Source organism: Anomaloglossus baeobatrachus, chromosome 1, assembly GCF_048569485.1.
Source record: "Anomaloglossus baeobatrachus isolate aAnoBae1 chromosome 1, aAnoBae1.hap1, whole genome shotgun sequence".
Taxonomy (NCBI): domain Eukaryota; kingdom Metazoa; phylum Chordata; class Amphibia; order Anura; family Aromobatidae; genus Anomaloglossus; species Anomaloglossus baeobatrachus.
In genome coordinates, this window is record NC_134353.1 from 280,837,124 (window position 1) to 281,125,481 (window position 288,358).

The following is a 288,358-nucleotide window of genomic DNA, read 5'->3' on the forward strand; positions in this document are numbered from 1 at the left end:
CTTTTTCTCCACTTTTTCTCCACTTTTTCCTCCACTTTTTCTCCACTTTTTCTCCATTTTTCTCCACTTTTTCTCCATTTTTTTCTCCACTTTTTCTCCACTTTTTCTCCACTTATTCTCCACTTTTTCTCCACTTTTTCTCCACTTTTTCTCCACTATTTCTCCATTTTTTTTCTCCAATTTTTCTCCATTTTTTCTCCACTTTTTCTCCACTTTTTCTCCACTTTTTCTCCACTTTTTCTCCACTTTTTCTCCATTTTTTTTCTCCACTTTTTCTCCATTTTTTTTCTCCAATTTTTCTCCAATTTTTCTCCACTTTTTCTCCACTTTTTCTCCACTTTTTCTCCACTTTTTCTCCACTTTTTCTACATTTTTTCTCCACTTTTTCTCCACTTTTTCTCCACTTTTTCTCCATTTTTTTCTCCATTTTTTTCTCCATTTTTTCTCCACTTTTTCTACATTTTTTTCTCCATTTGTTCTCCATTTTTTCTCCACTTTTTCTCCACTTTTCCTCCACTTTTTCCTCCACTTTTTCCTCCACTTTTTCCTCCACTTTTTCTCCACTTTTTCTCCATTTTTTTCTCCACTTTTTCTCCACTTTTTCTCCACTTTTTCTCCACTTTTTCTCCACTTTTTCTCCATTTTTTTTCTCCACTTTTTCTCCACTTATTCTCCACTTATTCTCCACTTATTCTCCACTTTTTCTCCACTTTTTCTCCACTTTTTTCTCCATTTTTTCTCCACTTTTTCTCCATTTTTTCTCCACTTTTTCTCCACTTTTTCTCTGTTCTTTTTCTATGGTCGGTCTACCCATTAGCTCTGCCAGGCATACTGTAGCTCTACACCTACTGCACATGTTACTTTATGATTGACATCTCTTTCGTACCATAGCTGTCTAAGTCTACTCTGACCCCATATTTGTCATTACTATATTGTCCTTGTACTGTATTATGACATTTGTATCATGTGTTTCATTTCTTGCTGTGTTGCAATTTTTTTGCTGCATCCCAATTGTACCTCTACATTGTTCGAGTTTATGTTATTGTTCTCTCACTCTTATGTGATACTGATTATTGTCATTTTTCATGATTACATGCAGATAAGTCCACTTTTTCTCCATTTTTTCTCCATTTGTTTCTCCACTTTTTCTCCACTTTTTCTCCACTTATTCTCCCCTTTTTCTCCACTTTTTCTCCACTTTTTCTCCACTTTTTCTCCATTTTTTTCTCCATTTTTTTCTCCACTTTTTCTACACTTTTTCTCCACTTTTTCTCCATTTTTTTCTCCACTTTTTCTCCACTTTTTCTTCATTTTTTTCTCCACTTTTTCTCCACTTTTTCTCCATTTTTTTCTCCACTTTTTCTCCACTTTTTCTCCACTTTTTCTCCGTTCTTTTTCTATGGTCGGTCTACCCATTAGCTCTGCCATGCATACTGTAGCTCTACACCTACTGCACATGTTACTTTATGATTGACATCTCTTTCGTACCAGAGCTGTCTAAGTCTACTCTGACCCCATATTTGTCATTACTATATTGTCCTTGTACTGTATTATGACATTTGTATCATGTGTTTCATTTCTTGCTGTGTTGCAATTTTTTTGCTGCATCCCAATTGTACCTCTACATTGATCGAGTTTATGTTATTGTTCTCTCACTCTTATGTGATACTGATTATTGTCATTTTTCATGATTACATGCAGATAAGTCCAATCTGACGAAGGCTCAGGCCGAAACGTCATTTGTAACTTGTTTTGGACAAAAACATATATGCTTATGAAAAAATTTTTTTTCTTAATACGGACCAATAAAGAGTGATTTTGCATTACTATCCGTTGTGACTTACTGACTTAGTCTGGGAGATTTAGAGTGCCGAGTTAACTCACTAATTTTATCTATTATTACCTCTGAGCACCTATATACCAGTGAGCAGAGCTTCCTCTACAGTAGTTCTCCTGATTAGGCATGCCCTTACCTCATGAGCAGGGCATTGCAGCTTTGGTAGCAACCATTACGACATGGACTCTGCTGCTGTTGACCCGGGGAGAGTGAGTGCAGATTCATTGCACCCACACTCCTCACATGAAGGGTCCGCACTCCTAGAAAATGGGGGATACATTCCCTGAGTGTCTCCCCCCCCATATTCTAGACGGTCCAGAGTCGTCGTGGGACCCCTTTATTTTTTTTCTTACAATAAATTGGTGAAAGAGGAAATGTTTTGGGGACTGTTTTTTCAAATAAATTTCTTTTGTCGATTTTTTTTTTTTTTTTTGTTAGTACTGACAGTTTATGATGTTGAGTATCTAATAGACGCCATGACATCACAAACTGCTGGGCTTGATCTCAGGTTACTTTACAGCTAGTATCAACCCGATTTATTACCCCGTTTGCCACTGCACTAGGGCACAGGATGAGCTGGGGTGAAGCGCCAGATTTGGCGCATCTAGTGGATGCGCCATGTCTGGGGTGCCTGCGGCCTGCTATTTTTAGGATGTGAAGGCCCAATAACTATGGACCTTCCCACCCTGAGAATACCAGACCACAGCTGTCCGCTTTACCTTGGCTGGTGATCCAATTTGGGGGGGACCCTACTTTTATTGTGTAATTATTAATATTTATAAAATAATTATAAAAAAGAGCCTGAGGGGACCTCCACATTGGATCCCCAACCACGGTAAAGCTGCCAGCTGTGGTTTTCAGGCTACAGCCGTCTGCTTTACCCTAGCTGGCTATCAAAAATGGGGGGACCCAACGTCATTTTTTTTTTAACTATTTTTTAAATAGAAAAAATTAATGGGCTTCCCTGTATTTTGATTGCCAACCAAGGTAACGGCAGGCAGATGGGGGTGGCAACCCATAGCTGTCTGCTTTATCTGCGCTGAGAATCAAAAATACCGCGGAGCGCTACGTCATTTTTTTAAAGATTTATTTTTACAGCACTGTGATGTCCAGCAATCAAAATACAGGGAAGCCCATTTTATTTTTAGTTATTTAAATAAATAATTAAAAAAAATATATATGGGCTCCCGCTGCATTTTTTGTATTGCTAGCTAAGGGTAATCCAAGCAGCTACTGGCTGCTAACCCCCACTGCTTGGTGTTACCTTCACTGGCAATGGAAAATCCAGGGAAGCATTTTTTATTTTTTTTGCCAAAAAACTACAAAAAAAGGACGTGAGCTTCGCCATATTTTTGTATGCTAGCCAGGTATAGCAGGCAGGTGGTGGAAGAGTTGGATACAGCGCCAGAAGATGGCGCTTCTATGAAAATGCCATTTTCTGAGGCGGCTGTAGACTGCAATTCGCAGCAGTGGGGCCCAGAAAGCTCAGGCCAACCTGTGCTGCGATTCCAATCCCCAGCTGCCTAGTTGTACCTGGCTGGACACAAAAATGGGGCGAAGCCTACGTCATTTGTTTTCTAATTATTTCATGAAATTCATGAAATAATAAAAAAAGGGCTTCCCTTTATTTTTGGTTCCCAGCCGGGTACAAATAGGCAACTGGGGGTTGGGGGCAGCCGTACCTGCCTGCTGTACCTGGCTAGCATACAAAAATATGGCGAAGTCCACATAATTTTTTCAGGGGGCAAAAAACTTCTGCATACAGTCCTGGATGGAGTATGCTGAGCCTTGTAGTTCTGCAGCTGCTGTCTGTCTGTATGGAGAAGAGCAGACAGCAGCTGCAGAACTACAAGGCTCAGCATACTCCATCCAGGACTGTATGCAGAATTTTTTTGCCCACCAAAAAAATTACGTGGGCTTCGCCATATTTTTGTATGCTAGCCAGGTACAGCAGGCAGCCACGGGCTGCCTCCAACCCCCAGTTGCCTATTTGTACCCGGCTGGGAACCAAAAATATAGGGAAGCCCGTTTTTTTTTAATTATTTCACTTATTTCATGAAATAATTAAAAAACAAATGACGTGGGCTTCGCCCCATTTTTGTGTCCAGCCGGGTACAACTAGGCAGCTGGGGATTGGAATCCGAAGCACAGGTTAGCCCGAGGTTTGTGGGCGCCTCTGCTGCGGATTTCAGTCCGCAGCCGTCCCAGAAAATGGCGCTCTCATAGAAGCGCCATCATCTTGCGCTGTATCCAACTCTTCCAACAGCCCTGGAGCCGGGTGGCTTGTTGGGTAATCATTAGTGATGAGCGAGTACTAAAAAGCTCGGGTGCTCGAGGCTCGGGCCGAGCATCCCAAGATACTCGTGTACTCGGCCCGAGGACCGAGCCCAATGTTGTCCTATGGGAGACCCGAGTATTTTTGTGAAATGACCACCGGCAGCATGTAGAAACCCTAAAAATGGCAAAAAAGTCTCAGAAGAGTGCTCAAATGACATGGCAACAGCATGGGGAAGACCCCTTGAAACATTTATCACTCAAAAGTCACAGCTGTGAACAATTTTGTCCGCGTTTTACGCCATTTTTACGGACTCACCAGAAAACCTTCCAAAATGACACCAAAATGAATTTTCATGGCGGAAATGTTAAGGGCACATACCCAATAGTGAGATAGAGCTAATGTATGTTACTTTTTGAGATCAATACATGAAAGATTTTACGTAAAACATTGTGTGGCACTCCGATGTCCCTGAGAAGAGACGTACATAAAGGCCTCTGAGTCTAATGTGCCCATTTTGAGGAAGTGAGTCTTTGTAGTATTTTCCTTTGCCAGGGCAGTCCAAAATTGTGAGGTTCACCAATGACCCTGCATACAGACGTGCATGAGGGCCTGTAAACCTGAAGTGCCTATTGGAAGGAAGTGGGTCTATTGTAGTATAGCCCTTAGGCAGGGCAGCCAAAAATTGGGAGGCTCCACGTTGTCCCTGGATAGAGACGTGCATGAGGGCCTGTAAACCTGAAGTGCCCATTGGAAGGAAGTGGGTCTATTGTAGTATAGTCCTTAGGCAGGGCAGCCAAAAATTGGGAGGCTCCACGTTGTCCCTGGATAGAGACGTGCATGAGGGCCTGTAAACCTGAAGTGCCCATTGGAAGGAAGTGGGTCTATTGTAGTATAGCCCTTAGGCAGGGCAGCCAAAAATTGGGAGGCTCCACATTGTCCCTAGATAGAGACGTGCATGAGGGCCTCAAAACATTAAGTGTCCATTGTCAGGAAGTGGGTGTATTATAGTATAGCCCTTTGGCAGGGCAGCCAAAAATTGGGAGGCTCCACATTGTCCCTGGATAGAGACGTGCATGAGGGCCTCAAAACATTAAGTGTCCATTGTCAGGAAGTGGGTGTATTATAGTATAGCCCTTTGGCAGGGCAGCCAAAAATTGGGAGGCTCCACGTTGTCCCTGGATAGAGACGTGCATGAGGGCCTGTAAACCTGAAGTGCCCATTGGAAGGAAGTGGGTCTATTGTAGTATAGCCCTTAGGCAGGGCAGCCAAAAATTGGGAGGCTCCACGTTGTCCCTGGATAGAGACGTGCATGAGGGCCTGTAAACCTGAAGTGCCCATTGGAAGGAAGTGGGTCTATTGTAGTATAGCCCTTAGGCAGGGCAGCCAAAAATTGGGAGGCTCCACGTTGTCCCTGGATAGAGACGTGCATGAGGGCCTGTAAACCTGAAGTGCCCATTGGAAGGAAGTGGGTCTATTGTAGTATAGCCCTTAGGCAGGGCAGCCAAAAATTGGGAGGCTCCACGTTGTCCCTGGATAGAGACGTGCATGAGGGCCTGTAAACCTGAAGTGCCCATTGGAAGGAAGTGGGTCTATTGTAGTATAGTCCTTAGGCAGGGCAGCCAAAAATTGGGAGGCTCCACGTTGTCCCTGGATAGAGACGTGCATGAGGGCCTGTAAACCTGAAGTGCCCATTGGAAGGAAGTGGGTCTATTGTAGTATAGCCCTTAGGCAGGGCAGCCAAAAATTGGGAGGCTCCACGTTGTCCCTGGATAGAGACGTGCATGAGGGCCTGTAAACCTGAAGTGCCCATTAGAAGGAAGTGGGTCTATTATAGTATAGCCCTTAGGCAGGGCAGCCAAAAATTGGGAGGCTCCACGTTGTCCCTGGATAGAGATGTGCATGAGGGCCTCAAAACATTGTTCCCATTGCAAAGGAGCGGGTCTCCTGTCGTTGTAATGTCCATTCTGCAAAGAATGGGCGAAAAAATGTACCACTGGGGGTATACCTGAAACAAAGGCCTAACTATTGTAACGGTCATCATGGTGGCGCATGAGGAGAAGGAGGAGCAGTCCAGCGATTATCCAAAGTCCAGAAGTGTGTACCCATGGGTGAGTGGAGGTACATGGCAAATTCCCGTTACAAACTTTAAATTCCGCTCTCATTTGCTGGTGGTGTGGTGAAGTCTGGCCCAATCCAACCCTTGTTCATCTTGATCAGAGTCAGCCTGTCAGCATTTTCAGTTGACAGGCGGGTGCGTTTATCTGTAATGATTCCACCTGCGGCACTAAAAACACGCTCTGACAAAACGCTAGCGGCAGGGCAGGCCAGGACTTCCAAGGCGTAGAGAGCCAATTCATGCCACGTGTCCACCTTGGATACCCAATAATTGTAAGGCACAGAGGAATGTCGGAGTACAGTTGTTCGATCTGCAAGGTACTCCTTGAGCATCTGGGCAAACTTAGGATTTCTTGTGGCACTACCCCGCACCTCAGGGGCTGTGGTATGTGAGGGGCTGAGAAAACTGTCCCACATCTTAAAGACTGTTCCCCTACCTCTGGCGGATTGGACTTGTTCCTCTCTCGGCTGTACGCCTTGGTTGTCCACTGATTCCTGACCTATGCCGCTAGCATTTTGTGAGGGGAATGCTTTGCCTACTTCCGTGACTATGGCCTTCTGGAACTGCTGCATTTTGGTTGACCTCTCCGCCTTGGGAATAAGAGACATAAAGTTCTCCTTGTAGCGTGGGTCTAACAGTGTTACCAACCAGTAATGATTGTCGGCCAAGATGTTCTTAACGCGAGGGTCATGAGATAGGCAGCTTACCATAAAGTCAGCCATGTGCGCCAGACTCTTAACAGCCAGGACTTCAGTAGCCTGACCAACACGATGACTGAACATGCTGTCCTCCTCCTCCTCCTCCTCATCTACCCTGTCCTCTGGCCAGCCACGCTGAACCGAGGATATGACTGGTGTGCATGTCATATCCTCAATTTGGCCGGAGAGTTGCTCCATGTCTTCATCCTCCTCCTCGTCATAGTCCTCCACTGCACGTTGTGATGAGACGAGGCTGGGCTGTGTGTTATCACCCACACCCACTACTGTTTCTTGCTGCAACTCATCATGCTCCGCCTGCAATGCATCATGTTTGTTTTTGAGCAGAGACCGTTTTAGAAGGCAGAGTAGCGGTATGGTGACGCTAATAATGGCGTCATCACCACTCACCATCTTGGTGGAGTCCTCAAAGTTTTGGAGGATGGTACATAGGTCGGACATCCATCTCCACTCCTCAGGTGTTATGTGTGGAGTTTGACCCATTTCCCGACGGCTTAGGTGATGCAGGTACTCAACAACTGCCCTCTTCTGCTCACATATCCTGACCAACATGTGCAGAGTTGAATTCCAACGCGTGGGGACATCACACACCAGTCTGTGAGCCGGAAGATGCAAACGGCGCTGAAAGCCGGCAAGGCCGGCTGAAACAGTAGGTGACTTTCGAAAATGTGCAGACAGGCGGCGAACTTTTACCAGCAGATCAGACAGCTCTGGGTATGACTTTAGAAACCGCTGAACCACGAGGTTGAGCACATGGGCCACGCATGGAACATGTGTCAGCTGGCCTCGCCTCAAAGCCGCCACCAGGTTCCGGCCATTGTCACACACGACCTTTCCTGGCTTTAGGTTCAGAGGTGTGAGCCAGTGATCTGCCTGCTGTTTCAGAGCTGTCCACACCTCTTCTGCATTGTGGGGTTTGTCACCTATGCAGATTAGCTTCAGCACAGCCTGTTTCCGCTTCGCCGAGGCAGTGCTGCAGTGCTTCTGTGGCGCCCCTGACCTGGTCAGGCACCACTGAGTACTGCACCCATGCTGGGGACAGTACAATACAGGTAATCCAGAAGGCTGACCGGGGTGTGGAACACAGGCGCATAGTGATCAGGTCTCACACATGTACCCATGAGAGGACCCCTGGGGATCCCAGGAGGGGGAAGAGCCTTCACCTTCACTGGAATAGTGGAGGGGGCCAAAAGCCTCCATCTCCTCTCAAGGGGTGTGGTAAGAGAGTCTGGTTGCTAGGTGGCGTAGGCAGGCACAAAAGGGAAAAGAGAAGGAGGAGTAAACAGTCTAGAGTCTGCAGCAGAGTGTGGAGGAGTGAGGAGCAGGAAAGTGAAGCTCAGACAGGAGCAGCAGTGAAGGTCCCAGATGTGAGCCGGTTCAGTGCAGAGTCCAGGGAGCTCGAGTGAGGAGCAGATCCCGTGGGCTGCTGTAGTCTGACAGCGTCCGCGCAGTGGCTACCGACGGGGGAGAACGGTCAACTAGGAGTGCTACCCGAAATCCATCTTCAGCTAGAGAGAGAGCAACGGAGTGGGAAGTAAGGAGACTTCTAGAGAGTACCAGGCCCAAACGGGCGGCAGATCCCGAAGCGGAGATAGATCCAGCTTTCTTTTGCTAAACCTGCCGGTGTGGGGCTCTCAAAGCCCACGCCACAACACCACAAAAGCCGCAGCCACGTAGCCACAGTTAGGGCCCATAGGTCACAGGAGGCAAGCAGCTGGAGTGGCCTGGTCCAGGCGACAAGCAAACGGCAAACGAAGGGGAGAGAGGCTGCAGCATCTTCCCTGGGTGACCCCCATAGGGACTCAAAGTCGGGGTTACCCCAAACCACCAAGGGCTAAGGAAGGCGAGTTAGTAGTCACCCTCACAAGTCAGCCTGAAGGACACCTGGTTCCCACTTGGTTCATCCCAGCTACGCCCGGGTCGCTCACCCTGCCATCAACTGTGAGTAAAAACCCTGAAAGACATCCTGCCTGTGTGGAGTCATTCTGCGCCTTGTAGTTCTACACATCTACACAGGGCCCTGGGGCTTGCCTCACTCTCAGGAGGCTACTACAACTGGCTGCACTCACCATCAGCCCCAGGCATCCCTTAACCTGCAGTGGCGGTCCCAACTGACCGCAAATCTGAGAGTGGCGTCACGACAAACTACAAAGAAGGTTTCCCTACCTGTGACCAGACAGATCCATCTACGTGGAGTCCCTGAAGGTAATGCACCGACACAGCGTTTGCGGGGCTCCACATCTGGCGTCACGAACAGGATAAGGACTAGACCTGTCCAGACAGGTGACCATGTGCCTGGGCGGTCCGCTTGAAAAATTGGAAGCGCCGCCATATTGCCACCATGAAAAGCGCGCTGAAAAACAACAGCAGCCCGCGCTGGAAGAAGTTACCGCCCACGAAGAGGTGTGGCTACCCAGAGATCCCCTGCAGAGTTCTGACCTCGCTTGTGAAGAGAGCGGAAGCGTCCAGAGACGGCGGGAAGGACAGAGAGCCACAAGCCTGCTGCTGCAGAGAGAAGAAATGGAGTCCGGACGTGGATACCCAGAACCAGGCTCTGCTGCCTGGTGGTGCCGGGAGCTTGCTATCTTCTGCGATCAGCTGGAGGCCAGGATTATGCGACAGCTCAGTGAGGGACGCACGGAGCTTCTGGAGATGGCTGCGGCGGTTCGGACCTACGAAGAGGGAGCCGCGCGACGCATGCCAGATCGAGCGGCGACGACTCAGATCCCGATGGTGCCACCGGTGGGTGAGTCCAGAGTTGCCCCGGCCAGCGCAAGTGCTCCGACCCCTGCTGCTACGACCGCAGTCCCAGAAGAGGCGCCTGGCGCGGCGACGCTGAGCGAGGCCGCAGCCACGCTAGGTGCGGCCCGCCAAATCCAGGCCGCCGCAGCGACACCCCGCCTGGCCCGCAAAGGTCCGACTGCCACGGCGATACTCATCCGTGCCGCAGGTGTGACGCTGACCCAGGCTGCCACCCTGCTGAGCCCAGTCCGCCAAGACCCCACCGCAGCAGCGACGCTCGTCCGAGCCGCAAGTGAGATGCTGAACCAGGCCGCAGCCCCGCCAGGTGCGGCCCGTCAAGCCCCGATCACTGCAGCGACGCCCAGCTCCACCTGCACGGACCCCATTGGGGATGCGACGCCAATTCAGACCGCGGCTGTAATGCCCAGTCCGGCCCGCCAAGAACTGGCCGCAACAGCGACGCAGATCCAGGCCGCCGCCACGCCAGGCTCGGCCCGCACAGACCAGGCCGCCGCCACGCCAGGCTCGGCCCGCACAGACCAGGCCGCCGCCATGCCAGGCGCGGCCCGCCAAGACCAGGCCGCCGCAGCGATGCCCTGCGCGGCCCGCCAAGAAAAGACTACATCACCATTTACCCCGGCCTGCAAGGCCAGAGCAGACACCGCTCCCCAGTCTAAGGAGGTCCCTGCAAGGAAATCCCTGATAGGTGAAGACCCCGCATACTGGCAGCTGAAGGCTGACATGGAGGCCAAGTTTCCACAGGAGATGGTGGACCAGTACATGCTCCCTCCGCACACCCCTAAGGCAACCCCTGCGGCAACCACGCCGAAGAGTCCACCGCCTGGGCCAGCTGAGGAACACTCATCCCTAGCGCTGCCACGACCAGAGTGCAGCGAAGAACTAAGGGGGAGAGGAGGGCAAGAGGTTGAGGAGTTGCCCCCGGAGCCAGCAGCAGTGCTAGTCCCAGAGCCGGAGATGCTGCCATATTCCCGCTGGGACGAGGAAGACCTGACACCTCCTGCTGAAGAAGACCTGCCCAACCGCCCCACCTGGGAGCTTGTAAGCTGCACTTCGCAGAATCCAGCCCGCAAGACACAGCGCCGCAGTAGAACCCAGTCTTTCCCTGCACCGCCATCCCCAGAGCAGAGAGAAGTCACGGCCAGAGACCTACAAGAAAAACGGTTCCTGAGAAGAGCCAAAGCACAGATCAGAGGACCCCTGCGTCGAGGAATTGTCGAAGATTTCAGCCTCAAATCAGGGTACGGCTTTATAGTATCACCTGGTGTGAAGGAAGGGATTTTTGTCAATCGAAGGAATGTGAGAGCCCATTTGCCCAGAGGACACCCTGGAAGAAATTTGAAGATAGGAGACTCAGTGGAGTTCACTATACATCAGGGAGAAAGAGGCTGGTATGCCCTAGATGTTGCACCATGTTCTAGAAGTCCTTGCAGAAGCCCTGCAGTCACAACAGAAGATGAAGACAGAGACACTGAAGAAGAAAGAAAATACAACGAACCCACAGACGAAGAAAGAGATCAAGAAACCAGCAGGTGCCGCAGCCCTACAGGCCCAAGCCCTGGTATGGAAGAGTAGAGGAATCTGCATAAAGTAAAGCATACAGCAAGTTAAAGTTTTGAAAAGTTGGAAGTTTTGCAACGTTTACGTTTAAGTATGTGCCCACATAAACTGGTGTGAGAAAACCATAAACCTTAAGGCTATGAACTGGCTATAGCCACAAACTCTCGCAGTGTAAAAAGTTACACCAGAGGGCACCACCACCACCAGAGTCAGCCTGTTTAGGGGCTTGGCTCGTCTGCAACCAGGAGGAGCCCGTCCGTATATAGGGCCTTGGCTCACCTGCGACCAGAGAGCATGCCTGTTTATGGGGCCTGGCTCTCCACCACAAAGAGGGTACCTGGTCAGCACCAACTGTGGAGGCCGCCTCTACATCCTGCCAGAAGAGGCTGAAGGCGCGGATCCATCAGGCCAGGTATACCCTGAAACCACCAGCCCATGAAAGCCGCCTCTACATCCTGCCAGAAGTGGCTGAAGGCGCGGCCAACGGGAGAGGCAGATTGGAGGAAAGGTCTGGGGAAGTAGATGGCCCAGATCTGGTTACCAAAAGGACCGGTGACCTACCTCCTGGAAGGGTTTGGGTGGGTTAACGGACTTGTGGGTGGAGGGTGGTGATGTATGGTACCTGGTGCTTTTAAAAATGTTTTACATGTTTTAATGTTTTATGCATTTTTAAAATGTTGTCTTGCAGCCCGAGGACGTGCTGGTGATAACTAAGGGGGAATGTGGCGCCCCTGACCTGGTCAGGCACCACTGAGTACTGCACCCATGCTGGGGACAGTACAATACAGGTAATCCAGAAGGCTGACCGGGGTGTGGAACACAGGCGCATAGTGATCAGGTCTCACACATGTACCCATGAGAGGACCCCTGGGGATCCCAGGAGGGGGAAGAGCCTTCACCTTCACTGGAATAGTGGAGGGGGCCAAAAGCCTCCATCTCCTCTCAAGGGGTGTGGTAAGAGAGTCTGGTTGCTAGGTGGCGTAGGCAGGCACAAAAGGGAAAAGAGAAGGAGGAGTAAACAGTCTAGAGTCTGCAGCAGAGTGTGGAGGAGTGAGGAGCAGGAAAGTAAAGCTCAGACAGGAGCAGCAGTGAAGGTCCCAGATGTGAGCCGGTTCAGTGCAGAGTCCAGGGAGCTCGAGTGAGGAGCAGATCCCGTGGGCTGCTGTAGTCTGACAGCGTCCGCGCAGTGGCTACCGACGGGGGAGAACGGTCAACTAGGAGTGCTACCCGAAATCCATCTTCAGCTAGAGAGAGAGCAACGGAGTGGGAAGTAAGGAGACTGCTAGAGAGTACCAGGCCCAAACGGGCGGCAGATCCCGAAGCGGAGATAGATCCAGCTTTCTTTTGCTAAACCTGCCGGTGTGGGGCTCTCAAAGCCCACGCCACAACACCACAAAAGCCGCAGCCACGTAGCCACAGTTAGGGCCCATAGGTCACAGGAGGCAAGCAGCTGGAGTGGCCTGGTCCAGGCGACAAGCAAACGGCAAACGAAGGGGAGAGAGGCTGCAGCATCTTCCCTGGGTGACCCCCATAGGGACTCAAAGTCGGGGTTACCCCAAACCACCAAGGGCTAAGGAAGGCGAGTTAGTAGTCACCCTCACAAGTCAGCCTGAAGGACACCTGGTTCCCACTTGGTTCATCCCAGCTACGCCCGGGTCGCTCACCCTGCCATCAACTGTGAGTAAAAACCCTGAAAGACATCCTGCCTGTGTGGAGTCATTCTGCGCCTTGTAGTTCTACACATCTACACAGGGCCCTGGGGCTTGCCTCACTCTCAGGAGGCTACTACAACTGGCTGCACTCACCATCAGCCCCAGGCATCCCTTAACCTGCAGTGGCGGTCCCCACTGACCGCAAATCTGAGAGTGGCGTCACGACAAACTACAAAGAAGGTTTCCCTACCTGTGACCAGACAGATCCATCTACGTGGAGTCCCTGAAGGTAATGCACCGACACAGCGTTTGCGGGGCTCCACACTTCCAGCTTGGGACTGGTGTGGAGGGTACAGTGGATGAGGATGCGCAGGAGGAGGAGGAGGCTGAAGAGCATGACATTCCGGAGCTGTAGAGTGTGGGTGAAACACTGACTGAGGTAGGGCCTGCAAACCTTGGTGTGGGAAGGACGTGTTCCGTCCCTCGCTCAGACTGGGTCCCAGCTTCCACAATATTAACCCAGTGTGCCGTCAACGAGATGTAGCGGCCTTGCCCACAAGCACTTGTCCACGTGTCTGTGGTTAGGTGGACTTTGGGTGAAACAGCGTTGTTCAGGGCACGTGTGATGTTTTGTGACACGTGGTTATGCAACGCGGGGATGGCACACCGGGAGAAATAGTGGCGGCTGGGGACCGAGTAACGTGGGACAGCTGCCGCCATCAGGTCGCGGAATGCTTCTGTCTCCACCAGCCTAAAAGGCAACATTTCCAGCGCAAGCAGTCGCGAAATGTTAGCATTTAGAACTGTGGCATGTGGGGTGTTGGCAGGGTATTTGCGCCTGCGTTCAAAGGTTTGCTGAATGGATAACTGAACGCTGCGCTGGGACAAGGACGTGCTTGATGATGGTGTTATTTCTGCGTAGGCAACTGCAGGTGCAGGACCGGAGGAGGCTTGTTCGCAGGCAGCATGGACAGGGGATTGGCTCGCATGCACAACCAGCGAAGACGTAGCAGTGACATCAGCAAGCACTGCTCCTCGACTCTGTTGTACTTCCCACAAAGTCGGGTGCTTGGCTGACATGTGCCTGATCATGCTGGTGGTGGTCAGGCTGCTAGTTTTGGTACCCCTGCTGATGCTGGCACGGCAGGTGTTACAAATGACCTTTTTAGAATCATCTGGAGCCAACTTAAAAAACTGCCAGACTCGGGAAGACCTAACATTTGTACAGGCACCTTGTGTCATGTTGTTGTTCCGGGGAACGGTTGTCTGACTTCTGCCTGGAGCCACCACCTTGCTTCTTACTGCCTGTTGGGATGCTACGCCTCCCTCCCCCTGTGCACTGCTGTCCTCGCTCTGCATATCCTCCTGCCAGGTTGGGTCAGTTACTAGATCATCCACCTTGTCGTCTTCCTCTTCCGCACCCTGCTCCTCCTCCTGACTTCCTGACAATTGTGTCTCATCATCGTCCACCCCTTGTTGAGACACGTTGCCAACTTCGTGAGAACGTGGCTGCTCAAATATTTGGCCATCTGTACATACGATCTCCTCATGACCCACTTCAACATTAGCTGGCGAGAGGCCAGAATGTGCGAATGGAAACGTGAACAGCTCTTCCGAGTGTCCAAGTGTGGGATCATTAATGTCCGAGGACGTGTACTCAGCCTTGTGGTAGGAAGGAGGATCAGGTTCTGAAATGTGCGGTGCAGTATCACGGCTACTGACACTTGACCGTGTGGAAGACAGAGTGTTTGTGGTGGTGCCAATCTGACTGGAAGCATTATCCGCTATCCAACTAACAACCTGTTGACACTGGTCTTGGTTCAAGAGCGGTGTACTGCTGCGGTCCCCAAGAATTTGGGACAGGACGTGCGAGCGACTAGATGTGGCCCTTTGTTGTGGCGAAATTAGAGCTTGCCCACGACCTCGGCCTCTGCCTGCACCACCATCACGTCCACTTCCTTGTTCCTTGCCAACGCCCTTGCGCATTTTGCAATGCTGTGCTGACGTGTATTCACTAGACTTGGGCGTTATATCCAAGTTTGTGCAAATCGTGCACCTGTACGCTGCCACCGACAGGCACACACGTGCGTTTTTTAAATGCAAGCACGGACGCACTAAGAACCTAACAGGTTTTAGGAGCAAAAATTAATGAGAACTCTGACACTATCAGCCACTGCTGACTGACGTGTATTATACACTACACTTGTGCGTTATATAATAGTTTGGTAAAAACGCACACAAGTGCACCTGTACGCTGCCACCGACAGGCACACACGTGCGGTTTTTAAATGCAAGCACGGACGCACTAAGAACCTAACAGGTTTTAGGAGAAAAAATTAATGAGAAGTCTGACACTATCTGGACTGTTTTAGACTGTGTACACCAGCCACAGATATGATGAAGGCTGGTATACGGTCACCACTAGGAATGGCTATATACCCTGCCTGCCTGTATACTGCTACAATAGTCCTGACAAGGACTCTTCTGGTCACCAGCCTGTATTCCGACCTGGCTATACCCTGCCTGTATACAGCAACAATAGTCCTGAGAAGGACTCTGCTACTGTACTCCGACCTGGCTATACCCTGCCTGCCTGTATACAACTACAATAGTCCTGAGAAGGACTTTTGGTCACACTGTTTGCAGCCCTGCTACGGAAATAGCTATAAAGGGCCGCAAACCTTTCCCTGAAGCAGCGACACTCTCCCTGCACTGACTGTCTGGATGGCTGTGAGCAGAGCACAGCGCGCCGGCCGGTATAAAGGCTCGGTCACGCTGTGCGGGCCGGCCATTCACTGCAATTCCACAACTAACAGGGCTGTGGCATTGCAGTGGTCTGCCAGCCAATCCCTGCATGAGGGCTGGCTCTCAAAAGAGCGCCAACATGCAGGGATGAAGACCACGAGTACAGCACGAGTATCGCGAGATTACTCGGTCCCCGCCGAGTAGCCCGAGTACAGTGATACTTGTGCGAGTACCGAGTAGTAACAAGCATGCTCGCTCATCACTAGTAATCATGAGTTAATACTGGCTTTGTTTTACTAGCCAGTATTAAGCCAGAGATTCTTAATGTCAGGCACGTTTGACCCGGCCATTAAGAATCTCCAATAAAGGGTTAAAAAAAACACCACACAGGGAAAAAATACTTCAATAGAAATAAATACACAGACACATTAGAGACTCCATCTTTATTACCCCCTGTCAGCCCTCCACGATCCTGCTCTTCTGTCTTCTTTCTTTCTAGTGTAGTAGTAGTGACGATTGTAGTGAGGATGAGGTTCACCAGCCCATCATGGGCTGGGGCATCTCATCCTCACTACAATCCTCACTAGTGTAGTAGTAGTGACGATTGTAGTGAGGATGAGGTTCACCAGCTCATCACTTGGGGCTGGGGAACCTCATCCTCACTACAATCCTCACTACAATCGGGAAGCAGCGTGCAGCCTTCACTCCGTGAGTGATCAGTGCTGGCTGTCAGCGGTAACAGCGGTAACGCTGACAGACGCGTTACCATAGCAACGGTGCTCTCGGAGCCGCGGTTAGCGGTGACGTCACCGCTAACTGCGTTGCTATGGCAACGGTGATCTCTGTTAATGACCGGCTGTGTCAGCCGGTCCCTAACGGAACGGGGAGTCGACCGTGTGCTAGAGCATGTCGCCGGTACACGGCGATACACATATGTGCACCGTGTACCGGAGAGATGCACTCGCAGGTCCTACATGACGCGTCATAGTCATGTGACCAGTCTGTAGCCAATGAGATAATAGCCACGTGACTGGTCACATGGCTATTTTGACGTCACGATAGGTCCTGCATCTCTGCTGGCAGTGCAGGTCACCGGGAGGATTAAGCGATCATCGGATGGAATAGCGGCAGGAGACAGAGTGCAGAAGGCATCGCGGGGACCGGTAAGTGTTATGGCAATGTTTATTAACTGTTTGTGTACATTTATAATGCATTTTTATGTGTTTGTGATTGCCTCCCATTTTAGCCTATACGTTCGAGTTTGGTTCGTCGAACGTTCGACGAATCGAACTCGAACGGGACCCCCGTTCGGCGAACCGGCCTCGAGCCGAACCGGGACCGGTTCGCTCATCTCTAGTCACTACCGCAGCCTGTCTACAAAGACTGGGAGCATCAGCGGAGAGGCTAACCTGGACACTCAGATGGTATGTACCAATATTTTTATTAAGTTTTAGGCCTGTTTCACACTTCAGTGATTCTGGTACGTATGTGACAGTTTTTATACGTACCAAAATCACGGACATATGCAGACCCCTTAAAATCAATGGTTCTGTGCTCACTGACAATGTCTCCAAGCAGCATACACGCGTGTCCGTGATTTCCACATGGAGACATGTCCGTGTTTTTCTGGCATCACTGATGTCCCATGGACCACACTATGGTGTGAGCCATGAAACACATACTAGAAAAACACATACAGTATAGACCAAAAGTTTAGACACACCTTCTCATTCAAAGAGTTGACTCTGAGAATTGTAGATTCACATTGAAGACATCAAAACTATGAATGAAAACATGTGGAATGAAATACTTAACAAAAAAGTGTGAAACAACTGACAATATGTCTTATATTCTAGGTTCTTCAAAGTAGCCGCCTTTTGCTTTGATTACTGCTTTGCACACTCTTGGCATTCTCTTGATGAACTTCAAGAGGTAGTCACCGGAAATGGTCTTTCAACAGTCTTGAAGGAGTTTCCAGAGATGCACTTGTTGGCCCTTTTGCCTTCACTCTGCGGTCCAGCTTATCCCAAACCATCTCGATTGGGTTCAGGTCTGGTGACTGTGGAGGCCAGGTCATCTGGCGTAGCACCCCATCACTCTCCTTCTTAGTCAAATAGCCCTTACACAGTCTGAAGGTGTGTTTGGGGTCATTGTCCTGTTGAAAAATAAATGATGGTCCAACTAAATGCAAACCAGATGGAATAGCATGCCACTGCAAGATGGTGTGGTAGCCATGCTGGTTTAGTATGCCTTCAATTTTGAATAAATCCCAAACAGTGTCACCAGCAAACTACCCCTACACCATCACACCTGCTCCTCCATGCTTTACGGTGGGAACCAGGCATGTAGAGTCCATCAGTTCACCTTTTCTGCGTCGCACAAAGACACGGTGGTTGGATTCAAAGATCTCAAATTTGGACTCAGACCAAAGCACAGATTTCCACTGGTCTAATGTCCATTCCTTGTGTTCTTTAGCCCAAACAAGTCTCTTCTGCTTGTTGCCTGTCCTTAGCAGTGGTTTCCTAGCAGCTATTTCGCCATGAAGGCCTGCTGCACAAAGTCTCCACTTAACAGTTGTTCTAGAGATTTGTCTGCTGCTAGAACTCTGTGTGGCATTGACCTGGTATCTAATCTGAGCTGCTGTTAACCTGCGATTTCTGAGGCCGGTGACTCTGATAAACTTATCCTCCGCAGCAGAGGTGACTTTTGATCTTCCTTTCCTGGGGCGGTCCTCATGTGAGCCAGTTTCTTTGTAGCATTTAATGGTTTTTGCCAATGCACTTGGGGACACTTTCAAAGTTTTCCCAATTTTTCAGACTGACTGACCTTCATTTGTTAAAGTAATGCTGGCCATTCGTTTTCTTTACTTAGCTTCTTTTTTCTTGCCATAATACAAATTCTAACAGTCTATTCAGTAGGACTATCAGCTGTGTATCCACCAGACTTCTGCACAACACAACTCATGGTCCCAACCCCATTTATGGGGTTTATTTAAGGCAAGAAATCCCACTTATTAAACCTGACAGGGTAGACTTGTGAAGTGAAAACCATTTTCGGTAACTACCTCTTGAAGCTCATCAAGAGAATGCCAAGAGTGTGCAAAGCAGTAATCAAAGCAAAAGGTGGCTACTTTGAAGAACCTAGAATATAAGACATATTTTCAGTTGTTTCACACCTTTTTGTTAAGTATTTAATTCCACTTGTGTTAATTCATAGTTTTGATGCCTTCAATGTGAATCTACAATTTTCAGAGACATGAAAATAAAGAAAACGCTTTGAAATAGAAGGTGTGTCCAAACTTTTGGTCTTTACTGTACATTGAAAATAAGCTTTTAATACTCACCTTCTTCAGCGCTGATGTATCTGGCCGCTGCTCTCTGCTGCTTGCAAGCTGGCGAATTATTCTCATTCATAAGCACTGCACAGCTGACCCGGAAGTAGCTGCAGATGGGAGAGACACAGCGACCGAACACATCATCTGGGAGACTTCAGCACCACGGACAGCAGGAGAGGGGACAGGTGAGTTTATCTCCATGTGCTATCACAGATCACTAATCACGGATAGCACATGTAGAACCCACGTGTGCTGTGAATCACGTCAGTGAAAAATGTCTGTGTTGTTCACTGACGTGTGAAACAGGCCTTGCCTAGTGCAAGTGTGTCGCCCTGGGCAAGCCAGGGGACACAGGTAACAACACACACACACCCCACATTCCCTGCAGGTACACCAGCTAACCCACAAATCCTTGTTGCCTTCCTCCAGAGGCTGGTGATTCACACCAGGGGGTGGAGCCAGGCGGTTGGTGTCCGCCCACCAAGCAGTTCACAGCTCTGAAGGCGGGAAGTACCAGGAGTTTAGCCCAGGCAGGGCTGGTGAGCAGAGAGATAGCTCAGGGAGGAGCAGGAGTGAGGAGCTAAGTAGAGGAGTTAAGGAAGTGGAAGTGGTAAAGGAGGAAAACAACAGTGAAAGTGACAGAAGCCTGAAGTTAGTCTGTGGCTATGTGCCCAGACGGAGCCAGCAAGGTCAGCAGACGGTGGTGAAGGTCTGCAGTGGGACTGTCTGGAGGTTGCTGGAAGGACCACGGAGGCTGTGTGTACCCGGGGGTCTGGAGCAGTATACAAAGGGCAGTGAGCACCAAGGCAGGGGCTTTTCGGATCCCGGCAAGGCTTGGAGTCGCCGTAAATTGCCAAATCCGTTAGTGAAGGGGACGTAGAACCCCCAACAAGCAAGTCCTGATTGACGGCAAAGGTCCAACCACAACGGGGAAACACCGCCACCGCCAAGGCACCAGTTTCCCAGGGCCGGCGCCTGCGGGCAAAGTGTGGAGCTCCTCCGGCTCAGATTGTAGTCGGGGAGCGGGTAACCGGTGGGAAGCCATCGCTACCAAACAGACATTTCAAAGGTGCAGGGAAGAGACCGTCACCGCTAACTGCAGGGAACCGCAGCACCGTGAACCGTCCGAGGGACCCGTCCAACCAGCCGTTTGTTTACCGAGAACTGTGTCGTGTTTACTGGCTGAGTGAGTACCTCAGTGCCGCAAGGCACAGCGCTGCCCCTGCACCCCACTGGGCCCCGGGATCACCAACCCCTACCCACGGAGGGACAACACAACAACTGGCTGCTCCGCCTCACCATCCCCGGGATCCCCATATAGAGCAGCGGTGGTGCACATTCAATCACCACAACCATGGGTGGCGTCACGGACAATAAACAATCTCCCCAACCAAAATCCCCTTTTCACTCACGGGCGAGGAGTGCCGCTCGAGAACCCCCGGGATCCGGCCCACAGCTCGAGCCACCACTGACCAGCAGCCGCCGGACCCGAGCAGAAGGGGTGAGCGTGGTGTGCCGACACCCTCCTCCCCGCCCGCGACAACTTGGCGTCACGAACAGGATCTTACCGCTCTGCCGTCTGGTAGAGGTGCGCCTTGTTACCGCCGGAGGTATCCGGCAGAAAAATTTCAGAAGCCGCCATCTTTGGCGCGAAAAGTTCCCGCTCGAGCGTCTTCTCGAGCAGTAGAGGCGCAAAGGCCAAAACCCCGCCCGAGAGAGGAGGGGCCGGAAAGAGCTAAGGGGGACGCGATGGCGGCTGGACGCATGTAGCTGCGGCTATAAAAGCAGGGACGCCAGGACTCTGCAAATATACCGTTCCTGGAAGAGAAAGCCATCATGTGGATGCCGTCCCGCGACACCGTAGCCCCCGCGCCTGGAACCGCGGCGTGGGTGGAGATCCGGACCGCGCAGCTCTACCTACGGCTGCAGGTTAAGATGCAGCTCCTCATGGAGGAGTGGGAGGCCGACATGGCGGACGTTGTAGCCACCGTGCGAAGACGCGAGGAGGAAGCGGAGAAAGGGAGGGTGAGTGACCCATGTCCCGATGCCCTGGAAGGGCCGGTCATCGCGGCTGCGGGGCCCGGTCCAAGCCCTCTCCCTTCGCTGCCTCCCTCGCCACCCGTCCCGGAGGTCGTGACCCCGCCACTAGGCCTGCTACCACCGCAACCGGTAGCAGTACCCAGCGTCCCCGCCCAGGCGGGCCGACCTGTAGCCGGAGCCCGTTGTCGACCGGAGGTGTTGCCATGGAAGGCCCCGAAGTCCGCACCGGAGGCATCCCCCGAGAAGTCCCCCGAGCCGGAGCTGATGACCCGCTCCGAGCCGAAGGCCCAGCAGCGGAAAGCCCCTATGCCCATCCCCCACACCTCGGCTGAGGTAGCGCCGGGTTGTTGCTGCAAGGCAGCGCCCAAGGCCAAGACACCGTGGGATATGCCGCCCAGATTCCTAACAGTGGGCAACGTCCAGGATGTCCCGCGGGGCCCGACCCATGTGCCGGCGCTGGCAGCAGCGCCGTATTGGGATAGGGAGCCGGTACCGCTGGGCCTGGAGATCGCTGAGAGGGAGCGGAAGAAGGCCGAGCTGGTGGCCCGAGCTATTCGAGAAAAAGAAAATCTCCGCCAGGCCACGTTCCGTGTCCGGGGCCCGTTGTACGAGGGACAGGTGAGGAGGTTTGATGTCCGCCGGGGCTACGGGTTCATCTACGAGCCGGGCCTGGAGGCCAAAGTGTTTGTAGCCCGGCGGAATGTGAATGCCCACCTGCCTGAGGAGCATCCCGGCCGCAACCTAATGCCGGGGGACCTTGTTCGGTACACCCGACACTGCGGAGAGAGGGGGTGGTTTGCCCTGGATGTGAAGCTGAGGGGCAGCCAGGAGAGCAGAGTGAGTCCTGCACCCCCTCCCTCGGATGAAGCTGAAGGCCTGGAGTAGGGCAGCGGAGCACCGTTGTCCAGTCCCCGTTGGGACCACCATTTTGTTTGTTGTTTGAAAAGTTTTGAAAGATGATGAAAAATGATGATACCGTGAAAGTAACCTGATTTGCTTTGTGATTGCAACCGGCTGGAGCCGGCACCGTTGTCCCCGTGGGGACCGTTTAAAGTTTTGCATGGAGGACTATCCATGGACAAGCCCGTGAACTTGCAGGGCAACCACAAACGTTAAGTGGCTTGTAAATATGTTGTTTACCGTTACCGTTTTCCGCCATGCCGCCTCCGGAGAGGCAGGTTGGAGGGAGGGCCCTCAGCAGAGCAGGCTGGGGCCCAGCCACCAAAGGAACCGGTGGCTACCCTCTGGAGGGGAAGGACAGATCCCGCTCGGGTACCGTGTGCTGGACTGTGGGTCAAGGGGTGCTGCCTGGGTTTTAGGGGCAGCATCAGGGCCAGGTTACTTGGGTGGGAGAGAGCGGAAACCGTAACCGTAAACCATTTGCAACGTTAAAAGAAATGTGCCTCCCGTCTTGGGAAGAGTTATTATTAAAAGTGTACATATGTTATTATTTTACTATGTTATCTTTTTCAGAAAAAAAAAAAAAAAAAAAAAAGGAAAATAAAACCGGTGTTGGACGGGCAGCCCGAGGACGGTCTGCGTTTTGCTAAGGGGGAATGTGTCGCCCTGGGCAAGCCAGGGGACACAGGTAACAACACACACACACCCCACATTCCCTGCAGGTACACCAGCTAACCCACAAATCCTTGTTGCCTTCCTCCAGAGGCTGGTGATTCACACCAGGGGGTGGAGCCAGGCGGTTGGTGTCTGCCCACCAAGGAGTTCACAGCTCTGGAGGCGGGAAGTACCAGGAGTTTAGCCCAGGCAGGGCTGGTGAGCAGAGAGATAGCTCAGGGAGGAGCAGGAGTGAGGAGCTAAGTAGAGGAGTTAAGGAAGTGGAAGTGGTAAAGGAGGAAAACAACAGTGAAAGTGACAGAAGCCTGAAGTTAGTCTGTGGCTGTGTGCCCAGACGGAGCCAGCAAGGTCAGCAGACGGTGGTGAAGGTCTGCAGTGGGACTGTCTGGAGGTTGCTGGAAGGACCACGGAGGCTGTGTGTACCCGGGGGTCTGGAGCAGTATACAAAGGGCAGTGAGCACCAAGGCAGGGGCTTTTCGGATCCCGGCAAGGCTTGGAGTCGCCGTAAATTGCCAAATCCGTTAGTGAAGGGGACGTAGAACCCCCAACAAGCAAGTCCTGATTGACGGCAAAGGTCCAACCACAACGGGGAAACACCGCCACCGCCAAGGCACCAGTTTCCCAGGGCCGGCGCCTGCGGGCAAAGTGTGGAGCTCCTCCGGCTCAGATTGTAGTCGGGGAGCGGGTAACCGGTGGGAAGCCATCGCTACCAAACAGACATTTCAAAGGTGCAGGGAAGAGACCGTCACCGCTAACTGCAGGGAACCGCAGCACCGTGAACCGTCCGAGGGACCCGTCCAACCAGCCGTTTGTTTACCGAGAACTGTGTCGTGTTTACTAGCTGAGTGAGTACCTCAGTGCCGCAAGGCACAGCGCTGCCCCTGCACCCCACTGGGCCCCGGGATCACCAACCCCTACCCACGGAGGTACAACACAACAACTGGCTGCTCCGCCTCACCATCCCCGGGATCCCCATATAGAGCAGTGGTGGTGTACATTCAATCACCACAACCGTGGGTGGCGTCACGGACAATAAACAATCTCCCCAACCAAAATCCCCTTTTCACTCACGGGCGAGGAGTGCCGCTCGAGAACCCCCGGGATCCGGCCCACAGCTCGAGCCACCACTGAGTAGCAGCCGCCGGACCCGAGCAGAAGGGGTGAGCGTGGTGTGCCGACACCCTCCTCCCCGCCCGCGACACAAGCCTAGCATCAGAGTGTGGTAAAACTACCTCTATGTAAAGCCTGCTTTACACCTTTCAATTTCGCATACGATATCATATGTGATGTGACCCGCCCCCATCGTATGTGCGGCACGTTCAATTTTTTGATCGTGCCGCACAATTGATTAAAAGCTGTCACACGTACTTACCCATCCATACGACCTCGCTGTGGGTGGCAAACATCCAGTTCCTGGAGTGGGAGGGACGTTCGGCGTCACACCAACGTCACACGGCAGCCGGCCAATAGAAGCGGAGGGGCGGAGATGAGCGGGACGTAAACATCCCGCCCACCTCCTTCCTTCCGCATTGTCGGCGGGAGCCGCGGACGGAGATAAGCTGTCGTTCAATGTTCCCGGGGTGTCACACAGTGCGATGTGTGCTGCCTCGGGAACATTGCACAACTGCACGTTCAATTTTTGAGAAATGAATGACGTGCATGCGATGAACAGATTTTCGTTCAATCGCAATTGCACAGAGGTTTTACACGCTACAATCATACTTACGATGCCGGATGTGCGTCACTTACGACGTGACCCTGCCGACACATCGTAAGATTTATTGTAGCGTGTAAAGCGCCCTTAAGAGCTATAGTCATACATTTAGAAAAAAGATAGCAGTGTTGTTGAGTTTGTCACATATTACACAATCAATACAATAAAATAAAACAATAAATAGTGCACAATACCAGAGCACCATATGAGGTCCTGATATGCACACATAATAATAAAGTCTAAAGTAATTTCTTACAGCATTGCAGAGGAGTCAAGTATATGAGGTAATGCCATCATTTCTAATATCCTCTACCATGGACATGGACGTGAAATAGCCATAACAAAGATATCATCAAAAAGTTTACTGATTATTGGATGAGATGTCTTAATGCACATTTCACACTGCTTCTTCAGAGGCTGTGTTTGACGCACATATTCTGAAATAACGATATGAAATCAGCTTTGGCATCTCACCCAGTGGTTGCTAAACTATTTGTGTACGATATGTATTTACTAAGTTCTTTATGGTGGTTCTGACTTGGTTTTTATTGATTGTTTTAATTATAAAAAAATAAATTTGGCACAGGTTTTCACTGGGAGTTGGGGCCTGAACTAAAATCTTTGGTGGGACTATATTTATGAAAGCTCCTGCTGCCAAGAACCAAGAAGTGTTGATTAGAAAACTATAGCAGACTAGACTCATTGCAAAATGTTTTTTTTTTTTATAAGGCTACAGTGTACAATAAATGTATTTATCCCAATTAAGAAGCATTTTTATGGAAAACTAATTGATGTCTCTATGCATTGTTGTTGGAAGAGACTAATCTACTAGATCAGGGGTCCCCAACTTGTAGCTTGGGAGCCATATGTGGCTCGCGGGCACGTGATGTGTGGCTCGCAGTTGTCTTCCAGCTTGGTTCGTAAGCACCAGGTGTAGCAAACAGCTATGAAGAGCAAGTCTTCAAATAGTGACTTTTGTTAGTAGCCCAACAGAGAAGAGCAGATCTGAATGGGGTCAAATAGAAACCCCTGAATCTTGGTATAATGCCTTAGTGTGTTTTCGGTTGAAAAACTTTTGCTGTCATTGTACCGGCAATTGAGGCTCTTGGAGTTACTACTGTAGGGGAGGTGGGAGCTGGATGTGGCTCGCAACCCTCATTCAGAGCTGAATGCGTCTCTCAAATTTAAAAAGGTTGGGGACATCTGTCTTAGATGGTCCAACAGTTCTGATACATTGCTGAGGTTCTATTAAATTTTTCATTCTTTCACTATCACACCTTTCATTAAAAAAGAGTATATTCTGCTAGTCTACAACAGGGACATAAATATATTGATGGAGATCCATCACATTGCCCATTCTTCAAGTACCCAAATGTAGGGGAAGCTTTAATTTTATATATAAGGTTTACCAGATTTACTTTGCTCTTACCAATAACAGATTTTACATTCCTTACCATTGACTGTAGTTTTGTCCTCCTTGGCTTTGATCTTCAGCCTACTTATCAACTGGAGGATTGGTGCTATCTTGGTATGGTGTTAGGTTTTTACTTGACCATTACTTTGACTATTCTCATAAAATGTAGCTTATTAATTGGCTTTGATGTTGTCAATAACCATTGTTTCTAGAATTACTTGTTTAAAATCTGGTAAACCCCTCTGTAATCCTCTTAAGTGCCTTTAGCTGGGTTCACACTAAGCGACAGCGACAACGACGTCGCTGTTACGTCACCATTTTCGGTGACGTAACAGCGACCTTGTAAGTCGCTGTTATGATCGCTGCTTAGCTGTCAAACACAGCAGAAGCAGCGATCATAACGTCGCTGTGCTACATGTGCAGAGAGCAGGGAGCCGCGCTTAGCGCTGGCTCCTTGCTCTCCTAGGTACAGTACACATCGGGTTAATTAACCCGATGTGTGCTGCAGCTACATGTCACAGAGCAGAGAGCAGGGAGCCGCGCGCACTGCTTAGCGCTGGCTCCTTGCTCTCCTAGGTACAGTACACATCGGGTTAATTAACCCGATGTGTGCTGCAGCTACATGTCACAGTGCAGAGAGCAGGGAGCCGCGCTTAGCGCTGGCTCCTTGCTCTCCTAGGTACAGTACACATCGGGTTAATTAACCCGATGTGTGCTGCAGCTACATATCACAGTGCAGAGAGCAGGGAGCCGCGCTTAGCGCTGGCTCCTTGCTCTCCTAGGTACAGTACACATTGGGTTAATTAACCCGATGTGTGCTGCAGCTACATGTCACAGTGCAGAGAGCAGGGAGCTGCGCACACTGCTTAGCGCTGGCTCCTTGCTCTCCTTGCTACAGTATACATCGGGTTAATTACCCGATGCGTACTGCAGCCACATGTGCACAGAGCAGGAGCCGGCGCTGGCAGCAAGAGTGGAGGCTGGTAACGAAGGTAAATATCGGGTAACCAGGGAAAGGTCTTCCCTTGGTTACCCGATGTTTACGCTGGTTACAGCTTACCGCAGCTGCCAGTGCCGGCTCCTGCTCGCTTCATTTCGTCGCTCTCTCGCTGTCACACACAGCGATGTGTGCGTCACAGCAGGAGAGTGACGACCAAAAAATGAAGCTGGACATTCAGCAACGACCGGCGACCTCACAGCAGGGGCCAGGTCGTTGCTGGATGTCACACACAGCGACAGCGACGGGACGTCGCTGCAACGTCACAGAAAATGGTGACGTAGCAGCGACGTCGTTGTCGTTGTCGCTGTGTGTGACACCAGCTTTAGATCTGTCTATTCTCTCCTCCACTGATTTCACTTTACCAGAGAGAGATACAAATTAAAGCATCAACCATTTATGTGGGTGTAAGCAGTAAAGTCCTAGATCACAGGCCCACATAACGATCAATGAAGAATTGTTTCATCACTTCTTATTGTCTTGGGAAAAAACATGCATCTTTAGTTGCCCATAGATTTTTCTAATTATGTTCCTATTAGTAAGATTTTAAAAATGACTGTGATTGATGGTTCAAATGGCAAATATATATCCACCTTTATCAATTCAATGAGAAGTGCTGCCATAATAATTTATTTTGGTCTCTCTTTGAAATTATCTTGCATCGTTGTTGTAGAGCCCATTCTTTAAAATTTTCTAATCCTCTTCTCACTCACTATGGATTGGTAATGAGTATGGATAGTTGCATGCATGCTCCAGCTGCAGTGGTGTAAGTATAGTTTGTTGGGTCCCGGTGCAAAGCTTGGACCTGGGCCCCCCCAGCCATACTCCGACACTCGGAGTACAGGATAATGACGCTGACACTCAGGGTACAGGATAATGATGCTGACAGTTGGCTCTTTCCCTCAGCACCCAGATTTCCCATGATCTGAAATCCTTCTTTTAGCAACCCAGCTTTCCTATGTTCTGATATCCATCTTGTCCTTAGCACGCACCTTCCCCATGCTCTGCTATACATCTTTCCCTCAGCACACAGCTTTCCCATGCTCTGATATTTATCTTTCCCTCAGCACCCAGCTTTCCCATGTTATCAGAGCATGGGAAAGCTGCGTGCTGAGGGAAAGCTGTATAGCAGAGCATGGGAAAGCTGGGTGCTGAGAGAAAGAGCCTCTTACCTTTAACACAAAACTTTCCCATCCCATGCTTTATCTTTGTCCCCCCTCGTATATAGCTCTCCAAATACTATAATGACCACCACATAGCCTTCAAAATAGTATAATGGGTCCCAAATACACTTTCATATATTAGAATGAACCCCCATAGTCCTCCATCTAATATATAAAGCTGAGTGTATGTATGTGTGTGTGTGTGTGTGTGTATGTCTGTATGTCTGTATGTATGTATGTATGAATGTATGTATGTGTGTATGTCCGCTAAAGGAATCTGCATCGTTGTATTTAAAATCACAACATTTTTCACAGACGCCTCATGTGACTCAGGGAACGTCATAGACTATGTTTTGACGGGAAAATTTAACCCCACGCTTTTAAGTTACTCTCCAAAAAACCTGCCTCCATTAAAGTCAATGCAGCTGCGAGCTAAAGGTTATTAATAGCAGCTGTGCTTGGTTGCTATAGGAACAAAGGACATTCATAGTATAAGAAATGTGAGGTAATAAGATATTGGTGGGGAGACAGATAGAGAGAGACAGAAAGAGACAGACATAGACAGACAGACAGAGAAAGAGAAAGAGAGAGAGACAGACAGACATAGGCACAGACAGAGCAAGAGGCAGACAGAGAGACAGATGGGAAAGAGACAGAGAGAGACAGACAGAGACAGACAAAGAGAGATGGGGAAAGAGGCAGACGGGGAAAGAGGCAGACGGGGAAAGAGGCAGACGGGGAAAGAGGCAGATGGGGAAAGAGGCAGACGGGGAAAGAGAGAGAGAGACAGACAATAAAAGAGACAGACCGAGGCAGACAGACACAGACAGACAGGCACAGACAGGGAAAGAGACAGACAGATACAGACAGGGAAAGAGACAGAGAGAGACAGACAGTCAAAAAGACAGAGGCAGGTAGATACAGACAGGGAAAGAGACCGGTACAGACAGACGGGGAAAGAGACAGACAGAGAAAGAGACAGGGAAAGAGACAGGGAAAGAGACAGACAGACAAGGAAAGAGACAAGGAAAGAGACAGACAGGAAAAGAGACAAATGGGGAACGAGAGAGACCTGGAACGAGAGAGACCTGGAACGAGACAGACCTGGAATGAGACAGACCTGGAACGAGACAGACCTGGAACGAGACAGACCTGGAACGAGACAGATTTGGAACGAGACAGACCTGGCAAGAGATAGAGAGAGACAGACACAGACAGACACAGAGCTAGAGAGAGACAGAAAGACAGACACAGAGATAGAGACAGTCAGACAGAGATAGAGAGACAGACACAGACACAGAGACAGAGATAGACAGAAAGACAGACACAGAGATAGAGAGAGTCGGACAGACACTGAGATAGAGACAGACACAGACAGACACAGAGATAGAGACAGACAGACACAGAGGTAGAGAGACAGAGAGACTGATACAGAGACAGAGAGATAGACACAGACAGACACAGACAGACAGAAATGGATAGAAACAGATACACACATGGAGACAGACACACAGACAGACAGGGAAAGAGACAAACAGAGACAGACACACAGAGACAGACAGAGAGACAGACACACAGAGAAAGGAACACAGAGACAGACAGAAAGAGAGACATAAAGAGACAGACAGACAGAAAAAGACAGACAGAAAGAGACAGACAGATAGAAAGAGACATTCAGAAAGAGACATAGACAGACAGACAGAGACTGGGAGAGAGACAGGTACTATCCCGGGCAACGCCCGGGTACAACAGCTAGTGTATTATAATACACTTCACATAGTCCTCCATATACAGTAGTATAGTGTAGAGCATAGCCCTCCATATAATACAATGCACAACCCATAGTCCTCAATATAATATAATACACATCTCACAGTCCTCCATTTAAGATAATGCACATCCCATAGTCCTCCATATAATATAATGCATATGGAGGACATTATATACAAGCATGGGAGGCTGGCAGACATTGTAAATACCAGCATGGAAGCCAGGCTGGAGGACATTATCTATACCAGCAGGGGAGCCAGGCTGGGGGACATTATATATACCAGCATGGGAGCCAGGCTGGAGGACATTATATATACCAGCATGGGAGCCAGGCTGGGGAACATTATATATACCAGCATGGGAGCCAGGCTAGAGGACATCATGTATACCAGCATGGGAGCCAGGCTGGGGGACATTATATATACCAGCATCAGAGCCAGGCTGGAGGACATTATATATACCAGCATGGGAGTCAGGCTGAGGGACATTATATATACTAGGATAAGAGCCAGGCTGGGGATCATTATATATACCAGCACTGGAGCCAGACTGGGGATCATTATATATACCAGCACTGGAGCCAGACTGTGGATCATTATATATACCAGAATGGGAGCCAGGCTGGGGAACATTATATATACCAGTATGGGAGCCAGGCTGGGGATCATTATATATACCAGCACTGGAGCCAGACTATGGATCATTATATATACCAGAATGGGAGTCAGGCTGGGGAACATTATATATACCAGTATGGGAGCCAGGCTGGGGATCATTATATATACCAGCATGGGAGCCAGGCTGGGGAACATTATATATACCAGTATGGGAGTCAGGCTGGGGATCATTATATATACCAGCATGGGAGCCAGGCTGGGGAACATTATATATACCAGTATGGGAGCCAGGCTGGGGATCATTTTATATACCAGCATTGGAGCCAGGCTGGGGATCATTATATATATTAGCATGGGAGCCAGGCTGGGGATCATTATATATACCAGCAGGGGAGCCAGACTGGGGAATATTATATATACCAGCATGGGAGCCAGGCTGGGGAAATTATATATACTGTTTCGGACGTGTACCGCCCCAGCAGCGGTCGAACCGCTTGTATCTGGGTGTCACTACTCGTGGCTCGAGGATCTCCGGACCCGGGGGCTCAGGGCCACTCCAAAACATGATGGGGGATTATTTACAGGGGAGTTAGGAAGTTCTTAACGCCACCCGTGGTGTGCGGTGATAGGGAGTACCGCCGCTGCCATTGGGAGTACCCGGGGTGATTGAGTGGGGCAGCCAGATGACGTTACCCTCCATGGGTAGGGAAAGGCCCCGGGACCCTGGATGGTGGGATGGATTGTAGGGGGAGCGCAGACTCGCTGGTAGCAGGGGTTAATCAGGTACTCACTCAGAAGGAAAGCAGACGCTGACAACGTGGTAAACCAAGTGTCTGGGTGCTGCTGCCCTCTTGTGGGAGCTCGTCCGGGTTCCGTCCCCTGCAGTACTGCCTGATGATCTGTAGCCTGCCTCCGTGCACAGAATTTTAGAAGTGTCCAAGTGGCCCATAAGCTTGGAGCTGTCCGGGCCCGCTTCCTACCATGGGTAGTAGAGAAGCTTGCTCTCAGGAGCTCACGCTTGGGATTTCAGTGGGCTGCTTTGTTTGGAAAGCCCTTTCCCCCTTTTTGCGCTAGTGCCCCCGATCTCTGAGCTTCGTGGGAACAGTCCATAAAGGCCCTGTCCTCCGCACGTTAATTGCCAGTTTGTTTGAGGCCTCTACCCGACCTAGGGTCCAGTACCCCGACGTGCTTTCGGACCCAGACCGGCTATTGGACTGCAGCTGCCGACCATCCTCTTCGACTAAACCAGGCACACAGTTTCTGACTCCTCTGGGTCCAGACCACCATCTGCAACCCAATCTGCTCCTCCCCTGGGAGCTCCAACTCCCAGCTTGCTCGAGGGCTACCACTCATCTAACTTGTCACCTCCCACCTCCCTGCCTGACCCCTAGGTCGGCGGCCCTATTCCAGCTTAGCAGCCCACTGGTGTGCCTGACAGGGTGTGGTGCGAGGTGTGATTGGGATTTTGGATGCTGATGGGGGCAGTGCTGCAAGTTGGGAACCCAGAATCATGGGGGCTTGAGTCCTGCACTGGGAGATAAAGAGTGTGCAGTACCCTGTGACGACCTGACTAGTCCAAGGGCGTCACATTCCCCCTTGGTTAAACGTAGCTCGTCCCTGAGCTACAGGACATCCAGAGGTTTATATTGTTAACTGGAAAAGAGAAAAATAACAAGTTTAATGGACAATTTCACTTCCCTCACAGGGGAGTCACATTACTTAAACGTTACATTGTAAAACTTGTAGAGTTCATTTTTATTAATAGAACCTTGGGAACACTACCGGTTGTAGTGGTAGTCAGTGGCTCAGCCTACTCCACTGCAGCACCTTCCTACGACAGTCCATTCCCAATGTCCCTCTCTTTTCAACCCATCACCCAAACAACCTGGAGCCCGCTGCTTCCTACTTGGTTCTGTGACAGGGTTGAAGTCCTGGAGGCATAAAAGACGACTATGGTAGCAATCCTTAGTAACCTGGTAGCCGTTACCCTGTTGTGCCACCCCCCACCAGGGGTCCCTGGTGCCACCTCCCAGCGTCGCACTATCCCAGACCCTGATGGTCCTTATCCTGTAACAAAGCATGGAAAAAGGGTTAACAAGGATAACACAGTCTACTTGCAACATGAACTTTCCTGTCACCCTCCACCGAGGACCTTGCAACCAGTCCCCGAAGGCCTTCTCCTCTCGGAACACTGGAGAACGTTCAACAAGAGTGACAGTCCACACAACCATTTTCAAACTTTTTATGAACTTGCAGGTTTCGGGCCCTTCGCGTTGGGCACCTCTTGGACACACTCTGGCAAAGTGCCCTGGTAAGCCACAGCGGTGGCATATGGGCACCACCACATCCATGGTATCGGCTGGGATCTCATCATCCAAGGTGGACTCCTCTGCCACCTCCATTATCTCTAATCCTTGCACCGCCCTTGATGACAGGGAAATTCAGTAGCCATTTCCCCCCAAAGCGTGGCACCCAGGCAGCCTCCGGAGTGCTGCAACCTGAATCTCCTTCCTCCATTTCTTCCGGTTCTGATTCTATGATAACCGGGACAATTTGATCGGGGTCTACAGTCTGGTAGTCTTCAGCGGGAGTTGAAGAATCCGCTGCCGGTGTTACAGGCAGCATCTAAGGGGCAGCTGTTGTCGAGGGGGCAGCTGTTGTCGAGGGCGGAGGTGACATGGCTGTGGCAGTGGCCGGGGGCAGATCGGGCTCCGCGGCCGGGTAGGCCGGGTCAACTGGAGCTGAGCTTCTGCTTACCCGCTCCACGCACAGGGCTTCTCTTTCTTGGGCCCGCACCGCTGCGACTGGCCTCCGCATTCCAATCCAGGCAGCTATTCCGGGAGCAGCATCCTCGGCTGAACAGTCGCGCTTCTCCGACATCTTGCCTCTGCGGTGTCCAGGAACTTTATCGCAGAGTCCTTGCGTCTCTGCTCCACTTTCGCTGCTATATCCGTCCCGCCCCCTTGGTTTTCGCCAGCCACTCACTTTTTCGCGCTGGGGACCCCTGGGAACTTCCGGTTCTGGCCACACTCTCAGGACAAAGGGCAGGGCTTCAGCTTTGTGCGCTTTTGGTCTGGAAGATGGTGTTTTGGCGCCAAAGATGGCGGAAACTGTCGGGAACGGGATTTTAACACTGCAGTTTGGATTCTAAGGCGCACGTCACCCAGGTTAGTGGGTCCTGTCCTAATTCTGTTCGTGATGCCAAGATTTGTTTCGGACATGTACCGCCCCAGCAGCTGTCAAACCGCTCGGATCTGGGTGTCACTACTCATGGCTCCAGGATCTCCGGACCCGGGGGCTCAGGGTCACTCCAAAACATGATGAGGGATTATTTACAGGGGAGTTAGATAGTTTGTGATGCCACCCGTGGTGTGCGGTAAATAGGGAGTACCGCCGCTGTCCTTGGGAGTACCCGGGGTGATGGAGTGGGGCAGCCAGATGACGTTACCCTCCACGGGTAGGGATTTCCCCCGGGACCCTGGATGGTGGGATGGATTGCAGGGGGAGTGCAGACTCGCTGGTAGCAGGGGTTAATCAGGTACTCACTCAGAAAGAAAGCAGACGCTGACAACGTGGTAAACCAAGTGTCTGGGTGCTGCTGCCTCTTGGGGGAGCTTGTCCGGGTTCCGTCCCCTGCAGTACTGCCTGATGATCCGGAGCCTGCCTCTGTGCACAGAATTTTAGAAGTGTCCAAGTGGCCCATAAGCTTGGAGCTGTCCGGGCCCCGCTTCCTTCCATGGGTAGTAGAGGAGCTTGCTCTCAGGAGCTCACGCTTGGGATTTCAGTGGGCTGCTTTGTTTGGAAAGCCCTATTTCCCCTCGTTGCGCTAGTGCATCCGATCTCTGAGCTTCGTGGGAACAGTCCATAAAGGCCCTGTCCTCCACAGGTTAATTCCTGGGTTTGTTTGAAGCCTCTACCCGACCTAGGGTCCAGTACCCCAACGTGCTTTCGGACCCAGACCGGCTATTGGACTGCAGCTGCCGACCGTCCTCCTCGACTAAGCCAGGCACCCTCCGGATTCAGACCACCATCTGCAACCCATCTGCAACCCAATCTGCTTCTCCCCTGGGAGCTCCAACTCGCAGCTTCCTCGAGCGCCTCACTGCTTGAGGGCTACCACTCAACTAACTTGTCACCTCCCACCTCCCTGCCTGACCCCTAGGTGGACGGCCCTATTCCAGCTGAGCAGCCCACTGGTGTGCCTGACAGGGTGTGGTGCGAGGTGCGATTGGGATGTTGGATGCTGATGGGGGCAGTGCTGCAAGTTGGGAACCCAGAACCATAGAGAGTTGAGTCCTGCACTGGGAGATAAAGACCGTGAAGTACCCTGTGATGACCTGACTAGTCCAGGAGCGTCACAATACCAGCATGGGAGCCAGGCTGGGGGACATTATATATATATATCAGCATGGGAGCCAGGATAGGAGACATTATGTATACCAGGATAAGAGTCAGGCTGGTGAACATTATATATACCAGCATGGGAGCCAGGCTGGGGATCATTACATATATCAGCATGGAGGCCAGGCTGGGGGACATTATATATACCAACATGGGATCCAGGCTGGGGGACATTATATATACCAGCAGGGGAGCCAGGCTGGGGAACATTCTATATACTAGCATGGGAGCTAGACTGGGGGACATTGTATATACCAGGATGGCAGCCAGGATTTATCTAAAGGATATATAATGTCCCCCAGCCTGGCTCCCATGCTGGTATATATATTGTCAGAAAGCCTGGGCTCTATCCTGGTGTGTGTGTGTTTATATATAATGTGTGTGTCCCCCCATACTACCTTAAAGAAAAAAAGAGAAAGAAAACATCATACTCACCTACTCCATGGTCCTGATGGCTCCTGCGCGGGCGGATCACAGCGCTGTCATGGCGTGCACAAGACATCATAGTCTCGGCACTTTGCGATGATATCACCATGCTGAGACTCTGATGTCCTGCGCTTGCGCTGTCATCAGCAGCAATGCAGGGAGATCTTGTCTCCCAGCACTACACAGAGGTTAACCATATCGCCACGCTGCACATACCGATATAGTTAACAGTAGCACAGCTCCGGGTGAGACCCTCTGAGCACGAGGCCCGGGGAGGCTACGCTACTGATTGAAACTATAGGAACAGCGCAGCTCTTCTCTCACTGAGAGGAGCCAGCTGTTTCTCTACAAGGTGGTGCCAGGCCCCGAAAACCTGCCGGGCCCGGTCGCGGCGGCGACCTTTGTGATCACGGTCATTATGCCCCTGTCCGGCTGTATTTATGGTCTATGGAGCTGACAGATGTAGGTAAGTGCAACATTTTGCATCTACATCAGTCAATTAGACAAGGAAAGAAGCAACATCATGTGCAACCAAGGAACAAAGGAATATAGTTCTAGTGATCTGTGGGGGGTCCCATTGATTTTGTGGTAATTGTAGGACAACTTCTTTAAGAAAAAAATATCTTGAGTAACCTTCTAAACTCCCATTTATAGTTTCACACGGCATAATAATCTCTATCAGAAAATAGGTAAGCTTCTACAAATAGCGTACTTATCATTTTAACAGATACACCGGATTACAGTATAAGACGCGTCCCAATTTTACAGGAAAAAAGGAAAACAAAATATGGGGTCTGTCTTATAATCTGGTGCAGCAATGGTGAAGATAGGTCACTGAAGGCAGGGGCGGTGGTGGAGTAGGGCGATGCTGTGGATGGTGCTCCATGTGTCCCAGATGCTCGCTGTGGGCACTATGAGGCAAGAGGAGCATCCAAAAAATGGCTTCAAAGAAATGGTGCTTCTAGTCTGCTCGTGCGCAGATGGAGCTCTCGGCTCAATGACAAGCCGAGATCCCATCTGCGCATGCGCCACCTCTGGAAGCCATTTTCCTTAAGTTAGCTACATGGAATAAATGGGCTAGAGGCGGCGCGTTCGCAGATGAGTACTTGAGCTGAGAGCTCCATCTGCGCAAGTGCCGAATCCAGGCGCCATTATTTGAAACCCGCACTGCCAACATTTTTAGAATGGTGGCTCCTGCCTCACCGTCCGCAGCACAGCAGCACAGCACCCAGCACCACCCACAGCACAGCGCCCAGAACTGCCTGGAGTAAGCCTGCAGCATTTCCTCTGTCTCCTGTGACCCCCTCCACCACCCCCCGGTAAGCTACATTCGGATTATAAGACACACCCCTCATTTTCCTCCCAGATTTTTCTGAGGAAAAGTGCGACTTCCAATCCAAAAAATGTTGTATTTATTAAGATGTCAATCAGCAAATCATGTTTAACCTAAAAATCAAAATGAGTTCAGAGTTGGAGTTACACTTTAATTAAAAAATAAAATTATGTTTGCGAATTGACTGTACTTGATTTCAATAAAAACTGATATTCCCAAAAATGTTAAAAAAAAATAATTCTTTAAAGCAATATCACTGTCCATACTTAGTCAATTTGATTGCTTGTGAATATTTAAAAAAATATATTATGAACCTTAAATCTATAAAGTAGATAACTGTGCAGTAAAAGATTTTATGATGTGTTTTGGGCATAGAAAGATAAAGTGATTTTCCTAAGCATGTCAAATTCCTAACAGCTAAGTGCATACTATGCCCTGGACTTCATGGTTTTTATTTTTGACAGCATAGTAAGGATGACATTTAAATGATTTATTTTGGATTTTTATTATTTGTTCATTTGTAGATTTAATGACTGTTTTACAATCTGCATTTGGAAAAGCTTCAGAACTGAGTTTTTAGCCATTTAAGCTTAAAATTCAAAATTGGCCAACTTCTGATACCAATGTATTAATTTTGGAAAGTATGTTTGTTTTCGTTTTGTGCACGTAAACCAGTCACAAACAGATCACTTTTTCAGTACTCAATTTTTTATTGCGTTGTATAATTTCTTTGGTAAAGTCATTGCATGCCTTTTTGAGTTAGTATTTTTCTTTTCTATCTCCAAATTTAAAATTTGGAAGACTGAGGACTTTTGTCAGTTTAAGAAAATAAAGTTGGAACGGGTTGGAAAAAGCCGTTCTTGAAGCCAGGAAAATGAGAATGTTTAGTTCAAAGCCCTAGAAGTGAGCTGTTTTTATACCAGACTCCATATTTTTAGTTCATGAACACCAATTAAGTGGACTGTTTAAAATAAAGAATGATTTCACAAGATAGCAAGAAAAAATTTCCAATGAGAAGGCCAAAATCGATTCATCTGCACTGTGGACATATATACTATATGTTAAACTCCCATTAACATGATTATGAGTATAGTTTGTGTATTGTTAGTTAATAAATTCATTTTTTCCATTCAATTTTACTTGCACTTTGCTATTAAGAGTATTACAAATATTTGTTGTTTTATTTTATAACATGGAAAAACAAAGACAAAAGAATACTAACCCCTTCACCCCCAGGAAATTTTCCATTTTGTCGTTTGTTTTTTGCTTCCCTTCTTCCAAGAGCCATAATTTTTTTGTTATTCAGTCAATTTTGCCATATGGAGGTTGTTTTTTGGGGGACGAGTTGTACTTTTAAATGAAACTATGAATTTTACCATATAGTGCACTGGAAAATAACAAACAAATTCCATGCGCGCAAAAATTGCAAAAAATGGGCAATTGCACGACTGTTTTGGGGGTATTTTATTCAGCATGTTCACTATATGGTAAAACTGATGTATTTGTGTGATGCCTCAGGTCGGTACGAGCTCGTAGAACCCAAACATGTATAGGTTTACTTTTTTCTAAGGGGTTAAAAAAAATTCTGAAGTTTGTCCCAAAAGAGTGGCACACTTTTTGCACCATTTTCCGGGACCCATAGCGTTCTCATTTTTTGGAATATGGGGATCATTGCCAGCTTATTTTATGCATCTTGAGCTGATGTTTTTAATGGTACTTTTTGCGTCAGTGCTACATTTTGATCGCCTGTTATTGCATTTTGCAAAAAATTTGTGACGACCAAAAACAGTAATTTTGGTGTTCGGAATTTTTTTGCTGTACATCATTTTCCGATCAAATTAACTGATCTTATATTTTGATTGGGCATTTCTGATAGCGTGTGTATTTTTATTTTTTTGACAGCTGTACAAATCAGCAGGCATATGCGGGATTCATCATTGGCTCACCACAGCAGCGGTGATTATATGGACATGAGCGTTGACGTACCCAGTACATCAAATGTTGGTAGAAGGTTTAAATTGCCAAAATGGAATGGAGTTCTATGACAAAAGTTTGCTATGTATTTAAACCTAACTGTTTAGTAATATATTTTGCATACTAAAAACTAACACAGACTCACAAAGCCATCCATAATCTGTCTTCCAGATACCGTGTTTTTCCAAAAATAAGACCTCCCCCAAAAATAAACCCTAGCAGGGATTTTCATCATTTTCGGAGAAAGGCTTAAATATAAGCCCTCCCCCGAAAATAAGCCCTAGTCCCGGATCAATAATGAAGTGTCCGTGCAGCTAAAAAAGTTACAGATACTGCAGGACACTTTATTATACCCTGCGGCACCCGGCAATTACACTCACCAGATGCCAAGCAGCAGGACCTGCAGTGATCACACACCCGCACACATCAGCTCTCACACACACACACACACACACACAATCAGATCACACACACACACCAGATCTCACACACAAACATCGGATCGCACACACAGTCAGATCTCACACACAAACATCGGATCACACGCAAACATCAAATCACACACACACACAAACATCGGATCTCACACACATCGGATCGCATACACACTCACCTCATCCAGTGACACCGATCTCTTCTCGCCGGGAGAATCCTGAGAGGCAGTGCGGTGCAGCGTGACGAACAGGACCTGTGGCCAGACACGTGACTTGCTCTCATTCCCTGCTGCCGTAAGTGCTGGATGTGATGTGATGTGATGTGGTGTGTGTGTGTGTGTGTGTGTGATCTGCTGTGTGTGTCTGCAATCGGCTGTGTGTGTGTCTGCGATCGGCTGTGTTATTCTGTGATCGGCTGTGTGTCTGCGTCTGGATGTGTGTGTCTGTGATCGGCTGTGTGTGTCTGTGATCGGATGTGTGTATCTGATCAGCAGTGTGTGCCTGTGATAGGATGTGTGTATCTGTGATCGGCTGTCTGTGCCTGCGATCGGATGTGTATCTGTGATCGGCTGTGTGTGCCTGCGATCGGATGTGTGTATCTGTGATGGCTGTGTGTGCCTGTGATCGGATGTGTGTGATCTGCTGTGTATATCTGCGATCTGCTGTGTCTGTGTGCCTGTGATCGGATGTGTGTATCTGTGATCGGCTCTGTGTATCTGTGATCGGCTGTGTGTATCTGTGATCGGCTGTGTGTGCCTGCGATCTAGTGTGTGTGATCTGCTGTGTATATCTGTGATCTGCTCTGTGTGTGTGTGTGTGTGTGAGTGATCTGCTGTGTGTGTCTGGGATCTACTGTGTGTGTCAGCGTGTCAGCTAGCAGCAGGGTAGGACGGCGTGCAGCACCGACCGGAGATCACAGGAGGACCTGGGAACCACGCAGACGTCCTGGTCTGGTGAGTATGAGTCTCCTGGGAAGTGGGGGGGTCTTCTTTTTTGGGGGGTAAACTTACCCCAACCGTGTTTCTCCAAGAATAAGCCCTCCTCCAAAAATAAGCCCTAGTGCTTTTTTGGGGGGCAAAAAAAATATAAGACAGTGTCTTATTTTTGGAAAAACACGGTATCTCCAAACTAATTTCCCATTATCTTCCCACACATAATTTTCAGTCCTCCCAAGTCCTCCTTCTCTCCTTCATACTTTTATACTCCTCACTAGTGATGGGCGGACCTGGACTGTAAGACTGGATCAGCACGGTTTCAAAAGTATCTGACACTCAAGTAATAACTGCTCCAGCGGTCGCCCATTCACTTTACACTAAAGCATATGCACTGCTTTCCCTGCCCATCAGCGTCTGTGATTGATTGCAGTCACACATGCCCCCACACTGAGTGACAGCGTGTCTGATGCTTCCAATCACAGACCTGGTCTGTGGGTCTATATTGTACAGTAAAAATAAATAAATAACTAAATAAATAAAACAGTTGTCATTGGGTCCCCCCATATTATGATACCCTGCACAGATAAAGCAAATGACTACAAGGTGCAGCCCCCAGCTGTGTGCTTATCTTGGCTGTGTATCAGAATAGGAGGACCTGAATGCATCTTTTTTTTTAATTTAAATAAATAATTAAATAAACATTGTGCAGTCCCCCCAATTTTGATACCTAGCCATGATAAAGCCCATCAGCTGGGGGCTAGTATTCTCAGGCTGGGGAGACCCATGGTTATTGGGAGCCCCCCATCCTAAAAATAGCAGCCTGCAGCCACTCAGGAATGCAGCAGCCATTAGATGCGACAATTGCAGCACTTTACCCAGCTGTTCTCAATTGCCCTGGGGTGGTGGTAACCTAAGTGACATCACCGCTCATCGCGGGTCAGTCTCTGCCTAAACCTTACAGCATTCGGCCATTTTCCATGATCACATGCTGTGCCTTCAGTAATATATCAGAGCTGGAATCGTCGTGAAACCTTTTGTGTATGACGGTGGACTTGCTGGGGTGTTTTGGGGGTTAATAAAGCGGTGAAAAAGGTGTTTTGTCTTTTTTTTCAAATAAAGGATTTTTTGGTGTTTAGGTTTATTTATTTTCACTTACAGATTAGTGATGGGGGGGGGTCACATAGACCTTCCCATTACTAAACTAGGGCTTAGCGGCAGTTGTGATTAACCCCTTATTACCCTGCCACTGCACCAGGGCAATTGGGAAGAGTCGGGTAAAGTACTGGGATTGTCACATCTAATGGATGCAACAATCCTGGGCTGCTGCAGACTTGGGGGCTTTCAGTCAGAACTTTAAACCAATTTCTTCATGAAAGCGTACAGCCTGCAGTGACCCAGCTGCCATCTCACCACCACCGGAACTGTCGCAACCTCCCAACATACCTGTACTCCCTGTGTCTCAGATCTGAACTCCTCACTTTCCTGTAGACTGTAAGACTGTCAGGGCAGGTTGCTCTCTTCTCAGTTCCAGTCTGTGATTGTTAGTTTGTTCATTGTACTTTATATTGCTATTTTGTTTGTAAACCTTTTCTCATGCACAGCATCATGTAACCAATGGTGCTCTACAAATAAATATAAGTAATAATAATGAAATTTTCTGAGTTTTGGGACATTTACCTTTTGGAAAATGTGGGTCTTGTGATACCTGTTATGTTTAAGATGGTGACTTCCTTGTACTCATGTATAGCTGATACTCCTTCAAGTGGTGGACACTGCCACAAAGCTGCCAATGAACAACCCTGATCTTTCTGATACTCTGAAGGACCTTTGTTGCAGAACATACGCACCATATATTTTTACATTTTGCCATATTTCTAATAAGCTTAATAATATTTTTTGATTTCTCCCTGACTTTATCTTGATGCTCGCAATCTTTTCTAGCTGAATCTCAATAAAAGAATTGCAATTGTAAGATAATGCGAAGAAAAGTAAGTCTGGATATTGTCTTCAATGGAACAAGAAGTGATGAATTTGTATATAATGTGAAACAGAAGACAATATATTTCAATTAACATGTTATTTCTTTCCATCACAATTCTACTATATAAAATGCCATTGCAGCTTAATCAATTATACCCATGAGGTTTAATATTCCAAAAACCAAGTGTATTTCCTTTTTCTTGACTATATCTAAATGTTTTATTAAACTTCCAATGGAATCTTGTATTTGAGGAAATGTTATGTACACAGAACAGATGTAATCAAATTTTGACACTAATTAATTATTTCTATGGAAAGAAGAAACAGATGGAAGTTTCAAGAAACTAGAATCCAGATAGTTAGGTAGACAGAATACCCAGAGACTTGGAAATTGGGACTTGACCAAAAAATGTGTAATGAAAACAAGAAATCTCAAAATGGAATGGTTCATGATATTAAATTGTTCAGCCCGTAACTCATGATCCTATCAACCATCTGTATAATGAATAAATGACTTTAAACATAACATAAGGAGACATAAGAATTATTTGAGTTCGGTTTGGGTTACCAGATGGGCAAATATTCGATAGAATCTAGTTTCCTTTTAAGTAACAGTTTTAACTACACAGCACTGAAATAAGCATTGGTGGACATAGCGCGTATACACAAAATTCCTATTTTATGGTTCATTATTATGTTATCATTGGTATAACTAGTGGTGTAGAGATTGAACAGCATGGTGCTGAGAGGTTTGCACTGTTGCCTTTCAGCACTGGGGTCTCGAGTTTAATCCTACCGACGGGCAATATGGAGTTTGTATGCGGTCTCTGTGTTTCTATAGGTTTCCTATGAATACTGTGGTTTCCAGCCACACTACACGATATACTACTGAAGATATTGGCAACATTGTCCCCAGTAGGACAGCATAACAAATAGATAAAGGGATTTCAGAAGTTACAGCTTTAATAGGAACCTCCACCAATGCTTCACGCTGTTCTGGCCTCTGTGCCCAAGCAATTGACCACTGTAAAACTTTATAGTCGATCTATCAGTAAGGAAAGGTTAAAAAAACTGCAAGCTTGCTTAGTGGCCCGAACAAAATCCTGCCAAGTCACACTTGTGTGCATGTTTTTTTTTTTCATAATTTATGAACAAATGGATCGAAATACAAAGTTAAGCAGCAAGAAAGTGAATCATAATTATAGATGAAAAGAAGGTTCATATTCATTAACTTGCATACAGTGAATTCAAAAGTATTTACCCCCTTGGCATTTTGCATGCTTTGCTTCTCCACAACCTGGAATTTCACTGTATTTTTTTATTTAGAGTTTGCATCAGTTCATGTAAAGACGATGCCTACAACTGTGAACATTTATTTTTCTTTTTATTGTGAAGAAAACAACAAATAAGAACAGAAAATTTCAGTCTGCATAACTATTCACCCCCTAAAGTCAGTAATTTGTAGAACCTCCTTTTGCAGCAATTACAGTTGCAAGTCACTTTGGATAAGTCTCCATGAGTTTTCCATATCTTGCTACTGTGATTCTTGCTCATTCCTCAAGCACAACTTCTCCAGCTCCTTCCAGTTGCATGGATTCCTCTGGTGAACAGCAATCTTCAAGCCTGACTACAGATTCTCAATTGGATTAAGGTCTAGGCTTTGACTAGGCCACTCCAATACATTTACTTGTTTCCCCTTAAAACACTCAAGTGTTGCTTTAGCAGTATGGTTTGGGTCATTGTCTTGTTGGAAGGTGAACTTCCGTCCCAGTCTCAAATCACTAAACAGACTGAAACAGGTTTTGCTAAAAAATATCCCTGTATTTAACACCATCCACCTTTCCCCTGGATGATTTTCCCTGTCCCTGCTGCTGAAAAACATCCCATAGCATGATGCTGCCACCACCATGTTTCACTGAGGGGATAGTGTACTTAGGGTTATGAGCTGAGTTAGCTTGGTGCCAGACATAGGATTTCGCTTGGAGTCCAAAAAGTTCAATTTTGGTCTATGACCACAACACCTTCCTCCATATATTTGGGGAGTCTCCCACATGTTTTTTGGCAAACACAAAAGGAGCCTTCCAATTTTTGGCTGTAAGTCAGGGGTGGGGAACCTCAGGCCCTCGTGCCATATGCGGCCCACGATGACCTTTCCTGTGGTCCCCGGGTAGATTCCCACTGACCTCAGTGCTCAGGCGGAAGCCGTATGTTGCTGGTTGCTGGCTCTTTAAACCAACCTGGAAGGAACCCATACTTTCTAGGCTCAACAATGCATATACTGGAGGACATACTTTGTGGGTGGGGTAAGCCTGCAATGTACTCTTGTCCCAGAGAAGAGGAGCAGCTGCCCCAGCGTCTCCAAGGCTTGTTTGTGCCCCCAGGCCTGTGTGTGCACATCTCCAGCCTCCCCAGGCCTCTGTGCGCTCCCCTCCAAACTCCCCAGGCCTCTGTGCACTCCTCTCCAGCCTCCCCCGGCCTCTATATGCTCCTCTCTAGCTTCTCCAGGCCTTTGTGCTCTCCTCTCCAGCTTCCCCAGGCGTCTGTGTGCTCCCCTCCAGCCTCCCCAGGCCTCTGTGCTCTCCTCTTCAGCCTCCTCAGGATTCTGTATGCTCCTCTCCAGCCTCCCCAGGCCTCTTCTGTGTGCTCCTTTCCTGCGTCCCCAGGCCTCTTCTGTGCATTCCTCTCCAGCCAGGCCTCTTCTGTGTGCTCCTCTCCAGTCTCCCCAGGCTTCTTCTGTGCACTCCTCTCCAGCCTCCCCAGGTTTCTTCTGTGTGCTCCTCTCCAGCCTCCCCAAGCCTCTTCTATGTGCTCCTCTCCAGCCTCCCCAGGCCTGTGTGCGCTCCTCTCTAGCCTCCTCAGGCCTCTGTGTGCTCCCCTCCAGTCTCCCCAGGCCTCTGTGCGCTCCTCTCCAGCCTCCCTAGGCCTCTTCTGTGAGCTCCTCTCCAGTCTCCTCAGGCCTCTGCATGCTCCTTTCCAGCCTCCCCAGGCCTCTGTGTTCTCCTTTCCAGCCTCCCCAGATCTCTTCTGTGCACTCCTCTCCAGCCTCCCCAGGTTTCTTCTGTGCACTCCTCTCCAGCCTCCCCCGGCCTCTATATGCTCCTCTCTAGCTTCTCCAGGCCTTTGTGCTCTCCTCTCCAGCTTCCCCAGGCGTCTGTGTGCTCCCCTCCAGCCTCCCCAGGCCTCTGTGCTCTCCTCTCCAGCCTCCTCAGGATTCTGTATGCTCCTCTCCAGCCTCCCCAGGCCTCTTCTGTGTGCTCCTTTCCTGTGTCCCCAGGCTTCTTCTGTGCATTCCTCTCCAGCCAGGCCTCTTCTGTGCGCTCCTCTCCAGTCTCCCCAGGCTTCTTCTGTGCATTCCTCTTCAGCCTCCCCAGGTTTCTTCTGTGTGCTCCTCTCCAGCCTCCCCAAGCCTCTTCTATGTGCTCCTCTTCAGCCTCCCCAGGCCTGTGTGCGCTCCTCTCTAGCTTCCTCAGGCCTCTGTGTGCTCTTCTCCAGTCTCCCCAGGCCTCTGTGCGCTCCTCTCCAGCCTCCCCAGGCCTCTTCTGTGAGCTCCTCTCCAGTCTCCTCAGGCCTCTGCATGCTCCTTTCCAGCCTCCCCAGGCCTCTGTGTTCTCCTCTCCAGCCTCCCCAGATCTCTTCTGTGCACTCCTCTCCAGCCTCCCCAGGTTTCTTCTGTGTGCTCCTCTCCAGCCTCCCCAAGCCTCTTCTATGTGCTCCTCTCCAGCCTCCCCAGGCCTGTGTGCGCTCCTCTCCAGCCTCCTCAGGCCTCTGTGTGCTCCTCTCCAGTCTCCCCAGGCCTCTGTGCGCTCCTCTCCAGCCTCCCCAGGCCTCTTCTGTGAGCTCCTCTCCAGTCTCCTCAGGCCTCTGCATGCTCCTTTCCAGCCTACGCAAGCCTCTGTGTTCTCCTCTCCAGCCTCCCCAGATCTCTTCTGTGCGCTCCTCTTCAGCCTCCTCAGGCCTCTACTGTGCGCTCCTCTCCAGGCTCCCCAGGCCTCTTCTGTGTGGTCCCCTCCAGCCTCCCCAGGCCTCTGTGCTCTCCTCTCCAGCCTCCTCAGGCCTCTGTACTCTCCTCTTCAGTATCCCCAAGCCTCTGTGCGCTTCTCTCCAGCCTCCCAAGGCCTCTGTGGTCTCATTTCCAGCCTCTCCAGGCCTCTGTGTGCTCCTCTTCAGGTCTCTGTATGCTCCTCTCCAGCCTCCCCAGGCTTCTGTGTGCTCCTCTGCAGTTTCCCCAGGCCTCTGTATGCTCCTCTCCAGCCTCCCCAGTCCTCTTCTGTGTGATCCTTTCCTGCCTCCCCAGGCCTCTTCTGTGCATTCCTCTCCAGCCAGGCCTCTTCTGTGCGCTCCTCTCCAGTTTCTCCAGGCTTCTTCTGTGCATTTCTCTCCAGCCTCCCCAGGTCTCTTCTGTGCGCTCCTCTCCAGCCTCCCCAAGCCTCTTCTTTGTGCTCTCCAGCCTCCCCAGACCTGTGTGCGCTCCTCTCCAGCCTCCTCAGGCCTCTGTGTGCTCCTCTCCAGTCTCCCCAGGCCTCTGTGCGCTCCTTTTCAGCCTCCCCAAGCCTCTGTGTGCTCCTCTCCAGCCTCCCCAGGCCTCTTCTGTGAGCTCCTCTCCAGTCTCCTCAGGCCTCTGCATGCTCCTTTCCAGCCTCCCCAGGCCTCTGTGTGCCCCTCTCCAGCCTCCCCAGATCTCTTCTGTGCGCTCCTCTTCAGCCTCCTCAGGCCTCTACTGTGCGCTCTTCTCCAGGCTCCCCAAGCCTCTTCTGTGTGGTCCTCTCCAGCTTCCCTAGGCCTCTGTGTGCCACTCCAGCCTCCCCAGCGCTGTGTGTGCCCCTCCAGACTCTCCAGGGCTGTGTGTGCCACTGCAGCCTCCACAGGGCTCTGTGTGAGCCACTGCAACCTTCTTTTGACTTTGTGTGGGGCACTGCAGCCTCTCCAGGGCTCTGTGGGAGCCACTGCAGCCTCCCCTGGGTACTGTGTGAGCCACTGCAGCCTTCCCTGGGCTATGTGTATGCCACTGCAGCCTCCCCAGGGTTCTGTGTCAGCCACTGCAGCCTCCCCAGGGCTCTGTATGAGCCACTGCAGCCTCCCCAGGCCTGTGTGTGCCCCTTCAGCCTCCCCAGACCTATGTGTGCCCCTTCAGCCTCTCTAGTGCTGTGTGTGCCCCTCCAGTGCTGTACATACCACCAGCGATGTTTGTGCCCCCATCTATGTCTGTGACCTCCAGTGATGTATATACCCACAGTGATGTCTGTACCCTCCAGTGATGTTTATGCCCCCCAGCATCCCTAGTGATGTATATTCCTCCCAGCCCTCCCCAGTGATGTAAATGCCCTCAATGTCTACTGTGAGGTCTATGAACCCCAGCCTGTCCAGTCATGTCTATGCTCCCCAATGATGTATATTCCTCCCAGCCCTCCTCTGTCATGTATATGCCCCCAGTGTCTCCTGTAATGTATACGCCCTCAGCAGTCCCAGTCGACACAAACCTGGTAATGCAGTTGTGAGAAGCAACAAGATTAATATCACCTAATATCACAGCTGCAGCAAGAACAAGAAGCTCCAGCCGCCACAGTGAGTTAATTGTTTGACTAAATATAGTTGGGTAATTCACAAATTGAATTTTGTGTGGCCCCCGAATGATGGTACAAATTTTTAAATGGCCCCTGGCAGAAAAATGGTTTCCTACCCCTGCTGTAAGTAAAGGCTTTTTTTCTGGCCACTCTTCCATAAAGGCCATCTCTATGGAGTATATTGGTTATTGTGGTCATAAGGACAGATACTCCAGTCTCTGCTTGGGAACTCTGCAGCTTCTTCAGGATTGCCTTTGGTCTCTATGCTGCCTCTCTGATTAATGCCATCCTTGCCCAGGCTGAGAGTTTTGGTGGGTAGCCCTCTCTTGGCAGGTTTGTTGTGGTACTATGTTCTTTCCATGTGATGATGGATTTGATGTTGCTCAGTGGGATCATCAGAGATTGGAATATTTTTTTAGAACCCAACCCTGACTAGTACTTCTCAACAAATTTGTCTCTGCTTAATTTGGAGATCTCCTGGTCTTTATGGTGTTGTTCAGCTAATGTTGACTCTTGCAGCCTCTGTGGCCTTCCAGAAAAGGTATATATCTAATATATAAAACTGAGTTTATGTGTGTGACGGAATCCGCATCGTCGCATGTACAATCACGACATTTTGCACAGATACCTCATTTGACTGAGGGAACGTCTTAGACAATGTTGTAAGGGGAAATGTTAACCCTGCGCTTTACATTTATTCACCAAAAAAACCTGCCTCCATTAAAGTCAATGAAGCTGGGAGCTGCAGGTAATTTATAGGCGCTCTGATTGGTGGCTATAGGATCAAAATACATTGTTAGTATAAGAAGCTTATGTGTGAGGTAATATATTGGTGGAGAGACAGACACACACAGAGAAAGACACGAACAGAGACAAAGAGACAGAGTGACAGACAAATAGAGAAAGAGGCAGACAGGGAAAGAGACAGACAGACACAGACAGAGACAGACAGGGAAAGAGAGACAGATAAACAGACTGACAGAAAAACAGACAGACAGACAGATACAGATACACACAGACAAGGAGACAGACTGACACAGACAGAGAGGGAAAGAGACAGACAGGGAAAGAGACAGACAGGGAAAGATACAGACAGATACAGATAGATACAGATAGACAAAGACAAGGAGAAGACATACACAGACAGACATGGAAAGTTACAGACAGACAGAGACAGACAGACGCAAACAGGAAAAGAGACAGACAGGGAAAGAGACAGCAGAGAAAGAGACAAACAGACATAAACAAACAGATACGGATAGACACAGACAAATAGACAAACTTGCACGGACAGGGAAAAAGACAGATAGACAGACAGAGATAGAGACAAACAGACAAAGAGACTGATAGAAACAGGGAAAGAGGCAGACAGGGAAAGAGGCAGACAGGGAAAGAGGCAGAAAGGGAAAGAGGCAGACAGGGAAACAGGCAGAAAGGGAAATAGGCAACTTTAAATCGATTTATGCTAACCAGGGAGTATATATAGTGTGTCCACAATAGACTATCACTATAAATAAACAAGTAACCCCATACACATGAGAGTGGGCTATTATAATTATTGCAAAAAACCCAATTCACATACAATAGCCACAGACAATGATAAAATTCATAATTTTATTAATTCATCATTACAAAACATAAAAAACAACAAGGAAAATGACAACAAGGGGAATGAGTGTAGACCAGACCTGGGCAAAGGGCGGCCCGCGGGCCACATCCGGCCTGCCTAATGTCTGTGACCGGCCCGCCCATTAGCTCAGAGTTGGAGACGTGGTGCCGCTTCTCCTGCCGGGCAGTAACTTTTCAAATTACACACGCGCACTGTACTGATGACATCAGGGTGGACGTGTGTCACAGAAAAAGGTGCCGGGCAGGGAAAAGAGGACAGATAACTGTGTTCTACTGCTACACTGTGCGGATCTTAAGGATCTGTCCTCTGTTTCCTGCCCGGCAGTTTTCTCTGTGACACACGCGTGCCCTGATGTCGTCAGTACGGCGCGCTTGTGTGTCCTTTGAAAAGTTCCCACCCGGCAGGAGAATCGACACCACCCGGTGCCTGTACAGAGAGAATCAGCGGCAGAGGCCCGTACAAGAACAGGAGTGGCACAGCCAGGGCCCGTACAAGGGAAGAAGCAGCTTGGCGGGGGACCTGTACGGAGGTGCCTGAGGAGGGAGAGCTGAGTGGTGACTAATAATCTGAGGAGGGGACAATGGGGGGGAGGGGGGTAACTAGTGACTAATATTTGGGGTGTAGTGATGTAGTATATGGGAATGTAATGATGTAGTTTTACAGGTGCAGTATATAGTGATGTAATTTATTACAGGTGCAGTATACAGTGATGTAGTTTATTACAGGTGCAATATATAGTGAGGTAATTTATTACAGGCGTAGTATATAGTGATGTAAGTTATTACAGGTGCAGTATATAGTGATGTAGTTAATTACTGGTGCAGTATATAGTGATGTAGTTTATTACAGGTGCAGTATATAGTGATGTAATTTATTACAGGTGTAGTATATAGTGATGTAATGTATTACAGGTTCAGTATATAGTGATGTAATTTATTACAGGTGTAGTATATAGTGATGTAATTTACTACAGATGCAGTATATAGTGATGTAGTTTATTACAGTTGCAGTATATAGTGATGTAATTTATTACAGGTGCAGTATATAGTGATGTAGTTTATTACAGGTGCAGTATATAGTGATGTAATTTATTACAGGTGCAGTATATAGTGATGTAGTTTATTACAGGTGCAGTATATAGTGATGTAATTTATTACAGGTGTAGTATATAGTGATGTACTTTATTACAGGTCCAGTATATAGTGATGTAATTTATTACAGGTGCAGTATATAGTGATGCAATTTATTACAGGTGCAGTATATAGTGATGCAATTTATTACAGGTGCAGTATATAGTGATGTAATTTATTACAGGTGTAGTATATAGTGATGTAGTGTATTACAGGTGCAGTATATAGTGATGTAGTTTATTACAGGTGTAGTATATAGTGATGTAGTTTATTACAGGTGTAGTATATAGGGATGTAGTTTATTACAGGTGTAGTATATAGTGATGTAGTTTATTACAGGTGTAGTATATAGTGATGTAATTTATTACAGGTGTAGTATATAGTGATGTAGTTTATTACAGGTGCAGTATATAGTGATGTAGTTTATTACAGGTGTAGTATATAGTGATGTAGTTTATTACAGGTGCAGTATATAGTGATGTAGTTTATTACAGGTGTAGTATATAGTGATGTAGTTTATTACAGGTGCAATATATAGTGATGTAATTTATTACAGGTGCAGTATATAGTGATGTAATTTATTACAGGTGTAGTATATAGTGATGTAATGTATTACAGGTGTAGTATATAGTGATGTAATTTATTACAGGTGTAGTATATAGTGATGTAATGTATTACAGGTTCAGTATATAGTGATGTAATTTATTACAGGTGTAGTATGTATGTCACGCTCCCCGGGTCCTTGGCTTCCCTCCCCGGGTCCTCTGCTCCGCTCCCCGGGTCCTCAGCCCCGCTCCCCGGCTCACCTGCCACGCTCCCCGCTCTCCAGCCTCCGGTCCCCGTCCTTCCCAGGCCCCCTGGTCCCCGATCGCGGCGCCCGACGGCTTCCCAGGCCCTGGCCGGCTCCCCTGCGTCCTCTTCTCAGCCTCCTTCCCTGGCTTCTGGCACCCGGGCTGCGCGCATGCGCATTAGGGCGCGCGCGCGGTCACTGACCCTTTCTTAAAGGGCCAGCGTCCATTAACAGGTAATGAGGCTAATCAGGTACAGGGTATAAAGGGGTGTATTGTCCAAGGGGGCGGGGCCTGATCTTCGTGTTCCCTAAGCTAGGAGTCAGGTCTCCTGGTGTTTCAGTGCATGTACTCACCTATCTCTCTTTGTAGAGCCGTGCTTGCCTCGCCATCCAGTCTGCCGTATCCTGAACCCCGAACGCTGTCCTTCTGCCATCCTGACAGTCCGCACCATCTCGGATCCCTGCGGTGACCCTCATCTTGCTCCCAAGGTTCCGGACCCCGCCTGACATCATCTCGGCTTCCGAACCTGAGCTGCGTCACCCGGACTACCACCCATAACTCCGTGGTCCCAGGGACTTCTCCGCTATTCCCGTGTGCAAGGACTGTTCTGCTGTTTCTAGTGTTCCAGCTGCCGGACTCTTTCCTACCATCTAGGAGTTCGGTCCAGTGGATCCACCTCCTGGGCCTGCCCGTACACCTGGCCGTGACAATATAGTGATGTAATTTATTACAGGTGCAGTATATAGTGATGTACTTTATTACAGGTGCAGTATATAGTGATGTAATTTATTACAGGTGCAGTATATAGTGATGTAGTTTACTACAGGTGCAGTATATAGTGATGTAATTTATTACAGGCGTAGTATATAGTGATGTAGTTTATTACAGGTGCAGTATATAGTGATGTAATTTATTACAGGTGTAGTATATAGTGATGTACTTTATTACAGGTGCAGTATATAGTGATGTAATTTATTACAGGTGTAGTATATAGTGATGTACTTTATTACAGGTGCAGTATATAGTGATGTAATTTATTACAGGTGTAGTATATATTGATGTAATTTATTACAGGTGCAGTATATAGTGATGCAATTTATTACAGGTGCAGTATATAGTGATGTAGTTTATTACAGGTGTAGTATATAGTGATGTAGTTTATTACAGGTGTAGTATATAGGGATGTAGTTTATTACAGGTGTAGTATATAGTGATGTAATTTATTACAGGTGTAGTATATAGTGATGTAGTTTATTACAGGTGTAGTATATAGTGATGTAATTTATTACAGGTGCAGTATATAGTGATGTAGTTTATTACTGGTGTAGTATATAGTGATGTAGTTTATTACAGGTGCAGTATATAGTGATGTAGTTTATTACTGGTGTAGTATATAGTGATGTAGTTTATTACAGGTGCAGTATATAGTGATGTAGTTTATTACAGGTGCAGTATATAGTGATGTAGTTTATTACAGGTGCAGTATATAGTGATGTAGTTTATTACAGGTGTAGTATATAGTGATGTAGTTTATTACAGGTGCAGTATATAGTGATGTAGTTTATTACAGGTGCAGTATATAGTGATGTAGTTTATTACAGGTGCAGTATATAGTGATGTAGTTTATTACAGGTGCAGTATATAGTGATGTAGTTTATTACTGGTGTAGTATATAGTGATGTAGTTAATTACAGGTGTAGTATATAGTGATGTAGTTTATTACAGGTGCAGTATATAGTGATGTAGTTTATTACTGGTGTAGTATATAGTGATGTAGTTAATTACTGGTGTAGTATATAGTGATGTAGTTAATTACAGGTGTAGTATATAGTGATGTAGTTTATTACTGGTGTAGTATATAGTGATGTAGTTTATTACTGGTGTAGTATATAGTGATGTAGTTTATTACAGGTGTAGTATATAGTGATGTAATTTATTACAGGTGCAGTATATAGTGATGTAGTTTATTACAGGTGCAGTATATAGTGATGTAGTTTATTACTGGTGTAGTATATAGTGATGTAGTTTATTACAGGTGCAGTATATAGTGATGTAGTTTATTACAGGTGTAGTATATAGTGATGCAATTTATTAAAAGGTGCAGTATATAGTGATGTAATTTATTACACATAGTCACATAGTGACGTGATTGTAAATAAATAAATTACAAGTTCATTAAAGTTCATCATCTCATCATTAATTAATGATGTAATTTGGTCCTCCATATTGTCATTGAATCTTTGTATTGTTTAACTCACTGTTTGTTGCTGAAGGGATAGTATATAAACTATATACAGTATTGGGTAGAACTGAGCTAATTATATTAGTCGGCCCTCTAAAACCATCCCAAGTTCTCATGCGGCCCCATGGGAAAATTAATTGCCCACCCCTAGTCTAGACACAGCAATTTAGCACCAAAACAGTCAGATAAGATTATAAATACATATCAAAATTAGTCATTTAAGGTGCAACAAGAATATAGGCCACTAGTTGGTAATATCAAATAAATGATATGTATCAATGTAATAAAAATTAGCAGCTACACATGATTATTATAATATAAAGTGCAAAGTAGTATAGTATTAATTATAATGGCAACAATGTGCAATGGAGGGTACAAAAAATGTGTAATACTAGCAGCTTAAATGAAAGTGCACTGCATGCGCAAATACCACTGAATTAATTAAATAAAGAGCGCCAGTGAAAAATAGCTGAACAGTTAATAAATAGTTAATTCATATAAACCTAGTAGCAGCCAAAATCTGATTGTACATACTATCCCATAGATGATCCATGTTCAATACAATGCATAAAGACCCTCATCATCAGACAAAAGTAGTTTCCTGAGGCCCTTATGGGACAGCTGTTCCGACACCAAATCCCAATGTTGAGACAGTTACTATACCGGGCAATGCTGGGTACAACAGCTAGTAGATGTATAAAGGTGTAAATGTACCGCCCCTGTGTCAGCAGCCTGCCGCTGCTGCTTGGATCCGGATCCGCGGTGGCTCGAGGGGTCTCCGGGGGTCGGGGTCGCGCGGCCACTCGGGGTTATTTACAGGGGATTGTATGGACAGTTCATGACACTACCCGTGGTGCGTGGTAAGATGGAGTACCACCGCTGCAATGGGGAGTACGCGGTGGCGATGGTGTGGGCAGCCAGTTGATTAACCCCTCCATGGGTAGGGGGAATGCCCCAGGACTCGGTATAGGTGACAGGGAGGAGCTGTTGGGACGGTCAGGAATAACTTAACTACTCACTCAGTCCAATAACACTGACACTGACAACCGTGGTAAACCAAAGTTCTTGATATTGCTGCAGCAGGGAGGGAGCACGCCTGGATCCCGTGCCCGTTGGTGTTGCTAGTTAGCCTGTGGCCTTTTCCGTGGCACCTTGTGTTTTCTGGTTGGTCCCTTGAGTATTAAACTATTGGGTCCCGCTCACCAGTGTGGCTAACTGGGTCAGCTTGCTCTCAGGGTTCACGCTTGGGATTTTCTGGACTATGTATTGGGAAAGTGCTACTACCCTGATTTTGGAGCGGGTGGAGAACGGATCTTGAAGGCTCCGTCATCGTCGGGTAAATTGCCAGGACGCCTGAAGCTCCTTCTTGACCTAGGGTCGACGTACCCCGTCATGCCCTGGCCCATGCCCGGTGATGGCACAAGGCCACCGGCTGTCCTCCTCGACAATCTGTGCCCCTTGTCACGATCACCTGCGACCGGGGTCCAGCTCCTACTAGGCCCAGACCAACGTCTGCCACCTAGTAAACTCAAGGAGCCCAGCTCCTGACCTCCTCTCACTTTCACCTCCAACACTACACTGTTCTGCTCCTAACACTCCTGACCCTCCCTTAACCAACCCTCCAAGTGGGCGACCCTATTCCCTTCAGGCCGGCCACTGGTGTGTTAGCTTGTTCTTAGCAACACCAAAGGTCAGGGACACGTAACCAAGGAGGAGGTGGACATTGTACAGAAGGGCAGATTGCACAATACCCTGTGACGACCTGATAGGCCAGGGCGTCACATAAATACTAACAGACCAAGTGACACTTGCACACAGGTGGACTTTCTTTAACTAAGAATGTGACTTATGAAGATAATTGCTTGTAATAGAAATTTTTAGGGGCTTCATAGCAAAAGGGATGAATAAATATGCATATCTCAATTTGTATTTATGTTATACCATAAATTTAATATTAGCCTATATTTTTCGGTTCTAGGAAGTTTCGCCCCCAGCATTTCGCCCCCAGGTACACTTCGCCCCCGAACATTTCGCCCCCAGCATTTCGCCCCCAGGTACACTTCGCCCCCGAACATTTCGCCCCCAGCATTTCGCCCCCAGGTACACTTCGCCCCCGAACATTTCGCCCCCAGGATGTTTTGCCCCCGCACATTTCGCCCCCGCACATTTCGCCCCCAGCAGTTCGCCCCCGGATGTTTCGCCCCCAGCAGTTCGCCCCCGGACGTTTCGACCCCGGATGTTTTGCCCCCAGCAGTTCGCCCCCGGATGTTTCGCCCCCAGCAGTTCGCCCCCGGACGTTTCGCCCCCAGCAGTTCGCCCCCGGATGTTTTGCCCCCAGCAGTTCGCCCCTGAATGTTTCGCCCCCAGCAGTTCGCCCCCAGATGTTTCGCCCCCGGATGTTTCGCCCCCGGACGTTTTGCCCCCGGATGTTTCGCCCCCAGCAGTTCGCCCCCGGATGTTTCGCCCCCGGACGTTTCGCCCCCGGATGTTTCGCCCCCAGCAGTTCGCCCCCAGCAGTTCGCCCCCGGATGTTTCGCCCCCAGCAGTTCGCCCCCGGACGTTTCGACCCCGGATGTTTTGCCCCCAGCAGTTTGCCCCCGGATGTTTCGCCCCCAGCAGTTCGCCCCCGGACGTTTCGCCCCCAGCAGTTCGCCCCCGGATGTTTTGCCCCCAGCAGTTCACCCCCGGATGTTTCGCCCCCAGATGTTTTGCCCCCAGCAGTTCGCCCCCCGGATGTTTCGCCCCCAGCAGTTCGCCCCCGCATGTTTCGTCCCCGGATGTTTCGCCCCCGGACGTTTTGCCCCCGGATGTTTCGCCCCCAGCAGTTCGCCCCCGGATGTTTCGCCCCCGGACGTTTCGCCCCCAAATGTTTCGCCCCCAGAAGTTTGCTCCCGGATTTTTCTCCCCCGGACATTTCACCCCTGGATGTTTCGCCCCCAGCAGTTCGCCCCCGGATGTTTCGCCCCCAGCAGTTCGCCCCCGGATGTTTCGCCCTTGGATGTTTTGTCTCCAGCAGTTCGCCCCGGACGTTTCGCCCCCGGATGTTTCGCCCCCAGCAGTTCGCCCCCGAATTTTTCGCCCCCGAATTTTTCGCCCCCAGCAGTTCGCCCCCGGACGTTTCGCCCCCAGCATTTCGCCCCGGATGTTTCGCCCCTGGATGTTTTGCCACCGGATGTTTCGCCCCCAGATTTTTTTCCCCCAGCAGTTCGCCCCCGGATGTTTCGCCACCAGCAGTTCGTCCCCAGATGTTTCGCCCCCGGATGTTTTGCCCCCAGCAGTTCGCCCCCGGACGTTTTGCCCCTGGATGTTTTGCCCCCAGCAGTTCGCCCCCGGATTTTTCGCCCCCAGCAGTTCGCCCCCGGATGTTTCGCCCCCAGCAGTTCGCCCCCGGATGTTTCTCCCCCGGATGTTTTGCCCCCGGACGTTTCGCCCCCGGATGTTTCGCCCCCAGCAGTTTGCCCCCGGATTTTTTGCCCCCAGCAGTTCGCCCCCGGACATTTCGCCCCCGGATGTTTCGCCCCCAGCAGTTCGCCCCCGGATATTTCGCCCCCGGATGTTTCGCCCCAGCAGTTCGCCCCCGGATGTTTCGCCCCCCGCAGTTCGCCCCCAGACATTTCGCCCCCGGATGTTTCGCCCCCAGCAGTTCGCCCCCGGATGTTTCGCCCCCGGATGTTTCGCCCCAAGCAGTTTGCCCCCGGATGTTTCGACCCCAGCAGTTCGCCCCCGGATGTTTTGCCCCCAGCAGTTCGCCCCCGGATGTTTCGCCCCCAGCAGTTCGCCCCCAGATGTTTTGCCCCCGGATGTTTCGCCCCCGGACATTTCGCCCCCAGATGTTTTGCCCCCAGCAGTTCGCCCCCTGATGTTTCGCCCCCGGATTTTTCGCCCCCCCGCAGTTCGCCCCCGGATGTTTCGCCCCCAGCAGTTCGCCCCCGCATGTTTCGTCCCCGGATGTTTCGCCCCCGGACGTTTTGCCCCCGGATGTTTCGCCCCCAGCAGTTCGCCCCCGGATGTTTATGTTTCGCCCCCGGACTTTTCGCCCCCAAATGTTTTGCCCCCAGCAGTTTGCTCCCGGATTTTTCTCCCCCGGACATTTCACCCCTGGATGTTTCGCCCCCAGCAGTTCGCTCCCGGATGTTTCGCCCCCAGCAGTTCGCCCCCGGATGTTTCGCCCCTGGATGTTTTGTCTCCAGCAGTTCGCCCCCGGACGTTTCGCCCCCGGATGTTTCGCCCCCAGCAGTTCGCCCCTGAATTTTTTGCCCCCGAATTTTTCGCCCCCAGCAGTTCGCCCCCGGACGTTTCGCCCCCAGCATTTCGCCCCCGGATGTTTCGCCCCTGGATGTTTTGCCTCCGGATGTTTCGCCCCCAGATTTTTTGCCCCCAGCAGTTCGCCCCCGGACATTTCGCCCCCGGATGTTTCGCCCCCAGCAGTTCGTCCCCAGATGTTTCACCCCCGGATGTTTTGCCCCCAGCAGTTCGCCCCCGGACGTTTTGCCCCTGGATGTTTTGCCCCCAGCAGTTCGCCCCCGGATTTTTCGCCCCCAGCAGTTCGCCCCCGGATGTTTCGCCCCCAGCAGTTCGCCCCCGGATATTTCTCCCCCGGATGTTTTGCCCTCGGACGTTTCGCCCCTGTATGTTTCGCCCCCAGCAGTTTGCCCCCGGATTTTTTGCCCCCAGCAGTTCGCCCCCGGATGTTTCGCCCCCGGATGTTTCGCCCCAGCAGTTCGCCCCCGGATGTTTCGCCCCCCGCAGTTCGCCCCCAGACATTTCGCCCCCGGATGTTTCGCCCCCAGCAGTTCGCCCCCGGATATTTCTCCCCCGGATGTTTTGCCCTCGGACGTTTCGCCCCTGGATGTTTCGCCCCCAGCAGTTTGCCCCCGGATTTTTTGCCCCCAGCATTTCGCCCCCAGGTACACTTCGCCCCCGAACATTTCGCCCCCAGCATTTCGCCCCCAGGTACACTTCGCCCCCGAACATTTCGCCCCCAGGATGTTTTGCCCCCGCACATTTCGCCCCCGCACATTTCGCCACCAGCAGTTCGCCCCCGGATGTTTCGCCCCCAGCAGTTCGCCCCCGGACGTTTCGACCCCGGATGTTTTGCCCCCAGCAGTTCGCCCCCGGATGTTTCGCCCCCAGCAGTTCGCCCCCGGACGTTTCGCCCCCAGCAGTTCGCCCCCGGATGTTTTGCCCTCAGCAGTTCGCCCCTCAATGTTTCGCCCCCAGCAGTTCACCCCCAGATGTTTCGCCCCCGGATGTTTCGCCCCCGGACGTTTTGCCCCCGGATGTTTCGCCCCCAGCAGTTCGCCCCCGGATGTTTCGCCCCCGGACGTTTCGCCCCCGGATGTTTCGCCCCCAGCAGTTCGCCCCCAGCAGTTCGCCCCCGGATGTTTCGCCCCAGCAGTTCGCCCCCGGACGTTTCGCCCCCGAATTTTTCGCCCCCAGCAGTTCGCCCCCGGATGTTTCGCCCCCAGCATTTCGCCCCCGGATGTTTCGCCCCTGGATGTTTTGCCCCCGGATGTTTCGCCCCCAGATTTTTTTTCCCCCAGCAGTTCGCCCCCGGATGTTTCGCCCCCAGCAGTTCGTCCCCAGATGTTTCGCCCCCGGATGTTTTGCCCCCAGCAGTTCGCCCCCGGACGTTTTGCCCCTGGATGTTTTGACCCCAGTAGTTCGCCCCCGGATTTTTCGCCCCCAGCAGTTCGCCCCCGGATGTTTCGCCCCCAGCAGTTCGCCCCCGGATGTTTCTCCCCCGGATGTTTTGCCCCCGGACGTTTCGCCCCCGGATGTTTCGCCCCCAGCAGTTTGCCCCCGGATTTTTTGCCCCCAGCAGTTCGCCCCCGGACATTTCGCCCCCGGATGTTTCGCCCCCAGCAGTTCGCCCCCGGATGTTTTTTCGCCCCCGGATGTTTCGCCCCAGCAGTTCGCCCCCGGATGTTTCGCCCCCCGCAGTTCGCCCCCAGACATTTCGCCCCCGGATGTTTCGCCCCCAGCAGTTCGCCCCCAAATTTTTTGCCCCTGAATTTTTCGCCCCCAGCAGTTCGCCCCCGGACGTTTCGCCCCCAGCATTTCGCCCCCGGATGTTTCGCCCCTGGATGTTTCGCCCCCGGATGTTTCGCCCCAAGCAGTTTGCCCCCGGATGTTTCGACCCCAGCAGTTCGCCCCCGGATGTTTTGCCCCCAGCAGTTTGCCCCCGGATGTTTCGCCCCCAGCAGTTCGCCCCCAAATGTTTCGCCCCCGGATGTTTCGCCCCCGGACATTTCGCCCCCAGATGTTTTGCCCCCAGCAGTTCGCCCCCTGATGTTTCGCCCCCGGATTTTTCGCCCCCCGCAGTTCGCCCCCGGATGTTTCGCCCCCAGCAGTTCGTCCCCGCATGTTTCGTCCCCGGATGTTTCGCCCCCGGACGTTTTGCCCCCGGATGTTTCGCCCCCAGCAGTTCGCCCCCGGATGTTTATGTTTCGCCCCCGGACGTTTCGCCCCCAAATGTTTCGCCCCCAGCAGTTTGCTCCCGGATTTTTCTCCCCCGGACATTTCACCCCTGGATGTTTCGCCCCCAGCAGTTCGCCCCCGGATGTTTCGCCCCCAGCAGTTCGCCCCCGGATGTTTCGCCCCTGGATGTTTTGTCTCCAGCAGTTCGCCCCCGGACGTTTCGCCCCCGGATGTTTCGCCCCCAGCAGTTCGCCCCCGAATTTTTTGCCCCCGAATTTTTCGCCCCCAGCAGTTCGCCCCCGGACGTTTCGCCCCCAGCATTTCGCCCCCGGATGTTTCGCCCCTGGATGTTTTGCCCCCGGATGTTTCGCCCCCAGATTTTTTGCCCCCAGCAGTTCGCCCCCGGACATTTCGCCCCCGGATGTTTCGCCCCCAGCAGTTCGTCCCCAGATGTTTCGCCCCCAGATGTTTTGCCCCCAGCAGTTCGCCCCCGGACGTTTTGCCCCTGGATGTTTTGCCCCCAGCAGTTCGCCCCCGGATTTTTCGCCCCCAGCAGTTCGCCCCCGGATGTTTCGCCCCTAGCAGTTCGCCCCCCGGATATTTCTCCCCCGGATGTTTTGCCCTCGGACGTTTCGCCCCTGGATGTTTCGCCCCCAGCAGTTTGCCCCCGGATTTTTTGCCCCCAGCAGTTCGCCCCCGGATGTTTCGCCCCCGGATGTTTCGCCCCAGCAGTTCGCCCCCCGGATGTTTCGCCCCCCGCAGTTCGCCCCCAGACATTTCGCCCCCGGATGTTTCGCCCCCGGATGTTTCGCCCCCAGCAGTTTGCCCCCGGATGTTTCGACCCCAGCAGTTCGCCCCCGGATGTTTTGCCCCCAGCAGTTCGCCCCCGGATGTTTCGCCCCCGGATGTTTAGCCCCCAGCAGTTCGCCCCCAGATGTTTTGCCCCCGGATGTTTCGCCCCCGGACATTTCGCCCCCAGATGTTTTGCCCCCAGCAGTTCGCCCCCTGATGTTTTGCCCCCGGATTTTTTGCCCCCCCCGCAGTTCGCCCCCGGATGTTTCGCCCCCAGCAGTTCGCCCCCGCATGTTTCGTCCCCGGATGTTTCGCCCCCGGACGTTTTGCCCCCGGATGTTTCGCCCCCGGATGTTTCGCCCACGGATGTTTCGCCCCCGGACGTTTCGCCCCCAAATGTTTCACCCCCAGCAGTTTGCTCCCGGATTTTTCTCCCCCGGACATTTCACCCCTGGATGTTTCGCCCCCAGCAGTTCGCCCCCGGATGTTTCGCCCCCAGCAGTTCGCCCCCGGATGTTTCGCCCCTGGATGTTTTGTCTCCAGCAGTTCGCCCCCGGACGTTTCGCCCCCGGATGTTTCGCCCCCAGCAGTTCGCCCCCAAATTTTTTGCCCCCGAATTTTTCGCCCCCAGCAGTTCGCCCCCGGACGTTTCGCCCCCAGCATTTCGCCCCCGGATGTTTCGCCCCCGGATGTTTCGCCCCTGGATGTTTTGCCCCCGGATGTTTCGCCCCCAGATTTTTTGCCCCCAGCAGTTCGCCCCCGGACATTTCGCCCCCGGATGTTTCGCCCCCAGCAGTTCGTCCCCAGATGTTTCGCCCCCGGATGTTTTGCCCCCAGCAGTTCGCCCCCGGACATTTCGCCCCCGGATGTTTCGCCCCCAGCAGTTCGCCCCCGGATGTTTCGCCCCCGGATGTTTCGCCCCAGCAGTTCGCCCCCGGAGGTTTCGCCCCCCCGCAGTTCGCCCCCAGACATTTCGCCCCCGGATGTTTCGCCCCCAGCAGTTCGCCCCCGGATGTTTCGCCCCCGGATGTTTCGCCCCAAGCAGTTTGCCCCCGGATGTTTCGACCCCAGCAGTTCGCCCCCGGATGTTTTGCCCCCAGCAGTTCGCCCCCGGATGTTTCGCCCCCAGCAGTTCGCCCCCAGATGTTTCGCCCCCGGATGTTTCGCCCCCGGACATTTCGCCCCCAGATGTTTTGCCCCCAGCAGTTCGCCCCCTGATGTTTCGCCCCCGGATTTTTCGCCCCCCGCAGTTCGCCCCCGGATGTTTCGCCCCCAGCAGTTCGTCCCCGCATGTTTCGTCCCCGGATGTTTCGCCCCCGGACGTTTTGCCCCCGGATGTTTCGCCCCCAGCAGTTCGCCCCCGGATGTTTCGCCCCCGGACGTTTCGCCCCCAAATGTTTCGCCCCCAGCAGTTTGCTCCCGGATTTTTCTCCCCCGGATGTTTCGCCCCCAGCAGTTCGTCCCCAGATGTTTCGCCCCCGGATGTTTTGCCCCCAGCATTTCGCCCCCGGATGTTTCGCCCCTGGATGTTTTGCCCCCGGATGTTTCGCCCCCAGATTTTTTGCCCCCAGCAGTTCGCCCCCGGACATTTCGCCCCCGGATGTTTCGCCCCCAGCAGTTCGTCCCCAGATGTTTCGCCCCCGGATGTTTTGCCCCCAGCAGTTCGCCCCCGGACGTTTTGCCCCTGGATGTTTTGCCCCCAGCAGTTCGCCCCCGGATTTTTTGCCCCCAGCAGTTCGCCCCCGGATGTTTCGCCCCCAGCAGTTCGCCCCCGGATGTTTCTCCCCCGGATGTTTTGCCCTCGGACGTTTCGCCCCTGGATGTTTCGCCCCCAGCAGTTTGCCCCCGGATTTTTTGCCCCCAGCAGTTCGCCCCCGGATGTTTCGCCCCCGGATGTTTCGCCCCAGCAGTTCGCCCCCGGATGTTTCTCCCCCCCGCAGTTCGCCCCCAGACATTTCGCCCCCGGATGTTTCGCCCCCAGCAGTTCGCCCCCGGATGTTTCGCCCCCGGATGTTTCGCCCCCAGCAGTTTGCCCCCGGATGTTTCGACCCCAGCAGTTCGCCCCCGGATGTTTTGCCCCCAGCAGTTCGCCCCCGGATGTTTCGCCCCCGGATGTTTCGCCCCCAGCAGTTCGCCCCCAGATGTTTTGCCCCCCGGATGTTTCGCCCCTGGACATTTCGCCCCCAGATGTTTTGCCCCCAGCAGTTCTCCCCCTGATGTTTCGCCCCCGGATTTTTCGCCCCCCCGCAGTTCGCCCCCGGATGTTTCGCCCCCAGCAGTTCGCCCCCGCATGTTTCGTCCCCGGATGTTTCGCCCCCGGACGTTTTTCCCCCGGATGTTTCGCCCCCAGCAGTTCGCCCCCGGATGTTTCGCCCCTGGACGTTTCGCCCCCAAATATTTCGCCCCCAGCAGTTTGCTCCCGGATTTTTCTCCCCCGGACATTTCACCCCTGGATGTTTCGCCCCCAGCAGTTCGCCCCCGGATGTTTCGCCCCCAGCAGTTCGCCCCCGGATGTTTCGCCCCTGGATGTTTTGTCTCCAGCAGTTCGCCCCCGGACGTTTCGCCCCCGGATGTTTCGCCCCCAGCAGTTCGCCCCCAAATTTTTTGCCCCCGAATTTTTCGCCCCCAGAAGTTCGCCCCCGGACGTTTCGCCCCCAGCATTTCGCCCCCGGATGTTTCGCCCCTGGATGTTTTGCCCCCGGATGTTTCGCCCCCAGATTTTTTGCCCCCAGCAGTTCGCCCCCGGACATTTCGCCCCCGGATGTTTCGCCCCCAGCAGTTCGTCCCCAGATGTTTCGCCCCCGGATGTTTTGCCCCCAGCAGTTCGCCCTCGGACGTTTTGCCCCTGGGTGTTTTGCCCCCAGCAGTTCGCCCCCGGATTTTTCACCCCCAGCAGTTCGCCCCCCGGATGTTTCGCCCCCAGCAGTTCGCCCCCGGATGTTTTTTCCCCGGATGTTTTGCCCCCGGACGTTTCGCCCCCGGATGTTTCGCCCCCAGCAGTTTGCCCCCGGATTTTTTGCCCCCAGCAGTTCGCCCCCGGACATTTCGCCCCCGGATGTTTCGCCCCCAGCAGTTCGCCCCCGGATGTTTTTTTGCCCCCGGATGTTTCGCCCCAGCAGTTCGCCCCCGGATGTTTCGCCCCCCCCGCAGTTCGCCCCCAGACCTTTCGCCCCCGGATGTTTCGCCCCCAGCAGTTCGCCCCCAGCAGTTCGCCCCCGGATGTTTCGACCCCGGATGTTTCGCCCCCAGCAGTTCGCCCCCGGATGTTTCGCCCCCGGATGTTTCGCCCCCTGCAGTTCGCCCCCGGATGTTTCGCCCCCAGAAGTTCGCCCCCGGATTTTTTGCCCCCAGCAGTTCGCCCCCGGATGTTTTGCCCCCAGCAGTTCGCCCCCGGATGTTTTGCCCCTGGATGTTTCGCCCCCAGCAGTTCGCCCCCGGATGTTTCGCCCTTGGATGTTTCGCGCCCAGCAGTTCGCCCCCGGATGTTTCGCTTCCGGATGTTTCGCCCCCAGCAGTTCGCCCCCGGATGTTTCGCCCCCGGATGTTTTGCCCCCAGCAGTTCGCCCCCAGATGTTTCGCCCCCGGATGTTTCGCCCCCAGCAGTTCGCCCCCGGATGTTTCGCCCCCAGCAGTTCGCCCCCGGATGTTTCGCCCCCAGCAGTTCGCCCCCGGACGTTTCACCCCCTGGATGTTTCGCCCCCAGCAGTTCGCCCCCGGATGTTTCGACCCCAGCATTTCATCCCTGGATGTTTTGCCTTTAGCAATTTTCCTCCTGGATCTTTCGCATCTGGGAAAGACCTGCCTGAACTGAACTTTGGCAGGTTCGCTTATAACTAATAATACACCATATGAGTCTAAAATATAGAATTCTGATCAAATTAGTTTTTTTTTATTCTAAAACTTTGTTTTCTAGATAAGTAATTTTACAAACAGACAGGAAAATAGTAGGATTTCATTGCTTACTAAGGAGGTCGTGCCCCCTTGGTAGCAGAACGGATCCTGGCTCCCTGTGATACATTCAGGGCTGCTTGTTCACAGCCCTCTGCAAAGCTCCCCTTCACCCTCCACTCATGTGCTCTGTCCTGGACAAGAGGAGGGCTCCCCCCCGCCTGTGTAAAGCCGTTACAGGACGGAACACATAGGGGGGGCTTTGCAGAGGGCTGTAAACCAGCAGCCCTTTATACATCATAGGGCATATATTGTTAGTTGCATGCTCCTGTGCAGCCACGCTCTCTAGAATCCATCCACAAGTGCTGCTACTAAGGAGAAACAACCCACTGAAATCCTGCAGCACATGGCGCTTTAACTTGGATGAGACTTTTCACACACTGTAGTGAAGCTGCTGAAGGTCTCCTTTGGAAATGAATATCATTGGCACAGGTACTATAACATAACTTGTGTTTTTTGTAGAGTTATGCTTTAACTGTATATATCAAAACTGTTAAAACAAGAAACATAAAAAGGTATAGAGGGGACGGATTAGAGAAAAAGAGAAAAGACAAATTACAGGTTATAATGCTTGAATCATTTTACAGCTAAAAACACTGCTCTCAAAACATACAATATGTGACCATGAACTACAATTCAAAGCTGTAGGCAATGCCTCTCAGATAATCCATAAAAGATATAGAAATTACAACTAAGCGCCCAATGTAAAGAGAAAAGCTATCACAAATCCTATTTCTTCCTACTATGATACATTTTTTGTGTAAAGATATTGATAATTATGGCGTATTGGGAGCTGCACACACCTCTCACCACACTCTCAGTTGTGACTACTCTTACAGGTTGCCACGTAGCTCTATATGAGTCGCATTGTACTCAGATAACAAGTCTTATTACAGAAATCAGTGCAATTGTGCTTCTATGGCAGGTAAGTTGAGGAGGAAAAACTTGACGTGATAGAAAAAAACTGACACATTTTTGGAATCAGCATGCCAATTTTAGTATAAATCAGCTCAAAAACCTAACTCAACAGAATTTTTTTTTCAAATTGTTCCCCAGTGTTATGTGTAATGACCATGTGACTCAGAACATAGGGTTCTTAAACTTTTAACGACCGCCGATACGGCCTTTATTTTTTTTTTTTAAACATATTTTATTTGATGTCAGCAAGCACATATCATCAACAAGAGAACATGTTGTTACATTCCATAAAATGTCTCCGGATCGTACAATGCTTCTGTTACATCATTTTCTTTTTCATTGTCACAACAATTTCATCTCCATAGAATTATCTTAACAATAATTTACTTTAACTTAACAACCTAACCTATTTGTTCAATTCAGTTGGTCCTTTGGATGCTCCCCATCTTCAGTGTCCCTAGTGTCCCTGCAATGTCTTCCACACAATACCAAGACGTGTGTTCAAATGCTTTAATTAACTGGGAGATTTCCGTCTGTGTGAAGCTTTGCTCAATAAATGTTCTCCACTTTTTGAAGAATCTTTTAGTGGACTTCTTATGTTTTTCCGAATCCAGTTTGTCGTACATCATTATTGTTTTTAGGGTATCAACTATTTCTGTATTTCTCGGAGTCTGCCTTAGTCCTCTGCCACATTCACGTGAAAATCACGCACGTGGCAAGAGACACGTATTTTCCCTGCGTGTTGCGTGCAGGTAAGTACGTGTCTCTGGTACGTGCGGGACACGTGTGTTCTACGTGTGCTATCCGCGATAACACACGTAGAACCGGTAATTAACATACTCACCTGGTCCTTCCTGCTGTCCGCGCTGCTGTCTGTGGTGCTGATCCTCGGTCTCCAGCCCTCCCGTCTCCCCGCTGCTGCCAGGCAGTGAAGTGAATATTAAATGAGAATAATGAGCGTCGGTCGGCAGCAAGAGGCAGCAGCGGCAGAGACAGGAGGGCTGGAGAAGGTGAGTTAATGTTTTGTTTTTTTTTCACTGACATGTGTGTTTTCTCCGGCGCGTGTCACACGGTACCGCATCCACACTACACTCGTGTGGTATGGGTGTGGGCCGTGTGACACCCGTGCTGCGGGAGAAATCACTGACATGTCAGCGCTTTGAAAAACGCACACACGTACAAACCCACACGGACACACGTTCCGTGTGGTTTTACGTGTGTGCCTGCTACAATAGGGTAGCATTGCTGAACGTGTCTCCGTGCCGCCGGTACGTGTAAAAAATGACAAACACGTGCCGATGGCACGGATGTGTGTTGCAGGCCTTATCAGCCAATTCCTAAGTAGGCATTTCTTGACTACAAGCAATACTATGTGTATTACACCTGGAATGTGAGCACTTGCTCTGTCAGTTTCTGTAGGGGCTTCTGAAACAAACAGGCCTGAGGGGTGACTGGTATAACTACTTTCCAAATCCTCAATATGTACGCCACCGCTTCCTCCCATACCCCCCTCACCTGTGGGCATTCCCATATGCAGTGAAACAGTTTTGCTTTATGGAGTCCACATTTAGGGCAATGGTCCAAGAAATGCACTGGTGAGCTGCTATGTGGTATATTAAAGGCGTATGTTGCGTTGTGTACTAGCTTAAATTGCATCTCCCTCCACTGTTCATTTATCATTACTTTCTTAACAGATTCCAACCACCTTAGAATTTTATCATAGATGTCCGGATCGCCCAGAGCCGTCTCCCAGGTTTTAAATATTTGCTCTTTCCAGGGGCCTTGTACTTGATCTCTCAATCGTTGGTATATGATCGAAAGGGATTCATGTCCAGCACCCTGACCAATCAATACATCAAAACTGCCCTTCTTCTCAGCTTTCCCGACCTCTTTTACCACTGATGTGTAATGTGTTGTTATTTGTAAATATTGTAGGTAATGGTGATTTTCCATGTTAAATTTTTCCGATACCTCCGCCCAGCTCAGAACTCAGTTTTCAGTAAATCACCCAACCTCCGTATCCCCCTCTGCTTCCATCCTTGGAATAATTTGTTTTGAGACCCTTGAATAAAATTTGGATCCTCCCACAACTGGGTAAATTTTGAAAGACAATAAGGGAGTCTATACAGTTTTCTCAGTGCTCTCCAGGCCCCCACCGTGTCCTTTATTAAACAGCTCTGTTTCACGTACGTTGATATTTTATCTAGCTTCATATGTAATACCGCTATCAAGTTAAAGGGCTTGTTAGCTCCCTCTCCAGCTGAACGTTAGAAAAGAAGGTTGTCCCATTGATCCAGTCTTTTATATGTCTGGCAAGTGCCGCTAAGTTGTACAATCTAATCATGGGCATTTGTACCCCACCATCTTTTTTCTGTAGACACAGCTTTGAGTAGGATACTCTTGGTCTCTTTCCCTGCCATAAAAATTTTACAAACGCTTTTTGCAACTTGTTGATATCGGTGTGTTTCAGCAGTAAGGGAATAGTTTGTAGAGGATAGTGTAAACGAGAGAAGCTGATCATCTTTATCAGATGTGCTCTGTCAAACAGGGACAGGGAAAGATTTTTCCACCTGTCTAGCTCTTTACTTATTTTTTCAATTTGGTGTGGATAGTTAAGTCTATATAATGACATTGAGTCTCTGCCTATTTTAATTCCTAAATAAGTGATGTAATGGGGGGCTATGGCTACTTCTATTCCCTCACCTTGCCTATGTCCCAGGGGTGTCAAATATAGAATCTGACTTTTACTGATATTTATCCTGTAGCCTGAAAAGGAGCCAAAGTACGTCAGTTTGTCTATTATGTTCTTCAGATGGTTGTCTGGGTCTGACATAAATAAAAGCATATCGTCTGCAAAGCAGGTTAGTTTTATCTCACTATTCCCCACCTTGATTCCAGAGAAATCTTCTGATTTTATTAAGTATTGGGCTAGTGGTTCAAGGGCCAAGTCAAACAGAAGAGGGGACAGGGGGCACCCCTGCCTAGTCCCCTTCTGTAGCTGAAAAGATTTTGACAGAAAGCCCATTGTGGAAATTCTAGCTTCAGGCGTAGCGTAAAGTGCCTCCATATAGTTCCGAAAAGTACCTATTATGCCAAATTTATCTAATACTAGCCCTAACCAATGCCAATTTACATTGTCAAAGGCCTTTTCCGCGTCTAAGGCCAATAACGCAGGGTTCCCCTTTATCAGGCCCGGTCTTTTTGTTCCATCTAGTACCGCCAACACTGTGCGAATGTTGAATACTGCTGACCTATTTCTAACGAACCCCACTTGATGTGGTCCTACTATCGATGGGAGGATCAATGCTAGCCGGTCTGCCAGGATTTTAGAGATTATTTTAATATCTTGATTTATCAGCGATATGGGCCCGTATGATGAAGGGTCTGAGGGGTCTTTTCCTTGTTTGTGTATTACATTTATATACGCCATATGGCCAGACTGTAGTAGAATTTTAATTTGGAGAGTGTAGTTGAAAACTTTTACCAAAGTGGGCATAACATCTTCCTGTAGTATTTTATAAAATTCCCCCGTCATTCCATCGGGGCCTGGGGCCTTGTTATTTTTAAGGTTTTTCACAACTGTCCTCACTTCCTCCTCTTTTATTGGGGCATTTAACATTTCCCTGTCCGATTCCGTAATTGTGGGTAATGACAGATTGTTTAGGAAGTTGCCTCCTTCTGTGTCATTTGCTGGCCCTTGTTCATACAATTTTTTATAGAATTCTCCAAATATGTCATTGACTTTCTTTGGGTCATTGTGGCTAGCCCCAGATGGGTCCCTCAAATGAGTTATGGATGTTAAAGGAGTTATTCCCTTTGCCATTCGTGCCAGAAGCAAACCTGCCTTGTTCCCGAATCTAAAATAATGTGATGCAATTCTCTGGCCCCTCATCCTCTCTGCCCTGTCCACCCACAAGTCAAATTTTGCTTTCTCTTTTATCCACTTGTTCCTATTACCAATAGATGGATTATTAATGTAGTTTGTGTATGCTTCTCTGGTCCTTCTGCTGGCTTCCGTGTATGCTTTAGTTGTTTTGTTTCGCAATGCTTTCACATATCCCATTATTCTTCCCCTTAGTACTGCCTTAGCTGCGTCCCAGTATAAATGGGAGTTCTCCTCATGCTCCTTATTATCCCATGTATATTCCTGCCACCACATTTTCACCAGTTTTTGGAAGTTCTCGTCTTGGGCTAAGTGTGAAGGGAATCTCCACAGTATGTTTGTTCCCTTGGGGTAGGTTTCTTCTAGGTCTAGGAGTAATGGGGCGTGATCTGATATCACCAGATCTTGTATGTTGATCCTCCTCATTTTGTTGAGTAGACCCTGTGTTAGTAGAAAATAATCTATTCTGGACCATGTGCTATGGACGTGGAAGAAATGAGTGTACTCTCGGTCTGCCGGGTGTGAGTTTCGCCAAGCATCTATTACGTTAGTATGTTCTGTGAATAGATTCAGCACCCTGTCATGTGTCCTGGCTACCATGCGTTTGTGTCCTGTGCCCGACCTATCTTCTTTGACGTTCATTACCGTATTAAGATCCCCTTCTATTATTATGTTCCTCTCAGGGTCCTCCAAAACCTGCCTCTCCAACTCCTGGAAGAAAATCTTATTACTCTCATTTGGTGCATATATATTATAGATTTTGAGTCGTCCACATGGGGTATCAAGTAAAGCTTTTTCTATTCTCCCATCTCCATCATTTTCCTGTGTTATTACCTTACAATTTGCCTGCTTATGGAGTAGTATTAACACACCTGCTTTATTATTTTGGGCTGAGGATCCCATCACTTCTCCCACCCACATTTTGCACATTCTGGTGAAATCCTGATTTTTCAAATGGGTCTCCTGAAGTAGGGCAATGTCTACTTTAAGCTTCTTTAAGTGCCTCAATATCATTCGTTTCATTTTGTGTGGCGACTGCAGGCCTTTAACGTGCCATGACACAATTCGCATCCTTATATATTACTTGAAATCTTACTTCTTATCCTATCTTAACTAAAACCTTCTTAACCCCTTCAGCCCCCGGGCACTTTCCGTTTTTGCGTTTTTGTTTTTTGCTCCCCTTCTTCCAAGAGGCGTAACTTTTTTATTTTTCCATCAATCTTGCCATATGAGGGCTTGTTTTTTTGCGGGACGAGTTGTACTTTTAAATGAAACCATACGTTTTACCATATAGTGTACTGAAAAACGGCAAAAAAATTCCAAGTGCGGAAAAATTGCAAAAAAAGTGTGATCGTACAATAGTTTTTGGGATATTTTATTCACTGTGTTCACTATATGGTAAAACTGAGGTATCTGTGTGATTCCTCAAGTCAGTGCGAGTTTGTAGACACCAAACATGTGTAGGTTTACTTGTATCTAAGGGGTTAAAAAAATTCACAAGCTTGTCCAAAAAAAGTGGCGCACGTTTTGCGCCATTTTCCAAAACCCGTAGCGTTCTCATTTTTCGGGATCTGAGGCTCAGTGATGGCTTATTTTTTGCGTCTCGACCTGACGTTTTTAACGGTACCATTTTTGCGCAGATGCTACGTTTTGATCGCCTCTTATGGCATTTTGCGCAAAATTTGCGGTGACCAAAAAAATGTAATTTTGGTGTTTGGAATTTTTTTGCCGCTACGCCGTTTACTGATCAGATTCATTGATTTTATATTTTGATAGATCGGGCATTTCTGAATGCGGCAATACCAAATATGTGGGTTTTTTTTATTTTTTTAATCCTTTAAGTTTCAATGGGGTGAAAGGGGGGTGAATTGAACTTTTAGGTTTTTTTATTTTTTTTAAAACTTTTTTTTTACTTTTTTTTTATTTTACTAGTCCTCCTAGGGGGCTATAGCGATAAGCAATCCGATCGCTCTGCACTATCTGCAGATCTCAGCTACAGAGCTGAGAACTGTAGATTTGCTGCTTTACTTTCAATGCCGGCTGTATTCCGGCACTGAGAGGAAGTGAGTCATGTTAGCTACAGGCGTCATCACATGACCCTGTGCTACCATGGCAACCACCGAAAGTCACGTGATCATGTCACGTGACTTTCGGTGGGGGCGGGGTAAGTGACTGTCATGGCGGCGCCCATATACATATCGCTGCCAGATTTTGGCGGCGAAATATAAGGGGTTAATGGCCGCGGGTGGAAGTGATTCCACCTGCGGCTAGCAGGCACACATGTCAGCTGTTGATAACAGCTGATATGTGCGCGGATCGCCGCCGCCTGCCGGCGGCAGGGGGCGGGGCTTACCGGCACACGATCCATGACGTACCCAGTACGTCATGGGTCGTTAAGGGGTTAAAACCTGTCCACCGCGTCTCTCTCTGGTGGTGCAAAAAAAAAAAAAAAAAGTCAATTAAACCGCTATCCAATATCCTTTGTAGGAAAACACAGTTGCGGACTTCACTTTTCTCCCGCATGTATGTAGGGACTCCTACTGATCCCTCTTTCGCTCCTCAAAATATGTTCGCTTTCTTGAGCTTCCACACTTCACTTAAAGGCGTGCTAAACATAGCTTCAGAAATATATACAAGTATCCCCAAGCCCTGAGGACTGAAAGTAGGTTGAACCTCGACCCAGTATAGCGAGGCTCATTCCCAGGAGAGATGAAGGAAAAGAATAGAAAAAAGAAACAAGAGGAAGAAAGGAGGGAAGAATGGAGGAGGGGTCCAGAGGATGGTTATGGGAAGAAGAAGGGTCGTAAATGGGGGAGGTGTGAATGGGATGGGGGAGTTGATTGGGACGGATTGGGTGGGAGGTAGTTTGTGGGTGGGAGAAAGTGTGTAGTCGGGGGGGGGAGGAGAGGGTTTGTATGTGGGTGGCAAAAGGGGGTGTGGGTGGGAGGGGGTAGAAAGTAATTTGTGGGTGGGGGAGTGTAGTTGGAGGGAGTGGGAGGGGAGTGTGGGTATGGGGGTAGAGGGAGGCAGTTATGTGTGGGAGGGGGTGTGTTTGGGTGATGGGATAATAAAGGGGTTTGGGCAAGACAGGGAAAGAAGAAGGAAAGAGGAAGAAAGAAGAAGAAAAAAAAAAAAAGGGAGAAGCGGGGATATGGAGAGGGACTGGGGGTGTCTGGGTTATGGTAGAGTTAACGTTTTCAGGCCCACATCATGAACTCCAGACCCCCATACAAATCCCCCTCCCCCATTGCTCCTTTACAAACAGCATCAATACTCCACATTAAACATTAGCACTTTTGCCCCTGTATGGGCTATTTTATGTCATCACCCCCTCTGGGGAGTAGCATCCCCACTCTTCGCCAGGGGTGATGATTTTGCAAAAGTCTTGTCCACATAGCGTCATGCCTGATCAGTGGCCGTGAATGTCTCTGTACCTCCTCCTGGGGCAAAGATTTTAAGGATGGCCGGGAATTGCAAAGCAAATTTTATCTTCTTTCTGAAAAGCTCTGTGCAGACATCGCTGAAGGCTCTTCTTTTCTTTGTGACCTCCGACGAATAGTCACTGAATATCAGAATCTTATGACCTCTTACCACCGTGGGGGATGTCTTCATCCGAAATGCTTGAAAGATGTTAGTTTTATCCACAAAGTTTGAATATCTGACAATCACTGGCCTGGGTCTTGGAGGTGTGTTTGCACTTGTGTGCTGGGTTGGGGGTCCCACTCTGTGTGCCCTTTCAGCCTTGAGTGTATCAGCAATCCCCAGAGCGTGAGGTATGTCCTCCATGCATATCCCCATTAGCTGGAGAGGGGTGATAGTTTCTGGGAGCCCAATAATTCTTAAGTTGTTTCGTCTGGAGCGATTTTATCTGCAAGTTGCTGGTTCAGCCTGGTGACTTTTTGCAGCTCGGCCTGCACCTCTCCCAACTCATCCTCTGCAGTGCTGAGTCTATTCTCCACTGTAGCCAGTCTTTCTAATTGCTGTGAGATGGCTTCCTGCATTTGCTTCAGGGCATCAGACACTGTCTGCTCCAGCATTTCCTGAAGCTTGGGGGTTAACATCTTTACCACCTCATCTGCTAGGGACTTGTAAGAAATGCTGAGACCTGCAGTGCTTATCTGCTGCTCACCTCCTCCCTCCTGCTGGGTAAGCTGATTACCAGGTTTATTGATTTCCTGGGCTTGGTCATCTCCGGAGCCATTTTAGTATTAGCACGGCTGCTCCTCTGGGCTGGGGAAGATCCCTGTCCTGCAGTCCCGTTCTTGTGCACATACCTCTCCATTATGTCTGAGGGGCATGTGTCGCGGGCGGAGGAGGGGACGCTGCGCTCACCCACTGCTCGGGTCCGGCTGCTGCTGCTCGGTGGTGGCTCGAGCGGTGGGCCGGATCCCGGGGTCTCGAGCGGCGTTCCTCGCCCGTGAGTGAAAGGGGGAATTGGTGTGTGGTTTGGGGGAGCCCCTTTTGCCCGCAGGCTCTGGCCCTGGGAACTGTAGCCTTGGCGGTGACTGTGTTTCCCTCTACGGTGTGAGCTGTTGCCTTCAATCGGGTCTTGGCTGCTGGGAAACCCCGGAGGTTCCCGTCGCTAATGGATTTGACCGGTTTTACGGCGACTCCTAGCCTGGTCGGGGTCCGTAGGCCCTGCCGAATGGTGCTGGCTTCTCTTCACTCTCCGATCCGGTACCGGCGGGCCACCGCCCGTCCCCGGTCCGTACGGTTCACTTCAATCAGCCTCTCCTGCAGACGGTCACCACCGTCTGCCAACCTTGCTGTAAGTCCAGGTCACACACCCGGACAGTCTCCTCCACTACCACTCTCCAAAACTTATCCAAAGCTCTTCCTGCCTCCAGGACTGTGAACTCCTCGGTGGGCGGGACCAACTGCCTGGTCCACCCCCTGATGTGGACATCAGCCCCTGGAGGAAGGCAACAAGGATTTGTGTTTGACTTAGGTGTGCCTAGCCTGGGTGTAGGGTGTGTTGGTGTAGTACCTGTGACGACCTGGCTTGTCCAGGGCGCCACACATGCACACTATCTTATCTCCTCTTTCCTACCTCTTATCAGCTGGTTTGTGTGCTAGGACTGCAGGGGTCTTGACAAAGAAGCAGGAGCTCTCTTCACACACTTCCTTCCATGCGAGCGCAGAACCCGGAAGTCCGATACGGTCTTTAACGGCAGCCGTATTTTCTTCTACCAGCTGGGAGATGAAGTTGTCTGTAAGGGAGAATAAAAAATAGATGGAGCCTTTATTTTTAACATTGGGAAAACCTCACAGGTAAGAGTTAAGGCTCCATCCAATTTTTATCTTCTCTTACAGACAACTTCATCTACTCGCTGATAGAAGAAAATACAAGGGGAACCACCATCTTGGACCTAGTCCTAACCAACAAAGAGGATATGGTTAAGGGATTAAGGGTAACAGGGACAGAGTCTCAGCGATCATGCTATCTTTGAATTTGGGGCTGTATGAGGAGGAAGACCTTAGAAGACACAGACTTCAAGGCTTGGCTTTAGCAGAGTAGACTTCAGGTGCCTAAAGGCAAGGGTCGGTAGAATTTAATGGCGCATAATTCTTAACCACAAAACTGCACATGAAGGGTGGGAAAAATGTTGGAAGGAAATCCTTAATGCACAAGAACGCCTAAAGAAACCAGGATGGGTGATCAAAAAAATCTATGCAAAATAATGAAACAGACATGTGGTCACTTGTGCTTGTGTGCATACGTTATACTATATGCCTTTGCTATACCATAGCATTGTATGTGTAAGTGGTTGTGTCGCGGGCGGAGGGGACGCACTCGCCACGCTCGAGTCCAGGGCTCCTGCTGCTGCTGCTCGGTGGCTCGAGCAGTGGGTCGGACCCGGGGACTCGAGCAGCGCTCCTCACCTGTGAGTGAAAAGGGATGGTTTGTTTGGGGAGATTGTTCGTGACGCCACCCACGGGACGTGGTAATGAGGGCACCACCTCTGCTGGTGACGGGGATCCCGGGAGAGATGGTAGGGAGCAGCTAGGATATTGTCCCCTCCGTGGGTAGGGGGTTGGTGATTCCGGGGCCCGGTGCTGTAACAGGGAGGCTGGATGGCTGGAGGTGCAGGGACTGCGCGGCGCGGTGCCGGACGGCACTGGTGTACTCACTCAGACGACCAATGACAGAGTCTCTGGTAAACCAAACGGCCAGATGGACGGGTTCCGCAGCCGGCTGCAGTGTTGTTGTTGTGCTCTCCCCGGACGGTTGATGGTGGCTGTCTTTTCCTGCACCTGTTAAAATGTTCTTGACTCCTGTGGTTGCCCACCGGTAGTCCGCTCCCCGGCGTATAGGTGCCGTAGGAGTCCGTTTTCCCCGCAGGCGCTGGCCCTTGGATCTCTAGCCTGTGGCTGTGGCTGTATATCCTCACTGGGTGGACTGTTGCCTTCTGTCGGGACTTGGTTGTTGGGAAACCCCTGGGGTTCCTGTCACACTCGGATTTGACTATTGACGGCGGCTCCAAGCCTGGTCGGGGTCTGATGGCCCTGCCGGTGTGCTTAGCTTCACTCCGCTCCCCGGTCCGGTACCGGCGGGCCGACGCCCCACCTCGGTCCTTACGGCTTTGCAGAGTTCCACCAACTCCTGCAGACGGCCACCACCACCAACCTTGCTGTCAGTGCCTGGGCTCCGACCCAGACACTTGCAGTCTCACTGCTGTCAAACTCAACTCCAAAACTCATCTAACTGCTTTTACCCGCTTTTCCCCACCTCCAGGCCTGTGAACTCCTCGCTGGGTGGGGCCAACCGCCTGGCTCCGCCCCACCTGGTGTGGACATCAGACCCTGGAGGGAGGCAACAAGGGTTTTTGGTTGACTGTTGTAACTGCCTAGGGTGGGGGTGTGTGAATGTTGTTATGTATGTGACTACCTGGCTAGTCCAGGGCGTCACAGTTGCTTGCCCTGTTGTAGTGAAGGCTGTACACTGAGAATGGGAGCCTGAACATATAATCAAGAGAATGGAGCCATGTGCCCTGTTGGGAATAGATGCAGAGTGCGGGAATCCCTGTGCCCGTAGGGTGTCTGTAGTGGTGGCTCACATGGGGAGGACTGTGCTGGTCACCACACATGTGACTTCCAGTCTTGCAGTTTTAGACGGACGTGGCGGGGAACTGAACGATGGTGAGATATCATGACTTGGGCTATTTTCCAAGACTGACACCCTATAGATGCTTGGATGCTACCGCCTTCCACCTGACTTCTCACTCCCAGCAATAAGTAAAAATTGCAGAAGTGGTGCCCGTTTCTATTATACTTTTCCTGATTGTTCCACTCCTGGCACTGACTTACAAATACTGAGGTAAAAAACTCACCAAACACTTAACATGTGTATGTGGCCTAAGATTTCAGGAAAGCTAAAATTAGTCCTGGATGTTGGATATAGTAAGCCCACTATTTAGGAGAGAACCTTAAATCCCGCCAAACACCTCCTGAGATAAATGCCAAGTGGCCACAGAAAAGAAAGAGTTATATCTGAGGAAATTCAAGGCATATCAATTAAATTAATATACAAATAGGCTCCCCCATGTTCTAAAATTGGCCCTAAAAACAAAAAAACAGAGACAGAATGTGTAAGGTGACTCTGGGACAGGTAATGGACGGCAAGTATGTGTCACCAAGGTGGCAGGCCTCGGTGATATAGAACCCAGAAAAGCAGACTCCAGCACATATAGTGCTGAGAGGTTTTTTTTAACGGGCCCAGATTTGGAGTCTGGTTTTACGACTAGCCATTAGAGCTGGGTAGGACTGACCATTCCCTTACCTCCAGTTCCAGATTTGGAATAAGCGATAAAAGACAGCTCACCTGCATCATCTGCTGTCTGGGAGTAAGGGTACCTTCACACTTAGCGATGCAGCAGCGATCCGACCAGCGATCTGACCTGGTCAGGATCGCTGCTGAATCGCTACATGGTCGCTGGTGAGCTGTCAAACAGGCAGATCTCACCAGCGACCAGTGAACAGCCCCCAGCCAGCAGCGACGTGCAAGCGACGCTGCGCTTGCACGGAGCCGCCGTCTGGAAGCTGCGGAGACTGGTAACTAAGGTAAACATCGGGTATGGTTACCCGATGTTTACATTAGTTACCAGTGTGAGCAGGGAGCAGGGAGACGCGCACACTGAGCGCTGGCTCCTTGCTCTCCTAGCTACAGTACACATCGGGTTAATTAACCCGATGTGTAATGCAGCTACATGTGCAGAGAGCAGGGAGCCGCGCACACTGCTTAGCGCTGGCTCCTTGCTCTCCTAGCTGCTGTACACATCGGGTTAATTAACCCGATGTGTACAGCAGCTACATGTGCAGAGAGCCGGAGCCGGCAGCACAGGCAGCGTGAGAGCTGCAGAGGCTGGTAACTAAGGTAAATATCGGGTAACCACCTTGGTTACCCGATGTTTATCTTGGATACAGCTTACCTCAGCTGTCAGACGCCGGCTCCTGCTCCCTGCTCGCTTCATTTGTCGCTCTCTTGCTGTCACACACAGCGATCTGTGTGTCACAGCAGGAGAGCGGCTTTGAAGAAAACGAACCAGGGCTGTGTGTAACGAGCAGCGATCTCGCAGCAGGGGCCAGATCGCTGCTCAGTGTCACACACAGCGAGATCGCTAATGAGGTCACTGCTGCGTCACAAAAAGCGTGACTCAGCAGCGATCTCGGCAGCGAGCTCGCTGTGTGTGAAGCACCCCTAAAAGTAAAATTATCTCTTGACCTTGGTACTGTGAATGAAAGTGAAAAGACCTGTGATAATGTGCAGACCTGTGTGCAGACTTTTTGTGTAAACGACTGAGCCCATACGTCTATGTGACTGTTATTTTATATTATTATTTTTTTTGGAGAAAAAGCAGTTTTTTGTTTGGAATCCTTTGGGAGTTTATGAAGTTAATAAATCTCCTCTTGCTGGATAAGAGACAATACCGCTGGGTTCACTACTTGCTACTGAAGAGTTTTTAATTGTGTATAGCACTGGTATTTAAAATTTAACCTTTATTAATTTCTCTATTAAAATTATAGGACCAATCAGGTGATACCACAAGGTAAAAAAACACAAAATACAGATTGGATGCATACAATATATCAACAGGAGTTATATCCAAATCCCTCACGGTCCTCCCGGTTCAGATATATACATCCAAATGATTAAAGTGACATTGTGCAAAAAACCGTGATCCTCCCAAAATTGCACTCTTGCCCTTAGATTAACACTCTTTTTAAAGTGGCTACGTGCAAATGCAAAGATTATCCACAGATCACAGAAAACACTGGGGTATAATCAGGGAGGAAAAACAATGGTTTTTGTAAAACTGGTGCTCAAAAAGTGCAAAATAGTGCAATCATTGGTGGTAGTGGGACTTATGCTCACCGTCTATCCCACTATTCACCAATGAAACCATATGTTACCTTACAATATACGGGGGGGGGTGACTCACTAACGCACCACACAGTACCCCTGAGGTAACAAACTCAACGTCCTCCTTCCCGACGCGTTTCCTCAAAAGCGATTCATCAGGGGATAGGGAGGCTGTGTTGTCAGAGGCATGTTGAGCTAAGAAATGAGAAACCACGTAGCTACTTTAAAAAGTGTTAATCTAAGGGCAAGAGTGCAATTTTGGGAGGATCACGGTTTTTTGCACAATGTCACTTTAATCATTTGGATGTATATATCTGAACTGGGAGGACCATGAGGGATTTGGATATAACTCCTGTTGATATATTGTATGCATCCAATCTGTATTTTGTGTTTTTTTACCTTGTGGTATCACCTGATTGGTCCTATAATTTTAATAGAGAAATTAATAAAGGTTAAATTTTAAATACCAGTGCTATACACAACTTCTCATATTGGTATTACCCCCTCATATGAAGAGTTTAAATCCCTACAATAAGTACAGATAATATTATTATTATATTATTATTATATTAGATAATCAAAATCTTACAAAAGTGAATGTAATGTGTGTAAGGCCACATACGCACGTTGAGTAGTTGGTGAGTTTTTCACCTCAGTATTTATAAGCCAAAGCCAAGAGTGGATAAAAAATGCAGAAGTGGTGCACCAAATACTCTACGTGTGCTTGTGGCTGTCACGATGACTATGGGATAGCGGGGATCCGGGACCCCTAAGCTGTCCCTTAAGCTAGGGGGACCTATGCTATCCCTATTCTGAGGGATATTCCTAATGGTGGGGATGCCTGAATCTCCTTCATGGTCCTGACAGGTAGTTGTCAGGTAGCCTGAAGCGTTCGTCTGACCTAGGGCCCTGTGCCCCGTCGGTGCTATCGTTCCAGGGTTACCTGGTTGTACCCTCCCTGGCAACCACTCCCCTTCACCAGCTAAGTCACTGGTACACTACCCCGTCTGAAGACACGTCCGTCTCCTAAAACTGTCACTCCAGACTCTTTTGACTCTACTCACTGTCTGCCCCCTCCCACCTGGTTGTCATCTAGTGGACTGAATCCGCTCCACCCCTGGGTGGCCATCCATTGGATCCCAAGCTAGTCGGTCACCAATGATTGGGAGAGGGGAACTGGGGATGTTTATGTGTTTTGATGTTACCGGCACTGGTCTTCCAGGTCTCAAGGGGTAGGCCCTGCATCTTTAACAAGATACAGTACCTTGTAGTGCCCTGATGGGTTCAGGGGCGCTACATATCCCCTGCTGTATAATGTAATGTCCCAGAGAGCAGGGGGAGCAGAAAGATCAGATCCTACGTCACACTGAATTACAGGTAGTGTAAAGATAATACAACTGTAATGTGCATTTTATCTTTACAGTTCATGAAAGCAGGGTGAGTGGAAGAATTTGTTATCTCCCCAAGGTACCCCTTTAATCAACAGATCTTGGAATAAAAATAAATTTACCAATTGCATGTGTTAAAAAAATGTTTCTCTACTGAAATAAATCTTATATGTGTCCCTGCTATCTTCTATGTAATGGCCGTGTCTGACCGTACAGGACCATGGTCTGATCATATTACATCTCCTGGGCAGGGGAGAAAGCAAATGAGTACACAGACAAGACAGCACAGGATTGCAGTTGCTGCTTTCTGTGAGTTACAACATTTCCCTGCATGTTTAACCCCTTTACCACTTTGGACATTCCTATACGGCCAATTCATATCTATCCTTTACTGTAGGCTCATGCTGTCAAACAATTTAATGTGCACCAGTGGGGATTGAGCCATTCCCCACTGCCATCGGCAGCCCCATATGGAGGACTTGACATTGTCCCTCCACAATAGCTATGATGCTTTCTACAAGACATGGTTTCAATAGATGGAATTGAAATACTCCGATGACTATGGTAGACTGTTATGAGACCCATAGGTCTGTCTTTCCCTGGTTAGGAGTGGGGTTGTGCTCTGGTGGAAGTTGTGGCATTCTCCCCTTCCTCCCTGTTATTGTCTATTTTGATTATTATTTTATCTTTTACAACCCTCTTCCACTCGTTTATCCTTTTCTGCCCCCCTTGTTGCTTTTCCTGCTTAACTTGATCCTTGTTTTCTATCCTTTAGGGCATGGGTCCCCAATTCCAGTCCTCAAGGGCCGCCAACAGTGCATGTTTTCAGGATTTCCTTAGTATTGCACATGTGATAATTTAATTACCTGCACAGTTGATGATTCCAACACCCATGCAATGCTAAGGAAATCCTGAAAACATGCACTGTTGGCGGCTCTCGAGGACTGGAGTTGGGGAACCCTGCTTTAGGGTATGTGCCCACTTTTTTTTTTCTGTGGCATCAAAAACACTGCGTTTCTGGCTGCTAAAAAATGAAAAACGCATAAAAAAACCCCCACATGCGTTTTTACCAAAAATTGGTGCGTTTTGGATGCGTTTTGCTGCGTTTTTATGTGTTTTTTTTATCAGTGAACAATGCCATTAAAGATTGTAGAAAAAAAAAAATTGAAAAAAAAATAAGGTCTGATGTAATTTCCTTCGTGAATATGTTCTTCATTCTCCACTAGTGTATGCAGGAGAGCAGACAGCTGCTGAACTGCAAGGCTCAGCATCCTCCATCCAGGACTGTATGCAGTTTTTTTCCCCAAAAAAAAAAATTACGTGGGCTTTGCAATATTTTTGTATGCTAGCCAGGTACAGTAGGCAGGAACGGGCTGCCCCCAACTCCCAGCTGCCTATTTGTACCTAGCTCTGAACCAAAAACATAGGGAAGCCCTTTTTTTTAATTATTTCATGAATTTAATGAAATAATTAAAAAAAAAAAAGATGTGGCCTTCGCCCAATTTTTGAGTCCAGCCAGGTACAACTAGGCAGCTGGGGATTGGAATCTTCAGTGCAGGGTGCCCAAGCTTTCTGGGCACCCCCGCTGTGAATTGCAGTCCGCAGCCGCCCCAGAAAATGGCGCTTTCATAGAAGCGTCATCTTCTGGCGCTGTATCCAACAAATAAATAACGTAGGAGCTTTGACAATTTAAAAATCTTTTTTGTCAAAAAACTTTACCTTGTGGCTGAAGATGAAAAATTGCTGTTGTTCCCTTTAGGGATCCATTTGCAACACTTACATCTTGCAATCCCACACTGGTAAGCTCCTTTTAACAGATCTTTACTAACACTCAGATTTTGATTTCTCTTATACACCACAAAGGTTTGTGCCGGTAGTACCTTTGATAGAGTTGGATCATCTTTAAAAATCAACCAATATTTATTCAGAATGTTTTTACTTTTTTGTATGATTTATTAAAAGTGGCTATAAAACTAAATTTAAATCTGTCACCCGATTCCTTGCTCCTCACCCTAGATTTATTGGCCAGACAATCTTTTTGTCTAAAGCCCGCTTTACACGCTACAATATATCTTACGATGTGTCGGCGGGGTCACGCCGTAAGTGATGCACATCCGGCATCGTAAGGTACATTGTAGTGTGTGACAGGTACGTGCGATTGCGAATGAACGTTAAAACGTTCATCGCATGCACGTCGTTCATTCCTGAAGAATTGAACGTCAGATTGTTCATCGTACCCGGGGTAGCACACATTTCAGTCTGTGGCACCCCGGGAACGATGAACAGATCTTACCTGCATCCTGCGGCTCCCGGCCAGCAATGCGTAAGGAAGGAGGTGGGCGGGATGTTTACGTCCCGCTCATCTCCACCCCTTCGCTTCTATTGGCTGGCTGCTGCGTGACGTCGATGTGACACCGAACGTCCCTCCCACTCCAGGAAGTGGACGTTCGCCGCCCACATCAAGGTCGTATGGACGGGTAAGTACGTGTTACGGGGGTTAATCGTTTGTGCGGCACATTCAACAAATTGAACGTGCCACACATACGATGGGGGCGCTTACGATCGCATACGATATCGTATGCAAAATCGTAACATGTAAAGCAGGCTTAAGTTGTCTAATCTTCCTAAATGTATCCTGAATCAATTTTTTGGGGTACCCTTTTTCGGGGAATCTTTTCCTTAGAAATTTCCAAAGGCCTCAACCAACATACAGTTTTTGCTAATCCACCAGAATTTGCCATATGGTATGTTTTTATCAGGAGGGTAAATGTCCACTTGAATATTCTAAATAGCTATTAACATCGACTTGTTTAAAATAGGTGGAACTTTGTATTCTACCCTCACTGTTTTTGGAAATTGACAACTCCAAAAATTCAATTGAATTTTCAGAGTAAGTGGTGGTAAATTATAAACCCCAATCGTTGTTGTTAAGTTGGGCCACAAAATCAAAATCAAACGCTTTTTTTTACAAATTAAAGGTTTTTTTCCATCACCATATTTAAAGACAGTTTTTTTTAACTTTTCTTCCGACTGAGTTATGTCAGGGCTTGTTTTTTGCCTGATGAGTTGAAGTTTTTATTGGTACCATTTTTGGCCACAAAATATTTTTTGATATCTTTTTATTCCGTTTTTTTTTTTATGAGGCAAAGTCAAAAAGAAAAAGAAATTAATGATTTGTTTACTTATTTAATTTTAACACCGTTTACCGTGCCATAAAAGTGATAAGACTGCTGTATTCTTCATGTCAGTACGATTACAATGATACCACATTTATACTGTGGGTTTTTTATGTTTTGCCACTTTTACGCCATAAAAACAATTTTATAGAAAAAAATAGTTTTTGTTTTGCTGTATTCTGAAAGCTATAGCTTTCTATTTTTTTGCTGACAGAGCTGTATAGCAGCAAGATTATATTTTCAGTGATACCATTTTTATTCATTTTTATTCATACATGACAATTTGATCGCCTCTATTTCACTTTTTTTCAGCTGTCTGATGAAAAGACCTTGTTCTTTTCTACTTTCTTTTAATTACTTTTATTACTGTGTGCACTGAAGGGGGTAATTAGTCTTACAGTTTTGTAGATCAGGTTAGTCCAGGTGTTGGTTTGTCTTATATATATATATATATATATGTATGTATATATATATATATATATATATATATATGTATATATATATATATATATATATATATATATATATATATAAAAAATATATATATATATATTTGCTGTTTTATTTTTCCTTTTTATGTTCTTTCTTTTGTGATTTTTTTAAAAAATATATATTTTTTTTCACTTAGTCTCTATATAGGACATTACCATGTATTGCCTTGATCTCTGACATAATGTATTGCATTGCACAGGCATTGAAATACAATATATATAGTGGAGCACTGACATCTCTTTCTACAATACAATATTTACAGCTACAACTGTTTGACCCCTTCCCATACTGATAGTTCTGCTGCACATAACTTGTCTTATTTACTGCACTATTCTATGTCCTGTTGTGTATAAATATGTGACTCTTCAGATTTTGTGTTGTACCATGCATGTGTAAGATTCCAGGTTCTCCTTGAAATTTGTTGTTTGTTGTTGTTTGTTTGCCCTTGTCTAAGATGGTCTGTTGCCTCATCTGGCCCCTGAACTTCCTGTCTGCCCTGCTTATAAGTCCCAGTCCAGGGTCCATTTCCTACCTGAGTATTTAGTGCTAATGGCTCCTAAGTCATTCTGGTTTGCTCTGGACTGCCTGCTTCTACTGCATCTTAATCCTGTGTTCTACCTCTGTACTGTTCGTATCCAGGTCTCATTCATCACGGGCTGTGTGCTGGACTTTTGTGGGGCTTAGTTCTGTCCAAGGTAGAGTTCTGAGACAGCTTGTTTTCTGTGCACTTTATCCTGGACATTTATTACCTGTTGCTGTGCTGATAATATTCTGGACATTTCACCACTTGTTGCTGTGTTCATAATACTGGACATTCACCACCTGTTTGCTGCAAACATTACGCTGGACATTTACCACCTGTTTTGCTACAAATATTACCCTGGACTTTCACCACCTGTTTGCTGCATTTATTTCTCTGGATATTTGGGCGGCACGGTGGCTCAGTGGTTAGCACTGCAGTTTTGCCAGTGCTGGGGTCCTGGGTTCAAATCCCACCAAGGACAACATCTGCAAGGAGTTTGTATGTTCTCCCTGTGTTTGCATGGTTTTTCTCCGGGTACTCCGGTTTCCTCCCACACTTGAAAGACATACAGATAGGGACTCTAGATTGTGAGCCCCAATGGGGACAGTGTTGCCAATGTATGTAAACTGCTGTGGAATTAATAGCGCTATATAACTGAATAAAATGATGATGATGATATTTCACCTCTGCTTGCGGTGCTTACAATGTTTTGGACATTCATACATTAGTTTGTTGTGTGGACTCTTATGCCTGCTTTACATGAGACGACTGATCGTGTGATGCATTGTCGGGGGTCACGGTTTTCGTAACGCACATCTGGCATCATACACGATGTCGTCTCAGGTAACACCTCCTAGCGACGCAGTATCGCTCACAAATCGTGAGTCATGTACTCGTCGCTAGGTTTCATAAAATTGTTTAATTAAAATGGCGGCGGTTGTTCATCGTTTCCGTAGCATCACACGTTGCTCCGTGTGACACCCCGGGAACAATGAACAGCAGCTTACCTACGTCCCGCGGCTCCCGCCGGCTATGTGGAAGGAAGGAGGTGGGTGGGATGTTTACATCCCGCTCATCTCCGCCCCTCCTCTTCTATTGGCCGGCTGCCGTGTGACGTTGCTGTGACGCCGAACGTCCCTCCCACTTCAGGAAATGGAAGTTCGTCGCCCACAGCGAGGTCGTCCGGAAGGTAAGTACGTGTGACGGGGTTAAACATGTTTGTGCGCCACGGGCAGTGATTTGCAAAAGCGATGGGGGCAGGTACGATCGATCGTGCTATCGCACGATACATCGTACCGTGTAAAGCAGGCATTAGATCTAATTCCAGACTTCCGCTTATCGGTTTGCTGTGGATATGATTGTATTTGCAGTGTTAACAGTCACATAATAGTTCGGTTGCACTTACATTTTATTTTTGCCTTCTGTTAGTCTTTGCCTTTTTACACTGTGTTGATTGTTTGTTAAATACAGAGTATTCACCCAAACCTTGTCTCAGCATCATTATATTCCACACTATTAGATTCCAATGTATCTACATAATGGTTACAGCGTGATAAAGAGACCTGAATAGTCTCAAAAGCTTGTTATTTATTACCATCTTTTCAGTTAGCCATTATAAGGTATCAACCACTGAGGACTCTCAGTTCTTTTAAACAATTTTATTCCATCTACTGCATAACAAGATACAAAGATATATTTTACTTGTTTCTTCCGGAAACCTTTCTAGTCTAGCAAGTATTGGCATGATGTGGGGGAGGTAGTCACAGGCAAGAGGCTCAGCAGTCCTTCTTTGGTGGTCCACATCCTGGCCACAGTCACAGAGCAAGGGGAAAAGGAATAGACATAGTGATCCTGGGTGGGTGTGTTCTTTGTGTGTGCAAGCCATACCTGTGATTAGGCCTTCGTGCAAACCAGGATTCTTTCCCTGGGTTGTATTCGACACTGACTTGGGACGCTTTTTCAATAGTCTTTTACTATAAGATACATGCAGTAGTTTCAACACATACTGCAGGTATAACACTTGAACTCGTTCTGTACAGCATATTCAACATTAAAACACTTTTACTGTAAGCTGTACTGTATTTCCTGGTAAGACTTCTGTGTTACAGCCATCTTCCTCCTTACTCCTTGGCACCAAAGTCCCATACGATAAAGTCATGTAATCCTCACTGGCCAGGGTCTTGTCTCACACACAGGGACCCATTCTCTGTAATCATGCTGTCGGCCATCTGACTCGGCTCGTCTATTGTGGTTTCGGTGCTGATCTGTTCGCTCAGGTCTATGCCAAGCCTCCACTTGAGGACCAGAACCACTGAAGCCAGTCCACTGACCAGGAAACCTCTCTAGAATTCGGGTCTGGTACTCCCGACTGCAATACAGAAGTGATCCTCTACCTGTCCCCAGATAAAATCCTTCCAGTGTGGTCTGTTCCCAGTTTGACCCTGATCCTGCAGCTGGCTCTTTTTCCTGTGGCGACCTCTAGAACTTAAATGTTCCCTGCCTACAGCTTCCTGTCACTAGGCAGATACTATTCTCTTTACCAGGGAGCAGTACCTTAACCCAGCCACTAGATGGCCACAGTTACACTTTTTGCATGAACATAATAGATATATCAACACAGATCACATTATTATAATTCAACAGCTATCATTGTCTTCAGGGCAGGAGCATACGGGCTTAGTCCAGCCTCTTTGAATATCCTCGTGATAGTGTATCATTTTCTCATCAATGGGGATCCAATTTATGGGACTCATACTGGATCCCATCACTTTTTTTCCTTGCACACTGGTGACAGCCACTGTCAGCCCCCTTTACGTTAATGAGGCCAGCTTGGGATTACCTACAGTGGGTATGGAAAGTATTCAGACCCTTTACATTTTTCACTGTTTGTTTCATTGCAGCCATTTGGTAAATTCAAAAAAGTTCATTCTTTTTTCATTAATGTACATTCTGCACCCCATCTTGACAGAAAAAAAACAGAAATGTAGAAAATTTTGCAAATTTATTAAACAAGAAAAACTGAAATATCACATGGTCTTAAGTATTCAGCCCCTTTGCTCAGTATTGAGTAGAAGCACCCTTTTGAGCTAGTACAGCCATAAGTCTTCTTGGGAATCATGCAACAAGTTTTTTACAACTGGAGTTGGGGTTCCTCTGCCATTCTTCCTTGCAGATCCTCTCCAGTTCCGTCAGGTTGGATGGTGAACGTTGGTGGACAGCCATTTTCAGGTCTCTCCAGAGATGATCAATTGGGTTTAGGTCAGGGCTCTGGCTGGGCCAGTCAAGAATGGTCACAGAGTTGTTCTGTGTTTCAATATTTTTAATGTTAATTAAAGTGAATAACAATAACATGTATCCTATCTAGTTAAATCAATCATAAAATTGGTAATCAATAACAGTTTAGGAGTATATCAAAGTCTTTTGGGGGAGGGAAAAGATGGGAAGGATATGAAGTGGGAAGTATCTTTATTGGAGGAACAAAGAAAAAAAAAATAGATGCGGATAGGAATGGTCAGGGGGAGAACCAACATATAAACAATGATTTACAACAAACTCTATAGAATGCTGTCATATTTTTAAATTTAGGTAAAACTCTAACAGAAATGAATATTGATTAGCCATTTAAATATTAAATTTGGGTAGATAAGAAAAATAGGAAAATAGGAAAGGAAAAGAAGAGTAAGTAAGAAAAGAGGAAAAGAAAAGAAAGGAAAGGAAAAATGTTGATAAATTAAGATCTATGTTAGAAGACTATTTAACGTAGTTAACCCCTTAACGACCGCGGGCCGTAAAATTACGTCCTAAATGACATAATCTTACTGCCCGCGGTCCTCCGGCGGCAGCATGCCGCGATCGGCACACATCTCAGCTGATTTTCACAGCTGAGATGTGTGCCTGCTAGGCACGAGCAGAATCGTTATCTGCTCGTGCCGATTAACCCCTTATAATGGCGCTGTCAATACATGACAGCGCCATTATAAGCGCAATCGCGGTAAAGTTTTACTTACCGCCGAAACCGGAAGTCACGTGACGCGATCACGTGACTCCCGATAGTTGTCATGGTAGTACAGGGTCATGTGATGACTCCTGTACTACACATGAATTGGTTTCACTTTCGCTGTGCCCGGGGCACAGCAAAAGAGAAAGACAGCGTATCTGCTGTTTACAGCCTTCCAGCTGTGATCAGCAGATACTGCAGAGCGATCGGAATGCTGATCGCAATAGCCCCCTAGGGGGACTAGTAAAATAAAAAAAAAAAGTAAAAAAATAAGTTTTAAAAAATTAAAAAAAAACAAAAAAACCTAAAAGTTCAAATCACCCCCCATTCGCCCCATTGAAAATTAAAGGGTTAAAAAAATAAAAAATATACACACATTTGGTATCGCCGCGTTCAGAAACGCCCGATCTATCAAAATATAAAATCAATTAATCTGATCAGTAAACGGCGTAGCGGCAAAAAAATTCCAAACGCCAAAACGACGTTTTTTTGTCGCCACAACTTTTGCGCAAAATGCAATAAGAGGCGATCAAAACGTAGCATCTGCGCAAAAATGGTACCGTTAAAAACGTCAGCTCGAGACGCAAAAAATAAGCCGTCATTGAGCCTAAGATCCCGAAAAATGAGAACGCTACGGGTCACGGAATATGGCGTAAAACGTGCGCCACTTTTTTCGGACAAACTTCCGATTTTTTTTTAACCCCTTATATAAAAGTAAACCTATACATGTTTGGTGTCTACGAACTCGCACTGACCTGAGGCATCACACCCACACATCAGTTTTACCATATAGTGAACACAGTGAATAAAATATCTCAAAAACCATAGTGCTATCGCACTTTTTTTGCAATTTTTCAGCATTTGGAATTTTTTTGCCATTTTCTAGTACACAATATGGTAAAACTGATGGTTTCATTTAAAAGTACAGCTCGTTCCGCAAAAAATGAGCCCTCACATGACCATATTGACTGAAAAATAAAAAAGTTACGTCTTTCAGAAAAAGAATGGCGAAAAAAAAAAACGGAAAGCGAAAAATCGGCCGGTCGTGAAAGGGTTAACTTGTTAATTATCGTATAGAGATTTGTGTCTCAGAATTCTCCCTATAAGACAACCAAGGATCTTATCTTATATGGTAAGAGTGGAAGGAGTTGTTGTAAATTGCGTGTTTGTATTCGATTTCATGATGAACAAATAACCTCTTGTTACTTCAGAGATGTTAGGTACATTATCCTTTTTCCAATTTGCTAGCAGTAGTTTAGTAATTAAAAAAAATATGGATTGTGATCAGAATCTGCCACCGATCTAGATCCGCCATGTCAAGAGATAATATAACCATTTGGGGAGATAATTTTTTATTTGTTTTTTAAATTTTGTTGATCAGGTCTGATACTTACCTCCAGAGATGTCTAATTTTAGGGCAGCTCCAAAGAATGTGAAGCAATATTCCCTTTTTATTACATCCTCTCTAACACAGAGAGGAATTTTCAGGGCTAAATTTGTGTAGTTTAACAGGGGTGAAATACCAACCCGTCACAACCTTGTAAAAGGATTCATGTAATATGGCAGATATATTGGAGGAATAAGTTGCTTTTAAAACGAATTACCAATTTTCACTTGAGAAGATTTGTCAAATAATTTCTCCCATTTCTCCATATTTCTGAGGTTAGTCGTACTGTCATTATTTACAAGATCGTAAATGTGCTTGGTATTCCAAATGATAGGTCTCTCCGTGCTGCAAAGAAGGTGGACGATTGACTCTGAAAAGGAACTACCACTGATCAAGAATTTGTTAAGGGATTCCCTTAATGCTAATAGAGTATAGAAATCATGTCTATTTTAAATTTTATTTTTAGATCTACAAAATTAATTAAATCCTTTCCGTTATCGATATCGCTAATTGCAGTCAACCCTAGGATTTGCCAAGAGAAAGGTATCGTTATGTTAGAAAACAATGTTAAAAGTTTTAGAGGAACTTTTTTAATCTGTTCATAATTTAGATTTTTTGTTTTGGGCTTATTTAAATTCTGCCATATCCAAATTGTAGATGCTAGAGTAGGATGATTGGGAAGGGGAATTTTGGGATTAAATATATAAAATAAGATGAGAGAGCGGAGGGAGAAGTAGTTATATGAGGCGTATTCCAAATCCATCCAGGAAGGTGAACCCACATTGTTGAATCAAAGTAAGCTTTGCTTTATAATGTAAGCTTTATAGTAACTTTCGAGGTTCGGGAGATCATATCCCTCTCTTGCTTTACGAATTTTCAGTATATTTTTAGAAAGCCTAGATTTTCTATGATTCCAAACGTATCCATTCAAAATTGACTGAAGTTTGTTTATTCAAACATATTAGGTATGGTTAATGGAATTACCCCAAAACAATAAGGGATTTTAGGCAGAACTAGCATTTTGAAGACTATGATTTTACCTAATCATGTTATTTCTTTTTTATCTAGGCCATTGATGTCCCTCTGAGTGTTCCTAATAAGGTCTTCCATTTTAAGTGCCACCAGAGAGTGAAAATTGGTAGTAATTTTGATACCTAAGTAAGTAAAATATTTATCCTCCCATGTGAAATTGGAGAATTTTTTAATGAGAGTGATAGTAAGTTTGTCTATATAAAAGGGGAGAATTTTTGATTTTTCCATCTTTAGCTTGTAAAAGGAAATCTTCGAATAAGCATCTAAAACCTCCTGAATTGCTTTAATAGAATTGATTGGATCTAACAGAGTAAGAACCACATCATCGGTAAAGTGGTCTTTTTTGTGGTGGAACTTCTGGGTAGTAATGCCTTTGATATGTTGTTGATTCTTAATTAATTCTGCAAGAGGTTCGAAGGCCAATGCAAACAACATAGGAGATAGGGGGCAACTCTGACGGGTGCCATTGGTAATTTTGAATGAGTGGCATAAGTGGTTATTTGCGTACATTTTGGCTGAAAGGGAAGTATATAGGGCCATGATAGTTCTTATACTTTGATGGTCAAATCCAAATTTGGTGAGAGTTGCTTCTAGATAGAGCCAGTTAATTCTGTCGAACGCCTTTTCAGTGTCAAGGGACAAATTTAATGCAGGTGTTTTCTCAGTTTTGATGTGGGTAATAAGATTTATAAGTCTTATAAGTCTTCTAGTTCCATCTATAGTTTGTCATCCCTCTATGAAACCAATCTTGGTCTCTGGCTACAATTGTTGGTAAAATAGTTTTTAGTCTATTGGCAATGATTTTAGAGTAGACTTTTATGTCAGTGTTGATAAACGAAATAGGCCTATAGTTAGTAACATTGTCTGCGTCACCTTTAGGCTTCGGTATAACTGAGATTGAGGCCTCCAACATTTCTGTTGGAAAGTTGCCTATCTTGGCTGCTTTATTGTAGACCTCAACCAGATTGGGTGCCAGAGTCGCCGAAAAGCCTTTAAAATATTCTTTTCAAAACCCATCTGGTCCTGGAAATTTTTTAAGTTTTAAGTTTGATATGGTTTTTATTATCTCTTCAATAGTAAAAGCGGAATTTAATGTGTCCAAATGTTGTTGCTTTAGTTGGGGTAGATTAACTTTCTCCAAAAAGTTTGAGATATTGTAGTCAGTAGTAGAGATGAGCAAGCCTCTAAAGGCTCGAGTTCGGTTCGGTTCGTCGAACGGAGGCCGCGTTCGAGTTCAGCTCCACGAACCGTTTGACGAACCTCTCGAGCCCCATTGAAAACAATGGGAGGCAAACACAAACACATAAAAACACCTTATACATGTACATATACAGTTAATAAACATTGCCATAACACCTACAGGTCCCCGTGACGTGTCCTGCACTCTGTCTCCCGCCGCTTTTCCTACCGATAATCGCTGCATCCTCCCGGTGACCAGGACTGATGATAGGACCTATCGTGACGTCAAAATAGCATGTGACCAGTCACGTGTCTATTATCTCATTGGCTACAGACTGGTTACATGGCTATGACGTCATGCTAGGTCCTGTCATTGCATCTCTCCGGTACGCGGTGATCGTTCCAGCATCTCCGTATAACGGCGAAATGCTCTGGCACATGGTCCGCTTCCCCGTTCCGTTATTCACCGGCTGCCACAGCCGGTCAATAACGGAGATCACCGTTGCTATAGCAACCCGCCTGTCAGCGGTGACGTCACCGCTTACAGCCCGCAGCGGCATCGTGAATCACGTGATCGGAGCACCGTTGCTATGGTAACCCGCTTGTCAGCGGTAATGTCATCGCTTACAGCCTGCAGCCTCTGCTCACTGACTGAGTGATTACTGTATGGAGCAGCAGCATCTTCCTCCCATGCAGCGGTCTGATGTAGCAGAGCTGCATGGGTTGAAGGAGAAAGAAGACAGAAGACCATGGATCGTGGAGGGATGAGAGGGATTAATAAACATGGAGTCTCTAATGTGTTTGTGTATTTATTTCTATTAAAGTATTTTTTCTCTGTGTGGTGTCTTTTTTTTTTAACCCTTTATTGGAGATTCTTAATGGCCGGGTCAAACTTGCCTGACATTAAGAATCTCTGACTTAATACTAGAAGTAAAACAAAGCTAGTATTAACTCATTATTACCCAGCAAGCCACCCGGCTTCAGGCCTGCTGAAAGAGTTGTATACAGCGCCAGATGATGGGGCTTCTATGAAAGCGCCATTTTCTGGGGCGGCTGCGGACTGCAATTCGCAGCAGAGGGGCCCAGAAATCTCGGGCTAACTTGTGCTGCAGATTCCAATCCCCAGCCTAGTTGTACCTGGCTGGACACAAAAATGTGGCGAAGCTCATGTCGATTTTTTTTTAATTATTTCATGAAATTTATGAAATAATTAAAAAAAGGGCTTCCCTATTTTTTTTGTTCCCAGCCGGGTACAAATAGGCATCTGGGGGTTGGGGGCAGCCGTACCTGCCTGCTGTACCTGTCTAGCATACAAAAATATGGCGAAGCCCACATCATTTTGTTTGGTGGGCAAAAAACTCCTGCATACAGTCCTGGATGGAGTATGCTGAGTCTTGTAGTTCTGCAGCTGCTGTCTGCTCTCCTGCATACACTAGTGAATGGAGCATGCTGAGCCTTGTAGTTCTGAAGCTGTTGTCTGCTCTCCTCCATACAGACAGACAGCAGCTGCAGAACTACAAGGCTCAGCATACTCCATCCAGGACTGTATGCAGGAGTTATTTGCCCCCCCAAAAATTTACGTGGGCTTCACCATGTTTTTGCCATGCTAGCCAGGTACAGCAGGCAGCTAGGGGCTGCCCCGAACCCCCAGCTGCCTATTTGTACCCGGCTGGGAACCAAATATATTTTTATTTATTTTACTGCACGATATAGACCCGCTCGCCGGCGGCTGTGATTAGTTGCAGTGAGACAGCTGTCACTCATCGTGGGGGCGTGTCTGACTGCAACCAATCATGGGCGCCGGTGGGCGGGGAAGGCACGGAATACCTGATTGAATAATGAAGCGGCAGCCATTTTCTAAAGAGGAAAAGACGCCGCAGATTTCTGACAGCCGTGCAGCGAGACGCTTGTGATCGGTGAGTGGGAAAGAGAGGGATTGTGCTGGGGACGAAGGATGCATGCAGATAGCAACATATGCACATAGCCTTACTGTGAAAAGCCACCTTTTTGTTGATCGAACCGTTCTTGAATCTAACTCGAACTGTCGAGCTTTTAGCAAAAAGCTCGAGTTCGAGCTTGAACACCCCCCAAAATCACTCAAACATGAAATTGGCGAACCTCGAACATCGCTCATCTCTAGTCAGTAGGTTGGGGCGTTAATGGGTCATCTTTTAAATTGTATACTTTAAAGTAAAAATCTGCACAGTCCTTAACTATCTCACCCGGGTGAGACGTTAGTGTACCGCCTTTTTTCTTTATCTGGTGTATGCGTTGCTTAATTCTTATTTGTTTTAGTTTTTTGGTCATTAGGGTCGTTGGTTTATTTATTGACGAATAATATTGTGAGTTCATAGAGCGGTTGTATTTTTCATAATCAGAAAAAAGAAGAGCTTTTAGATCCATTCTAAGCGAAAGAAGTTTTTTGTACAATTCAGGAGATGGAATTTGTACATTTTGTTGCTCAGTTTCTGTTTCTCTGATTGATGCCTGAATGTCTTCTAATTTTCTTTTTTGCTGCTTTTTATGAGCGGCCAAAAGATTCCCTAACAATTTTAAAATTTAGAAAGATTGACATAAAACAAAAAACTATCTCGGACCACTCACCTATCATTTGCACAATTAACTTAGGCCCTTCACACCAAAACAAAGCAATGCTTTTATTATTAACTCCCCTCAATACAAAAACAAGACATGATCAAATGCTATTCTGCAGAAAATTTCATAGCTGACATTTGTCCATTCACTTAATGGAACACACATAAAGGTACTGTCACACATAACGAGATCGCTAGCGAGATCGCTGCTGAGTCACGGTTTCTGTGACGCAGTAGCGATCCCGTTAGCGATCTCGTTATGTGTGACATCTACCAGCGATCAGGCCCCTGCTGTGAGATCTCTAGTCGTTGCAGAATAGTCCAGGCCATTTTCTTCAAAGGCGATGTCCTGCTGGGCAGATCACATCGCTGTGTTTGACACTGTGTGACAGGGTCACAGTGACTGCTGAGATCGTTATACAGGTCGCTAATGCGACTTGTATCTTTCCTGCATTGTTGGTAAGGTCTGACTGTGTGACATCTCACCTGCGACCTCCCAGCGACTTACCAGTGATCCCTATCAGGTCGCATCGTTTTCGGGATCGCTCATAAGTCGTTGTGTGTGACTGGGCCTTAAGACTGTTATGATTGGGAACTTGATTTCTCTTTGGGCTGCTCACAGAGTTGTTCTGAAGGCACTCCTTTGTTATTTTAGCTGTGTGTTTAGGGTCATTGTCTTGTTGGAAGGTGAAACTTCGGCCAAGTCTGAGGTCCAGAGCACTCTAGAAGAGTTTGTTATTCCAGGATATCTCTGTACTTGGCTGCATTAATCTTTCCTTCAATTGCAACCAGTCGTCCTGTCCCTGCAGCTAAAAAACACCCCCATAGCATGATGCTGCCACTACCGTGTTTCACTGTTGGGATTGTATTGGGCAGGTGATGAGCAGTGCTTGGTTTTCTCCTCACATACCGCTTAGCATAATCACCAAAAGGTTCTATCTTCGTCTCATCAGATCAGAGAATCTTATTTCTCATAGTCTGGGAGTCCTTCATCTGTTTTTTTTGCAAACTGTATGCAGGCTTTCATATGTTTTTCAATGAGGAGAGGCTTTCGTCGGGCCATTCTGCCATAAAGGCCCGACTGGTGGAGGACTGCAGTGATAGTTGACTTTGGGCAACTTTCTCCCATCTCCCTACTGCATCTCTGGAGCTCAGCCACAGTGATCTTGGGGTTCTTTTTTACCTCTCACACCAAGGCTCTTCTCCCATGATTGCTCAATTTGGCTGGATGACCAGGTCTAGGAAGAGTTCTGGTGGTCCCAGACGTCTTCCATTTATGGATTATTGAGGGCCCTTTGCTCTTAGGAACCTTCAGTACCGCAAAAAATCTTTTGTAACTTTGGCCAGATCTGTGTCTTGCCAAAACTCTGTCTCCGAGCTTCTTTGGTAGTTCCTTTGACCTCATGGTTCTCATTTGGTTTGATATGCACTGTGAGCTATGAGGTCATATATAAACAGCTGTGTGCCTTTCCAAATCAAGTCCTATCAGTTTAATTAAACACAGCTGGGCTCCAATGAAGGAGTAGAATCATCTCAAGGAGGATCACAAGGAAAAGGACAATTAATACATTTGCAAAAATGTCTACATTTGGTTTTTTTCTGTCAAGATGGGGTGCAGAGTGTACATTAATGAGAAAAAAATGAACTTTTTTGAATTTACCAAATTGCTGCAATGAAACAAAAAGTGAAAAATTTAAGGAGTCTGAATATTTTCAATACCCAGTGTATGTGCAGAGAATAAAAAGGGGATGCAATACTCATTTACTGCAATGGCCTCTACTATTCTAAAGCCTGCTTTACACGTTACGATTTCGCATACGATATCGTATGCGATAGTAACCGCCCCCATCGTATGTGCGGCACGTTCAATTTGTTGAACGTGTCGCACATACGATTTTTCCCCATCACACGTACTTACCCCTCCATACGACCTCGATGTGGGCGGCGAACGTCCACTTCCTGGAGTGGGAGGGACGTTCTGCGTCACAGCGACGTCACATGGCAGGCGGCCAATAGAAGCGGAGGGGTAAACGTAAACATCCCGCCCACCCCTTCCTTCCGCATAGCTGCCCCAGGTACGATGAACAACCTAACGTTCAATATTTAGGAATTGAACGACGTGCATGCGATGAACGTTTTACCATTCAATCGCAATCGCACGTAACTGTCACACGCTACAATGTACTTTACGTTGCTGGATGTGCGTCACTTACGATGTGACCCCGCCGACACATCGTAAGATATATTGTAGCGTCTAAAGCAGCCTTAAGACTCATGGAGGTTGCATATTTTGGACCAGGAGAATAAAATTAAATTTATCACATAAACTGCATTTTTATTAAACTTTTTATGTACAAAAATAGAAAAAAAGACTCAGACACTTCATGGAGAGTTTAAAAAAAATTTTTATTATAGAAAATTTTAAAGTTTATTATATGATTTATGTGTGGCGGTTACCTCCCATAACTCACGAAGAGCGTACAGCAACACTCAGGACAGGAAAAACCCCCAGTGGAGGAAACCTGTAGGGAAACCGTGGCTGCTGTACTGCCCTTCCTCCGGGCATACTAAGGGAGGTTACCTATATAATACGTCTGTGTACAGTTTAGATAGTGTGTATTTGTGTGTGTGAAGACTGTGTCTATATTTGTTGTAATTGAATGTGTGAGTGTAGTGATGTTTACAAGGATATATAAGTCATACTTACCAAAGATGTTTATGAACCTGTTGTTTCGGGTTCCCCCTCTGGGTATGTACAGATGTTCTTGGCCTCTTTTCTCTTGGATGGAGCGGTGTTACAGAGCGAGCAGGATAGGGCATTATTCCTCCTGAACCAGCGCACTGCCCAGCTGTGATGGATGTTCCTCTCTCTCCTCCATGCCCAATGGTCAGGGTCTTGTGCCATGATCTAGAATTAAACATCATATAAGTTATTATAATCATCACAGGCTTTAATAAAAGTGTACAATATTTGTGTTTGATATTACTAACCAGATCACAGGTGGCCGGACTAACCCAAGCTCGAAATCCAATTCTGGTGAGCAACACATCGCGTAAGTGCAGGAGCCGATCCTTCTTCATAGTCCACGTCCATCCGAGGGCCCAGCGGAAGATCTCCCGATGATATGGCTCGTCCTCTTCAAACTGGTTCGCTAAGAGGCTGAAAGGAAAAACAATGAAAGCAAATGAATTAAAGAAAAGCGATTTTGGATACAGCAATCATGGATAGAACTATTGTATAAATATAATTAATATTAGAAGCAACTAACAGAGATGGGAAGAAGAATGTTCTGTACTCCGCAGTCCGCAGTCCGCCTCTTCTGAAGTACGTGAACACCATGGCGAGGAGATACTAGTGGGATGGAAGCAGAGATAGAGGCTTTATATTATACATTTATACAGTACATATATACAGCATGTGCAAAAAATATATCCCTATCTATCCACCACTACAGCAACATAAGACCCTTTAGCTCAGTATGAGGGAACTTCTCAGGTTTAGATGTTTTTCTATCCCTTACAATAATACCTTGTCCGAAATCTTACGGCAGCTGTCCCTGGCTAGAAAGCACTTGATGTATTCATCTTCTACAGAAAGGATAGAAATACAATTATTTCACTATGAACTATATACTCTACATCTTCTAAAATATAACAATCTCAGATTAAATCCAGTATAAATTAAAAAGAAAAAAAAACGCCCCAACCTTTATTTTTATATAGTGCTAACATATTCTGCAGTGCTTTACACACATCAGGAACAATGTCTCTATTGGGACTCACAATCTAAATTCTCTATCTGTATGCTTTTGGAGTGCGGGAGGAAACTCACACAAACACAGGGAGAACACACAAACTCATTACAGATGTTGTTCTTGGTGGGATTCAAACCCAGGACCCCAGCGCTACAAGACTGCAGTGTTAACCCCTGAGACGCCGTGCTGCCCTAGGCTAAACATTTTTACATTTGTGATGCAATAACATGTTCTCTGTCACTCCAATTGTCATATAATTGTGTAGTTATAAAAGGCTGAAAGTGAACACTTTTCCCAACATGTTTGTGTAACATTTTATGCATAAAAATGAAATATAGAAGTTTATGTCATATAATCTAATTATTTTTGCCTTTCTAGAATCCTGGGAAGGTGCAATGAGTCTCACCAAGGAGTGTCAGGAAAGCTGCCCGCTCGTCTGGCTGTGGGATGTCATCGTCCATCTTCTTCTTCTTCTTGGCCTCTTCTTGGGTGACAGACTGGGAACTGTGATAGAAGAAATAAATAGTTTAGTATTAGGCCTCATGCACATGGTATATTATGGCTCCATATAAGTTCTGAGCTGTAAAGAGCCGTAGTAGAACTCTATGGGTCCATATTGTACTTCTGCCTCTGTGTTCCTATGATTGAGTGGGAATTTCCCATTGATTCTTTGCATTTTGGGCTCATTCATCCCTACTGTCCTGGCCACGGCTGCTGCTTCTGTAGATACATAGTGAGCTGTTTGTTCTAACATATGTGTCAAAAAAGTGACCAATAATCCATCCCTTTATTCTAATAAGTGTTTTCCTCGTGGGAGATCTGATATATTTTTGTGCTGTACATTGTACATACTATGTGTAGTGCTGATTGTAATGTCCAGTATGGATTACTGGTGTAAGTTTATGGAGTATAGTGATAGCAGTGGTGTTATCTCATTTACTTACCACTCCTCTTCATAAAGGGCGTTCAGTTCTCTCCTCCGCTTCCTTGCAGCCATTCTTCCTCTTCTTCCTGGAAACTAATATACAGAAGAGGTAAAACCTGAATATATGGACATCACTCTTTCTAAAAGAGTCCCTCAGAGAGAAATACTGCCAACCTAATGTGTCCCCCTAGACATAACAAGAACAGCCCATATTTCCCATATTACACGTGTGGCAGGACTGCAGTTCAGCATTATTGACTAGATTGGGCCATGTATTCCATCAGCAGACATGGCCTATTGATGGTAATGGCGCTGTTTCCAGTAAACAAGAATATAGCTTATTTCTAAAATATGAGAAAAAAAGCATTTAACTGGTCATATAAATCTGATTCTACGTATGTTCTATGATAAAAAAAAAAAACTTATGCTTGACGATCCGCCATACAAACCTCTGTATATATCATGAACCTCCCTGTATAGAAACTGATGATCCACCATATAAACATCTGTATATATCCTGACCCTCCCTGTATAGTAACTGATGATCCGCCATATAAACATCTGTATATATCCTGACCCTCCCTGTATAGTAACTGATGATCCACCATATAAACCTCTGTATATATCCTGACCCTCCCTGTATAGTAACTGATGATCCACCATATAAACCTCTGTATATATCCTGACCCTCCCTGTATAGTAACTGATGATCCACCATATAAACCTCTGTATATATCCTGACCCTCCCTGTATAGTAACTGATGATCCACCATATAAACATCTGTATATATCCTGACCCTCCCTGTATAGTAACTGATGATCCACCATATAAACATCTGTATATATCCTGACCCTCCCTGTATAGTAACTGATGATCCACCATATAAACATCTGTATATATCCTGACCCTCCCTGTATAGTAACTGATGATCCACCATATAAACATCTGCATATATCCTGACCCTCCCTGTATAGTAACTGATGATCCACTATATAAACCTCTGTATATATCCTGACCCTCCCTGTATAGTAACTGATGATCCACCATATAAACATCTGTATTTATCCTGACCCTCCCTGTATAGTAACTGATGATCCACCATATAAACCTCTGTATATATCCTGACCCTCCCTGTATAGTAACTGATGATCCACCATATAAACATCTGTATATATCCTGGCCCTCCCTGTATAGTAACTGATGATCCACCATATAAACCTCTGTATATATCCTGACCCTCCCTGTATAGTAACTGATGATCCACCATATAAACATCTGTATATATCCTGACCCTCCCTGTATAGTAACTGATGATCCACCATATAAACCTCTGTATATATCCTGACCCTCCCTGTATAGTAACTGATGATCCACCATATAAACATCTGTATATATCCTGGCCCTCCCTGTATAGTAACTGATGATCCACCATATAAACATCTGTATATATCCTGACCCTCCCTGTATAGTAACTGATGATCCACCATATAAACATCTGTATTTATCCTGACCCTCCCTGTATAGTAACTGATGATCCACCATATAAACCTCTGTATATATCCTGACCCTCCCTGTATAGTAACTGATGATCCACCATATAAACATCTGTATATATCCTGGCCCTCCCTGTATAGTAACTGATGATCCACCATATAAACCTCTGTATATATCATGACCCTCCCTGTATAGTAACTGATGATCCACCATATAAACATCTGTATATATCCTGACCCTCCCTGTATAGTAACTGATGATCCACCATATAAACCTCTGTATATATCCTGACCCTCCCTGTATAGTAACTGATGATCCACCATATAAACCTCTGTATATATCCTGACCCTCCCTGTATAGTAACTGATGATCCACCATATAAACATCTGTATATATCCTGACCCTCCCTGTATAGTAACTGATGATCCACCATATAAACATCTGTATTTATCCTGACCCTCCCTGTATAGTAACTGATGATCCACCATATAAACCTCTGTATATATCCTGACCCTCCCTGTATAGTAACTGATGATCCACCATATAAACCTCTGTATATATCATGACCCTCCCTGTATAGAAACTGATGATTCACCATATAAACATCTGTATATATCCTGACCCTCCCTGTATAGTAACTGATGATCCACCATATAAACCTCTGTATATATCATGACCCTCCCTGTATAGTAACTGATGATCCACCATATAAACATCTGTATATATCCTGACCCTCCCTGTATAGTAACTGATGATCCACCATATAAACATCTGTATATATCCTGACCCTCCCTGTATAGTAACTGATGATCCACCATATAAACCTCTGTATATATCATGACCCTCCCTGTATAGTAACTGATGATCCACCATATAAACATCTGTATATATCCTGACCCTCCCTGTATAGTAACTGATGATCCACCATATAAACATCTGTATATATCCTGAACCTCCCTGTATAGTAACTGATGATCCACCATATAAACATCTGTATATATCATGACCCTCCCTGTATAGTAACTGATGATCCACCATATAAACATCTGTATATATCCTGAACCTCCCTGTATAGTAACTGATGATCCACCATATAAATCTGTGTATATATCCTGACCCTCCCTGTATAGTAACTGATGATCCACCATATAAACATCTGTATATATCCTGACCCTCCCTGTATAGTAACTGATGATCCACCATATAAACCTCTGTATATATCCTGGCCCTCCCTGTATAGTAACTGATGATCCACCATATAAACATCTGTATATATCCTGACCTTCTATGTATAGTAACTGATGATCCACCATATAAACATCTGTATATATCCTGACCCTCCCTGTATAGTAACTGATGATCCACCATATAAACATCTGTATATATCCTGACCCTCCCTGTATAGTAACTGATGATCCACCATATAAACATCTGTATATATCCTGACCCTCCCTGTATAGTAACTGATGATCCACCATATAAACATCTGTATATATCCTGACCCTCCCTGTATAGTAACTGATGATCCACCATATAAACCTCTGTATATATCCTGACCCTCCCTGTATAGTAACTGATGATCCACCATATAAACATCTGTATATATCCTGACCCTCCCTGTATAGTAACTGATGATCCACCATATAAACCTCTGTATATATCCTGACCCTCCCTGTATAGTAACTGATGTCCCACCATATAAACCTCTGTATATATCCTGACCCTCCCTGTATAGTAACTGATGATCCACCATATAAATCTCTGTATATATCCTGACCCTCCCTGTATAGTAACTGATGATCCACCATATAAACCTCTTTATATATCCTGACCCTCCCTGTATAGTAACTGATGATCCACCATATAAACATCTGCATATATCCTGACCCTCCCTGTATAGTAACTGATGATCCACCATATAAACATCTGTATATATCCTGACCCTCCCTGTATAGTAACTGATGATCCACCATATAAACATCTGCATATATCCTGACCCTCCCTGTATAGTAACTGATGATCCACCATATAAACATCTGTATATATCCTGACCCTCCCTGTATAGTAACTGATGATCCACCATATAAACATCTGCATATATCCTGACCCTCCCTGTATAGTAACTGATGATCCACCATATAAACATCTGTATATATCCTGACCCTCCCTGTATAGTAACTGATGATCCACCATATAAACATCTGTATTTATCCTGACCCTCCCTGTATAGTAACTGATGATCCACCATATAAACATCTGTATATATCCTGACCCTCCCTGTATAGTAACTGATGATCCACCATATAAACATCTGTATATATCCTGACCCTCCCTGTATAGTAACTGATGATCCACCATATAAACATCTGTATATATCCTGACCCTCCCTGTATAGTAACTGATGATCCACCATATAAACATCTGCATATATCCTGACCCTCCCTGTATAGTAACTGATGATCCACCATATAAACATCTGTATATATCCTGACCCTCCCTGTATAGTAACTGATGATCCACCATATAAACATCTGTATTTATCCTGACCCTCCCTGTATAGTAACTGATGATCCACCATATAAACCTCTGTATATATCCTGACCCTCCCTGTATAGTAACTGATGATCCACCATATAAACATCTGTATATATCCTGACCCTCCCTGTATAGTAACTGATGATCCACCATATAAACCTCTGTATATATCCTGACCCTCCCTGTATAGTAACTGATGATCCACCATATAAACATCTGTATATATCCTGACCCTCCCTGTATAGTAACTGATGATCCACCATATAAACATCTGTATTTATCCTGACCCTCCCTGTATAGTAACTGATGATCCACCATATAAACCTCTGTATATATCCTGGCCCTCCCTGTATAGTAACTGATGATCCACCATATAAACATCTGTATATATCCTGACCCTCCCTGTATAGTAACTGATGATCCACCATATAAACCTCTGTATATATCATGACCCTCCCTGTATAGAAACTGATGATTCACCATATAAACATCTGTATATATCCTGACCCTCCCTGTATAGTAACTGATGATCCACCATATAAACCTCTGTATATATCATGACCCTCCCTGTATAGTAACTGATGATCCACCATATAAACCTCTGTATATATCCTGACCCTCCCTGTATAGTAACTGATGATCCACCATATAAACCTCTGTATATATCCTGACCCTCCCTGTATAGTAACTGATGATCCACCATATAAACATCTGTATATATCCTGACCCTCCCTGTATAGTAACTGATGATCCACCATATAAACCTCTGTATATATCATGCCCCTCCCTGTATAGTAACTGATGATCCACCATATAAACATCTGTATATATCCTGACCCTCCCTGTATAGTAACTGATGATCCACCATATAAACATCTGTATATATCCTGAACCTCCCTGTATAGTAACTGATGATCCACCATATAAACATCTGTATATATCATGACCCTCCCTGTATAGTAACTGATGATCCACCATATAAACATCTGTATATATCCTGAACCTCCCTGTATAGTAACTGATGATCCACCATATAAACATCTGTATATATCCTGACCCTCCCTGTATAGTAACTGATGATCCACCATATAAACATCTGTATATATCCTGACCCTCCCTGTATAGTAACTGATGATCCACCATATAAACCTCTGTATATATCATGACCCTCCCTGTATAGTAACTGATGATCCACCATATAAACATCTGTATATATCCTGACCCTCCCTGTATAGTAACTGATGATCCACCATATAAACATCTGTATATATCCTGACCCTCCCTGTATAGTAACTGATGATCCACCATATAAACATCTGTATATATCCTGACCCTCCCTGTATAGTAACTGATGATCCACCATATAAACCTCTGTATATATCCTGACCCTCCCTGTATAGTAACTGATGATCCACCATATAAACATCTGTATATATCATGACCCTCCCTGTATAGTAACTGATGATCCACCATATAAACATCTGTATATATCCTGAACCTCCCTGTATAGTAACTGATGATCCACCATATAAATCTGTGTATATATCCTGACCCTCCCTGTATAGTAACTGATGATCCACCATATAAACCTCTGTATATATCCTGACCCTCCCTGTATAGTAACTGATGATCCACCATATAAACATCTGTATATATCCTGACCCTCCCTGTATAGTAACTGATGATCCACCATATAAACCTCTGTATATATCCTGACCCTCCCTGTATAGTAACTGATGATCCACCATATAAACATCTGTATATATCCTGAACCTCCCTGTATAGTAACTGATGATCCACCATATAAATCTGTGTATATATCCTGACCCTCCCTGTATAGTAACTGATGATCCACCATATAAACCTCTGTATATATCCTGACCCTCCCTGTATAGTAACTGATGATCCACCATATAAATCTCTGTATATATCCTGACCCTCCCTGTATAGTAACTGATGATCCACCATATAAACCTCTGTATATATCCTGACCCTCCCTGTATAGTAACTGATGATCCACCATATAAACATCTGTATATATCCTGACCCTCCCTGTATAGTAACTGATGATCCACCATATAAACATCTGTATTTATCCTGACCCTCCCTGTATAGTAACTGATGATCCACCATATAAACATCTGTATATATCCTGACCCTCCCTGTATAGTAACTGATGATCCACCATATAAACATCTGTATTTATCCTGACCCTCCCTGTATAGTAACTGATGATCCACCATATAAACCTCTGTATATATCCTGACCCTCCCTGTATAGTAACTGATGATCCACCATATAAACCTCTGTATATATCCTGACCCTGCCTGTATAGTAACTGATGATCCACCATATAAACATCTGTATATATCCTGGCCCTCCCTGTATAGTAACTGATGATCCACCATATAAACATCTGTATATATCCTGACCCTCCCTGTATAGTAACTGATGATCCACCATATAAACATCTGTATTTATCCTGACCCTCCCTGTATAGTAACTGATGATCCACCATATAAACCTCTGTATATATCCTGACCCTCCCTGTATAGTAACTGATGATCCACCATATAAACCTCTGTATATATCATGACCCTCCCTGTATAGAAACTGATGATTCACCATATAAACATCTGTATATATCCTGACCCTCCCTGTATAGTAACTGATGATCCACCATATAAACATCTGTATATATCCTGACCCTCCCTGTATAGTAACTGATGATCCACCATATAAACCTCTGTATATATCATGACCCTCCCTGTATAGTAACTGATGATCCACCATATAAACATCTGTATATATCCTGACCCTCCCTGTATAGTAACTGATGATCCACCATATAAACCTCTGTATATATCATGACCCTCCCTGTATAGTAACTGATGATCCACCATATAAACATCTGTATATATCCTGACCCTCCCTGTATAGTAACTGATGATCCACCATATAAACATCTGTATATATCCTGACCCTCCCTGTATAGTAACTGATGATCCACCATATAAACATCTGTATATATCCTGACCCTCCCTGTATAGTAACTGATGATCCACCATATAAACCTCTGTATATATCATGACCCTCCCTGTATAGTAACTGATGATCCACCATATAAACATCTGTATATATCCTGACCCTCCCTGTATAGTAACTGATGATCCACCATATAAACATCTGTATATATCCTGAACCTCCCTGTATAGTAACTGATGATCCACCATATAAACATCTGTATATATCATGACCCTCCCTGTATAGTAACTGATGATCCACCATATAAACATCTGTATATATCCTGAACCTCCCTGTATAGTAACTGATGATCCACCATATAAATCTGTGTATATATCCTGACCCTCCCTGTATAGTAACTGATGATCCACCATATAAACCTCTGTATATATCCTGACCCTCCCTGTATAGTAACTGATGATCCACCATATAAACATCTGTATATATCCTGACCCTCCCTGTATAGTAACTGATGATCCACCATATAAACATCTGTATATATCCTGACCCTCCCTGTATAGTAACTGATGATCCACCATATAAACATCTGTATATATCCTGACCCTCCCTGTATAGTAACTGATGATCCACCATATAAACATCTGTATATATCCTGACCCTCCCTGTATAGTAACTGATGATCCACCATATAAACCTCTGTATATATCCTGACCCTCCCTGTATAGTAACTGATGTCCCACCATATAAACCTCTGTATATATCCTGACCCTCCCTGTATAGTAACTGATGATCCACCATATAAATCTCTGTATATATCCTGACCCTCCCTGTATAGTAACTGATGATCCACCATATAAACCTCTGTATATATCCTGACCCTCCCTGTATAGTAACTGATGATCCACCATATAAATCTCTGTATATATCCTGACCCTCCCTGTATAGTAACTGATGATCCGCCATATAAACCTCTGTATATATCCTGACCCTCCCTGTATAGTAACTGATGATCCGCCATATAAATATCTGTATATATCCTGACCCTCCCTGTATAGTAACTGATGATCCGCCATATAAACCTCTGTATATATCCTGACCCTCCCTGTATAGTAACTGATGATCCGCCATATAAATATCTGTATATATCCTGACCCTCCCTGTATAGTAACTGATGATCCGCCATATAAACATCTGTATATATCCTGACCCTCTCTGTATAGAAACTGGTGATCCACCATATAAACATCTGCATATATCCTGACCCTCCCTGTATAGTAACTGATGATCCACCATATAAACATCTGCATATATCCTGACCCTCCCTGTATAGTAACTGATGATCCACCATATAAACATCTGTATATATCCTGACCCTCCCTGTATAGTAACTGATGATCCACCATATAAACATCTGTATATATCCTGACCCTCCCTGTATAGTAACTGATGATCCACCATATAAACATCTGTATATATCCTGACCCTCCCTGTATAGTAACTGATGATCCACCATATAAACCTCTGTATATATCCTGACCCTCCCTGTATAGTAACTGATGATCCACCATATAAACATCTGTATTTATCCTGACCCTCCCTGTATAGTAACTGATGATCCACCATATAAACCTCTGTATATATCCTGACCCTCCCTGTATAGTAACTGATGATCCACCATATAAACCTCTGTATATATCCTGACCCTCCCTGTATAGTAACTGATGATCCACTATATAAACATCTGTATATATCCTGACCCTCCCTGTATAGTAACTGATGATCCACCATATAAACATCTGTATATATCCTGACCCTCCCTGTATAGTAACTGATGATCCACCATATAAACATCTGTATATATCCTGACCCTCCCTGTATAGTAACTGATGATCCACCATATAAACATCTGCATATATCCTGACCCTCCCTGTATAGTAACTGATGATCCACCATATAAACATCTGCATATATCCTGACCCTCCCTGTATAGTAACTGATGATCCACCATATAAACATCTGTATATATCCTGACCCTCCCTGTATAGTAACTGATGATCCACCATATAAACATCTGTATATATCCTGACCCTCCCTGTATAGTAACTGATGATCCACCATATAAACATCTGTATATATCCTGACCCTCCCTGTATAGTAACTGATGATCCACCATATAAACATCTGTATTTATCCTGACCCTCCCTGTATAGTAACTGATGATCCACCATATAAACATCTGTATATATCCTGACCCTCCCTGTATAGTAACTGATGATCCACCATATAAACATCTGTATATATCCTGACCCTCCCTGTATAGTAACTGATGATCCACCATATAAACATCTGTATATATCCTGACCCTCCCTGTATAGTAACTGATGATCCACCATATAAACATCTGTATATATCCTGACCCTCCCTGTATAGTAACTGATGATCCACCATATAAACATCTGTATATATCCTGACCCTCCCTGTATAGTAACTGATGATCCACCATATAAACCTCTGTATATATCCTGACCCTCCCTGTATAGTAACTGATGATCCACCATATAAACATCTGTATATATCCTGACCCTCCCTGTATAGTAACTGATGATCCACCATATAAACATCTGTATATATCCTGACCCTCCCTGTATAGTAACTGATGATCCACCATATAAACATCTGTATATATCCTGACCCTCCCTGTATAGTAACTGATGATCCACCATATAAACCTCTGTATATATCCTGACCCTCCCTGTATAGTAACTGATGATCTACCATATAAACCTCTGTATATATCCTGACCCTCCCTGTATAGTAACTGATGATCCACCATATAAACATCTGCATATATCCTGACCCTCCCTGTATAGTAACTGATGATCCACCATATAAACCTCTGTATATATCCTGACCCTCCCTGTATAGTAACTGATGATCCGCCATATAAACATCTGTATATATCCTGACCCTCCCTGTATAGTAACTGATGATCCACCATATAAACATCTGTATATATCCTGACCCTCCCTGTATAGTAACTGATGATCCACCATATAAACCTCTGTATATATCCTGACCCTCCCTGTATAGTAACTGATGATCCACCATATAAACATCTGTATTTATCCTGACCCTCCCTGTATAGTAACTGATGATCCACCATATAAACCTCTGTATATATCCTGACCTTCCCTATATAGTAACTGATGATCCACCATATAAACATCTGTATATATCCTGACCCTCCCTGTATAGTAACTGATGATCCACCATATAAACCTCTGTATATATCCTGACCTTCCCTATATAGTAACTGATGATCCACCATATAAACATCTGTATATATCCTGACCCTCCCTGTATAGTAACTGATGATCCACCATATAAACCTCTGTATATATCCTGACCTTCCCTATATAGTAACTGATGATCCACCATATAAACATCTGTATATATCCTGACCCTCCCTGTATAGTAACTGATGATCCACCTTATAAACATCTGTATATATCCTGACCCTCCCTGTATAGTAACTGATGATCCGCCATATAAATATCTGTATATATCCTGATCCTCCCTGTATAGTAACTGATGATCCACCATATAAACATCTGTATATATCCTGACCCTCCCTGTATAGTAACTGATGATCCACCATATAAACATCTGTATATATCCTGACCCTCCCTGTATAGTAACTGATGATCCACCATATAAACATCTGTATATATCCTGACCCTCCCTGTATAGTAACTGATGATCCACCATATAAACCTCTGTATATATCCTGACCCTCCCTGTATAGTAACTGATGATCCACCATATAAACCTCTGTATATATCCAGACCCTCCCTGTATAGAAACTGATGATCCACCATATAAACATCTGTATATATCCTGACCCTCCCTGTATAGTAACTGATGATCCACCATATAAACATCTGTATATATCCTGACCCTCCCTGTATAGTAACTGATGATCCACCATATAAACATCTGTATATATCCTGACCCTCCCTGTATAGTAACTGATGATCCACCATATAAACATCTGTATATATCCTGACCCTCCCTGTATAGTAACTGATGATCCACCATATAAACATCTGTATATATCCTGACCCTCCCTGTATAGTAACTGATGATCCACCATATAAACATCTGTATATATCCAGACCCTCCCTGTATAGTAACTGATGATCCACCATATAAACCTCTTTATATATCCTGACCCTCCCTGTATAGTAACTGATGATCCGCCATATAAATATCTGTATATATCCTGACCCTCCCTGTATAGTAACTGATGATCCACCATATAAACATCTGTATATATCCTGACCCTCCCTGTATAGTAACTGATGATCCACCATATAAACATCTGTATATATCCTGACCCTCCCTGTATAGTAACTGATGATCCACCATATAAACATCTGTATATATCCTGACCCTCCATGTATAGTAACTGATGATCCGCCATATAAACATCTGTATTTATCCTGACCCTCCCTGTATAGTAACTGATGATCCACCATATAAACATCTGTATATATCCTGACCCTCCCTGTATAGTAACTGATGATCCACCATATAAACATCTGTATATATCCTGACCCTCCCTGTATAGTAACTGATGATCCACCATATAAACATCTGTATATATCCTTACCCTCCCTGTATAGTAACTGATGATCCACCATATAAACATCTGTATATATCCTGACCCTCCCTGTATAGTAACTGATGATCCACCATATAAACATCTGTATATATCCTGACCCTCCCTGTATAGTAACTGATGATCCACCATATAAACATCTGTATATATCCTGACCTTCCCTATATAGTAACTGATGATCCATTACAATATTTTTCATACTTCCACTCTTTATATGATATAAATACCGTATTATATATTAATAAAGTGAATAAATGGCAGCCCACCCGTCAGACTGCTAGTATTCTCGCTGGAGACCCCGGCATCTTGCCATCACATAGCAGCTGAGTAACCACAAGCCAAATTTGTATGATCCAGATCAATCCACAGATTAAACATATCACATTTTATTGTAAATTTATTACAAATATAATAAATTACAGTTTATTAAGACATCAAACGATCTGAAATATAAGATTTTATTTGTAATCCATGGCGTGAGCTGGACCAGCAACGTTTGATAACTATTATTTACAGTGTAGGAATGACCATGCTCTTCTATATATTTTTTCTGAAAATTGCTATTGAGGATATCGTCTCCATAGTCATCCATGGTCATCACAATTTCTCCATATTTAAAGATTATTATCCATAGTTCTCAGTATTTATTTATAGTCATCAAAGTTATGAATTATCAACAATTTATGTTAGTTTTCTGACAATGTAGAAACCCAACTGTCACAACCGGGGATGACATAAATCTGCAATGTTATTCATCACACAGTGATCCTCACCTCTGTAGAGCCGCAGGTAGAGGGTTGAATTCACAGGTGGAGGGCTGTCCCTAAATCCGCAGGTAGTATGCTGAATTCACAGGTGGAGGGCTGTCCCTAAATCCGCAGGTGGAGGGCTGTCCCTAAATCCGCAGGTGGAGGGCTGTCTCTAAATCCGCACGTAACGATCCAGGTAATAATCCAATAATCTCACTTCTCAGATCACAATGGAGCCGGTCTTTTCTCTAATAGAGCAATCGCAGACTGGCACCAACTGACGGTTTTTTTCTTTCTTTAAGTTCAAATCCTGCGATGCTATTGGTTGATGGCTGCAGCACCTGCCATGATAATGCATGTGGCAGATAATTTAAAGGGAAAGCGCATTCTAATAATATTATAAGGAGATAAAATATATTCCTTTTATATCCATCTTTACAATTGGCATTCCTATTCTTTGTGTTGTCAGTTGGGCAAGTTGTGGTGATGTTACAACTACAACGTGACCACTGCAGCCAATCACTGAGCTATTTCAGTTATCTATATGATAAAAGATGCAGAAATTCAGATGAAGACAAATACTAGTGTGACGCCCTGGCCAGCCAGGTAGTCACAGATAGGGCCCCGCATTACACCTTTCCCTCACTAGGTAACAAACAGCCGCACATTGTACCCTAGTCACCCCCTCAGGGCTTGATAGACACACCAGGGGCGCCCACCGAAGAGTCCTAGACAGCCTGGGGCGGGGTAAGTTCAGATCAGTTTGATAGTTCGAGTGAGGAGGTCAGGCCTGAAGGAAACTGACAGGTGCCAGGGTAAGAGCCCTGGTGCCTTTGGCTGGGAGGCAGACAGTGGTCCCCATCTGCAGCAGCCGGGAAGACGGTGAAGTGGAACCGTGGTGGACCGGGACAGGATAGTGGCCCGCCGGTACCGACCCGGGGAACCGATCCGGAAACCGGAGCACAACAGGGGGTACTAAGACCCTGAAGCTAGGTCCAGAAGCTACTGGGTGCTAGCTAATTAACTGATTGCGGCCAGGACTAGAGGTCCTGTCCCACCCAAGTCCCGACTGAAGACAACAGCCCACCGAGGGGGATAGAGGCCACCGCCACGTCTCAGAAATCCCACGGGCCAAGGGCTCCTTCAGCCACCACTATCCGGGGAGCGAAGTTGCAGGCAGAGGCAGTCCACCATCTTACACACAGGTGCAGGAGAAAGACAGAGACCACCAGCCAGGTGGGGGAACCCAAACGCAGCCGGCTGCGGGCACCGACCACCATCATTTTGTTTTACCAGAGACTCGTGTGTGTTTCTCAGAGTGAGTACAACAGTACCCTGCGGTCGCCCATCTCCCTACACCACAAAGCCCAACGGGTTCCGGGGCCACCATCCCTGCCCACGGAGGGGTTAACAACTTGCTGCACAACATCTCCCCCGGGTGCCCCGACACAGCAGCGGTGGTGTCCAACCTCACCACACACAGTGGGTGGCGTCACGAACTGTCTACGGCTCAGCCCATAATTATACATCCCCATACAAATCCCCCTTTATTCGGAGTGTCCGCAGGACCCCTGGGTCCGGAGACTCTCGAGCAACCCACCGGAAGGTCCGGGCCCGAGCGGCAGCGGCAGGCTGTAGGCACGGGGGCGGCACACTAGCAGATCAGCAACTTAAAACATTTCCCTTTATCACCATATGTAAAATTGGTTACAGACTTAAGGAATTATTTCATCCAAAAAATAGTCTCCACCACTCGATTAGATTATACTAACAGGTTTCACTGTTGGGACTCCAACAATTGTTAATTGCCTGTGTCCTCCTACTGCACAACTGCAGTAAGGTAATGTACAGAGACAACTAGTGCTTAAACACTATGACTGATGTGTATCTGTTTGTTTTATATGTTAGGAAACTATATGTGTGTATGGTGAGGCTGGGTACACAAGGAACACCGTGCTGCAGAATACCATTGTGGGGGAATCAGAGGAAGTTACACATAACCGTGTGTGTGCTTCTTCCCCAGTAAATCAATCACCAGCTGAAAATTAGTGGGAGTAATGGGTTATTCTGAAATAGTTTGGCCCTTAAGGATAAGCGACAATTTTGGCCTTCAGGACTTATTGATTTTGTTTGCATTTTTAACGTATGTAACTGTATGGTAATGGCTCACAGTCTTTAAAATTGTCTGTGTGTGGGGAAGATTATTTTCATTTCTTCTATTCATCAATATTATATGCGTAGAGAGCTTCTTTTATAACAGGGCTGGAGTTTTTCTAGTTATATTTATGAGTTAAACCGCACATTTACATCATGTTTTTCCTTTCATTTGATATCTGGTCAGCAAGTATATACATTTTTCTTCTTTTTTCTCTTACCAGCTGAAGTAAATCAATTACACTGGGGAACGCAATTTTTTAGGAGTTAGGTCAGACAACTGTTCTTAATTAATTTTTGGATGCTGAATCCAGAAAGGATCTCAGTTTTTCTCTATCACGTCAAGTTTTTGAACTATAGGATTTTTGTCTTCTCAAAAATATGTAAACTACTGTACCTAAAAAGTGTTTTTTTTTTTAAATAGTACAAATATGAACAAAAAATGAAATATATAAGAAATAGGCATGACAAATATGTTTTTTAACACTATCATGTTTTTTTACAAAGGATATATATATAATATATATAAATGCAAGTGTTTAAGGTAAAAATGTACATTTATAGCTTTTTCTGGAGTGTTTAACTTGAGGACAATCACATTTGATGCTCCAGCAATAGTCAGCCATCATATGTACATCCCATCTACCCTGGTAACGGTCTTCCATAACCTTCAAATCTTGGTGAAATCATTCACCTTGCTCATCGCTAACAGCACCAAGATTTTCCGGAAAGTTGGCAAGATGGCAATGCAGAAAATGTAGTTTAATACTCATGTTGCAACCAAGCACTTTGTAGCTCTCCAATAGTTTCTGAACAATTTCTTTGTAATTACTTACACGTGTATTTCCAAGAAAGTTCTTGATGACGTCTTTGAATAATAACCAAGCATTCTTCTCAAGATCTGACATAGTCCCGGTGAAATGTTCATCTTTGATGAGCTGTCGAATTTGTGGACCATCAAACACACCAGCCTTGATTTTTTCAATGGACAGTCCAGGAAGTGCCAACATGATGTACTTAAAACAGTCGCCGTTAGTTGGCAATGCTTTTACAAATTGCTTCATGAGACCTAGTTTTATGTGCAGAGGTGGGAATAGTATATTCTTCCTGTCAACAAGTGGCTGATGTAGAATGTTAGGATCTCCAGGTTTAAGACCAGATCTTGAAGGCCAATTCAACTCAACCCAATGCTTTTCTCGAGCTCTGCTATCCCACATACAGAGAAAGCAGGGATACTTTGTGTACCCACGTTGCTGACCAAGAAGGAAGCAAACCATTTTAAGGTCAACACAGATGATCCAATTGTGTGTGTCATATTTCAATAACTCAATAACTCTCTTTACATCTCCATGTTCTTCACGAAGAGAGACAGAATGCCCAATAGGGACTGCACCAAATAAATTGCCATTGTGTAGAAGGACACACTTAAGACTCCGCTTTGAGCTATCAATAAACAGTCGCCATTCATTTGGATTGTACATTGAAAGCCCTAATTCTTGTAGTAAACCAGGAATATTATGGCAAAACACAAAACCGCTGTCACACCGAACGTACTGCAAAAATGTACTTTCTCTAGTACGAAAGTATGATACCTTCGCTCCTTGTTCAAGTAACTGTTTCTCATTCAGCCTTGATGCTAGTAATTCTGAAGCTTTTTTTGATAAGCCCAATTCACATGCTAAATCATTTAACTCGTGCTGATCAAATCCCTTACGAACTGAATCCTTGTGAATTTCAAATTCTGCATCATTGCTGTCACTGTGTTCGTCAACATCACTCAGAACTTCTAGAGATGGTAGCTGTTCGAAAACTGGCACTGGAATTTAAGCTGAATGAGGCATTGGTCTGATAGCTGACGGTAGATTTGGATATTCTATTTTACTTTTATTTTTCCTGTTAAATCCTGATGTTTTCACAAAACAGAAGTAACAGTCTGTGGAATGACTTTTTTGCTCTCTCCACACCATGGGGATACCAAATGCCAACTTTTCACGTGTTCCTTTGGTCCACATCCGTAAACTCTCGACACACTGCTTGCACACTATGTGAGGGGCCCATGGCTTATCTTGATCACCGAGTTTTACTTTAAAATATGCAAAATATGCTTGTTTGACAAATGCACTGATGTTTGCCTTTTGAACTGGAATGGGGAAAACACCACAAATATAGCAGAAGGAGTCAGGGTTGTTTAGGCATTTACGACGAGAGGAAGAAGGAGCAGACATGATCTGAAACAAAGGAAATATATACATAAGTAAATAAAACACTGAGATGGATAGTTGCAAGCTTTGAAAACTAACAAAGAAAAAAATCATCAAGCTTCTATTATTGAAATCTTTCACGATACGTTTAACCCTTGCTGAAATTGCAGCATACTTTTTGTTTCTTGCAGCGATGGGATTTCCTGCTATTATCTGAATAATATCAAAACTATGGAGCTCTTGCTGATGTTTCAGACAGTTAATGAACCGGTATATATTTTGGAAAAGAGTACCACATGTTTCTCGAACACTACGGTGCCATCCTTCGACATCATTATTTGTTCGCTGTTGATCATTCAATGTTCGTTCATACACATTCCAGAGTTGAACTTGACTGATGGACTAGTGAATTGCGCTCCTGGTAATCTAATAAATAAGACACCACACACTGCGTGACATGGATTAAAATTTTGGCCACAGCAGCCCTTTATTTTAATAAGAAAAAACATCAATAAGAAAAAAACAAGATTATCGGCCCAGAGATGTGGTTGTTATAAATCCCAGCCCCATATCCCCCTCCGCCGTGTACACCTAGCTCAAGGGGGAATCTGGGTATACCCCTTGATCATTTTCCTTGTGTCCGCTGAGCTCCTCCCCAGGGACCCATCTATTCCACTGTCCACTGAGCTCCTCCCCAGGGACCCATATTCCACTGTCCGCTGAGCTCTGGCCCAGGGACCCCATTAAAAACATAATTCTCCAACCAACAAAGAGGGGGTTTAAACAACCACATCCCGCCGCCGCCAAATGCTGCTGTAACATACAATATTAAAATGTTAATACAATATTAATATGTTGATATGACATTGTCAATTTGGATACATTACTGATAACAATTGATACAATACGATACAATACTAATAATGTTGATAAAATACCGATGATGTTGAATACCAATAACATTGTTAGAATATTGACAGTGTTGCAAAGTCCTGATATTGATACATTTCCCTTTATTATAGGGAGGGTGGGTGGGACAACTGCTTGTTCAGTCTTTAAGTCCAGGACAAAGGAATGACACCTTAACATGGGACCTATTTCTTATATGGCCCCTGCCCCCATCTCTCCTCCTGCTCGCCCACCACCACATTCCTTAGGTAAAAACCCCCATCCCTTACTCCTTAACCCTTTCCTGGATCTATCACTGCCTCAGTCATGTACGTTACGTCTATCTGCCTTCACTCTGCTTGACTGATGGACTAGTGAATTGCGCTCCTGGTAATCTAATAAATAAGACACCACACACTGCGTGACATGGATTAAAATTTTGGCCACAGCAGCCCTTTATTTTAATAAGAAAAAACATCAATAAGAAAAAAACAAGATTATCGGCCCAGAGATGTGGTTGTTATAAATCCCAGCCCCATATCCCCCTCCGCCGTGTACACCTAGCTCAAGGGGGAATCTGGGTATACCCCTTGATCATTTTCCTTGTGTCCGCTGAGCTCCTCCCCAGGGACCCATCTATTCCACTGTCCACTGAGCTCCTCCCCAGGGACCCATATTCCACTGTCCGCTGAGCTCTGGCCCAGGGACCCCATTAAAAACATAATTCTCCAACCAACAAAGAGGGGGTTTAAACAACCACATCCCGCCAAGACTCGCTCTTGTGACACCTTACAAGAGTGAGTTCCTCCACAACTTAATGGCTCGTTCTACTCCTTCTTGTATTCCCAACATCCATATATCAATGCCCATGTCATTAAGATGTACCTTATCATCTCTCCAAAAATGTTCCTTTGTATTTTCCAGCATCTGGTGACGTATGGCCACCGCTCCGTTTTCCAACACAAATTTTGTTATTTTTTTATTAACCTTTATCCTTGTATTATTGATGCGAGCCACTGATCGCGCTGTTCTCCACATTTGTCTAGCTACTATATCCGACCAGACCACCACTGTTTCTGGGTAAGACCTCCATAAATTCAACATATCAAGCTTTATGTTCCTAACTAAATGTCTTGATGTTCTTATTGCTAAATCATTACCACCTAAATGGATAAGTAAGACGTCCGGGGGGCGGTAGAACTCCACATGATACTGGATTTCTTTTAACAGCTGATGCCACTGCATTCCCCTCTTTCCTATCCATGTCACCCGTGCCAAGGAACTGGGCAACCCCAACTGTTTGCCATTAGGCCTGACTGCTGCACGTAAGGCCCCCCAAAAAACAAATGAATGTCCCATGATCCAAACCAGGCATTGCTGTTCAGCTAAAACAAAAAACAAAAACACAATTATCACACAATTGTCTAAATGAAGACACAACTACTATAAGATTACCACAATGTACACATATATATACATGTACGCCATTTATAATAAATGTAATCGAATGTAACTCTTAAATCTGCTCGATTCCCATCTCCCGATTTTTTTAACCATGTCAGGCTCTAAGCCCCATCTAGCAGCTTCTGTGGCTGCTCCTATCCTAAATGAGTGTGAAGTGAATGCATTTGGAGACTCTCCCAATATTGTCAGGCATTTTTTAAGAACTGCTGTGAATTGAAATTGTGACAATGACTTACAATCCTCATGAATTAGTAATGAACCTTGGATATTTGGCCTTCTTGAGACATAGTTTCTAAAACAGATGACCGGGCAGGCCCTGGACCCGCTTAAAGGAAACAATGTGATCCATTTTCCTCTACCCTGTTGATCAGTTTTTGACTTTGCCAGAAAACATTCCAATCTGTCTGTGTACTGATGCACGTCCTCGTCTTGTAGACCCCCACTTCTGGTGGAGCTACTCGCCACCAACTCGCTGATTCTAAAAGCGCCAAAAAAGGCCAGTGTGAATGCACAACTAAAGAGAAACACTTCAAAGGGACTGCTACAGACTCGGCCTAGTACACTCAGCATCTGCTGCAATAACTGGAAAGAAATCGGACGCGTTTATCTCTGGTCTTCTTACAACTTTTCCTGTAACCCTTTTGGGGCCTGCTTAACTAAAAAATGCTTTGTGTAATCAGTGAAGTCGTGCAACTTAAACCAAAAAGCTAATCCAGACATTTTACTATCAATACTGGACAATGAAGTACCGTCCACAAAGGCCCTGCTAATGTAAAATAACAACAAGGAAACATTATCATGTAACCTGGCATCATGTCCCACTAGAGCACACAAGTCTTCCCATTCCCTCCATGCTGACTGGTACCTCTGCCATGTGCTTACACCCACAGACCGTTCTATCAGAGCGTATGCGGTGTCACTGGCAGTGACCACAGAAAATCCGGACACTTCTTGCCTTGTACCTCTGCCATCGGGGCTAACGAACGGAATCTGTCCCACTGAAAACGAGACAGAGCATCAGCCACAGAATTGCAAACACCGGGGACATGCACAGCTGTAATCTGACAATTTGACTTTAAACAGCGCAGCACTAGATGACGCAGCAACGTAACAACAGGCAGGGAAGAAGCTGATTGTTTGTTGATGACTTCTACAACTCCCAAGTTATCACAATGAAATCTCACTTTTCGGTTTTGGAAAATATTGTACCAAATTTCACAAGCAACCACTATGGGGAACAATTCAAGGAGTACTAAGTTTCGTGTTAACCCATTGTTTCTCCAACTCTCTGGCCACCTATCTGCACACCACTGTCCCGAACAATATGCACCAAAACCAGTTGACCCCGCTGCATCAGTGTGGATGTCTAGATCAAAATTTGAAACCGGTGGTCTGATCCACAATGACCTCCCATTAAACTCTATTAAGAACTGTTCCCATACCGCCAGATCGTCCTTTAATGTTCTAGCCAGCCGCACAAAGTGATGTGGAAAGGTTATGCCTGAGGTAGCTGCAGCTAGGCGCCTACAAAAAACTCTACCCATTGGAATAATGCGACACGCAAAGTTCATTTTCCCTAACAGCGATTGTAGATCCTTTAATCTGATCTTACGGTGAGATCTAGCTTCTCTGACTGCCTCCAGCAGATCACTGACCTTGTCATCCGGTAATCTGCACTCCATTGCTTCACTGTCAATCAAAATTCCTAAAAACTTGATAAGTGTAGACGGGCCTTCTGTTTTATCTGATGCTAACGGTACTCCAAAACACTTAAAAACCGACTGAATCGCTGCCAATAATGAAGCACAAACAAATGACTTTGGTGGACCAATACATAGGAAATCATCTAGATAATGCAGGACAGAACGCACGCCGGCTTCCTTCTTTACTACCCACTCCAAAAATGTGCTAAATGATTCAAACAAGGAGCATGAGATGGAGCAGCCCATCGGTAAACACAAGTCTACATAAAACATTCCCTGCCACTGACAACCCAAGAGATGGAAGCTTTCTGGATGGACTGGTAAGAGTCTAAAGGCAGCTTCAATGTCTGTTTTTGCCATTAAAGCTCCTCTGCCGTACTTCTGTACCCATGCAATCGCTGTATCAAATGAAGTATACGAGACTGTGCAAAGTTCCTGATCGATTCCATCATTAACTGAGCTTCCATGAGGGAAGGACAGATGATGGATCAGCCTAAACTTATTGGGTTCCTTCTTTGGGACCACCCCCAATGGAGAGACCCTTAAGTTTTCTATTGGCATTTTGGGGAATGGGCCTGCCATGTGGCCCAGGTCAATTTCTTTGTTTAGTTTTGTGGAGACAATGTGAGAATATGTATAAGCTGAAGCAAGGTTACGAGAACAGGTTAATGGGCCTGAAGTAGATGGGATCTTAAAACCTTCTGAGAAACCCTCCCCCAGCAATTGTGCTGCTTTTCTATCTGGGTACCTGCTTAGATAGCCCACCATCTCCCCGAGTCTAATTGGGGTTTCCCCCTTTTTGGTTAATCTCTGCTGTTGGGGTTTTATTTCGTTTAAAGCATTTTGATAGGCTATGGTTTCCACTACAGAAGCTGCATTCATGTTTGTACCTGCATGTGTTTCCGAATCTGCACTGGCTATCATTGAACTGCCAGCAGCAACCTTTTCTGTTTGCTGCCGACAATCCGATTGCTGATGATCTGCCGACATAGCCCTGAAAGGGCTGATTAACCCCACGTGGCGCTGTCATGAGACGCATCCATAAACTAATATCTTTGTGATCCCAACGAATCCCTTGGCGACCAGCCTTTCGTTGGCGAAACTGCTCATCATAGCGCAGCCATGCTAAACCTCCATACGCACGGTGCGCCTCCCCGATAGAATTCATGTAACAAAATAAGGCAGAGCAATGTTCAGGAGTTTTTTGGCCTATTACACTTGCTAATATGGCAAAGGCATGGAACCAATTGCTAAATGTTTGGGGGATGAGACAATACCGTCTTTCTTGTTCCTCTCTTTTCCTCTCATCAAACCTTACTCTATCCAAGTTATATTTTTCTAAGGGCAATAATGAAAATATTTCCACATATTCGTCGGCCCAAATCTTCTCCCTAACCTCCTGTTTCAAATGAATTCCTAGAGGACCCTCAAAACATACATATAATTCTCCTTTTGCTGCATCAGATAATGGAACCCCTTGTGAAATTACTGCGTCCTCCTGTGTCTCTGGATCAGCACACGACTGACTTACCACCTTCGATGTCCGGCGACCATTTCCACACCATGCAGCAATAGGAGAAGAGGTTATGGGTAAGCTAGACTGACTCAAAGCCTCCTTAACCCCGGACACTAATTGCTGTACTACTGAATTAAGATCCCATCCTACATTGCCGGGAACTGCACCCCCAACTGCGCCCCACTGGACTCATTACAGGTGTTGTTACACTAGATATAGGACAAGAAAAAGTGTTCTCACCAATACCTGGCTGCGTCCTAGGTTGACCAGCCGTCCGTGACGTATTAGTTATAGTCTCTACAGCCCCTCCATTATTGAAGTGCTGCGTGCTGCTGCCCTCTAGTGGGCAGTCGTTATCTGTGTCATAGTCATTGTCTGGAATCTCTTCTGAGTCTTGTAGCTGTAGATTTCTTGCCGGACTCATATCCTGAGCCGGCCGAAGAAGTCTTTGTCTGGTTAAAGTACTTTTGCGCAGTTGTCTTTTTGGATTCCTACCACTCCTCGTGTAATGAGAACCCGGATCCGGAAATGTTGTGTGTCCTAAGCCCATCCCCCCGTGTTGGTTTATTTCCTGGGGTAAGGCCGTATGATGTCCTCTAGAATGATACAAAGTTTGTTGAGGAAGTTCTAAGGATCCATCGTGGGCTGTGGTCACGTCAGTTGTAGCTTGTGTGGCTGCTTCTCTGGCTGGCACCTCAGTAGAGCTGGACTTTCTCCTTGCACTTCTTGGAGTCTCTCTGGTTAGATGGTCGGGCTCTTTTCTCTGTCCCTTGTTATTCTGGTTCTGTAGTTTCCTTCCTGGTTTGTAAGATGGATCAGAGGCCGTGCTGCGCTTTGCTCTTTTCCTAGAGGTAACGGAAGGACTTATGATCCTATTGTGAGTCCTATTGGCCATTTCAGAAGTTAGTCTCTCAGGAGGTCTTGATCTTCTTAGAGTTTGATGTTCAGAAAGTTCAGAAGGGACAGATGCTGTATCCCGGGCATTCTTCAGCAATTCGTCTAGCTGGGCCTGAATCCATTCGGGCCTACATGTCAAAGCCGCGGCCTGAACGCTCTTCAGCAAGGCATCCATACTGCTTGTTCAGTCTTTAAGTCCAGGACAAAGGAATGACACCTTAACATGGGACCTATTTCTTATATGGCCCCTGCCCCCATCTCTCCTCCTGCTCGCCCACCACCACATTCCTTAGGTAAAAACCCCCATCCCTTACTCCTTAACCCTTTCCTGGATCTATCACTGCCTCAGTCATGTACGTTACGTCTATCTGCCTTCACTCTGCTGGAAACAAAGGTGCTTGACGTCCTCTGCGATTCATTCGACCGATATAGCTGTCTTCAAAATAGTTGGCAATAGGTATTACTTCTTGTGGAAAGTTAGGATCTTCCACCAATTCTTCTAATGATTGCACAACATTCTGTGGTGGTACAAAGGCCAGGGCAGGTATCATGCGTATCCAACGGGCAAATTCATGGTCACCTTGGTATTGCATCTTGAGTCCTTCATTTTGAACTTTACGCCAAACTGACTGTGACAGGTGGAAAAAGCAACCAGTCTTCTCAAGGTTGGGGAATTCACTTTCAAATGCCTGTATTGCAGCTAGTTCAAAATCCAACATCAAGTTGTCTGGCTGCAGTCCAGGCTGCAAGTTCTTCAGCTCTTGCAGCAATCTCTGGTATATAGAACGGCTCTTGTCTGTCAGCAAGGCATACACTAGCGGAACAACAAGGCCGCTATGGACTACATGGATTGTGTAAAGTTGCTTAAACAAGGCTGGTGTAGTGAAAAACATGCCATCAGCAAACCACTCTTTACTTTGTGCAAGTAGATGGAGATTGTCTCTTGTTCCAAATATCAACATACGGCTGTGTCCATTTCCTAATTTAAAATGAAAGTATTAGTAGAGGAAATAACAGAAAAAGTGTAACAAGCAGCAGACAGAGAATTTTGGGATGAATTCACAAAAAAAATATCTTAATCAGAAGCCTCTGTTCATATCTCACATTAAAAACTCACATTTTGCTCCAGATTTTCTGATTTCATAATAAAAAAACTGAAGCAAAATCTAGTATGAAGGGGCCAAACAATAGTTTTTTACAACATATATTGTCCAAGTGGAAAATGATATATTTTTGTTTAAAATTAAAATTACTTCCAAACTTGAAATAGGTCACATTTTTAGGGTAACTTTAGACCCATCATCTAGACGGCCGTTCAGCATGGCCAATCGCCACCATGCTGAACGTCCGTCTAGTTTACAGCCGCATCCAGACGGAGCGTGCGGCTGGACGTCTGAATGAACGACTGGGCGGGCCCCCCGCCTGATTGGGCATTACATTGAGGCGGATGGGCGCGCTAGTCGTCGGGTGGACGTCGCGGACGTTCTTGACGTCCGCCCTGCCTATGCTGTCTCATTGAGAGGCTTGTGCAGGACGCACAAACCTGTCAATCAAACGGCCGAAGAGATACCGCCAGCGACTAAATTCAATTCCGATTTTGCCCGCGATTTTGCAGCGATTTGAAAAATGGAATTAAAATCGCAGCTCTCTCCCCTCTGGAGCGCTCACAGGGAGCGCTACGGCGGGGTTGACAGGGGCATGCATGTAACTCACACATGCCCGGTAGCTGGCGGGCTCCTCTGACCCCGATCGCTGCTTCGTGCGGCTCCGTACTGCCCCCCTCCTCCTACCAGCTTCAGTGTATCGGCTCGGCGCTCTGCTAGTGCCGTCTGCGGTACGGCTCAGCTCGGCGGCTGAACGGTGGAAGTGAGCAGAGAGTGACAGTGCCCTGTGCAGAAGCCCATCTAGGCCGGGATAGTGGGTTAAAAATTGCTTGACAACAAGGTTCAACATGTGAGCCATACAAGGCACGTGTGTCAACTTGCCCCAGTGAAGGGCCGCACCCAGGTTTGCAGCATTGTCGCACACGGCCTTACCTGGCTGCAGGTTCAGTGGAGACAACCATTTACGAATCTCGGACCGCAGAGCTGACCACAACTCATCCGCTGTGTGACTCTTATTTCCAAGACATTTCAAGGTAAAGACTGCCTGATGCCGTTGAGCTCTGCTGCCAGCATAGTAAGGAGGTGTGTGGGATTCTTTGTGCGCAGTTACAACGCGGGTGGCCTGATCAGGCAGGCTTGGGGCGGAGGTGCAGGACCCAGATGAGGTTGAGGAGGCAGAAGCAGTGGAGGAACTTCGCCATACAGAGGATTGACGCACAAGTCTTGGGGACGGCAAGACTTGTTCAGCAGACCCTTCTCCATCTATCACCATAGTTACCCAGTGCCCTGTCAGCGACATGTAACGCCCCTGTCCATGTTACTGGTCCAAGTATCGGTGGTGAAATGCACCCGGTCACACACAGAGTTTCTCAAGGAAGCGGTGATGTTGTGTGCGACATGCTGGTGTAGCGCAGGCACACCTTTCTTGGAGAAGTAGTGGCGACTGGGCATCTGGTACTGGGGCACTGCGACGGACATAAGGTCTCGAAAATCCTCTGTGTCCACCAGGCGGACAGGCAGCATTTCCGTAGCCAAGAGCTTACAGAGGGATAAAGTCAACCTCTTAGCTTTGTCATGGCTCGGAGGAAATGGCCTTTTATTTGTCCACATCTGAGGGACAGAGATCGGGCTGCTGTGTGGAGACCGTGGTGTGTAGGGTGTCCCTGGAAAAATGCAGGTCTGTGAGGAAAGTGCAGGCGGAGACATGATGTTGCCTTCATCCAAAGTTGGTGCTCTCGATGTCTGAGAGAGCTGTACACCAGCACTTGTTTCCCCTTCCAAACCAACTGAAGACCTGCCAAGCAAACTGCCTGTTGTAATTAAAGTGGTGGAAGGTCTGCATGGAAAACCAGGTGTGACAGCTGTCCCCACAGTCATAGAAGATGAAGAGAGTGCGGATGCGCTGGAAGGGGCAGCCGGTGGTTGGCCCGCTCCGCTAGGCCGCATTGTAGCACAGTGAGCTTCCCACTGGGACTTATGCTTGTTATTCATGTGACGATTCATGGAAGCAGTTGGCAAACTGGTGAGGTTTTGGCCTCTACTTATAGATTTCCGACAAATTTTACAGATCACATGATTTGGGAGATCCTTTGCAGGACAAAAAAGTACCAGGCTAGGCAAGGCTCAGAGGCCATGCAACCTGCAGAGCCACCACCACTTGTGCTCAGAGGCAGAGTGGTGGCTGAGGATGCACTTGTTGACGTGCTTCCAGTACTCCGACTCTGTCCAGGAAAGCGCAAGGTAACTTCGTCGTCAGTTGCATCCTCCTCCACTGCCTCTGGAGACCTCCTCGAGTGCCTGACTGTGGGTTGACAGTATGTGGGATCTAGAACTTCATCATCAAGCGTTGTGTTTGCACTCCCCTCGCCCTCAGACCTAACCTCTTCCTGTCCTGACTGAATAGTTAAGTTGACATCCCAATCTGGTATCTGTGTCTCATCGTTATCAGTATGTTCCTCATTGTCTCCACCAACAGGTGTTACAGTTTGAGAATGAGGGTCTACATTATGCTCAGAAACTTGGTCATCAGGGCCTGAATCTGACTCACAAAGCTTCTGGGCATCACTGCAGACCATTTCCTGGTCTGTACTCACTGTAGCTTGGGAGCAGACCTCTGATTCCAAGCCTATAGTGTGACTGAACAGCTCTCTGCAGACTCACCATCTCTGCTACACCATACTCTGCAGGGCGGGTGGAGACTTGAGAGCTGGGAGAAAGCAAGTGCAATTGGGATGACAACTCAGAGGACTGTTGTTTTTTTGATGTTGAAGTTGAGGTGGAGGAGAGGCCACTTGTTGGAGCACTTGACATCAATTCAAGCATGTGCTTTTTTTGTGCATCATCTACCTTTGTTACAGTTGATTTTTTCCGTAATAAAGGTAGCACATCCGATTGTCCATGGAAAGTAGTAGACATCTTACTTTTGCTGGAAGATGGCCTATCTTCAGCAGATGTTAATGTAGCTTTCCCACCTTCCCCACGGACAAAACTTTTTTTCCTTTTCCAACACGCCTGTTCCCCTTTGCACCAGCATCTGTCCTTTTGCCACTCATTTTGTTAGCGACAAGATTGGCCACTTAAAATGTGGTAGCAAAAATTGAGAGGTGGTGTAGATTGCAGAGGTGGTCTAGCTTTATTGACAGCTGAAGAAACAACACTGACTATCCCTGACAATGGAACTATGGCCCTAAAACTGGCAGCACTGTTTGCTATAAAAATAGCGTCGCAAAAATGGGCAGGAGGGTAGAATGCAGAGGTGGGGGAACTTGCTTGGCACCAGTGGGACACTAAGTTACTATGGCAGACACTTTTTGGATGCCACTAAATTTCAGCACTGTTTGCTATAAAAATAGCGTAGCAAAAATGGGCAGGAGGTAGAGTGCCTGGGTTTTGTGGGTCAGTGGACAGGAAAGGAACACTAACAGACACTTTTAGGATGGCAGAAAACGTGTCAGCCCTTTGGGAAAATAAAATAGCGTGCCAAAAGTGGGCAGGTGGGTACAGTGCCCGGGTTCTGTGGCTACCAGGACAGGAAAGGAAGCCTTACTTTCTATCCCTCCTAATGATGAAATGCAGCAAAGAATTCCCTGAGCTGAGGTACACAGATGCTGTTATCTAAAGCTGTACACAGCGTTTGCACGGACCTGCCTAGCAGCTTTGGCTAGGAACGCCTGGAAATCAGCCCTGAAAAGGGCTGAAATAGCCTGCAGTCCCTCCCTAATCCCTACAGCGCTGTGTAGCTTGCACTATGTCTATTTTTGCACACAGCAGGATCGGCGGCGGCAGCAGCAGCGTGAGCGCTGACTGGCACCCACATGCAGAAGGCAGATAATAGCGGCGTGAGGGAAAATGGCCGTATTTATAAGGCAAGGACATGTGACATTCACAGCCTATGACACATGCCCTTGCTTGTCTTGCAAAAATCGCCTTACCTGTGTGTGTGTCTGTGATTGGATGACATCCTGGCCTGCCCCACTGCACACGCGCTTAGGGAAAAAAAAATGGCGATCGGCATTCTCTCAGCAGCACAGATCTAAACCATGTCCCCCCCGCACACTATACGCTGAAATTTGATAATAGTGTGAATCACAGTGACTCACACTATTACAGTGAAAAGCCAGCTAGTAACTAGCTAGGCTTTTTGCTGATTGAACCGTTCTCGAACATAACTCGAGCTGTCGAGCATTTAGCAAAAAGCTTGCGTTCGTATTCGATCTCGAGCACCCCCAAAAATCACTCGAACATGATATTGGCGAACCTCACACCTCGAACATTGCTCAACTCTACTGAGGACTCAGTGTGCTGCTAGAGCAGGGTTTGGCTTCCGCCCGTACTTAACATGCATCTGTGATGCCCTGGACTAGCCAGGGGTCACAGGTAGTCCCAAACACTACACCTTCCCCTAAAAAGGGTCACAGCAGCCACCCTAAAACCCTGAGTCCCCCCCTCAGGTTCTGATGTTCACACCAGGTGGAGGCGGAGCCAGGCGATTGGCCCTGACCACCGAGGAGTTCGGATGGCCTGAGGCAGGAAAACACAGCAGATCAGTCTGGAGAGTGAAAGGGAGAGGATGCAGAGGAGTAGTAAGAGTGACAGTGAGGAGTGACAGACCTGTATGGGGTTCGGGTCGGAGCCCGGACACCCTGTGGCCAGGAGGCAGATGGTGGTGGCCGCCTGCAGGAGCTGGGATTACGGCCGGTGGAACCGTAAGGACCGGGGTCAGGCGGTGGCCCGCCGGTACCGAACCGGGGAGTCGATTGGAAACCGGAGCACCAGGAGGGACCCAGACGAAGTCCAGAAGCCACTGGACCGAGTCAAATCAACTGATTGCGGCCTGGACCCAAGGTCCTTTCCCACACAAGGCCTGACTGAAGACAACAGCCCCACGATTATGAATAGAGAGCTACCGCCACAGCTAGAGATCCAAAGGGCCAGCGTCCGCAGGCAAATGGGTTCCTCAGCACACACACCGCTGGGGAGCGAACTACCGTCGCTGAAGCGTAGGCAGTTACATTCACACAAAAAAGGTGCAGGAGAAGGGCGGAACAACCAACCCGAAGTAAGGGGAGAAGCGTAGCCGGCTGCGGGCACCGTCCACCATCTTGTTTGGTTTACCAGAGACTCCAGTGCATCTGTAAGAGTGAGTACACCAGTGCCCTCGGGCCGAGCACCGCACCGCACCGACACTGCCCTGCACCAGCATCATAGCAAAAACAGCGACACCTCGGGCCACGGGACCACCACCCCCTACCACCAAAGCTGCGCAACACCGTCCCCGGGAGCCTAGGCAACGGCAGCGGTGGTGTCCATCTCATTCACCACAGCCCCGTGGGTGGCGTCACGAACGCTAAACAAAACCCAAACAACCACCAACCCCCCCCTTTACAGAGAGGCGGCGGGACCCCCAGGTCCGTGAGCATCTCGAGCCACCCACCGACGAGCACGGATCCGAGCGGCTCGGCGAAAACCGGAGCCAAGCCCCGGGGCGGTACACATCCAGAAAGAAAGAGCTCCGCGTTGCTGGAGTCCTATACAAATCCTTTATTGCATTACAAAGTTCCAAAAGTGCCAGACCACCATCACCCACCCACATATATACATATATATATACATACGCACACTGTTCAGGCGTACAGTGTGCATATATATTGTTATATATATCTATCTATATATATATATATATATATATATATATATACACATATCTAGCTCTGGAGATTGGATCGAAATTAATTCCAATCTTTCGGTTTGATCGGCCCAATCTGATCCTATCTTTCCAGTGATCGCCAACACTAGTTGGAATCAGTAGGCCTCACTACATTATATTACCCTCAAAGTTTCCCTTGAAGGAAAAAATCACATAGTATTTTATATCAGCACCTTATAGTGTAGCATTTTTCACATTTGTGCAAAAGAAACTTTGCAATAATTATGCATAATGGAATTGTTTTAATACAATGTTAAATGGTTAAGTAGCTTACCAGAGTCATGCCGAAGGAACTGCTGCTGGACACCATCAATACTGATCTCCTGGAACTCCAGGGGGATAACAAGTTGATCAAGGGTTTGAGGTAACCTTGGGATATTGCCAAGTTTCCTTGCTAATCGTATTGTTCTCTTCAGTGATGCTTTCCTTGGCAGAAGTGCTACAACATTAGAATGGGCTCCTGAAATGACGTCTGTGAGAATCTGTTGTGGTGTGTCCTGTGTTGTCTTTGCCCTGGTGACTGCCTCATTAACAAGTCGGATTGCTTCAGGTCTTGCAGCTTATGCTGCGTGACTGTGAAGATTGACTACTTTCACAACTTCGCCAGATTCTTCATTGGTCCAAACACGTCCCTTGCAAGTCGACCGTTTTTCACGTACCCAGATGGAATGGACATCATCAGCGGTTCTTTTGGAAAATAAGTAAATGTGATTCTCATGGACCAACTTCCTCCTTCCACGTTTGGACAGAACTGAATTCATAGCTGTAGAAAGTGAATTGCTGTGGAAGCTGGCTGATTTTTTGTGGCAGTACACCTCTCTCTTTGTGGAGATTCAGACACTGCTATATTCTGATGTACAGATGGAATAAAAGCTAGTCTAATGTAACTTGCAGGACATCTGACCTGCTACATGTTACATCTGCAACAAAACGTGCAACAAAGCAGGTCAGTGCTGAGTCAGGTAAAAGTTGCAAATTGTTTTGATTTTAGGCCTCTTGCACACTGTAATTTTAGAGTTGTTTCACACTTGTGTTGGGACCGTCAGAGGTCAATCCGCTCTGGATCTGACATCCAGCTGACTCCGGGGCAATGCTGGCAGAATGCTGGCATTCCGCTTGCATTGCCCATAGAAGTGAACGGCTGGGTTCCGCGATCTGCAGCCGCCCGTTCGCTTTCGTAATGCCGCATTCCACTATCAGTGTCAGAACAAAAAGAAGAGCATTTTCTTCTTTTCGTTCCGCTGCAGGTTAGCGGAACAGCGGCATTACAGAAGCGAACGGGCGGCCTGGAGTGCATATGCAGCGGAAGTGTGAAAGCACCCTTATGCTGACACTGTTTTAGAACTCCAAAGCACGTGCTTTACTGGCATTTTTGAGAGCGCTTTTGTGAGTGCTCTCGGTAATGACCCATAAGATACAGGCTATTGATGAACGCTAAGTGCTCAAAAATAGCTCCTGTAATAAAATAAAAAGAGCTGGCCGAAACAACACCTCGCTTTTCCAGCCATTGACTTATATATTCAAAATTGGCAATCTTCTTAGCGATTTTCCAGTGCTTAGCACTTGGGTAAGTGCCTACTGTGAAAGAGGTCTTAGGGCTAAAACACAAGGTCAAAATTCCCTGCCTAATTTGGGGCCGAAACTTCTGGGGGCAAAAAGCTGGTGGCGAAATATCCGTGGGCGAACTGCTGTTGGCGAAATGTGCGGGGGTGAAAAATCCTGGGGGCGAACTGCTGGGGGCAAAACATCCTGGGGTGAAACGTCCGAGGGCGAACTGCTGGGGGCAAAACATCTGGGGCGAAACATCCGGGGGCGAACTGCCGGGGGCGAAACATTTGGGGGCGAAACATCCGGGAGCGAAACATCCGGGGGCGAACTGCTGGGGGCGAAACATCCGGGGCGAAACATCCGGGGGCGAACTGCTGGGGGCAAAACATCCGGGGGCGAAACATTCGGGGGCGAACTGCTGGGGGCGAAACATCCGGGGGCGAAACATCCGGGGGCGAACTGCTGGGGGCGAAACATCCGGGGGCAAAACATCCAGGGGCGAAACATCTGGGGGCGAAACATCCGGGGGCGAAACGTCCGGGGGCAAACTGCTGGGGGCAAAACATCCGGGGCGAAACATCCGGGGGCGAACTGCTGGGGGCAAAACATCCGGGGGCGAAACATTCGGGGGCGAACTGCTGGGGGCGAAACATCCGGGGGCAAAACGTCCGGGGGCGAAACATCCGGGGGCGAACTGCTGGGGGCGAAACATCCGGGGGCGAAACATCCGGGGGCGAAACATCCGGGGGCGAAACATCCGGGGGCGAAACATCTGGGGGTGAACTGCTGGGGGCGAAATGTGCGGGTGCGAAATGTGCGGGGGCGAAATGCTGGGGGCGAAATGTTCGGGGGCGAAATGTACCTGGGGGCGAAATGCTGGGGGCGAAATGCTGGGGGTGAACTGCTGGGGGCGAAACTTCCAATTTCCATATTTTTCACAGTTCACTTCCCCAACTTAGACTTACAAAAATACTTGAAAACAGGTTCTAATGTAACAAAATAGTTGAAAAACGAGGGGGGAATACTTTCGCAAGGCGCTGTAAGCTTCAAGTTGGATGAAAAATGCAATGAACATATAGCCATTGGTTAAACTGACACTACAGCTCAGATCATCTGACCATGTACCTTTGCAGAGTATCTTCTGGTGGATGCATTATTATGATTTCTGTATAGATTTTAAGGTCATAGCTGTGCAATAGCTGTATGATGCATCATTAGTATAACCTGATCTTGAATAAAATACTTTTCATTAAAATAAATCTGTCGGTAAAATCAATTTCCTTGAGAAATCATCATTTTAATCCATATGCTTATGGGAATGATAGAGAATTGCCCAAGCCTCTGCCTCCCGTGGTCTTCTAGGCCTAGTGCCAACCTCTTTGGCTTGACTGATAGTTTACCGTCTGTGTGCTGTCAACTGAAAAGCAAGAATATCAGATAGTGAGCTATCAGTGAAGCTAATGATGCTGGTCGGAATCTGGGAAACAGCGTCAGGCAGCATAGGCTTGGGAAGTGCTCAGTCACTTCCACAGCACTTAACACCTTATGGGCATTTGAACTAAAATGCTGATTTCTCAAGAAAGCAGAAAAAATAGAAGATATCAAGGCGCTAATTGATTTAGCTTTCAAAAAGCAGCATGCCCATATATTTTGTTTTAGGAAGTCTGACCTTACTAACCGATTCAATTTAAATTAGTCAATTAAACAAACCTGTGAATTTGTATATTGCAATCTCTCAATTCTTTAAAATGTAACATGTAACCAAGAGAAGACCAACTTGAAGAAGGTACTGGTAAGTTTGCTAAAAAAATTCCCAAGATTTATAGCTAAAAAAAAAGGTAGAACTAAGTAACATATGGGTAATATATTAAAAGATTCTGGTTACTTATAGGATTAGGGACTGAGTGCTTTTGGTTTATTGTTTGTGAACTGGCAGAGAACCTTGATTATTGACTACCCTTATGTCTAAAGTTCACACTTACAATTTCAAAGAGTGAATTGTAGTCTGTCCTTTCATGACCTTTTTCTTAACTACTTTTTTTCTTTCTTGTTTTATAACTCACTGAGACCTTTACTTTACTAGTTACTGGTAGATCTGCCTTATTCTTCAGAAAACTATATTCTGAATTAAAAGTTACTTTTGGGTCTAGAGGTTCATCCAAGTACATGTATATGAAGCTACGTCTGAGAGATACCGGTAGGGGGTCTTATGGCTAAACAATCTAATTCAGTATTTTAAAGAAGTAGAAATGTAAGGCAAGCAGCAGGGCTGCACCTTTGGGAAGTGTAGCATGGAGTGGGACAGTACCTGTAATTTGTCCAGACCTTCAAGGTCACCCCCAGGTTGTCTGGAGCAAGTGGGAGAGAGGTCTCTGATGTAGCTGGGTTTAGTGAAATGTCCTTGTGTCGCGGGCGGAGGAGGGGACGCTGCGCTCTCCCACTGCTCGGGTCCGGCTGCCGCTGCTGCTGCGGTCGCTGCTGCTCGGTGGCTCGAGCGATGGGCCGGATCCCGGGGACTCGAGCGGCGCTCCTCGCCCGTGAGTGAAAAGGGGGATGGTTGTTTGTTTTTAGGGATATTGTCCGTGACGCCACCTGCGGTTGTGATGATTTTTGGTAATACCACCGCTGCTCTGTATGGGAATCCCGGGAGCGGTGACAGGGAGCAGCAAAGTTGTTAGTTCTCCCCTCCGTGGGTAGGGGGGTGGTTGTCCCGGGGCCCAGTGATAGGGTGGAGAATGAGGGATGGCAGGCCCAGTGCAGGGCTTGGTGAGGTGCAGGGTCGCGGGGGCAGCGCTGTGCCTCACAGCACGGTGGTACTCACTCAGCCTGAGACGATAACACTGTTCTCGGTAAAACACACGGCTGGAAAGACGGTTCCCACGGACAGCTGCTGTTGCTTTTCCCTGGTAGGTAACGGTGACTGTCTCTTTCCCTGCACCTATGTTCAATGTTGGTAGCGATGGATTCCCATTGGTAACCCGCTCCCCGACTTGGATATGGGCCGGAGGAGCCCCTCTTTGCCTGCAGGCATTGGCCCTGAGAAACTGGTGCCTTGGCAGTGGCGGTGTCTCTCTCATACGGTTGGACTGTTGCCTTCAATCAGGACTTAGTTGTTTGGAGACCCGGAGGTCCCCTTCACTGACGGATTTGGCAAATTCACGGCGACTCCTAGCCTTGCCGGGATCCGAAAGGCCCCTGCCAATGGTGCTGGCCTCTCCTTGTGTACCGGTCCGGTTCCGCCGGGCCACCACCCGTCCTCGGTCCTCACGGTAACTCCGATAGGCCACTCCTGCAGACGGTCACCGCCGTCTGCTAACCTTGCTGTCTCGGTCCGGGGCACACACCCGGACCAACTTCAGGCTTTCAAACTGTCACTTTTCCTCTTTCACTACTTTCCCTCCTTCTACTTCAAACTCCAAACCTTCTCTCTTCTCACTTCCCTAGCTTCACTCTAACTGCCTGTGTTTTCCCTCCTCCAGGACTGTGAACTCCTTGGTGGGTGGAGACCAATCGCCTGGCTCCACCACCTGGTGTGGACATCAGCCCCTGGGGAGGGCAACAAGAATTTCAGGTCTAGCTTAGGTGTGCCTAACCGGGGTGTAGGGTGTGGTGATGTCATTACCTGTGACCCCTGGCTTGTCCAGGGCGTTACACTTGCCCAAACTGTGAGTAGCAGTCCCTGCCTCTGAAGAGGACTACTGAGTTGTGACGATAGGATCGGCTAGGAGAGAATTTGACATAGACTTGGGTAACAGAGACTTGGTCATCACAGGAACAGTGGTGAAAGAACTATATCCAGTGGTGAGTTGAATCCCTGTGGGTGGGACGAAGTTAGAGCCATGCGAGTCCTGTATACAACGGAGCAGTAAGCAGTAAATTGTGAAATGTAAATAAATTGTGCCCAGTGTGTAACGTTGAAGATTTGTTCCCGCAGTGGATGTGTTCCAGAGACACAGAGTGAGATTCTAAGTAAAGTACCATTGAATTTGAATGAAGACACTATGTCTAAATCTCCCTATGGGAGCAAGAAGTATTTAAATGAGATTAGTTGCACTAAGGAGGTGGCCGAGGTGCTGACTCATATTGCACGGCTGAACAGCAGTCAGGGTTCAACCCTGTCCACGACTACTACCCTGCACCACCTCCTCAACATTTGGCGTAGTCGGCAGGATGAGAATATATGCAGAAAGATGGGGACAATCTGACCCTTGGCACAGAAGATGTGGCACTGTTTTTTACATAATGTTTGTGTTACTCAAGATGGCGGACCTTCATGGATAGAAGCAGTGCCCAAGGAGCACGAACATGTACCTGTCAAGAAAGATGGCAGCCAGGAAGAGGGGAGGTGCTGAGGAGAAGGTCCAGTCAAGAGTTGAAAGTGCCCGCAAAAGGAGGGAGCGGCGACTGAAGAAATGCCTGCTGGTGAGTGTAACCTACCATCTGAGAGAGGCATGTCTGTGGGCGTTGCCAGTGGGATGGACGGGTGACATGACAGGGCTTTGGCGCCAGAAGAGGCGGGCCCTGTAACACAGGAAGTGCACATCACCGGGCAGGCCAGCATCATTTTGTGAGAGAGTAGCTATGGTGGGGGAAGTGATCTGGTTAATGACAGTTGAGGCAGTGGGTGGACACCGCCATCACGGGGTGGTGGGTGAGAAGCACTCTGTGCTGCACAGTGCCGCACCCAGCGCTTGGCATTATCTGCAGTGAGACCCAATCCATAATTGGACCCACGTACAAGCCAAAGGTCCAGATGAAGAATCACCATCTAGCGACAATGATGCCTCGCAACCAGCGAGCATGAGCCCCACATCCAGAGCCTCATGGAGGTCGGAGTTCCCAGAAGTGAATGGGAGCCAGGTAAGCTGTGGTTCCTTGTCACTCCTCACCAAGGTTGCACTAGGGGAACATAAATGGCCATGGGAGCTTGATGTGGCAGCTGAGAAGGTAAGCAGGGGCCTTGACAAAGTTGAGGGGAAGATGTCCCTCTGTAAGTTGAGGAACCACCTGTATGGTGGATGAACATTGATAGAGATGCCGAAACTACAGTCCAGCTGGAGGTGCAGCTGTTGCACAGGAGACAGTCTCAGAGGCACTTTCGGTTGCTTGGGGGTCTGCTGTGGTCCAGATGGTGTAGATGACTGTGACCTTTGTCTTTGGGATGAGCATATTATCATTGCCAGAGTCTGGATGACCTGCGGACCAGCGGAGAGACGAGACCCCCAGCAGAGGAAGAAAAGGAAAAGGTGAGAAGTGATGTGCAGTGCCCATTTGTTCGTCGATGACCGTGTTACAAGGGGCTAGTTCTGAAGGATCCCTCTGGAAGGTGAGACGGGGCCAGTTGGGTCCCCAAAAAAGATTGTTAGTTAGAGGCAGAAGAGCCTCAGTTGGGCCGGTTTGGCCGGACGATGCCTGAGTGAAAAAGTTGTGCAGTGAGAACATGTGGGATGTTGAAATGCCCCTTGTGAGTGAGTGGACCTGGACTTTGTGTTTCTGGGATTTTTGTTTCCATCCCTCCACGTTTTTGAGCATTTTGCGCCCCCATCATCTGGATATGGGACAACTTTGGAGCCTGTGGGCTAGAAGAGGACACCCCCTCAGTCAAGGACTTGCTCTCAAGGATTTTGCCCTTTCCTATTTTGCCCCTATGGACTTTGCACCTTTTGCATATTGCCTTATGGACTTTATCCCAATCAGCCCCTGAGAGACTGTGCCCAGTCATGTCAAGTGTAAGAGAAGGGGTGGGAGAAACGGATGACCCAATGTGCTAGCCAAAATGAAACGTTTTATGTAATGTACCTCCGAACTGTGTTGGAAGGATCTTTTAAAGGACTGTACCCCCACTCTTGCAGCCAGTGGGAGATATGGACAAAGCCACTCTGGGGTTTATGCCTAGGTGCCAGGTGAAGAAACTGTACCCCTGGGCTTAAAGGGGTCACTAGTGTTGACTTACGGACCTGTTGTTTTATAGAAGAACTGAAAAGTCGTGAGCAACTGGGATAGTCTGAAGAAACAAAACGTTGAAACCCCGGAGAAGAAAAGAGTTGTTGATAGTAATGTGATGTTTTATTGTTAGGATGCTTTTATGCTTTGACGTCTTCCAGGGGTCCAAAATGGTTGGAAATTACCAAGATTAGAGAGGAGAGGCAGGTAAGAGGGGGAATTACGGTCAGTACTCCCCTGAAGACATCGTTTGCTGCATTGTATATGTGCATTGCATTGTATATGGTTGGTAGAGTGTAATATACTGATGTGGCCATGCAGTGGCCGATTTTATGTACTGCTCTCTGGTATCCAGTTAGGCAGGAAGCAGTTACTATGTTTTGGGAACAACCCACAGGAGGAGTTCAGCAAGTAAAATAGGCTGACTCCATTTTAGTATAAGCAGAAGTAGAAATGTAAAACAAGCAGCAGGTTGCACCTTTGGGAGGAATAGCGTGCAGTGGGCCAGTACCTGTAATTTGGCCAGACCTTCAGGATCACCCCAGGACGTCCGGAGCAAGTGGAAGAGAGGTCTTTGATGTAGCCAAGTTTAGTGAAATGTCCTTGCCTGAACTGTGAGCAGCAGTCCCTGGGTTGCGACTAACTCCAATAGGTCTGGCTAGGAGAGAATTTGACATAGACTTGGGCGAATGGGTCATCACAGGAACAGTGGTGAAGGAACTATGTCCTGTGCTGAGATTAATCCCTGTGGATGGGATGAAGTTAGAACCGTGCGGTACTCTTTGAATTTCTTGCATAGCAGCTGGGGTTTGCTCCTGTCCACGAACACTGCCCCGCACCACTCCCTTAACACATATGAACAGATACCACAGTCATCCCCCCGCTATACTGTATGATTGAATATTACCCCGATGTGTCTTGATGCACTTCTAAAAGTGCAGTAACCCAAGTGAACAATAAATTGCTGATTTATCTTTAAAAATAAAAAAGCATCCGGAAAATTGATTGCAGTACATGCTGTAATTTTTGGCACAGGACATAAGTATCTGAAAATTGGGCCATTTCCTTTTCTTTGTAATCACAATAAGCAATTTCAGTTTTCCTATTTCCTAATTAGATATTTCATCTTGGAAATATTGTGTCATTAGATTAGCCCTGGTCCTGTATACATAATCAGAATTCTATGCATCTGTTGATTTTCACTGGATAAAAGATTTCTTTCCATAACAGTGTTCTTCCTGTGGACTGAAGAAAAACTTCAGTTTGTTGTTTTCCATAATAGATTCACTAGGAGATAATCCACATGTGGAAGCTGTTTCTTGAGCGGATCATTAGGATCTGTACATGTCTGTTTACGTGATGAATCGTTAAACTTTTATTACTTTTTCACCACATGATGGTTATGGAGTTCTTAATTTTATAGTAAAAAATTAATAGGTTTCCATCTATAGGAAATGATGACCACTAATTCTTAAAAAAAAAATTCTGTAGTCAAAGCAGTATATCCCAAAACTGCGTACACCCGTCACATTTTTGAAAATATTTTATTATACCTTTTCATGGGAAAACACTGAAGACATGCCACTTCAATAAAATGTAAAGCATTCAGTGTACAGCTTGTATAATAGTGGTGTGCTCTCTAAATAACTCAACACACAGCCATTAGTGTTGAACCCACTGGTAACAAAAGTAAGTACACCCATAAATGAAAATGCCCAAATTGTGCTCAAAGTGTTAATATTTTGTGTGGCCACCATTATTTTTCAGCACTGCCGTAACTCATTTGCATAGAGTTCACTGGAGCTTCAAAGATTACAACTTGAACCCTCTTCCACTGCTCCATAATGACATCGCGGAGCTGGCAGATGTTAGAGACTTTGCGGTCCTCTACCTTGTATTTGAAGATGCCCCACGGATGATCATATTAGTTTAGGTTTAGAAACATGCTTGATCAGTCCAGCACCTTTAGGCCCCTTTCACACGTCAGTGATTCTGGTACGTTTGTGCTTTTTTTTTAAACGTACCAGAATCACTGAGATACGCAGACCCATTATAATGAATGGGTCTGCTCACACGTCAGTGATTTGTCACTGCATGTGTCTCCGTGTGGCGTACCCGCGTGTGCGTGATTGCTGCACGGACACATGTCCATTTTTTTCTGGCATCACTGATGTTCCACGGACCACGTAGTGGTGTGGTCCGTGAAACACGTGCCAGGAAAAAACGTGCTTTTAAAATAATAAACATTTTAACTCACCCGGCGTCCAGTGATGTCCTCTGCAGCCCGTTCTCCCTGCTCCTTCTATGGCGGCTGATTACTGTCGCGCATATTCATTATGCGCGACACAGCCGACCCGGAAGCAACTCCTGCAGGGGTCACGGCCGGCCAGATGCTGCACCGCGGGAGGATTCAGCACCACGGACAGCGGGAGCGGGCGCAGGTGAGTGAATCTCTAAGTGCAATCACGGGCCACGGAGAACGGAGCCCGGATTGCAGTTAGACAACCCACGTGTGCCGTGATTTTCGGCACACGCAGGGACATGTGCGTGTTTTACACGCCAGTGAAAAACGTCTGTGTTTTTCACTGACGTGTGAAACGGGCCTAACCCTCAGTTTCTATAGCAAGGTAGTGGTTGTTTTGGAGGTTTGCTTTGCGTCATTATTATGTTGAAATACTGCCCTGCTGCCCATATTCCAAAGGAAGAGCATGCTCTGCTTCGGTATGTCACAGTACATGTTAGCATTCATGGTTTCCTCAATGAACTGTAGCTCCCCACAGCCGGCAATATTAATGCAGACACAAACCATGACACTCCCACCACCAAGTTTAACTGTAGGCAAGACTCACTTGTCTTTGTACTCCTCACCTGGTTGCCACCACACACACTTGACACCATATGAACGAATTACATTTATCTTGGTCTCATCAGACCACAGGACATGTTTCTAGTAGTCTATGCCCTCAGTCTGTTTGTCTTGAGCAATCTGTTTGCAGTCTTTCTTGTGCATCATCTTTAAAAGAGGCTTCCTTCTGGAATGACAGCAATGCAGATCAATTTGATTCCGTGAGCAGTGTATGCTCTGAGAATTGACAGGCTGACCCCTCAAGCTTTGAGCCTCTGCAGCTATGTTGACAGCACTCATACGTCTATTTTGAAAACACATTCTCTGAATGTGACGCTGAGCACATGTACACAACCTCTTTGGTAGACCTTGGTGAGGCCTGTTCTAAGTGGAACCTGTGTTGTTAAACCACTATATCATCTTGGCCACCGTGCTGTAGCTCAGTTTTACAGAGTTGGCAATCTTCTTGAAGCCTAGCCCATCTTTATGTAGAGCAACAGTTTTTTTTTTTAAATATTCAGAAAATTGTTTGCCATAAGGTGCCATGTTGAACTTTCAGTGACCAGTATGAGAGAGTGTGTGAGCGATAACAAATTTAACACACCTGCTCCCCTCTCTCAACCTGAGACCTTGTAACACTAATGAGTCACATGATAACGGAAAATGGCTAATTGGGTACAATTTGTCCATATTCACTTAGGGGTGTACTCATTTTTGTTGCCAGTGGTTTAGACATTAATGGTTGTATGTTGAATTATTTTGAATGCACAACAAATTTTCACTTATTCAAGCTGATCACTCACTACTGTATACTGTATCAAAGTGCCATATCCTCACTGTTGTTCCATGAAAAGATGTAATAAAATATTTGCAAAAATGTGAGGGGTGTACTCACTTTTGTGGAATACTGTAAATAGAAAAATATTAAATTCTCTACATTTTTGTGCATTTTTTTCAACTTCCTGGTTAGTTTCTTGGGCTGTTCTTTTATTCTTCCAAATTGAATTTCTTCCATGTAGGTAAAAAAATTCCTGGTAAAAAAATGCACCACCACATTATGAGTATCAGGTCCGAGCATTCCTACATGAACAGTGTCCTGGAAAATGGATTGGTCATTGTGGGCCAGTTGAATGGCCACCAATTCTCACGATCGGACCCCCTTAAGGCCGCTTTTCACGCTGCGACATCGCTCAAGCGATCTCGTTAAGGTCACGGAATTTGTGACGCACATCCGGTTGCTTTAGTGATGTCTTTGCGTGTGACACCTATGAGCGATTTTGAATCGTCGCAAAAACGGTCAAAATTGCTTATCGGTGACATGCCCCCCTATTCTCGATTATCGCTGCTGCTCGGTGTACGAAGTAGTTCGTCACTCCAGCGGTAGCACACATCGCTATGTGTGACGCCACAGAAACGAGGAACCTCACCTTTCCTGCTGCCGCCCGCAATGCGGAAGGAAGGAGGTGGGTGGGATGTTACGTCTCGCTCATCTCTGCCCCTCCGCTTCTATTGGGCGGCGGTTCAGTGACGCTACTGTGATGTCGCTGTGACACTGAATGAACCGCCCCCTTAGAAAGGAGGCGGTTCGCCGGTCACAGTGACGTCGCAGAGCAGGTATGTGCGTGTGACGCTGCCGTAGCGATAATGTTCGCTACGGCAGCGATCACACGATATCGCATGTACGATGGGGCCGAGTGCTTTAGCGCTCGACATCGCTAGCAATTGCTAGCGATGTCGTAGCTTGTAAAGCGGCCTTTAGACTTTTATCTTTGGGGTCATCTGAAGGCAATTGTCTATGCTGTGAAGAAACAAGATGTGCAGCATCTGAAACAACGGATAATGGAATCCTGTGCTAGCATTTCTTCTGTGGTGTTGCTATTAGTGTGTCAAGAGTGGGAGAAGAGGGTTGCATTGACAATCCAACATAAGGGGCAACACTTGGAACACATTTTATAAGTGGTCATAAAATTGTAAATAACTAATGAATGAATAAAGTTACGTTAAAACCAAGCACACCATTGTTTTTCTTGTGAAATTCTCAATAAGTTTGACGTGTTACATGACCTTCTTCCCATTGGAAAAAATAAGTTGGATCCGAAATGGTCAACTTTAAAATGGCTGCCATGGTCACCACTCATCTTGAAAAGTTTCCCCCCTCCCATATACTAATAAGCCACAAACAGGAAGTTGATATCAACAACCATTCCCATTTTATTTAGGTGTATCCATATAAATGGCCCACCCTATATATTTTTGTTGACGTAAATCTTATCATAATTTACCCTACCTGCTGAGTAGAAGGCCCTGGCTGACTTATAAACTTTATGCGACTTCTGTGTCTGTATATTGCAAGAACGTTGAGACTATGGTGGTCATGTGATTTAACCACACAAATAATTTCATGACTGCCCTGGATGTATTCTCTATTATTATTATTATTATTATTATTAATAATAAAAGGTAACTTAACATGTTCAGTTCATACACAAACACAGACATCAGAATCTACTGTAACTGTACACGTGCTGAGAACATGCCCTCAGAACACCCCTCAGCACCTGTGTAGGAGAGGATGTTTACAGGGCCAGATAGAAAAAGTGGAGCATTGGTAAATCACATGACCACTAGTGATGAGTGAGTGTACTCAACACTTTTCAAAACTCGATTGAGCATCAGAGTGCTCGAGTACTCGTGGAGCATGGCTAAGTATTGTGCATTCTCGAATGTTTTGTCCATGAAACAATGACCACTTCACAGGCTTGATTCACTGCTTGATGGGAAAGGGCTCTCCATTGAGAACCGGTCTCTGAATGGCTCTCACTGGAAGTAAAGCAATGTTTTAAGATGCAGTGTGCCAAAGAAAAACCCACCAACCCTCCCTCCTCCCGGAATTGCACTGTTTACGGCTGGCTTTATGTGGGCAGATGATTGACAACCATTATACTTGTCACTTGAGCACTTTTAGAGAGTCTGACCTGTTTGACTAAAGGACCAAGCACCCGAGCATTTTAGTGCTCACCCATCTCTAATGACTACTTCTTTCTTGCACCCTAGAAAAGGTGAACATGATTCTGGATTCTTTACAAGGGCAATATGTGGGCAGCTTGAGGACTTCATGTGTCACACAACCTTTACTGGAATAATTTCCTATTTAAATCATGACTATGCGCTAAGAAAGCATTTTCATCATGTCTTTATATTAGCAAACTGTTATTCTGTTTAATTAAAAATCAATTTTGTAGTAAGGCATATACTGATTACCATCACCAGGCATGTGGGCAGCATTCCAGAAAAGTCAATCCAATTAGATTGTAATTATCTTCAAGCAAAGAATGAATGGCTATGGCACTCACCAGCTGGTTCATCAAACTGGAAAATTCACTTTATTTGGTATGTAGATATACAGACTCTCAGCAAAAATGGAGCAGATAGCCAACAACCTTTTTACAGAATCAACATTTTTTCAAGATGCCTTGAGAAAGCATTAATTATATGAAATGGCCATAGGATGTCTGCACCATACTGCTTGGCAGTAAGTCTATACAAACACTTAATAAAGTGAATTTTACAGTATGATGAGCCAGTTCAATTTTTTCTTCCACTTGTTTGCTGTACTTTGATGCTGAGCACCATCAGTCTAAGGCGGGCTTTGCACACTACGACATCACAGGCCGATGCTGCGATGCCGAGTGCGATAGTCCCCGCCCCCGTCGCAGCAGCGATATGTGGTGATAGCTGGCGTAGCGAAAGTTATCGCTACGCCAGCTTCACACACACACTCACCTGCCGTGCGACGTCCCTGTGGCCGGCGACCCGCCTCCTTGTTAAGGGGGCGGGTCGTGCGGCGTCACTGCGACGTCACACGGCAGGCGGCCAATCGGAGCGGAGGGGCGGAGATGAGCAGGATGTAAACATCCTGCCCACCTCCTTCCTTCCGCATATCCTACGGAAGCCGCAGTGAGGCCGGTAGGAGATGTTCCTCGCTCCTGTGGCTTCACACACAGCGATGTGTGCTGCCGCAGGAGCGAGGAACAACATCGGACCATCGCGTCGGCGTAATTATGAATTACGCCGACGCTGTACCGATGATACGATTACGACGCTTTTGCGCTCGTTAATCGTATCATCCAGGCTTTACACACTGCGATGTCGCATGCGATGCCGGATGTGCGTCACTTTCAATTTGACCCCACCGACATCGCACCTGCGATGTCGCAGTGTGCAAAGCCCGCCTTATGCTACAAGCAAGTTGTGAATGTCCATACACTATTTTATTATGTTATTGTCATGATCCAGGCCGGCTTTTCCCTGCTGTCGGTTACACCCAGCTCTAGCCTGGTCATGTCAGGGGTTAACCTCCCTTGACTCGTTCTGGATCCCAGGACGCTATATATTGCCTCTCTACCTATGGCTCAGTGCCAGTGATATTTCTTGCAGCTTGTATACTGGTTCTGGTGAGTGTTCCCGATCTGTTCTGCCTCTCTGCTACTGTGTCCTGACTTGTACCCTCCCCCGTTCGTCTACCTGTCCCGGTCCCTGACTTCCCACTCCTGTCTGTTGTTTGTGTTTCCCTCTGCATACCTGATCTCCCGGCTTTCGACTCGGTTCTGTTTTCTGACTTTGATATGTATCTTCCCTTGGCAGTGACTCGGCTTTCCTGGCTAGACCCTGACTGTTTGAGTACTATATTGCCCCCTGGTGGCTTGCCTATTAACTGCCTGGTGAAGTTACTCTGCTGTACTTCAACTGCCTTTCCGTTACAGTGTTTTCTTGTCTCTCCTTCACTACTCTGCTGCCACCTAGTGGGGATTACTCTGTAATATATCTTACTAGTCTTTGCACAGCGTGACAGTTATGAAAGTAGTGCTGACTATTTCACTATAAGAACTGATACCTGGCCATAATTTTGTCTAAAGAGGAGTTATTGAGATGCCTAAGATGAGGATTGTGACATTCAGCTCAACAATCATCTCAGTTGATTATTTCTCCAAAATGTTACACTATATTGTCTGGTTGAACTGAAAGAAATTTAAAAGGGTTAGTTGAAACATACATCATAAGCTCTAACAGACAATGCCTCTTCTAATAAATCACAAATGTATGAAGAAAAAAAATGGAGAGACAAGGAGCGCAAATAGGGTCTTATCCGAGACACAGTAAAAACAAACAAAATTGTGCTCACCTGGTGTAGTTGTGTAAGCAACCACCTCTTAATAGCTTAGAAACGGCTGCTGCAGCCTCATGTGTATTCAGCATCTGAGGTTGGAGAGGAAGGGGTTAATCCTGCTCTGCCAATGGAATGAAGACAGAAGAGGTATTCCTGGAGTGTGATTTATTACTCAACACGTTTCGGCGTCCTCAGACTCCTTCATCGGAACACTCATGGATGAGAGAGTCTGAACATACCGAAACGCGTTGACTAATAAATCACACTCCAGGAATACCTCTTCTGTCTTCATTCCATCAGCAGGGCAAGATTAACCACTTCATCTCCAAACTCAAATAAATCACAAATGAACACTTTCTGATGTCACAAATCAAAACTATGATGAAAACAGGTTCACCTAGTTTCTTAAAGTGGTTTCACCCTTTGGCACAGCTCACATATCTCTGTTAACAAAAGCCAACTCTCTATGGCCACTTTCATTGATATGATTGGCCCATCTCTTACAATGATTTGCTAGATTTAAGTGCCCTTTTTATTCTGACGATCAGTAATAATCCATGGAGTCTATTTCTTGATTGGATAATTTTGCTTGGATTGTCCTATAAGTACAGTTGGCAGACACCGGCTATACAGTGTTAGTTTCTCATATGAAGTGAGACGCATTGAGCAGCGCAGTAAGGATAGATGACTCATTCTTTTGGAGACCCAAATGTATATGGGCCTGGGCTGCCAACTTGTAACTAAAACAAGTGATGCTAAGTACCTGGGAAGTAGATCAAGAACTTTCTTTGGAAATGATAAATTGTAACTATTGTCATAGAAGTTACTGAATATTCCAGTTTGGTCCTTCATGGGGAAAGTTATACTTTACAGTTTACATATGTTTATCATTAAATAGCCCAAAGTATACAGATAATGTTGAGCAAGCTAAATTCTATTATTGTGTAGATTTTGATGTAAACCCAAAAGCATAACAAAACAAATGGGATCATAACCCACTAAAGAAAAAGTTCTAACACAGTTCAGGATGAAGTTTGAGGAATCCACTAGAGTGATTTGCTTTATATTGAATCCTGCTTTATGAAACCTGAAGCATGAAGTGCTGTCAGTGACTGAATTAATGTTCTTTACCTCTTGGATATACATTCAAATATTGCATATAATCTGATGTATGTTGCTAAGTTTTGTTTATGCTCTTCATGTTTTCGGTTGATGTCCAGGAAAGAGATCATTATAATCTCATCACTGTGTTGCAATGTTTTGCTTTGGGAATATCTGATAGCAGCGACATGAGTGTTGATATTTTCTTGAATGGTTGTACAGATAGATCATATGTTAACTTGTCTTTTCTTTCTTTACTTCGTTCTGTGATGTACTATGCTTCACATTGGGCTTTTTTTATTAGTTTTAGTTTTATACTAAAGAGGATCTTTGCCCAAAAATTTTACACGTTCTCATAAAAGTTCCTTTTCTCTTAATCCCAGCATTTCACTTCTTAGAAAAGTAGTTCCAGATCAGTTACTGATTCCAAGTAATTCTAACCCCGGAGCCTATAGAAAAGTGTCATTTGTCAGTTGGTCACTCAACCTCTGGATAGGAACACATCAACACTGCTTCCCTTAGCTTATATATGATACTCCTATGGACACATTCACATTCCTGTGCCTTATGTTTCTACTTTCATTAGTAGATAGCAAGAAAACATTTCTACATTGGATGGAATGGTTAAATCACTATCCACATACATCAATGGAGATAACTATGAAAATATAAAACATTCTAAAAACAAAATTATAACTTCTTTAAAAGTTTAAATGTAAAGCAATTTGTTATCATAAAATCACCTATTGTTTAAAGGGAACCTGTCAGGTCCCTTATATCTAACCTAGAAGCAGGGTGATGTGTGTCCTAGTAACCCCTTCCTACCCATCCCTGTGTTGTAATAGTGTGTAATATGAATGTATTAAAATATGTTTTATTACTTATATGTTTTCTATGTAAATGAGCAGAGGCTTTAGCCCCCTGGGCATCACTTCGACCTGTGGACGTTTGCATGGTTAACATGGTATTACGCCTCTGTGGGCGTGATGCCATGGATTTACGTGTGAGGTCACCGTCGCTCCTTGAGATCCCACGTGTGCGCACTTTCTATCCCTTGTTATCTGGGTGCTTGCTTCTCGGCTTCAGACGCGCACTGCGCATGCTCAGAAGACTCCTACGGTTACGAACATGCGCAATGCATAGGAGTGTAATCCCATAGATGCCAATGTCAATTGATGGATTGATGGAAGGAAATGGCTCCATATTTAACCCTATTGGGGCATTGCGATCATGGGTTGTGGCAGCTCAAGGAACAGTAATGGCCTCAGAATACAATGGCTTATTAGACAATGCCATAAGCAGTACAAGAGCATTGCTGTGTCTGAGGCCAACAATTACATTGAAAACTAATCATTCTTTGTCATCCCACAGCAGCACCCCCATGGGAATTTTATCCTTGAATGAAGGACAGGTGATGGCAATTATTTAAAATTGGCTTCTGTGTAGACATACCTACTAGCTCCCCTCCTTCCTTGTGTTTTTCCCCCCTGTCTACCTGAAGGGACAGGTGGTATTGTTGGAAAGTATATCCCTCTTTTCTCTTTATCTCCTATGGATATTTCCTTTGAGGCACTCCTGTCCATGTGGGTCCCTTTGGATGGGGCTGCCTTTTGTTGTCTTTTTGTATGTATATATCTAATTGCCTTATTCTGTCTGTCTGTCTGTCTTGCTCCAAAATTATGTTGTTACAGTGACAACCGTCGCATTGACCGCTCGCCTCGCCTCAGCTCTGCCCCCGCACGGATTGTCCGCACGACCAGGCTCCGCCCCCCCGCACGGATTGGCCGCTTTCCCCGGCCCCCTGCACGTATTGGCCGCTCGGCCAGGCCCTGCCCCCTCACGCATTGGACGCTCGCCCTGGTCCCGTACGCATTCCCCGAACCCACACGGAGCCCCTGACTCCCAGGTGACTGCTGCTCCCCCGGAAGCCCACACCGGCAAGACAAAGTGGAGAAAAGCCGGATGTGTGAAACCACTAGCTTATCCCGGCTCCCGGCACACGTGTGTCGGAGCCAGCGTAGGCTGGTAACCATGGTACACATCGGTTAACTATAGAAATCGCTTTCCTTAGTTACCCGATGTGTAACATGGTTACTAGCTTACCCCGGCTCCCGGCAGACGTCAGCACTGTCGCTTTGAATAGTTACTTACCTTTTCTCCACTTTGTCGGATCCGGCGTGCTCCCGTGCACTGTGTACACTACAGTGGCCGCGCGACAAGCTCCGATCACGTGTTGTCATGTGACCAGAGCATGTGACCAGGAAGTTGCATCGCGGCCACTGTACTGTACACAGTGTATGGCTGCTTTCAGACGCCGGTGTTTAATCAGGTACCAGTCACACGCATGGTTATGGTCATACGTGTGACATCCGTGTTTGCATGCGTGTGACAGGTACTGGAGAAAACACGGGTCTCCGGCTCTGCTGCCTCCCGCTCCTGACCGCCTATCAACACACACACACACACACACACACACTGAGCACATATACACACATAGCAGACACACATGGATACACCGAGCGCATTCACACATAGCGCACATGCATGTATACACACATAGCGCACATGTACGTACACACACACACTGAGCACACACACACTGAGCACACACACACATAGCAGACAGACACACACACACAGCAGACACAAATGGATACACCGAGCGCATACACACATAGCGCACATGCATGTATACACACACACACTGAGCACATATACATACATAGAAGACACACATGGATACACCGAGCGCATACACACATAGCGCACATGCATGTACACACACACACACACACACTGAGCACATATACACACATAGTATACACACATGGATACACCGAGCGCGTACACACATAGCGCACATACATGTACACACACACACTGAGCGCATATACACACTGAGCACACACACACACACACACACACACACACTGAGCACATATACACACTTATCAGACACACATGGATACACCGAGCGCATACACACATAGCGCACATGCATGTACACACACACACTGAGCACATATACACACTGAGCACACACACACACCCACACACCGAGCACATATACACACTTATCAGACACACATGGATACACTGAGTGCATACACACATAGCGCACATGCATGTATACACAGACACACACACACACTGAGCACATATACACACTGAGCACACACACACTGAACACACACACATAGCAGACAGACACACACATAGCAGACACACATGGATACACCGAGCACATACACACATAGCGCACATGCATGTACACACAAATGTCGCGGGCGGGGAGGGCGCTGCGCTCACCCACTGCACGGGTCCGGCTGCTGCTGCTCGCTCGATCGGTGGCTCGAGCGGTGGGCCGGATCCCGGGGACTCGAGCGGCGCTCCTCGCCCGTTAGTGAAAGGGGTGGTTTGGTGTAGGGATATTGTCCGTGACGCCACCCACGGTTTGTGGTGAGGTTGGGACACCACCGCTGCTCTGTACGGGGATCCCTGGAGCGTTGACAGGGAGCAGCTGAGATGTTTTCTCCCCTCCGTGGGTAGGGGGTTTTGGTGGTCCCGGGGCCCGGTGGTGGAGGTTGGAAGGTGGCATGTGGGGCCTGGCCGGGTGCAGGGTCGCGGGGCAGCGTGGTGCCAGACGGCACGGTGGTACTTACTCAGCCAGTAACACACACGGAGTCTCTGGTAAAACAAACGGTTGGATGGACGAGTCCCACAGACGGCTGCGGCGGTCACTCCCGGTAGGTTGGCGGTAACTGTCTCTCCCTGCACCGGTGTTCTGTTCTCGGCCCCAATGGCTTCCCACTGATAGCCCGCTCCCCAGCGGTATGTTGACTAAGGGAGCCCTTCCTTTGCCCGCAGGCTCTGGCCATGGGAGCTCTAGCTCTGTCGGTAGCTTTATCTCCCTCACGGTTTGGACGGTTGCCTTCGGTCGGGTCTTTACTGCTGGGAAACCCCAGAGGTTCCCGTCGCTGATGGATTTCACCAGTTTTACGGCGACTCCTAGCCTGGTCGGGGTCCGTAGGCCCTGCCGGATGGTGCTGGCTTCTCTTCGCTCCCCGATCCGGTACCGGCGGGCCACCGCCCGTCCCCGGTTCTTACGGTTGTTCGTCAATCGGCCTCTCCTGCAGACGGTCACCACCGTCTGCCAACCTTGCTGTATGGTGCCCGGGCCACGTACCCGGACACGGTCAGTCTGCTCCTCTACTACTACTTCCCTTGACTTCCTCTCTCTACTCCTTTCACTATCTGTCTGACCTTCTTTCCCGCCTCAAGGACTGTGAACTCCTCGGTGGGAGGAACCAACCGCCTGGCTCCGCCCCACCTGGTGTGGACATCAGCCCCTGGAGGGAGGCAACAAGGGTTTGTGTTTGACTTCGGTGTTCCTAACCGGGGTGTAGGGTGTGTTGTTGCAGTATCTGTGACGTCCTGGCTCATCCAGGGCGCCCCACACACACACACACACACACTGCGCACACACACAGAGCACACACACATAGCAGACAGACACACACACACATAGCAGACGCACATGGATAATCCGAGCGCATACACACATAGCGCACATGCATGTATACACACACACACACTGAGCACATATACACACATAGCAGACACACATGGATACACCGAGCGCATACACACATGGCGCACATGCATGTACAGTTAGGTCCAGAAATATTTGGACAGTGACACAAGTTTTGTTATTTTAGCTGTTTACAAAAACATGTTCAGAAATACAATAATATATATATAATATGGGCTGAAAGTGCACACTCCCAGCTGCAATATGAGAGTTTTCACATCCAAATCGGAGAAAGGGTTTAGGAATCATAGCTCTGTAATGCATAGCCTCCTCTTTTTCAAGGGACCAAAAGTAATTGGACAAGGGACTCTAAGGGCTACAATTAACTCTGAAGGCGTCTCCCTCGTTAACCTGTAATCAATGAAGTAGTTAAAAGGTCTGGGGTTGATTACAGGTGTGTGGTTTTGCATTTGGAAGCTGTTGCTGTGACCAGACAACATGCAGTCTAAGGAACTCTCAATTGAGGTGAAGCAGAACATCCTGAGGCTGAAAAAAAAGAAAAAAATCCATCAGAGAGATAGCAGACATGCTTGGAGTAGCAAAATCAACAGTCGGGTACATTCTGAGAAAAAAGGAATTGACTGGTGAGCTTGGGAACTCAAAAAGGCCTGGGCGTCCACGGATGACAACAGTGGTGGATTATCGCCGCATACTTTCTTTGGTGAAGAAGAACCCATTCACAACATCAATTGAAGTCCAGAACACTCTCAGTGAAGTAGGTGTATCTGTCTCTAAGTCAACAGTAAAGAGAAGACTCCATGAAAGTAAATACAAAGGGTTCACATCTAGATGCAAACCATTCATCAATTCCAAAAATAGACAGGCCAGAGTTAAATTTGCTGAAAAACACCTCATGAAGCCAGCTCAGTTCTGGAAAAGTATTCTATGGACAGATGAGACAAAGATCAACCTGTACCAGAATGATGGGAAGAAAAATGTTTGGAGAAGAAAGGGAACGGCACATGTTCCAAGGCACACCACATCCTCTGTAAAACATGGTGGAGGCAACGTGATGGCATGGGCATGCATGGCTTTCAATGGCACTGGGTCACTTGTGTTTATTGATGACATAACAGCAGACAAGAGTAGCCGGATGAATTCTGAAGTGTACCGGGATATACTTTCAGCCCAGATTCAGCCAAATGCCGCAAAGTTGATCGGACGGCGCTTCATAGTACAGATGGACAATGACCCCAAGCATACAGCCAAAGCTACCCAGGAGTTCATGAGTGCAAAAAAGTGGAACATTCTGCAATGGCCAAGTCAATCACCAGATTTTAACCCAATTGAGCATGCATTTCACTTGCTCAAATCCAGACTTAAGACGGAAAGACCCACAAACAAGCAAGACCTGAAGGCTGCGGCTGTAAAGGCCTGGCAAAGCATTAAGAAGGAGGAAACCCAGTGTTTGGTGATGTCCATGGGTTCCAGACTTAAGGCAGTGATTGCCTCCAAAGGATTCGCAACAAAATATTGAAAATAAAAATATTTTGTTTGGGTTTGGTTTATTTGTCCAATTACTTTTGACCTCCTAAAATGTGGAGTGTTTGTAAAGAAATGTGTACAATTCCTACAATTTCTATCAGATATTTTTGTTCAAACCTTCAAATTAAACGTTACAATCTGCACTTGAATTCTGTTGTAGAGGTTTCATTTCAAATCCAATGTGGTGGCATGCAGAGCCCAACTCGCGAAAATTGTGTCACTGTCCAAATATTTCTGGACCTAACTGTACACACACACACACACACACACTCTGCTGTATACTCACCCAGCGATGTGGTCCCCGGCACTGAAGTCCCCAGCGCTGTTCCCGCTTCTAGCTCCACAGGGCACTGAATATTCAGTAAGTATAATGGGCGGCGATAAGGAGCGGGAGGCAGCAGAGCCGGAGACAGCATCGCTGGAGAGAAGTAAATATAGAAAATATTTTTATTAAAAAGACCCATATTTTCTCCGGTATGTTTTACACTGATGTCACATGGATCACATCAGTGGGCGATCCGGGTGACATCCATGCTGCCGGAGATGCCTGCGTGTGTGCGTGCGGGGTCATGAAAAGTCCCACGGTCCGTGTGCAAACATGGACGTGTGAGGCACATCATAGAATAATATGGGTACGTGTGACATCCGTGTTAGAAAAGGATGTCACACGTACCTAAAACACGGACGTTTGAAACCAGCCTACGGCAGCGCGCCGGATCCGACAAAGTGGAGAAAAGCCGGATGTGTGAAACCACTAGCTTACCCCGGCTCCCGGCACACATGTGCCGGAGCCGGCGTAGGCTGGTAACCATGGTACACTTCGGGTAACTATAGATGTGTACCATGGTTACTAGCTTACCCCGGCTCCCTGCCCATTCAGATCTTTGGTCTCCCACTGTCAAACACGCCGATGCGTGCTGCACGGGCCACTGGTATAATATATATATATATATATATATATATATATATATACATACACACACACACATATATATATATATACATATACATACGTATATATATACATACATATTATATATATATATATATATATATATATATATACACACAAATATATATATATATATATATATACACACACACTGTATATATAGTATATATACAGTGTATACATATAAATAAATTGACCTATACTCTGATTATGTAGTAGGGAGGCTTAGGTGGTTGTGTATTCCTGCCGCTGAAGACACCAATCACTTCTATGTCGTGTAATGTGATGTGTCATGCATAGAGAAAAGAGATATAAGAATGTTATGTATGATGTAGCATGTAAGCTACATGGGAATACTATGTAGGATATAAGTAATTGTTTAAGATAGGATGTTTAATAAGAGACTTACACCCAGGAACTGACAGTAGGGCAAGCAGGATTTAAGTGTGGGATTAACCCACAATGGGTGGGTTAGTTCTGTAGGAGAGTGACTGTGCTTCTCGAAGAAATTAGATAAACAGCTAGTGACAAGTCAATTATGTGCTAATGGGCTAGTGGGTTAAGCTGGTGTCACACTAAACGACAGCGACAACGACGCCGCTGTTACGTCACCATTTTCGGTGACGTAACAGCGACCTTGTAAGTCGCTGTTATGATCGCTGCTTAGGCTGGTTTCACACTACGTCTTTTTAACATCCGTTAAAAACGTTTTTTTAACGGAAGTACGGATCCTGTGCAAATCCGTTTTCACTGCAATGCATTTTCAATGGACTCGCGTCCACCTGCGTTTGCATGCGTTTGCGTCCGTTAGACGCAGGATCCGTCCTTTTGCGTTATTTTGACATGTTTCAAAAACGCAACATGTAGCGTTTTTTTGCTTTGTCAAAATAACGCATCTCACAGGATCCTTCACATTGCGCCGCGAGCTGCAATGCATTTCAATGAGTGCTGGATCCTGCCTAGCAGAATGCGTTCAGTTGCGTTGTAACAGGATCCTGCTTTTGTACTGAGCATGCCCAGAAAGTACTGAGCATGCCCAGAACCAGTCTCCAGTGATCTGTCTATCTCTCTACTCCCTCCCTCACCCCCTCTCTCTCTATCTCTGTCTTTCCCCCTTCCTCCCTCCCTCCCTCTCCCCCACCTGAGAGCTGCGGACACTCGTAACCAAGGTAAATATCGCGTAACCACTTCTCTTAGTTACCCGATGTTTACGTTGGTTACGTGTGCAGGCAGCCCTGCTCCTAGCAGCTGCAGACACTCGTAACCAAGATAAATATCGGGTATCCAAGGCCGATGTTTACCTTGGTTACCAGCGTCTGCAGCTGTCAGAAGCCTCCTCCCAGTCTAGCTCCCCTCACTCCCGATCACATGACTCCAATGCCCGCCCCTAAATATCCAGTGCAGGATCCTGCAAAATAACATATGCGTTTGCATACGTTATTTGCTGTAAAAGCAGGATCCGTACTTCCGCTAAAAAAACGTTTTCAGCGGATGTTAAAAAGACGTAGTGTGAAACCAGCCTTAGCTGTCAAACACAGCAGAAGCAGCGATCATAAGGTCGCTGTGCTACATGTTCAGAGAGCAGGGAGCCGCGCTTAGCGCTGGCTCCTTGCTCTCCTGCAGCACACATCGGGTTAATTAACCCGATGTGTGCTGCAGCTACATGTCACAGTTCAGAGAGCAGGGAGCCGCGCTTAGCGCTGGCTCCTTGCTCTCCTGCAGCACACATCGGGTTAATTAACCCGATGTGTGCTGCAGCTACATGTCAGTGCAGAGAGCAGGGAGCCGCGCGCACTGCTTAGCGCTGGCTCCTTGCTCTCCTTGCTACAGTATACATCGGGTTAATTACCCGATGCGTACTGCAGCCACATGTCACAGTGCAGGAGCCGGCACTGGCAGCAAGAGCGGAGGCTGGTAACCAGCGTAAACATCGGGTAACCAGGGAAAGGTCTTCCCTTGGTTACCCGATGTTTACGCTGGTTACAGCTTACCGCAGCTACCAGTGCCGGCTCCTGATCGCTTCATTTCGTCGCTCTCTCGCTGTCACACACAGCGATGTGTGTGTCACAGCGGGAGAGTGACGACCAAAAAATGAAGCTGGACATTCAGCAACGACCGGCGACCTCACAGCAGGGGCCAGGTCGTTGCTGGATGTCACACACAGCGACAGCGACGGGACGTCGCTGCAACGTCACAGAAAATGGTGACGTAGCAGCGACGTCGTTGTCGTCGTCGTTATGTGTGACACCAGCTTTACTCATGGTGGCTACATCAGTTAAGACCTGACTGAGACAGCAAGATCTAAGGAAATGGATGGACAGCATCAAAATGTAGTTCTGGCCAAGAATGGGGCAATCCCTGTAAGAAGGTATAGAAACGGACGCTTAGCATTTGGACCACAGTAGCTTACAGCCAAGGTGAGAATGGACTGAAACTGAAGCGAACATGAAACAAGTAAGGAGTAGTGATGAGCGAGCATGCTTGTAACTACTCGGTACTCGCACGAGTATCACTGTACTCGGGCTACTCGGCGGGTACCGAGTAATTTTGCAATACTCGTGCTTTACTCGTGGTCGTCATCCCTGCATGTTGGCGCTCTTTTGAGAGCCAGCCCTCATGCAGGGATTGGCTGGCAGACCACTGCAATGCCACAGCCCTGTTAGTTGTGGAATTGCAGTGATTGACCGGCCCGCACAGCGTGACCGAGCCTTTATACCGGCCGGCGCGCTGTGCTCTGTACACAGCCATCTCATATTCCCTGCTTTCCACGCCCACAGGCGCCTATGATTGGTTGCAGTGAGACACACCCCCACGCTGAGTGACAGGTGTCACACTGCACCCAATCACAGCAGCCGGTGGGCGTGTCTATACTGTGCAGTAAAATAAATAAATAAATAATTAAAAAAACCGGCGTGCGGTCCCCCCAATTTTAATACCAGCCAGATAAAGCCATACAGCTGAAGGCTGGTATTCTCAGGATGGGGAGCCCCACGTTATGGGGAGCCCCCCACCCTAACAATATCAGTCAGCAGCTGGCCAGAATTGCCGCATACATTATATGCGACAGTTCTGGGACTGTACCCGGCTCTTCCCGATTTACCCTAGTGCGTTGGCAAATCGGGGTAATAAGGAGTTAATGGCAGCCCATAGCTGCCACTAAATCCTAGATTAATCATGTCAGGCGTCTCCCCGAGATTCCTTCCATGATTAATCTGTAAATTACAGTTAAAAAACACACACACACCCGAAAAATCATTTATTAGAAATAAAAAACACTAACAAAGTCCCTCATTACCAATTTATTAACCCCGACAAACCCTCCATGTCCGGCGTACTCCACAGTCCTCCAGCGTCGTGTCCAGCTCTGCTGCATGGAGGTGACAGGAGCTGCAGAATACACCGCCGCTCCGGTCACCTCCACGCAGCTAATGAAGGGAATAGCGCGATCAGCTGCTGTCAGTCAGGTAACTCCCGGCCACCGCTGGATCCAGCGGTGGCCGCGATTAACCTCAGTGACAGCAGCTGATCGCTATACTCACCTCAGTTGGTGCATGGAGCTGACTGGAGCGGCGGTGAGTAGCGCGATCAGCTGAGCTGTCACTGAGGTTACCCGCGGCCACCGCTGCATCCACCGCTGGATCCAGGTAACCTCAGTGACAGCTCAGCTGATCGCGCTACTCATCTCATTAGCTGCGTGGAGGTGACTGGAGCGGCGGTGTATTCTGCAGCTCCTGTCACCTGCATGCAGCAGAGCTGGATGCGACGCTGGAGGACTGTGGAGTACGCCGGACATGGAGGGTTTGTCGGGGTTAATAAATTGGTAATGAGGGACTTTGTTAGTGTTTTTTATTTCTAATAAAGGATTTTTCGGGTGTGTGTGTTTTTTAACTGTAATTTACAGATTAATCATGGAAGGAATCTTGGGGAGACGCCTGACATGATTAATCTAGGATTTAGTGGCAGCTATGGGCTGCCATTAACTCCTTATTACCCCGATTTGCCAACGCACTAGGGTAAATCGGGAAGAGCCGGGTACAGTCCCAGAACTGTCGCATATAATGTATGCGGCAATTCTGGGCAGCTGCTGACTGATATTGTTAGGGTGGGGGGCTCCCCATAACGTGGGGCTCCCCATCCTGAGAATACCAGCCTTCAGCTGTATGGCTTTATCTGGCTGGTATTAAAATTGGGGGGGACCGCACGCCGGTTTTTTTAATTATTTATTTATTTATTTTACTGCACAGTATACACACGCCCACCGGCTGCTGTGATTGGGTGCAGTGTGACACCTGTCACTCAGCGCGGGGGCGTGTCTCACTGCAACCAATCATAGGCGCCGAAAAGCAGGAAAGCAGGGAATACGAGATTGATTAATGAGCGGCCGGCTTTTTCAAAAGAGGAAAAGCCGCCGGAACAGTGTGAACAGCCGTGCAGCGCCGCGCCGGAGATCGGGGAACGGTAAGTAAGAGAGAGGGGGGAGAATGACCGACAGACTGTCAGAGGGGGACAGACAAGACAGAGAGAGACAGACAGAGCGAGACCGACCGACGGGAGATAGAATGAAAAAAAAAAATGACCGACATCGTTAGTAAAAAGCACAAAACGTGCGTTTTGGACATCGGAGTGCCACGCAATGTTTTACGTAAAATCTTTCATGTATTAATCTCAAAAAGTAACATACACCAGCTCTATCCCACTATTGGGTATGTGCCCTTAACATTTCCGCCATGAAAATTCATTTTGGTGTCATTTTGGAAGGTTTTCTGGTGAGTCCGTAAAAATGGCGTAAAACGCGGACAAAATTGTTCACAGCTGTGACTTTTGAGTGATAAATGCTTCAAGGGGTCTTCCCCATGCTGTTGCCATGTCATTTGAGCACTCTTCTGAGACTTTTGTGACATTTTTAGGGTTTCTACATGCTGCCGGGGGGTCATTTCACAAAAATACTCGGGTCTCCCATAGGATAACATTGGGCTCGTTGCTCGGGCCGAGTACACGAGTATCTTGGGAGGCTCGGCCCGAGCTTCGAGCACCCGAGCTTTTTAGTACTCGCTCATCACTAGTAAGGAGTCCTGTGCGACAGATTCAAAAGTGTCGCGAATACCTGTTGCTGGGAGGACGTAGAACTTCAGGTGGACTGGGATGGCTTTTACAAATGGTACTGTGATGCTAAGCTGGTTGACGGTGAAAGGACTAGAAGCAATAGAGAAAATAATGGTTGAGGAGAGGGAGAAGTTAGTGTGTCCAATGGTGCCTTATACTTTGGAAAATATGCTTAAGTTATGTGCCCGGTGTCTCAAGTATGAAGTTTTGTTGGATGAATTGTTGAAGCTGCTCAGTAAAGAACTGTTCAATAAGAACTGTTAGCCTCTCTTACTGGCTTCACTGTGGATTGGTCCTGGTTCATGAGAAATTACAGTACGGCAATGAGCAGTCTGCAAAAAGGTATGACCTGCACCACACAAATCGATGCACCCAACCAGGACTACAGATGTCCTGTGGGGTGCCGTAGAGAATGAGAACTGTGCCTTGCCTGTGACTGCTGCCTTGTACATGTAACAGGGTATCCCTCCCCCGCCTGTGCTCATGGTGTAATAGTCTGTCTCTCCTTGACTGTCCTGTATTTACTACTGGTGGGGGATTGTTTGATCTTCTCAGCATGGGACTCCATCCATTACACAACTTGGTAGACAGAATAGAGCCAGGATGTCTAGAATCCTTTCATGTATCAAATGTCCAGGCGAAGTTGGACCCTTCTGCCCACCTAAGGAGCTGATCCCAGGAAAAGAGAATAATGAGACCCAAGTCAGTCAGTAGTTGGATCTCGGCTGGAGAAGCATTAGGATTTATAGCTGAGGCTAAATCCTAGTGCCTGTGTATGGACTGTTACAATAAGGAATAACGTTTGGAACACCATTCTAAGTCTGAACTGGGTGCAAAAACCTAAAAAAACATCACTATGGGGAGATAAGGTATGCAACACCAGTGACTATGTAAGGGGAATACATGAAATAGCAGAAACTGCTGTGTGAATACTGACTTGAAAAATCCAATAGCTACATGTAAGAGTGAAAATGTGAAAAATGGAATCTGCATTACTGCCATGAACATATGAATAAAGAGAAATTTAGCTACTGAATTGATCAATGCAATAGAGCCCCAACACTACGCCAAAGTATTTCTCTACGTTGGGGTCCCTAGCTTGTGTGTGTCCTCTCATGCAGTTAAAAAACTTACCGTGTATGGGAAGCTGAGACCCAGGCTATATATGCGTATGATATGGATTGGCAATAGGTGTGTGGGGAGGGTTCACAAACGAAAAAAACTACTAACAATAAGGAATAACGTTTGGAACACCATTCTAAGTCTGAACTGGGTGCAAAAACCTAAAAAAACATCACTATGGGGAGATAAGGTATGCAACACCAGTGACTATGTAAGGGGAATACATGAAATAGCAGAAACTGCTGTGTGAATACTGACTTGAAAAATCCAATAGCTACATGTAAGAGTGAAAATGTGAAAAATGGAATCTGCATTACTGCCATGAACATATGAATAAAGAGAAATTTAGCTACTGAATTGATCAATGCAATAGAGCCCCAACACTACGCCAAAGTATTTCTCTACGTTGGGGTCCCTAGCTTGTGTGTGTCCTCTCATGCAGTTAAAAAACTTACCGTGTATGGGAAGCTGAGACCCAGGCTATATATGCGTATGATATGGATTGGCAATAGGTGTGTGGGGAGGGTTCACAAACGAAAAAAACTACTAACAATAAGGAATAACGTTTGGAACACCATTCTAAGTCTGAACTGGGTGCAAAAACCTAAAAAAAATCACTATGGGGAGATAAGGTATGCAACACCAGTGACTATGTAAGGGGAATACATGAAATAGCAGAAACTGCTGTGTGAATACTGACTTGAAAAATCCAATAGCTACATGTAAGAGTGAAAATGTGAAAAATGGAATCTGCATTACTGCCATGAACATATGAATAAAGAGAAATTTAGCTACTGTATTGATCAATGCAATAGAGCCCCAACACTACGCCAAAGTATTTCTCTACGTTGGGGTCCCTAGCTTGTGTGTGTCCTCTCATGCAGTTAAAAAACTTACCGTGTATGGGAAGCTGAGACCCAGGCTATATATGCGTATGATATGGATTGGCAATAGGTGTGTGGGGAGGGTTCACAAACGAAAAAAACTACTAACAATAAGGAATAACGTTTGGAACACCATTCTAAGTCTGAACTGGGTGCAAAAATCTAAAAAAACATCACTATGGGGAGATAAGGTATGCAACACCAGTGACTATGTAAGGGGAATACATGAAATAGCAGAAACTGCTGTGTGAATACTGACTTGAAAAATCCAATAGCTACATGTAAGAGTGAAAATGTGAAAAATGGAATCTGCATTACTGCCATGAACATATGAATAAAGAGAAATTTAGCTACTGAATTGATCAATGCAATAGAGCCCCAACACTACGCCAAAGTATTTCTCTACGTTGGGGTCCCTAGCTTGTGTGTGTCCTCTCATGCAGTTAAAAAACTTACCGTGTATGGGAAGCTGAGACCCAGGCTATATATGCGTATGATATGGATTGGCAATAGGTGTGTGGGGAGGGTTCACAAACGAAAAAAACTACTAACAATAAGGAATAACGTTTGGAACACCATTCTAAGTCTGAACTGGGTGCAAAAATCTAAAAAAACATCACTATGGGGAGATAAGGTATGCAACACCAGTGACTATGTAAGGGGAATACATGAAATAGCAGAAACTGCTGTGTGAATACTGACTTGAAAAATCCAATAGCTACATGTAAGAGTGAAAATGTGAAAAATGGAATCTGCATTACTGCCATGAACATATGAATAAAGAGAAATTTAGCTACTGAATTGATCAATGCAATAGAGCCCCAACACTACGCCAAAGTATTTCTCTACGTTGGGGTCCCTAGCTTGTGTGTGTCCTCTCATGCAGTTAAAAAACTTACCGTGTATGGGAAGCGGAGACCCAGGCTATATATGCGTATGATATGGATTGGCAATAGGTGTGGTTGGGGAGGGTTCACAAACGAAAAACTACTAACAAATAAGGAATAACGTTTGGAACACCATTCTAAGTCTGAACTGGGTGCAAAAACCTAAAAAAACATCACTATGGGGAGATAAGGTATGCACACCAGTGACTATGTAAGGGGAATACATGAAATAGCAGAAACTGCTGTGTGAATACTGACTTGAAAAATCCAATAGCTATATGTAAGAGTGAAAATGTGAAAAATGGAATCTGCATTACTGCCATGAACATATGAATCAAGAGAAATTTAGCTACTGAATTTTTAGGTTTTTGCACCCAGTTCAGACTAAAGCCTGCTTTACACGGTACGACCGATTGTGCGATTTCACAATCGATCGTACCCGCCCCGTCCTTTTTGCGTCACGGGCAAATCGCTGCCCGTGTCGCACAAAGGTAGTAACTCCCGTCACACATACTTACCTCTCGTGCGACCTCGCTGTGGGCGGCGAACGTCCACTTCCTGGAGTGGGAGGGACGTTCGGCGTCACAGTGACGTCACACGGCCGCCGGCCAATCAGAGCGGAGGGGTGGAGATGAGCAGGATGTAAACATCCCGCCCACCTCCTTCCTTCCACATAGAGCCGGCGGCGGCCGCGGGAGGCAGGTGAGCTGCTCATCGTTCCCGTGGTGTCACACGGAGCGGCGTGTGCTACCACGGAAACGATGGTCAACTAAATTAAACGATTTTATGGAACCTAACGAGCAGTACACGACTCACGATTTGTGAGCGATACTGCGTCGCTAGGAGGTGTCACACAGGCCGGCATCGCCAGCGATGCCGGATGTGCGTCACAAAAACCGTGACCCCGACGATCTATCGCACGATAGATTGCCTGGTGTAAAGCAGGCTTTAGAATGGTGTTCCAAACGTTATTCCTTATTTGTTAGTAGTTTTTCGTTTGTGAACCCTCCCCAACCACACCTATTGTCAATCCATATCATACGCATAAATAGCCTGGGTCTCCGCTTCCCATACACGGTAAGTTTTTTAACTGCATGAGAGGACACACACAAGCTAGGGACCCCAACGTAGAGAAATACTTTGGCGTAGTGTTGGGGCTCTGTTGCATTGATCAATTCAGTAGCTAAATTTCTCTTGATTCATATGTTCATGGCAGTAATGCAGATTCCATTTTTCACATTTTCACTCTTACATATAGCTATTGGATTTTTCAAGTCAGTATTCACACAGCAGTTTCTGCTATTTCATGTATTCCCCTTACATAGTCACTGGTGTGCATACCTTATCTCCCCATAGTAGTTGGATCTCGGCTGAAGAAGCATTAGGATTTATAGCTGAGGCTAAATCCAATTGCCTATGTATGGACTGTTACAGACTGGAGATCGGTGGCCACGTGGGATTGTGTTTTGTTGTTCACTCATAAGGACCATTGCCATATTTTCCCTGGCATCGGAATACCGGGCGGTGCCCCTGGATCTGTTATTTTGTTGTGGACTCCTTGCAGACTTTAAGGATTTATATTCATGTTTGGTGCTTTATCTTTGTGGTTCTAATAAAGCCCTTTGGATTGTTCCTTGGCCTGGCGTCCTTTACTGCTCTGTCGCATACCCCGTCACAGTGCATCCTCACAAATAGCAGGGATTCTTGCTCCTCCCTAGTCACATCATGTGTTATGGAGAGCGGTTTGCCTTGAGCACTCACTCTCCATGTCTTTATCCTCTTTTGAATATTCAGAGGCCATACCTGTGAATGCGTGCTTTGCCGTTCTTAGTATAACTAAACTTTGAGCTGGTTCTGGCGTGGTAGTGACATCAGACAACATCTCTCTGAGCTCTTAAAGGGATGGGGCGCCAATTTCCAGCTATGGTTGCCAAGGAGGTATTGTTTGTCAGATTCAAAGTAGGATCTGAATTAAAGGTATAAGCTTTCCTTTAGAGCCCTTGTATGAGAAATCTTGATGGAGGTGTATTACTTGAAGAAGTATGTCTGTATATTTCATACTTGGTATAATGGACTTCTTTCTCTTTGTCTCTCTCTCTCTCTCTCTCTTTGTTCTCTATCCTCAGATGTCTCAAGGCTTTGTGGATAGAAGCTCAGGGGGAAGAAAGGCTTCAGAAAAACAAAGGCATCTGTCATGCAGATCTTGTGATACTACCTGCCAGATGGCAGTGAATAGTATTTTTGTGCAGACTGCAGACAGAATGATTATCCTATAGTAGAGCAAAACCTGTAACAGGGAAATAATGCTGTGGATAATGAACTTTGTACATGATACATTTGTACCGCCCCAGCATCAGCAGCCAAGACTGCTCGGATACGAATCCGCGGTGGCTCGAGGGGTCTCCGGACCCGGGAGGGGTCGCGCGGACACTCGAAATAAAAGGGGGTATTTACAGGGGGGTTTGTGTTTAAAGTTTGTGACGCCACCCACGGTGTGTGGTAAGATGGAGTACCACCGCTTCTGTAGGGAGCGCCCAGTAGCGATGGGATGGCAGCCAGGTGTTTAACCCCTCCGTGGGTACGGGGGAATGCCCCGGAGCTCGGTGGTGGTATTAAGGGGATGCCGTTGGGGAGGAAAGGGTCACTGGGTACTCACTAAGTCCAATAACGCTGACACCGACAAATTGTAAACCGAAATTCTGAGCAGTGCTGCAGCAGGGAGGGAGCACACCTAGATCCCGTGCCCGATGGTGTTGCTTGTTAGCTGGAGATGGCACAAGGCCGCTGGCTGCCCTCCTCGGCAGTTCCGTGCCCCTTGACATGATCCCCTGCAACCGGGGTTCCAGCTCCTACCAGGCCCAGACCAACGTCTGCCACCTAGTATTAACAAGGAGCCCAGCTCCTTACCTCCTCCAACTGACTTGTGACCTCTCCTCACGAGAGTCACCACACAACTGGCTGCTCCTGACACTCCTGACCCTCCCTAACCAACCCCCCAAGTGGGCAGCCCTATTCCCTTCAGGCTACCCATTGGTGTGTCTGTTGGGTGTGGTGCAGAGTGTTTCTAGGATTTCGATTAGCTTGTTCTGAGCAACACCAAAGGCCAGGGACCCGTAACCAAGGAGGATTGGATACCGTGCAGAAGGGCAGATTGCACAATATCCTGTGACAACCTGATAGGCCAGGGCGTCACACATTATGTCTCGCCAAGGTCGACTGATATGCTCGATTGAATGTGCCCTCCCTTGTGGGATCATTGACCTTTTGTGGTTTGAGGTCTGGGATGTGCCAACAGGTGTGACAGGCTGGTAAAAAGAAAGAGTACTAAAAAAAGCAAGAGTACTTTATGAAAACCAGATCATTTAGAGATTAATGATGATTAACTAGTGTGACCATGATATGGGTCGCTTTTTGAATAAGAAGTGTAAATCAGTGCATGGAATTGATGTAGAACAGGAGAAAATGTAGGTTAAGGTTTACACAGCTGCAGTGATGACAGTTCTAATTTTATTCTCCTACTGATAAAAGGATCAATAGTGCACCCTGCAGATGCTACTTGCCCATTTTAGCAAAGGCAAGAGCTGCCATTTCCTTTTACACTTAAGGTGGTGTCACACACAGCGACAACGACGTCGCTGCTACGTCACCATTTTCTGTGACGTTGCAGCGACGTCCCGTCGCTGTCGCTGTGTGTGACATCCAGCAACGAGCTGGCCCCTGCTGTGAGGTCGCCGGTCGTTGCTGAATGTCCAGCTTCATTTTTTGGTCATCGCTCTCCCGCTGTGACGCACAGATCACTGTGTGTGACAGCGAGAGAGCGACGAAATGAAGCGAGCAGGGAGCAGGAGCCGGCATCTGGCAGCTGCGGTAAGCTGTAACCAAGGTAAACATCGGGTAACCAAGGTGGTTACCCGATATTTTCCTTCGATACCAGCCTCCGCCGCTCTCACGCTGCCAGCGCCGGCTCCTGCTCTCTGCACCTGTAGCTGCAGTACACATCGTGTAATTAACCCGATGTGTACTGTAGCTAGGAGAGCAAGGAGCCAGCGCTCAGTGTGCGCGGCTCCCTGCTCTCTGCACATGTAGCTGCAGTACACATCGTGTAATTAACACGATGTGTACTGTAGCTAGGAGAGCAGGGAGCCGGCGCTCAGTGTGCGCGGCTCCCTGCTCTCTGCACATGTTGCAGCACAGCGACGCGTGTCGTTATGATCGCTGCTTCGGCTGCTGTGTTTGACAGCTAAGCAGCGATCATAACAGCGACTTACAAGGTCGCTGCTACGTCACAGAAAATGGTGACGTAACAGTGACGTCATTGTCGCTGTCGTTTAGTGTGACCCCAGCTTTAGGCAAGGGACCTGTCCTTTGTTCCAGGAAGATAAAATCCCCATTGGTGCTGCTGCCTAGGATTAAAGGGAAGAACATTTAAGATAAGAAATTATGTTATTGCCATATTGGGACTAGGTAACAATGTAAAAAATAATTCAATAAAATTTGGAAAAATGTAACAAAGAATAGGCACTGGCATAAGCAGTATAGAAGGATTACTGTGAATGAAACCAACAGCAAAAAATATAAAACTGCCATATTGGAACCATGGAAGAGAAGCCCTGCATCGTTCCCCAGTAGTGAAGCGTGCACCTCTGTACCTACAAGCCCCAGAGCGGACTGGTCCTGTGGAGAGAGCCGTAAAGGGGGCTTTACACGCTACGACATCACTAATGCGAAGTCGTTGTGGTCACTGAATTGGTGACGCACATCCGGCCGCATTAGCGATGCCGTTGCGTGTGACACCTATGAGTGATTTTGCATCGTCGCAAAAAAGTGCAAAATCGTTCTACGGTGACATGAGGGTCCATTCTCAAATATTGTTACTGCAGCAGTAACAAAGTTGCTTCTCGTTCCTGCGGCAGCACACATCGCTCCGTGTGACACCGCAGGAACGAGGAAGCTCTCCTTACCTGCCTCCCGGCTACAATGCGGAAGGAAGGAGGTGGGCGGGATGTTACGTCCTGCTCATCTCCCCTCCGCTTCTATTGGGCGGCGGTTCAGTGACGCAGCTGTGATGTCCCTGTGACGCTGAACGAACCGCCGCCGGTCACAGCGACGTCGCCGGGCAGGTAAGTAGTGTGACAGGTCTGGGCGATGTTGTGCGGCATGGGCAGCGATTTGCCCGTGTCACACAACAGATGGGGGCGGGTACCCACCCTAGCGATATCAGTACCGATATCGCAGCGTGTAAAGCCCGCTTAAGTGAGTGCCCAGGTGCTGCAGTTAGGAAACCATATTAGGCCTTCATAGTCAGAGTGCGCTATCTGCACAGACTGTTTAGAGGAGGCCAACTAGGAAAGTGGACAGAGCAGGGTAGGTTAATGCTGATTATGTGCATATCGCTGTATTGCTATTGAACTTGTATTGCATGCTGTACTAGTTGTGGCGACCTGGGCCGTTCGCCTCAGCTAAAGTATTTACTGTTGTATCTTGTGTTGTTAAACCTGACTGTTCCCCTTTGTTCCCTCTCCTGCTGCTCTACAGCTTACGTTTGTTAGCTCTTATAAATAAATCTTCTCCTTCGTTTACCTGTTAATCCGTCTGATCCCGTGACTTGCTCTGCAGAGTGGAGAGCCCTCGGTCCATCGCTTCAGTTTCATCTCTATGTGCAAAAAATAGAATAAAAAGTGATCAAAAAGTCATATGTAAAAAAAATCACCGAGAACATATTTTCTGTTGGCAGAAAAATAAAAAACTTAGAGTCCTCGATGCATAGAAATATCCATTATTTATAAAATGTTGGTTTTATTGTACAAAAATAGTAATAAAATAACCTATATAAATCTGATATCTCTGTAATTGTACAGATAAAAAGAACAAAGCTGTCTCCTCACTTTCATTGCACAGTAAATGGCATAAAAAATCCCGAATTACTTTTTTATTTTCCTTTGCATCCCAAAAAATCTCAAAAGCCGATTATAAAATTATTCTACCCCCAAATGCTACCAATTAAAATTTCAACCAAGATCAAATTTGTGTTTTAAAAAACAAAAAAAACACTGTTTTCTTTCTGATTTTTTCTGTGCAACCATACATTAGATTTTGACCATATACTGGATATATAACCATGTTGGGCAGAAAGTATATAATATATTGTGGGATTCATGTTCTTGTGAATAGAACAAATTTAAATAACTTTTCTTGGATAAAAAAATATTTTAATTTTCATGTCCCATAAAGTACTGTGAAGCACCTGTGGACTTGAAATGCTCAAGTCATCTCTAGGTGAATTCCTTGAGGGGGCTCCTATGTGGGGTTTTCACTGTTTTGGCACCTCAAGGGCTCTACATAAGCGACATGGAAACCAAAATTTATCCCAACCTCTAAAAACCTCTTCCCTTTTGAGCTCTGCACTTTGCCCAAATAGCAGTTTTTGACCACACATGGAGTATTATTATATTCAAAAAAATATTGTATGACAAATTGTGGTCCATTTTAATATTACCCCTTGTGAAATGACAAATTTATGCTAAAATAAAGTTGTCATAAAGAAATGTATTTTTTCTTTTTTTTTTCACTCCACTTTGCATTAGTTCCTGTGAAGCACCTGAAGGGTTAAGAAATTTCTTGACAGCAGCTTTGAATAATTTAAATGGTGCAGTTTTTGTAAATTACATCAATTTAGGGGTTTTTATAATATATAGTCCCGTCAAAATAACTTCAGAAGTTAAGTGGTCCATAATAAAAAGCATTTGTAAACTCCCTTAAAAAATGAAAAATTGCTGCTAGATTTTAATCCTTAACTTCCTAAAAATTTAAGAGGACTTTTGAAAAATGATGCTAACATGAAGTAGATATATGAAAAATATAGTTCAATAGTTTTTGTGCTGTGATAGCCTGGCTTAAAGGGACCTGTCACCATAAAAATGCAGGTCCAATCTGTAGTAATCACATTACAGTAGATTAATAATGAACCTCTTAACATAAAATAATATATAACCTGTTTTTAAATATTTAACCCTATGATGCTTCACAACTATCCTTATATGGACACTTAAAAGTGTTGTCCCATGAACAAAAGTACAATTTAATTATTACATCTTGTAATAATAAGTTCCACAATTGAATGTGTTAAAAAAATGTTCCTGTGCTGAGATAATCTTATATGTGTCTCTGCTATGTACTGTGTAATGGTCGTGTCTGACCGTACAGGGACATGGTCTGATCATATCACATCTCCTGGCAAGGGGAGGAAGCAAAAGATAGTAATCAGACAGATCACTATGGAATCACAGCTGATTCTGTGAGATAAAACATTTCTCTGCCTGTTTTTAAACATGTTTTACCTCACAGAAACGAGCAACTTTGATCCCATGTTGTCCTGTCTGTATACTCTCTCTTATTTCCTCCCCTGTCCATGAGATGTGCTATGATCAAACCATGTCCCTGTACAGTCAGAACCAGCCATTACACAGTACATAGCAGGGGCAAATATATAAGATTTTCTCAGTACAATATACCTATTGTGGGGAAGGATTTTGAGAATATGTGGATTTATTTTGTATTTTTATTGTACTTTTTTTGTATACTTTAAAACACATACAGTCATATGAAAAAGTTTGGGCATCCTATTAATGTTAACCTTTTTTCTTTATAACAATTTGGGTTTTTGCAACAGCTATTTCAGTTTCATATATCTAATAACTGATGGACTGAGTAATATTTCTGGATTGAAATGAGATTTATTGTACTAACAGAAAATGTGCAATCCGCATTTAAACAAAATTTGACAGATGCAAAAGTATGGGCACCTCAACATAAAAGTGACATTAATATTTTGTAGATCCTCCTTTTGCAAAAATAACAGCCTCTAGTCGCTTCCTGTAGTTTTTAATGAGTTCCTGGATTCTGGATGAAGGTATATTTGACCATTCCTGTTTACAAAGCAATTCCAGTTCAGTTAAGTTTGATGGTCGCCGAGCATGGACAGCACGCTTCAAATCATCCCACAGATTTTCAATGATATTCAGGTCTGGGGACTGGGATGGCCATTCCAGAACATTGTAATTGTTCCTCTGCATGAATGTCTGAGTAGATTTGGAGCGGTGTTTTGGATCATTGTCTTGCTGAAATATCCATCCCGTGCGTAACTTCAACTTCGTCACTGATTCTTGCACATTATTGTCAAGAATCTGCTGATACTGAGTTGAATCCATGCGACCCTCAACTCTAACAAGATTCCGGCATTGGCCACACAGCCCCAAAGCATGATGGAACCTCCACCAAATTTTACTGTGGGTAGCAAGTGCTTTTCTTGGAATGCCGTGTTTTTTTGCCTCCATGCATAACGCCTTTTTGTATGACCAACAACTCAATCTTTGTTTCATCAGTCCACAGGACCTTCTTCCAAAATGTAACTGGCTTGTCCAAATGTGCTTTTGCATACCTCAGGCGACTCTGTTTGTAGCGTGCTTGCAGAAACGGCTTCTTTCGCATCACTCTCCCATACAGCTTCAACTTGTGCAACGTGCGCTGTACTGTTGACCGATGCACATTGACACCATCTACAGCAAGATGATGCTGTAGGTCTTTGGAGGTGGTCTGTGGATTGTCCTTGACTGTTCTCACCATTCTTCTTCTCGGCCTTTCTGATATTTTTCTTGGCCTGCTACTTCTGGGCTTAACAAGAATTGTACCTGTGTTCTTCCATTTCCTTACTATGTTCCTCACAGTGGAAACTGACAGTTTAAATCTCTGAAACAACTTTTTGTATCCTTCCCCTGAACAACTATGTTGAATAATCTTTGTTTTCAGATCATTTGAGAGTTGTTTTGAGGAGCCCATGATGCCACTCTTCATAGAAGATTCAAATAGGAGAACAACTTGCAAGTGGCCACCTTAAATACCTTTTCTCATGATTGGATACACCTGCCTATTAAGTTCAAAGCTCAATGAGGTTACAAAACCAATTTAGTGCTTTAGTAAGTCAGTAAAAAGTAGTTAGGAGTGTTCAAATCAAGAAATTGATAAGGGTGCCCATACTTTTCCACCTGTCAAATTTTGTTTAAATGTGGATTGCACATTTTCTGTTAGTACAATAAACCTCATTTCAATCCAGAAATATTACTCAGTCCATCAGTTATTAGATATATGAAACTGAAATAGCTGTTGCAAAAACCCAAATTGTTATAAAGAAAAAAGGTTAACATTAATAGGGGTGCCCAAACTTTTTCATATGACTGTATTTCCGTAAAAAAAGAAAAATATATGCCTGTACTGCCATGGCAATGTTTTATGGCACATGAACCTTTTGAATTTTTGTTTTCTGCATGGCTGATGCACAGAATACTCTTTTTTGCCATTTTGAATATTTTTCTCACAATTCCCACAGTCTCTTTCATCTGTTTGCTTTATTACATAGAGTATAGCCACCAATACAAAGCAAAAGAAGGTTGATTTTTTCACGTCACTAAACTCTAGAGTTTAATATATTAACCAGATATTAATTTAGGGCCCAGGACAGTTTTCTACTCAAAAATTACCCCAAATATTCCTTAAAATAATCTTTATTGATTTCTGACTAAAAAGACACCCACAAACATTGTACAATAAGAGTATCAGAGTTAGGTACCAACAATACCCTCAATACATTGGCATCACAAATTGGTCATATGTCAAAAGCCAAAACCATAAATAAATTCTCCACATCTATCCCCCACTCCAATACAGGCAGGGCTGTATTTATCCGGTGCCTGGTGCGGCGGGGGGCGGTGCCAAGGGAAGGGCGAAATAAAAAAATAAATCATTTTTTTTAAAAATTTCCCTCCCCAGGCTCATTACTAAAACCGGAGTCTTTGCGGGGGGAAAGGAGGGGGGAGTTAGTTGGTCCCGTGATTAATTTGTATTAGCGTCTTAAACGCTAATACAAATCATCCTCTATACCTGCTCCCTGCGTGCCGGCACTTCCGGGGTCAGGAGCTGCTATCAGCTCCCTGGCCTGGCACGCTAACTGATGACGTCACGGGCAGCGCGATGAGTCACCTCACCGCTGCCGGCTTCTCTGCAGACTGAGCAGCTGAGGAGCTGTCACCGGAGTCGGGAGGTAAGCGCTGTAGAGCCGAAGATAGCGGCGGTAGCCGGCGGGGTGTAATGTGCATGGGACAGGGGCAGCCATAGGGAGTGCTCTCTATGGGAAAAGGAGGTGCATGGGGTGTAATCTGTGTGGGGCAGTGGCAGCAGCCATAGGGGGTGCGCTGTATAGGAAAGGGGGTGCATAGAGGAGAATCTCTATGGGGCAGGGGCAGCAGCCATAGGGGGCGCGCTGTATAGGAAAGGGAGTGCATGAAGGGGATCTCTATGGGGCAGGGAGCAGCAGCAATAGGGGGCGCGCTGTATAGGAAAGGGGGTGCATAGAGGGGGATCTCTATGGGGCAGGGGGCATCAGCCATAGGGGGTGTGGCGCCCTGGCCTAGCCAGGTCATCACAGATAACATACAAACACCACCCACTGCCATCTAGCACCGCGCCGCGCTGTCCCTGCGACCCTGCACCTCGCCAACCCTGCCTCCCTGTCACATCACCGGGTCCCGGGACCACCGACCCCTACCCACGGAGGGGGGAAAACAACATCCTAGCTGCTCCTTACCATCGCTCCCGGGATCCCCGTCATCAGCAGCGGTGGTGCCTATCTTCACCACGACCCGTGGGTGGCGTCATGGACTAAATCCCCCAAACCAACCACCCCTTTCACTCACGGGCGAGGAGCGCCGCTCGAGTCCCCGGATCTGGCCCACCGCTCGAGCCACCGAGCAGCCATCGCAGCAGCGCCGGACCCGAGCGTTAGCGAGCGTAGCGCAGTGGTGTCCTCCCCGCCCGCGACAAATTGGCATCACGAACAGGATTGAACCCCTCTACTTACCAGTAGAAGTGCGCCTTGTGATCTCCGGCGGCGGTGTCCGGCCGAAAATTTTGAAGAGCCGCCATCTTGGCGCGAAAATCTCACGCTCGAGCATCTTCTCCGAGCAGGGAAGGCGCGAAAGCGAAGCCCCGCCCTAACAAACGGAAGTGCTGAAGAGTACCAAGGGGGCGCGAGAGTGTGTCTGCCTGATGTAGCTGAGGCTATGAAAGCGGGGACGCCAGGACTCTGCAAACATAACCAGTTCCTGGAAGCAGCTTGCAACATGTCCGCACCATCAGAGAGGCCTGAATCTCCGGAGCCTGCCCCCGGGACGGCGGCTTGGCTGAACACCCAAGTGATGCTGTTGTGCTGCCGTAACCGGATCCAAGTACAGGACCTGCTCGATCGCTGGACCGCTGAGATGGAGGAGCTGGCTGCGGTCGTGCGGGCGCATGAAATAGAGACCATGCTAGAGGAGTTGGTGAGAGACCCACACCCTTGTGTCCCTAGAGGACCAGCCACTGCGGCTGAAGGATCCGGTCTACCCCTGGCCCCAGCAGGGCCCGACCCATCGCCTGTGCTGACCGCCCATACAATCCCACCCAGATCACCGTCCCCGATGGAGGTGGCAGAGTCCGTGTTGCCCCGCCAGGGCCCGGAGGCCCGAGAGGAAGCCAGCCCATCAACCGCTGGAGCGGGTAACAAAGAAGAACCGATAGCAGACCTCCATACCCCAGCCAATGATGGGTCACTTGCCGCTGAGGAGCCGCGAGTCTGGGCTCAGCTGGAAACCGTTACCGGCCTGCCAAGTCCCACCAGTGGTTCCCTGGAGTCAGATGACAGCGGCTCGGGGGCTGACACGGAGCCCGTCTCGGAGGAGGAGGGAGTCTTCGGCCTGTATGACATGGAGGCCACTTACATCCCTCGGAGTGGAAATAATGGATACCGGGCAGCTCTTCCTCGTCGCGCGTGCTGTGTGCTGGAGGGGCTGGAACCCGTGCTTCTGCACCTGGAGCCGGGTGAGGAGTACGAAAGTGAGCAGTAATGGCAGCGGTCCTCCGTTTCAAGCAGTTGTCCCCCGTTGGGACCCTCAGCAGTTTGGATGAATGACTTTAATGAACCGTGAACCTTCACCTGATTGTCTAAGTGATTATTCCGGCCGTTGCCGGCAAGTTGCGCCCGGAAGGACCCTGTGTGGTTTTACAACCTGCATGAGAGACTACTCATGGACATGGCTGAGAACTGGCAGGCCACCCACGAACTAGTGGGCTTGTAAATAAGTTGAGGGGTGATATTCCGTCGGTGCCGCCTCCGGAGAGGCAGATTGGAGGAAGGGCCGGCAGTAGAGCAGGCTGGGGCCCGGCCACCACCAGGACCGGTGGCCATCCTCCGGGGGTCAGGGGTCCCCCAAGGACGTGGGGTCCCCTGAAGTGACAGCCGGGTGCAAGTCACCATACCGTTCCCGCTCGGGCAGCCTGAACCTGGACTGGGGTCAAGGGGTGCTGCCCACTTCTTAGGGGCAGCATCAGGGCTAAGTTGCTTGGGTGGGAGAGCGGAAGACATCCGCCCGTCCGTCTGTTATTATTAAAAATGTTTTTGCTTATATGTGTGAAACCTTCAAGTGTCCTCACAAGAAATGCTTATGTTTGAAATGTTTCCATGTTATTTATATCTTTTTACAGTTTTAAAAAATAAAAATAAAACCGGTGATGGACGGGCAGCCCGCGGGCGGTCTGCATCTCACCAAGGGGGAATGTGGTGCCCTGGCCTAGCCAGGTCGTCACAGATAACATACAAACACCCCCCACCCCCATCAGACAGGGACACCAGCCAAACAAAGACCCTTGTTGCCTCCCTCCAGTGTCTGATGTTAACACCAGGTGGGGCAGAACCAAGCGGTTGGCCCCACCCACCGAGGAGTTCACAGGCCTGGAGGCGGGAAAAGTGACAGAACAGTGTAGGAGTTTGAAGTGAGAGGAGCAAGCACTTGGGTGTCTGGGTTTGTGACCCAGGCACTGACAGCAAGGTTGGCAGACGGTGGTGGCCGTCTGCAGGAGTGGTGGAGCAACGCGGAACCGTAGGACCAGGGATAGGTGACGGCCCGCCGGTACCGACCGGGGAGCGAAGTGAAGCCAGCACACACAGGCAGGGCCATCGGACCCCGACCAGGCTTGGAGCCGCCGACAATAGTCAGATCCGAATGTGACTGGAACCCCAGGGGTTTCACAACAGCAAAAGTCCCGATTGAAGGCAACAGCCCACACCGTGAGGGTATACAGCTAGAGACCCAAAGGCCAGCGCCTGCGGACAAACGGGCTCCTCCTGTACCCATTCACCGGGGAGCGGACTACCGTTGGGAATCCCTAGTAGTCAGAAGGAGAACATCAAGGTGCAGGGAAAGACAGCCGCCATCACCTGTCCGGGGAGAAACACTGCAGCCGGCTGCGGGACCCGTCCATCCAGCCGTTTGGTTTACCGAGGACTTTGTACCTTTCTTGCTGAGTGAGTACACCCGTGCCATCCGGCACCGCGCCGCGCTGTTCCTGCGACCCTGCACCTTGCCAACCCTGCCTCCCCGTCACATCACCGGGCCCCGGGACCACCGACCCCTACCCACGGAGGGGGGAAAACAACATCCCAGCTGCTCCTTACCATCGCTCCCGGGATCCCCGTCATCAGCAGCGGTGGTGCCTATCTTTACCACGACCCGTGGGTGGCGTCACGGACTAAATCCCCCAAACCAACCACCCCTTTCACTCACGGGCGAGGAGCGCCGCTTGAGTACCCGGATCTGGCCCACCGCTCGAGCCACCGAGCAGCCATCGCAGCAGCGCCGGACCCGAGCGTTAGCGAGCGCAGCGCAGTGGCGTCCTCCCTGCCCGCGACAGGGGCGTGCTGTATAGAAAAGGGGGTGCATGGAGGGGGATCTGTATGGGGCAGGGGCAGCAGCCAAAGGGGGTGCGCTGTATAGGAACGGGGGTCCATGGAGAGGGATCTCTATGGGGCAGGGGCAGCAGCCATAGGGAGCGCTCTATATAGGAAAAGGTGTGCATGGAGGGGGATCTCTATAGGACAGGGGCAGCAGTATAGGGAGCGCTCTATATAGGAAATGGGGGATCTCTATGGGACAGGGGCAGAAGCCATAGGGAGCGCTCTATATAGGAAAGGGGATGTATGGAGTGGGATCTCTATGGGACCGGGGAAGCAGCCATAGGGAGCGCTCTATATCGGAAAGGGGTTGCATGGAGGGGGATCTCTATGGGACAGGGGCAGCAGCCATAGGGAGCGCTCTATATAGGAAAGGGGGTGCATGCAGTGGGATCTCTATGGGACAGGGGCAGCAGCTATAGGGAGCGTGCTGCATAGGAAAGGGGGTACATGGAGGAGGATCTCTATGAGGCAGGGGGCAGCAGCAATAAGGGGCGCGTGGTATAGGAAAGGGGGTGCATGGAGGGGGATCTCTATGGGACAGGGGCAGAAGCCATAGGGAGTGCTATAAATAGGAAAGGGGGTGTATGGAGTGGGATCTCTATGGGACCGGGGAAGCAGCCATAGGGAGCACTCTATATAGGAAAGGGGTTGCATGGAGGGGGATCTCTATGGGACAGGGGCAGCAGCCATAGGGAGTGCTCTATATAGGAAAGGGGGTGCATGCAGTGGGAACTCTATGGGATAGGGGCAGCAGCCATAGGGGGCGCGCTGTATAGGAAAGGGGGTGTATGCAGTGGGATCTCTATGGGACAGGGGCAGCAGCTATAGGGAGCGCGCTGTATAGGAAAGGGGGTACATGGAGGGGGATCTCTATGAGGCAGGGGGCAGCAGCTATAAGGGGCGCGTGGTATAGGAAAGGGGGTGCATGGAGGGGGATCTCTATGGGGCAGGGGGCAGCAGCAATAGGGGGCACGCTGTATAGGAAAAGGTGTGCATGGAGGGGGATCTCTATGGGACAGGGGCAGCAGTATAGGGAGCGCTCTATATAGTAAAGGGGGTGCATGGAGGGGGATCTCTATGAGACCGGGGCAGCAGCCATAGGGGGCGCGCTGTATAGGAAAGGGGGTGCATGGAGGGGAATCTCTATGGGGCAGGGTGCAGCAGCTATAAGGGGCGCGCTGTATAGGAAAGGGGATGCATGGAGAGGAATCTCTATGGAGCAGGGGGCAGCAGCAATAGGGGGCGCGCTGTATAGGAAAGGGGGTGCATGGAGGGGGATCTCTATGAGACAGAGGCAGCAGCCATAGGGAGCGCTCTATAGGAAAGGATGTGCATGGAGGGGGATCTCTATGGGACAGGGGCAGCACCCATAGGGAGCGCTCTATATAGGAAAGGGGTTGCATGGAGGGGGATCTCTATGGGACAGGGGCAGCAGCCATAGGGAGCGCTCTATATAGGAAAGGGGTTGCATGGAGGGGGATCTCTATGGGACAGGGGCAGCAGCCATAGGGAGCGCGCTGTATAGGAAAGGGGGTGCATGCAGTGGGATCTCTATGAGAAAGGGGCAGCAGCCATAGGGGGTGCACTGTATAGGAGAGGGGGTGCATGGAGGGGGATCTCTATGGGACAGGGGCATCAGTATATGGAGGGCTCTATATAGGAAAGGGGTTGCATGGAGGGGGATCTCTATGGGACAGGAGCAGCAGCCATAGGGAGCAGCAGCCATAGGGGGCTCACTGTAAAGGAAAGGGGGTGTATGTAGTGGGATCTCTATGGGACAGGGGCAGCAGCTATAGGGGGTGCGCTGTATAGGAAAGGGGGTGCATGGAGGGGGATCTCTATGGGACAGGGGCAGCAGCCATTGGGGGTGTGCTGTATAAGAAAGGGGGTGCATGGAGGGGGATCTCTATGGGACAGGGGCAGCAGCCATAGGGGGTGTGCTGTATAAGAAAGGGGGTGCATGGAGGGGGATCTCTATGGGATAGGGGAAGCAGTATAGGGAGCGCTCTATATAGGAAAGGGGGTGCATGGAGGGGGATCTCTATGAGACAGGGGCAGCAGCCATAGGGGGTGCTCTATATAGGAAAGGCTGTGCATGGAGGGGGATCTCTATGGGGCAGGGGCAGTAAGCCATAGGGAGCGCTCTATAGGAAAGGGTGTGCATGGAGGGGGATCTCTATGGGACAGGGGCAGCAGTATAGGGAGCGCTCTATATAGGAAAGGGGGTGTATGGAGGGGGATCTCTATGAGACCGGGGCAGCAGCCATAGGGGGCGCGCTGTATAGGAAAGGGGGTGCATGGAGGGGAATCTCTATGGGGCAGGGTGCAGCAGCTATAAGGGGCGCGCTGTATAGGAAAGGGGATGCATGGAGAGGAATCTCTATGAAGCAGGGGGCAGCAGCAATAGGGGGCGCGCTGTATAGGAAAGGGGGTGCATGGAGGGGGATCTCTATGAGACAGAGGCAGCAGCCATAGGGAGCGCTCTATAGGAAAGGATGTGCATGGAGGGGGATCTCTATGGGACAGGGGCAGCACCCATAGGGAGCGCTCTATATAGGAAAGGGGTTGCATGGAGGGGGATCTCTATGGGACAGGGGCAGCAGCCATAGGGAGCGCTCTATATAGGAAAGGGGTTGCATGGAGGGGGATCTCTATGGGACAGGGGCAGCAGCCATGGGGAGCGCGCTGTATAGGAAAGGGGGTGCATGCAGTGGGATCTCTATGAGAAAGGGGCAGCAGCCATAGGGGGTGCACTGTATAGGAGAGGGGGTGCATGGAGGGGGATCTCTATGGGACAGGGGCATCAGTATATGGAGGGCTCTATATAGGAAAGGGGTTGCATGGAGGGGGATCTCTATGGGACAGGAGCAGCAGCCATAGGGAGCAGCAGCCATAGGGGGCTCACTGTAAAGGAAAGGGGGTGTATGTAGTGGGATCTCTATGGGACAGGGGCAGCAGCTATAGGGGGTGCGCTGTATAGGAAAGGGGGTGCATGGAGGGGGATCTCTATGGGACAGGGGCAGCAGCCATTGGGGGTGTGCTGTATAAGAAAGGGGGTGCATGGAGGGGGATCTCTATGGGACAGGGGCAGCAGCCATAGGGGGTGTGCTGTATAAGAAAGGGGGTGCATGGAGGGGGATCTCTATGGGATAGGGGCAGCAGTATAGGGAGCGCTCTATATAGGAAAGGGGGTGCATGGAGGGGGATCTCTATGAGACAGGGGCAGCAGCCATAGGGGGTGCTCTATATAGGAAAGGCTGTGCATGGAGGGGGATCTCTATGGGGCAGGGGCAGTAAGCCATAGGGAGCGCTCTATAGGAAAGGGTGTGCATGGAGGGGGATCTCTATGGGACAGGGGCAGCAGTATAGGGTGCGCTCTATATAGGAAAGGGGGTGTATGGAGGGGGATCTCTATGGGACAGGGGGAGCACCCATAGGGAGCGCTCTATATAGGAAAGGGGTTGCATGGAGGGGGATCTCTATGGGACAGGGGCAGCAGCCATAGGGAGCGCTGTATAGGAAAGTGGGTGCATGCAGTGGGATCTCTATGGGATAGGGGCAGCAGCCATAGGAGGCGCACTATATAGGAAAGGGGGTGTATGCAGTGGGATCTCTATGGGACAGGGGTAGCAGTATGTGGAGGGCTCTATTTAGGAAAGGGCTTGCATGGAGGGGATCTGTATGGGACAGGAGCAGCAGCCATAGGGAGCAGCAGCCATAGGGGGCTCGCTGTAAAGGAAAGGGGGTGTATGTAGTGGGATCTCTATGGGACAGGAGCAGCAGCTATAGGGGGCGTGCTGTATAGGAAAGGGGGGCATGGAGGGGGATCTCTATGGGACAGGGGCAGCAGCCATAGGGGGTGTGCTGTTTAGGAAAGGGGGTGCATGGAGGGGGATCTCTATGGGACAGGGGCAGCAGTATAGGGAGCGCTCTATATAGGAAAGGGGGTGCATGGAGGGGGATCTCTATGAGACAGGGGCAGCAGCCATAGGGGGTGCTCTATATAGGAAAGGCTGTGCATGGAGGGGGATCTCTATGGGGCAGGGGCAGCAGCCATAGGCGGCGCGCTGTATAGGAAAGGGGGTGCATGGAGGGGGATCTCTATGGGGCAGCAGCCATAGGGGGCGCGCTGTATAGTAAAGGGGGTGCATGGAGGGGGATCTCCATGAGACAGGGGCAACAGCCATAGGGAGTGCTCTATATAGGAAAGGGTGTGAATGGATGCGGATCTCTATGGGGCAGGGAGCAGCAGCCATAGGGGGTATGCGGTTTAGGAAAGGGGGTGCATGGAGGGGGATCACTATGGGGCAGCAGCCATAGGGGGTACGCTTTATAGGAAAGGGGGTGCATGGAGGGCGATCTGTATGGGGCAGGGGGCAGTAGCATAGGGATCGCTCTGTATGATAAAAGGGGTGCATGTAGTTGGCTCTGTGTGGGCTCACAGATATTTGCCACTGATATTCATATGTAATCTATGTACTTGGACTTTGGTATAGTTTTTATCTTATGGTTATTACAGTCCAGGATTAATTTTGAAATGGGATCTTTGTATCTCTGTAAACACGATACATATTGTGAGATTTCGTGTCTCCTCTTTTATAGATCCTTAATGAATTATTGGAATTTGGCACACTCATGGATTTCATTGATTAAAAATCCTCCTGATGAACCCCTTGTTTGAATAGGCAAGGGGGGAATTGCGTCGAGTGAAGGTCAAATTGGATATCTCAATGCTACCAACCAAGCACATTATATATGTCTGATTGAAACAAAGGGAAATGGAAGTTGGATTTCTGGATATAAGAAAACATCTAATCCTACTAATCCCTTGAAGATTGTTTGGAGTTCATATGTTGACCACTGGAACTCAGAGTGGATGTCTAATGTATTCGTGATTTGGTTATCAAGAATCTGGACATTACTAACCCGGACTAACATTTTTCCCTCTGGACTACTACTAATTGCTGGTTTGATTGGCTCTAGCTAATTTATGCCAATAGGTGTAACAATTATATCTCTGCCTGGTTGGGAATTTATTATTGTGTATACAACAAAGGGGCTAACTTTCAAGGTTTGGATTTTATTGGTATCCATCAATTTGATAAAGTCATCTGAATTGTGAATTGTGGATGCTAATGAATATCTATACAATTTGAAGAAAAGTGGCCTTTTGAGTTATTTATTATCTTAAAGGGATCGGAGGTATCACTAACCTGGGTCGCTTTTGCAGTCAATGGTAGAGGCAAACCAAGGGATCCTATTACCTTATTTTTTGATTTGTCTTGAATGAATACATGATTGCATAAATGGAGTCTTTATTGAACCACCAACATTAATTTGACTATCTCTGTTTTTCATTCCTTTCCTCCTCATTTCCATCCATTTAGTTTCATTGCATGATTTCATGTGACTATTGTTGGTTATATCATACCTGTATTGGAGTGGGGGATAGATGTGGAGAATTTAATTATGGTTTTGGCTTGTGACATATGACCAATTTGTGATGCCAATGTATTGAGGGTATTGTTGGTACCTAAGGGGCACTTTGCACGCTGCGACATCACAGGCCGATGCTGCGATGCCGAGCGCGATAGTACCCGCCCCCGTCGCAGCAGCGATTTCCTTGTGATAGCTGCCGCAGCGAACATTATCGCTACGGCAGCTTCACATGGACTCACCTGTCCTGTGACCGTCGCTCTGGCCGGCGACCCGCCTCCTTGTTAAGGGGGCGGGTCGTGCGGCGTCATAGCGACGTCACACGCCAGGCGGCCAATCGGAGCGGAGGGGCGGAGATGAGTGGGATGTAAACATCCCGCCCACCTCCTTCCTTCCACATATCCTACGGAAGCCGCAGTGACGCCGGTAGGAGATGTTCCTCGCTCCTGCGGCTTCATACACAGCGATGTGTGCTGCCGCAGGAGCGAGGAACGACATCGGACTGTCGCGTCAGCGTAATCATAGATTACGCCGTCGCTGCACCGATGATACGATTACGACGCTTTTGCGCTCGTTAATCGTATCATCGAGCCTTTACACACTACGATGTCGCATGCGATGCCGGAAGTGCGTCATTTTCAATTTGACCCCACCGACATCGCACCTGCGATGTCGTAGTGTGCAAAGCCCGCCTAACTCTGATACTCTTATTGTACAATGTTTTTGGGTGTCTTTTTAGTCAGAAATCAATAAAGATTATATAAGAAATATTTGGGGTAATTTTTAAGCTGTAGAGTTTAGCGACCACTGAGTGAAATATTAGTGTATCTGTGTTTGAAATTCAACTTTGGAATGAGATACGATTCAGTGTTATGATGTTTTGGACACCCATATTGCAATTCATTAATAGACACTATTTGCATTGCTAAAACTTCTCTTAACTAAAGACATCTGTTTTAATAATCAGTTCCAAATATGTGTCAAACACCATTTGTAGTGTATATGCTTTCATGTGTGCCTTGTCCTAGGGACTATAATTTCTAAGCAGACAAAAAATTTGAATAAAGCATTTAAAACATAACATTTTGCAATCATTATACAGTGGTGCTTCAAAAATCATCGTATAAAACAATTCTAATGCACTTCCTACAATCTATAGTCAAGACTTGATTTTCTAGATTACCTAGTAAAAATAAGGTAAAATAAAAATTGGATTTCAAGGTTTGTTTTAAGATCCATGGGTTCAATTGTAGAGACCGTGATATTATGTAAAAACTTACTGGACACTAAGAGACAATGCATTGTAGGGGTAACTGTTAGGCCTGTTTCACACGTCAGTGATTCTGGTACGTTTGTGCTTTTTTTTAAACGTACCAGAATCACTGACATACGCAGATCCATTATAATCAATGGGTCTGCTCACACGTCAGTGATTTGTCACTGCACGTGTCTCCGTGCGGCGTACCCACGTGTGCGTGATTGCGGCACGGAGACATGTCCATTTTTTTCTGGCATCACTGATGTTCCACGGACCACGCAGTGGTGTGGTCCGTGAAACACGTGCCATAAAAAAACGTGCATTTAAAATAATAAACATTTTAACTCACCCGGCGTCCAGCGATGTCCTCTGCAGCCCGTGCAGCTTGCTGCTTCTAAGCCGGCTGATTACTGTCGCGCATATTCATTATGCGCGACACAGCCGACCCGGAAGCAGCTGCTGCAGGGGTCACCGTCGGCCGGATGCTGCACCGCGGGAAGATTCAGCACCATGGAGAGCGGGAGCAGGCACAGGTGAGTTGATTTCTAAGTGCAATCACGGGCCACGGAGAACGGAGCCCGGATTGCACTTAGACAACCCACGTGTGCTGTGATTCACGGCACACGCAGGGACATGTGCGTGTTTTACACGCCAGTGAAAAACGTCTGTGTTTTTCACTGACGTGTGAAACGGGCCTTATAGAGTAAAAAATCATGAAAATGAACACGGATGCGGATTTGCTTTTTAGTCAGTAGGGAACAACTTCTCTGAGGCATGCAGACTACAAAATTGGTATCTGTACCCAGATGTCTACCCCCATTCGTAGAGAAAAATGGCAGGTATGTTATAAACAAAAAGAAAACTCAGAAAAAAGATCAGACAAGTCATGATGAAGAAAATAATACTAAAGAGTATTGCATGTATAGTTGGGCAAGATGATGACTACATATCAATCAGACCAGATAAGAGGACCACAGCAAAACCAATAATGGAGTCAGCTGTAGTCAATACAGGGATCAAATTTAATAGAAAAGACTTAAGCCTGCTTTACACGTTGCAATTAGTTGTACAATCGCATTTGCGATGTGACACGCCCAGGTTGCATACGGGATCTTATGAGATTGCACGTAGGTCGTTCATTTGCTGTCACACGAGCGTTAGTAGTCTATGTTAAATTGATCAATTTTGTGTGCGATCCTTTCGATCATGTGTTCTGTGACGTATGCATTGGGCACCTTTTTTTTTTTTTATTTATTGACTTGCCAAGCGTGTGTAATGTGTAGGGATGCGTTTTTACTATGTCATCTGCCATTCAGCTCTGCTACATGGCCGCTGACAGCAGACACAGACAGCCATGTAGCAGAGCTGAATGGCAGATGACAGCAGACACAGACAGAGCCGCACTGTCAGAATGAACTCGGGTGAACTTCACCCGACTTCATTGTCATGCTGCGGCTCTGTCTGTGTCGCGCCCTGATTAGCGGTCACCTGTGAAGGGTTCACCGGTGACCGCTAAACTCCTGAGTAACTGAAGTTAGCAGCCCTCTCTCATACTCACCAATCCCCGATCCCCGGCACTGCACGGCGTTCACACTGCTCCGGCGGCTTTTACTGTTTTGAAAAAGCTGGCCGCCCATTAAACAATCTCGTATTCCCTGCTTTCCCCGCCCACCGGCGCCTATGATTGGTTACAGTGAGACACACCCCCACGCTGAGTGACAGGTGTCACACTGCACCCAATCACAGCAGCCGGTGGGCGTGTCTATACTGTGCAGTGAAATAAATAATTAAATAATTCAAACAAATGGCGTGCGGACCCCCCCAATTTTAAAACCAGCCAGATAAAGCCATACGGCTGAAGGCTGGTATTCTCAGGATGGGGAGCTCCACGTGATGGGGAGCCCCCCAGCCTAACAATATCAGCCAGCAGCCGCCCAGAATTGCCGCATACATTAGATGCGACAGTTCTGGGACTGTACCCGGATCTTCCCGATTTGCCCTGGTGCGTTGGCAAATCGGGGTAATAAGGAGTTATTGGCAGCCCATAGCTGCCAATAAGTCCTAGATTAATCATGTCAGGCGTCTATGAGACACCTTCCATGATTAATCTGTAAATTACAGTAAATAAACACACACACCCGAAAAAATCCTTTATTAGAAATAAAAAACATAAACATATACCCTGGTTAACCACTTTAATCAGCCCCAAAAAGCCCTCCATGTCCGGCGTAATCCAGGATGCTCCTGCGTCGCATCCAGCTCTGCTGCATGGAGGTGACCGGAGCTGCAGAATACACCGCCGCTCCGGTCACCTCCACACAGCAACTGAAGACAGCCGCACGATCAGCTGAGCTGTCCCTGAGGTTACCCACTGTCACTGGATACAGCGGTGGCCGCGGGTAACCTCAGTGACAGCTCAGCTGATCGCGCTACTCACCGCCGCTCCTCTCACCTCCACGCAGCAACTGAGGTGAGTAGCGCGATCAGCTGAGCTGTCACTGAGGTTACCCGCGGCCACCGCTGCATCCACCGCTGGATCCAGTGACAGCGGGTAACCTCACTGACAGCTCAGCTGATCGCGCGGCTGTCTTCATTAGCTGCGTGGAGGTGACCGGAGCGGCTGTGTCTGCTGCAGCTCCGGTCACCTCCATGCAGCAGCGCTGGAAGCGACGCTGGAGCATCCTGGATTATGCCGGACATGGAGGGCTTTTTGGGGCTGATTAAAGTGGTTAACCAGGGTATATGTTTGTGTTTTTTATTTCTAATAAATGATTTTTTCGGGTGTGTGTGTTTATTTACTGTAATTTACAGATTAATCATGGAAGGTATCTCGGGGAGATGCCTGACATGATTAATCTAGGGCTTATTGGCAGCTATGGGCTGTCAATAACTCCTTATTACCCCGATTTGCCAACGCACCAGGGCAAATCGGGAAGAGCTGGGTACAGTCCCAGAACTGTCGCATCTAATTTATGCGGCAATTATGGGCGGCTGCTGGCTGATATTGTTAGGCTGGGGGGCTCCCCATAACGTGGAGCTCCCCATTTTGAGAATACCAGCCTTCAGCCGTATGGCTTTATCTGGCTGGTTTTAAAATTGGGGGGGACCGCACGCCGTTTTTTTTAATTATTTAATTATTTATTTCACTACACAGTATAGACACGCCCACCGGCTGCTGTGATTGGGTGCAGTGTGACACCTGTCACTCAGCGTGGGGGCGTGTCTCACTGTAACCAATCATAGGCGCCGGTGGGCGGGGAAAGCAGGGAATACGAGATTGTTTAATGGGCGGCCGGCTTTTTCAAAACAGTAAAAGCCGCCGGAGCAGTGTGAACGCCGTGCAGCGCCGGGGATCGGTGAGTATATGAGAGAGGGGGATAGACTGACATGGACAGAGAGTGAGGGACAGAGATAGTGACCGACTGACAGAGATTAGTGAATGACAGACATTGTGAGGCGCTTCAGAACGCAGCTTTTCAGCTGCGCTCTGAAGCGGACCTTTTTTAAGCTGCGGTGCAGAGCGCACACCTGCGCACATAGCCTCAGACACCAAAATCGTATGAGGGATGTCACACGTTACAATTGACTAGGTTCGTGCAACAAAACGCTCAATTCTAGACAAAGATACGATGTGTTTGCGATCAACGGTTTTGCGTTCAATCCTGATCGCACGTAGCTGTCACACGCAGATAGCTCACAAACGATGCCGGATGTACGTCACTTACAACTTGACCCCAACGACGGATTGTGAGATATATTGAAGCGTGTAAAGTGGGCTTTAGAACGTGAGTCTGAATTCCAACTCAAAGCTGTTATTGCACAAAGCTCTCTCAATAAGCCACTAGTTTTTTCTTACTTTATCGCTCCCTCTTTTATGCCTGAATTCTCTCTTACTCTTTTTTAAATTTTCTTTTTTCTTTTTTCCTCTGAATCACTGTTAGAACTAAAGGGGGCTTTACACGCTACGACATCGCTAATGCGAACTCGTTGGGGGTCACGGAATTGGTGACGCACATCCAGCCGCAGTAGCGATGCCGTTGCGTGTGACACCTATGAGCGATTTTGCATCGTTGCAAAAACGTGCAAAATCGCTCATCGGTGACATGGGGGTCCATTCTCAAAAATCATTACTGCAGCAGTAACGAGGTTGTTCCTCGTTCCTGCGGCAGCACACATCACTCCGTGTGACACTGCAGGAACGGGGAACCTCTCCTTATCTGCCTCCCGGCCACTATGCGGAAGAAAGGAGGTGGGCGGGATGTTACGTCCCGCTGATCTCTGCCCCTCCACTTCTATTGGGTGGCGGTTCAGTAACGCAGCTATGATGTCGCTGTGACGCTAAACGAACCGCCCCCTTAGAAAGGAGGCGGGTCGCCGGTCACAGCGACATCGCCAGGCAGGTAAGTAGTGTGACGGGTCTGGGCGATGTTGTGTGGCATGGGCAGCGATTTGCCCGTGCCACACAACAGATGGGGGCGGGAACCCACGCTAGCGATATCGGTACCGATATCGCAGCGTGTAAAGCGGCCTTTAGTCAAACATGCCATTTTAGACAAAATCAGCAGGGGATCAAATACCTATTTCCCCCACTGAAGTTAGAGGGGCTTTATTCAGCAGCTCTCTGTTTCTGTTCATATGACACATCTCTCCTATCTCCCTTAATTTATCTCCCTCCAGAGCTCTCCATTGTATCTGTACATATATAGCAGAGCATATATACATGTACATACACTCTGCTCTATATAATGACTGATATATATATATATATATATATCTATACTAGCTGTAGTACCAGGGCGTTGCCCGGGATAGTAACTATCCCTCTTCGAGTCTCTGTCTGTCTCTCTCTGTTATAAAGAAGAAAACGGCACTTCCTTCGTATATATTTTCAAAAGATGCCGGGGTGCACTTCAGGTTCCAAAGCCATAAAACAAGAAGTAACAAGGCACTCCCAGAGTGTGATGAAAAAGTATATTTATTGTGCTTGAAGAACGTTTTCAGCCCAAATTGGACCTTCCTCAGTAGCACAAATATGAGGAGGAATGTAGCATGGATTGCAGGCGCGGAATCCACCGCTGCATGGGGGCTGCCGTGTCTGTCTCTGTCTGTATCAGTTTCTCTGTCTGTCTCTGTATCAGTCTCTCTGTCTGTCTCTATCTCTTTCTCTATCTCTGTGTCTCTCTCTTTCTCTGTGTCTGACTGTCTCTCTCTATCTGTCTGTCTCGTTCCCCGTCTGTATCCTTCCAGGGCTGTCTCTTTCCCCTTCTGTCTCTTTCCCCTTCTGTCTCTTTCCCCTTCTGTCTCTTTCCGCATCTGTCTCTTTCCGCATCTGTCTCTTTCCGCATCTGTCTCTTTCCCCATCTGTCTCTTTCCCCATCTGTCTCTTTCTCCATCTGTCTCTTTCCAGCTCTGTCTCTTTGCCCGTCTGTCTCTTTGCCCGTCTGTCTCTTTCCAGGGTTGTCTCTTTCCCCATCTGTCTCTTTCCAGCTCTGTCTCTTTGCCCGGCTGTCTCTTTCCCCGGCTATCTCTTTGCCTGGCGGTCTCTTTCCAGGGCTGTCTCCTTCCCCGTCTGTCTCTTTCCAGGTCTGTCTCTTTGCCCGTTTGTATCTTTGCCCGGCTGTCTCTTTGCTCAGCTGTCTCTTTGCCCGTCTGTCTCTTCCAGGGCTGTCTCTTTCCCCGTCTGTCTCTTTCCCCCATCTGTCTCTTTCACCTTCTGTCTCCCCTTCTGTCTCTTTCCCCGTCTGTCTCTTTCCCCGTCTGTCTCTTTCCCCTGCTGTCTGTTTCCCCTGCTGTCTTTCCCAGGCTGTCTCTTTGCCCATTTGTCTCTTTGCCCGTTTGTCTCTTTGCCCGTCTGTCTCTTTCCAGGGCTGTCTTTTTCCAGGGCTGTCTCTTTGCCCAGCTGTCTCTTTGCCCAACTGTCTCTTTCCCCAACTGTCTCTTTTCCCAACTGTCTCTTTGCCCGTCTGTCTCTTTGCCCGTCTGTCTCTTTGCCCGTCTGTCTCTTTGCCCGTCTGTCTCTGTCTCTATCTCTCTGTCTCTTTCCCTGTCTGTCTGTGTCTCTGTGTCTGTCTTTTTCTGTCTCTGTCTCTCTCTATCCGTCTCCCCATCTTATTACCTCACACATCGGCTTTTATACTAACAGTTTATTTTGTTCCTATAGCAACCACTGACTGTTGCTATTAGTTGCTATTAATAGCCCGTATCTCCCAGCTCGATTCAGATTAATGGAGGCAGGATTTTGGAGACTAACTGTAAAGCGCAGGGTTAAATTTTCCCATCCAAACATAGTCTTCACTGAGTCACATGAGGCGTCTGTGCAATATTTTGTGATTGTAAATGCAATGGTGCGGATTCCTTTAGCGGAGATACATACATACACACACACACACACATACACTCAGCTTTATATATTAGATATATAAATATATACAGTATATATATATATATATATATATATATATATATAGTACCGACCCAAAGGTTTGGACACACCTTCTCATCTCTAGAACGACTATTAAGAGGAGACTTTGTGCAGGAGGCCATCATGGTAAAATAGCTGCTAGGAAACCACTGCTAAGGACAGGCAACAAGGAGAAGAGACTTGTTTGCCCTATGATCACAAGGAATGGACATTAGACCAGTGGAAATCTGTGCTTTGGTCTGATTAGTCCAAATTTGAGATCTTTGGATCCAACCACCGTGTCTTTGAAGAAAAGGTGAACAGATAGACTCTACATGCCTGGTTCCCACCGTGAAGCATGGAGGAGGAGGTGTGACGGTGTGGGGGTGCTTTGCTGGTGACACTGTTGGGGATTTATTCAAAATTGAAGGCATACTAAACCAGCATGGCTACCACAGCATCTTGCAGCGGCATGCTATTCCATCCGGTTTGCATTTAGTTGGACCATCATTTATTTTTCAACAGGACAATGACCTTAAACACACCTCCAGGCTGTGTAAGGGCTATTTGACTAAGAAGGAGAGTGATAGGATGCTACGCCAGATGACCTGGCCTCCACAGTCACCAGACCTGAACCCAATTGAGATAGTTTGGGGTGAGCTGGACCGCAGAGTGAAAGCAAAACGGCCAACAAATGATAAGCATTCCTGGGAACTCCTTCAAGACTGTTGGAAAACCACTTCCGGTGACTACCTCTTGAAGCTCGTCAAGAGAATGCCAAGAGTGTGCAAAGCAGTAATCAAAGCAAAAGGTGGCTACTTTGAAGAACTTAGAATATAAGACATATTTTCAGTTCTTTTACACTTTTTTAAGTATTTCATTCCACATGTTTTCATTCATAGATTTGATGTCTTCAATGTGAATCTACAATTTTTAGAGTCATGAAATAAAGGAAACTCTGTGAATGAGAAGGTGTGTCCAAACTTTTGGCCTGTACTGTACACACACACACACACTATATATAATATATATATATATATATATATATATATATATATATATATATATATATATATATATATTGCTCAAAAAAAATAAGGGGAACACTACAATACCATTTTGTTGTTTAAGTGGTTCCTCTATTTTTTTGAGCAATATATATATCCAGTATATATGTATATATATATATATATATACATACATACATACACTAGAAGGTGGCCCGATTCTACGCATCGGGTATTCTATAATTTACGTATTGTGTAGTTAATGTATGATTTTTGTTCTATATATATATATATATATATATATATATATATATATATATATATATATATAGATGTTGTTGTATGTAGTTACCAAGTGTTTGTGTGGGACGCTGTACATGTTCTGGGTGTTGTCTGGGTGTGGCGGGGGGTGAGAGCGGTGTTGTTTGTGTGCTGCGTTGTTTGTAGATCGCTGTGTGTCTGTAGCGTTGTGTGTGTGTGTTGCGCGGTTTGTTTGGGTGTGGGGTGTGTCTGTGTGTTTTGGGGGGAGGTATGTTTTGTGCAATGTGTGTGTTGTGCGGTATGTGCGTATATTTGTGTGTGCCGCGGTGTTTGTGTGTTGGGTGTTGTGCGTGTGCGGCGTTGTCTGTGTGTGTGTGTGTGTGTGTGTGTGTGTCTGTGTAGGGCAGTGTTTGTGGTTCCCAGTGTGTGTGTGGTGTGTTGTGCAGTGCATGTGTGGCGGTGTGTGTGTGTGTGTTTTGGGGGGAGGTGTGCACCCCCCAATCGTGCTCCATCCCCCATGCTGCGCACTCCCCATCGTGCTCCATCCCCCATGCTGCGCACTCCCCATCGTGCTCTATCCCCCATGCTGCGCACTCCCCATCGTGCTCCATTCCCCATGCTGCGCACTCCCCATCGTGCTCCATTCCCCATGCTGTGCACTCCCCATCGTGCTCCATCCCCCATGCTGCGCACTCCCCATCGTGCTCCATCCCCCATGCTGCGCACTCCCCATCGTGCTCCATCCCCCATGCTGCGCACTCCCCATCGTGCTCCATGCTGTGCACTCCCATCGTGCTCTATCCCCCATGCTGCGCACTCCCCATTGTTGTGCTCCATCCCCCATGCTGCGCACTCCCCATCATGCTCCACAGTCACACATCAGACAGTAAACACGCACACATCTGATCGCATACACTCACACACACACCCCACTTCTCCCTGTGCCGACCGGTGGGCGGTCCCAGTAGCTGTGCTGCACGCCGTGCTCCCCTGCCGACACTCACAGATCCGATCGCATACACGCACACACACAATCACACATCAGAACACACACACACACACATCCGATCGCACACACGCACACACACACTGACGATATCGCACAGCGCTCACACAATCACAACATCTGGAGATACCACATGCTTCTGGCCATGTGATCCTCTGACAGGTCCTGGAAGATCACTGCACGCAGAGGATCGCCGCCGAGAAGCAAGCGATATCACGGGATGTTGTGAGTGTGTGGATGCGATCTGATGTGTGTGTGAGGTGTGTGTGAGAGTGAGTGGGATCTGATGTGTGTGTGTCTCTTCTTATGTGTGTGCGTGTGTGTGTGTTCCGCCGCTGCAGGACCTTGATGCGCTCACCTGGGAGCTGGTGTACGCTGGTAACCATGCTACAATATTACATGGTTACCAGCGTACCCCGTCCCCGCTCGCACGGGAGCCCACACCAGCGTACGCCGGCGTACGCTGATGTGGGCTCCCGGGGGTACAGCACTCACCTGGGAGTCGGTTCGGGGAATGCGTGCGGGGGGCGGGGCCAGAGCGAGTGTGCAATGCGTGAGGGGGGCGGGGCGTGGCAGAGTTGCCAATGCGTGCAGGGGGCCGGAGCGAGAGGCCAATCCGTGCGAGGGGGCGGAGCTGAGGTGAGCGGCCAATCCGTGCGGGGGGCGGGGCCATGGCGAGCCCAGCGGCCAATCCGCTGTTTGTCACCGTAAGGACACAATTTTGGAGCAAGACAGACAGAATAAGGCAATATATATATATATTATATATATATATATATATATATATATATATATATCTCAAACGTTTAGGGCCACTTAGATATTTCCTTATTTTTGAAAGGAAAGAACATTTTTTTTCAATGAAGCTAACATTAAATTAAACAGAAGTACCCTCCATACATTGTTAATGTGGTAAATGACTATTCTAGCTGCAAACGTCTGATTTTTAATGCAATATCTACATAGGTTTATAGAGGCCCATTTCCATCCACCACTCCAGTGTTCTAATGGTACATTGTGTATGCTAACTGTGTTAGAAGGCTAATGGATGTTTAGAAATCCCTTGAAAACCCTTGTGCTAGTGTGTTAGTACAGCTGAAAACAGTTTTGCTGATTAGAGAAGCTATAAAACTGACCTTCCTTTGAGCTAGTTGAGAATCTGGAGCATTGCATTTGTTGGTTCCATTAAACTCTCAAAATGGCCAGAAAAAGAGAACTTTCATGTGAAACTTGACAGTCTATTCTTGTTCTTAGTAATGAAGGATATTCCATGCGAGACATTGGCAAGAAACAGGAGATTTCCTACAACGGTGTGTAGCACTCCCTTCAGAGGAGAGCACAAACAGGCTCTAACCAGAGTAGAAAGAGAAGTGGGAGGCCCCGCTGTACAACAAGACAAGTACATTAGAGTCTCTAGTTTGAGATATCGATGCCTCACAGGTCCTCAACTGGCAGCAGAGTGGCAAAAAAAAGACGTATCTGAGACTGGCTAATAAAAGGAAAAGATTAATATGGGCAAAAGAACACAGACATTGGACAGAGGAAGATTGGAATAAAGTGTTATCGACAGACAAATTGAAGTTTGAGATATTTGGATCACACAGAAGAACATTTGTGAGACGCAGAACAACTGAAAAGATGCTGGAAGAGTGCCTGACGCCATCTGTCAAGCATGGTGGAGGTAATGTGATGGGCTGGGGTTGCTTTGGTGCTGGTAAAGTGGGAGATTTGTACAAGGTAAAAGGGATTTTGAATAAGGAAGGCTGTCACTCCATTTTGCAATGCCATACCCTGCAGACAGCGCTTGATTGGAGCCAATTTCATCCTATAACAGGACAATGACCCAAAGCACACCTCCAAATTATGCATGAACTATTTAGAGAAGAAACAGGCAGCTGGTATTCTATCTGTAATGGAGTGGCCAGCCCAATAACCAGATCTCAACCCTATTGAGCTGTTGTGCGAGCAGCTTGACCGTATGATACACAGAAAGTGCCCATCAAGCCAATCCAACTTGTGGAGGGGCTTCTGGAAGCATGGGGTGAAATATGTCCAGATTATCTCAGCATATTAACAGCCAGAATGCCAAGGGTCTGCAAAGCTGTAATTGCTGTAAAGGGGAAAATTCTGTGACGAAAGCAAAGTGTGAAGGAGAAAATTATTATTTCAAGTAAAAATCATTATTTCTAACCTAGTCAATGTCTGGACTATATTATCTATTGATTATGCAATTCATTTGATAAATAAAAATATGATTTTTCATGGAAAAAACAAAATTATCTGGGTGACCCCAACTTTTCAACTGTAGTGTATATACACTGCTATATTCCCCTTTTACTATTCATCTCTCTCCCCATCCATGCTATTACAGTAGAACATGGTTAGTCAGTGAGAGACAGGGGATAATCTTTACAGCCAGGGCTGGTATTTTGGTGCTTTGTATTACTTCTCTGCACTGTATCAGTGGCTTGCCTGCAGCAATGTCCTGCATGGGATAGTTACACAGTTACATAGACTGGAAAAAGACCTAAGTCCATCTAGTTCAACCTTTCTCCACCAAGGATGCTATGCTGAAGCTGTGTACTATGTTGGGGGATGGGTTTAGGCAGAGGTAATGGAGGGGGTGGGGTGGTTGGAATTACAGCTGCCTTGTAGTCAGGATGGATCAGAGGAATCTGAGGAGGGAAGGATAGCTGCAACAGCAGAACTAATGCCAGGGGTCAGGAAGTGACATCATAGTCATGTGACTTTAATGCGGTGTGTGGGTGGGTCTATTCAGCAGAGCTCACTCAGTGCTTCTGTGTATGCAGCTGCAGACACAGGTCTCCCATCTCCCTGCACATATTACTATCTCCAGAAATATTATTATGTATTCATCACAATGTGTCTAACCCTGTCTAACTCTGTTGTATTTCCTATATTATATACAAGTAAAATATATCTTTGTACCGTGTTAGCCAGTAGAGATAAAAAAATTGTTTAAAAGAACAGAGAGTCCTCAGTGGTTGATACCTTTTAATGGCTAACTGAAAAGATGGTAATAATTGCAAGCTTTCGAGACTACTCAGGTCTCTTCATCAGGCATGGTATAACACAAAATCTGAAGAGTCACGTATTTATACACAACAGGACTTAGAATAGTGCAGTAAAAAAAAAAAAAAAAAAAAAAAAAAAAAAAAAAAAGAACAAGTTATATGAAACAGAACTATCTCTATGGCAGGGGGACAAGCTGTTCTAGCCATAAATACTGCTGCAGTTCAATGTGAAAGTTTTATTGTCCTTTGATAAGGGTCTGGTCCAGGGCTGTGACACGCTCGGATGGTCAGAGGAGCACATCTTTTAACTGATGTAAAAAGACATGAATCCATGAGACACATTCATTCCTTCTCTGAATGTGTCAAAGGTCATCATAAGTTTGTACTCCCATAGTCTCCTGTCTCTCTGGGACTTGAAGTTTCCTTTCAATACCAGCAATTTCATGTCCATGATGCTGTGGTCTGGGTTACAAAAATGTTTGGCCACAGGTAGATCCATCCTTTTTTCTCTAATTGTGTGGCGGTGAGAATTCATCCTTGTCCTGAGCTGTTGTCCTGTCTCCCCTACATACAGACCCCCAATTGGACATTTGGTACATATAATTAAGTACACCACATTGGTTGTGGTGCAGCTGAACGTACCTGGGATCTTGTAGTCCTGATGTGATCTGGGAATCTTTATCTTGTCCGTTGTCAATATTAATGGACAGGTCTTGCATTTTTTCTGGTTGCAGGGAAATGTTCCTGTTGGTGTTGGAGAGGACAGGGAGCTTCTGACAATGATGCTTCTTAGATTTGGGGGCTGTCTAAAACACAGAAGTGGGGGGTCTGGAAAAATAGATTTTAACCGGGCATCTTTTTGCAGTAATGGTTGTAGTTTCCGTGCAGCTCCTCTAAACACCTCCAGATGTGGATTGTAGGTGACTACAAGAGGGACCCGGTTGTTCTCTTCTTTGGTTTTATAATGTAGAAGATGGTTTCTTGATATTCTGGTGGCTCTTATAATCTGGTTTTCAATTGTTCTTGGGTGGTAGCCTTGATTCAAAAAGGTTTTTCTGAGGCCCTCAAGGTGATTGTCTCTATCTGTACTGTTGGAACATATCCGATTGTACCTGATAGCCTGGCTGTATACAATAGAGTTTTTTATGTGTTTTGGATGAAAACTGTCCCATTTCAGGTATGTTGGACGGTCAATTGGCTTCTTGTACAGGGATGTCTGTATTTCATTGTTCCGTAGTTTAATGATGGTGTCCAAGAAGTTGATTTCCGTGCAGGAGTAGTTGAGTGTTAGGTTGATGGTGGGATGAAACTGATTAAATTGTTCATGGAAGGTCTTCAGCTGCTCCTCAGACTCTGTCCAGATGATTAAAATATCATCAATGTAACGGTAGTAGGCCAGAGGCCTGATAGGACAAGAGGATAAAAAGTCACTCTCAAGCTTGGCCATGAAAAGATTTGCATATTGTGGTGCCATTTTGCTTCCCATTGCAGTCCCAGTCTCCTGTAGATATATGTCATTGTCAAATTCAAAGTAATTATGGGTGAGGATAAATTTTGTAAGCTTCACCACAGAATTGGCATCAGTTCCTGTATTTTCCAGGAAAATTTTGCAAGCATTTAATCCATCCTGGTGTGGAATATTCGAGTACAAGGATTCCACATCCATGGTGGCAAGGATGGTTCCCTCTGGAAGAGGACCTATTGCTGATAGTTTTTTCAATAGGTCAGTAGTGTCCTGGATGTAGCTGGTTGTATCACTTACCAAGGGTTTAAGGATACCCTCTACCCATCCAGAGACTTGTTCAGTGAGGGTGCCCACACATGAAATGATGGGTCTTCCTGGGTTTCCAGATTTGTGAATTTTGGGAAGCATGTAGAATGTGCCTATTCTTGGACTCACCGGTATCAGTTCATCAGTTCTTATGGATATGTCAGGCAGACAAGAGGCCAACTTGTTAAGTTCCTTGTAATAGTCCTGTGTAGGGTCAGACTCCAATTTCTTATAGTAGCGTGTGTCCATCAGTTGTCTGTGTGCTTCCTTCATGTAGTCTGATTTGTTCATCATGACTATTGCACCCCCCTTGTCTGCAGGTTTAATGATGATTTCTTTGTTGGTTTTCAAAGATTTTATGGCCCTTCTCTCCTGGGCACTGATGTTGGATGGTTGCCTCCTGTGTGTGTCTAGGAAAGTGGATTTTACCAAATGTCTGAAAGTGTCTATATAGTTATCCAGATGAGGGTTGCGTCCTGGTGGAGGTGTCCAATCTGATCTTTTCCTGGTTGTCAAGATCCGTCTTCCTTCAGTCTGGGAGGATTCTAAAACATCTGCATCGCTAAAATATTCCCTCAGACGTAGTCTCCTGAAGTAATCTTCCATGTCGCTGCAGAGTTCAATTTTGTCTAGAGCTTTAGTCGGACAAAATGAGAGTCCTCTAGAAAGCACAGCAACTTCCATTTTGTTTGGTTTGTAATCCGAGAGATTGATAACACAGTTAGATGCTTTTGTGCCTTGAATGGACTTGGTTTCCAAGTTGTCAGGTTTTGGCTTTGTTCTCCACCTGTTTGTATTAAGTCCTGAATTGAGGCGCAGTCTGTGTAGCTTCTTTTCCTTGTTGTGGATCAGAAGGGTTCGTAGTCTGTAGTAGTATTGTTGTACTTCTTGTTCTGTGCTTTCTGGAAGTGTCTTCCTTTGTGTTTCAAATTCCCTCTGGATTTTACTCTTGATGCTGTAGAAGACATGCAAAAGGTGATTCCTTAGTCTCTCAGAAGTCCTGTGACAAAGGTTTTGTGCATAATGGGTATTGTAGGTATGTAGAATTGGGTTTGTAATCCAGAGTCCTTTGGGGATCAGATTCTCCTTTTTGCATTTGGATAAGAAAAATATGTCGCTGTCCAGTTGTGCGCGTTTCTTCAGAAGTGTCTTTAGTTCCATAAAGATGCGGTACATTCTGGTATCCTCCATTTTGATACAAGTAAAATATATCTTTGTACCGTGTTAGCCAGTAGAGATAAAAAAATTGTTTAAAAGAACAGAGAGTCCTCAGTGGTTGATACCTTTTAATGGCTAACTGAAAAGATGGTAATAATTGCAAGCTTTCGAGACTACTCAGGTCTCTTCATCAGGCATGGTATAACACAAAATCTGAAGAGTCACGTATTTATACACAACAGGACTTAGAATAGTGCAGTAAAAAAAAAAAAAAAAAAAAAAAAAAAAAAAAAAAAGAACAAGTTATATGAAACAGAACTATCTCTATGGCAGGGGGACAAGCTGTTCTAGCCATAAATACTGCTGCAGTTCAATGTGAAAGTTTTATTGTCCTTTGATAAGGGTCTGGTCCAGGGCTGTGACACGCTCGGATGGTCAGAGGAGCACATCTTTTAACTGATGTAAAAAGACATGAATCCATGAGACACATTCATTCCTTCTCTGAATGTGTCAAAGGTCATCATAAGTTTGTACTCCCATAGTCTCCTGTCTCTCTGGGACTTGAAGTTTCCTTTCAATACCAGCAATTTCATGTCCATGATGCTGTGGTCTGGGTTACAAAAATGTTTGGCCACAGGTAGATCCATCCTTTTTTCTCTAATTGTGTGGCGGTGAGAATTCATCCTTGTCCTGAGCTGTTGTCCTGTCTCCCCTACATACAGACCCCCAATTGGACATTTGGTACATATAATTAAGTACACCACATTGGTTGTGGTGCAGCTGAACGTACCTGGGATCTTGTAGTCCTGATGTGATCTGGGAATCTTTATCTTGTCCGTTGTCAATATTAATGGACAGGTCTTGCATTTTTTCTGGTTGCAGGGAAATGTTCCTGTTGGTGTTGGAGAGGACAGGGAGCTTCTGACAATGATGCTTCTTAGATTTGGGGGCTGTCTAAAACACAGAAGTGGGGGGTCTGGAAAAATAGATTTTAACCGGGCATCTTTTTGCAGTAATGGTTGTAGTTTCCGTGCAGCTCCTCTAAACACCTCCAGATGTGGATTGTAGGTGACTACAAGAGGGACCCGGTTGTTCTCTTCTTTGGTTTTATAATGTAGAAGATGGTTTCTTGATATTCTGGTGGCTCTTATAATCTGGTTTTCAATTGTTCTTGGGTGGTAGCCTTGATTCAAAAAGGTTTTTCTGAGGCCCTCAAGGTGATTGTCTCTATCTGTACTGTTGGAACATATCCGATTGTACCTGATAGCCTGGCTGTATACAATAGAGTTTTTTATGTGTTTTGGATGAAAACTGTCCCATTTCAGGTATGTTGGACGGTCAATTGGCTTCTTGTACAGGGATGTCTGTATTTCATTGTTCCGTAGTTTAATGATGGTGTCCAAGAAGTTGATTTCCGTGCAGGAGTAGTTGAGTGTTAGGTTGATGGTGGGATGAAACTGATTAAATTGTTCATGGAAGGTCTTCAGCTGCTCCTCAGACTCTGTCCAGATGATTAAAATATCATCAATGTAACGGTAGTAGGCCAGAGGCCTGATAGGACAAGAGGATAAAAAGTCACTCTCAAGCTTGGCCATGAAAAGATTTGCATATTGTGGTGCCATTTTGCTTCCCATTGCAGTCCCAGTCTCCTGTAGATATATGTCATTGTCAAATTCAAAGTAATTATGGGTGAGGATAAATTTTGTAAGCTTCACCACAGAATTGGCATCAGTTCCTGTATTTTCCAGGAAAATTTTGCAAGCATTTAATCCATCCTGGTGTGGAATATTCGAGTACAAGGATTCCACATCCATGGTGGCAAGGATGGTTCCCTCTGGAAGAGGACCTATTGCTGATAGTTTTTTCAATAGGTCAGTAGTGTCCTGGATGTAGCTGGTTGTATCACTTACCAAGGGTTTAAGGATACCCTCTACCCATCCAGAGACTTGTTCAGTGAGGGTGCCCACACATGAAATGATGGGTCTTCCTGGGTTTCCAGATTTGTGAATTTTGGGAAGCATGTAGAATGTGCCTATTCTTGGACTCACCGGTATCAGTTCATCAGTTCTTATGGATATGTCAGGCAGACAAGAGGCCAACTTGTTAAGTTCCTTGTAATAGTCCTGTGTAGGGTCAGACTCCAATTTCTTATAGTAGCGTGTGTCCATCAGTTGTCTGTGTGCTTCCTTCATGTAGTCTGATTTGTTCATCATGACTATTGCACCCCCCTTGTCTGCAGGTTTAATGATGATTTCTTTGTTGGTTTTCAAAGATTTTATGGCCCTTCTCTCCTGGGCACTGATGTTGGATGGTTGCCTCCTGTGTGTGTCTAGGAAAGTGGATTTTACCAAATGTCTGAAAGTGTCTATATAGTTATCCAGATGAGGGTTGCGTCCTGGTGGAGGTGTCCAATCTGATCTTTTCCTGGTTGTCAAGATCCGTCTTCCTTCAGTCTGGGAGGATTCTAAAACATCTGCATCGCTAAAATATTCCCTCAGACGTAGTCTCCTGAAGTAATCTTCCATGTCGCTGCAGAGTTCAATTTTGTCTAGAGCTTTAGTCGGACAAAATGAGAGTCCTCTAGAAAGCACAGCAACTTCCATTTTGTTTGGTTTGTAATCCGAGAGATTGATAACACAGTTAGATGCTTTTGTGCCTTGAATGGACTTGGTTTCCAAGTTGTCAGGTTTTGGCTTTGTTCTCCACCTGTTTGTATTAAGTCCTGAATTGAGGCGCAGTCTGTGTAGCTTCTTTTCCTTGTTGTGGATCAGAAGGGTTCGTAGTCTGTAGTAGTATTGTTGTACTTCTTGTTCTGTGCTTTCTGGAAGTGTCTTCCTTTGTGTTTCAAATTCCCTCTGGATTTTACTCTTGATGCTGTAGAAGACATGCAAAAGGTGATTCCTTAGTCTCTCAGAAGTCCTGTGACAAAGGTTTTGTGCATAATGGGTATTGTAGGTATGTAGAATTGGGTTTGTAATCCAGAGTCCTTTGGGGATCAGATTCTCCTTTTTGCATTTGGATAAGAAAAATATGTCGCTGTCCAGTTGTGCGCGTTTCTTCAGAAGTGTCTTTAGTTCCATAAAGATGCGGTACATTCTGGTATCCTCCATTTTGATACAAGTAAAATATATCTTTGTACCGTGTTAGCCAGTAGAGATAAAAAAATTGTTTAAAAGAACAGAGAGTCCTCAGTGGTTGATACCTTTTAATGGCTAACTGAAAAGATGGTAATAATTGCAAGCTTTCGAGACTACTCAGGTCTCTTCATCAGGCATGGTATAACACAAAATCTGAAGAGTCACGTATTTATACACAACAGGACTTAGAATAGTGCAGTAAAAAAAAAAAAAAAAAAAAAAAAAAAAAAAAAAAAGAACAAGTTATATGAAACAGAACTATCTCTATGGCAGGGGGACAAGCTGTTCTAGCCATAAATACTGCTGCAGTTCAATGTGAAAGTTTTATTGTCCTTTGATAAGGGTCTGGTCCAGGGCTGTGACACGCTCGGATGGTCAGAGGAGCACATCTTTTAACTGATGTAAAAAGACATGAATCCATGAGACACATTCATTCCTTCTCTGAATGTGTCAAAGGTCATCATAAGTTTGTACTCCCATAGTCTCCTGTCTCTCTGGGACTTGAAGTTTCCTTTCAATACCAGCAATTTCATGTCCATGATGCTGTGGTCTGGGTTACAAAAATGTTTGGCCACAGGTAGATCCATCCTTTTTTCTCTAATTGTGTGGCGGTGAGAATTCATCCTTGTCCTGAGCTGTTGTCCTGTCTCCCCTACATACAGACCCCCAATTGGACATTTGGTACATATAATTAAGTACACCACATTGGTTGTGGTGCAGCTGAACGTACCTGGGATCTTGTAGTCCTGATGTGATCTGGGAATCTTTATCTTGTCCGTTGTCAATATTAATGGACAGGTCTTGCATTTTTTCTGGTTGCAGGGAAATGTTCCTGTTGGTGTTGGAGAGGACAGGGAGCTTCTGACAATGATGCTTCTTAGATTTGGGGGCTGTCTAAAACACAGAAGTGGGGGGTCTGGAAAAATAGATTTTAACCGGGCATCTTTTTGCAGTAATGGTTGTAGTTTCCGTGCAGCTCCTCTAAACACCTCCAGATGTGGATTGTAGGTGACTACAAGAGGGACCCGGTTGTTCTCTTCTTTGGTTTTATAATGTAGAAGATGGTTTCTTGATATTCTGGTGGCTCTTATAATCTGGTTTTCAATTGTTCTTGGGTGGTAGCCTTGATTCAAAAAGGTTTTTCTGAGGCCCTCAAGGTGATTGTCTCTATCTGTACTGTTGGAACATATCCGATTGTACCTGATAGCCTGGCTGTATACAATAGAGTTTTTTATGTGTTTTGGATGAAAACTGTCCCATTTCAGGTATGTTGGACGGTCAATTGGCTTCTTGTACAGGGATGTCTGTATTTCATTGTTCCGTAGTTTAATGATGGTGTCCAAGAAGTTGATTTCCGTGCAGGAGTAGTTGAGTGTTAGGTTGATGGTGGGATGAAACTGATTAAATTGTTCATGGAAGGTCTTCAGCTGCTCCTCAGACTCTGTCCAGATGATTAAAATATCATCAATGTAACGGTAGTAGGCCAGAGGCCTGATAGGACAAGAGGATAAAAAGTCACTCTCAAGCTTGGCCATGAAAAGATTTGCATATTGTGGTGCCATTTTGCTTCCCATTGCAGTCCCAGTCTCCTGTAGATATATGTCATTGTCAAATTCAAAGTAATTATGGGTGAGGATAAATTTTGTAAGCTTCACCACAGAATTGGCATCAGTTCCTGTATTTTCCAGGAAAATTTTGCAAGCATTTAATCCATCCTGGTGTGGAATATTCGAGTACAAGGATTCCACATCCATGGTGGCAAGGATGGTTCCCTCTGGAAGAGGACCTATTGCTGATAGTTTTTTCAATAGGTCAGTAGTGTCCTGGATGTAGCTGGTTGTATCACTTACCAAGGGTTTAAGGATACCCTCTACCCATCCAGAGACTTGTTCAGTGAGGGTGCCCACACATGAAATGATGGGTCTTCCTGGGTTTCCAGATTTGTGAATTTTGGGAAGCATGTAGAATGTGCCTATTCTTGGACTCACCGGTATCAGTTCATCAGTTCTTATGGATATGTCAGGCAGACAAGAGGCCAACTTGTTAAGTTCCTTGTAATAGTCCTGTGTAGGGTCAGACTCCAATTTCTTATAGTAGCGTGTGTCCATCAGTTGTCTGTGTGCTTCCTTCATGTAGTCTGATTTGTTCATCATGACTATTGCACCCCCCTTGTCTGCAGGTTTAATGATGATTTCTTTGTTGGTTTTCAAAGATTTTATGGCCCTTCTCTCCTGGGCACTGATGTTGGATGGTTGCCTCCTGTGTGTGTCTAGGAAAGTGGATTTTACCAAATGTCTGAAAGTGTCTATATAGTTATCCAGATGAGGGTTGCGTCCTGGTGGAGGTGTCCAATCTGATCTTTTCCTGGTTGTCAAGATCCGTCTTCCTTCAGTCTGGGAGGATTCTAAAACATCTGCATCGCTAAAATATTCCCTCAGACGTAGTCTCCTGAAGTAATCTTCCATGTCGCTGCAGAGTTCAATTTTGTCTAGAGCTTTAGTCGGACAAAATGAGAGTCCTCTAGAAAGCACAGCAACTTCCATTTTGTTTGGTTTGTAATCCGAGAGATTGATAACACAGTTAGATGCTTTTGTGCCTTGAATGGACTTGGTTTCCAAGTTGTCAGGTTTTGGCTTTGTTCTCCACCTGTTTGTATTAAGTCCTGAATTGAGGCGCAGTCTGTGTAGCTTCTTTTCCTTGTTGTGGATCAGAAGGGTTCGTAGTCTGTAGTAGTATTGTTGTACTTCTTGTTCTGTGCTTTCTGGAAGTGTCTTCCTTTGTGTTTCAAATTCCCTCTGGATTTTACTCTTGATGCTGTAGAAGACATGCAAAAGGTGATTCCTTAGTCTCTCAGAAGTCCTGTGACAAAGGTTTTGTGCATAATGGGTATTGTAGGTATGTAGAATTGGGTTTGTAATCCAGAGTCCTTTGGGGATCAGATTCTCCTTTTTGCATTTGGATAAGAAAAATATGTCGCTGTCCAGTTGTGCGCGTTTCTTCAGAAGTGTCTTTAGTTCCATAAAGATGCGGTACATTCTGGTATCCTCCATTTTGATACAAGTAAAATATATCTTTGTACCGTGTTAGCCAGTAGAGATAAAAAAATTGTTTAAAAGAACAGAGAGTCCTCAGTGGTTGATACCTTTTAATGGCTAACTGAAAAGATGGTAATAATTGCAAGCTTTCGAGACTACTCAGGTCTCTTCATCAGGCATGGTATAACACAAAATCTGAAGAGTCACGTATTTATACACAACAGGACTTAGAATAGTGCAGTAAAAAAAAAAAAAAAAAAAAAAAAAAAAAAAAAAAAAGAACAAGTTATATGAAACAGAACTATCTCTATGGCAGGGGGACAAGCTGTTCTAGCCATAAATACTGCTGCAGTTCAATGTGAAAGTTTTATTGTCCTTTGATAAGGGTCTGGTCCAGGGCTGTGACACGCTCGGATGGTCAGAGGAGCACATCTTTTAACTGATGTAAAAAGACATGAATCCATGAGACACATTCATTCCTTCTCTGAATGTGTCAAAGGTCATCATAAGTTTGTACTCCCATAGTCTCCTGTCTCTCTGGGACTTGAAGTTTCCTTTCAATACCAGCAATTTCATGTCCATGATGCTGTGGTCTGGGTTACAAAAATGTTTGGCCACAGGTAGATCCATCCTTTTTTCTCTAATTGTGTGGCGGTGAGAATTCATCCTTGTCCTGAGCTGTTGTCCTGTCTCCCCTACATACAGACCCCCAATTGGACATTTGGTACATATAATTAAGTACACCACATTGGTTGTGGTGCAGCTGAACGTACCTGGGATCTTGTAGTCCTGATGTGATCTGGGAATCTTTATCTTGTCCGTTGTCAATATTAATGGACAGGTCTTGCATTTTTTCTGGTTGCAGGGAAATGTTCCTGTTGGTGTTGGAGAGGACAGGGAGCTTCTGACAATGATGCTTCTTAGATTTGGGGGCTGTCTAAAACACAGAAGTGGGGGGTCTGGAAAAATAGATTTTAACCGGGCATCTTTTTGCAGTAATGGTTGTAGTTTCCGTGCAGCTCCTCTAAACACCTCCAGATGTGGATTGTAGGTGACTACAAGAGGGACCCGGTTGTTCTCTTCTTTGGTTTTATAATGTAGAAGATGGTTTCTTGATATTCTGGTGGCTCTTATAATCTGGTTTTCAATTGTTCTTGGGTGGTAGCCTTGATTCAAAAAGGTTTTTCTGAGGCCCTCAAGGTGATTGTCTCTATCTGTACTGTTGGAACATATCCGATTGTACCTGATAGCCTGGCTGTATACAATAGAGTTTTTTATGTGTTTTGGATGAAAACTGTCCCATTTCAGGTATGTTGGACGGTCAATTGGCTTCTTGTATAGGGATGTCTGTATTTCATTGTTCCGTAGTTTAATGATGGTGTCCAAGAAGTTGATTTCCGTGCAGGAGTAGTTGAGTGTTAGGTTGATGGTGGGATGAAACTGATTAAATTGTTCATGGAAGGTCTTCAGCTGCTCCTCAGACTCTGTCCAGATGATTAAAATATCATCAATGTAACGGTAGTAGGCCAGAGGCCTGATAGGACAAGAGGATAAAAAGTCACTCTCAAGCTTGGCCATGAAAAGATTTGCATATTGTGGTGCCATTTTGCTTCCCATTGCAGTCCCAGTCTCCTGTAGATATATGTCATTGTCAAATTCAAAGTAATTATGGGTGAGGATAAATTTTGTAAGCTTCACCACAGAATTGGCATCAGTTCCTGTATTTTCCAGGAAAATTTTGCAAGCATTTAATCCATCCTGGTGTGGAATATTCGAGTACAAGGATTCCACATCCATGGTGGCAAGGATGGTTCCCTCTGGAAGAGGACCTATTGCTGATAGTTTTTTCAATAGGTCAGTAGTGTCCTGGATGTAGCTGGTTGTATCACTTACCAAGGGTTTAAGGATACCCTCTACCCATCCAGAGACTTGTTCAGTGAGGGTGCCCACACATGAAATGATGGGTCTTCCTGGGTTTCCAGATTTGTGAATTTTGGGAAGCATGTAGAATGTGCCTATTCTTGGACTCACCGGTATCAGTTCATCAGTTCTTATGGATATGTCAGGCAGACAAGAGGCCAACTTGTTAAGTTCCTTGTAATAGTCCTGTGTAGGGTCAGACTCCAATTTCTTATAGTAGCGTGTGTCCATCAGTTGTCTGTGTGCTTCCTTCATGTAGTCTGATTTGTTCATCATGACTATTGCACCCCCCTTGTCTGCAGGTTTAATGATGATTTCTTTGTTGGTTTTCAAAGATTTTATGGCCCTTCTCTCCTGGGCACTGATGTTGGATGGTTGCCTCCTGTGTGTGTCTAGGAAAGTGGATTTTACCAAATGTCTGAAAGTGTCTATATAGTTATCCAGATGAGGGTTGCGTCCTGGTGGAGGTGTCCAATCTGATCTTTTCCTGGTTGTCAAGATCCGTCTTCCTTCAGTCTGGGAGGATTCTAAAACATCTGCATCGCTAAAATATTCCCTCAGACGTAGTCTCCTGAAGTAATCTTCCATGTCGCTGCAGAGTTCAATTTTGTCTAGAGCTTTAGTCGGACAAAATGAGAGTCCTCTAGAAAGCACAGCAACTTCCATTTTGTTTGGTTTGTAATCCGAGAGATTGATAACACAGTTAGATGCTTTTGTGCCTTGAATGGACTTGGTTTCCAAGTTGTCAGGTTTTGGCTTTGTTCTCCACCTGTTTGTATTAAGTCCTGAATTGAGGCGCAGTCTGTGTAGCTTCTTTTCCTTGTTGTGGATCAGAAGGGTTCGTAGTCTGTAGTAGTATTGTTGTACTTCTTGTTCTGTGCTTTCTGGAAGTGTCTTCCTTTGTGTTTCAAATTCCCTCTGGATTTTACTCTTGATGCTGTAGAAGACATGCAAAAGGTGATTCCTTAGTCTCTCAGAAGTCCTGTGACAAAGGTTTTGTGCATAATGGGTATTGTAGGTATGTAGAATTGGGTTTGTAATCCAGAGTCCTTTGGGGATCAGATTCTCCTTTTTGCATTTGGATAAGAAAAATATGTCGCTGTCCAGTTGTGCGCGTTTCTTCAGAAGTGTCTTTAGTTCCATAAAGATGCGGTACATTCTGGTATCCTCCATTTTGATACAAGTAAAATATATCTTTGTACCGTGTTAGCCAGTAGAGATAAAAAAATTGTTTAAAAGAACAGAGAGTCCTCAGTGGTTGATACCTTTTAATGGCTAACTGAAAAGATGGTAATAATTGCAAGCTTTCGAGACTACTCAGGTCTCTTCATCAGGCATGGTATAACACAAAATCTGAAGAGTCACGTATTTATACACAACAGGACTTAGAATAGTGCAGTAAAAAAAAAAAAAAAAAAAAAAAAAAAAAAAAAAAAAAGAACAAGTTATATGAAACAGAACTATCTCTATGGCAGGGGGACAAGCTGTTCTAGCCATAAATACTGCTGCAGTTCAATGTGAAAGTTTTATTGTCCTTTGATAAGGGTCTGGTCCAGGGCTGTGACACGCTCGGATGGTCAGAGGAGCACATCTTTTAACTGATGTAAAAAGACATGAATCCATGAGACACATTCATTCCTTCTCTGAATGTGTCAAAGGTCATCATAAGTTTGTACTCCCATAGTCTCCTGTCTCTCTGGGACTTGAAGTTTCCTTTCAATACCAGCAATTTCATGTCCATGATGCTGTGGTCTGGGTTACAAAAATGTTTGGCCACAGGTAGATCCATCCTTTTTTCTCTAATTGTGTGGCGGTGAGAATTCATCCTTGTCCTGAGCTGTTGTCCTGTCTCCCCTACATACAGACCCCCAATTGGACATTTGGTACATATAATTAAGTACACCACATTGGTTGTGGTGCAGCTGAACGTACCTGGGATCTTGTAGTCCTGATGTGATCTGGGAATCTTTATCTTGTCCGTTGTCAATATTAATGGACAGGTCTTGCATTTTTTCTGGTTGCAGGGAAATGTTCCTGTTGGTGTTGGAGAGGACAGGGAGCTTCTGACAATGATGCTTCTTAGATTTGGGGGCTGTCTAAAACACAGAAGTGGGGGGTCTGGAAAAATAGATTTTAACCGGGCATCTTTTTGCAGTAATGGTTGTAGTTTCCGTGCAGCTCCTCTAAACACCTCCAGATGTGGATTGTAGGTGACTACAAGAGGGACCCGGTTGTTCTCTTCTTTGGTTTTATAATGTAGAAGATGGTTTCTTGATATTCTGGTGGCTCTTATAATCTGGTTTTCAATTGTTCTTGGGTGGTAGCCTTGATTCAAAAAGGTTTTTCTGAGGCCCTCAAGGTGATTGTCTCTATCTGTACTGTTGGAACATATCCGATTGTACCTGATAGCCTGGCTGTATACAATAGAGTTTTTTATGTGTTTTGGATGAAAACTGTCCCATTTCAGGTATGTTGGACGGTCAATTGGCTTCTTGTACAGGGATGTCTGTATTTCATTGTTCCGTAGTTTAATGATGGTGTCCAAGAAGTTGATTTCCGTGCAGGAGTAGTTGAGTGTTAGGTTGATGGTGGGATGAAACTGATTAAATTGTTCATGGAAGGTCTTCAGCTGCTCCTCAGACTCTGTCCAGATGATTAAAATATCATCAATGTAACGGTAGTAGGCCAGAGGCCTGATAGGACAAGAGGATAAAAAGTCACTCTCAAGCTTGGCCATGAAACAATTGAACAATTGAACAATTGAAAACCAGATTATAAGAGCCACCAGAATATCAAGAAACCATCTTCTACATTATAAAACCAAAGAAGAGAACAACCGGGTCCCTCTTGTAGTCACCTACAATCCACATCTGGAGGTGTTTAGAGGAGCTGCACGGAAACTACAACCATTACTGCAAAAAGATGCCCGGTTAAAATCTATTTTTCCAGACCCCCCACTTCTGTGTTTTAGACAGCCCCCAAATCTAAGAAGCATCATTGTCAGAAGCTCCCTGTCCTCTCCAACACCAACAGGAACATTTCCCTGCAACCAGAAAAAATGCAAGACCTGTCCATTAATATTGACAACGGACAAGATAAAGATTCCCAGATCACATCAGGACTACAAGATCCCAGGTACGTTCAGCTGCACCACAACCAATGTGGTGTACTTAATTATATGTACCAAATGTCCAATTGGGGGTCTGTATGTAGGGGAGACAGGACAACAGCTCAGGACAAGGATGAATTCTCACCGCCACACAATTAGAGAAAAAAGGATGGATCTACCTGTGGCCAAACATTTTTGTAACCCAGACCACAGCATCATGGACATGAAATTGCTGGTATTGAAAGGAAACTTCAAGTCCCAGAGAGACAGGAGACTATGGGAGTACAAACTTATGATGACCTTTGACACATTTAGAGAAGGAATGAATGTGTCTCATGGATTCATGTCTTTTTACATCAGTTAAAAGATGTGCTCCTCTGACCATCCGAGCGTGTCACAGCCCTGGACCAGACCCTTATCAAAGGACAATAAAACTTTCACATTGAACTGCAGCAGTATTTATGGCTAGAACAGCTTGTCCCCCTGCCATAGAGATAGTTCTGTTTCATATAACTTGTTCTTTTTTTTTTTTTTTTTTTTTTTTTTTTTTTTTTTTTTTTACTGCACTATTCTAAGTCCTGTTGTGTATAAATACGTGACTCTTCAGATTTTGTGTTATACCATGCCTGATGAAGAGACCTGAGTAGTCTCGAAAGCTTGCAATTATTACCATCTTTTCAGTTAGCCATTAAAAGGTATCAACCACTGAGGACTCTCTGTTCTTTTAAACAATTTTTCTATATTATATACATACATTAACCAATCCCTCTCCCCATACACTAGATCGTTATTAGTCAGTGGAATAATCTTTACTGCCAGAGCTGGTGTTCTGGTGCTTAGAGAAAAATAAACCTTTATATGTCATCTGGATACATTTTAAATTAGAGGGAATAAGTCATGGTGTCAATGGTATAAACTGTTACGAGGGGGACCCGGGGAAGCGTGCCAAGATGGGGAATGGACAGCTTCCGCCGGTCAAGGTCCACTGTGCGGTGTAAGGGACCGCTGCTTTGGTGGGTGAAGAGTGAGCGGGTTGCTGCTAGCGATCGTCTGGAATGTCACAGACGATCTATGTACACCAGTCTGCCCTAACCCGTGTGGGTTGTATGGCAGGGATCACACGGCTCGGTGTACCTGTTGCACGGGGAAGCACAGAGGTGCCCACGCACGTGTGCCAGTGGAAGTCACGAGAATATGGCACGAGGGTAGCACAGAGGTGCCCACGCACGTGTGCTTTCAATAACCAGGTGAGTCCGGTGGAGACTCGAGGAGCTCACCTGGGACAGGAACACGGCCTGTTGAAGGAGCTACTGCCGGAGCAGCAAGGCAGGGACATGGCCTGCAAACCAGGTGCTGCCTAAGCAGCAAGGGCCAAGCCCACAGAAGACGATAATGCCTGAGCAGTGGCGTGGCAGCACGCTGCCAGACATCCAAACATAGAAGGACGGTCGCGCGCTGCCATGATGGCAGGAGGAGCTTTTAAGGAGGTGTAGCTCCAGCCAAGGGCGGGCGCGAGGCGGAGATGACGGACTTGACCCAATCAGGATCCACGACATCCCAGCCTGGCCAGTCAGGATTCACCACGTCACCAGCCTTGTCATCAAGCCGTGTGACGTCAGTGGGCGAATCAGGATCCACCAAGCATAGCACATGCTCACCCTCCTGCCTCTGAGAAATAGAGGCGGGATCCTCAGTCTCACAATGTGTAGAGATAACGGGAGTCTCACTGCTTCCCTGAGCAGCAAACCTCTGCACATTGCGCAACCTCACAGACCTTTGAGGCTGCTGAGCAGGAGGAGCTGTGGCAGGCAAGGAATGGGAGACCACCTCATTTCTTGCAACAGGAGTACCACTAGGTGTCACCCTTGTGCTGCCTCTCTGAGGAGGTTTCTCCTGCACTCTGCGCAGTCTGGCAGACCTTCGGCACTGCTGAGCAGGAGCGCTCGTGGCAGGCAAGGAGACTGTCTCATTCCTTGCCACAGGAGAGCCACGAGGTGTAACATTACCCCCCCCCCCGTCTAGGCCCCCCCCCCCCTGCCCGTGCTCGAAGGCCGCTATCAAACCCGGGGCGTGGATATGATCCTCCAATTCCCAGGATCTATGCTCCGGACCACGGCCGACCCACTCCTCCTGCCCCGTATGACTTTTGTCTCCACAAGCTTCGCCACCTCAGAGTCGTCGGGCGGGGAGTCAGTTTGAGGCGTCAGGGACCCCGAGAACTTATTAAGTCGTACGGGTTTCAGGAGGGACACGTGAAAGGTGTTGGCTATAGCCCAGCGTGGAGGGAGCTGGAGTCAGTATGCCCCCCGGGTTCACCTGCTCTAGTACTTTAAATGGACCCAGGTACCTAGGGGCGAACTTGGCTGCCTGTACCCGTAGGTTAACATTCTTAGAGGACAGCCACACTAGGTCACCAGGGGCGAAGGATGGTGCAGGGCGGCGGCGCTCATCAGCCGTTGTCACCATCCGGTCTTTAGCCCTCTTAAGGGCCTCTTGGGTGTTATCCCAGATCTCCCGGGCCTTGGTCGCCCAATCCTCCACTCTAGGATCGGGTGACGTAATGGGCATCGGAACCGGGATTCTGGGATGTTGTCCGTTATTGAGCAGGAACGGAGTCTGACCAGAGGATTCATGGACCGAATTATTAATGGCAAATTTGGCCCAAGGAAGGAGGTTAGCCCAGTTGTCCTGGTACGCGGAGATAAAATGGCGGAGGTAAGTTACCAAGGTCTGATTGGTCCTCTCTACCAGTCCATTGGTTTCGGGATGGTATGCGGAGGAGATGTTCAGCTCTATCTGCAGGAGCTTACAGAGCTCTCTCCAGAAGCGAGACACGAACTGGGGACCCCGGTCGCTCACCACCTTGTCAGTCATGCCATGCAGCCTAAATACATGCCTAATGAATAAGGTGGCGAGAGCACGTGACGTCGGGAGTCGTGGGAGAGGCACCAAGTGGACCATTTTAGAGAAGTGATCCGTGATGACCCATACGACCTTGTGACCTGCTGACTTGGGCAGATCTCCCAGGAAGTCCATTCCCACCACTTCCCAGGGACGATCCGGCACTGGCAGTGGGTGAAGAAGACCTGCCGGTCTCTGCTGGGACGGCTTATTCCGTGCACACGACATACAGGCTCCCACATACTCCTGTATGTCCTGGGGTAGTCTCGGCCACCAATAGTGCCTAGACACAAGGTCTCTGGTCCTTTTGACCCCAAAGTGACCCCCGACCTTGGAGGCATGGGCCCACGATAGCACCTCATTCCGTAGTTCAGGGGGAATGAGGGTCTTGCCAGGTGGCACCTGGTCCAAAGAAGTGGGAGTGACCATCCTCAAGCTGTCCGGGGGTAGTATAAGACGAGGCTCCTCCTCGTCCTCCTCCAACACAACCATACAACGTGACAAGGCATCGGCCCGTACGTTCTTCTCACCGGCCAGGTGGCGGATAATAAAGCGGAACCGGGAGAAGAACAAGGACCAACGGGCCTGCCTTGGGTTCAGGCGTTGTGCTGTCTGGAGGTATGTGAGATTTTTATGGTCGGAAAATACTTCAAATGGATGCTTCGCACCCTCCAGGAGATGCCGCCATTCCTGGAATGCTAGTTTCATCGCCAGTAACTCCCTATCCCCTATGGAGTAGTTCCTCTCTGCCGAAGAAAAGGTTTTGGAGAAAAAGAAACATGGATGCTTCCTTCCTCGTTCGTCTTTCTGGTACAGGACTGCACCAGCACCGACCGAAGAGGCGTCTACCTCTAGTAGGAAGGGTTTGGAGATGTCTGGACGATGAAGGATGGGAGCTCTGGAGAAGTAAGTTTTGAGAGTGTGAAATGCCTCTACCGTTTCCCGTGTCCATGCTTTGGGATTAGCGCCCTTGCGGGTAAGGGCAATGATGGGTGCTGCCACCGTCGAGAAGTTGGGAATGAACTGGCGATAATTGATAAACCCCAAGAATCGCTGAATCGCTTTCAGCGAGCGGGGCTCAGGCCATTTCATCACTGTCTCCAACTTCCCCGGATCCATTGCTAACCCCTGACTGGACACTATATACCCCAGGAACGGCAAGGATTCACATTCAAAAACGCACTTTTCTAGCTTAGCATATAACGAATGAGTGCGGAGCCTCTTAAGTACTCGGATGACATCCCTCCGATGGGTGGCAAGATCGGGGGAGAAGATAAGGATATCATCCAGGTATGCAACCACGGAAAGATACAAATCCCGGAAAACATCATTCACAAAGTCTTGAAATATGGCGGGGGCACTGCAGAGTCCGAAGGGCATTACGAGATACTCGTAGTGACCGTCCCTGGTGTTGAAGGCGGTCTTCCACTCATCGCCCTCTCGGACTCGCACTAGATTATACGCCCCGCGTAGATCCAGCTTCGTGAAGATCTTTGCCCCGCGGAATCGATCAAATAACTCCGTAATGAGGGGCAAAGGGTATTTGTTCTTGATTGTGATTGCATTTAATCCCCTGTAATCGATACAGGGGCGTAGATCCCCTTCCTTCTTTTGCACGAAGAAGAACCCCGCACCAGCCGGTGAAATAGACTTGCAAATGAACCCTTTTGCCAGGCTGTCCTGAATATATTTGGACATAGCCTCCGTCTCTGGAGCAGAGAGGGGATACACTCTGCCCCTAGGGGGCTCGGAGCCTGGCTTCAGGTCTATTCGGCAATCGTATGGCCGGTGGGGAGGAAGGGTATCTGCGGCCCTCTTGGAGAAGACGTCCCTGTAGGCCTCATAAGGTGTCGGTAAACCTGGCTCCCCTGTATTCCCTGAGGACCCAACCAACCTAATGGTAGCGGGTGGTTCGGTAGTCACGAGGTGCTCCCTACAGGATCCTGCCCATGATGAGATCTCCCCTGTTGCCCAGTTGAGTATAGGAGCATGCTGTCTCAACCAGGGGAGGCCCAGTAGGATCTCATCCGTCCCCCCTGGAAGCACCAGGAAGGACACCTGCTCATGGTGTCCTGGTGGTACTTCCATCCTGAGAGGGATGGTGATCTGGGTGATGGGATCGACTAGTAGGGACCCGTTGACTACCCGAACCCTGAGTGGCTTGTGCAAGAGAACCAGGGGAACTGAGTATCGGGTTGCCAGGGAGGTCGAAATGAAATTGCCATCAGCGCCTGAGTCCAGGCAGGCCAGAGCAGAGAAGAGAGTAGTGCCAAACTGCAACTGGGCGCTGATAGTCAACCTAGAGGACGAAGCAGCGTCTAGGAACCCCCCCTCTGATGGAAACTAGACGCTGTCTTTTCCCGACGGTTTGGGACATCGGGTAGCTATGTGTCCCCTCTGCCCACAGGAAAAGCAGATGACACCAGACCGAGAACCTGGGGTAGAGGAGACCGCTTTGGACACCTCCATTGACTCCACGGAGTCGCCTACAGAGCTGGCTGGGAGACCTGTCTGGTGGAAGACTGGAGCCAGACGCTTTTTAGTCCGTGAGGACGTGGGTGCTGAAGAGACCTCGAGCCTCCGCTCCGCCTGGCGGATGTCTATGCGAGAGGCAACCTCAATCAAGGACTCTAAAGTAGCAGGCACCTCACGCGTGGCCAGTGCTTCTTTGACGAACCCTGCCAGGCCCTCTCAGAACACAGGGACAAGGACCTTATCGGGCCAGTCCAGCTCTGCGGCAAGTGTCCTAAAGTGTACGGCAAAGTCCCCGACTGAAGCGGTCCCTTGCCGAAGTCGTAGGAGGCGCAGCGCGGAGTCGTGGGTGACTTGAGGCCCGAGGAACACCATTCTCATGGCCCCAAGATAAGATGCTAAGTTATTCACCACCCGATCTCCGCGCTCCCACAACGGCGTGGACCACTTCAGCGCTCTCCCTGTGAGCAGGGACTGGACGAAGGCTACCTTCGCCTTCTCGGTAGCGTAAAGAGTCGCGGACAGCTCTAAGTAGGTGGTAACTTGGTTTATAAACCCACGGCACTCGGAGCTGTCCCCACTAAAGCGCTCTGGAAGCGCAAGGCGAGGAGACCTTCCGCCCAATAGCACAGCCTGGGTAGCCGCCTGGGTGGCGACTGTCGTCAGAGCAGTCTTGTCGGAGGAAGACTGCTCCACTGCTGCCAAACGTGATTCCAACTGCTGCACATAACGCAGCAACTGCTGCTGCTCTTCAGCCATAGCCAGACCTTTGGCGCGACCGTAATGTTACGAGGGGGACCCGGGGAAGCGTGCCAAGATGGGGAATGGACAGCTTCCGCCGGTCAAGGTCCACTGTGCAGTGTAAGGGACCGCTGCTATGGTGGGTGAAGAGTGAGCGGGTTGCTGCTAGCGATCGTCTGGAATGTCACAGACGATCTATGTACACCGGTCTGCCCTAACCCGTGTGGGTTGTATGGCAGGGATCACACGGCTCGGTGTACCTGTTGCACGGGGAAGCACAGAGGTGCCCACGCACGTGTGCCAGTGGAAGTCACGAGAATATGGCACGAGGGTAGCACAGAGGTGCCCACACACGTGTGCTTTCAATAACCAGGTGAGTCCGGTGGAGACTCGAGGAGCTCACCTGGGACAGGAACATGGCCTGTTGAAGGAGCTACTGCCGGAGCAGCAAGGCAGGGACACGGCCTGCAAACCAGGTGCTGCCTAAGCAGCAAGGGCCAAGCCCACAGAAGACGATAATGCCTGAGCAGTGGCGTGGCAGCACGCTGCCAGACATCCAAACATAGAAGGACGGTCGCGCGCCACCATGATGGCAGGAGGAGCTTTTAAGGAGGTGTAGCTCCAGCCAAGGGCGGGCGCGAGGCGGAGATGACGGACTTGACCCAATCAGGATCCACGACATCCCAGCCTGGCCAGTCAGGATTCACCACGTCACCAGCCTTGTCATCAAGCCGTGTGACGTCAGTGGGCAAATCAGGATCCACCAAGCATAGCACATGCTCACCCTCCTGCCTCTGGGAAATAGAGGCGGGATCCTCGGTCTCACAATGTGTAGAGATAACGGGAGTCTCACTGCTTCCCTGAGCAGCAAACCTCTGCACATTGCGCAACCTCACAGACCTTCGAGGCTGCTGAGCAGGAGGAGCTGCGGCAGGCAAGGAATGGGAGACCGCCTCATTTCTTGCAACAGGAGTACCACTAGGTGTCACCCTTGTGCTGCCTCTCTGAGGAGGTTTCTCCTGCACTCTGTGCAGTCTGGCAGACCTTCGGCGCTGCTGAGCAGGAGCGCTTGTGGCAGGCAAGGAGACTCATTCCTTGCCACAGGAGAGCCACGAGGTGTAACAATAAACCATGTTGTGTTCTGTTAAAGTGAAGGTGTGGGATATCAGAAGAAGAGATGTATTGCTGAGTGCTATACGATGCTATATTGGTTGCTGTCAAAAGCTTAAGCTAAAGAAAAGAAAGTAGGTCTGTACAAAGCCTTGATACACCCTAACTTGTAGAGTATAAAAAGTATATACTTTGAACAACATTTACATAAAATGGTCAGATAGATTCGTATGTGGGATCCCAGGAGAGTGCATTTCCATTAACTTCAATGGAAGACATCCTCTTAAGAAGATGCTGGTGATCCACCAAGTCATAGACTTCAGAAAGTTTGAGAACAATGACGAGAAGCAAGTGACCTTTGTTCTTGGCATATAATATTAAATATATATAAATATATATTAAATAGTTTGGTGAATGCAGTTCCAGTAGAGAGCGTTGATCAGAAACCAGTTTTGTGTTAAGTTTCTAAGCAGAGTTTTGGATTTTATAAGCTTCAACCCATTTGGCACTTGTAAGATTAATGTGTGGAGTTTAAGGAATATTCTTGTTTTTTATCCTAATCTCCAAGTTGATTCCTAGATTAGTCACTGAGAGCTAGTCCCATGTACTAAAGAATTTAAAATTAAGTCAGGAATATAGCCAAGGGTCAGTAAAGGGAATCTGTCACCACGTTTTTGCCACCTAATCTTAGAGATGCTTAATGTAGGGCCAGAGATCTTGATTACAGTGTTGTATTAAGGGACGCCCTGGGTTATCAGGTCGTCATAGGGTATTGTGCAATCTGCCCTCCTGTACAATATCCACCTCCTCCTTTGTTAAGGGTCCCTCACCTTTGGTGTTGCCAAGAACAAGCTAATCAAAATCCTAGGAACACTCTGCACCACTCCCACCAGACACACCAGTGGACGGCCTGAATGTAATAGGGTCGCCCACTTGGGGGGTTGGTAAAGGTTAGGTCAGGAGTATCAGGAGACAGACAGTTAAGCAGTGACTCTCAAGAGGAGAGGTCAGGAGCTGGGCTCCGTGAACTACTAGGTGGCAGACGTTGGTCTGGGCCTGGTAGTAGCTGGATCTCGGTTGCAAGGGATCGTGACAAGGGGCATGGACTGTCGAGGAGAACAGGCGGCCTTGTGCTAATGTGGCGCCCTGGACAAGCCAGGTCGTCACAGGTACTACACCAACACACCCTACACCCCGGCTAGGCACACCGAAGCCAAACACAAATCCTTGTTGCCTTCCTCCAGGGGCTGATGTCCACACCAGGGGGTGGGCCAGGTGGTTGGTCCCGCCCACCAAGGAGTTCACAGTCCTGGAGGCGGGAAAAGTAGACAGATCAGTTTTGGAGAGGAAAGTGGTAGCAGAGGAGACTGACCGTGTCCGGGTGTGTGGCCCGGGCACTCAGCAAGGTTGGTAGACGGTGGTGACCGTCTGCAGGAGAGGCTGATTGGAGCAAACCGTATGGACCGTGGACGGGCGGTGGCCCGGCGGTACCGGATTGGAGAGTAAATAGAAGCCAGCACCATCCGGCAGGGCCTACGGACCCCGACCAGGCTAGGAGTCGCCATAAAACCGGTCAAATCCATTAGCGAAGGGAACCTCCGGGGTTTCCCAGCAGCCAAGACCCGATTGAAGGCAACAGCTCACACCGTAGAGGGAAACACAGTCACCGCCAAGGCTACAGTTCCCAGGGCCAGAGCCTGCGGGCAAAAGGGGCTCCCTCAGCATCCATCCAAGCTGGGGAGCGGGTTACCAGTGGGAATCCATTGGAACCATAACACAACACAGGTGCAGGGAAAGGCAGTCACCATCAACCTGCCGGGAGGAGAACAACCGCAGCCGCCTGTGGGACCCGTCCATCCAGCCGTTTGTTTGACCAGAGACTCTGTGTGGATTACTGGCTGAGTGAGTACCACCATGCCGTGCGGCACAGCGCTGCCCCCGCGACCCTGCACCTCACCAGGCCCCGTAACCCGCCTGTCATCCCCAAACCCTCACCGGGGCCCCGGGACAACCAACCCCCTACCCACGGAGGGGAGAACCAACATCCAAGCTGCTCCCTGTCATCGCTCCCGGGATCCCCGTCCAGAGCAGCGGTGGTATCACAACCTCACCACAACCGTGGGTGGCGTCACGGACAATATCCCCAAACCACACACCAACCCCCTTTCACTCACGGGCGAGGAACGGCGCTCGAGTCCCCGGGATCCGACCCACCGCTCGAGCCACCACCGAGCTGCAGCAGCAGCAGCCGGACCCGAGCAGTGGGGGAGTGCAGCGTCCCCTCTTCCGCCCGTGACACTATTACTGGGCAGGGGCCAGGGCACGACATGGTACGTGGACACTAGGTCAGGGAGAAGCTTCAGGCGTCCTGAAAATTTACCCGACGAGGATGAAGCCTTCAAGATCCCTTCTCCACCCGCTCCAAAATCGGGGTACTAGTGCAACGAGGAGAATAGGACTTTCCACTACACGGTCCAGAAAATCCCAAGCGTGAACCCTGAGAGCAAGCTCACCCAGTTAGCCACACTGGGGAGCGGGACCCGATTAGTTTCAGACTAAAGGGACCAACTAGAAGACAAGGTGCCACGGGAAAAGGTCACAGGCCAACAGGCAACACCAATGGACACGGGACCCAGGCGTGCTCCCTCTCAGCGGCAGCGGTGTCCAGAACTTTGGTTTACTACAGTTGTCGGTGTCAGCGTTATTGGACTGAGTGAGTACGCAAGTGACCCTTACCATCCCAACGGCACCGCCCCATCACTATCAACGAGTCCCCGGGGCATTCCCCCTACCCGTGGAGGGGTTAAACACCTAGCTGCCCACACCATCGCCACCGGGTACTCCCAATCGCAGTGGTGGTACTCCATCTTAACACGCACCACAGGTGGCGTCACGAACTTTCGACACCATCCCCTTTACATGACCCCCCCTAGTTTGAGGAGCCATACGGCCCCGAGTCCTGAGCCCTCTCGAGCCACCGCGGTTCCGGATCCGAGCAGCCCGGTTGCTGACGCGTGGGCAACACAATTACTTACTGGGCTACTTAGTGTAGTTTTAATAAAATCACTGTTTAATCAGCAGGAGATTATCATTAGAGCCAAAATAGCAACAGGAGGTGTTTTATAGATAGGGACTAGATACTTAAAACATAACTTTTAATAATGTGTTCATTAATAAGTGACGACTCACTGCATAAAAACGTGGACTAAAAACTAAAAATGAACCATCCAGCATAAGGCACATCAGACCGAAACATCCCATATTAAACACACTTAGAAAAAAGTGGTTTAAAGAACCCAAAAATACCTCAAAAGAAGGAACCGCCCTCATATATGGTATATGGGTTTTTATGTAATGGGACTATATACAAGTATAGACCAGACCTTTTGAACACCTAGGATACCACCCTTCAGTGTCAATAATGGATCCCGTTTAGAAAAAGGAATGGTCTTACCGTAACTCAATGGGCATACCTATACCATACAGACTAAGAGCTTCATGTTGGTGACCGTCAAGTGGACATAGTAAATACCAAATATAGCTCAAGATCCAGTTTTCTATAAAATGGCTGTAGAAATCGCATCCTCCCAACGCGTTTCATATATACTATTTATCAGGGGAGTGTTCATAATAGATACTCTGCATCCCGTCAGTATCAAAGAGACTGACCTTCAAAGATAGATTGCCCCATACGGACAAAGATGTCCAGAGTAGACGGACGCCAAACAGAATGTGCCGCCTTTGCCTTTGGCGGCAGATTATCATTAGAGGACTATTTGGCCTACTGTCAGGCAGTCAAGTATGTTTATGAGCGCTGAAAAACCCTACCCCTACCATTGATTACAGTGTAAACAAAAAGCTGCTAATCAGAGGTGTGGGCGGGGTTATGGAGCTCCACATTCAGAAGACTGCTAGATCTACAGCAGATAATACAGTACTTTTATGAAAATGACAACAAGAAACCTACTTAGTGGCACATGGCTGGTATCAGGGACTCTGTCTATGCATTATGATGCTCTGAGATGGGATGGCAAAAACCTGGAGACTGATTCCCTTGAATGAAAACAGGACTGGAGTTGATACTAAGAAAAGAAACCATAGGAACCTGATAAAACCAATGGATGAGACAACAGCAAATCTGGGAGTCAGTTTGTGAACAGTGTCACTATCAGAACCAGAATCAAAGTCAATATTACAAGCAGGAACAAAAGCTAGAAAAGAATGTACTTGAAAGGGGTTGCACAAGTTTGGAAGCTATCCCCTATCTGTAGGATAAGCAGTAACTTCTTGCATGTGAATCATGTTGCATCTCCACATCATTCATTTTTAATTAAACTAATGGAGATTCAGTTGGTCTTCGGTACTCCCATTAAAAATGAATCGAGATGCTCATGATCGACAACCATTACTTTAGAGCTATGACTCTTGGGATTGGTGTGGGTTCCAAGGGTTGGACTACAGCAATCGAGAAATTATTCCCTCTCCAACAGATACGGAAAGACTTCCAAACTTGCTACAACCCTTTTGAGTGTTTGGCAAGTGTTTAATTTTATATTTATTTGGCAGAAAAGGGTGACATCATCCAATGCACCGGTCTATACAATCAATAATATTTATATTGCTCAATTTAATTTATATATAAAATGCATTGCTAGCTGCTGTTTTTAGGGCAAACGTGAAATGGTTAATAATTTGTACTTTTAGACAAGCACAGTACCAATCTTATTAACTCCAGTAGGATTTCTCTAGTTCTTCCACTCTCAAATAAAAAGTAACTAAGAAATTCCACATTTTATTCTAGCAAAAATCTGAATTAGTCTGTCACATGTGAATACAGATATTAATTTGAATATGTAAGTCTTTAAACACAAACCACATGCCCTCGCACAATATGCTTTCAGTTAGGAATTATTTGGAAATAATTGCACTTTCTTGACACTTTCCGTTATGAACTTAACATCCTTGTCAGCAAGGAGAGGAAACACTTTCATGTATGAAACATTTCTACCAGGGGAATTTAAGGTTGTGGCAGCCTCTATCCGTGGTATTGTTTCCATTTCATTCTTGAAAGCGTAGACCACTGAACTGTTCTCCAAACAATGAATCATCTTTCTTTTAACTGGCCCTTATGGTTCAAATGGCTTTCTCTTGTAGTCAGAGCTATGAGGTGTTGGGGTAGAATCTGTCAAAGCAGCTTGAGATTATGCGAGTGCAAAAAAAAAAAACAGTACAGAAAATCCTGTTAAAATATTGGAATGTTTATTTATTTTGATATCATAAAAAAAATGTTTTAGCTGTTTGATTGGAAATCAGATAAAAATCTTTTCCCAATTTTTAATGTCTGTTTAAATCTTTAAAATATTTTTGATTGGGGCACTCGTAGACAACATAGGGACATTTCTTTCCTACCACTAATTTAATAAGTGCTAGCCATAAAATAGCTCCTTTCATTGACTTCACTGGTCTGCCTATACATTAAATAGGTTGTCCCCTACTTTTACATTGATGGCCTATCCTCAGGATAAGTCATCAATGTCTAATTGGCTAGGGTCCGACACCCGTCACCTTCAGCGATCAGCTATTCTCAGTCACGGTGACGGCAGCCAGAAATGCTCAGTTCTGCAGCAGTTCCGTAGCCGCGGCCAAGTACTGTACATCCGCCTTCTATCAGAAGACAGAGCAGTTCCGGAACTGAGCATTTTCGGCTGCCTACTGTCGCCGCTAGGACTGAAAACAGCTGATCGCTTGGGGTGCGGGATGTCAGAACCCAGTCAATCAGACATTGATGACCTTTCCTAAGGATAGGCCATCAATTTTTTAAAGTAATGGACAACCCCTTTAAAGTGGTACAATGGATAGATATCATTACCAATTTTTTTAGTACCTATATTTAGCATAAACACGGCTGACAAAGCTTAAAAAACAGTAATCTATTAATTGTAGTTAATTCCCCAAGCGATTAGAGAAAAAGTAAATATACCTTGTTGTTATTTTGTGCATTTTACTACAAGCAAAATTTACCAACTGTACACAGGTGATAATAATACAGTCGATTGCTGAAAATTTCAATTCTGGGACCTCAGTAAGCACAAGCATGGGTTTTCTGAGTCGTGTGAGCTAAACAGTACTACATTTCTAATTAGAGGTAATATAATTGTTTAGCTATGTAGCTTAGCTTATGTGCAAGGTATTGTAGCTTAGGTTTCCATGGTTATGTCCACTCATATAGTGACAGTTAATTAGTTTTTAGTGGTCATCATAACCATCCAACCTAAGCTACTGCAATGCCCTGCACATGAGGAAAGCAGCATAGCTAATCAGGAGAACTATACTACATTTCTAATTGGAGGTATTTGCTAATATTATTATTATTACACCTACAGCATATTGGGATAAAAACAAAAAAAAAAACAAAATAAAAACAAAAAAGTGAGCCGGAGTATGAGATGGTATACATGGAGCTTGTAAGCTAATGATCACACTGGCCATAGGGCAAAGAGAAACCAAGTGAAACATTGTGAAAATATACCCTGCTGTAACTAAATAAAAGCATAGTGCATATAAACATAGGGTACTTAGTAAATACTGTTTTTGATAAAAAAAAAGCATGAAGCTATCCCACCGACGACAAGGTGTACGCAGATGGGACAGTACTTACACTTTATAATATTAAAACCTTACCATGAGTCTAAACTAGGCCTCAATGGGACGAAAGGCTGAGAGTGACCGGTTCCCAACAGGACACACAGTCAGGGGATGCACAGAATGAAATGCCCAACTCACTAAGGCCTTTTTCACACATATGTGCCTCCGGTAAGTGTTTGGCAGTTTTCTCACGTACCGGAGACACGTACACATGTAGACCTATGTATTCCTTTGGTTTTGGAAACACATAAGTATTTTTGCACGGACCGTGTGTCCGTTCCGTACTTACGTGTGTCGGTGTCTTTCTCACGTCGACATGTCCGTTTTGTCTCCGGCATCACGGGTGTCACACGGAATGCAACCGGGTCACACGTAACACACACGGACCACACAGATGTGTTCTGTGTGCCACGCACCGGAGAAAAAACATGTCTGCGAGAAAAAAAACCCAAACGTTACTCACCTTCTCCTGCCCTCCTATCTCTGCCACTGCTGTCACTTGCTGCCGACCGCAGCTCATTATGCTAATTGAATATTCACTTCACTGCGGCCGGAAGCAGCAGCAGTGGGGAGTCTGCAGGACCAGAGCCCGAAGTTCAGCACCACGGACAGTGACGCCAGGGAGAGGTGAGTAGAAAGTTCCCGTTCTCCATGTGTTATCACGGATAACACACGGAGAACACACGTAGGCCATACACACAGCACACTGAGGGCAATACGCACCTTTGACACGTCCGTGAAACACGTGCGTGATTTTCACGGACATGTGAAAGAGGCCTAAGAGGGAGGGCCACACCCTATTTATACTGAATACACTGCTAACCACTATAGGTGAGTGAAATCATTATGTTGGTTTGGCTCATGGACTTAGGAAATTATCACTGTGTCTATTTAGAGTTTACACTATATGAGAATCTCCCTATGGAGTTGTGGCGCCCCAGCATCTGGTTGGCACAACAGTGTTGCCCCCTCAAAAGGGTTAATACTGAGCCTGGAGGTAATTGGGGGAATCATTGGCCAGTAGGTACCAACATCCAACGCAGTTTCTCCCTCAGGCCAGCAGAGGGAGCTCTGAACCTGGAGTTCCAAGGAGCATTCCTTAAGCCTGACCTGAGGGAGGAGTTAGTGTTCAGTCAGTGAGGAAAGTGGAAGAGTGAAGACGCAGAGTAGTGCTGTCCTGTGGACTGGGGCCTGGAGCTGGAATAGCTTGGCCCAGTGAAGCAGGATTGGCAGAGAGGCACAGAAAAGACTTAGACATCGGAGTCTGTGGTTGCCAGGGTATAAAATCCTACCTGGTAGCCGAATCCGAAGGGCAGGAGAGCTGCAAGCACCTGGCCCATAAGCAACCTGAAGGTACAGCTGCATCGCCAGGGCCCGGTGTGGACTCCAGCAGAGAAGCACCAGAGAGGGCCTGTGCAGCCTACCACACAGGGAGAGGGACGTACCACCGGTCCCAGCAGCAAGAGGGCCATTGCTAACTCCGAGTGCAGGGTCCTATGAGGGCAAAGGAAGAACAGGGAGTAGGCCTCATACTCAACTGGCCAAAAAGAGCACCCCAGTTACTTCCAGGCCGGCCGGAGCCTTCTACCACCTGTAACGGTCTCCCAGGGCTAACCGTTTGCCAAGTAAAAGAGGAAAAGGTAAAGAGATTGTTGTTTGTGTCCGGTCCTTTCACCGCCCTGTCGGCCCTGCACTACACCGCAACTACATCGACACTTAAAAGCACCAACAGTGTCCCCGGGGCACCGCTCCAACTGTGGGGAGCAGGACCATCCAAGCTGCCATTCGATCAGCCCCGGAGGCTCCATACAGCAGCGGCGGCTTAATAGCCGCAAACCACAGGTGGCGTCACGACTATTATAAACTTTAATCACCCCCACTGAAGCCATACTAATTGACCCCACCAGGGTACGGAGTCGGGCCCAGCCACCACTGACGTCCCCCGGACTAGTCCGGCCCGGCATCGGGTGTCCCATAGCCCTGGGGTGGGCGAGTCAGAGTCCTTATCTAAGCTGATAGTTATACCTCAATATATGTTTAATTGATGATTTAGACATATGTATGGTTTCGTATGCCTGCATACTTCAGTAATCTATTTGCATTCATATTGGATTTATGTATATAACTATTTTCACATGTCCATTTATTTACATCCTCGCCATATGTGGTGAGTTGGCCCCATGTGATTTTTTTCATCAGTGACTCTCCTAAAAAAACCTGATAAATTATTGATCCTTTATCCTTGTCTCTGTATATCACTTCTTGTACTTTGATTATGTAATAAATATTTTTTATATTTTTGCAAGAAGTTGCCTATGATTCGTTTTTGATTATGTGGTCACCTATAGGACCTTGACTACGCTACCCTTCTGTTCTCTTATTATCTAAAAATACATCTCTATAGACTAAAAGAGATAAAGGTTGAAAAACACAGATAGAACTTGAGAATCATGTCTGAGAGAGCTCTAATGAAGATATTTTGCTCCCATTAAATCTTTCATTATGATGATCGCGTGACTAGTGTCTGCTAATGATATTTCAATCTGTTTAACAAATGTAACATGTAATGGTCTGTTTAATGGAGGTTTTCTACAGGGAGCTTGATAGATCTCCCAGGAGTCATTTATAAAAACTAAAATATATGACAGTCATTTGCGAAGATGCCATCAGCATCCATAAACTAAATCTATGAGGCACCCATGAGCTTGTACTTAATATTTCATCCTGCAATTTATACAGAGAAAGCAAGATTGTGTATTTCAGTCACTCAGTTAATCAAGATATGAATTATTCTCAAAAATTGCTCCCTATGGTGTTTGTCCAATGTTTGACTTCCCCAAGCTGTCATGAGCTGTCATGTGAGACAACTATATGGTTTATTTTTACACAAAGGTAGCATTTCTTTTCCTGAAAAGTATGTTTCCCATTTGGACATTTATATGTCTGCTGTATACTATAAAAGAGACAAAACTGCCATATATTTGGAGGTCCAGCACCATTTCATGAACTTTGTACGGTATTGTAAAGGGCACTGATCCTTTTAACCACCATGTGTGATGGTCCAGAACAGCTGAACATTCCTCTGCACACCCCCTCCTCTATGTACGAATGGAGCAGGAGGGAATTTTTAAGGTTACTATGACAAAAATAATGGAACTTTTGGCCCTTCTCATACCTTGTTTTATTCTGGTAAAATCTCTAAACAGATATGCAAGACATAAACCCTTGAGCAATTCAATGTCACCTCTAGTCTATGTTAGAGGAATAGACCTTTTCAGTATCCATGTCCATTCTGGTAGATATTTCGGTATTGAAAAGGTAATAATATTCCATAAGTGTATGATAAAAAGACATTTCCAGTACATGTGAGTAGGTCGGACTCTATTGTTGCGTTCAGCAGGCGTTGCGTTGAGCACTCAGCTGCCAGACTTGTTTTTGAATAAGAAGTGACCATTTTTTTAATTGCAATATGTCAGCATTATTTATATTTCAAAATGTCCCTGAGGGAAAGCTATTGTAATTATGACTGTAGGACAAATAAAAAATAATTTGAGTTTTTTGAACAGAAAATGAAAAATTAAAAAGAAAGTAAACAAATGTAAATGAGAAAACTTAGTAAGACCACAGCACCATGACTTTTTTTTAATGAGGCAGGACAAGGGATTTATGATCTTAAATAGATGATTGTAGAAGAGGTTAATGGTAAACACAAATATCAAATAAACATTCAGATACTACAGCGTGAAGCATATTGGATCTATTCTTTGGATATGGTTAACTTTACAGCAGAAAACTCAAATGTATTTTATTGGGATTTTATGTGATATACCAAAACTAATAGAGAAGTATTTGGGAAGTGTAAAAGAAACGGTACATGGTTCTCTAAATAGTTTAAAAATCTAAATCTGAAAATTGTGATGTGCATTTGTATTCAGCCCCTTAATTCAATACTTTGTAGGACCACCTTTCGCTGTAATTACTGCTACAAGTCTTTTGGGGTAAGTTTTTACTAGCTTTGCACATCTAGATCTAGAGCCTGAACATTTTGTTCATTCTTCTTTGTAAAATCACTATAGCTCAGTGAGATTTGATGGAGACATCTGTGAACAGCAATTTTTTTAAGTCTTATCATAGATTCTTAATGAGATTTAGGTCTGGACTGTGACTGGGCTATTAAAACACACAAATATGCTTTGATCTAAACCATCCCTTGTAGTTCTTGCAGTATGTTAATAGTTGTTGTCCTGCTGGAAGGTAAACCAGCTCCACAGTCTCAAGTCTTTAGCAGACTCTAAAGGGTGCTTTACATGCTGCAACATCGCTAACGATTGCTAGCGATGTCGCGTGCGATAGTACCCGCCCCCATTGTTGGTGCGATATGTGGTGCTCGCAGCCGTAGCGAACATTATCGCTATGGCAGTGTCACACGCACATACCTTGTCAGCGACGTCGCTGTGACCGCCGAACAACCTTCCTTCAAGGGGGAGGTGCGTTCGGCATCATAGTGACTTCACTGCGGCGTCACTAAGCCGCCGGCCAATAGAAGTGGAGGGGCAGAGGTGAGCAGGATGTAACATCTCCCCCACCTCCTTCCGCATTGCCAGTGGACGCAGGTAAGGAGATGTTTGTCGTTCCTGTGGTGTCACGCATAGCAATGTGTACTGCCGCAGGAACGACGAACAACATCGTATCTGTGGCAGCAACGATATTAAGGAAAGGAGCGACGTGTCAACGATCACCGTTTTTGAACGATTTTTTGATCGTTGATCATCGCTCCTTGGTGTCACATGCTGCGATGTCGCTACCAGCGCCAGATGTGTGTCACTAACGACTAGACCCCGACGATATATCGGTAGCGATGTCGCAGCGTGTAAAGCACCCTTAACAGGCTTTCCTCCTGAATTGCCCTGTATTTAGTTCCATCCATCTTTCCATCATCTCTGATCAGCTTCCCTTGCTGAAGAAAAGCATCCTCATAGCATGATGCTGCCATCACCATGTTTGTTTGATGGTGATGACGTTTTTTTCAGGGTGATGTGCAGGGTGAGTTCTCCATTGGTCTTATCTGACCAGAGCACCTTTTTCCACATGCTAGCTGTGTTCCCTCCATGGCTTTTTGCAAAGTGAAACAGAAATCCTTCTGCCTTGCTTTCAAACATGCTTTTTTCTTTTTTGTTTACCACGCTTCAAAAAAGGTCAGTTTTGTGGAGAATATGACTAAGGCTGTGTGCGCACTTTGCGTTGAGTTACTTGCAGTTCTAAACGCATCCTCTGGCAGAAATTGTCTTTGTCAAATTTGGTTTTGACCACAAAAACGCTAAAAATACGCTTGTGTTTTGTACCGCGTTTTGACCGCGTTTTTGCCGCATTTTACATGCTTTTTCATTGCTTAAAGTCAGATGCATTTTTAATACAAATACACTACTAAATAAAGTTTAAACATTCAAACACTATGGAAAAAAAGGAAAAAAATAATAACAAAAATCATGCTTAAAATCATACACAAAATAGCTAATTTGATTAAAATGATAACTGTGATCTAATAGCTATGTTTCAAATAACATTAAATTATTGATTTTCATTATTTAATTGTCGGACTATGTGTGTGTAAAGGGATATATCATGCCCTTAATATAATGTCAAAAACGCATGCCTTTATTTTATTTTGTTAAAAAAGCATGCTTTCTGCATCAAAAATCATGTAAAACGTTGGGATTTTGATTTAGGATGCGTTTTGAAACTTCTCATTGACTTCAATGTTAGCAAAACGCTGCCAAAATGGCAAAAACAATTAACATGTTGCTTCTTTAAACGCAGAGATTTTAACAAATTTTATGCAACTGAAACGCTGCATTTTTAACAGCATTGTGCGCAAAAGAAAGCTCGATTTCCCATAGACTTTGCTTGAAAATGAAAGCGCATGCATTTTTGCATTAAAACGCTGCAGTTGAAAACGCTGTGGAAACACATGAAAAAACGCAAAGTGCGCTCACAGTCTAATAGTTGTATGTGGACCGATTCTTCCACCTGAGATTTAATTCTCTGAAGCTCCTCCAGAGTAACCATGGGTCTCTTGGCTGCTTCTCTAATTAGTCTACTTACTTGTGATGTTAGTTTAGATGAACTTGGTAGGTTCGCAGTTGTGCCATACTCCTTGCGTTTTTGAATGATGGATTCAACAGTGCTCCGTAAGATGTGCAGAGCTTTTTACAACCTAACCGTGCTTTACTTTTTTTCAACAACCATATTCCTGATCTGTTTGGTGAGTTCCTTGGTTTTCACGATGCTGTTTGAACCCTAATGGATCAGAAACTTAAATGTATTTTATTGTGATTTTCTGTGATATACCAACACTAAGGAGAAAGTATTTGTGATTGTGAACAAATTTGTTATGGTTTTCTAAATATTTGAAAAATATAAATCTGAAAATTGTGATGTGCATTTGTATTTAGCCCCCCCCAATAGTCTGATACCAATAAATAAAATCAATAAATAAAATCCTGAGTGAACAATTATCTCCAGACGTCACCTAAATAGCAAATTGAGTCGACCTGTGTATAATTTATTCTCAGTTGAACTACTTTCGTTCAGTGAAGGCCTCAATAGTTTGTTTATGATCATTCGGGTTCATAGAGCATCAGGAAAACAAGGAACTCGCAACGTTTTACACCGTAAAGCAGTGGTCCCCGACCAGTGGATCAGGAGCCACATGAAGGTTGTGACCTCGATCTGTGAGGTTTATAATACAAACCTTGAGTTTTTACCATATGAACTGGCTATAACAAGACATCCAATATGGCAGACTTTCTGTATCTTAAGCTCTGAGCCATGCCAATTCAAATTCTTCTGTATGTACAATTTTTAAACAGACTGTTAACACAGACTAAAGTGGGGAGAATGGCAGTAGGAATAGTTCATTACTGAACCAACCAGCATGATTTTCATATATAAAGTAAAGCCAGTGCAATAATGGCAATATGATGCTGAATGTAAGAATACCTCTTGTTCTGAAATTGGATGTTTTATTTCAGAAATGTGTGCAAGTAAAGTTCCAAGCAATGTACTGCTGTTTGATTGACAGGTGCAATAGGAAAGGAATATGTGGGTCGGGTCTTGTTGTCTTGTCCCATTCCTGTCTGCCTGGCTGCGCCAGAATTAAAATCAGTGATGGCAACAGAGGGAGGAAGGCCAGGCAGGCAAAAAAGAGTAGGAATAGATAGCAAAACCTGACCTACATATTCCCTTCCTGTCCCACCTGTCAATCAAATAGCATTGCACTGCTGGAACTAGAGCCAGAATAGCACTGCTTTTACAATATATGAAAATCCAGATGGTTGGTTCCCTTTAAATTGTTTGACATGCCATGATCCACTGAACACCTCTATATGGTTATGGTTTGAACAGTCATTTTGTGCTGACAGAGACGGCAACAGGGGGAGGAAGGCCAAGCAGACAGACAGGGGCGGGAATAGATAGCAAAATCAGACCCACACATTCTCTTCCTGTTACACCTGTCAATCAAATAGCCGTACATTGCTGGAACTTTACTTGCACATATTTCTGAAATAAAACATCCAATCTTTGAACAAAAGGTATGGTTACATTCAAATATCAAAAATGTATTAGATATTAAAAAATCCATTGGATCCAAAACTTGAGAGAACATGCATAAGTGCACCTTACGCTTTTCAGACAACAAGTAAAAACAAGTCCTTAATCATAGGTGACTATACATACATCAGACACGTTTTAAATACTCAAAGCCAAACTCCTGAGTGAGCACCAGAGGACTAGGAACGCCCATGCTCCTCGTTGGGGACAGGGTGAGACAGATCAGCTGAAAATGTTATTGATCAAATACTGACGGCTAGCAAAAACCATGCATTTCCATATGTGCGCATGTATGCATATGAGTCCCCATGCGTACGGATATCAAAATTTTATCTGATTAATTTAGTATAATGAAAAAATATGTTTATGTATATATGGATATAAAAATGGGAATAAACAATTTTTATAGTGAGATAACCACATATGGACACTCATGCAAACATATATACCCAGGAACCTATGTCGATACAAAATCATAATATATATCGCAGGTCTGAGCGATAATTCAGACCATTAGGATATCGGGCATCTAGCTTCATGATCCACTTGGCCTCTGCCTAGAGGAGTAGCTGGAACCAGTTTCCTCCACGTTGTGGGCGATCAATACTTTCAATGTCAGTAATTTTAAGGTGGGTAAAATCCTCTTCATGATATTCCTTAAAATGTTTTGTCAATTCCGGACATCGATCTGTGTTGTTTATTCTGTTCAGGAACCGCATGGTGTGAATATGCTGGAATATTTGTATGTTCCGATATGCGTTTTCGTAAAGTTCTGGAAGTACATCCTATATAATATTTGTTACACAAAGAACAAGTTGCTTTGTATACAACATGCATAGTGGCAAAATTGATAAAGGAGGTAATATTGTATGCATTGATCTCATTATCCCTGAAGGAAGTAGCTTTCTCCATATAGCAACATAGATGACAGCGGATGGGTCCACATTTGTATGATCCAAGTGTTTTGAGCCATGTGTCCTAAGGTTTTTCTGATAAATATAAACTAGGAGATATAATATTACCAATATTTCTGGTTCTCCTTGCTACTACATTTACTCCTTGTGCCAAAATTTTGGCCAATGTGGGATCCTGGTGTAGCATGGGTAATCGATAATATTATATCCCCTAGTTTATATTTATCAGAAAAACCTAAGGACACATGGCTCAAAACAAATGGATCATACAAATGTGGAACCAGCCGCTGTCATCTATCTTGCTATATGGAGAAACTACTTCCTTCAGGGGTAATCAGATCAATACATACAATATTACCTCCTTTATCAATTGTGCCACTATGCATGTTGTATACAAAGCAACTTGTTCTTTGTGTAACAAATATTATATAGGATGTACTTCCAGAACTTTACGAAAACGCATATCGGAACATGCAAATATTCCAGCATATTCACACCATGCGGTTCCTCACCCTGCCCCCAACGAGGAGCATGAGCGTTCCTTGTCCTCTGGTGCTCACTCAGGAATTTGCCTTTGAGTATTTAAAACGTGTCTGATGTATGTATAGTCACCTATGATTAAGGACTTGTTTCTCCTTGTTGTCTGAAACACGTAAGGTGCCCTTATGTGTGTTTTCTCAAGTTTTGGATCCGTTGGATTTTTTAATATCTAATAAATTTTTGATATTTTAATATACTGGATTGTGGCGCTGGGTCCACTCTTCACTTCTTCTCAGCTATATACCAGCCTGGCTGGTCTGGAGAACCACGAGCACCTGCAAGTCCTGGAGCGCAGTTGCCTATGGTAAGCTGAAGTCTCATTACCTTTTTTCTTATGGTTACATTCAGCATCCTAGGGCCAGTATAGCACTGACTTTATTTTATATATGAATATCCTGCTGGTTGGTTCCCTTTAAATGTTTGGTCCCACCATGATGCACTGAGCGCCTCTACATAGTTTGAACAGCCATTTTGTGCTGACAGTGTCCCATTAAATAATGAATTGCTGCTACTTCCATTCTCCACCACTTTAAGGCCCCGTCACACTAAGCAACATCGCTAGCAACATCGCTGCTAACGAACAACTTTTGTGACGTTGCTAGCGATGTTGCTGTTTGTGACATCCAGCAACAACCTGGCCCCTGCTGTGAGGTCGTTGGTTGTTGCTGAATGTCCTGGGCCATTTTTTAGTTGTTGCTGTCCTGCTGTGAAGCACAGATCGCTGTGTGTGACAGCGAGACAGCAACAACTAAATGTGCAGGCAGCAGGAGCCGGCTTCTGCGGAAGGCTGGTAACCAATGTAAACATCGGGTAACCAAGAAGCCCTGTCCTTGGTTACCCGATATTTACCTTTGTTACCAGCCTCAGCCGCTCTCACTGTCAGTGCCGGCTCCTGCTCTGTGCACATGTAGCTGCAGGACACATCGGGTTAATTAACCCGATGTGTGCTGTAACTAGGAGAGCAGGGAGCCAGCGCTAAGCATTGTGCGCTGCTCCCTGCTCTGTGCACATTTAGCTGCAGCACACATTGGGTAATTAACCCGATGTGTGCTGTAACTAGGAGAGCAGGGAGCCAGCGCTCAGTGTGCGCTGCTCCCTGTTCTCTGCACGTGTAGCTCCGTGCACTGGTAACCAAGGTAAATATCGGGTTGGTTACCCGATATTTACCTTAGTCACCAAGCGCAGCATCTTCCACGCGGCGCTGGGGGCTGGTCACTGGTTGCTGGTGAGCTCACCAGCAACTCGTGTAGCGACGCTCCAGCGATCCCTGCCAGGTCAGGTTGCTGGTGGGATCACTGGAGCGTCGCAGTGTGACATCTCACCAGCAACCTCCTAGCAACTTACTAGCGATCCCTATCGTTGTTGGGATCGCTGGTAAGTTGCTTAGTGTGACTGGACCTTTAGTCTGAGACTGATCAATTAAAACTACAAACCTGAGATAATGCAAGTACAGATAGGCTCCGTTGTATTTGCTATGCAGGATGCCATGATCATACGACATTCATGGATCACTCTGCAATTGCATTATATTATTAGGGTACAAGTATAAGCATATGTTTAATGTACAGAAATACCTTTCCTTCCACAGACACCAACCGCACCCAATGGGACGCATATATTTAACAGACAACTATAGGTCTAAAGTTCATTTCCTACGTTGACTTCAAATTTGCAGCTGCTCTATCACCTAAGGATGAAGCATTTCTGAACCAGAAAGCTCAAGATTCCCATCACAGCAGTCATGGTTTCCTGTTATTTCGAAAGAAAAAATTAATGTCTAATTGTTCTACACAGGTTTGTTAATGTGTCTAACAATCAGGAGATATGAGGATATTTTAGTACATGATTATAACTATTGAATAAGTACATTTATATTGAGGTATTGAATGTTACAATTGTAATATACAATAAACTATGATATAAGTAAGGATATAAAGAGGTATGAGATGATATTACATGTATATATCTTTTGTATAATCGTGCTTACATTCATAACAGGAGATAGTAGCATGTACATTAATATGATACCCAGTACTCAAGGCATATAATGAAGGATAGCAGGAGAATAGAGGATAATAGAGTAGAACACTAATCATTTAATTATAATCACATTTGCACTAATATGCAAACACATGATTTAATACAAAGGGGTAATAATTAAGAAAATGATGACATGTATATGAACACTTAGAAGGCAGCATTGTATCACTTTTTTAGCTTGTCCTTCCAGGAGATATGACATATGTATGCATAAAAAATAGTTTATAATACACTAAAAGGTGAATGTAAGCTTAGTTTATATGGCTGATGGGTGGGTCCACGAAAATATTTAGCCTGAGGGGGGTTAATATACCCAAGTGTGCCAATAGTCCCCTTCAGTCACTGAGATGGGACATTTATTTATTGCATGATGTCTTTTTTTTGCCTAATATGTGATTAATGAAGGATATAAATAATAGCGTCCCAGTGGGGGATCAGCATTGAAAAATGTGTCAGTAACTGAAATACCACCCAAACTAATGTCACATTTATTCACAACCGCAGGACGCGAAAGTCATTACTCCAACAAGAACATTCCCAGGATGGTGTAAATAAGGATTTTAGACAATAAAGTCAAATTCACAAAACTTACTGTTACATGTGCAGCTATTAAAGGGAACCTGTCAGATTATCCCCATATCTACAGGTTAATAGCATTCTGAACCTGCCTGGCGCACCTATAAGAAAGCTGACAAGAGGAAATGAACTTTAATCCTCCTGGCAGCATTCTAGTTTCAGTCATAGAGGCGGTGCCAGTACCGGTTCAGTCGTTTCTTTGTATATGGAGAGCGGCGGCTGTAATCATGCCCCCCGCACTGATTGACAGCTTCCTCAAATGCAGAGTATCTATCAGTGCTGGGGGCGTTGTTACAGCCGCCACTCACCATGTACTTAGCGGTGATTGAATTGGCGGCGCCGCCTCCATGACTGAAATCGCTGCAGGGAGGATTAAAGTTAATTTTCATTCCTTCTGGCAGCGAGTTTTAATGTGCAGGTGCAGGGCAGGTTCAGAATGCTATTAACCTACAGATTAACCTCATATCTGCTGGGTAATAGCATTTTTCCATGTTACAGGTTCCCTTTTAAACCTCATTCAGATGTTCGTGTTTGTTTTCCATGAACATGTTCTATGCATGACGATATGTAGTCACTACAGTCTATGAGAATGTTGGAATGTTTGTGTCTTTTGTGGACCGAGTGTCCATGCAAAAATCATGGAGACATGTCTGTTTTTTACTGGAAAGTACCAATACAGGTCTATCTATTCATGAAAATCATGGACAGCACAAGCATGGCATCATTGTGCAGACCATGTGTTGTCCGTAATTCATACTGTAGTGAACAGAACATTTGTAATTTATTTATGTATCCATACAAGAAATTCACTGATGAAACCAAGAGTTAAAAATGATGAAACTCAGATACAAAACACCATTGTCTCTTGGAGCATATTTTTCCATATGTGAACAAATCTGAATATCTGAATGGAGGGCAAGGAAAAGGCTGCACGGGTAGCATTTACATTGGTGGTAACTAATTTTTTGGTAAACTCAAGAGCACATAACTATGAAGAGTTGGTGGGAAAAAAAAACATATAAGGATCTTGGCTGTAACATGTTCTTTAAGATTAATTTCTTACATTCGCATCTAGACCTTTTTCCACCAAACTGCAGAGCATTGAGTGATGAGCACGGTGAGAGATTTCACCAAGATACCGCAGCTATGGAGAAAATCCATCAATGCTTGCAGATTACTGTTGGACAATTGCAAGACATGATCTGATGCAGGAGGACGAGAGAAAGGAAAAAGACTTGTCACTGTATGAGGACACATTTTGTAGTGCAATTTCTGTAAGTGTTTATAATTCTCAATAGTGTTTAGACATGTTTTAGTTATTTGAATTGTTTTAAAGTTTCCTTTAAATAAGTATCAGAAAATTGTCATAACATAATATTCTACATCTTTATATTTGCAAAAATAATAATCTTTCAAATACTGAAACTTTAATGCACTAATTTTATATTGCAGTAAATGGAAGATTCTGATATCATAGAAACAAGAGCCAACTAAACATTTTTATTTTCAGATTTAAATGCAGGAGGTCAAAATCATTATGAATCGGCTCATGTCATAACTGATCCTGACAACTTTTATATTATGTAGAACAGTGTCTTTAATGAATTAGGCAATCAGCTTATAGTATTACAGGGATTCTATTTTTTTCTATCTTGTAAATGATTTCTTAGCTGAGCTATGACCTCATAAAAGTTTAACGTTGATTTAAGATTTTTCACCGTCTAAGGCCCCCTTCACACATCGTGAAAAACACGTGCGTGTGTTACGTTCCGTTTTTCGCGTCCGTGTTCCGTTTTTATGTCCGTTTTTATGGTACGTGTGGCATCCGTGTGAATAGCGTATGCTAGCCGTGTGTGCGTGTGGAATACCCATGTGTGCGTGAGATACGTAAGTGACATGTCCTTGTGTTGCCCGTGTGAAATGTTCCATGTGTGATGCATAATGACGTTGCTATATGCCCGCTGACAGCAGACAGACAGCATCGCGCGATGAGAATGAACTTGGGTGAACTTCACCCGACTTCATTGTCATCCCGCGGCTTTGTCTGTGTGTCACGTACTGATTAGCGGTCACCCGTGAAGGACTCACCGGTGACCGCTAATTCCCTGAGTGACTGAAGTGATCAGCGCGATTAGCGCTGCCGTCACTCAGGTTACCCGCGGCTAGCTGGATCCTCCACCTGAGATCGCAACTCACCTATAACTTCATCGCTGTCACTCGGGCGACTTGCTGTCACAGTTGGAGGATCCAGCGGTGGCCGCGAGTAACCTGAGTGACAGCACAGCTGATCACGCTACTCACCTCAGTTGCTGCGTGGAGCTGACAGGAGCGGCGGTGTTCTACTGCAGCTCCTGTCACATTCATGTAGCAGAGCTGAGAGGATCGCAGGACCTCCGTGGATTACGCCAGAGCTAGAGGGTTTTTGGGGCTTAATAAAGTGGTGAACGAGGGTGTTTTTTTTTTGTGTGCTTATTTTCTTAACTTACAGGTTTATCATGGAAGATATCTCAGGGAGACACCTGTCATGATTAATCTTTGACTTAGCGGCAGCTATGGGCTGCTGCCATTAACTCCTTATTACTCCGATTGCCAACGCACCAGGGGAAATCGGGATGAGCCGGGTACAGTCCCGGGACTGTCGCATCTAATGGATGCGGCCATTCCGGGCGGCTGCTGGCTGATATTGTTAGGCTGGGGGGATCCCCATAACGTGGAGCTCCCCATCCTGAGAATACCAGCCTTCAGCAGTTTGGCTTTACTCTGGCTCGTATCAAAATTGGGGGGGACCGCACGCCATTTTTATTAATTATTTATTTATGTTTTTTTTACAGCTCGATATAGACACGCCCACCGGCGGCTGTGATTGGTTGCAGTGAGACAGCTGTCACTCAGCATGGGGGCGTGTCTCAATACAACCAATCATAGGCGCCGGTGGGTGGGGAAAGCAGGGAATACGAGATTGATTAATGAGCGGCTGGCTTTTTCAAAATGGTAAAAGCCGCCGGAGTTTTTTTTAACAGCTGTGCAGCGCCGCCTTGTTGATCGGGAAACGGTGAGTATGAGAGAGGGGGGAGACTGACCGACGGACTGAGAGAGGGACAGACAAGAGAGCGAGAGACCGACCGACAGACAGAGAGAGAGACCGACAGACAGACAGAGAGATAGAGAGACCGACCGACGGACTGAGGGAGATTGACATACACAGAAAAAAAAAGAATGACCGTCATCGCTTCAAAAAAGCACACAACGTACATGGACCATACAGAGGTGCATCCGTGTCACGCACGTGTGCTCACGGACCCATAGACTTTCATTGGGTGCGTGTGTGCGTGTTCCGTGCAGAAAACGGACATGCATCCATGCAATACGGATACACATACGTATCACGCACACGGATACACGGACCTAATGGAAAAACGCACGTGTAACTCCAAACATTGAATAACATTGGAGCACGTGTGTTTGTGTCTCCGGTACATATGGAAACGGACCATACACGCACGTGTTTCACGGACATGTGAAGGGGGCCTAAATGCGAGAAAAAAATGTTTCACTTCCCTGACGACAATTAACTGGCAAAATGTGTGTCAGAGAGTAGCATAATTTGTCATGATATAATTATAAAATATTATTGTACTTAATGGTCATGCTTATTTAACCCTTTGCGCACCCTGTGGTTCATGTACATCACGGTGAAGCATTATTTACTGGAGCATACATATATGGTGCGGGCATAGAGGGAGCATGTGGCTGTACCAATGCCATTCACAGTAGGAGCCGGGCCTCAACTACAACAGTCAGGATCGCAGCCATGTGTGATCCTGGTTTTCAACTCTTTACATGCTGCAGCTGCATTGATTGTGCATGTAAAAACTTTGACAGAGAAAAATCAATTCCTTTGGCTGCTTGATTGCAAAGTGTCAATGGGTCACTATAGCAGCCTAATAATGGCCTCCGTATCTGACGTATATAGCAGCCTATCCCGCCAGAGGCGAGGCCTGATAGGCTACCAGGTAGTCAAACACTGCAAAGTTGAAATTGCGTGATTTTATGTAATTCTATATTACAAATCTTTTTACAAATATGAAGTCTTGTTAATAAAATAAAAATTATGTAAGGTGTAACTGCATTAAATTAGCAGACACCACGATTTGCAATTGAGACATTTGAGAGACAATGACCTCTAGACATTTGTGTATTTTTTCTTTAGTATAGAGCACACTTTAGAAAATATTCATAAGATACAAGTTCACTTGGACAAACTGAATGTTTTGGCACAAACTTGGCAGACTAGAAATAAATGTAAAGTTAAGTATCTGGGCACAAATATCCTATAGACACCCTAAGTTCTAGAGGGAGTGAAAGTAGGAGAGACACTAATAGAGAAAATTGTGTCTTAGGCCACATGCACATAGAAGAAGGTGGTCAGCATACGAAGTACTTCCCACTCGAAGACCCCGACCCTCATGTTTTACAATATTTAATGTTGGTTATATTGAAGTATGACTGGCGCCATCTAGTGGACAATATTGTGTGCCGTTTTATTGTACCCTAAGTTGATTGTTACTGTGTGTTTTAGAGCAATGTATATTCTGTAAAGTGTAAGCATAGTAATATGAATGTTGTAGATAAGGTTTAGTGCAATGAAGGGACAAGAGAGCAGGAGGGTGGGTAAGTGGTAGTAAATAGTATCTGCTGGTTAGGATGCAAGAGTTGGGTACCTCAGCCGCATCCCACAGCAAGTGCACCAGGGGATAAAGAAGGGGTTTAGCCTACAGGGCGAGTTTGTTTAAAATGAGTACTTGTGGTATCCGTGAAAAAAAAAGGATATCGTGCGTACTCAATACATTTACGTGTGAATGAGGCCTAAGAGAGGCTTCAATAATGGTCAATGAATTAGCATCCCGGCAATGACATTGGGACAGATTCATGAATGCTGTCTGATTCTTAGGCCATGTGCGCGTCTGCGTTCTGACGTGACAAATATTCCGCAGCGTTTTGTCATTGCATGTGCATTTCAAAACAAGCTGCATTTTGGAATTATTTGGAATGCAGAATAGATGCAGAATTCATGCGTTCTGGATGCTTGCTGTGCCATAGACAGAGTGGGAAAAACATCCAGAGCGCACAAAAGAAGTGACAAGTTGCTTTTTAGAACACAGGGATTCGGCCACAAATTTCAGCATGCAAATCGCCGCATTCTATAACGCAACGTGCGCAAGAAATTTGCACAAGTTACATAGACTTTGCTGGGGATGCAGAACGTATGCATTTATGCTGCAGTGCAAAGTGGTGCGTAAAAGCATGCAAAACGCACATGTGCGCACATGGCCTTAGACACCGCGTACCTTTCTTAGGTAAGTGTCAGACCGTCTTAGTTTTTCCCATTAATGAAAATTGGTCCAATTATTCTAATCACACTCTGATCAGACTCTGATCAATTTGATCAGAGTCTCATCAGAGTGTTATCCAATTTTCTCAGAAGTGAAGAAGTTTGAAAAAACTTGTCTCTATCTTGCTATTCAGTTCATTAAAATAGGACCGCACTTGGTTGTCATTCAAGTGTGGTCCGATTTTTTCCAACAACCCATTGGCTCGCATTGGCGAGTGTGATCTAATTTACAGAGAAACTTTGTCGTGCTACGATTTTTTTCTCTGAAATACTCGGTGTGGGGAAAAAAAATCGGACTTTTGCATGTCCCCATAGAATAACATTGATCCAAGTGCGATTCGATGTTTTGACAAGAGTACTAGGATCGAAAATATGGTTGTCTCAGAATGCGCTAGTGTTGTATTGCTGCTTGAAAAATATGGTCATTTATAGACTGACTCATCTAATTTAGCACCACTTACTAGTAGGCTTACTTTCTGCCCACACCACACCCATTTTCCACAACCTGTTAGACAAGGTGCAAAACGTTTCTAAAACACATAATAAATGTGGTGAAAGTAATGAAAGGCAGTTGTTTTGGCACAAATTAGTCCAGAATTCCCCCACATTTAGCTTGATACATTTCTCCCTATGTTTTCTAATCTTATACTGGTATGTAAAGAGCTGGAAGTATACTAAAAAGGTATTTTGTGCTCACAAATACAACTATGTGTTCTGTCATCTATTCCCAGCCACAAAAACAATCACCTCCCAAGTTTTTGCAGTCCCCTCCACTTTCAGAGCGCCATGCACACAATAGTTGAAAAGTTCAGCACACATGTTTCAAATATAACCATTATTTTAGCAATTTCTCTTCCATTTTCATTACTTGTCATTTGTAAACCCAAATTTCCATTTATAGCTGTTTTAATTCATCAGTGTTACAAAATGTACTTGTCGAAAATAGCAACATTGTCTATTTGCAGCTGTTTTACATTACATGGTCTAGATTAGCACCAATGATGGCTGTTAGCTGACAGGGTGACACTTTTTATTGGTATTAGTAAACGTTAAGCTTTTCTATCTACATATGTCAGTCTATAACTGTGATTTTTACAGTACACTCGTGTTCTTTATAGGCCATCTAATAAACCTCAAAGTGACATTGTATAAATAATATAGTGTACATAAAAAATGGTACATTTTTTCCATGGTTTTCACACACAAGTCCATTCAAAGATGGAGCAACCATATAGAATAGTTCTCTAAGATTAGAACTTTCCAAGAAAACCTGTATAGAAAAGTTTGAAAACTTTTGCGAAATGCTTAGTTGCACAAAAATAGAGAAACTTGGGTCCCGATTCCTCATTGTTGTTTCTCCACTTTTTTTTTTTAAGTATTTTGCTCCTTTTTAGTGGCTTTAGCACCTTAGGCTCCTTTCACATTGCGTTTCATTGGCTCCGTTGGGGCATACGTCTGAAATCCCGCCCTTCCCCCCTGCAAAACGTGTTTCAGATGTAGGCGCCGACAGGTCTATTGAGTATAATGGAGCAGACAGAGCAAGCGTATGCTCTGTCTTGCACCATTTTTGGGTGTATATGCTTTTTGCAAGCAGACACCTGAACGTAGTCTGCTACGTCTGGGCATCCGCCTGCAGAAAGCGTATACACCCGAAAATGGTGCAAGACAGAGCATACACTTGCTCTGTCTGCTCCATTATACTCAATAGCCCTGTCGGCGCCTACATCCAAAACACGTTTTGTGGGGGGAGGGGCGGGATTTCGTATGTATGCCCCAACGGAGCCACTGAAACGCAATGTGAAAGGGGCATTATTCTTTTAACACTTTACTCCACTTTTTAAGGTATCTTTCCTTTTTTTAATTTTTATTCACTTACATAGAGCTTTTAACCCCCTCAGCCCCCAGCCTGTTTTCACCTTAAAGACCAGGTCATTTTTTACATTTGTGACCAGTGTCACTTTGACAGGTTATAACTCTGGAACGCTTCAACGGATCCTGGCGATTCTAACATTATTTTTTCGTGACATATTGTACTTCATGTCAGTGGTATATTTAGGCCAATATTTTTTGCGTTTATTTGTTAAAATTTTGGAAATTTGGTTAAAATTTTGAAAATTTTGCAATTTTCAAATTTTGAAATTTTATGGCCATAAATCTGTGTGATATGTCACACAAAATAGTTACTATATAACATTTCCCACTTGTATACTTTATACCAGCGCAATTTTCGAAACAATTTTTTTCCGTTAGGAAGTTAGAAGGGTTCAAAGTTCATCAGCAATTTTTCATTTTTTCAACAAAATTTACAAAAAAATTTTTTTAGGTACCACATCCCATTTGGAGTGACTTTGAGAGGCCTAGATGACAGAAAATACCCAAAAGTGACCCCATTCTAAAATCTGCACACCTCACATTGCTCAAAACTACATCCAAGAAGTTTATTAACCCTTTAGGAGCTTTACAGCAACCAAAGCAATGTGGAAGGAAAAAATTAAAATTTTACTTTTTTACACAAAAATGTTACTTTAGCCATAAAATTTAGCATTTTCACAAGGGTATCAGGAAAAATGCACCATAAAATTAATTGTGCAATTTCTCCTGAGTACACCGATATCTCATATGTGGGGGAAATCAATTGTTTGGGTGCACGGCAAGGCTCGGAAGAGAAGGAGCTTCAATTGAATTTTTGAAAGCAAAATTGTCTGAAATAATTAGCAGATGCGATGTTGCGTTTGGAGACCCCCTGAGGTGCCTAAACAATAGAGCTCCCCTACAAGTGACCCCATTTTGGAAACTAGACCTCTCATGGAATTTATATAGATGTTTATTGAGTACTTTGAACCTCTGGGGGCTTCACAAAAAGTTAATAACTTTGAGCCGTGAAAATAAAAAAAATAAAAAATTACCACGACATTGTTACTTCAGCCAGGTAGCTTTTTTTCACAAGGGTATCAGGAAAAATTGCAACATAAAATGTATTGTGCATTTTCTCCTGAGTACACAGATACCTCATATGGGGTGAATATCAAATGTTTGGGTGCACAACAGGGCTCGAAAGGCAAGGAGCAACATTTGACTTTTCAAACGCAAAATTGTCTGGAATCGTTAGTGGATGCTATGTTGTGTTTGGAGACCCCCTGAGGTGCCTAAACAATGGAGCTCCCCGACAAGTGACCCCATTTTGGAAACTAGACCCCTCATGGAATTTATCTAGATCTTTACTGAACACTTTGAACCCCTGAAGGCTTCACAAAAGTTTAGAATGTTCAGCCGTGAAAGTTTATATATTTTTTTTTACCATGAAATTGTTATTTCAACCAGGTAGCTTTTTTTTCCACAAGGGTATCAGGAAAAAATGCACCATGAAATTTATAGTGCATTTTTTCCTGAGTACGACGATACCTCATATGTGGTGGAAAGTAATTGTTTGGGCGCATGGCGGGGCTCAGAAGAGAAAGAGCACCATTTGACAGCAAAATTGGTTGGAATCATTAGCTGACGTAATGTTGCATTTGGAGACCCCCTGAGGTGCCTAAACAATGGAGCTCCCCCACATGTGACCCCATTTTGGAAACTAGACCCCCCATGACATAAATCTAGATGGGTAGTGAGCACTTTGAACCCTCACGTGCTTCATACATTGAGGCATAAATACAAAAAAGTACTTTTTGTTTTCCAAAAAATGTTATTTTAGGCTCAATTTTTTTTAATTTGTACAGGGGTAACAGGATAAAATGAACCACAAAATTTGTTGGGCAATTTGTTCTGAGTATGCTGATACCTCATATGTGGCAGAAAACCACTGTTTGGGCGCACGGCAGAGCTCCAGAGGGAAGGAGCGTCATTTGAATTTTTAAATGGAAAATTAGCTGGAATCGTTAGCCGCACCATGTTGCGTTTGGAGATCCCCCTGATGTGCCCAAACAGGGGAGCTCCCCCACATGTGACCCCATGTTGGAAACTAGACCCCCCCATACAAAGAAATATTAGTTTGGTGAAATAAAAAATACAGACGTCAGTGAAAAAAAAAACAACAAAAAAAAATATATATATATGCGCGCCTGCAACTGACACTAAGGCAAGTGCCACATGTGAGAGCGATGCACAAATCTCGCATCGCATCACCCGACACAGCTGTACACTCCTGTCTGGAAGAGAGCGACCGTGCCGGATGATGCGGTGTGAGACTTGTGCATCGCTCTCATGTTTGGCACTGGGCTGACCCTTACAATATTCAGTAAAAAATACTGTAGTTGACGATTATTACAGTATAATTTTACTGGCCCTAAACTAAGTTTATTTGTATTTCTTTCTTAGTTTACAGAAAAACAAATCAGGACGAACGCACGGATGTGCTGCAAAAAGGGGGGGACTAGGTGGGATGGAAAAAAAAATGGATGGAGGATGGAAGAGGGTGCGGCGGAGGATGGGAGAGGGCGCAGCGGAGGATTGGAGAGGGCGCGGCGGATGGAGGAGCGGCGGAGGATGGGTGAGGGCACAATGGATGCAGGAGCAGCAGAGGAAGTGGGGGGGAGGGGAAGGGAAGTGGGAGGTGAGATTGGGGATAGCTACCTTACAGAATGTATCTAGGCAGCAGGATTACAGCAGATACGGGAGGGGGAGAGGGGGCAGAGGATTAAGGGGATGGGAGTGAGCAGGCAGCAGATCAGGGAGGGGGCAGAGGCTGATGGGGGAGTGAGGTGGCAGATGCAGGGGCGCAGCGGCAGATGCAGGGGCGCAGCGGCAGATGGGGAGAGTGCGGCGGCAGATGGGGAGAGTACAGTGGCTGATGGGGAGAGTGTGGTGGCTGTTGGGGAGAGTGCGGTGGCAGATGGGGAGAGTGCGGCGGGAGATGGGGAGAGTGCGGCGGCAGATGGGGAGAGTGCGGCGGCAGATGGGGAGAGTGCGGCGGCAGATGGGGAGAGTGCGGCGGCTGATGGGGAGAGTGCGGCGGCTGATGGGGAGAGTGCTGTGGCTGATGGGGAGAGTGCTGTGGCTGATGGGGAGAGTGCTGTGGCTGATGGGGAGAGTGCAGTGGCTGATGAGGAGAGTGCAGTGGCTGATGGGGGAGAGTGCAGTGGCTGATGGGGGAGTGGAGCAGCGACGGATACAAGGAGGCAGCAGAAAGAAAGCAGCGGTGTCAGATGCAGGGGCGCAGCGGGAAAGTAGCGGCGTCAGATGCAGGGGCGCAGCGGGAGAGTAGCGGCGTCAGATCCAGGGGTGCAGCGGGACAGTAGCAGCATCACATGTAGGGGCGCAGCGGGAAAGTAGCGGCATCAGATGCAGGGGCGCAGCGGGAAAGTAGCGGCGTCAGATGCAGGGGCGCAGCAGGAGAGCAGGGGCGAAGCAGATGGAGGAGGGCAGCGGTGGATCGGGGGCTGTGACTCACAGATGGGCACCCGCAGGGATCGCTCTCCTCAGATTCCACGGAGGGAGAAGCTAAGGAGAGCGATCTCCTACAGCAAGCTCACCCGGTCCCAGATGCACGGTGCTTGGAGAGATCGGTCACAATCTCTCCAATCAGAGCTTGGGGCGGGTGCAGTAAAGCTCACCGAGCTCCAGCCAATGGCCAGTGCTGCAGCTGCACTGACATAGCTGGATTTCAATGTTTCAGCCATTTTCAATCGCTGAAACATTGCACTGGCTGTGATTGGCTGAGCGGCATTCGTCAGCCAATCACAGCCTCCGTAGGTCCGGGAAGGAGACACCACCCCTCCTGAGGTTAGGTACAAGTCCTCTCCTTCCCGAATCTACAGTTTTTGAAAACCGATCACGGTCACCGGCGCTCCGGGGCCGCGATTTCGCCATGACGGATGTATTCGTCATGGGTCTTTAAGTACCAGGGCACCATGACGGCTAGATCCGTCAAAGGTCGTGAAGGGGTTAATTCCATAATGCTTTACATACATTGGCAACTCTGTCCCCACTGGGGCTGATAATCTAAAGGCCCTATCAGTATGTCTTTGGAGTTTGGGAGGAAACCCACACAAACTCCTTACATATGTTGTACTTGGTGGGATTTAAACACAGGCCTACAGCGCTGCAAGACTGCAATGCTAACCACTGAGCCACTGTGCTGCCCAACTTAATAAACTGCTTATCCAGATGTTTTAGAGCATTTTAGAGCAAGTTATGAAATGCTACTTTTACCAAAAATAGTATTTTATTTGGTGATTCTCACTCCAGTTTCCCATGACATAAGGTTTTCAGAGGAGGTTAAATTCAGTGCATTTTTGCAACTTTTATAGGATTTTGCCTTTTGGTGCCACAAAAACTGGCTACAGATGGAAAAGGTGCGCGCCTCCTGATAGATTTGTAGCATCTTATTCCAGTGGACTCCGGATCAAGCCTGGTGTACAAAATACCAATCTTGACAAATTCTTATCTGGTTTTCTCAAACAGCACAAGGTGTAATACTGGATTTTCACTGGTATATCATCTCAGCTCAGCTCAGCTCCAGTCAAGGGAATGCAATTGCAGATGCTCCCCATATACAAGAGTGGTGCAGTTTTTTTTCTTTCTTTTTTATCTAGATAGTATATTTCATTCTTTAATTTTAGCCAACAAATAGTTTTGAATTATATGCCTAATGTATATGTATGCAAAAAAAGTCACTTTTATTAAAAATGTAATTTTTCTTTTGTTATGTGAGTTTTTTTGAGTTTTTTTATTATATAACATTATTACAGGGGTTGTTTTAGGCTATGTGCGCACTTTGCGACGAGCTAGTTGCCGTTCAAAAAGCATCCTCTGGCAGAAAGGACAATGCTTTTGGCTTTAAAAATGCATGTAAAACTCAAAGAAAGTAGCCTATGCGCACCTTGCGGTTTTCATGAGTTTTTAGTGCTTTTCCGGTGCTTTTAGAAACGCTGCACTTTTGTATTAAATTGAATGGATGGGAAACGCAGCCAAAATGGCAAAAACGATTGACATGCTGCTTCTTTAAAAGCTGAGTTTTTGCCCAAATTTATGCAAATTAAACGCAGTGTTTTGAACAGAAAAGTGCGCACAAGAAAGCTCACTGTCCTAATGACTTTGCTTGAAAAGCATAACGCAAGCATTTTGGCATGAAAACGCTGCAGTTGAAAAAGCAGTGGAAAAGCAGGTAAAAAAGCAAAGTGTGCACATAGCCTAAGAATCATCTGGCTTCCTTTGATGTCTTGTCAAAATCTCCCTGAGTTCTGGGCTCTGGAAACTGATGAGTGGGCGTGTCTTGTATAATGGGTGTGGCTATATTCAGAAGCTCTATCTACAGACAGAGCCGTGTATTTGTATTTATACAGTAGTGTGTATGCACATGTGCACACACTGCTGTATACTCTATGTAATGTATGTGCACCCTGCTGTATACTCTTTTATACAATATATTACATTTTTTCTTTCCTCATCCAATTGATCCATTTTCTCTCTCTCTATCTTTACGTCTATTTACTTAGCAATCTAAAATTCCCAAAAAGATGTTAAAGCAGGATCAATCAAAATCTGCTGGTGCAAGTCATAGTGTCCGGACCACTTGACTATAAAATACAAACAATGAAGAATAGCAACACTCCATTTCAAAAGATTGGAACATTGTATTTAATCCAAGGTCATGTATATTGTGTTAGCCTTGGCAATGAATTTCTTCAAGTGAAAAAAATAATACTAGAGATATATGGTACTTAAATAGCAGTTTAGCTTATTTCATTTACAATAATTACACAAATATCAACAAATTTCGGGTGTACATTCACATTTCATAAAATGCCACAGTACATTCATCTAATATATAAAGCTGAATGTGTGTGTGTGTGTGTGTGTGTGTATATGTGTGTGTGTGTATATGTGTGTGTGTGTGTGTATATATGTGTGTGTGTGTGTCCGGGATTGGCATCTGCACCGTCGCAGCTACAGCCACAAAATTTTGCACACTCACACTTCTGGACCCCGAAAGCATCATATGCTATGTTGTGAGGCTAAATTTTAACCCCGCACGTTCCAATTTACCAATCAATTTTGCCACTATCTCCATAATGGGGAAAAAGTTAAACGAAAAGTGTATCCGCACCGTCGAATTTACAATCACGAAATTTTGCACAGACACCTCATGTGACCCAGGGAACGTCGTAGACTATGTTTTGACAGGAAAATTTAACCCCACGCTTTACAGTTACTCTCCAAAAAACATGCCTCCATTAAAGTAAATGGAGCCTGGAACTACAGGTTATTAGTAGGAGCTGTGATTGGTTGCTATAGGAACAAAAGATTCATATTATAAGAAGCTTATATGTGAGGTAATAATATGTCGGTGGGGAGAAGGATAGAAAGAGACAGACAGAGACAGACAGAGAGACAGACAGAGAGACAGACAGAGAGACAGACAGGGAAAGAGACAGAGATAGAGACAGACAGGGAAAGAGACAGACAGAGACAAAAGGTGAAAGAGATAGACAGAGACAGATGGTGAAAGAGACAGACAGAGGCAGATGGGGAAAGAGACAGACAGAGACAGACTTGGAAAGAGACAGACAGAAACAGACCTGGAAAGAGACTGACCTGGAAAGAGACAGACCTGGAAAGAGACAGACCTGGAAAGAGACAGATGGGGAAAGAGACAGACAGACATGCAGACAGGGACAGAGACAGGCAGACAGGAAATGAGGAGACAGCCAGAGAGATAGACAAAGATATATGGGGAAAGGCACAGACCTTTATAGAGACAGACGGGGAAAGAGACACAGAAATAGAGACAGACAAGGAAAGAGACAGACAGAGACAGGCACACAGCGAAAGAGACAGACAGGAAAAGACACAGACAAAGAGACGGGGAGACAGACAGGGAGAGAGACAGACCTGGGAAAGAGACAGACCTAGAAAGAGACAGACCTAGAAAGAGACTGCTGGGGAAAGAAACAGAGAGATAGAGACAGACAAAAAAAGAGACAGACAGAGACAGGCAGACGGGGAAAGAGACAGACAGAGAAAGAGACAGACAGGGAAAGAGACAGACGGGGAAAGAGTGTGCAGAATAATTTTTTGTTAATACATTTTATTTTGTTAACAACAGTTATTAACCCGGGCAAAGCCGAGTAGTACAGCTAGTTATATCTATATTTAAAAGTATGTAAAACCTCAAAACATGCTACTATGCATAATCAAAAAATAGGTGCTGCATAATAATCCATAAGGCTCACCATAGAGTGTATGCATTATATCTGCATGTGCTTCTGAATGATGCTATTACCGCCATATTCCTGTATCTACCGCACATGTCCAGACCAGAGTAGTTAATCTCAAGGTCTACACTACTTGCACGTAGAGCATATTATATAATATAAGCATGCTCAGTATGTTTCCAGATGCTGAAGATACCATATTGGTTATGGAAAAAACACAACATTCACCAAGTGCAATACATATCAATAGGCATATATAGGGTCATGTTGTATGCATCGCCCCCTAGAGATCAAATAAAGAAATTGCAGTATGATCAAATGTGACAGAAGAGGGAATATGATGCTGAAAGAAAATCTAATTTAGCCCTCTATCAGTGAGGGGACAATAGTAGATAGAGAGTGAGTAAGGGATAATCTTTATTGTCAGGTCTATTGTTCTGGTGCTTTGTGCATTACATCTATTCCCTGCAGTATACTGTACAGGATGTGGTGCTGGACCTGTGTGTGCTGTAGCAGAGGATTAGGAGGAAGAATTACAGGGAGTGAGCAAACTGCTAACCTGCAGCCCAGCACAAGGAATAATGGGAAATGTAGTTAAAAAGGGAGCAGAGGAATCTAAACAAGAAATGATGGCTGTGACAACAGAGCTGATGCCATGGGGACAGGTAATAAATAGTGATGAGCGAGTACTAAAAAGCTCGGGTGCTCGAAGCTCGGGCTGAGCCTCCCAAGATACTCGTGTACTCGGCCCGAGCACCGAGCCCAATGTTATCCTATGGGAGACCCGAGTATTTTTGTGAAATGACCCCCCGGCAGCATGTAGAAACCCTAAAAATGTCACAAAAGTCTCAGAAGAGTGCTCAAATGACATGGCATCAGCATGGGGAAGACCCCTTGAAGCATTTATCACTCAAAAGTCACAGCTCTGAACAATTTTGTCCGAGTTTTACGCCATTTTTACGGACTCACCAGAAAACCTTCCAAAATGACACCAAAATGAATTTTCATGGCGGAAATGTTAAGGGCACATACCCAATAGTGAGATAGAGCTGGTGTATGTTACTTTTTGAGATTAATACATGAAAGATTTTACATGAAAACCTTGTGTGGCACTCCGATGTCCAAAACGCACGTTTTGTGCTTTTTACTAGCGATGTCGGTCATTTTTTTTTTTTTATTCTATCTCCCTCAGTCCGTCGGTCTGTCTCTCTCTGTCTTGTCTGTCCCCCTCTCACAGTCTGTCGGTCAGTTCCCCCCCCTCTCTCTTACTTACCGTTCCCCGATCACTGCCGCGGCGCTGCACAGCTGTTCAAACTCCGGTGGCTTTTCCTCTTTTGAAAAAGCCGGCCGCTCATTAATCAATTTCCTATTCCCTGCTTTCCTGCTTTTCGGCGCCTATGATTGGTTGCAGTGAGACACGCCCCCACGCTGAGTGACAGCTGTCTCACTGCACCCAATCACAGCAGCCGGTGTGTGTATACTGTGCAGTGAAATAAATAATTAAATAATTAAAAAAAACGGCGTGCGGTCCCCCCAATTTTAATACCAGCCAGATAAAGCCATACGGCTGAAGGCTGGTATTCTCAGGATGGGGAGCTCCACGTTATGGGGAGCCCCCCACCCTAACAATATCAGTCAGCAGCCGCCCAGAATTGCCGCATACATTAGATGCGACAGTTCTGGGGCTGTACCCGGCTCTTCCCGATTTACCCTAGTGCGTTGGCAAATCGGGGTAATAAGGAGTTAATGGCAGCCCATAGCTGCCACTAAATCCTAGATTAATCATGTCAGGCGTCTCCCCGAGATTCCTTCCATGATTAATCTGTAAATTACAGTTAAAAAACACACACACCCGAAAAATCCTTTATTAGAAATAAAAAACACTAACAAAGTCCCTCATTACCAATTTATTAACCCCGACAAACCCTCCATGTCCGGCGTACTCCACAGTCCTCCAGCGTCGCGTCCAGCTCTGCTGCATGGAAGTGACAGGAGCTGCAGAATACACCGCCGCTCCGGTCACCTCCACGCAGCTAATGAGATGAGTATAGCGATCAGCTGCTGTCACTGAGGTTACCTGGATCCAGCGGTGGATGCAGCGGTGGCCGCGGGTAACCTCAGTGACAGCTCAGCTGATCGCGCTACTCACCGCCGCTCCAGTCAGCTCCATGCACCAACTGAGGTGAGTATCGCGATCAGCTGCTGTCACTGAGGTTAATCGCGGCCACCGCTGGATCCAGCGGTGGCCGGGAGTTACCTGACTGACAGCAGCTGATCGCGCTATTCCCTTCATTAGCTGCGTGGAGGTGACCGGAGCGGCGGTGTCTGCTGCAGCTCCTGTCACTTCCATGCAGCAGAGCTGGACGCGACGCCGGAGTCCGTGGAGTACGCCGGACATGGAGGGTTTGTCGGGGTTAATAAATTGGTAATGAGGGACTTTGTTAGTGTTTTTTATTTCTAATAAAGGATTTTTCGGGTGTGTGTGTGTTTTTTAACTGTAATTTACAGATTAATCATGGAAGGAATCTCGGGGAGACGCCTGACATGATTAATCTAGGATTTAGTGGCAGCTATGGGCTGCCATTAACTCCTTATTACCCCGATTTGCCAACGCACTAGGGTAAATCGGGAAGAGCCGGGTACAGCCCCAGAACTGTCGCATATAATGTATGCGGCAATTCTGGGCAGCTGCTGACTGATATTGTTAGGGTGGGGGGCTCCCCATAACGTGGAGCTCCCCATCCTGAGAATACCAGCCTTCAGCTGTATGGCTTTATCTGGCTGGTATTAAAATTGGGGGGACCGCACGCCGTTTTTTTTAATTATTTATTTATTTATTTTACTGCACAGTATAGACCCGCCCACCGGCTGCTGTGATTGGGTGCAGTGAGACACCTGTCACTCAGCGTGGGGGCGTGTCTCACTGCAACCAATCATAGGCGCCTGTGGGCGTGGAAAGCAGGGAATATGAGATGGCTGTGTACAGAGCACAGCGCGCCGGCCGGTATAAAGGCTCGGTCACGCTGTGCAGGCTGGCCAATCACTGCAATTCCACAACTAACAGGGCTGTGGCATTGCAGTGGTCTGCCAGCCAATCCCTGCATGAGGGCTGGCTCTCAAAAGAGCGCCAACATGCAGAAATGAAGACCACGAGTAAAGCACGAGTATTGCAAAATTACTCGGTACCCGCCGAGTAGCCCGAGTACAGTGATACTCGTGCGAGTACCGAGTAGTAACAAGCATACTCGCTCATCACTAGTAATAAAGCAGAAAGGGATAACACAACATGAAAATTAAAACAAAGCTATATGGGGATTTTTATGGGCATTATCCTTAAAGGGAACCTGTCAACAGATTTGGGACCTATAAGCTGTGGCCATCATCAGTGCCATTTCCAGATCTCAATCACATTTAGTATGTATTTCACATGCTTAAGACAAAGCATAAGGCAGAAAGTCCTACAAACAAGCAACAACTGAGGTCATTTGCAGTAAAAGCCTGACAAAGAACCAGAAAGGAGGAAACCCAGCATTTGGTGATGTCCATGGCTTCCAGATTTCAGGAAGTTATTGCCTGCAAAGGATTATCTACAAAGTATTAAAAATGAACATGTTATTTAGAGTTTTCAGAAAGAATTGGAAACAGGAGTTTTAGGGCTGAATGTAAAATATAACAACTTTATTGGATATGAAAAAGTTAAAAAAATTTCAGTTTATATAATTACAACATCAATGTGCAAAGAGATGGGTGAAAACCCACATGCTAGTGAGAAAGCCCAGGTAAAAACACCCAAGGAATGGGAAGTCCAGAAAAAGTGACTCAATAAAAAGGTATGTTGTAATTATATAAACTGAAATTTTTTTAACTTTTTCATATCCAATAAAGTTGTTATATTTTACATTCAGCCCTAAAACTCCTGTTTCCAATTCTTTCTGAAAGTCCTTTATGGAGTGGCATATGCATTAAACACGAGATGTGCATTGCTCAATTATTTATGTTATTTAGGGTAAAGTAAATTTGTCCAATTACTTTTGAGCCCCTAAAATGAGGAAGCTTTGTAGAAAAATGGCTGCAATTCCTAAAGTTTCACAGGATATGTTTGTTCAACCCCTTGTGGAGGTTTTGCTCATTCGTCTGCGAGTTGAGGTAATCACAGGAATGGTATTCATTTAAACATCATCTGATTTATTTAGGCTTCATAAACCAGTGAAGCATAAACTCAAAATTGTTGCAGGGTCCGTCCACTCAGGTTAATATCTGGCTCTTTTAGCATGAGAACTCCGGTGGTGGTCTTCACTAGAGATGAGCGAACCAGCCGCGGTTCGGCTCGAGTTCGGTTCGTCTAACGGAGGTCTCGTTCGAGTTCAGTTCGGCGAATGTTCGACGAACCGAACTCGAACCGCATAGGAAACAATGGCAGGCAATCACAAACACATAAAAACACCTAGAAAACACCCTCAAAGGTGTCCAAAAGGTGACAAACAAGTCACAACACAACACAAACACATGGGAAAGTGACAAGGACATATACTCATGCGAAAACAAAGGAGCTGAACAAGGAAAAAGAGGAGGAGACACAGATATTAGTATATGCAAGGGAACGTCAATGCCATTACTGTGCAACTTGAGCCCTGCTCATTTTAGGCTTCCAATCTGGATAAATTGCCTGATCTCACCACGTACGCCTTGGGGATCTTGTTGTGTCCCGCAGCCAGCGTTTTCTCGGAACGTGTCCTCAGTGCTGCTGGGGGTGTGCTGACAGCTAAGCACACGCATCTGTCCACTGACAATGTGGACAGACTAACGTTCACCAAGATGAACAAGTCATGGCTCTCAGAGGACTTTTCTTCCCCTGGCTCAGCCAGGGGAGGCGAAAGGCACGTGTATTTTTGAGAGTGCTTCATGCAAAGCATCTTTTTCATCTTGAAAATGGGGGTCAACTGATGCCAGTCAAGTGGGGTGTGTGTGGCCCAATTAGTGGAAACGAGGGAGACTGTGGTTGGAGTCCCCTTGCTGTGTTTTACATGCTTTTAGAAGGGCATGACATGGCTTAGAGGTTGACTTTCAGCATCTGCAAACTGTTGGCTACCAAAATGCTTCCTTTCCAACCTTTTTAACCGAGGATTTTTGAGACCTTATGCCCATCGCAGTGCCCCAAGAGCCGATGCCCAGGCGCCACTCCTTCTCCAACAAAGGCGTGCACGCGCTACACCAGCATGTCACACCAAACATCACCGCTTCTTTGAGAAACTGTGTGACAGGGTACATTTCACCACAGATACTTGGCCCAGTAAGCATGGACAGGGGCGTTACATGTCGCTGACTGGGCAATGGGTTACTATGGGGAGAGATGGAGAAGGGTCTGCTGTACAAGTCTTGCTGTCCCCACGAGTTGTATCAATCCTTCCTCTGTATGTAGAAGTTAATACACTGCTTCTGCCTCCTCAACCTCGTGTGGGTCCTTCACCTCGGCCCAAACCCTGTGTGGTCAGGGCACCCTTCCTTGTAACTGCGCACAAGGAATACCCCACACCTCCTTACTATGCTGGCAGCAGAGCTCAATGCCATCATGCGGTCAAATGTTTACTTTGAAATGTATGGGAAATGTGCGTCACACCGCTCAGAAGTTGTGGACGGTTAGCTCTGGAGACCAAGTTTCATCAATGGTTGTCTCCACTCAACCAGCAGCCAGGGAAGGCCGGGTGTGACAATGATGCAAACATGGGTGCGGCCCTTCGCCGTGACAATGTGACACACGTGCCTTGTGTGGCTCACGTGTTGAACCTGGTTGTCCAGCAATTTTTAAAGCACTATCCTGACCTACATGGCCTTCTGCAGAGGGCAGGTGTAATGCCTTCCTTAATCCACACACTCAGATGGGCTGTAAAGGATAGGCTAGAGGGAAGCCACTCACCAAGCAGGACCTCCAGAACCCTGAAACCCTTTAACCCCTATACAGGGATTAGGAATTACACAGGGCCCAAGTTGATCAATACCTGTGGAAGGCTGCATTTCCAGAGAATAGTAGTCAGGCAGGGACAAAACATTAATTGAGGAACAGGAACAGAATGGGACGGCCAGGACTTAATCAGAAAACAAGCAGAGGTGAAATGCAGATCGGCCAACAAGGTACATAAACAGCAAGCAGGAAAAGTAGTCAGGTAACAAGCACACAAAATCATAAAACTGAACTGGGGGTAAAAGTAACCAGAGGTTCATAGCTATGTCTGGCAGTGGTCTGCAGACAGGATGGGCATAAAAAAGGGTGTGGTGTCTTCCCATTGGTTGTAGCTGAATGATGGTACTTCATCTGTGAGATACCCACCACCTACATTCAGCCAGAGATTCTGCATCTGTCAAGGTAATGCAGCCCAGTGGGTGAGCATAACCTGCGTCCACCTGCGCCGCTGGCATCAACTTCTCTCCCATCATCAGCACTATGCATGAAAGGAACACGTTGTCACCTGGCGACCGGAGTACAAATTGACGGAGCGTACTCCGTTGATGACTTAACCGCAGTGTGCGGCAATGATGCAAATCTGGCTGCGGGCCATCGTCAGGGCAATGTGACACACGTGCCTTGTATGGCTCACGTGTTGAATCTAATTCTCCAGCAATTTTTAAAACACCATCCCGGCCTACATGGCCTTGTGCAGCGGGCACGCTCGCTATGTGCTCACTTCCATCGTTCGCACACAGCAGCTCAACAACTTTCGTCGCTACAGAAGTCTTTAGGTCTGGTGGTTAAACGCCTGAAATGCGATGTGCCGACACGCAGGAATTTGAATCTGCACATGTTGCAGTGTTTGTGGCAGCACCGCCGAACCCTGCTGCAATACGTTATGACATATAGCCTGGCCTAACTTGATCCAGAGGTGGTGCAGATCACGCTGCTGGAGTGGTGTCAGATCAAGGACCTATGCACCCTTCTACACAGTTTACAAATGTCGACGAAGATGTTTAGCACTGGCAATGCCATTCTCAGCGTGACAATTCTGGTCATCTACATGATGGAGCACACTGTAAGCATTATTCGGAGTCAGGTGTTGGGACAAGAGGAAGGGGAGGAAGCACAGGAGGAGTCATATGCGGAAGGGATAACAAGATCTACGAGGTCCAGATGGTCAGCGGCACCTAGGCGGCAGTCATGGTGGGGGAGAGGGATTAACAAAGACGCATAGTTTCAGCAAAAAGTGTTGAGGAAGGTGCAGGAGCCCATGAAGAAATGAAGGACGAACTGGCAATTGGCATGGAAGACTCAGCAGATGAGTGAGAGCTTGCTCACATTTCGGTTGTGCGAGGTTGGGGGGAGAGGGCAGAGGAAGGAGGCACGATTCTCACCTCTCTGCCACCAACACACCAAGGACTTGGTCCTCCTGGATGCACAAGACACATGAGCGCCTTCTTGCTGCACTACCTACAACATGACCCTCGGATTGTACGAATTCGAAGTAATGCTAACTACTGGGTTGCCACACGGTTAGATCCCTGGTACAAGACAGAATTTGGCGAAATAATTCCTGCCATAGAAAGGGACGCACGTGTACAGGAGTATCTGCAGAAGGTGGTACGCAATCTTAGATCTGCTTTTCCAGTAAAAACCAGTGCTGCACAGAGTGAATCTCAACGCTTTGTCATGGATAGGAGGAAATGGTCTTTTACTTGTCCACATCTGAGGGACCGAGGGCTGGCTGCTGTGCTGAGATGGCATTGAGTACGGTGTCCCTGCAGAGTTGCACTTTTGGTCATATACAAAATGAATTGAAAAAGGACAGATGCTGGTGGAAAGGGGAACAGGTGTGTTGGAAAGGGGAAAAAAGTTTTTGTCCGTGGGTTTGGTGGTTAAGCAAAAGTAACATTTGCTGAAGAAACACCATCTGTTACGGTGGGACTGGCAGATTTGGATAAGGTGGTATATACTGTACTATGTTACCGCTATATAACGAAAATTAATAAGAAAAGAAAGAGAAAGGTATATATCCCCATCAGCAGTCAGTGTCCACCGTGCTCCCAGATGGAAAAGGAGAGGTTGGCAAATGGAAGGTTAGGTGGAGGATACAGAGCTGTGTGGCTATGAAACTAATAGTAGCCTGAACCGAGTTAGACGCCACTCGGATATGGAGACTGGGAGCCCTGTTAGCGTCACAGGGTCCACACGACCACCCAGCCCAGGAACTCCCTGTTAACATCACAGGGGCCATTGAGTATGCTGACCGTGTGCATTGGGGCCACACCTATGGACAGCAGGCGCATCAGCAGCAGCAGGCCTGTTAATGCCACTGGGCTGCACAAGCAGGAATGGTAGGACAGGAGCTGGTCTTAACCGTTCTGCGTTACCAACTGTGGTGGCGGCCTGCATCAACGCCGTATCCCTGCCTACCTCTGGCCTAAAGCCGCAATGGGTTCAACAAATGGAGGTGTGCTCTTTCGGAGCATAATAGAAGACTGTGCACCTCCTTGTTGGCTCCAGCCCGTTTTATAACCTGGGTCCGCCCCAAACCAGGGTGGACCACAATGCACCTCCTGGAGACAAAAGCAGAGTGACACGTCATGAGTGGCATAACTAGCGTCCTATTTGGAACCGCAACTCCAATAATGACCTCATGGCTGCCACGACACAAACACCTCACCAGTCATCGTCTGACCATCAATAATGAGGTGACAAGTCATAGGGGCGGGCCTCTGCAAGCCATTTGGGAGTGGCCTGGCTACATCGTCAGGACACCTGATGCCCTGTGGTCTCTATGGGCCCCCCACATCAGGGGCAGGGCCAAAGAGTTCATTACCGGACCTAGTCTCTGATGCAGTAAGTGCCTGAGCATGCTCAGTAGCATGAAATACAGTCTCTGAAAAAAGACTATCAGCTTTAGCATGGTGTCTAGGCACAACACAGGACTTAGACCCGGCATGGAGTGCAAGTACCTGTGCAAAGAGGCTTTTCGCAATAAGTGTGGGAGCATGCGCTGTATCCCGAAATGAAGACTTAGCCTCAGGAATGGCACAGTCAGGCTGAGCATACTCACTAGGTGAAACACTGTAGTTAGGCTGCGGCTGGGGTAAATCGGCACACGCATGCGCACTAGCTGCTTCTCCACACTTAGACGTGGAGGAGAAATTGCTCTTCGGGTGTGGACTTGGAGATGCTGTCTATGAACAGAAGGAAAAGTTAAAGGTGTGTGTTACAGCAAGGAGCCACCGGGGAGACACTTCGTTCAATTGTGAGGGGAGTCATTTTGGAGTTTGGTGAGGAGTACCGTAACGCCAGTGAGCAGCATCCTGTGCCACAGACCAACATTCTTACGGTGCTGTTTATACTGCTTACCGTGAGAGGAGCGTAAAGTCTGTATTTCTGGCAACTGGACATCACAGTACCCGGGTACGGTAGGCTGTGCCCAGACAATAATGCGGGCACGCAACACTTTGTTTTATTAGCAAAACACATATCTGTTTTGGGTAGGCCGACTATATAGACAATAAGACTTGCTGCCTCTGCGCTGTCAAATTGTCACGTACAGTTTAAATCATAGAGGGACAGCGACACATGTTTGCATTGACTGTGTCTTTTCAAGATTTCCATGACTGTGTTGCAAAGCTGTGTGGTTTGCATTCACACTGTTATCATCTGCCTTATCTGTGAGGCTTCAGCTAACAAGAGTATTCAGGGGGGTAATGTGTTTTGTCTATGTTTAGGTAGATAACTTGGAAGCTCTTGTGATGCGACACTGGTAAGTCGTGTTCGCACACACACACACTCACACACACACACGCACAAACACACAATTACTGCTACGCAGAGGGATTAGCAGGTAGTAGGCAACAGAATAGATTGTTCAATTATTGAAATTGTATGCATGGTTCTTATTGTTTGTTTTGGTAAAGTTAAACAATCATTTATCAACCCAACTGCCTAGAGTCCTTTTCCTGTTGCCTGGTTTTGCTGCATACTGGGGAGCCCACCCTGTACACGACTTAAAATGAAGCATAAGTCGCAATGTGAATTTCACTGTGCTACAATGCGGCCTAGCGTGCCTGTGCAACCACCGCCTGCCCCATCAAGTGCATCTGAGTGCTCTTCATCCTCTGTGACTGTGGGGACAGCAGTCTCACATGGTTTTTCACACTGAACTTCCACCCCTTTACACGCAACAGGGAGTGTGATTGGCAGGTCATCACTTGTTTTGAAAGTGGAAACAGATGGTATTGTTGAGCTGTCAGACATCGAGAAAACCAACATTGGATGCAGGCTACATTATATCCACACCTGCACCTTCGTCACAGATTGGCTGGACTACCTGCAGTTAATAATTGCATTCCAGAAATGGAAAGGAGTGTAGAATGCACATGTGTTGTACCTTGCTTGGCAGCAAAGGAACACTAACTTAGTATTACAGACAATTTTAGGAAGGCAGAAAAAGAGTCAGCTCTTTGGGCAAATTAAATAGCGTGGCAAAAGTGGACAGGTGGGTACAGTGGCCGTGTTCTGTGGGTACCAGGACAATAAAGGAAGCCTCACTTTCTATCCCTCCAAATGATCAAATGCAGCAAGGAATTCCCTGAGTTTGCTGTAAAATTAGCATAGCAAAATGTGCATGAGGGTGTAATGCAGTGGTGCTGCAAATAGCTTTGCACCAGTGGGGCACTAATGGAGTACAACAGCCACTTCTTGTATGCCACTAAATGGCAGCATTTTTTGCTATCATTATAGCTTATTAAGAACAGAGCAGGAGGGTGTCATGCAGAGGTGCTGCATATAGATTTGCACCAGTGGGGCAGTAATGGAGTACAACAGCCACTTCTTGTATGCCACTAAATGGCAGCATTTTTTGCTATCATTACAGCTTATTAAAAACAGAGCAGGAGGGTGTCATGCAAAGGTGCTGCACATAGATTTGCACCAGTGGGGCACTAATGGAGTACAACAGCCACTTCTTGTATGCCACTAAATGGCAGCATTTTTTGCTATCATTATAGCTTATTAAAAACAGAGCAGGCGGGTGTCATGCAGAGGTGCTGCAAATAGCTTTGCACCAGTGGGGCACTAATGGAGTACAACAGCCACTTCTTGTATGCCACTAAATGGCAGCATTTTTTGCTATCATTACAGCTTATTAAAAACAGAGCAGGAGGGTGTCATGCAGAGGTGCTGCACATAGATTTGCACCAGTGGGGCACTAATGGAGTACAACAGCCACTTCTTGTATGCCACTAAATGGCAGCATTTTTTGCTATCATTATAGCTTATTAAAAACAGAGCAGGAGGGTGTCATGCAGAGGTGCTGCACATAGCTTTGCACCAGTGGGGCACTAATGGAGTACAACAGCCACTTCTTGTATGCCACTAAATGGCAGCATTTTTTGCTATCATTATAGCTTATTAAAAACAGAGCAGGAGGGTGTCATGCAGAGGTGCTGCACATAGCTTTGCACCAGTGGGGCACTAATGGAGTACAACAGCCACTTCTTGTATGCCACTAAATGGCAGCATTTTGTGCTATCATTACAGCTTATTAAAAACAGAGCAGGAGGGTTTTCATGCAGAGGTGCTGCACATAGATTTGCACCAGTGGGTCACTAATGGAGTACAACAGCCACTTCTTGTATGCCACTAAATGGCAGCATTTTTTGCTATCATTATAGCTTATTAAAAACAGAGCAGGAGGGTGTCATGCAGAGGTGCTGCACATAGATTTGCACCAGTGGGGCACTAATGGAGTACAACAGCCACTTCTTGTATGCCACTAAATGGCAGCATTTTTTGCTATCATTATAGCTTATTAATAACAGAGCAGGAGGGTGTCATGCAGAGGTGCTAGAAATAGCTTGGCACCAGTGGGGCACTAAAGGAAGTCCAACAGCCACTTCTTGTATGCCACTAACTGGCAGCATTTTTTGCTATCATTATAGCTTATTAAAAACAGAGCAGGAGGGTGTCATGCAGAGGTGCTAGAAATAGCTTGGCACCAGTGGGGCACTAATGGAAGTCCAACAGCCACTTTTAGGATGCCACTAAAGGCCCCGTCACACTAAGCAACATCGCTAGCAACATCGCTGCTAACGAACAACTTTTGTGACGTAGCAGCGATGGTGCTAGTGATGTCGCTGTGTGTGACATCCAGCAACAACCTGGCCCCTGCTGTGAGGTCGTTGGTTGTTGCTGAATGTCCTGGGCCATTTTTTAGTTGTTGCTGTCCCGCTGTGAAGCACAGATCACTGTGTGTGACAGCGAGACAGCAACAACTAAATGTGCAGGCAGCAGGAGCCGGCTTCTGCGGAGGCTGGTAACCACAGTAAACATCAGGTAACCAAGAAGCCCTGTCCTTGGTTACCCGATATTTACCTTTGTTACCAGCCTCTGCCGCTCTCACTGTCAGTGCCGGCTCCTGCTCTGTGCACATGTAGCTGCAGGACACATCGGGTTAATTAACCCGATGTGTGCTGTAGCTAGGAGAGCAAGGAGCCAGCGCTAAGCATTGTGCGCTGCTCCCTGCTCTGTGCACATTTAGCTGCAGTACACATCGTGTAATTAACCCGATGTGTGCTGTAACTAGGAGAGCAGGGAGCCAACGCTCAGTGTGCGCTGCTTCCTGCTCTCTGCACGTGTAGCTGCGTGCGCTGGTAACCAAGGTAAATATCGGGTTGGTTACCCGATATTTACCTTAGTTACCAAGCGCAGCATCTTCCACTGCTGGCTGTGGGCTGGTAACTGGTTGCTGGTGAGCTCACCAGCAACTCGTGTAGCGACGCTTCAGCGATCCCTGCCAGGTCAGGTTGCTGGTGGGATCGCTGGAGCGTCGCAGTGTGACATCTCACCAGCAACCTCCTAGCAACTTACCAGCGATCCCTATCGTTGTTGGGATCGCTGGTAAGTTGTTTAGTGTGACTGGACCTTAAGTTTCCTCAGTGTTTGCTAGTATAATGGCTTAGTAACAAATGAGTTTGAGTGTGCAATGCAGGCAGACGTGCTGCAAATATCTTTGCACTAGTGGGACAATACAGAAATTCAACAGCCACGTTTAGGATGCCACTAAGTTTCCTCAGTGTTTGCTAGTATAATGGCTTAGTAACAATGAGTTTGAGTGTGCAATGCAGGCAGACGTGCTGCAAATATCTTTGCACTAGTGGGACAATACAGAAGTCCAACAGCCACGTTTAGGATGCCACTAAGTTTCCTCAGTGTTTGCTAGTATAATGGCTTAGTAACAATGAGTTTGAGTGTGCAATGCAGGCAGACGTGCTGCAAATATCTTTGCACTAGTGGGACAATACAGAAGTCCAATAGCCACGTTTAGGATGCCACTAAGTTTCCTCAGTGTTTGCTAGTATAATGGCTTAGTAACAATGAGTTTGAGTGTGCAATGCAGGCAGACGTGCTGCAAATATCTTTGCACTAGTGGGACAATACAGAAGTCCAACAGCCACGTTTAGGATGCCACTAAGTTTCCTCAGTGTTTGCTAGTATAATGGCTTAGTAACAATGAGTTTGAGTGTGCAATGCAGGCAGACGTGCTGCAAATATCTTTGCACTAGTGGGACAATACAGAAGTCCAATAGCCACGTTTAGGATGCCACTAAGTTTCCTCAGTGTTTGCTAGTATAATGGCTTAGTAACAATGAGTTTGAGTGTGCAATGCAGGCAGACGTGCTGCAAATATCTTTGCACTAGTGGGACAATACAGAAGTCCAACAGCCATGTTTAGGATGCAACTAAGTTTCCACAGTGTTTGCTGGTATAATGGCTTAGTAACAATGAGTTTGAGTGTGCAAAGGGCAGGAGGGTACAGTGGCAGGGTTGTGGGTCTGGGTAGAGGAAAGGAAGCCTCCCTTTCTATCCCTCCTAATGGGGAAATACAGCGAGGAAATCCCTGACCTTAGCTACACAGACGCTGTCATCTTGTGTAGCTGTTAAACTCTGTTTCCACGGACCTGTCACCTATGGCTCTGACCCTGCCGGTATGAGCCCTTAAAAGGACTGATAGAAAGTGCTATCCCTATGCTGTGCAGCGCTGTGTATGGAGCGTACACAGCAGTATCGGCGATAGGAGCTGCGCCAGTGATGACTGACACCAAGGACGCACAAGGCAGATAATGGCGTGCTGGAGGAAAATGTCCGGTTTTATAATGCAGGGACATGTGACATGGACATCCTATCACACATGTCGTTGCTTCTCTGGCTAAAAGTCCACTTAGCTGTGTGTGTGTCTGGGATTGGCTGACATGCTGGCCCGCCCCACTACACGCGAGCGCTTAGGGAAGGAAGACAAGGAAAAAAAAAAAAATGGCGATCGCCATTATACAAACAGCAGTGATCTGAAGGCGCTGTTCACGCACACTATACACTGAAATTTCATAATAGTGTGAGTCACAGAGTGACTTACACTATTACAGCGGAAAGCCAGCTAGGAATTAGCTGGTCTTTTTGCTGCTAGAACCGTTTTCGAACGTATCTAGAGCTATCGAGCTTTAGCAAAAAGCTCGAGTTCTAGTTCGATCTAGAACAGCCCCCAAAATCACTCAAGCCGCGAACTGGAGAACCCCGAACCGCGAACCGCGCTCAACTCTAGTCTTCACATCTCGATACACAAAAACAACAAACTGAATCCAAAGGTCTCAATTTTACCTTCTGAAGCATGCCCTAGGGTGGAGGCATGTGAACAGCCATCCCATCCATCTCTTTGACTGTTCACAAAATCCTGGCCCTTCCATTGCCTATTTACCCTCTCAGCATTTAAAATACTGGACCATGCTTCTCGGTTTTCATCACAGAGGCTATCATCCTAGGTGAAACATATCTTCCACGAGGATTTTATCAATGACCTTCTTACATCCTTAAATTGAATCTTAAAGTCTACTCTACAATTGCATCTAAAATGTTTCATTGTAACTAAAAAATAGTGGCCCGCAGAGCTGAAATCACGAAGATTTGGTCATTGTTAAAATGTTTCTGAACCTAATTGTAAGTGTACCTAGTAGACATGAGTTTAGCTGGCAGTTAAAAGAGAGGATGGCATAAGGAAAGACGGAGACGTAAAGTGCTGGTTATACACTATTCTCAGAAGCATGAGTCTATTTCTGCAGTATTATTAGACAAGTGACACTATTGTTTTGTGCCATTTGTCCCATTAACACTTCAGTCCTAGACATGCCATACGTTTTCAATTGTAGCATGAAATTCATTACAGAGCCACATTTTTCTTCTGGAACAATAAAAAGACAGAATAAATTCTAATTTCATAGTGATAACTAGACTCTCATGATCATTACATTATCAGATGGAAAGCCTGTGAATTTATTCTCATTTACTAAAGTATATGAGCCAATAAATGTAAGTTATTTATGTGGTTTTTGTGGTTTCAGTGTTTTTTTCCATTATCGTGATATAGAATATGGTTAGAATAAGCTACGGATAATAAGGACAATAATTGTCCTTTAAAAATTGCCCGCTCTTTGATTTTTTTCATTATATATAGTTTTAAGGAGCAAAACAATTAGCAATTATAAGACTAGTAGTGTCCACAAAAATTCAATGTAATATTTTATAGGTCACATTCATTTCTGCTTATGTATTTCACAAGAAGAGGAATTTTCATGTAACCTATTGGCATAAATATGCTATAACTGGGTATGTATTATATACATAGGGATAATCAAGTATATTATAACATGTATCACAAATGTACAGTATATAGTGACTATGTGAATAGAACAAAAAAAGACTAAACGAAAAACTTTCTACAGCAATAAATCATAGTGCAGCTTTCATTTTACCAAAGTAGTTTAATAAATTAAAGCTGACCACTGATTGGTTATTTTGAGAAACAAAAACATTGGAGGAGATTTATCAATCTAAATGCACCAAGATGCTGTCATAATTCGCACAAAAAAACAGAATCTACTCTATAGTTATTAAGTATTTGAGACATTTTTTGTATATTGACTATTAAGGGGCATTGCCTAGTCAAAAGGGGTGTTGTTGATTATAAAAAAGGCATGGCTTAAATGTGATATAAATAAAAAAATGCCAGAAAATTGCTGCACAATCCTCCATATAATGATATAAGTGTAGACTAAACAGTATTACATTTAGACAGATTTATCAAACAGCATCATCCACTATGAGCTTTGACCATTTTTGGACAGTATGGTCCATATTTGCAATGTCAATCAAGGATGTAAAGTTGATAGAACTGTGCCAGTGTTTTTTTTTACATTCGTTTAATATTTGAGGCCAACTGTCTTTTTAGATATTGCCGTGATATTAAAGAGGTTATCCAGCTTATTTTACTTATTTTTTGTTATTTCACTATCGGGTTACATTGGGACAGGTAAGTAGATAGCAACTCAGAGCGTAGGGGGAGAAAAGACAGTGCACGGGTGAGAGACAGAGTGGAGGGGAGGGGGGGGCAGCAAAGAAGATAGTGCATGGGGAGAGAACAGAGTGCACGGCTGAGAGACAAAGCAGGGGGATGGGGGGCAATAGACAAGAGAGTGCAGGGGGAGTGCAGGGGGAGAGAAGACAGTGCACGGGTGAGAGACAGAGTGGGGGGGCATCAGAAAAGAGAGAGCAGGGGGAGAGAAGACAGTGCATGGGTGAGAAACAGAGCAGAGAGAGGGGGTGCTGGAGGGGCAGAGAAGACAGAGTGCATGAGGATGGGTTATATATATTATATAGCGCTAGGTGTGTGTGGGTGGGTGTATGTGTGTGAGTATATGTGTATGTGGAAAAGGAAGGAATTCCAGCAACTCCAGGAGAGAATAGATTTTCTTAAAAGCAATTTCTTTATTGATAATAAAAATATTCCATCGGTGCAAGACAAAAATAGGGAGGCAAAAAGACAGAGGAGCTATTTCCTACGCGTTTCAACCTAAACAGGTCTTAATCATGGAATGCGCAGAGAAAATCTCTAAAACAGTATTTAAAGTCTGTGCACAACAAGAACAGGTTGAATTAATTGGATGGGACACCACCCACCCCACTTGGTGTGGAAAGCACAGAAAAAAATAAAAACTGAGACACTGCACCGAAAGTTTAGCACAACAGAAAACAAGGAAAAAAAAAAGAAAAACACCAATACATATAAATGAGATGATTAAAAACAGAAGTAACCAGAGAGCTCACATGAACAAAATATAACCTAGTATAGATTATAAAACAAACTCTTAGAGACAAGAAAGATTTTTTCTGATGGGATCAAAAAAGGGAACAATTGCTCCCCATATTTCTATATAATGAAAATTTAAATGCTGAGGGAATAACCTTAAGCTATCAAATTTCCGATAATCGCTAGAATATAATATAATATAGTTGCTATATAGGGGCAATAGACAAGAGAGTGCAGGGGGAGAGAAGACAGTGCACGGGTGAGAGACAGAGTGGGGGGGCATCAGAGAAGAGAGAGCAGGGGGAGAGAAGACAGTGCATGGGTGAGAAACAGAGCAGAGAGAGGGGGTGCTGGAGGGGCAGAGAAGACAGAGTGCATGAGGTTAGATTATATATATTATATAGCGCTAGGTGTGTGTGGGTGGGTGTATGTGTGTGAGTATATGTGTATGTGTGTATATATCCTATAGACTCACATTAGGGGCTATATATAGTCTTCATTACATAGTATTCATTTATCTATCAGGTGCTGGGGCAGAATACTGACAGGGAATGTGTGTGCAGAGGGTGTGCAGAAGTCGGGGCTGGACACTGAGACCGGGCGGTGCCAGCTGTGACTGTGAGATTTGGCACAGGAAGATGTCATGTTTGGTTGAGCTGCAGCTAAACAAAGAGCTGCAGAGAATAAAGGGATACTTGAAGAGGAACAAAAGTTAAAAAACAAAAAAAAAATAATGTAGGGGTGTTTTATATGACAATACAGCACAGATTAGCTTAAAAGTTTTTTGGGAGTTTATGTCGGACAACTCCTTTAAATTGCTTTGGTTAGACAGCAGAAAAAATAAGAAAAGAAAGTTTGCAATTGGCTTGCTTTTACTATTTGCTTTCATTCTCTTGCTGAGAGAGCTTTTATTTTACATAGTGTACAGCTTGTTTCCAAGAACCTTGTCCACCAGACCAAGTAAGGAGTTAATGCCAAAGATACAACTGAATTTTATACAACTGTTATCTACACACTTTCCTTGCCCTCCTTCTCAACTCCTGACAAGCTGCTGTTATAAATCTTGAATAAATGCCACCCCCACTATTGGCAGCCTATGGAGCAGTTCTAATGGCTCTCTCTTTGTTGAACCATTGTTTGTTCAAAAACCCTTTTAATTCTATATCCAAATATAGTGTTAACAGTGAACACTTCAACACAAACCAGCTGAATGTTTTACAGTATGACTATAAAGCTCAGCACACATTTTGTTAATGCTACAGTTCTATGTCTCACCGGAGCTATCAGTGAAGAAGTGCCACCTCTTATAAATTAGGATATACTGGAATGCAAAGCTGTGAGCTGCAGAATACATAAGTTGAGTATACCACTTTCACCAATTAACACTCTATGATGTATATGTCAATCATGAGCACATGTCACTTCATGTTACATGATGGATAAGTACATTATGCTGATTGCAAGGTACAGTTTCTACATCAATGTGATCAAGTGCAGGAGTCTGACTGATATACACATTCGGGCTCCAGTTGTACCTGCTAGGGTCAGTGTTCTTGTTATAGAGAATCCATCAGTAGGTTTTTCTACCTCTTGTGAGGCAGCATTATGTAGGCAAAGAGATCCTGAATCTAATGATGTATCATTTAGTTTATTAAGTATAGCGGTTCTGACACAATCAAAGTTTTTAGCATACGGCAGAGCTTAGAAAGTTGCCTCGTCCACACTAGGCTCTATAAATACAATGTCTATAGATAGTAAGCTGCTAATCACAGCAGGGGGTGAAATGGACTAGCTTACCTTAGGCTGATCTAGTCTAACAACGAGAATCTCCTTTAGTTCACCTAAACATTGCAAGTAAACAACAGAACAGTGTGAAAAGTGAGGCATAGCTTAAAGCCCCCATAACATTTAGCGACTTACCAGCGATCCCGAAAACGATGCGACCTAAAAAGGATCACTGGTAAGTCGCTGGGAGGTCGCAGGTGAGATGTCACACAGTCAGACCTTACCAACGACTCAGTAATGATACAGGTCGCAGTAGCGACCTGTATAATGATCTCTGCTGTCATTGGGACCCTGTCACATAGCGTCAAACATAGCGATGCGTCCTGCCCAGCAGGACATCGCCTTTGAAGAAAATGGTCCAGGACATTCAGCAACGACCGGCAACCTCACAGCAGAGGCCAGGTCGTTGCTGGATGTCACATGCAAGATCGCTGTTGCGTCACAAAAACCGTGACTCAGCAGCAATGTCGCTAGCGATGTCGCTTAGTGAGACGTGGCCTTAAGTCTGTGTGCTAACACCTACAGGATGCTGTTTTCAGATTACATTGCACAAACATGTGGACAAATTCCCTTTAATACAGGCAGTTCAACACCCCCCATATGCTGCTGTAAATGTAGATTGACAAAGGCATAGCAGTTCCTTGGTCAGCCCATCAACAATCTTGCTGTGCGATCCCGAGATGTCGATGGTTTGCTATGGCAACCAGAGGTCTGAGGCCTGACAATGGCTTCAGAGTCTACCATACATAACAGCCAATCAGATCCCATTGTAGGTTTGGTCTGATAGGCCACCTGTCAATCCTACACTGACATCAATAATGCAGTGTATTACCTACACAATCCTAGAATCTCACCATTGAAGGACAAATAACAATTGCAAAAAAAGTAGATGAAAATGATTTTGTCTTTAAATAGAAAAGTAAAACACCCTTCCTAAAATCACACTTCTACAAGTAAAAGAGTCATTTAATATGGAAATAAAAATAAACATACTTTAAAGCATCACATATTTGGAATTGCTGGGTTCATAATGACTTGTACTATAACAAATATCATTATTTATTCCGCATAGTAAAAGCCACCAAAAAATAAAAAATACAATGCCAGAATTGTGGGTTTTGTTCATCTCACCTCACAAAAATAAAAACAAAATAAAAAGTGATCAAAAGCTGCATCTCATAATGGTACCAATAAATTCTCGCTTGTTATGGAAAAAATTCAAGAGGTCTTTAAACAAAAAAAGGAATATGATTCAAGAAAATAAAATCTTAAAAATGTATTTTCTTCTCCAAAAGTAGCAAACGTGAAATAAATTGTTTGAATTGCGTATCACTGAAATAGTTTTCACCCATATTAGAAAACCATATTATTATATGTCCTGTAAGAAAGAAATACAAAAAACAATGATTACAAGAACCGTTGGTCTTTGGTCATCCAGAATCACAAATAAATTAAATAAAAAAGTGTTCGAAAAGTTGAATGTACCCTAAATTGGAACGTGTTTAAACTACAGCTTGTACCCCTAAAACTAAGTATAATATGCAGAAACGGTTTCTGCATCAAACTGTGCAATACCTTGTCACCAGATTTATAAGTCAGCTTCAGTCCTCCTTATGGAAACAATGGTAATGGGTGCACGCAGACAAGGAAAAAGAAGATCCAAACTGATGTCCAAGAAGTAGAAATCTGTGGCAGACACCATCCAGTATTACAAAATGCTTTATTCCATCATAAAGTGCAGTTAAAAGTAGCAGAGAGAGAGCCGGGTGCAGGCCCCGGTATGGACAACGGCAGTTTCGCACTTCCTTGTGCTTCAACGGGTCCCCGCTACTTTTAACAGCACTTTATGATGGAATAAAGCACTTTGGAATACTGGATGGTGTCTGCCGCAGATTTCTACTTCTTGGACCCCTAAAACTAAGCCCTTACATACCTGTGGAAAAATTTTTAAAAAAAGCTCTAGGCCTCAGAATACACAACGCCAAAAAATGATTTATTTGTATTATTTTTTTTCAGCAAAAGTATTAAACATAAAAAACTACATAAACTACATAAATTAGGTATTCTATCTCCATAATAAAGGTAATATAGTGGAAGCTTGGATTAAGAGTAACTTGGTGTGAGAGTGTTTTGCAAGACAAGCAAAACATTTTAAAAATTTGTAACTTGGTTTAAGAGCAATGCTTTGTAATAAGAGCAAATACTCACCGTGCACACTTCTGGTTCTGTCCTTTCATCACGCTCTGACCAGCTCTGCAGGTAACTTTCTGTACATATGTACTGTATACTATATACCATTACCATATGTACAGTATATACTATATAGCATGTCTATCAATTTGCATTTGTGGATATAGTTTTATACTTTCTTTCTGCTAACCAGTACAGCACATTGCTTTTACTGTAATCCAATTGCCTGTGCAGTATTCCTATCTCACATTTGGCTTAGTCCTGCCTTTATTTTGGGGAGAATAAATTTGAGGTATGTTTTTTTGTATATTATACTAGAATAAAGGTTGTCATATTTATACATAATTTTTGCTCTCTATGGTACCTCCCAGATACCAACAATTCTATTGTAAGCTAACGTGCATTTTAATTTGTCTTATATGTTTTTTACTGCACTGCACAGTATTTTGTATTAGTGTACTGTAATAATTTATATGAATACAGGACATTATTTTGTATTACTGTAATAAGTTTGTATAAATACAGTAAATATTTTTGGGTTGTGGAACGAATTGTCTGCGTTTCAATTATTTCCTATGGGAAAATTTGCTTTGATATATGAGTAACTTGGTTTAAGAGCAGACTGCCGGAACCAATTATGCTCGGAATCCAAGGTTCCACTGTATGTCAATTAAATTGAATAGTGAACAATTTTAAGAGAAAAAAAAAAATAGCCGAGTTGCTGTGTCTTTTATACATTCCACCTTTCAAAACATGTAATAAATAATATGTCATTAATAATTAAACAGTATTATGTACCAGAAAATTGTGCCACTGAAAACTGACCCATAGAATAAAGTTAGTACTCTTTTGGAGCTCTTCGATTCATTAATAAATTGTGGGCACAAGCTGTCATTGATGTGGATAGAACATGTTCGGTTTACATACGATGATCTCTTGCCTAAAACAATGATTTTTAAGCAAGCTTAATAATTATTACCTTTGCATTCATTCATTGCACTGCCAAATTATTGAGAAATGAGCGTTTCAAGACAAAATTAATTCTCCATTAGTGGATCAGAGAAATAGTAGCTGAAGTATAAGGCCCTGGGCGCACTGGAAAACGGAATTTTCTTAAGAAAATTTCGCAGAGTCTGAAATATTACCGTACCCGCGGTAAAAAACCACGGCAAACCGCACCCAAAAACTGCTTGCGGTTTGCCGCGGTTTGCCGCGGTACCGTGGCATTGTTTGCGGTATTGCCGCGGTTTTGCCGCGTGCGAGTTGGTACATGTGCTTTAATGCATTCCATGCAATAAAGCACATTGCAGAAAAAAAAAAAAAAAAAAGGTAATTTCCTTCTGAGATAGAGAGTAGATAGATAAATAGACAGATAAAGGAATAGATAGATAGATAGATAGATAGATAGATAGATAGATAGAAGGATAGATAGAGTCCCTGTGAGCAGACGCTGCATTTCTCCCGAGCGGTAATGTGAGTTCACATTATTGGCCGTGGGAAATGCCCTGTGGTTACCTCTGCAAGCTCGTTGCGAGGCTGCATTCAGCGCTGTGTCTGTGTCATTCGCTTCTGGATGCAAGCATCGCAAGACGTGGATTATGCCGGAGCTGTGTTTCGGGGGGGGTTAATAAATGGGTGAATGAGGAGGCTTTTTTGTCTTTTATTTAAAATAAAGGATTTTTCGGTGTGTGTGTTTATTCAATTTACTTATGGGTTGATCATGTCAGCTGTCACATAGACGCTGCCATGATCAAGCTTGGAGTTAATGGCGGCGATCCGCTGCCATTAACTCATTAATACCTGGATAGCCACCGCATCACGGCATCTGGAAGAGCCGGGGACACTCCGGGACTGTCGTATAATGCATGCGACAGTCCCGGGGCAGCTGCGGCTGATATTCTCGGCTGCAGGAGGAGGGGGGACATTAACCCTGCCCTCCGTCCTCCCCAACCTGAGAATACCGGGCCGCCGCTGTGTGCTTACCTCGGCTGGAAGGTAAAAATACAGCGGAGCCCACGTGTTTTTTTTTCTATATTTCCGTTTGATTTGTATGTGTATTATATATGTCTGTGTGTGAGTGTGATGTGTGTGTATTCTATTTCTGTGATGTGTGAGTGATGTGTGTGTGCTTACTCTCTGTTCTGCTTCCTCTTCCTGTAATGACATCACTTCCCTGCGGGATTTCACGATTATATTGCAGTCAATGGAGTGAAATCCCGCAGGGACCTGTGGAAAAGAAGTGACATGCAATTGTTTTTGCTGTGGGAATCCCGCAGCAAAACATGCAGCTGTCAAATTCCGCATAGTGCGCACAGAATTTTTTTTCCCATAGGTTTTGCTGGTGAATCACTGCAGAGATGTTAGGAACATTTTCTGCAGCGAAACATGCAGCAAAACCGCAGGAAATCCGCGGGAAAAACCCGTAAGTGCGCACAGAGCCTAAGGGAGGCATTTCCAAAGACTATGTTTCTGTGAATTGTGCTATACCTAAGTGAGTCATTGTGTGTGTCTGTATATATATATATATATATATATATATATATATACAGTGCCTACAAGTAGTATTCAACCCCCTGCAGATTTAGCAGGTTTACACATTCGGAATTAACTTGGCATTGTGACATTTGGACTGTAGATCAGCCTGGAAGTGTGAAATGCACTGCAGCAAAAAAGAATATTTCTTTCTTTTTTTTTTTTTTTTTTTTTTTTAAATTGTGAAAAGTTGATTCAGAGGGTCATTTATTATTCAACCCCTCAAACCACAAGAATTCTGTTTGGTTCCCCTAATGTATTAAGAAGTATTTCAGGCACAAAGAACAATGAGCTTCACATGTTTGGATTAATTATCTCTTTTTCCAGCCTTTTCTGACTAATTAAGACCCTCCCCAAACTTGTGAACAGCACTCATACTTGGTCAACATGGGAAAGACAAAAGAGCATTCCAAGGCCATCAGAGAAAAGATCGTGGAGGGTCACAAGGCTGGCAAGGGATACAAAACCCTTTACAAGGAGTTGGGCCTACCTGTCTCCACTGTTGGGAGCATCATCCGGAAGTGGAAGGCTTATGGAACTACTGTTAGCCTTCCACGGCCTGGACAGCCTTTGAAAGTTTCCACCCATGCCGAGGCCAGGCTTGTCCGAAGAGTCAAGGCTAACCCAAGGACAACAAAGAAGGAGCTCCAGGAAGATCTCATGGCAGTGGGGACATTCGTTTCAGTCAATACCATAAGTAACGTACTCCACCGCAATGGTTTCCGTTCCAGACGAGCCCGTAAGGTACCTTTACTTTCAAAGCATCATGTCAAGGCTCGTCTACAGTTTGCTCATGATCACTTGGAGGACTCTGAGACAGACTGGTTCAAGGTTCTCTGGTCTGATGAGACCAAGATCGAGATCTTTGGTGCCAACCACACACAAGACGTTTGGAGACTGGATGGCACTGCATACGACCCCAAGAATACCATCCCTACAGTCAAGCATGGTGGTGGCAGCATCATGCTGTGGGGCTGTTTCTCAGCCAAGGGGCCTGGCCATCTGGTCCGCATCCATGGGAAGATGGATAGCACGGCCTACCTGGAGATTTTGGCCAAGAACCTCCGCTCCTCCATCAAGGATCTTAAGATGGGTCATCATTTCATCTTCCAACAAGACAACGACCAAAAGCACACAGCCAAGAAAACCAAGGCCTGGTTCAAGAGGGAAGAAATCAAGGTGTTGAAGTGGCCTAGTCAGTCTCCTGACCTTAACCCAATTGAAAACTTGTGGAAGGAGCTCAAGATTAAAGTCCACATGAGACACCCAAAGAACCTAGATAACTTGGAGAAGATCTGCATGGAGGAGTGGGCCAAGATAACTCCAGAGACCTGTTCCGGCCTGATCAGGTCTTATAAAAGATGATTATTAGCTGTAATTGCAAACAACGGTTATTCCACAAAATATTAAACCTAGGGGTTGAATAATAATTGACCCACACTTTTATGTTGAAAATTTATTAAAATTTAACTGAGCAACATAACTTGTTGGTTTGTAAGATTTATGCATCTGTTAATAAATCCTGCTCTTGTTTGAAGTTTGCAGGCTCTAACTTATTTGCATCTTATCAAACCTGCTAAATCTGCAGGGGGTTGAATACTACTTGTAGGCACTGTATATATATACACACAGTGCCTAGCAAAAGTATTCAACCCCTTGGAATTTTTCAAACTTTTCCCACATTTCAAGCTTCAAACATAAAGATAAAAAAATATATAATTTTATGGTGAAGAATCAACAACAAGGGGGGCACAATTGTGAAGGTGAACAATATTTATTGCTTATTTTAAACTTTTATAAAAAATAATTAGTGATGAGCGAGCATGCTTGTCACTACTCGGTACTCGCACGAGTATCGCTGTACTCGGGCTGCTCGGCGGGGACCGAGTAATCTCGCGATACTCGTGCTGTACTCGTGGTCTTCATTTCTGCATGTTGGCGCTCTTTTGAGAGCCAGCCCTCATGCAGGGATTGGCTGGCAGACCACTGCAATGCCACAGCCCTGTTAGTTGTGGAATTGCAGTGATTGGCCGGCCTGCACAGCGTGACCGAGCCTTTATATCGGCCGGCGCGCTGTGCTCTGCTCACAGCTATTCAGACAGTCAGTGTAGGGAGAGTGTCGCTGATTCAGGGAAAGCTTTGCGGCCCTTTATAGATTTTTCAGTTGCAGGGCTGCAAACAGTGTGACCAAAAGTCCTTCTCAGGACTATTCTAGTTGTATACAGGCAGGCAGGGTATAGCCAGGTCGGAGTACAGTAGCAGAGTCCTTCTCAGGACTATTGTTGCTATATACAGGCAGGGTATAGCCAGGTCTGAATACAGGCTAGTGACCAAAAGAGTCCTTGTCAGGACTATTGTACCAGTATACAGGCAGGCAGGCAGGCAGGGTAGTGGTGACCGTATACCAGCCTTCATCATATCTGGGGCTGGTGTACACAGTGTAAAACAGTCCAGATAGTGTCTGACTTGTCTGTAATTGTCGCTCCCCAAAAAAACCTGTTAGGTTATTATTGCGTCCGTGCTTGGTTTTTAAAACCGCACGTGTGTGCCTGTTGGTGGCAGCGTACAGGTGCACTTGTGTGCAATTTCCACACACTTTGATATAACGCACAAGTAGTGAATATACACGTCAGCAGTGCACAGCATTGCAAAATGCGCAAGGGCATTGGCAAGGAACAAGGAAGTGGACGTGATGGTGGTGCAGGCAGAGGCCGAGGTCGTGGGCAAGCTCTAATTTCGCCACAACAAAGGGCCACATCTAGTCGCTCGCACGTCCTGTCCCAAATTCTTGGGGACCGCAGCAGTACACCGCTCTTGAACCAAGACCAGTGTCAACAGGTTGTTAGTTGGATAGCAGATAATGCTTCCAGTCAGATTGGCACCACCACAAACACTCTGTCTTCCACACGGTCAAGTGTCAGTAGCCGTGATACTGCACCGCACATTTCTGAACCTGATCCTCCTTCCTACCACCAGGCTGAGTACACGTCCTCCTCGGACATTAATGATCCCACACTTGGACACTCGGAAGAGCTGTTCACGTTTCCATTCACACATTCTGGCCTCTCGCCAGCTCATATTGAAGTGGGTCATGAGGAGATCGTCTGTACAGATGGCCAAATATTTGAGCAGCCACGTTCTCACGAAGTTGGCAACGTGTCTCAACAAGTGGTGGACGATGATGAGACACAATTGTCAGCAAGTCAGGAGGAGGAGCAGGGTGCGGAAGAGGAAGACGACGTGGTGGATGATCCAGTAACTGACCCAACCTGGCAGGAGGATATGCAGAGCGAGGACAGCAGTGCACAGGGGGAGGGAGGCGTAGCATCACAACAGGCAGTAAGAAGCAGGGTGGTGGCCCCAGGCAGAAGTCAGGCAACCGTTCCCCGGAACAACACGACGACACAAGGTGCCTGTACAAATGTTAGGTCTTCCCGAGTCTGGCAGTTTTTTAAGTTGGATCCAGATGATTCAAAAAAGGCCATTTGCAACACCTGCCGTGCCAGCATCAGCAGGGGTACCAAAACTAGCAGCCTGACCACCACCAGCATGATCAGGCACATGTCAGCCAAGCACCCGACTTTGTGGGAAGTACAACAGAGTCGAGGAGCAGTGCTTGCTGATGTCACTGCTACGTCTTCGCTGGTTGTGCATGCGAGCCAATCCTCTGTCCATGCTGCCTGCGAACAAGCCTCCTCCACTCCTGCACCTGCAGTTGCCTACGCAGAAAGAACACCATCATCAAGCACGTCCTTGTCCCAGCGCAGCGTTCAGTTATCCATTCAGCAAACCTTTGAACGCAGGCGCAAATACACTGCCAACACCCCACATGCCACAGTTCTAAATGCTAACATTTCGCGACTGCTTGCGCTGGAAATGTTGCCTTTTAGGCTGGTGGAGACTGAAGCATTCCGTGACCTGATGGCGGCAGCTGTCCCACGTTACTCGGTCCCCAGCCGCCACTATTTCTCCCGGTGTGCCGTCCCCGCGTTGCATAACCACGTGTCACAAAACATCACACGTGCCCTGAACAACGCTGTTTCACCCAAGGTCCACCTAACCACAGACACGTGGACAAGTGCTTGTGGGCAAGGCCGCTACATCTCGTTGACGGCACACTGGGTTAATATTGTGGAAGCTGGGACCCAGTCTGAGCGAGGGACGGAACACGTCCTTCCCACACCAAGGTTTGCAGGCCCTACCTCAGTCAGTGTTTCACCCACACTCTACAGCTCCGGAATGTCATGCTCTTCAGCCTCCTCCTCCTCCTGCGCATCCTCATCCACTGTGCCCTCCACACCAGTCACAAGCTGGAAGCACTGCAGCACTGCCTCGGCGAAGCGGCAACAGGCTGTGCTGAAGCTAATCTGCATAGGTGACAAACCCCACAATGCAGAAGAGCTGTGGACAGCTCTGAAACAGCAGGCAGATCACTGGCTCACACCTCTGAACCTAAAGCCAGGAAAGGTCGTGTGTGACAATGGCCGGAACCTGGTGGCGGCTTTGAGGCGAGGCCAGCTGACACATGTTCCATGCGTGGCCCATGTGCTCAACCTCGTGGTTCAGCGGTTTATAAAGTCATACCCAGAGCTGTCTGATCTACTGGTAAAAGTTCGCCGCCTGTCTGCACATTTTCGAAAGTCACCTACTGCTTCAGCCGGCCTTGCCGGCTTTCAGCGCCGTTTGCATCTTCCGGCTCACAGACTGGTGTGTGATGTCCCCACGCGTTGGAATTCAACTCTGCACATGTTGGTCAGGATATGTGAGCAGAAGAGGGCAGTTGTTGAGTACCTGCATCACCTAAGCCGTCGGGAAATGGGTCAAACTCCACACATAACACCTGAGGAGTGGAGATGGATGTCAGACCTATGTACCATCCTCCAAAACTTCGAGGACTCCACCAAGATGGTGAGTGGTGATGACGCCATTATTAGCGTCACCATACCGCTACTCTGCCTTCTAAAACGGTCTCTGCTGAAAAACAAACATGATGCATTGCAGGCGGAGCGCGATGAGTGGCAGCAAGAAACAGTAGTGGGTGTAGGTGATAACACACAGCCCAGCCTCGTCTCATCACAACGTGCAGTGGAGGACTATGACGAGGAGGAGGATGAAGACATGGAGCAACTCTCCGGCCAAATTGAGGATATGACAAGCACACCAGTCATATCCTCGGTTCAGCGTGGCTGGCCAGAGGACAGGGTAGATGAGGAGGAGGAGGAGGAGGAGGAGGAGGAGGACAGCATGTTCAGTCATCTTGTTGGTCAGGCTACTGAAGTCCTGGCTGTTAAGAGTCTGGCGCACATGGCTGACTTTATGGTAAGCTGCCTGTCTCGTGACCCTCGCGTTAAGAACATCTTGGCCGACAATCATTACTGGTTGGTAACACTGTTAGACCCACGCTACAAGGAGAACTTTTTGTCTCTTATTCCCGTGGAGGAGAGGTCAACCAAAATGCAGCAGTTTCGGAAGGCCATACTCACGGAAGTAGGCAAAGCATTCCCCTCACAAAACGCTAGCGGCATAGGTCATGAATCAGTGGACAACCGAGGCGTACAGCCGAGAGAGGCACAAGTCCAATCCGCCAGAGGTAGGGGAACAGTCTTTAAGATGTGGGACAGTTTTCTCAGCCCCTCACGTACCACAGCCCCTGAGGTGCGGGGTAGTGCCACAAGAAATCCTAAGTTTGCCCAGATGCTGAAGGAGTACCTTGCAGATCGAACAACAGTACTCCGACATTCCTCTGTGCCTTACAATTATTGGGTATCCAAGCTGGACACGTGGCATGAATTGGCTCTCTACGCCTTGGAAGTCCTGGCCTGCCCTGCTGCTAGCGTTTTGTCAGAGCGTGTTTTTAGTGCCGCAGGTGGAATCATTACAGATAAACGCACCCGCCTGTCAACTGAAAATGCTGACAGGCTGACTCTGATCAAGATGAACAAGGGTTGGATTGGGCCAGACTTCACCACACCACCAGCAAATGAGAGCGGAATTTAAAGTTTGCCATGTACCTCCACTCACCCATGGGTACACACTTCTGGACTTTGGATAATCGCTGGACTCCTCCTCCTTCTCCTCATGCGCCACCATGATGATGACCGTTACAAATTGCAATACTTAGGCCTTTGTTTCAGGTATACCCCCAGTGGTAAATTTTTTCGCCCATTCTTTGCAGAATGGACATTACAACGACAGGAGACCCGCTCCTTTGCAATGGGAACAATGTTTTGAGGCCCTCATGCACGTTTCTACCCAGGGACAACGTGGAGCCTCCCAATTTTTGGCTGCCCTGCCTAAGGGCTATACTATAATACACCCACTTCCTTAAAATGGACACTTAAGGTTTTGAGGCCCTCATGCACGTCTCTACCCAGGGACAATGTGGAGCCTCCCAATTTTTGGCTGCCCTGCCTAAGGGCTATACTATAATACACCCACTTCCTTAAAATGGACACTTAGTGTTTTGAGGCCCTCATGCACGTCTCTACCCAGGGACAATGTGGAGCCTCCCAATTTTTGGCTGCCCTGGCAAAGGGCTATACTGAAATAGACCCACTTCCTTACAATGGGCACTTCAGGTTTACAGGCCATCATGCACGTCTCTACCCAGGGACAATGTGGAGCCTCCCAATTTTTGGCTGCCCTGGCAAAGGGCTATACTGAAATAGACCCACTTCCTTACAATGGGCACTTCAGGTTTACAGGCCATCATGCACGTCTCTATCCAGGGACAATGTGGAGCCTCCCAATTTTTGGCTGCCCTGGCAAAGGGCTATACTGAAATAGACCCACTTCCTTACAATGGGCACTTCAGGTTTAAAGGCCATCATGCACGTCTCTATCCAGGGACAATGTGGAGCCTCCCAATTTTTGGCTGCCCTGGCAAAGGGCTATACTGAAATAGACCCACTTCCTTACAATGGGCACTTCAGGTTTACAGGCCATCATGCACGTCTCTATCCAGGGACAATGTGGAGCCTCCCAATTTTTGGCTGCCCTGGCAAAGGGCTATACTGAAATAGACCCACTTCCTTACAATGGGCACTTCAGGTTTAAAGGCCATCATGCACGTCTCTATCCAGGGACAATGTGGAGCCTCCCAATTTTTGGCTGCCCTGGCAAAGGGCTATACTGAAATAGACCCACTTCCTTACAATGGGCACTTCAGGTTTACAGGCCATCATGCACGTCTCTATCCAGGGACAATGTGGAGCCTCCCAATTTTTGGCTGCCCTGGCAAAGGGCTATACTGAAATAGACCCACTTCCTTACAATGGGCACTTCAGGTTTAAAGGCCATCATGCACGTCTCTATCCAGGGACAATGTGGAGCCTCCCAATTTTTGGCTGCCCTGGCAAAGGGCTATACTGAAATAGACCCACTTCCTTACAATGGGCACTTCAGGTTTACAGGCCATCATGCACGTCTCTATCCAGGGACAATGTGGAGCCTCCCAATTTTTGGCTGCCCTGGCAAAGGGCTATACTGAAATAGACCCACTTCCTTACAATGGGCACTTCAGGTTTAAAGGCCATCATGCACGTCTCTATCCAGGGACAATGTGGAGCCTCCCAATTTTTGGCTGCCCTGGCAAAGGGCTATACTGAAATAGACCCACTTCCTTACAATGGGCACTTCAGGTTTAAAGGCCATCATGCACGTCTCTATCCAGGGACAATGTGGAGCCTCCCAATTTTTGGCTGCCCTGGCAAAGGGCTATACTGAAATAGACCCACTTCCTTACAATGGGCACTTCAGGTTTACAGGCCATCATGCACGTCTCTATCCAGGGACAATGTGGAGCCTCCCAATTTTTGGCTGCCCTGGCAAAGGGCTATACTGAAATAGACCCACTTCCTTACAATGGGCACTTCAGGTTTAAAGGCCATCATGCACGTCTCTATCCAGGGACAATGTGGAGCCTCCCAATTTTTGGCTGCCCTGGCAAAGGGCTATACTGAAATAGACCCACTTCCTTACAATGGGCACTTCAGGTTTACAGGCCATCATGCACGTCTCTATCCAGGGACAATGTGGAGCCTCACAATTTTTGGCTGCCCTGGCAAAGGGCTATACTGAAATAGACCCACTTCCTTACAATGGGCACTTCAGGTTTAAAGGCCATCATGCACGTCTCTATCCAGGGACAATGTGGAGCCTCCCAATTTTTGGCTGCCCTGGCAAAGGGCTATACTGAAATAGACCCACTTCCTTACAATGGGCACTTCAGGTTTAAAGGCCCTCATGCACGTCTCTACCCAGGGACAACGTGGAGCCTCCCAATTTTTGGCTGCCCTGCCTAAGGGCTATACTACAATAGACCCACTTCCTTCCAATGGGCACTTCAGGTTTACAGGCCCTCATGCACGTCTGTATGCAGGGGCATTGGTGAACCTCACAATTTTGGACTGCCCTGGCAAAGGAAAATACTACAAAGACTCACTTCCTCAAAATGGGCACATTAGACTCAAGAGGCCTTCATGTACGTCTCTTCTCAGGGACATCGGAGTGCCACACAATGTTTTCACGTAAAATCTTTCATGTATTAATCTCAAAAAGTAACATACACCAGCTCTATCTCACTATTGGGTATGTGCCCTTAACATTTCCGCCATGAAAAATCATTTTGGGGTCATTTTGGAAGGTTTTCTGGTGAGTCCGTAAAAATGGCGTAAAACGCGGACAAAATTGTTCACAGCTGTGACTTTTCAGTGATAAATGCTTCAAGGGGTCTTCCCCATGCTGTTGCCATGTCATTTGAGCACTCTTCTGAGACTTTTGTGACATTTTTAGGGTTTCTCCATGCTGCCGGGGGGTCATTTCACAAAAATACTCGGGTCTCCCATAGGATAACATTGGGCTCGTTGCTCGGCCCGAGTACACGAGTATCTTGGGAGGCTCGGCCCGAGCTTCGAGCACCCGAGCTTTTTAGTACTCGCTCATCACTAAAAATAATCTGAAAATTGGGGCATGCAATATTATTTGTCCCCTTTAAGTTAATACTTTGTAGCGCCACCTTTTGCTGCGAATACAGCTGCAAGTCGCTTGGGGTATGTGTCTATCAGTTTTGCACATCAAGAGACTGAAATTCTTGCCCATTCTTCTGTTGCAAATAGCTTGAGCTGAGTGAGGTTGGATGGAGAGCGTTTGTTAACAGCAGTTTTCAGCTCTTTCCACAGATTCTCGATTGGATTCAGGTCTGGACTTTGACTTGGCCATTCTAACACCTGGATACATTTATTTTTGAACTATTCCATTGTAGATTTTGCTTTATGTTTTGGATCATTGTCTTGTTGAAAGACAAATCTCCATCCGAGTCTCAGGTCTTTTGCAGACTCCAACAGGTTTTCTTCAAGATTGGTCCTGTTTTTTGCTCCATCCATCTTCCCATCAATTTTAGCCATCCTCCCTGTCCCTGCTGAAGAAAATCAGGCCCAAACCATAATGCTGCCACCACCATGCTTGACAATGGGGATGGTGTGTTCAGGGTGATGAGCTGTGTTGGTTTTACATCAAACATAATGTTTGGCATTGTGCCCAAAAAGTTTGATTTTGGTTTCATCATGCCCATTCACCTTCTTCCACATGTTTGGTGTGTCTCCCAGGTGGCTTGTGGCAAACTTTAAATGACACTTTTTATCGATATCTTTGATAAATGGCTTTCTTCTAACCACTCTTCCATAAAGGCCAAATTTGTGTAATGTACGACTGATTCTTGTCCTATGGAAAGACTCTCCCACCTCAGCTGTAGATCTCTGCAGTTATCCAGAGTTATCATGGGCCTCTTGGCTGCATCTGTGATCAGTCTTCTCCTTTTTTGAGATTAAATTTTTGAGGGACGGCCGGGTCTTGGTAGATTTGCAGTGGTATAATACACCTTCCATTTCAATATGATTGCTTGCACAGTGCTTCTTCTTGGGATGTTTAAAGTTGTGAAAATCTTTTTGCCACCAAATCCAACTTTAAACTTCTCCACAACAATATCACGGACTTGCAGGTGTGTTCCTAGGTCTTCATGATGCTATCTGCGCTTTAAACAGAACACTGAGACTATCACAGAGCAGATGCATTTATACGGAGACTTGATTACACACAGGTGGCTTATATTTGTCATCATCAGTCATTTAGGACAACATTGGATCATTCAGAGATCCTCAATGAATTTCTGGAGTGAGTTTGCTGGACTGAAAGTAAAGGGGATGAATAATATTGTTCAACTTCACAATTGTGTCCCACTTGTTGATTCTTCAACATAACAATTTTTATCTTTATGTTTGAAGCCTGAAATGTGGGAAAAGGTTGAAAAATTCAAGGAGGCCAAAAATTTTCGCAAGGCACTGTATATAAATATGCATATACAGTACAGACCAAAAGTTTGGACACACCTTCTTATTCAAAGAGTTTTCTTTATTTTCATGACTCTGAAAATTGTAGATTCACATTGAAGGCATCAAAACTATGAATTAACACATGTGGAATGAAATACCTAACAAAAAAGTGTAAAACAACTGAAAATATGTGTTATATTATAGGTACTTCAAAGTAGCCATCTTTTGCTTTGATTACTGCTTTGCACACTCTTGGCATTCTGTTGATGAGCTTCAAGAGGTAGTCACCGGAAATGGTCTTCAAACAGTCTTGAACGAGTTCCAAAATGCTTAGGAATTGTTGGTCCTTTTGCCTTCACTCTGCGGTCCAGCTCACCCCAAACCATCTCGATTGGGTTCAGGTCTGGTGAATGTGGAAGCCAGGTCATCTAGCGTAGCCCCCCATCACTCTCCTTCTTAGTCAAATAGCCCTTACACAGCCTGGAGATGTGTTTGGGGTCATTGTCCTGTTGAAAAATAAATGATGGTCCAACTAAACGCAAACCGGATGGAATAGCATGCCGCTGCAAGATGCTGTGGTAGCCATGCTGGTTCAGTATGCCTTCAATTTTGAATAAATCCCCAACAGTGTCACAAGCAAAGCCCCCCCACACCATCACACCTAATCTCCCATGCTTCACGGGGGGAACCAGGCATGTAGAGTCCACCCGTTCACCTTTTTTGCGTCACACAAAGACACGGTGTTTGGATCTAAAGATCTCAAATTTGTACTAATCAGACCAAAGCACAGATTTCCACTGGTCTAATGTAAATTCCTTGTGATCTTTAGCCTAAACAAGTCTCTTCTGCTTGTTGCCTGTCCTTTGCAGTGGTTTCCTGGCAGCTATTTTACCATGTAGGCCTGCTGCACAAAGTCTCCTCTTAACAGTTGTTATAGAGATGTGTCTGCTGCTAGAACTCTGTGTGGCATTGACCTGGTTTCTAATCTGAGCTGCTTTTAACCTGCGATTTCTGAGGCTAGTGACTCGGATAAATTTATCCTACGCAAAAGAGGTGACTCTTAGTCTTCCTTTCCTGGGGCGGTCCTCTTGTGATCCAGTTTCTTTGTAGCATTTGATGGTTTTTGCCACTGCACTTGGGGACGCTTTCAAAGTTTTCCCAATTTTTCGGACCGACTGACCTTCATTTCTTAAAGTAATGATGGCCACTCGATTTTCTTTACTTAGCTGCTTTTTTCTTGCCATAATATAAATTCTAACACTCTATTCAGTAGGGCTATCAGCTGTGTATCCACCAGACTTCTGCACAACACAACTGATGGTCCCAACCCCATTCATAAGGCAAGAAATCCCACTTATTAATCCTGACAGGGCACACCTGTGAAGTGAGAACCATTTCCGGTGACTACCTCTTGAAGCTCATCAAGAGAATGCCATGAGTGTGCAAAGCAGTAATCAAAGCAAAAGGTGGCTTTGTTGAAGAACCTAAAATATAAGACATATTTTCAGTTGTTTCACACTTTTTTGTTAAGTATTTCATTCCACATGTGTTAATACATTGTTTTGATGCCTTCAATGTGAATCTACAATTTTCAGAGTCATGAAAATAAAGAAAACTCTTTGAATGAGAAGGTGTATCCAAACTTTTGGTCTGTACTGTATCTATATATATATATATAATTGCCTTATTCTGTCTGTCTGTCTGTCTTGCTCCAAAATGACGTCATTACAGTGACAACCGTCGCCACAGCACGTGCGCTAAAGAGCCTACGACCAACAACTCAGCTAAGGCTCCCTGCAGACGTAACCAGGGTACATATTGGGTTACTAAGCAAAGCGCTTTGCTTAGTTACCTGATATTTACCCTGGCTTCGTGTGCAAGAAGCCAGCACTAAGCGGTGTACGCTGGTAACCAAGGTAAATATCGGGTAACCAAGCAAAGTACTTTGCTTAGTTAGCCGATATTTAACCTGGTTACATGTGCAGGGAGCCTAACTGAACAGGTCGAACTACGGGCCGACAGGATGACGGCTGACACTTCCCCGCTTGGCTCCACCCCCTCCCGCACTCTGCTTGTGTAGACACGCACACACACGCAAGCACACATGCACGCTCACATGCACGCACACACGCATACACACACACACACACCTGTCCCCAGCCATGCAGTCTCCGGCACTGACGTCCTCAGCGCCAGGGGCCTGCTCTGCTCCACCAACCCGGCACTCCGCCCACCGCACACATTAGGCTGTTTTAACACTTTCATTGTGAGGCATCCGTCACAGTGCGTTGTGTGATGCATGTGATGGATGCGTTGCAAATAGTGAGGTAATAAAGTAACAGATTCCTGTAAAAGAACATTTTGCGTTTTCTTTTTTTTTTTTTTTAATGTTTCGCCGGGAAGGAGAGAGATAGAGGTAACCGCAAATCCCCTGAGTGACCGTAGTGATCCGTGCCATCAGCTGTCCTGTCACTCAGGTGACCCGCGGCCACAGCTGCAGTCCTCCACCCGAGAGCTGTGTCCACGGGTCACCTGAATGAGGGCACAGCTTATCGCGCGGCTCACTTCAGTTGCTGCGTGGATCTGATAGAGAGCGGTCGTGTTCTACTGCCGCTCCTGTCAGATTCATGTAGCAGAGCTGAAAGCGTTGTGATACCTCTGTGGATTACGTCGGATCTGGAGGGGTATTTGGGGGTTTAATAAAGTGGTGAAAGAGGTTTTTTTTGTCTTTTATTCCAAATAAAGGATTTTTTCAGGTGTATGTGTTTATTTTCTTTAACTTACATGTTAATCATGGAAGGTATCTTGGGGAGACACCTGCCATGATTAACTTAGGACTAAGTGGCAGCTATGGGCTGCTGCCATTAACTCCTTATTACCTCGATTGCCACCACACAAGGGCAATTCGGGATGAGCCGGGTAGAGTCCCGGGACTGTCACATCTAATGGATGCGTCAATTCAGCTGCTGGCTGATATTGTTAGGGTGGTGGGCTCAACATAAAGTTTGGCTCCCCATCCTGAGAATACCAGCCTTCAGCTGAGGGGGACCGCACGTCGTTTTTTTAAAATTATTTATTTATTTATTTTACTGCATGATATAGTCCCGGTGGGTGGTTGTGATTGGTTGCAGTGAGACAGCTGTCACTCAGTTTGGGGGCGGGTCTGACTGCAACCAATCATAGACGCCGGTGGGCAGGGGAAGCAGGGAATACGAGATTGAATAATGAGCCGTCGGCATTTTCAAAAGAGGAAAAGCCGCCGGAGTTTTGTGACAGCCGTGCAGCTTTGCGCCCGTGATCGGTGAGTATGAGAGAGTGGGGTAGAGGGGAGAGAGGGAGAGAGAGACCAGGAGTGATTTTAAATGATTTAGATCGTTCTGCTGGAGTAGAACATGATGGAATTTGCCAGCGGATTCCGCCAATTAGCATATAGCAGCTGAATCCCCACCATAGACAATCATTAGACACCTTGACGGATTCCAACGGAATCTGTCAATGTGCGTTATTTTAACGACCCAAAAAATGCTACATGTAGCGTTCCTTCCACCTGACGCTGCGTCAAAATAACGACTCAGCATCGTCCAGCGGATGCAACGCAGACACTTGCGTTACAGTGCATCGTCAATACTAGTCTATGGAGAATAGTGCAGTGCATTAAAGGACTGTGCTATTCTCCATAGTGGCAAATTGCGCTGAACTAAAGTGTGAAAGCGGCCTTACCCCGCAGGATGGGGGCACATGTCAGGATGGTGGCTGCACTACGATGGGGGCATTTTAAAACCAATAAACAATTATAAGAATACTAAATTAAACCTAACCCATCCAGTCCATTCATTACCTTATTATTCAATCTGCTAACTTACATACACATTCTAGACTACCCCGATATGTTAGAATCGGGCCACCTTCTAGTATATATATAAAATGAAAAATATATATATAATGAAAAAACAATGAAAACAGGGGTTCCCTTGCTTCATACAAAACCGCATGTGTCCACATAGTGTCGCGCTTCCACTGTAAATAAATGAACTGTACTGCATCTGTGCTGGATTCCGGTTCCGTCAAAATGACGCAAATGTGAAACTGGCCTTAGAATGGTGTTCCAGACGTTATTTCTTAATTGGTTTGTAGTCTTTCGTTTGTGAACCCGGCCCCACCACACCTATTGCCAGTCCACATTATACATATATAGCATGGGTCTCAGCTTCCCATACATGGTAAGTTTTTTAACTGCAAGAGAGAACACACATTTGCTAGGGACTCCAACGTAGAGAATACAGTGACGAGGTGTTGGGGCTCTATTGCATTGATCAATTCAATAGCCAAATTTCTCCTTATTCTTAAAGTTCATGGCAGTTTTGCAGATTCCATTTTCATACTTTCATTTCTACATATAGCTATTGTATTGTTCATGTCAGTATTCATACAGCAGTTTCTGCTTTACATTTATTCCCCTTGCACTATCACTGGTGTGCAGCCCTTCTCTTTATATACACTGCGTGCAGAATTATTAGGCAAATGAGTATTTTGATTACATGATACTTTTTATACATGTTGTCCTACTCCAAGCTGTATAGGCTTGAGAGCCAACTACCAATTAAGTAAATCAGGTGATGTGCATCTCTGTAATGAGGAGGGGTGTGGTGTAATGACATCAACACCATATATAAGGGGTGCATACTTATTAGGCAACTTCCTTTCCTTTGGCAAAATGGGTCAGAGGAGAGATTTGACGGGCTCTAAAAAGTCCAAAATTGTGAGATGTCTTGCAGAGGGGTGCAGCAGTCTTGAAATTGCCAAAGAATTGATCAACTATTTGCTAAAAATCTCATTTTTATTACAGTACAGTTGGAATAAATCTGTGAATTTGCACTTTTTATATGATGCATGCCATTTTCAGATCGTGCTGGCTCCCCTCTCTCTCTGTTTGGTTGTAGTTATGCTACAAATGTCTGGTGGCTGGTCACCACCATGCTATGCATGCCTGATCTTGGTTTGCAATATATTCCTCCTGTTGGTAGCTGTTCACATTCAGTTGCCTCACCCTTTCCACAGACATTGCTAATTAAGCACCATACTTGGATCTGGTCCGCCTTTATTAATGGTTGCTGTCTGGCACTGGGAGGGTCAGTTCTGATATAGTCCTGGTATGTGTAGAGCTTGCTCTACATGCTGGGACCTGGGCTGGCCTCTATCCACAATTGCCGCTTTTGCAACATAGAAGCGGTTATATATACAGGTTACAGGTATGTGTGCTCCATTATGGTTCTGCTTTTAACTTTATCTAGGAGGCTGCATGGCACATGAAATACATAATATAGGTTAGGACCCCCCTATTGAGATTTGCCGTGACGTTGGCAGGGGTGGATCAAAGAATTGATCAATTATTTGCTAAAAATCTCATTTATATTACAGTACAGTTGGAATAAATCTGTGAATTTGCACTTTTTATATGATGCATGCCATTTTCAGATCGTGCTGGCTCCCCTCTCTCCCCCAGACACAGTATTTTGGGCCCACAGCTCCCTTATACTCAGTATGTTAGGTCTAAACCTCCTTTAAACACAGTATGGTCGGCCCACAGCTCTCCTATACACAATATGCTGTGTACACAGCTCCCCTATACATAGTATGGTGGGCCCACAGTTTCCCTATACACAGTATGATGGGTTCGTATTAGTCCTCACACTGTAAAATGGGCCTTCATCTCCTCTATACGCATTATGTTGTTCTCAGTGCTCCCTCAAAACACAGTATAACGACCCCCACAGTAGTCCTCAAACTGTATAATGGCTCGCACAATAGCCCCCAGAATGTATAATGAACCCTTCAGTAGCCCCTAAAATGTATAATTGCCCAAAAATAAATGAAGGCTCCCACACATTATTAATACACTTCTCAGATAGCTCAAGTCAACCTTCGTCAGCATATTTTTGCCATCTGTGTATTTAGGATAAAGTAATCTGTTTGAAATTTGCATTTTAAAGAACATTTACAAATATTATACATTTTTCTTCCTGTTTTTCTATGGAAAATAATCTTAACTCCATATGTAGAAGTTGGCACCATTTTTGTTACAGCTAAAGTTTTTTTGTAGATTATCTTTATCTTTCATCTTTCTATCCTAATATTTTGTATCTACCTACAGTGGGTATGAAAAGTATTCACAACCCTTTAAATTTTCACTGTTTATTTCATTGAAGACATTTTGTACATTTAAAAAAGTTCATTTTTTTCTCATTAATGTACAATCTGCACCTCATCTTGACAGAAAAAACAGAAATGTAGAAATGTTTGCAAATGTATTAAACAAGAAAAACTGAAATATCACATGATCATAAGTATTTAGACCCTTTGCTCAGTATTGAGTAGAAGCAGTGTTGGACTAGCTACCGGAGAAACCGCCAGTAATACCAGGCCTGGTTGCGGTCAGGTGAGAGCTCCGGAGTTCAATGCAGGTAACCACAGCCAGGTCTGGTATTACTGGTGGTTTCTCCGGTAGCCAGTCCGACACTGAGTAGAAGTACCCTTTTGAGCTAGTACAGCCATGAGTCTTCTTGGGAATGATGCAACAAGTTTTTCACTCCTGGATTTGGGGATCCTCTTCCATTCTTTCTTGCAGATCTTTTCCAGTTTCATCAGGTTGGATGGTGAATGTTGTTGGACAGCCATTTTCAGGTCTCTCCAGAGATGCTCAACTGGGTTTAGGTCAGGGCTCTGGCTTGGACAGTCAAGAATGGTCACAGAGTTGTTCTGCAGTCACTCCTTTGTTACTTTAGTTGTGTGCTTAGGGTCATTGTCTTGTTGAAAGGGGAACCTTCGGCTTATGATTAAGGCCTTACTCATACCTTTTACTGTCCGAAACGCGCCAAGCCATGACGTTTTTATGGAATCATTGAAATTTTAAAATGATTGAATAAAAGTTTCTACATTTTATACCTCCTTGGATATATTTTCCTACCCTGGCATCAGTGCTGAGTCGCTACCTCCTTCTCTCCTACGCTCCTACGGACCTGCCTGTCTGGTGGACTACGTGCACCCTGTAAAAACTGAGAGAGCACATATACGGGTGAGCTGATTTTTTCTTTTTTCTCAAAACCTTCGACCAAGTCTGAGGTCAATAGCACTCTGGAAGAGTTTTTGTGATGCCCCTAGACTATCAGGTCATCACAGGGTATTGCACAATCTGCCCTCCTGTGCAATATCCACCTCCTTCTTGGTTATGGGTCCCCAACTACATGGTGTTGCCTACATCAGCTAATCAAAATCCTAGGTACACTCTGCACCACACTCACCAGAATACACCAGTGGACGGCCTGAGTGGAATAGGGTCGCCCACTTGGAGGGTTGGTTAAGGGAGGTCAGGAATGT